The sequence below is a fragment of the Archocentrus centrarchus genome, chromosome 20 (genome assembly GCF_007364275.1).
Source record: "Archocentrus centrarchus isolate MPI-CPG fArcCen1 chromosome 20, fArcCen1, whole genome shotgun sequence".
NCBI classification, from domain to species: domain Eukaryota; kingdom Metazoa; phylum Chordata; class Actinopteri; order Cichliformes; family Cichlidae; genus Archocentrus; species Archocentrus centrarchus.
Window position 1 is genome coordinate 25,980,258 of NC_044365.1, and position 242,909 is coordinate 26,223,166.

General features: G+C 41.9%; 19 protein-coding genes and 1 long non-coding RNA gene across 37 annotated transcripts; 9 read left to right on the forward strand and 11 right to left on the reverse strand.

The window, feature by feature from the left end:
* Positions 1-1,857: 1,857 nt before the first annotated feature.
* On the reverse strand, positions 1,858-10,593 carry spice1 (spindle and centriole associated protein 1). Of its 2 annotated transcripts, none has more exons than XM_030756853.1 (18): positions 10,431-10,593; positions 10,138-10,233; positions 9,750-9,797; positions 9,523-9,663; positions 7,758-7,860; positions 7,443-7,561; positions 7,015-7,100; positions 6,783-6,925; positions 5,276-5,401; positions 4,890-5,161; positions 3,923-4,054; positions 3,722-3,848; positions 3,510-3,623; positions 2,985-3,412; positions 2,562-2,751; positions 2,400-2,490; positions 2,102-2,165; positions 1,858-2,014 (listed from the first exon to the last, which is right to left on the reverse strand). In XM_030756853.1, the coding sequence occupies exons 2-18, from the start codon at positions 10,231-10,233 to the stop codon at positions 1,958-1,960; spliced, it is 2,337 nt and encodes a 778-aa protein (XP_030612713.1). In that variant the 5' UTR covers positions 10,431-10,593; the 3' UTR covers positions 1,858-1,957. The 2 variants fall into 2 exon arrangements, with proteins under 2 accessions (XP_030612713.1, XP_030612712.1); XM_030756852.1 differs by having other exon boundaries at positions 4,890-5,164.
* A 1,122-nt stretch (positions 10,594-11,715) lies between these two features.
* shisa2b (shisa family member 2b) lies at positions 11,716-18,788 on the forward strand. 2 transcript variants are annotated; one of them, XM_030756855.1, is made up of 3 exons: positions 11,716-12,608; positions 16,751-17,292; positions 18,238-18,788. In XM_030756855.1, the coding sequence occupies exons 1-3, from the start codon at positions 12,305-12,307 to the stop codon at positions 18,259-18,261; spliced, it is 870 nt and encodes a 289-aa protein (XP_030612715.1). In that variant the 5' UTR covers positions 11,716-12,304; the 3' UTR covers positions 18,262-18,788. The 2 variants fall into 2 exon arrangements, with proteins under 2 accessions (XP_030612715.1, XP_030612714.1); XM_030756854.1 differs by having other exon boundaries at positions 16,751-18,788.
* Positions 18,789-19,649: 861 nt separating this feature from the next.
* atp8a2 (ATPase phospholipid transporting 8A2) lies at positions 19,650-71,116 on the reverse strand. Of its 5 annotated transcripts, XM_030756847.1 has the most exons (37): positions 70,866-71,116; positions 68,505-68,612; positions 63,721-63,865; positions 60,120-60,219; positions 59,818-59,916; positions 59,665-59,710; positions 59,409-59,449; positions 57,780-57,853; positions 57,396-57,465; positions 57,042-57,169; positions 56,664-56,775; positions 56,142-56,310; positions 55,874-56,001; positions 55,701-55,778; positions 55,534-55,622; positions 55,274-55,318; positions 54,967-55,042; positions 54,678-54,866; positions 54,552-54,601; positions 54,391-54,460; positions 54,219-54,303; positions 53,906-54,045; positions 50,829-50,967; positions 50,107-50,171; positions 42,330-42,502; positions 36,546-36,729; positions 35,335-35,445; positions 33,856-33,930; positions 33,322-33,444; positions 32,752-32,830; positions 32,595-32,656; positions 31,965-32,021; positions 29,121-29,228; positions 27,312-27,400; positions 27,010-27,114; positions 22,149-22,240; positions 19,650-21,146 (listed from the first exon to the last, which is right to left on the reverse strand). In XM_030756847.1, exons 1-37 carry the CDS (start codon positions 70,906-70,908, stop codon positions 21,052-21,054), a joined length of 3,642 nt encoding a protein of 1,213 aa, XP_030612707.1. In that variant the 5' UTR covers positions 70,909-71,116; the 3' UTR covers positions 19,650-21,051. The 5 variants fall into 5 exon arrangements, with proteins under 5 accessions (XP_030612707.1, XP_030612709.1, XP_030612708.1 ...); XM_030756849.1 differs by lacking the exon at positions 68,505-68,612; XM_030756848.1 differs by lacking the exon at positions 68,505-68,612 and having other exon boundaries at positions 63,721-63,898.
* On the forward strand, positions 64,906-68,293 carry LOC115799622 (uncharacterized). Its single transcript, XR_004021612.1, has 4 exons — positions 64,906-65,031; positions 65,902-66,029; positions 66,180-66,437; positions 68,209-68,293. It is a non-coding gene; the product is annotated as an uncharacterized LOC115799622 (long non-coding RNA).
* Positions 71,117-73,522: 2,406 nt separating the features above from the next.
* Positions 73,523-79,764, reverse strand: rnf6 (ring finger protein (C3H2C3 type) 6). 2 transcript variants are annotated; one of them, XM_030756985.1, is made up of 4 exons: positions 79,687-79,764; positions 78,508-78,663; positions 78,219-78,383; positions 73,523-77,218 (listed from the first exon to the last, which is right to left on the reverse strand). In XM_030756985.1, the coding sequence occupies exons 2-4, from the start codon at positions 78,647-78,649 to the stop codon at positions 75,366-75,368; spliced, it is 2,160 nt and encodes a 719-aa protein (XP_030612845.1). In that variant the 5' UTR covers positions 78,650-78,663; positions 79,687-79,764; the 3' UTR covers positions 73,523-75,365. The 2 variants fall into 2 exon arrangements, with proteins under 2 accessions (XP_030612845.1, XP_030612846.1); XM_030756986.1 differs by lacking the exons at positions 78,219-78,383; positions 79,687-79,764 and having other exon boundaries at positions 73,523-77,126; positions 78,595-78,663.
* A 1,274-nt stretch (positions 79,765-81,038) lies between these two features.
* On the forward strand, positions 81,039-90,328 carry cdk8 (cyclin dependent kinase 8). Its single transcript, XM_030756510.1, has 13 exons — positions 81,039-81,481; positions 82,732-82,807; positions 83,162-83,272; positions 83,952-84,092; positions 84,570-84,627; positions 84,724-84,855; positions 84,952-85,095; positions 85,837-85,906; positions 86,088-86,160; positions 87,782-87,879; positions 88,078-88,156; positions 88,341-88,499; positions 89,278-90,328. Exons 1-13 carry the CDS (start codon positions 81,354-81,356, stop codon positions 89,401-89,403), a joined length of 1,395 nt encoding a protein of 464 aa, XP_030612370.1. The 5' UTR covers positions 81,039-81,353; the 3' UTR covers positions 89,404-90,328.
* Positions 90,329-91,804: 1,476 nt separating this feature from the next.
* On the forward strand, positions 91,805-105,273 carry wasf3b (WASP family member 3b). Its single transcript, XM_030756734.1, has 9 exons — positions 91,805-91,962; positions 96,113-96,271; positions 99,586-99,720; positions 99,898-100,051; positions 100,759-100,876; positions 101,132-101,313; positions 101,400-101,681; positions 102,608-102,921; positions 103,224-105,273. Exons 2-9 carry the CDS (start codon positions 96,139-96,141, stop codon positions 103,379-103,381), a joined length of 1,476 nt encoding a protein of 491 aa, XP_030612594.1. The 5' UTR covers positions 91,805-91,962; positions 96,113-96,138; the 3' UTR covers positions 103,382-105,273.
* A 4,172-nt stretch (positions 105,274-109,445) lies between these two features.
* gpr12 (G protein-coupled receptor 12) lies at positions 109,446-111,504 on the reverse strand. The gene is made up of 2 exons (XM_030756042.1): positions 111,357-111,504; positions 109,446-110,486 (listed from the first exon to the last, which is right to left on the reverse strand). The coding sequence occupies exon 2, from the start codon at positions 110,472-110,474 to the stop codon at positions 109,446-109,448; it is 1,029 nt and encodes a 342-aa protein (XP_030611902.1). The 5' UTR covers positions 110,475-110,486; positions 111,357-111,504.
* Positions 111,505-112,797: 1,293 nt separating this feature from the next.
* usp12a (ubiquitin specific peptidase 12a) lies at positions 112,798-119,075 on the reverse strand. 2 transcript variants are annotated; one of them, XM_030757160.1, is made up of 10 exons: positions 118,845-118,860; positions 118,750-118,781; positions 117,632-117,712; positions 117,341-117,554; positions 116,939-117,174; positions 116,633-116,709; positions 116,078-116,161; positions 115,787-115,984; positions 113,339-113,417; positions 112,798-113,216 (listed from the first exon to the last, which is right to left on the reverse strand). In XM_030757160.1, the coding sequence occupies exons 2-10, from the start codon at positions 118,750-118,752 to the stop codon at positions 113,115-113,117; spliced, it is 1,074 nt and encodes a 357-aa protein (XP_030613020.1). In that variant the 5' UTR covers positions 118,753-118,781; positions 118,845-118,860; the 3' UTR covers positions 112,798-113,114. The 2 variants fall into 2 exon arrangements, with proteins under 2 accessions (XP_030613020.1, XP_030613019.1); XM_030757159.1 differs by having other exon boundaries at positions 118,750-119,075.
* Positions 119,076-120,387: 1,312 nt separating this feature from the next.
* rpl21 (ribosomal protein L21) lies at positions 120,388-123,617 on the forward strand. The gene is made up of 6 exons (XM_030756714.1): positions 120,388-120,447; positions 121,219-121,297; positions 121,380-121,441; positions 122,692-122,804; positions 123,161-123,311; positions 123,493-123,617. The coding sequence occupies exons 2-6, from the start codon at positions 121,231-121,233 to the stop codon at positions 123,580-123,582; spliced, it is 483 nt and encodes a 160-aa protein (XP_030612574.1). The 5' UTR covers positions 120,388-120,447; positions 121,219-121,230; the 3' UTR covers positions 123,583-123,617.
* Positions 123,618-130,055: 6,438 nt separating this feature from the next.
* On the forward strand, positions 130,056-132,020 carry gtf3ab (general transcription factor IIIA, b). Of its 2 annotated transcripts, XM_030756744.1 has the most exons (9): positions 130,056-130,227; positions 130,336-130,430; positions 130,511-130,607; positions 130,690-130,778; positions 130,870-130,943; positions 131,023-131,103; positions 131,186-131,418; positions 131,626-131,679; positions 131,761-132,020. In XM_030756744.1, the coding sequence occupies exons 1-9, from the start codon at positions 130,114-130,116 to the stop codon at positions 131,893-131,895; spliced, it is 972 nt and encodes a 323-aa protein (XP_030612604.1). In that variant the 5' UTR covers positions 130,056-130,113; the 3' UTR covers positions 131,896-132,020. The 2 variants fall into 2 exon arrangements, with proteins under 2 accessions (XP_030612604.1, XP_030612605.1); XM_030756745.1 differs by lacking the exon at positions 131,626-131,679.
* Positions 132,021-132,103: 83 nt separating this feature from the next.
* On the reverse strand, positions 132,104-142,797 carry lnx2a (ligand of numb-protein X 2a). Of its 2 annotated transcripts, none has more exons than XM_030756743.1 (11): positions 142,647-142,797; positions 139,762-140,323; positions 137,166-137,401; positions 136,926-137,063; positions 136,525-136,724; positions 135,777-136,190; positions 135,495-135,668; positions 135,107-135,284; positions 134,799-135,024; positions 134,278-134,436; positions 132,104-132,880 (listed from the first exon to the last, which is right to left on the reverse strand). In XM_030756743.1, the coding sequence occupies exons 2-11, from the start codon at positions 140,163-140,165 to the stop codon at positions 132,745-132,747; spliced, it is 2,265 nt and encodes a 754-aa protein (XP_030612603.1). In that variant the 5' UTR covers positions 140,166-140,323; positions 142,647-142,797; the 3' UTR covers positions 132,104-132,744. The 2 variants fall into 2 exon arrangements, with proteins under 2 accessions (XP_030612603.1, XP_030612602.1); XM_030756742.1 differs by having other exon boundaries at positions 134,278-134,472.
* A 783-nt stretch (positions 142,798-143,580) lies between these two features.
* Positions 143,581-147,040, forward strand: si:ch211-140b10.6 (protein POLR1D). 3 transcript variants are annotated; one of them, XM_030756746.1, is made up of 3 exons: positions 143,581-143,712; positions 144,175-144,249; positions 146,669-147,040. In XM_030756746.1, the coding sequence occupies exons 1-3, from the start codon at positions 143,687-143,689 to the stop codon at positions 147,012-147,014; spliced, it is 447 nt and encodes a 148-aa protein (XP_030612606.1). In that variant the 5' UTR covers positions 143,581-143,686; the 3' UTR covers positions 147,015-147,040. The 3 variants fall into 3 exon arrangements, with proteins under 3 accessions (XP_030612606.1, XP_030612607.1, XP_030612608.1); XM_030756748.1 differs by having other exon boundaries at positions 143,641-143,765; XM_030756747.1 differs by lacking the exon at positions 144,175-144,249 and having other exon boundaries at positions 143,584-143,712.
* Positions 147,041-148,586: 1,546 nt separating this feature from the next.
* pdx1 (pancreatic and duodenal homeobox 1) lies at positions 148,587-152,146 on the forward strand. The gene is made up of 2 exons (XM_030756788.1): positions 148,587-149,555; positions 151,207-152,146. Exons 1-2 carry the CDS (start codon positions 149,183-149,185, stop codon positions 151,584-151,586), a joined length of 753 nt encoding a protein of 250 aa, XP_030612648.1. The 5' UTR covers positions 148,587-149,182; the 3' UTR covers positions 151,587-152,146.
* urad (ureidoimidazoline (2-oxo-4-hydroxy-4-carboxy-5-) decarboxylase) lies at positions 152,087-152,996 on the reverse strand. Its single transcript, XM_030756789.1, has 2 exons — positions 152,727-152,996; positions 152,087-152,576 (listed from the first exon to the last, which is right to left on the reverse strand). Exons 1-2 carry the CDS (start codon positions 152,899-152,901, stop codon positions 152,227-152,229), a joined length of 525 nt encoding a protein of 174 aa, XP_030612649.1. The 5' UTR covers positions 152,902-152,996; the 3' UTR covers positions 152,087-152,226.
* A 4,204-nt stretch (positions 152,997-157,200) lies between these two features.
* LOC115799819 (receptor-type tyrosine-protein kinase FLT3-like) lies at positions 157,201-167,605 on the reverse strand. Its single transcript, XM_030757104.1, has 17 exons — positions 167,540-167,605; positions 165,248-165,323; positions 164,659-164,723; positions 161,352-161,512; positions 161,148-161,272; positions 160,927-161,038; positions 160,551-160,690; positions 160,157-160,332; positions 159,844-159,982; positions 159,574-159,751; positions 159,300-159,400; positions 159,083-159,197; positions 158,797-159,002; positions 158,388-158,563; positions 158,070-158,208; positions 157,740-157,922; positions 157,201-157,615 (listed from the first exon to the last, which is right to left on the reverse strand). Exons 2-16 carry the CDS (start codon positions 165,255-165,257, stop codon positions 157,849-157,851), a joined length of 1,917 nt encoding a protein of 638 aa, XP_030612964.1. The 5' UTR covers positions 165,258-165,323; positions 167,540-167,605; the 3' UTR covers positions 157,201-157,615; positions 157,740-157,848.
* A 4,916-nt stretch (positions 167,606-172,521) lies between these two features.
* Positions 172,522-182,230, reverse strand: LOC115799546 (receptor-type tyrosine-protein kinase FLT3-like). Of its 3 annotated transcripts, none has more exons than XM_030756767.1 (24): positions 182,136-182,230; positions 181,357-181,433; positions 179,876-180,036; positions 179,669-179,793; positions 179,448-179,559; positions 179,072-179,211; positions 178,678-178,853; positions 178,365-178,503; positions 178,095-178,272; positions 177,821-177,921; positions 177,604-177,718; positions 177,318-177,523; positions 177,121-177,230; positions 176,910-177,042; positions 176,576-176,680; positions 176,374-176,484; positions 176,079-176,235; positions 175,824-175,936; positions 175,548-175,669; positions 174,691-174,813; positions 174,486-174,597; positions 174,292-174,391; positions 173,533-173,638; positions 172,522-173,419 (listed from the first exon to the last, which is right to left on the reverse strand). In XM_030756767.1, the coding sequence occupies exons 1-24, from the start codon at positions 182,161-182,163 to the stop codon at positions 173,201-173,203; spliced, it is 3,069 nt and encodes a 1,022-aa protein (XP_030612627.1). In that variant the 5' UTR covers positions 182,164-182,230; the 3' UTR covers positions 172,522-173,200. The 3 variants fall into 3 exon arrangements, with proteins under 3 accessions (XP_030612627.1, XP_030612628.1, XP_030612626.1); XM_030756768.1 differs by having other exon boundaries at positions 172,522-173,395; positions 176,910-177,045; XM_030756766.1 differs by having other exon boundaries at positions 176,910-177,045.
* Positions 182,231-182,724: 494 nt separating this feature from the next.
* Positions 182,725-204,342, forward strand: pan3 (poly(A) specific ribonuclease subunit PAN3). 2 transcript variants are annotated; one of them, XM_030756917.1, is made up of 18 exons: positions 182,725-183,337; positions 184,248-184,369; positions 185,570-185,642; positions 185,731-185,801; positions 185,958-186,102; positions 186,275-186,492; positions 186,880-186,984; positions 187,073-187,130; positions 187,998-188,159; positions 188,923-189,039; positions 189,412-189,513; positions 192,734-192,899; positions 193,171-193,258; positions 193,370-193,512; positions 195,351-195,477; positions 203,041-203,105; positions 203,194-203,332; positions 203,994-204,342. In XM_030756917.1, the coding sequence occupies exons 1-18, from the start codon at positions 183,001-183,003 to the stop codon at positions 204,132-204,134; spliced, it is 2,379 nt and encodes a 792-aa protein (XP_030612777.1). In that variant the 5' UTR covers positions 182,725-183,000; the 3' UTR covers positions 204,135-204,342. The 2 variants fall into 2 exon arrangements, 1 of the variants encoding a protein (XP_030612777.1); XR_004021614.1 differs by lacking the exons at positions 203,194-203,332; positions 203,994-204,342 and having other exon boundaries at positions 183,001-183,337; positions 193,370-193,509; positions 195,347-195,477.
* A 4,962-nt stretch (positions 204,343-209,304) lies between these two features.
* LOC115799185 (vascular endothelial growth factor receptor 2-like) lies at positions 209,305-213,796 on the reverse strand. The gene is given in 15 exon segments (XM_030756208.1): positions 209,305-209,418; positions 209,497-209,602; positions 210,698-210,797; positions 210,924-211,033; positions 211,412-211,534; positions 211,626-211,723; positions 211,803-211,911; positions 212,516-212,604; positions 212,745-212,753; positions 212,756-212,857; positions 212,953-212,973; positions 212,976-213,056; positions 213,473-213,533; positions 213,536-213,610; positions 213,770-213,796. Coding segments are annotated over 13 exon segments (939 nt in total). The 3' UTR covers positions 209,305-209,418; positions 209,497-209,602; positions 210,698-210,763.
* Positions 213,797-215,832: 2,036 nt separating this feature from the next.
* flt1 (fms related receptor tyrosine kinase 1) lies at positions 215,833-241,273 on the reverse strand. 3 transcript variants are annotated; one of them, XM_030757078.1, is made up of 14 exons: positions 241,005-241,273; positions 238,202-238,298; positions 237,171-237,376; positions 235,494-235,618; positions 231,997-232,162; positions 231,744-231,880; positions 231,202-231,373; positions 230,873-230,990; positions 230,365-230,534; positions 230,091-230,238; positions 222,725-222,848; positions 222,055-222,163; positions 219,348-219,649; positions 215,833-215,932 (listed from the first exon to the last, which is right to left on the reverse strand). In XM_030757078.1, exons 1-13 carry the CDS (start codon positions 241,060-241,062, stop codon positions 219,351-219,353), a joined length of 1,929 nt encoding a protein of 642 aa, XP_030612938.1. In that variant the 5' UTR covers positions 241,063-241,273; the 3' UTR covers positions 215,833-215,932; positions 219,348-219,350. The 3 variants fall into 3 exon arrangements, with proteins under 3 accessions (XP_030612938.1, XP_030612939.1, XP_030612940.1); XM_030757079.1 differs by lacking the exons at positions 215,833-215,932; positions 219,348-219,649; positions 222,055-222,163; positions 222,725-222,848 and adding an exon at positions 226,629-228,177; XM_030757080.1 differs by lacking the exons at positions 215,833-215,932; positions 219,348-219,649; positions 222,055-222,163; positions 222,725-222,848 and having other exon boundaries at positions 230,087-230,238.
* Positions 241,274-242,909: the final 1,636 nt, after the last annotated feature.

Consider the following 242,909-nt stretch of genomic DNA (forward strand, 5'->3'; position numbering starts at 1 on the left):
GTGTCATTCTCCAGTGTGTCCTTTGGCCTGCTGCTGGTAGGATTCATCCAACCCCCCCCTCACCCAGGAGGCAACCTCTCGAGTGGACACCCTTCTAGTCACATACACATACACACTGAGCCAGTTTGTGGCAAATCAAGGCTCATCCGGGATGTGCTGGGAAAGGAAAACCATTTGGATGTGATCTAAACAAAATCGCTTCCCTCTTCTAACATCAGTCAAACTCAGCAAAAGCAGTTAAAGTAACCAATCCAACCAAAACACCATCCTGTGTGGTACTGCCAAAAAATCTTGGCCACAGTATTAAATTTCAAAATTCAGCTTTGACCAAACCACAAGCTAAGTTGGCCATCAACAGTGACTGAATCGCTAACCGTACCAAATGGGTTTGAGCATCCCAGGGGCGCCACTCTCGCCCTAAGGAGACATTTCTAGTTCTTTATTCCAAAAGTCCCTAATAGAAAATCAGAGGTGCAAATTACTGTGGCACTAACATCATGATCTAATTAGATGCCTGACTAGAACAAACCTGCACTTATATTAGTAATCTGTGCATTTCTTCTTGTAGATTAATACTAAACAAAGTCCATATGTAGCAAACTGTTTAATAGCTACTTAATTACATTTGCTTTCAACATACAACATAGCCTGGGTCAGTTTCAGAGGGAATTTTAAGGGGTAGTGGATGTTTACCTTGTACACAGGACTTACTGTGACTTCTTGTTATGTTACTCTGTTGCCATCTGCTGGCTTTGGAGTGCAATTTTGTGCTACATGCGCACAAAAAATGTGTCAAGAAATGGCAAAGAGGCAACACAAACAAGAGCGAAATCCAAATATAATTGTAAATGTCGACTACGTGTTGACATCAGCTACAGTACAGCATCCAGTGTGTCCTGCCTGGGTGTGTGGATGCCCCTGCAGGAGAACGGGGGCAAAAATACATTAGATGAGCTCAACCAGTGGCCGAGTATAATCTGTCATGGTTGTTCACTGCTGTAAAACCACAGGTAAAGTAAGCAGGCGAAAGTTAAAGCTCTTGTTGGCTTGGCTTAAAAATTCCCAGCAGGTTAAGACAATTTAGAGGCAGCAGTTGCTATGAAAGACAGAATCATTACAGTCTGTGAATAAATTGCCACATATGAAAGAATTATTTGGAAACAATTCTCACACAGATGAAAATGACATTTTCTTGTGTTGCAAGTCCCAACTCTTGATCGCGTAGATCCCTTCAGTGTTTTATCATATGTGCTTTAAGCAGTAAATCTCAGGTAAAATGAGCTGGTCTGTCTCGCAGGAAGGACTCAAACACAGACCCAAGATAAACAAAGACTGGATACATGAGAGAAAACGGAGAGACAGAAAAAAACAAATGTTTCTGCAAATCCTTTGAGATAAAGACACTCTGCCTCCAGTACTTTGGACACCCCTCCCAAAAAAGAAAACATGGTAGAAACAAGTGACTTTAGGAAACTGCCAGTATATGCTGAATTGTCAAATAATGCCTGATTCTTTTTTCTTTATATAAATGGAGACATTTCCATCATAAATGAGGGCAGAAAAGCTACAAAATTCAAAAGGGATTAAGTGTCTGACAGTTAAAACTACCTGGGGGGACGATCATCACAGTGTGTTGTAAAATGAAGCAATTACATGTGTCTGTATATATTATTATACTAGTAGTATCTGTGTGTAGTATAAATAACCACAAGAGACAGTTGGCAGCATCAGAGGTGTCAGCACCTTTTGCAAGGCACACATTAAACAGTGAAAATTAGTATTATAATCCTTCATATACAGACGCAGACAGAACTGCTGGTACCCTTCAGTTAAAAAAAGAAACAGAAATCATTAAAATGATAAAAAGTCCAAACATTTTAATTAAGTCATTAAAAACATAGAGATAAAAACACTGCTGGTAACAGACGTCTTCAGGTATGTCGGGTTATCCTTCTTGTCATCTCACGTGAGCAGACAGTGCAAACCAGCCTTCTCGCTTTCTCTCCTTGTCCATCTATTGATTATAAATAGATTTAAAAAAAAAAAAAAGAAAAAAAAAAACCAAGCAATGACAGGTGAATGATGTATAATTTGTGTGTACCTGCGTTTTGCCATCCTTGGTTCCTCTTCCAAAACTGTGAGAAGCCACAACAGAACCAGCAAACCTGTGGCACAGAAATGCAACGATAATGAATAAATCTACACCATGTGATCGTCAGTCAGCTGTCCTTCCTAACCTAACCGAAGCCTTATGCTGCTTAAGGTGTATGTTTGAAAAGAAACACTTTTAAACGTTTTTATCATCTGGGGGGAAAATAAATAAATAAATAAATTCAGCTGATTAGCAATAATCTCGCTGTTCTTTGTCCTAACATCCTTCTCTGAGCCGAGCTACTCACCGCCTCTCACCCTCACTGCCACCGCCGCCACCACGTGACCGAAGCTCCCACTCAGGCAGCAGCACTGACGCCTCCAGGCTTTCTCCTCCAGCTGAAAAAAAGATGATGATTTTTGACTGTCACGTGGGGTCAGACAGACGATGACATGTTGGTTTTACCCACCGTACGCTGCATCCGGGCTAAAGGCAGAAGCAGGAATGGGGGAGACAGAGGGAGAGACTCGGACTGAAATACTTTGCTTCTGTTGCTCAATTATTTCCAGCAGTCGACCCCGGGCTGCTGCGCTCTGCCGGTTCAACTCCAGAAGGCGCTGCTCCACGCTGTTTGTACTGAGGGCGTTGGGTGATGTTGCCTAAGCAAAAACAGAGACACAAACTGTCAGTGTGAATTATTACCACTAAATCTGAATAATAAGCCCAATTAAAGGCTCAGCACAGTTAATTCCTCAATAGGCCAGTCCCATCATGCTGTGAAGTGGGGATCAGGAGGAGATACAGGCAGCCACTACTCAACTTCAAAAAGGTGTGTTGGGGTTGCTCTCTGACATTCACCTCAGGCAGCTTCAAACAACCCCTTAAATCTCACCTGTTGAGTCAGCTGCTCTTCTCCAGGAGTCTGCACATGCTGGCTCCGCCTCTCTTTACAGCTGGATTCAGACATCCTTCTCTCTCCAACACTCTGAGGTGTTACTTTCCCCGCACTGCTGCAGCTTGACCTTCTTCTCTCATTGCCGCTGTCGAGCGGTTCTCTCACCCCTGATCCAAGACCCTTTGGCTGGCTAAGCTGAGCCCTGATAAGATCAGTCTCTCTGCTCAGCTGAGCAATCTCAGCTAACAATGTACCCGGAGAGAGCGGTGAACGAAGAGGGTCAGAGGTTAGTGACAGTGAGGAAGTGGAGGGAAGTTTGGTGAGGGGCAGACTGTTTGAGTCTGAGCTGTGAGCTTGGAGGTCCCCATAGGAGGACAGGCTATCTACAGAAGGAAGCTGCTGGTGTGGCAGCACAGGATGAGTCACTGCAGAAGAGGAGGGAAAGAAAATTAGCCCTCTGAAAGCAAATAAGTTCTGGGGTAATGATTTGTAGTCAGATAATAACTTAAAGATGACATTTACCAGGAACGTGCTGCCAATTGTCCTGCTGTCGAGGAGGTGAGAGCAGGACAGCAGGAGAAACAGACGCTAGTGTTTGCTCAGGAACTCGCTCAGCGCCCGTTACAGACTGACAGCCTGTATACCAATAATTCACCAAAATATAAACAATTCACCATTTACTACACACCTCTGGAAATTATATGTGCAAACAGGCACATGCAGACTGCACAAACCTGCAGCTTTGCACTCAGAGTGTGGGGGTGGGCTACTGCGTTCCCCCAGCAGTCCAAGTCCTCCCATCGCCAATACCACTGTGTCCAACTTCTGCTCCAGGTCTGCTGTCCGCTGCTGCAACCCTGCCTGAGAGGAACACTGTCACCAATTCAGGATTTATCAGCACAGCTGGACTAACAATAACCTAAGCCCAGTCTCACCTGCAGGGCAGCAGCCTCCTCTCTCAGAGTCATGCTTTCAGCAGTGAGAGCATCAATGAGCCCCCGCTGCTCTTTCAACTCCTCCTCCAGTTTTCTCCTCTCTTGCGCCTCATTCTGTGCTTCATCTTCCCTCTAACATATTGCAGGCAGATGATGGTTTAAACACATGTAACAGACTGCAAATAGTGTCAGACATCAAAGCAAAACTGAGCTAAAAACTGTTTTATTAACAGACTTGAAGATCCATTAAAAGGCCAAAAACAGTGCTTCAGCATATTTACACAAGACATTTAACACATTTCTGGACTTGTAGAAGGAATTTGACTGTATCCCTGTCAGGTACGCTTCGGGGGTATGGGGTGTCCAGCCCGTTGCTATGATTCATTCATTCCCTGTACAACCGCTGCGAGAGCTTGGTCCACATTGCTGACAATAAGTTGTCTTGTTCCTGGTGGGTGACTGCAACAGATTGTTCATAATTTTCATGGGTAGAATTCACCTGGGTGCTCCCCCCAGATAAGCTGAAGGAGGTGGCTATGGATAGGGAGGTCGGGCTTCCCTCCTTAGGCTGGTGCCCCCAGGACCCTGCCCCAGTTGAGTGGAACAAAATGGATGGATGGATGAATGGTGCTAAACTACCATTTTACAGATCAAAACATTTCTGAAATGTGTTTTTGCAGCTATCCAGATATCTATCTTTTGCAGCTAGCTATTTCAAACTTGGAATTCATGTCTCTTTTTATAACCATCTTGATGACATGACTATGACCAAATAAGACCAGTGTAAATAAAAACTAAAGCATTTAATTTAGAACGAATGTATCATAAATGGATTAAAAGATGCACACACAGTGGAACAATCTTTGCATTTTTTTTATTTGAGTAAAGCCTGCATGGTTTCTCTTCAATTTGCATAATAATCTTTCAAAGCTTGTTTAATTAAGTCTTTTTAGATTTCCTGCAGTACCTGTTTGAGGAGGTGCACCAAACGTCCGAGTGTAGAGACCAAGGCGACCGAGAATCCAGTGAGGCCTTGTGTTCTGTGCCATTTTGGACTCTGTGCTGATGGTGGTGCTGTATCAGGGCTCAGTGCATCCAAGTCAGACTCCACCTGACCCAACATTGCCTGCAGCAGGCCCAGACTGGACTGGTCCCTGCTGAGTGAGGCAACGGAGGAGCCATCCAGATCTGAACCCTGGGAAACACATTTCCTGGCTCTGTTGGTACGACTTCTGAGCCCTTCTGTGCAGCAAATTAAAAAAAAAAAAAAAAAACATTTATTTTTTGACATGGTGTCATTTTTACACTGAGTTTTTTTTATTTTGGAGAAAATCTGTCTCTTTCAGATATTACCCGACTTGCTTTGATTCAGTTCAGGATTCAGAACCTGAGAAACCAGGACTGACGTTTCCTCTTTATCTTCCTCTGACTGACTCTGTTTGGACCGAACACGCTGAACAGCCACTGTGGCATTGAGAGCTGAAACGAGGCGGGATAAGTGTTCATGTTGGTCTCTGAAGCCAGATATATTACAAATGATTTCTTGATCGCTGCCTAAAATGTACTAAATTGCCAAAAGTATTCACTCGTCTGCTATCACACACATATGAACTTGAGTGACATCTCATTCTTAATCCATAGGGTTTAATAAGATGTAGGCCTACCCTTTACAACTATAACAGCTTCAACTCTTCTGGGAAGGCTTTTCATAAGGTTTAGGAGTGTTCATGGGAATTTTTCACCATTCTTCTAGAAATGCATGTGTGAGGTCAGACACTGATGTTTGGCACTGAAGGTCTGGCCTGCAGTCTCCGCTCTAATTCATTGTAAAGGTGTTCTGTCAGGTTGAGGTCAGGACTCTGTGCAGGCAAAAGTTCTTTCACACCAAACTCACTCATTCATGTCTTTATGGCCCTTGCTTTGCGCACTGGTGCACAGTCATGTTGGGACAGGAAGGAACCATCCCCAAACTGTTCCCACAAAGTTGGGAGCATAAAATTGTCCAAAATGTCTTGGTATGCTGAAGCATTAAGAGTTCCTTTCACTGGAATTAAGAGGCCAAGATCAGTTCGTGAAAAACAGCCCAAACCATAGTCACTCCTTCTCACAAAATTAACACTTAGCTAAATAGTGAGACAAGCACCGTTCTCCTGGCAACTGTCAAACCCAGACTCATCCATATGACTGCCAGACAGCAAAGCGTGATTCATCACTCCAGAAAACACATCTCCACTGCTCTAGAGTCCAGTGGCACCATGCTTTACACCACTGCATTCAACGCACTGCATTGCACTTGATGATGTAAGGCTTGGATGCAGCTGCTCGGCCATGGAAACCGATTTCATGAAGCTCTCTACACACTGTTCTCGCGGTAATCTGAAGGCCACATGAAGTTTGGAGGTCTGTAGCGATCCAACTCTGCAGAAAGTTGATGACCTCTGCACACTATGTGCCTCAGCATCTGCTGACCCCACTCTGTGATCTTATGTGGAATACCACTTTGCGACTGAGTTGCTGTCATTCCCAATCGCTTCCACTTTGTTAAAATACCACTAACAGCTGACTGTAGAAAATTTAGTAGCAAAGAAATTTCATGATCGGACTTGTTGCACAGGTAGCATCCTATCACAGTGCCATGCTGGAATTCACTGAGCTCCTGAGAGCGACCCATTCTTTCACAAATGTTTGTAGAAGCAGTCTGCATGCCTAGGTGCTTGGTTTCATACACCTGTCGCCATGGAAGTAAGTGGAACAACTGAATTCAATGATTTGGGTGGGTGAGTGAATAATTTTGGCAACATAGTGTAAACATAATACCTTCCAATGGCACAGAGACTCTTTGACTATCTGTTCATCCTACCCATCTGATCTGGTGCTCTGTCTGATGTGGAGGGTGTCACAAGAGTATTATCCTTGTCTCCCTGGTGACGGTTGTGATGATAACCTTTGCGTTGCTGTGCCACTTTAGCCCAAGACTGCGCCTTCATTTTTTGTATATTGGCCCTGCAAAGAAAAGCATTATGAGCAATGCAGTAGTGACAGTAGAATCTCTTTGACTGTAGTAGTGTGTACTACTTAGCAGGGATTAGTACCTTCTGATTATATGATACTCTGAACTGCCAGAAGGATGGACATCATCTCTTTGGTCTTCCTCTGCAGCTTCCAGTTCATTAAGAGCCTGAAACAAATCAGTGTATTAAATATAAAAAAGCAAAAAACAAAACAAACTCAAAGGCGCATATATCTTTTAAGAGTACACTTTTTTTAGTGTCAACATGTGATTCTACTTCTGTTGTATTTTTATTAAATATAGGGATTAAGTGATTAAAAAAAAGTCCCCATAAAACAGCAAACTCATAAACAGAGTTATTTTTTAAATTACACAGCACATACTGTACTATGAAGCTGATAATGACAGTCTCAATAACACACACACACACACACACACACACACACACACACACACACACACACACACACACACACACACACACACACACACACACACACACACACACACCTCTTGATCCATCATTGACTGGCTGAGGAGAGACAGATGAGTTGGAGGATCTGGTCTCTGAAGAACAGGCAATTCTGTGTCAGAGTCACAGTTTGGAGCCACAGTCACACTGGGGTGTCCTGGAGAGAAAAAAAAAACCCCACCAGAGATCATTTTGTGGTGCTTCAAAATGAAAATACTGGAACAGACACCTAATCTTAAAAAGTATCTTTTTTAATTCGGTATCTCAATCACTTTTTAAGAGCAAGGGACTAGAATTTATTCTATCTAGTCACAGCATCTGAGTATCTGCACACAAAACAAGTTGCCAGCTACCGGTGTGTCTGCGTGGAGCATCTCCAAACAGGTCCTTGACCACAGCCAGGGCTCTGTCAGAACGGGACAAGACATCCTGCAGCAGCAGCTGATCAGAGAAAACCTGCAGCAACACACCACCACAAAGGAAACCTGGGCTTAACTCAAAACCATATGATTCATTAAAAGTATAGATACACATATCCACTGTTGAGAATTTTATTTTATTTTTTTGCATATTTGACACACTTAAAAGCTTCAGATCAAACTAATTATAATGTTAGACAAAGATAACCTGAGGAAATACAAAATGAAGTTTTTAAATGATGATTTCATTTATTAAGGGAAAAAAAGCTATCCAAACCTTTCTACCCCTGTGTGAAAAAGTAACTGCCCTCTTGTTACATCATGAATCAACCACATTTTTTGGAAAGCTGAGTTCAATTTCACTAGGCCTGATTACTGACAGATCTGTTGAATCAAGAAATCACCTGTATAGAGCCTGTCTGACAAAGTGAAGTTGTCAGACAGGTTCTTAAATTAGTGTTCTCAAAAAGCAGAACATCATGCCATGATCTAAAGAAACTCAAGAACAGATGAGAAATAAAGTCACTGGCATTAGTCTGGAAAGGGTTACAAACCCATTTCAAAGGCTTTGGGAGTCCAGTGAAACAAGGTGAGAGCCATTATCCACAAATGGAGAAAACTTAGAACAGTGGTAAACCTTCCCAGGAGTGGCTGACCTACCAATATTACTCCAAGACGGCATCGACGACTCATCCAGGCGGTCGCAAAAGAACCCAGAATAACATCTAAAGAACTGCAGGCCTCACGTGCCTCAGTTAAAGTCAGATTTCATGATTCAACAATAAGAGACTGGGCAAAGATGGCATCCATGGGAGAGTTCCAAGGAGAAAACCACTACTGACTAAAAAGAACACAAAGGCTCGTCTCACATTTGCCAAAAGACATCTTGATGATTCCCAAGACTTTTGGGAAAATATTCTGTGAACTGATGAGACAAAAGTTAAACTTTTTTGGAAGGTTTGAGTCCCATTATAACTGGCATAAAACTAACACAGCATATCAAAAAAAGAAGACCACACCAGCAGTCAAACCTGGTGGTGGTAGTGTGATGGTCTGGGGCTGCTTTGCTGCTTCAGGATCTGGCCGACTTGCTGTAACTGACAGAACTATGAATTCTGCTCTCTACCAGAAATTCCTAAACGAGAATGTTCAGCCATCACGTCGCGCCCTGAAGCTCAAGAGCACTTGGGTTATGCAGGAGGGACAATGATTGGAAACACACCAGCAAGTACACCTCTGAATGGCTCGAAAGAAAAAACAAAATGAAGGTTTTAGTGGCCTAATCAAAGTCCGAAATTAAATCTGATTAAGGTCATGTCACAGGATCTCAAACAGGCTGTTCATGCTCGAAAACCCTTCAATGTGTCTGAATTAAAACAATTCTACAGAGAAGAGTGGGCCAAAACTCCTCCACAGTCATCGCCAGTTATCACAAAAAATTGATTGCAGTTCTTGCTGCCAAAAGTTGCAGGTTTAGGGGGAATTACTTCTTCACACAGGGCCAGGTAGGTTTGGATAACTTTTTCCCACCTGAATAAGTAATTTAAAAACTGCATTTTGTATTTACTCAGGTTATGTTTGTCTAATATTAAAATTTGTTAGATGATCTGAAACAAACGTGGTAAATATGCAACAACAACAAACAAAAAAAAAAAAAATCAGGAAGGAGGCGAATACTACTTCACAGCACTGTACATACCTCCCTGATGATGCTGAGGCTGGCCTGGTCAAGGGGTGCAGGGCTCCCTGAGTGCCTGAGACGTCGTTTTAGGGCTCTCTCTTTGAGCTCCCACTGAGCCGCAGCCTTGTTGTGAGACTTGTGGATCTCATGCCGATGACTCTGAAGCAGAAGAACAACCAGACAATCAAAACTAAGCTACAAAAATTGTACAAAAGAAAAAGAGTGCAACTCTTCATACGCCTTACCAACTCAGCAGGTGTCAGCTTGTGCACAGACAGGTCGTTGACAGTGCTCTGAAACCAAATGCTAAACAGTCAGACTTTAAACAAAGTAACTTCTAAAAAGTTAACGACAAGGTGTTTTTAACATCATCAATAGGTTTCTGTAATTTAGCAAGAAGTAAAAATCCCTAAGCAACTAACTACTCTCCACAAAACAAATGATTTGTCCTCATACCTTTCCTATTTCTGATTATGGAGAAGGTTCACAGCAAGAATGACTGGACTGACTTCTAATTGCACAGAAATAAGTACAGGTACAAGACACACCTGCTTAATTGTGACTAGTTTTCATATGTTTCTAGTTTTTTTTTTTTGTTGTTTGTTTGTTTCTATTGTTTTTTTCAGCACTCACCACCCACTCTTTTCTTTGTGCTGCTGCCTTCTTTGGGCGAGCAGGCCTTTTTCCTTTGGTGTGCTGCTGTGGACGCCCCACTCTCATAAACGACATCTGTTCACAGAAAACATAACAAGCTGACTTAGTGTAGGCTGCACCCGTATCATTTACCGTTAAGTGTCTAAATATAATAACAAGCTAGTATTCCCATCTAAGGTTTGCACTGGCAAAGCTACTGTAACTACAGTAGCTTTGCCAGTGCCTCCGTTTAATTTCTGCTACGGGGCGAGTTAAAAGTAAAATAAACTTACTTTTTACAATGCGGAGCCACGGTTAGTAAAGAAAAAAGCGCCTCAAGCTGATTCTAGCCGCCTTTTTAAAGGCTGACGACATTTGATAGCATCAAAACCTCCTCGTCAGTTTGTTGTTAGACATTTTTTCAACAGTTGCGCGCCACTTCCTGTGCAGTTTCCACGGATACCGCTTCCCACAGTGGTGCATGACGGGAAATGAAGTGTTGCTGAGCAAGGAAGTGAATCCTTTTCATTACACAGCAAAATGCCCCCTGCCGGCAACAGGGGGCCCTCCACAAAGTCACAGTGAAACTACTTCTGACCTTCTCTGTACTTCTCCATCAACACTCAGAGCAAACATCGCATCTGTAGTGCTCCATGTGATAATAATAAGACTGAAAGTGAACTGAATTTAATAAAAACTAAAACTGAATAGAACTAAAAACGTTAGGAGTTTTCTGAATGAAGGGGAGGTTCTTGAATAAGCTTAGATTAAGAAACCTTACGTGAACATCTTAAGAACACTCTCCAAAGGTTCAAATTGTGGGAACCTATGGCTAATTTTCCCAAATTACCACCATATAAAATAAAAACTTTGTATTTCCTAAAGAAGTACTGTTCCCAGATGTTTACAATGGAGCAAACATCTGGCAGCACCACTAGATGGCAATGTCACTATTTTAATTCCTGCTGGCATGGGCAGAGATGTGTCAAACTGCCAAATGTTTCAGCTACTCTTCACCACAAGAGAACTAATATGATTAATTAATTAATTTCATAAGCACAAGCCTCAGACTGAACGCGTTTTAGCTGCACTATCCATGATGAACGATGGCCTGAGGAATTGCGCCAAACCAACAATATTCATTGGATACAGGGTGTCTTTCCTTCAAAATAAAAGCATTTCATAGTTTATAGTAAAAAATGAAATAAAATAGGCTACTCGTATACCTGGACAATTGGTATAACTAATCAACAATGTCTCTTAACCAAACTGGAGATCTTCAGATCTCAACTGAGGAAACTTGGAGATAAAAAAAAATCCCTCTGACCTCAAGTTAAAAATTTGAAACCCAGTATGAAGGACTGCTGCGAAAAACATCGTTGGATATAATATCATCTTCAACCTTTTAAGTACCAGCTAAATTGTAGCATTTAACAAGCGTTGTGTGTATTGTTTTGAGAAAGTTGGTATTCACTGTATATTTACCCTGGTTGTTACAGTGAGGTGTGGATTTGCATCTGACTTTTTTTACACGCCCCTCTCACTCTGACACAGTGGGTTAGGCTCTGTGGGCTTCAGTTCAACACTGACACGGATTTGGCTGACTGACTTCTGACACTCAACAATGCAGGCCAAGCCACAAAAGTTTGAAACGTTATCTTTACGCACGGGGCTGGCTGTGAGAGGACTCGGGGGTGACAGCAGCTGCGCGCCCATGGATCAGGCTACAAGTGTTGGTTTCTCTGGATCCCTGCGGAAAGTCATTTGAAGAGTTTAGGAGGAGACAAAAACAGCCTCACCGCAGTGGTAAAGGAAATCCATTAGTCTCTCTGTACTGGATTTACCAGATCTCCGAGGGTTTATAACTGGAATATCAGTTAAGCTTATAGGTTCATATATTTTCTGACATTTTTTACTTTTAGTAGTACCCATTTGGTTTTTGTGAATCCCCTGAATAATCGGAGTCACTTTTGGAGAATTACGCACGCGATTTCTCTAACAAATGACAGCCTCTAAGTGGTTTGTGGCTCCCTCACTTCATCCCCTCAGCTCCCTTGATCGAACCGACTCAGAGTATCACCCCTCTCACCAGGTTAGACGCGAGAAGTAAAAGCCTCCCAGTCTCTTCCAGTGCGCCAGCGTGCGGCCGCGGGCCACCTGGCCGAGAATGTGGGGAGGAAGTTTTCAGCTGTCTGTCACCGCGATTGTGACTCTGCTTCTGGTCATTATTGACGTGAAAGCGAGCGGGGAGTTTTGCCACGGCTGGCACGACTCTCAGGGAGTCTGGAAAGAGGGCTTCCAATGCCCGGAGAAGATAGACGGAGTGGACGCAATTATCTGCTGCGGGAAATGCGAGCTCCGCTACTGCTGCTCCAGCACGGACGCACGGCTGGATCAGGGGAGCTGCGATAACGACCGGCAGGCACCGGAGCCCGGGACAAACAACAAAGAGAACAAGGACTCCGGTGCAGGTATAAGTCCTAAATTTCTCATTTTTAATGATGCCCCTAATATCATGAGCAGTACTGGAAGAAGAGCGCTTAAACATATAAAGAGCAAAGCACAAAGAAAACGATATGTACATATTAAAAAAAAAAAAAAAATCAGATTCTTGGATGTCGTTTGAAAGTATAGGAAGTGTCACAATTAAAGCCTCCAGTACCCCTTATTTGTTATAGACTTAAGTGTGATTCATGTGAAAGAGAGACTGAGATAATGTCGGTGCACTAAAACTGTCTGACCTGTTGCTTCAGTGGGGAGAGTGCAGTCTTTGTTCACTTCAAAATTTACAGTCTCAATAAAACTCTTTGATTTTATTGATTCCATATAAATCTTACTACACTGTAGCCCATGGGCCAACCTCATACACGCCCACTGCGCATGTACAGGATGTCTTGAATTTGATATTATAAATATCGTTTAATATGACCTATTGGGAGCTTTGGTTTCCTCTCATAAACCCAGCGGACTCACAGTATCTCCCTGTTAAAAGCTGCATCTGCTGCCTGTGCCGGCTGGCAACGACAGCTGCACGGACACAGCAGACTCCTCCAAAAAACCAGTTAACTGCCCTCACAAATGGCAAACTGTGCCGTGCTGCTGCACTTTATAAATAGCCGTGTTTGTTCTGTAACAGTGCAAGAGGGGCCGGGCTCAGATCACGCTGTCCCCACGGGGATCATGTTTGGACTTGACCGGATCTTGGACAGTGTAGCTCACCAAGGGCGGTGACAGCTCTGTTCATTAAAAAAAAAAAAAAACACACACACACACACACACACACACACACACACACACACACACACACAAATTGCGTTATTTCCTACCGCCAGGCTCGTGGAGTCCCTTCCTGATGGCAAATCTGCTGCTGCTGTAAACTAACCACCGCAGTCTCTCTGGTATCTGTGGGCTTTGAGGCATTCACACTCATGCTTCACATTAGAAACTCACATATGAGAGGCATCATTACCAAAACCAAAGGCAAAATATGACCCACAGTTTCCAACTTTTACTGTGGATTAGGTGACAGGGCAAACTCCCCTCTACCCCTCTGGCCCTTCATTCATCACTGCTTACATTCCTAAAAGTTAATCTACTGCAAACTCTTTTGAAACTGCATCATATCATGGAAAAAAAAACATATTGGACATGAAAGAAAAGTGCAATACATGCTTCCCCAGAGGATACCATGCCCTCTCCAGCTACAATCTGTCATTTGCTAATACTATCACGCCTTATCACTACAGGAAGAGGTATATACATTTCATTCAGTGGCCTCCAGCCAAAATAACTTAAAGGAAAACATTTTTTTTTTTAGTTTTTCTTCATGCACAGCCCAGTTCACTTTGTGCATTTTATACATTTTTCATCTGCTTACAGCATATTCATCATTTCAAAGAGATCCACACCGCAGTGTTGGGGAATAACATGTAGGAAATTATTAATGTGCTGAACATGAAGGAACATATGGTACTTAGGAACAGGAGAATGCCCGTGGGATAGCCTGAAGGAGGGGGTGGGGGGGTTCCAGATCAGCCAGCCAGCCACGAAGAATCTGCCCAAAACAAGGGCTCAGCAGACGGGGCTGCCACAGCTCAACTGCAGCAACAGGTGTGGATGAGTGAAGAAGCAATAGGAGGGGTTAAAAGTGCCATGTGCAGAAAAAAGTGATTTTGGTGCTTTAAACGCAAGCAGTAAAGAATAAAATTGTTTTTTGTTTTTTTTGTTCAAATATATGGGAGTAAATGGGGTGGGAGAGTGGGGGGTTGGTTAGTGTTCAGTGTCCATATGTAGTGGTAGAAAGTGGGTTAAAATGAAACATTTCAAAGGAAACTGTTAATATTACAAGCAAAAGAGTTAAATAACACTGCCAGGCCAAAGAGAAAAATATCAAGCATAATTTAATTTTTTTTTTTTTTTAGTAAGGACGTGCTGGAAATTCTCATAAAATGTTAATTAACTTTAGTAAAATCTTATCTTTTCATTTAAATCTACACTTTGTCCAGTTCTTTGGATATTTGTAAACCAATCACACACAGCCATCACTGCACTTTGTGTCAAATGCTAGTATGCTAAAATGTTTAACTAACATTTGTAAACTTTATTTCTAATTAAAAAAAACAAAAAACATGTGGCCATGTCAGCATAATGACATCAGCATTTAGCTCAAAGCTCAAAGCACAGCTGTGCCTTTGCACCGTTTGACCAAGCTGCAAGCATGGAAACATATTCTCAGTCTTGTTTCTTCTTTTCCACTACATTAATCATCTCTTGACCTTCCAGATTTATCTTGTGACCCCTTCAGGGGGTAACGACCCCTATGATAGGAACCAAAGGCCTTAACTCCCTGACTGTACAGATTGAGTTTCAGCAGCTACAGTTCACAATATTCAAACTGATGCATTAGTAGTGATCTAATCATGAAACATGTAAAGGCGAGGCTCAAAAATAGTAGCTGAATTTTAGGTTCTTTACTACTGTGCATGAACTTTTTAGGACCTTCATTCACTCAATTAATGAGTGTTTTGGAAAGTAGCTCTAACAGCAGTGAAAGCAGGGGTAAAGTAACACAAGAAGAACATTCTTGAAATGACTGATCCTCATCAGCCTTGCATATAAAAGGAGTGGAAGTAGAGATGTTGAGGTCTAGGCCATATAAGTGCAGGAAAGATGGCACCGGGAGGCTCCCCGGTACATTTCTGCTCTTGTAACTTATACTGTATGTGTTCCTTTTAAAACCTGTTTACTGTGAGGCGTGTAGGTGTGTGGTGCAGCAGCCTCTTAAGTTAATACCACTTCTTGTCCAAAGGAAATGGGTCAAGGTCCTGGTTTGTTTCATGTCACCATGCCTCTACCTCTTCTGCTGCTGCTCTTGTTACCAAGACTTCGCTGCCTCTGCCCATGAGTGATCTCCTGCTCTTAACAGCTTCCATGCAGTAATCCTTTTAATATCCTGCCACTTTTGATGAGCATTTTGAAAAAAAAAAAATTCAAAGTCCCATTGATGCATTTCAAAGAGCTCAGAGACAAAAGGAAACTGGAGCCAGTTGCCACCTCTCTCCCTTTCTGGCATACAGTTACACCTCATAATACACGGACACATTCAAAGTGGAAAATAACTACACCCAGTGGGAACAATAAAACACAACTAATCACTTGTAATGTAACATGGTTTTTATTGTGTTTGAAAGGTGTTTGTGGTAGTGAGCATGGGAATGAGCAACTGAGGAAAACACCTCATCAGTGACCTCATCTTGAATGTCACCCTCTTTCAGCCTTCAAAAATTCTCTCTGTACTTTAGTGAAATTGAAGAGTTAGGAAAAACTGGTTACTGCTGACTGTGTTTCAGAATTGTTTTTGGAGCTTTTCATGTTCACTTCTCGAATTTACAGACTGAAATGGAGTTCTTCACATACATAAATGTCAAAACCTCTGCCTGCTCAGAGAGACATCTCCTATTTGACCCAGCAAACTATACTCTGATTGGTGGAACTGTGAGAGTTACACAAATGCATAGTTGGGAGTATGATTTGCTGCTTTAAAGAGAAAGGAAAGGTCAGTGAGAAGGAGCTGGCTTATTCCTCTGATTTAAAGAGCTGAATAACCTCCCATTCAACTATATTAAATCACTCCACTTTAATACCTTTCTTTAAGCAGATGCCAAATGCTGTACTTCAACTCGACTAACTTATTTTCAAAGGATTAGTAAAAAAAAAAAAAAATAGCCCCCCAAAAAACCCAAAACAGAAGGGTCACAAATATTGGCTGGTAGCAAGGCTTAAGAATGTCACCCGTACAAACGCACACAGGTCTGTAGGGTTGAAGAGGCCGGGGACACAGTGGGGTGTGGAGGATTAAAACAGATCAAAACAAAGTTAATAACTGCTAATGAGAGGCTGGGACTCCCTGGAGACCCAATCCAGTGCACCTTCCATTTTTCTGCTCCAGTCCTTTGTTTCACTGTCTCACTCAATCACCACTCACATGAAGGAGCCCCTTTGCAGATGTGAGCATGTGAGGCAGCACAGCTTAAGTAGTTTTTTACTAATCGGCTCTTTTAGCTGTTTCAGTGATAGTTTAATGTTGATGTGTCTTCTTCTTTTCTCTCTGTAGTTCCCATCTATGTGCCATTCCTCATCGTAGGCTCAGTGTTTGTGGCATTCATCGTGGTGGGCTCTGTGGTCGCCGTGTGCTGCTGCCGGTGTCTCCGACCCAAGCAGGAATTGTCCTCTGGAGGCGCAACAGGAAGTGGGGCCAGTGGTGGTGGGCGTCTCTTGGAAACCATCCCTATGATGGCGAGCACCTCCAGAGGTTCCTCGTCCCGCCAGTCCAGCACAGCCACCTCATCCAGCTCGTCTGCTCCAGCAGCTGCCCCCCGCACTGCCCCGCCTCCTGTCATGCGGGCCCAGGCCTCCTGCTGCTTGCCCCCTGATGCCAGCGTCTTCGTCAACATGCCCACCAACTTTTCTGTACTCAACTGCCAGCAGGCCACCCAAATCATGCCTCACCAGGGGCAGTTCCTGCATCCGCAGTACATCGGCTATGCCCACCCCGTGTCCTCGACCCCGACCTACTTGGACCCCATTCAGGGAGGCTATAGACCCCTCCAGTCACCCTGCCCTCCTCCCACTGCTGGCTCCAGTGTCACCAGTGACCAGAAACACCATCCAGTGACAGTCTGATGAGAGGCCAACCAACAGACCACTGAACCACTCTGTTTGCAAAGATTAACTTGTGAAGTTTAACCTGTGAGGGCTGTGGCAGAGACCTTTGAGCACACTGCCAGAGTGGGGGGGAAAAAGGCAGGGAGTCAGACTCACATGAAGGACTCATAAAGCTGTTCCTGGTAGCCGGACCTGCCCTGTAATTGTGTGTGGTTTGTGTCTGTTCAGTGTTTTGTATGAAAGGTGGAATGAGCTAAGCTCAGCCTGTCATGGGGTAAGACACATGCATAAATATTCTCTGTCTGGATGCAAAGACAAAACTGCATCTCTGAGAATTATACAGCCCAGATGAGTAATAATGCACAGTTCACTGCAGTCTGGAGCTCAAGTAAAGGCTGCATGTATTTGTGTTTGCATGGATTTGTGTGTAAGAAAAAGATTTGCAGGCTTATATGTGCAGGAATGAGTGATGACTGGATGATTTATAGCAGTGGACTGTATGAAAAATGGATATTCAAGCAAAAAAAATATATGACCACATGCTGTGTTTATACCATGTGCACATCTGTGCTTGTGAATGATTGTGAGTGGTTTATATAATACAGTATATTTTTGTTTGTGTTGAAAGTATGAGGAAAGAAAGCATGTGGATAGATGTTTGTACTGTACGTGTGTGAGTCTGGGAGAGTGTGAAGTGTGGAGGGATGCGGTGGATGTGTGAGTAACTGTGAGTGAACTGTGTGTAATGGGAAATGCAGGTGGTGTGATGTGAAAGGCAGTCGCAGTCTCCCTGTAGGCCATTTAAACTCTAATGAAGTGAACACAGGACACAGACTGTGACGCTCCACCCTGCTATACAACCCACCCCAGCGCCACCCGGGAAGCACAAAACAAAAAAAACCCAAAAAGAAATACAAAAACCCCAACTGCCCCAAGCGGAAACACACTCAAAAGATCTAAAAAAAAAAAAAAAAGACAAGATTCACAAGGCGACCTGTTAATGTTCCTTGGATGTGTGAGTGTGTGACGGAGAATTGAGCGGAAGTTCTCTGAAGATTACAGTTAATTATACAGCAAAAACTCTGCCAGCTGTCCCCTTCACTTCTCCCCTGTGAGAGGTGTGTGTGTGTGTGTGTGTGTATTTCACACCAGCACAGTTCAGTGCATTAGCACGGGCAGCTCCAGGGCAACACTGAGTCATTATTTTCCACTTAGGAAAGGCACGGAAGTGGTCACTCTGGTTGTTAATCTGTAAAAAATAAGCCAAAGTTGCAGAATTTTCTGCCATTCTGTGTAGCGGTGTAAAGCTGGGCCACTGTAACTGAGGAACGTGCAGCTTGAGGAATGTGCTGCTCCACTGAGCGAGCAGCCTGAGATGTCCTTTAGTACTGAAACTGGTATGTTTGCGTACCTTGTCTGTACTCCAACACAATGTCTGTAAGACTCAATGGGCAGCTTGGGTGAGGGGGGAAAAAAAAAAAAAAAAAGTAAGAGCATGTGTAAAATTGTGGAATTATTTTAGAACAACACCTGAAATACAGTGATTTAATGCAGGAGAGACATTTTTTTTCATATGAAACTGAAAAAATAAACATATTTTAAAACAGAAAAGAGCCTGCAGTGAGTTTTATATATACTTAAAACACAGACACACGCTTGGAAACAAAGCCTTGGTTAACAAAAACAAATCTGAGTGGTGACTGGGTTGTTTTAATCTTCTTAAAACACTCTCTCTCTCACCCACACACACACTTAAGCTATTAGAAACATTACCCACATTCACAGACTGGTCTACCTCCCACAGAAGACAGAACGACCGCCTGTCACATCACCCGACACACACGGAGGAGAAACAATAAACCACAACAATGGACAGTTTAAGAATATGATGATGTGGAAGTGCAGTTTTGGCAGGCTCCTCCAGAAACTCAGCTACAGTAATGTGGAAAGCAAATCGGCCCATTGGAGAGTTGAAAAGCATAAAGCAGCGATGGATTCTCCATACTGTAGCAGATGTAGTTTTTCGGGCTGGGCCACATCCAGGAAGGTGGGTGGGAAAGGGATCTCCAGTTGGGGGGTGGCGAATTAATCGGCTAATGGTCCGTCTATGATAGCTCTCCTGGGATTAAAGAAGGAGCGTGGGAGAGGTTTGATTTGGCTAATTTATAAAATGTTAAGCTTTTAATGTTCGTATTGACATTTTCTATATTTTCATTTCTTTTCCACCCTCAGTATGAAATGTAAACCAACACTCTTCCAGCTTCCCTGGAGCTACAGTTGGACTCAAAAACCCCCTCATTTTGATTGCATGAGTACACAACGGACAGCCAAAACACAAAGACATTTAGTCAGGCCATGAATTGATTAGATTTAATGATTAGGACTCAGATGGACAACCCCTCTCTCCCAACCCCTTCAGTTTTGCATTCCTAAAACCAGAGTGTCCTCAACACAGAGCTCACAGACAATGGACTCCACATTCAGACAAATCCCAGAGCCAGAAAAACACATGATCCACATGAGTGTCTCAATCAAATCCCTTCTGTTTGGATGCCTATTAGGGCGAGTTCAAGTAAAATATTCCTGCTAAGACATGTCTTCACATATGAGTACAAAAAAACCCCCCAAAAAAACAGGCATTAATGAAAAGAGGAAAAAATTATAAACAAATACACATTGATGTCCACCTTAATTTAAAAAAAGAGAGAGAGAGAAAGAAATAGTCCAGTAAAGAGTGGAACTCCAACAGAACTGAAAGAGGAAGCGCTAATGCCAGGCATGCTGCTGCTACGTCGCTAGACAGGCGGCATCAGGAGTCACAGGAGCAGTCAGAAATAAAATAATTTCCCCAAATTTGTGAGAAGGAAGAGAGAGACATGGAGGTTGCAAAGCGGCTATGAGATGGAGAGATAAGAAAGAAGAAATGAAGGGAGAGCTAAGCAAGAGGAGGTCTCATTGGGGTAGGAGGGGCTGCAGCAGGGTTGTGGTCCGGTTTGGTGAGCGTTCTGCCTCAGTGGCATCTCTATGGTGTTTGGCAGTGAGGCTTGATGCTGCGATGGAATGAAGGGGGGCCTGTAGCTGGGGTGCAGGGCTCTGGCAGATCTTCGGTCTATGCTTCCCACCCTCTAATTTTAAGGAATTCATCCGCGTCTGTATGCGTGTGAGTGCGCGAGTGAGTGCGCGTTTATTTTGACATCCCATTCCACATCGGCATGTGACGGCAGACAGGAAATGAGAGGGAACTATGGAAGCGAACGCACATGGATCAACACACGCATGCACACAAACACAGGAGCGGCAATGCGTGCAGACACACATGCACAGGCAGATAGAGACGCACTGGAACACGCGCGCGTGCCCGTGCGCACACACGCACACACCCAAACACCCACACACACACACACACTGGCATAAAGCAAACCCAGTCTGAGGGGTATACAGATATGAGTAGCAGTCTCTGAGTTTGACTTGTCACTTCTGTGCATGGATATGATTGCTCATGCCTGTGTAGCTTTTGTGAGTTTAAACAATGTATATCCAGCCTGGTCCCTTCTCCCAAGTCAGTCCTCCATGCACCAGCGACGGCCTCCATGCCTGACCATGACGCCTGGGCGAGGGGTCAAGTCACAGTTCCAGTAAGGCCACAGCAGGGGTCAGTCACCCGGTGTGAGGGTGTCACTTAAGTCCATCTCCGCTGTCACCTTGACAAATTCTTGCTTCGGTGAGCCAAAGCTTTGATCAGGGAAGGGGCTAGAGGCTGGGGCGCTGGCGGGTGGTGTCATAAGAGCGCACTACCTGGGATTGAGACACCACGCCATGCTCCTCCTGAGAGAAGGCATAGCCATCTGCAGAGAGACAAAGGAGGACAAATCTTACTTGTTAAACCTGCGTGCTGAGTGACAGGAACAATTCAAATACAAAGAAACTGTGAAACTACTGGCTTTACACACATTATACAAGAGAAGAAGAAATCAGCTTTAAACCCTGTGTTATGGCTCAGTCACACTAGGGTAAAAAACAGAAAACTCCTTGCGACTAGGAAAAATTGGTGATTTTTAAGGGGGATTTTTTGCACTCCCTTGAACAATTGCTAGTAGTAGCAGCAACAAACTGGTAGCTCAGAGGTCGAGCATACAATACCCTCAACCTTTAGGCAACGACTTTTGATCCTAAGGTCACCAAACAATTGCAGAACAACTCAGACTGACTGTAATCACTCAGAAATAACTGCCATCTAATTTACAAATGCACACAGACTGCCAACATGTTGCAATCAATCGTCTGCACCGATGAGCAAAACTCATCTGCAACACACCTCTTTGCAACAGGGACTTCAACTCAACTGATTGCTGGCTGGTTGTTTTCTGGTTGCCGAGGGCCTATGTCATTTTGCAGGTAAATTGCCATCCTGCAGCAACTATGTCACTATTTGTGGAGGAATTTCGGAATTTCTCCTTCAGATCTATGAGGTTCTGGCTGGACTCTGAACGTACGTAGTTCATGTGAATTTCTCTGCAACAGATTTGCAGTTTATCACAGTCAACTGCTGTCACAGATTACATGTAATTGCCAACTTGACTCCATTCAACAACAAACTGATACCAGGCTGATTCCGTCTTATTGCTGTTTTATTGCCATCTTGATATGCCAAAGTTGCTTTGAAGACAGGAACTGCAAGTGGTTGCAGACCTGGCCCCTGTGTTAAAAGCAAACATTTCATAGGCAACAAGATCACATGGTCGCAATAATTTTGGCCGTGCTGAGGTCTCCAACCACTGTTTTCCCTAGTGTGACTGTAGCATTAGGGCACAACTCAATTTACATCTCTTATTGGAAAGGACACTCACGTGACACAGTCTGCTGCACAGAGTTTGAGCGTCCTACACTTGAAGGCGTTTTCCTAAAGACTCTTGTCAGCAGATGGGCCCGTTCGTTTAGACTGCAAGATTCAAAAAGAAAAGGGAAGAAATGACATTTACTCCACAGCATCAGAACATTATCACTTGATAACAGTACAAATGAGAGAATCTCTACTGTTCCCAGGACTACCTAACACCTTTACTAACAACTGAAGTTTTGTTTTTTTTAAAACCAGTCTACAGACTTTAAGTGTCTTTGCCTCAAGTTTTTCTATGAATGGAATTTTTTAATCTTAGCTGTTCTTTAGCAAAACACTGCAGGAAAAAGCAAAACACTTCTTCAGGGAGTAACAAAATCTCAGTGGTTCTAGGACCAGAGAGTTTGTTAGGTGAATTTGACAGTGACTGCTTTTGGTATTGACTTTAACCCAACAGTAAGTCATAAACTGCCTGCAGGGTAACAGGACATCCATAGTAAACTGTTCCCCATCCCCACTCCTCTCTCTTCTCCCCCCCCGTCCAAGAAGAAGACTGGACCCTCTGTTCTGAGACCACACGCCGTCATGGCTCCTCTCCTTCGATGACCAAAAATAACCAAGCCCTTTCCAGATCCTGCACAGTAATGCACGCATGCTCATATGCTACATACGCACATACATTCATACATTTGTCTCCTGTGTCATCACCATTATTACAGCCAATAAAGTATAGACGTCAAATGTAAACGTAAAGGCGCCTCAGGAAGTTAACTTCTGCCATATTTATTTGAAGGAATACGTTTTGTACAGTTATCTGCCAATGAAGCATTAAATTCACACACAAGGGTTTTCCCTGGCACTTAGAGTACACAGAGGTGATGATGATCAGTGGAGTACTTATGGACTAGAGCCAGCCTTCCCAAGGCTAACATTTGGAGCAAGCAGTTAGGAAACTTTTATAACTCTCTAAGACCGTTGGGAATCTTTCACTGGAGTGAAAAAAAAAAGAGCTTTCTGGCCCCAAAATAATGTCTGTTACAAGGATGACGGCACTGTGTGATTGATAAAATACTAAATAGTGTCTGGACAAATAAATGAAAGGCTCATGCATGAGTATGACTCAAGCTGTCCTTGCTCCTACCATGAAAGCTCTCTATGGGTACCTTCTGATTCAAAAGGGCCCAAGGATGCACGCTATTTGAACTCTTCCCCTGAGACACTCCTGTACTGTACCTTTCCACGTTTTCCCATGCCTACCCTCCCCAGAAACTACAAACACAGATGTGCTCTTTTCCATTTTGCTCCATTGCTTCTCAGCTCACCCTTACTTTACTTCTCTTATTCTAAATGGAGAGCACTCAAGGATCTGCTCCTGCCTCCCTGCATTTAAAAGCAGGGTCAGTCGAGGACGGGGCCCTGTTTAAGGGTCAAGAGGAGCAAAGCGGTTACACTCTCATCCCTCCCCAACCTGAAAGCATACCTTAGACTTCTAATTTGAAGAAACAAGAACCACCTCTAATAAAGTACCTTCTCTTGGTGACTCATTTAAATCTGACACTGTTTTTAAACAGTTTATAAAATGAGAAAATTATACAACTCATTACTTAGTGGCAAACCATAGGGAAATACATATTCCCACCTTTTATGACAGTATTCTTTTATGCAAACTTAACTTCTAATTTAAGTTGTCAAATCAGAGAGTTCAGAGATATTTGGGAACATTAAACTAAAGCAGGAAAATATTGGAAATACTCAATTTATTGATTTTACACATACAGTACTTGGGTAAAGGTGCTAAATTACTACTGCTAGTAGATGACTAAACCTCTACAGAGCAGATTTTCCAAAACAGTTTGGATGCTGTATCAAATGTAATTATATGAACTATGTTTGATTTATTTTAAAATACTACAAAGACAACCTGTTTTTTTGACAAATATTTGCTTGTTTTGACTTTTTTTTTCCCCCAGCATAACCCTCCAACAAAGTTGGGACATGGGCAACATCAGACTGTAAATGTTGTGTATTTGCTAAAAATAACACCTACATTAGCGGAACATTGGGGAACTGATTGGGGTTAATTGGACAGACACTATGTGGACAAAAGTACTGGGCCATCTACACACTGCACCCACAGTAGCCTCTAAGCCATGGAAACCCATGACGTGAAGCTCCTGGAACACAGTTTTTGTACTGATGTTAATACCAGAGGAGGTTTGAAGCTTTGCAATTATTGATGATTGATTATTGAACATCGATACGTGTACGGACTAGGTAATGTGTTAGGAAAGAAAGGATGCCACATCATTTGATGGAAATGAAAATGATCAACCTTCAAAGGGCTGAATTCAAAGACATTTGAATTATGCCGAAATTTCATTGCATCAACTCAAAATGGTACTCAATAGTTTGTATGGCCCCCACGGGCTTGTATGCATACCTAACAACTGTGGAGCATGCTCCTAATGAGACAACCAATGGTGTCCTGGGGGATCTCCTCCCATATCTGGACCAGGCCATCACTGAGCTCCTGAGCAGTCTGAGGTACTACTGACAGCACTGGATGGACCAAAACATAATGTTCCAGAGGTTTTCTAGTGGACTTAGCTCAGGCAAGCATGGGGGCCAGTTAATGGTATCAATTCCTTCATCCTCCAGGAACTGCCTGCATATTCTTTTAACATGAGGCCAGGCATTGTCGTGCAACAGGAGGAACCCAGAACCCACTGCACCAGAGTAGGGTCGGACAATGCGTCCAAGGATTTCATGCCCATGTCCAGTCAGGGTGACACTGCCTAGCCTGTAGAGGTCTGTGTGTCCCTCCATGGATTTGCCTCCCCAGACCATCACTGACTCACCACCAAACTGGTCATGCTGAATGACGTTACAGGCAGCATAACATTCTCCACAGCTTCCCTAGACCTTTTCACATCTGTCATGTGTGCTCAGGGTGAACCTGCTCTCATCTGCGAAAAGCACAGGGCACCAGTGGTGGACCTGGCAATTCTGGTATTCTATGACAAATGCCAATCAGACTCCACAGTTCTGGGCAGTAAGCACAGGGCCCACTAGAGGACGTTTGGTCCTCAGGCCACCCTTATGAAGTCTGTTTGTGATTGTTTGGTCAGAGATATTTACACCAGTGGCCTGCTGGAGGTCATTTTGTAGCTCTGACAATGCTTATCCTGTTTCTCCTTGCGCAAAGGAGCAGATACCAGCCCTGCTGATGGGATAAGGACCTTCAACAGTCCAGCTCTCCTAGAGTAACTGCCTGTCTCCTGGAATCTCCTCCATGCTCTTGAGACTGTGCTTGGAGACACAGCAAACCTTCTGGGAATGGCACGTATTGATGTGCCATCCTGGAGGAGTTGGACTACCTGTGTATCTGTAGGGACTGCATGTCTAGGTGCTTGCTTTCATATACTTGTGCCAATGGGACTGAAACCATCCAAATTCAAAGATTAAAAGATGAGGCCCGAAACTTTTGTCCATATAATTTAGAGTACAATTCGGAATAACATTGCTTAACTTCAGGTTGGGGGAATTAAATCATGTGCAGTGCAGAAAATCACTAAAAATTCAGGAAAAGACAAGACCAGCAACCAATTCGGACTCTCTGAGATCTGTTAGATAGCACTACATTAGAAAAAGTAGAGGAAATCCACCATTGGTGGGCCCAGTTTGTCACTACATCCACACATGCAAGTTAAAAAACAATCCAACAAAAAGAAAGAGAAAAAGAAAGAAAGCATAAGTAAAAATGATTAAATGGGGTGAAGTGGAAAGCTGTCATGTGGTCTGCCCAATCAAAAATGTTAATTCTTTTTGGAAGTCACGGACAGTGTGTCCTCTGGGCTAAAAAGGAAATTGATCATTCATGATAGTATTAAAGTGTATTAGGCACATGGCATGGGAAACTTGCGCATGTATTAAGGCTCCAATGATGCTGGATGATGTATACAACCTTTGGAGCAACATCCAGATGATGTAACAGAGTGGCAAAAATGCTCATGTTGAAACTTTTATGAATCACTGAATTCAAAATAGGCAATAATATTAAAATATCTCAGTTTCAATACGTTATATTTTCACTATTTTCAATTAAATACAAGCTTTAAAAGATTTGAAACTCACTGCATTTTGTTCATTTATTTACATTTTACACAGCATCCCAGTGATTTTGGAAAAGGGGGGTCGTATACTGTTCTATAATTTGTACAGTTTCCCTCAGAATTAACAAACAAGTTTTGTTCTAACACAACACCAGACACAACACTGAGTCACAGTCTCTAAAGCTACGAATGTTAAACACACCAGATCAGTACAGCAGTTTAAATTGGTCCATCTATGAAGAAAAAGAATGATCACATTCAAGAAAATAAGGAGAGAAATAAAGTGAAAACAATACTTAAGATGACAGTAAATGACAAAAAGAGAGAGATCTGAACTTGGTTAATGGAAAACAAGCAGGAGTCACTCCAAAGTAGCTTGCATTGGGGCACACAGGTCATTTGAGGTCACAGGTCACACAGTGGGACAGTGCAAACCCAGAAACTACCTCTGTGAGCAGTTCTGGCTCTACGGGACCTCAGCCTTGGCTTCAGCCCTGTGGACGGTGCCACAGGGGGGACAGAAATAGTTTATTTTCACACATAAAGAAATACAATGCATATACTAGTAGACTGCTATTAAAGCTGCTGACATGTGGGACATATTTAACATCACTGGTATTTAATTAGGGGCAGTCTAATGTACAGCAAATATAAATGCAACACAGGGCAAATTAAAATAAAAATAAAATCTGCTTGATGATGCAAAAAAATGTGCATGTATGCTGTGATATCCCATGATGCTTGGTAGCATTTATATACCTGCGGCTGCTGGCATCTCTAAGTACAGCTGCCCCTGGGTCAACGGACCGCGCCTCCAGCTCCTGTACCTCCTCAAGAAGAGACTTCCTGACAGAGCGACGAGCGCTGCACGGCAGAAATAAGCTCGTCAGACCCACAAAGGAAAGTTTGAGTGTTTTACTTTGCAGACACGTGTAATCCATAATATGAAGTGCGCGTAAGTGTTGACACAGGCTCAATATGGGTTATGTAAACGCTTCTGTTAAGTTAAATAGTGTCTGTATGGATTTCCCATGTATTTACATTAAATGCGTTCTACTTACGCCGTCCAAGCGAAGTCTTTGAGTAAACACGCAGCAGGCACCAGGACCAGGCCCAGCCAGAAGTGCCAGCACTGCATCACCCTGCCAGCCTGCGGTGACAACACACAGGGCCCATTTATTTCCACTCATTTATTAATTCACTTTGAGGATTAAGTCATTTTTCTCAGCAACGAGCACAGGGGAACACGTACGGTAATGGCTGAAGGAAATGTGACTCAAAGCGCAGTGAAAGTCATAAAGAACAGAAAGCGAGTTAGCCAAAGTTGAACACCACTAATGTTTGCCAAAAATATTTAACAGCCTTCTCACAGCCATTAACTGCACCACAAACCTTTCACATAGCTGAAATACAATACCACTGTGATGCTAAATGACCAAGATGCTGGTCACCCCCCCCCCCTACCTGTCTATCCAGTCCAGCTGCAGCCAGGATCAGTGACCTTTGCCCCCCTTCTTAGTCCATCTCCCAGGATTAATCATGCACCTAACCACTGTGTCCATTTGTCAACCAGTCATTTTTACTCCCACACAACCCTCACTCCTGCGATTCTCTCCAATCTCACTCTTTCACAACATCTTTTCATTATTAGTGACTGTATCACTTGTTGCTTGTCCTCACTTGTTTCTGTAAATCCCAGCAGTTTCTCTTCATTACCCAACATCTCTGCTTTGGTTATCTTTTGCAAGAGCTCTGTTTTATTTTGCATGAGTTTGTCTCTAGGTGTGAAAATTTTATGCGCCACGTCCTCTTTAACTTCTAGTGCTTTATTGCCCATATCGCATCTTTCCCGTGCCTTGTGTCTGCATTTGTAAGGACAATTGGGTTCCCACAGAAAGAGGTAACTGGGAAAATGAATCAGAGAACAGCTGGAATCACAACCAAAGCACAGATGACCCAAATGGGCTCACACATACTCAGTGTTTCTTGTCTGTGACAAACGCCTACACACAAAGGCTCACAGTATATCACATAGTCTCTGTGCACAGAAAGGCATGGTAAATTAATTTCTCTGTTTTGTTATAGCCATAGAAACACATTGTTGGTCTCTACCACTACATGTAGCTGGACACACATGTCACACACAGTTATTCTGAGCAGACATACACAACTCTTTTTTTTAATCTTGTGTCCCACGTGGACAGATGGAAATATTGATAGAGGGAGCAAGGGAAATAAGAGAGGTAATAGCGCAGTTAGAGGGGGGACGGTGGAGGTTTGGGATGTGAGTGTCTCTGACCATTCCCCAGTTAGGCTGAGCAGCTGCAGAGATATTTGACCGCATTCCTGATTTCTGACACAAATTGAATTAATGGGCTGTGGGGAGTTGAGAAGGCCTTATTCCCTTCCCCTGACGCTCAGTAGGGCACCTCATCTCACCCATGCCTTCATCCCCAGACTCTAAAATGACTCTCTTACTTAAGGGGGGTCCCACAAACACTCACATCACCCCCACTGGAGCCTCATCACCACCACCACCACCAGCAGCAGCAGCAGCAGCAGCAGCCCCCCCTGTTGAGTCAACACCTTCACAGAGGGCAGTAAAAGACCAGAGCTCGGGTGACATGCAGCAGGTGCGGGAAGCCTGGAGAGAGAGGCTCAGAGGGCATATATCTCCCCGGGGGGGCTCCAGCAGTGCCGCCATGGAACACCCAAGAGGTGAGCCTTGAAGGCGCCATGTACTGGCAACCAAAAAGGGAGGGGCAGGTGATTTTGCAGAAAAGAGATGTAGTAGGAAGGGATTTTTTTTTAAACCCCCATTACCCCTTGTTATAAAAATGAATGACACGTGTTTATGGGGAGAGACTTGCCTGGCCCAGCATGTCAGGAGCAATAGGGATGGTGGGCCAGATGGCGGAGTAGACACCAAAGAAGACTATCCAGAGCGCCATGCTTCCCCATACCGCCAGGTGAGAGAACTACAACAGAGAGATAGAAGAAGAAGAAGAAGGCAAGAGGGAGTTAAGGAGAGATTAAGAGAGAAAAGAGAGACAGCATGAGGTCAAATACTTTACATACAGCTCATCCCAATATAGACAACCTTTCCCTCCCTCCTTCCCCTGTCTGCGATCTGCTGTAAGGGGACTCTGTGTGAATTCCAGTGGGACCCGGCTTCATTACTGCCAGACTGTTGTGTGGACAGCTGAATGGACAAAGGTGTCAGTCCTTTTCTGTCCATCCTGCCAGTCTCTCTTTCTCCAGCCACAGGAGAAAACAAAACAAAACAAAAAAAACAAATAATGTGGCTGTCATGGCTTGAGCTACTGTTATCATAAACTCTATATCCACTTTGGCTTATGTTTTCTTAGAACTGAAAGTAGAAGCCACATGCTTAGCCAGATGCTTAGTTTTCTGTATTTCTTTATTCAGAATTTCCCCTATTTAAGCCACTGTTTTGGGGTTTTTTTTCCTCGTTTTACGTCTACTAAGGCTAAGGCAGAGTTCAGGAACAGTCTTCGGGAATAGTTCTCCAAATTCTGCCTATGTACAATGCTGTTGTCTAATATCATGAGCTGCTGCACATTCATATGACAACTGGTATATTTTGACAGTAAACTGCAGGATTTCTTTTTTTTTTTTTAAATCATGCCAACACGACCAACATCACTCACTTTAACCACAGTGCTTGTCAGTGAACTGGGAAACAAATCAGGTACTGTCTCACTAATGGCAAGAACTTATGTTGTTTTGCATCATCACTGCTGATAGATGCCATGTTTCCTTGAGATTCCAGCTAATTAGAGTCGAAAGATTTTGTGTGGTATAGTAAATATTTTTTAAAGTAGGTGGCACATATCAGAAAAGTAAAAGCTTTCAGGAAACTGTGGTGCCAGCGTGCAGTATGCCCTAAAAATACATATCAATGCACAATATTACACGGTGCTGCAGCAAACAATTGCTCACACTGCTTCAATAATGTTGAGGTCCAGGCTCTGGGGAGGCCAATCCATGACTGATGGTGTTCCACTGTGTTTTTTTTTCTATCCAGGTATGCTTTTACTGCATTGACAGTGTGTTGGGATCACTGTCATGCTGAAAAATGAAAATGTTGCCAATCAGACACTTTCCAGATGGTGTTGCATGGTGGAACAAAATCTCATGGTACCTTCTGTACGTTCATAATTCCATCAGTTTTGACAAGATCTCCAACACCACTGGCATGACAGAGTTTTTCTCTGAGTTTTCAGATTGTTTTACAAGCGGTTGAAGACACTCACTGTTGTACCTCTCTCCTGACCTCCTTCGTACACGCTAATAATATGAACCAAAAATGTCAAATATGGATTCATCACTCCATTAGACGTGTTGCCACTGATTTTCAGTCCAGTTCTTGTGTAATTTGGCATACCTCAGCCTTTTCGCCCCTTTTCTCTTCCTTAAGACTGGCTTCTTGACAGCCACCTTTCCACAGACATTTCTGATGAGGCTTCAATGAAAACTAGATGGCTCAACTGAAGGACCAGATGCATCTCTCAGGTCATGTATCAGGTCTTTGGCAGATTTTTTCTTATTTCTTAAATGACATGACTTTCAGATACTGTTCATCTGCTGTAGATTTATTTTTCAGACCTGCCACTTCTTATTTTGTCCTCCATTGGTCCAGTTTTCTGAATTTTTTTAAGGACACACTGCACACCATGCAGAGATACGATAAATTTTCAGCTAATAGCGTTCTGTGAATCACCTTGTTGGTTCAAAAATACTATTTTATGTCTGTCAAACTGTGTTATCTTTAAAATTTTTCATAGATTCAACTAAATAAATGGGAACAAATGGTGTGCTTCTGCAACATACTGCTAGTAACAAAGTGGTTAAGATACAATTTCAAATTGGTTACCAAATTGTCTGTTGTGTGTAGACACAGCACTGGTTCATCTCTTGTGTTATGTGCCTTTTTTACGCTTGAATGACTCAGAGGTCAGTGTTAAGTGGCTTAGCAAACAAACAAAAGATTCCTCTGAAAATGGTCAGGTACAAGGACTGGACTGAAAATGAGTGAAAAAGCAGCCAGTGCCCAAAGAAAAAGTTTGAAAGATCTTCAGAAAGCCTGGAGAACTATTGATCAAGACCACTTTAAAAAATTACAAGAAAGTCTGGCTCCTTGAAGCAAAATATGAAGAAATGAGGAGAGGCCCAAGACTTCTGCACAGTACTGTACATAACATGAGACAGTAATCACAAAGAGAAGTGTGATACCGCACAAAATATCTATATTCATTTAAATCCATTTCCCTCATATGTTTATGTATTTACTTTTCACCTAACTCACTGTTCTCTGGCCCAGTTTCTCTCTCGCTATGCATTGCCTGAGCTGCAGCGATCTCCATTTGTCACTTATAAGCTTAATGTCTTCAAGCATATTTGGCTGTTCTTGCAGCTGCTCCACAGTAAGTAATCTTTACTTGAGTTGAATGGTTAAGATTTGGACACTTTCCAGTTTGAGAAACCTCAAACCTCCACCACAAGATCAAGGTAGACCACATCTTTTCCCATGCTTTTCCTGATTATGAAGCATTTAGACCAGGTCATATGGAAAACTTACACTGAAATGCTCACAGAGTATCCCCCCCCCCCCCCCCCCCCCTATTTATCAACACTGGAGAAAAATACAGCACATGTTGTGTGGTGTATTAAGAGTGTGTTAATGTTCCTACCCTGGTCCAAGCTGTGGTCTCCATTCCAGCTTTCAGACAGACTGTAACTACCACATACTGCGCGCGCGCACACACACACACACACACACACACACACACACACACACACACACACACACACACACACACACACACACAGGAGCGGGTGGGCAAATTTAAAAAAAAACAAAAACAAACAGGATTAGTTGACTGGCGACCACGGAGATAATAAACAATAATTTTATATAGTAAACTCAGCAATGTCTGTTAAAATACTCTGGAGCCCCACAGTCCCCCCGCAGTCTGCACGCGCACACACACACACACACACACACACACACACACACACACACACACACACACACACACAACAAATAAACCCCACTGACATTCTCATGAGCCTGCAGGGAGTAAAATGATAGAGAGTGTGAGACGGAGAAGTGAAAAGAGAAAAGAGATGGATGAATGTGAGGGGGAGACAGACTGGCTAGACGGGACTAGATTGACTGGAGACTTAAATGGGCTCTGAGGAAGTAGCGAAGCTGTGGTGTGTACACAGTGTGAGGGTGAAAAATAAATGCACAAATCTGCACCAAAAGACAGAAATTAAAAACGAAGCAGACATGTAGAAATTAAAAGTACAATACTTACTGTGTAGACCATGTTTCCTGCAAACAGGTAGTCATTTCCCTGACCATTACTGAAGGGAGAGTCTGCGGAAAGCACACATACAGCGAAGCCTCCTGACAAACTGTCAACAAACCAAATTGATAGGTTGCAGAAGGATGATCTGGGTATGCTTACTTACCATGCTCTAACATTTTGAGTGGAAACCAAAAGAGAATAATTGAATGAATCAGTGCATTGATGCAGTGCCCCCAGAACACCTGAAAGATGAAGCAAGACACAGAAAGAGAGGTGGAGGAGGAGAGGGATAGTGGAAAATAAGTTAGTGCAAACTAATGCCAAAGCACATATATTCCCCCCACAACTTCTAAACACATAAAAACATACAAAAACAGCAATTCCTCACAAGAGCACACATCTCCCAGTGTACTAATGCCATCAAAAGTGCCCTCTTACACACACACACGCACAAACGTACACACACACGCACACACACACACACACGCACACACAGAGTAGGTTACAGCTGCTGGTGTACACTGTAAAATGAAAGACTTCCTTATTCTCGCATTATGCATCTCATTATGGTTTGCAATGGAAACGTCCCAGACTCTGTGCCCCCCTTGTTTACTCGCCGAAGTCCCAAACAAACAGCTGGCATCACTCATCGAATTGCGAAAAGCCAAAACGACAGATTTGACTTTGATTATAAATGTGAGTGCATGCAGACTGTGAATCTGTGCACACGTACTTTGGTGTTAAAGCCCTCGGCGTTCTGGGTTATTCGGTAGAGCTGCGGGAAGCGGAGCATGTTCTGCTGGCTGCACGGCCGGTCAAAAATCCCCAGAGTGAACGGAGGCAGCGCGGTAAATATCTGCAGCATACGGGGGACACACATGCAGCCATTAAAACACATAATGACAAATACAGTGCGTGCACATAATCTTTATTTATGTCAGACTGCAAGCATCAGAATAGTTTCACCTCCGCACACATAAAAAGATTCAACACCTGTTTTGTAAATCAGACTGCCTTGTGTTGCCTGAAAGAATTTGCAGTCAGACTGTCACCAGAACACGCACATACACTTTTAAAGCAAACACATGCACACAAGCATCTCTGGCATGTAGAAAGAGCTGTGAGAAGAAGACAAAGCAGCGTGCAACTGATACTGAGAGACAGAGTGAAAGATGACAATCAATAGCCAGTAAGAGGAAAGTGGAGGAGCGAAGGAGGGTGAGTGGGGAAATGGAAAATTGTCAGATAGCAAAGGGTGGATACTCACCACGTTGTAGAGGCCTATACACCAGCGTTCAAAGAGGATCTGGCCAGAAAACCCGTTCACAAAGGCAAACCAGAGCTGGGACACAAAGAGAGGGATGAGAGGAGATGAGAGGAACAATAGTGGTGGGTAAAACTGCCTTACTGAGGTACTGATAGTGAAAACAGCAGGAAGAAAATGACAAAATGATGCAGTAGTGTTAGAAACATTACTTTTTAAGACTTAATGATTCAAGTGGCAATGCTATTTCAATACAGAAAAAAAACAAACTATCCTTTTACAACAGTTAAACTTCCTGCCCCTTCTTAATGCAGGTTTTGTCTGGACCTCAAAAATCAAGTTACGCTAATTCACTGAAACACAATAACTAAATGTGACTATGGCCTCGGGTAAACCCTCATTAGCTCCTTAATACACATACACACACAAACACAAACACACACACACAGCAGACACAGGCAGATCTGAGGGCAGATAAAGAAAATGTTTGGGGCCGCTGGTGGGAGTTGTGGCATTCCTGGGGCATACAGTGGAGAATACAGCCTAGGGGTGAGGTCTGATACACAAAAAACAGTCTCACACACATACACACCATTCCCTTTATTCTGTCTCCACTAAGTGGATGGAGACAGTCTATAACCTTTGGCCTAAAGAGCTCTGCTGGAAGCCAGTTATGTGAGATAATCACAAACACACACACACAGAGCCACAGAGTGGTGGTGTGAGCAGGACAGTGGGCTACATGAGGACCTGCACCTGCTGGCATCCTTAATGTTAGACAGAGGGGTAAGAGGGGTGAGGGTTGGGGGATTGAGAGCGAGCACAGCTGTCAAATACCCCTCATAGCAGTCAGCCTAGGGCTGCCATGTGCCTCTTCATCACTCAAACACAGTCGTGCTTCACTTCTGAGGTTGACAAACTTATTTAAGTTCATTTCCTTAAGGCTTACTATAACCAAAACTGCTACTTTCCAAACCTTAAACCAAGCCTTCATCATGAAATTTAATGATTTGTGGGGATTTTCTGTCCCCACAAGGGACTGTGGCCCCACTGTGACTGAGTAAAGATATATGTCCCAAATACATGAGCAATACAAGTGCACACACACGCACAGACAGCAGTTGACCTTTGGAGCCAAGGTCTCGTCACTGCTACGTACAGTTTCTTAAGAGTGTGTGTGTGTGTGTGTGTGTGTGTGTGTGTGTGTGTGTGTGGGTGTGTGTGTGTGTGTGTGTGTGTGTGTGTGCAAGCGAGACAGAAAGCAGACACCAGAAGAGCACCTCGTCCATCACTGTCAGCTGTGTCGACAAACAGCTGCAATATGTCTCTGTTAATGTAACTCTGTGTGTGTGTGTGTGTGTGTGTGTGTGTGTGTGTGTGTGTGTGTGTGTGTGTGTGTGTGTGTGTGTGTGTGTGTGTGTGTGTGTGTGTGTGTGTGTGTGTGTGTGTAAAACAGACAGGGCGTGGTGGCGAAGCGCTTACCTCGATTATGTAGAGGACAACATTCTTATAGAAACAGTAGAGGATGCACTTTGTGACACGGTTATAGCTCCAGGCCCCGTGAACCAGCAGAAGCTTCTCCAGGTAGGAGAACTACCAATCAGAGAGAAGACAGAGACAGAACTGTTTCTTCACTCGGAGCAAAAACTTGAGACAGAAAGGGAGCGCAGTGTGTATCAAGTATGTGACTGAAGAGAAGGGAAAATTGAGGCAAGGGGAGGCCTGCTGATAAAGATAAGCAAAGAGACAGACAACGCAGACAGTGAAAGTGGCAGAATGTGTTTGTGTGAGAGATACAGACACAAAGAAGACTCCAGAGTAATTAGGACACAGAGAGACATCATTTCAACCATCAAAGGGAACTAGAAATACACATAACAGGGGTTTTATTTACACAAAAGAGTGATTTGGGAAATTATATCTACTAAATCCTGAACTTATCCAGATTAAAGTCCCACTGAGATTAAAATTCTCTTTTTCAGGAGTGACCTAGCCAAGAGAGTGGCACATATTGTAATAAACAATCACAGTACAGTACAGGCGAGTGAACAGAACATCCAGATCACATGCTACAAAATATCAAGAACAAAAAGGTTCAATTTTGAATGGATTTCAGTGCAACTTATACGAGCATCCAAATCCTTTAAAATTAATCTTCCTGCATAGTTTCAACTCTTTTCCGAGGTTATTCAAGGAAAATGGTGGCATAATTAAAACCTAATAGTTAATAGTATGAGCATTTTTGATACGATAAATGTTTCTATTTTAACATTACCCTGCAGTAAATAATATGCATGCAAGTGTAAAATGAAATCCACTCCAAAATGAAAAAGCATAAAAACTGGGGAAAAAAAAAAAAAAAAAAAAAAGGAATTTTAAGCTCCTTTATCAGCTTTTGTTTTGGCTAGGTTTTATTTTAGAATGCAAGTGTTTGTGATGAGCCCCATGTTCAGATCGATAATATGATCCCTCGCAGATCCGTGTAAGTGAATTCCCCTTTCAGCTGTCCCCTGAGGGAAGATTAAAGATCCACATGAGCTGAACAGCAAGCAGGCCAGGAGTCAGCGCCTTTCCCTTTGCAGGAGTTTTCAAACCAAACAAGCATGCCTTATCTGTGTTCAAGTAAAGCCTGTAAACATTTTTGTATGACCCCAGCCATGCATGTCATGTCTCCATGCTACGGCTGCACCCACCTGTGCAATGGAGTAGTCGGAAGAGTTGGTGGCCTGCATGCCCTCGTTGCCGCTGATCCCCACTCCAACGTGAGCTGTCTGAATCATCCCCACGTCATTCGCGCCGTCGCCTATCGCCAGCGTGATGGCTTTCACGTGTTTCTTCACCATATCCACGATCTCTGACTTCTGCAGCGGAGACACGCTGCAGACACAACAAGAAATAAAGGTTACAGATGGTTGGGTGACATTAAATGTACGCAGCTTGGAGGAAATTCGAGGCAGGGCGATGGAAAGATTAAAGTGCGTTTTGAGGAGAAAGCAAGAAGCAAGCTACTGGGAAAGAAGAATAAAGCCTGGGAAACACAGGGTGGGAGACAATTGGAAGGGAACGAGATGGATGAGAGGCTGGCAGAAACACGCACACACACCTTGCAGCACTCTGTTTGCCGCACTTCAACAGGTATTAGGAAACAATGATTCACTGTGTCACTAATAAGATGCTGCGTAGCTCGCTTTTGATGTTTTTATATAAATGTGTGCCTACGTGGGTTTATGCATGTCTGAGTGTGCCTCAAACTGTGTGTGAGTGTGTGTGTGTTAGGGGTGCTTCCAGCAGAGCTCCACCCTCTTGACCTGTATCACTGATCCTCCGTCTACAACCGGTTCTGTCTCCTCACTGACAAAGGAGACGAGCAGAGATTCGATTACAGACGCTTCCCTCAGGGCCACAGAGAGTGGATGAAGTGTCATGCTGCATTTGCTAAAGAGATGGGTATATTTTGTCAAATTTTATGGTGTCGTGTAATTCATCTGCAGACAAATAAGAGAAGCTCCATGCAGTGCCTTGGCTAATTTTCCTTCTGCTGTTCTGGATTTCTGTTTGGCTTGTAAATCTAACCTGCTGAAGGAGCTGAGCAGACGCTCCTTTCCAAGGAACCTCAGATCCTTCAATGCATGCAGCAAAATGTTCGAGAACTTCTACGAGTCTGCGGCAGCGAGTGCCATTTACTTTCCTGTTGTCAGCAACATCACTGCCAGCAGGAGCAACAAACTGATTCACAAAGCTGGAACTATCATTGGCCAGAATCTGGAGGTGTTTGAGTCAGTGAGGGACAGGCGGTCACTGAGCAAACTGCTCTCCATCATGGACAATCCATCTCACCCACTCTGCTCCACACTCCTGAGGCAGCAGAGCCCATTCTCCCTCAGACTTATTTAATCCCACTGCCATAGAAAACGCTTCAGGAAATCATTCCTACAATTCTGTGTAGCTATACAATAACTCTCCTTTCTGTGAAAGGTGAACACACCTGTCAGGCATTAGATTCCACATATTTCTGTATTATACCTTCTTGCAGCTACATATTATTTACTGATTTAACTTGCACTACTCTCTTGCACAATCTCAATCTTATTTTTGACTCTTTAACTTAACTTCATTTTTCATTGCTTTGTTTTTTTTAATCACTATTGTATTTAAAACTATGTCACAGTACAGTATAAGGCCCACACTATGTGCCTATGGCACTTTAACTACATTGCTTATTTATTGTGCACTGTACTATTTTTATTCTTTATCCTGCTGCTGTAACACAATAATTTCTTGTGGGATCAATAAAGTGTCTGTTTACCTACTTATGGTAAGCCTGAACATATTTCTATTAGCATTTGAGGGGAATACGCTGAGAAAAACACAATATAATCTATTCAACTCCTGTTCTGACGATTTCCAGTCTCACACACCAGGAGGAATTTTCCCATTTAAGTCAAAGAAATGTGATACATCTCCATTTTTGGGGGTGTACTGGATATGCTAGAACTTAATACACATGGTTAATTTTGCAGTGAGATAAGCAAGAAGAGTTTCTTTTTTTCTGCCACTAAAGCATTTGAATACTAGCATTTCCTAGTTCAACAAGATGGTGTACTGAGGGAAAGATCGTGCTTGATTGTGTGGGGAAAAAAAAAAAAATCCAACCCCACACACACACAGTGTTTACATTTTCAGGACTTGAATTCTGGACACAGCGGCTAAGACCGAATTTGTCTTCATCTCTGTTTGCAAAACATGCTCTGTATGAGGAGGCATTCCTAATGCATGCCATTCACATGCATGCAGCTTATGTGCGTCTTGTCATTACTACCTGCAAGTTGCACAGTGAAAACAAATGTGTCTCCAAAGGATGAGACGTGGGAGAAAAGTGCTACTGGGGCTGGGATTAAGGCTGCACAACAAAGCACTCCCTACAGTGCAGCATGAAACAGAAATATTTTACAGTCTCTTAAGATAGGATGTTTGTGTTTTACATCAGATGTGGCATTTATTTAGCACAGATTCATCCATCAATCATCCTCATTTGGTGTTACAATAGTGACTTTGAGGGTCATCAGGTAGCAGAAAGTAGCTACTGGCTGTATTACAAGAGATTAACCCAAATCCAGATATTAAATATTTATATTACGTTCCACTGATTATAGTAATTACCTGAGCCTCAGTGATGCATTAGGTGATGGGAATTTGAGAATCAACACTGGACTTAAAGCGAGCCCAATACTTTCCCTAGAAAGAGGAGGAGTCACTTTCACAATGACAGTTTGTCTGGCACGAACAGGCGTAACTCCTGGAGTTCAGTATAAGCACCTCGTTCATCAGTGCAGCGGTAATGACATTAGAAAATTAAGTTATATGCAGCTGTATGAGCCATCACATGGAAGCAGAGCAAAATATGATGCTTTTATAAAAGGCACGGTAAAATGTAATTATGAGCGCGTGCACCCACACATACGAGCACACACATTCTGCAGGTCATAAAGATGGTCTGTCCTTTATGAATATGTAAGAGCATGTCCCGGTCGAGCTGGAAACGCAGAACTGGGAGGTCTGCTTAGAATTCATATAAAGCAAAAAAAAAAAAAAGCAAAAATAAAAACAGTCACGCACACGCCTCACACCCTGTACCACAGGATATTTGAGGGGGGGAAACCTCAAAGAGAGGTCTGGCCTCTGTAGTCATTACTGAATGATGGGATCAACCTCTGCTCTTTGTTTTTCCTGTTTCTGCATCCAAGAGTGTGTGTGTGTGTGTGTGTGTGTGTGTGTGTGTGTGTGTGTGTGTGTGTGTGTGTCCGCTTTTGCGTCTCTTGGCCTCCAACCACAAATCTCTCCTCATCGCTCTCTCTGTCTCACTCTACCTTTCCTCTAAACACCACTAACAGTGTCTGCGATTGTGTAAAGTGAAGTCGGGGGAGATGAAAGGCTCCCAGTGCTCCTCACGGTGGAACTGAGCAGAAAATAAGCAGCCACTGAGACCTCCTATAAACAAACGCGCAGTGAAGTCGGGAACCCATGCGTATGAGTGCGCTCGGCTCCACGGCCCCCGAGACACGCATGCAGACACGTACCCACTCCCTCACGGTGAAACATTGCACACATTCGGTAGGTGAGAAATAACCTAAAAGACAATCCTGCACTTTAAAATCAAAGCTCTTTGCAGACACCTCTGCAACGCTGCAGCACCCTCACAGTAACCACTCATTAAAGGAGTATTGGTTCTCAGCGTAGGACCTCCCAAGGGGACATAAGATAAGTGGCATCATGGTAAGATTACAAAGGAACAATACAAAATGAAGTGAGCTGCATTTTCTCCTTTGAACTTTCTCTAATCTATGTTGTTTTTGTGATATCCAGGAACCTTGAAATTACACACTGCTATATACTAAGTGGTCACATGACCAAAGGAGTTAGGAAACTGCTCTATTTAAAATAATAATGACCAGAATCAGTACTTTTTTTCATGGTTTTTGGATAAATATAAACATATTTTCAGAGCAACTGTTTTTTAAAGAGTGCTTGCTTATTTAAATAAGTTTTAAAGCCAGACAAGGAACGTGTTGGGCTCAGAAGATGCGCTTAAACTAATGCTGGTGCTGTTCAGTTTAATGCTGTTAATGTTTAACAAGTCTTAGCCAGGGGAGGAAGGAGTAGAGAAATTGAGAGAGGGAGGGAGGAAGGGAGAGAGAGATGCACAGAGAGAGGGAAGGATATAACAAGTAAAGGATACAGGAAAGGAAGCTTGAGGCTGTTTGCAAGGCCTGTGAGACCTGAGTCCGGATATGGCTTGTAAGTGCAAGGGAGAGTCAATTACGCGCCTCCCGGCTAACACATGCTCACACGCACACAAAAATGCACACACACACACACACACACACACACACACACACACACACACACACACACACACACACACACACACACACACACACACACACACACACACACAGAGACAAAAGACGAGTGGAAACTTTTTTTAAACATCACAGCTGCTGCTGAGTGAAACATTCCCAAAAAAGGGAACATGCTGTAAACATTCATTGAACAGACCACACTTTGTATCAATGGAAATATATAACAGCCATGACTAGGTGTGCGTGTTTGCGTGTGTGTGTTGGTGCCCAGTTCCAGGGGTACCGGCAATAAGTGAGTCATGACTTTGACATTTCCAAGCAGCCTAGTGTATTACATTGCGCCTGCTGTGCAACAGGACAGGCTTTTATCATCTTCATTCATTTGCTGACCGCGGGCAACCGGCAACCTTTACAAGCTGGTATGCAGGTAATGAAGGCCTCCACACGGACACTTAAGCCACTCAGCAGATTAAAAATCTCTCTGTGTGAAGTGGATCTTTTTAAATGCTTGCATATATTTTTTTCTTTCACTGACAATTACATTTGTGAACTTCTTTAAAACAAAGTAGATGTTTGGGGATTGAAAACTTCATAGATTAATGCTTCTATACACCACGTAGCCTCACAATCACCTGAGGAAGAACAGCTGTGTTCACACAGGTATGGACACTGGGAACCAAACAAATCCGAGAGCCCGTGTTTTAATGCTTCTGGCACAATGCGCCTGGCCCGCTTAAACAGATTTCCACCATGACCATGCCAGCCAATCCCAGCCATTTAATATCAGGCAGCTGCAACACGATGATTGACATCTCTGCAAGCTGTGGTCTGTTTACATTTTTCTGACACTCAGCACTCATTTAGTTGCTCTGATCTGATTGGTTAGTCTGTTCAGTTGTGGCTAGATGCATTCAGACTAATTCACATCTCAACACTAGGTAACGCTAGACTAGTTGTGCATGAGTAGAATAATAGAAGGACTGGTAATGAGATGGAAGCATGTCAGCATTTTCTTTTTTAAGGAACAAAAGCTAGATAGTCCGCACATTTAACCCCTGTTGGGTAGAGGTTGAAATATTGCTTAAAATGTCACTTTGTGAAAAAATGTTAATTTTTCATTCTCACATGAGTATTTTCCTCATGCGCATCTGTAAAACTGTTTCGTATTGAGCATGCTTCTCCTCACAGAAGAAATATGACTTGTCTTGACTTCCTAAAGACTAATTTTGAAATGTTGCCCATAACATTTCCTGTGAAATGTCCATTTCAACAGGATTATGAGCGATCACGCTCTTTTTATCAAATTGAGAAACCCAATTTTTCTATGATTTAAGCAAAGACAAGCTGACATTTCATTTGAGTTATTACTTTGCCTTTATTAGATACGGCAGTGAAGCAGAGACAGGGAGAGTGAGGGAAAGGGCCTCAGGTCAGAGTCAAACACAGGCTGCTGCATTTAGTCGTGCGGCATATGGTCACCTGCTCAACCTGTGAGATAAACCAGCACTGCACTTTCATTTCTCAGTTACTCTATTTGTAAACTATTTCAGGCATTCTGGATATGTGCAGATAACCTATGATATATGCATGTGTATATGATAAATGACTTTTCCCTACCGACAGCAGATGACGGCTTTGCAGGACAACGCCAAATCAAGGAAGGCCTGGCGGAGCTCAAAGGAGAGGGCATATTTCAGTGTCTGGCCATCGATGATCAGTGCCAGCTCGTTTTCTTTCTTCAGAGACTCGCCAAGGGATGAACAGTGAGCTGTCAGCGTGTCACGAGTAGCCTGCAAGAAGACAAAGACACAGAAGGAAGGATTGAGCATGCCGTTAAACCTTTTTCTGTTAAAACAAAAATAATTAAAAAAAATAAAAAACCTTCCCAGACACAACTTGGTTTAAAGGCAGCCACTAACTCCCAGCATTTACCATAAGCATATAGCTCCCCTCTGACCATGAAGTCACCACTAATTGCCAAACATCTCAGACCTTTATCAGCACCATAACCAATAGGAGCTCTAAATGACACTATCTTGTGCGATCTTGCAGCAGACCTTTCAAACGCCCACTTTTTAATGTTTTACATTTTTGTGGCAACACTGTGGCCTCACAAAGTAGTAAAAAAAATGTAAATCGCACACATCAGAACACAGAGACCAATTTGTTGAAAGGTCAAAACCGCTGGCAGTAAATTGAAGACATACGCTCCATGCTCCGGCTGCGCAGTCGGCTTTGATCTGGAGAAACTATTTGCTTCTGTGTACACTAAACAATTAACGATGCCAATATAAAGTTCACAGCTGCTCGAGACATCGTCACTATACGCTGATGGCATGAGGTCCTGAAGGCGTTTCCATCATATAGTTAAATCCTAAAGCAGCAGCACACAACCGTGGAAGAAAATAAGAAGAAAAAAAAAAAAAAGCGAGAAGGAGAGGCGCAGGACAAGAGGGAAAAAGGTAAGAAAGATAAATGAGGTAAACTAATGTCAAGACAGGGCGAAATGCATCATTCACATGCACATGCACATGTGTTTGTGTAAGTGCCAGCTCGCCTGCAGGGCAGTAGTTTGGGGCAGTTTGGATGGAGCTCCTGATAACAGAGGAACAGGGATTAATAGAGAAAAAATAAACATCCCACAGGGATGTAATGAATTCCATGTGGAGAGACAGACGTGCTGTAAGCCTTCCTCCTCACCACCACACGCACACACCTTTATACTTCTCTGAGATCCTAATGTTAACTGCACCTTTAGTTTCTAAATGGAAGTTGCCGATTAGCCAATGAGGAACAAATGCATCATCATCTAAAAATCTCCGAACAGAGACACCTAAGTGTGAGATAAATAAGAATCCCAGCTCTGACTTCGTGGTGACTTCTTTACATTAAGGTTTTTTGCCAGGTGGACTCAGCTTAAAGCCAATCAAAAATCACTCCACCACTAAACAGATGGAGCACAAATGTTTTATCCATCAAGTGAGTTCCAGGACTGTAGCAAACAGCTCACTAGCTCTACCTGGGGACAGTTTTGGTAGTTGTACATGTGGAATTCAGATTATTCACATAACAAATGAGGAATGACGTAAAACTAAATGAGCTATAACAAGAACTGTTTGTGGAAACATGAGCAATACAACTAAATACATAGCGAGCGGCTACACAAGACAAAAGTGTGCAAACACTTGGAAAGTTGACGCCGGTAAGAATCCGCTCAGTCCCTCGCGGTGCATTATTGGCAGCCGTCTGACCTCAGAGAATCCCATGACTGACAGAGAGATGACCCCAATGTCCACTGATCAGCATGTGCTAGAGACAACGCAGACAACACACTCACATACACATGTATGTAACACAATCATCTGAACAATGCCGCCTCTCTTCTTCTTGCCAAATAGCGATGCACACAAGCGTACCCTCAGCACATAAGTGTCCCTCCTCTTCCCAAAAATTCCCTGCTCTTGTTTTCTCAGCCTGAGGCTGTGTGTTTTTCTTTGTATGCCGGAATTCCTGTTTGCATTCACCTTTTTTCCCCCCAAACAAGGGGAAAGGAAAACAAAAACATAATGAAAGGATTAAAGGAGATTATAGGTTGCCGGAGTTCTGAAACTAAAAGGAGACATGTATGTGTGTGTGGGTGTGTGTGTGTGTGTGCGCACGCACATGCTTTTACAGAAGAGAAAAACATGTGTATGGATGCACAAGAGCACATGTTTGCATGCAGACACATGTACACATGTAGTGCATGCGTGAGAGACGGAGGCTGAGCAAAAACTCTTCCCTGCTTGTTCTCAGCTCATCACAGTGTGCAGCATTATCCTCGGCTCGCTTTAGGAAAAACCCTGCATGCAGGCAGGAAAGCAAAACCACCCTCACCTACATCCAAAGTAATAATAAAATAATTTATTATTGTTATTACAAAAGCACAACAGTGATTTTTGTTTATAAAAAAATGATAATGGCTGTTTCTGACCAAAAAAAAAAAAAAGGGACTATTTACAGTACTGTGCAAAAATCTTGACCCACCCCTCATTTCTTCATATTTTGCTTTCAAGGAGCCAGACTTTCTTGTCTGCTTTTTCACTAATTTTCAGTCCAGTCTTTGTACCTGACCATTTTCAGAGGAATGTGTTTTGTTTGTTTAAGCCACTTAACACTGACCTATGAAACACTCAAGAGTACAAAAGGCACCTAACTCAAGGGATGAACCAGTGTTGTGTCTACACGAAACAGAACTTAGCAGAGAACCAATTTTATATATAAAGTGGGGGAAATTACCAAAAATGGTCACTTGCGTTATAAAGGGTTAAATTTTATTTTTAGGCACTTTGTTATTAACAGACAACAAGGTGATTTCCAAATAGCTATTAGGCAAAAACCTGGCACAAAAGTGAGTGTCTACAGTGGTTTGAAGCTGGATTTCAGCCAGTGGTGTTGGGAATCTTGTCAAAATTAATGGAATTATGAATGCAGATTTTGATCTACCATGCAATACCATGTGGAAAGCATCTGATTGGCAATGGCAAGACAATGACCCCAAAACTGCATCTAATATTTAATCACTGCATTATCCAGAGTATCATATCATAAAGCCGGGCAGGCGGGCGGGCGGGCAAGGGAGTGGAGTGAGGGGAGGGGGTCACATAAATGTAGCTAGTACAGCACCATGACTTGTCACAGCAGGTCCAGTCAACACATCACTGGCAGTTAAAACAGCATGAGATAATGAGCAGACAGGACCTGCAGAGAGCTGTAGAAGTTTAAAAAGGTAACCAAGGTTCAGATACTAGTTGGCATCTAAAGCAAAAAGGCAATGCCTTCCACAACGGACTAAACATTATCTTAACACAGAAAGGGCTCACAAGGGTCCATAAAAACCTGTTAACACTTTCTAAAAGGAAAAAAAGGGGGAAAAAAAAAGCGTTACGTCGTAGTTTCCCCTCTTTCTCACGGTAAAAATGTTCTATCTTTGGAGACCATGGAGGAAAAAAGTAATTCTTTGATTGCAACACTTGGAATATGACAGATCTCATTAGCAAGCATTTTAGGTTCCAAACTAAATGTTTATTTTTCATATGCATCTGGTCTGGAAGAAACCAGAAACTCACTAACCCAGACACACACACACCATGCACACACTTTGTACACCATGTTCACAGGCCCTTCTGCGTGGAATTTTATCAGGTTTATATTTGGATCACAAAATGAGCAGGCCACGGAGTCAGTTTGAGATACCACAGGTCACCTTCCCTTACTGCGTACTTCGCCGCAAATTGCGTACGCAGAAAACAAACACACACTTCTTTCCCTGTATATAAAAGAACGCAAGAAGGATGCTTGAAATTTTGATCCATTCCAGGCCACCTACTCCAAAGACGGCGCAATCAGTCGTGCCATCGTGATAAATGTCTGTAGAGCATAAAATACACACAAAAAAAAAGCATTAAACAAGATTAATTAAATTTAAAAAAAGTACAAAGAAAGAAAGAGAAGGCAAAGAAGTGTGAAGCAGACACAGGGGAAAGCTAAAACACACAGAGAGCTGCTGCGTGAAAAGAAGGCGGAGAAGGATGTGCTCATTTTTGCAGTGCACAAGCTGTCACTGGTAAGATTTAATACACCGTTTAATTATCATACTGTGCATCTGTGCAAACATCCACATCCTCTGCTGCCGGAGCTGGAAATACACACACAGGAACACATGTTGGGTTTTAACAATAAGACGCCTGCTGTTGCAAAGTTTTAAAGAAAAGAAAAAAAAAAAAGTCAGAGAATGCAAGTTGAGGCACAGCAAAATGTGTGTGTCTGTGTTTGTGTGTGTGCATGAAAATGATTAATGAGCAGAAGACAGGCGTTGTTTGTTTAGGAGTTGTACTGCGGGTAGTGTGACGAGGACCTGGGAATTGTGGGAAAGTTAGATGAGATTTATGTTCAGGACTAACAAGGTGATGAGGGCAACATGTGCCACTGCATCTTGGGTAGACTGCGAGGCGTGTATGTGTGTGAGGGTGTGTGCGCCGGCCAGATTTAAAGGCACAAATATGGAAATAAAAAGACAACTTTCCATTTGCATGCTCGTGTGTCCTTCAGTGATGACTACACAGAAACAGACAGACAGGGCAAAGATTTGTGTCAGTCTGTGTGTGGCATGTGATTTTAAGGTGACAGATGGTGCTTGTCACAGCTTCAGTGGTTGCAAACCGTTTACCCAGGAGGCATTGCTCACAGGGTTTGTTTAGATGAGGAGGAGCACCAAAAGGAGATCGTGTTACCACTCACTCATCGCCCTCACATGGCTCCGCCAAACCCCTCACCCTCTCTTTTTCTCCTCCTCCTGTCTCTTCCAGATTGTCTATATCATACATAAAGTACAATAAACACACGCTCATGTTTGCACAAAGATGGACACATATATTGCTGCTCTTCCCGACTCTCTGTCTAAAACACACACACACACGCACAGACTTCCTGTCACAAAATCACAGAGGGTGTGTGGTCGCTTCCTGTGCAAAGAGAGAGTGCTGACAGATGTGGAGGCAGCAGCGCAAAGGAGAGACGAAACGGAGAACGGGTTTAGTCGGAAAAGGGGGGTCGCATCTGCTGCCCTAGATCCACTGCAAAGATCAGCACCCCTACTGATAACAGAGGGCGCAAAAGAAGTGAGAATTTGTTTTTTAAATGAGAATAAGGGGTCAGCCTTTTGACAAGCAGCTTCTGCGTTCACTCATGCGCAGGTTGCACGTTCAAATACACGCACGGTGCGAGTTATTTTAAGTGTCAGAGAAGTGTCACTGAAGACGGCAGCGCTTTCATCTGCATCAGTTGCAGCCGGAGCTCTCTGAAGTTGTCCTGATAGGCAAGCATGACTGACATCAACACGCGCACAAGAGCACGCTGCACGCACTCACGTGTTTCTTCTCTTGCAAACATGTCCAGATTAATTAGATGTTTACGGGTCTAATAAACAGTGATGACAAAAGGATGTCATCCTGTCTCCTTTTTGCTGTGTTGCATCTACAACCACTTTAAAGTGTGTTTGTCTCACAAACATCCCCCAGAAGGAGAGCATATTGTAGATCGCGGCACTGTCCACATGAAATATTCCACTCATGACGCTTCATTTATGTTTCATGTCAGCCAGCTGTGACTCTTTTCTGCCTGTGTGTGTAAGCTGCGTTCTTGACCTGCAGCCAAAAGAAATGTGTTTGTTCAACCAACAAACAAGACCATCTGAATCGTAACATTATCCTTTTTTTTTTTTTATCTGAATTATGAGATGCTGCCTTTTGTCCTGACCCTGCTGCACAGGAAAGTTGGAACCAGCTGCAGAACAGCCTCCCTGGAGCCGGTGAACATTCAAAATCTTGCTCAAGGGCACGTGCGGGTCCCCGTTAGAGTGAATGGACCACAAAGTTTGTAGCTGAAAGATTGATTCACTGCTTTAAGTTGCTTTAAGTTCACAATGAATATTCTTAAGGATAATTCCAGACATATTTCATGCTCTACTTTGAAAAAAATCCAGTGGCTGTATACATGTTATTATTCTTATTTTTAGCTGTAATTGGCTTTTACTCAACTCTCATTAATAGAAAGATTTGACTTTTGTGTCTATACTGCCCATCTTTAGACAGTACCTGTCATTTACAGCTACATCGTGCCACATCTGGACATTGGCTGCTTTTTCACTCATTTTCAGTCCAATATTTGTAGCTGAACCATTTTCAGAGGAATCTTTGTTTGTTAAGCTACTTAACACTGACCTCTGAATCACTCAAGCATGAAAAGGCACCTAACTCAAGGGATGAGCCAGCGTTGTGTCTACACATAACAATTTAGTAAAGAACCAGTTTTAAAGTGCATCTATAAACACTTTATTACCTGTAGCCTGTCACAAAAACACATCACTTGTTCCCACCTCTTTAGCTGAATGAATGAAAAATGGCAAAGATAAAACAGTTTGACAGAGATGCACAAACATAGAGCTATTAGCCGAAAACTTGGCATCTCAGCATGATGAGCAGTGCGTCCTTAAAAAGCTGAGGGAACTGGACAAGCAGAGGACAAAAGAAGTGAAGTCAAGTGAAAGTTCAGTCCTCAGAGGTGGACTCCCAGACACACATCAGGCTTGAAACTGTACGTGATCAAACGTGGTAGACGGTCTGCTACAATTTCTCTTACAAACCAATTTAGGATTGAGCCACTTAAAGCAATTGGATTTTCACCCTTTTCTCCTAATTGCATAGGAAATTCCCAGTCTAGAGTTCCCTTACTGCCTTAACATTAAATACTCACCCCATCCAATTCAATTAATTTAGCATCTAAGTGACCTGCTTGCTATCTGTGTTTTCACCAGCAGTTCCCCAAACCTGGGCGCTTCCAGACACCACTTTAATACTTGTGAAAGAGCAAAGTTTAACAGTCCTTTTACCGCAATTCAGCATAATCCTAGACTCCAAAATAATTATAAGTGCAGAGCTTTACACTTACATTCATAATCATCACCAACAATAAAATCCATTTACACTAGTTAATCGTATTATAGAAGGAACATGCTGGAGACAAATAAAATTACTCGACAAACTCACAGTCCAAGAGACGCACCATCTGCATACGGATTTATATGGGAGTTAGAAAATTATGAACGTAAACAAAGAGCTCTCTTCATTAATGTGTACCACACACTTTGGGCGCTCGCACACATACCCATAAACAAATAAACAAATACAAATCACACACAGTTAAACTTGAAATTTACGAGTCATAATCTCCCACATCTTCCATAAAAACAAACTCAAAGTGATGATATTTGTGTGAGTACACATGTGGGAGTCTAGGAGACTGAAAGACTGAGACACATGACAGCAATCAAGCCACTTAGGTAAAGCGGTCACACGAGGAAGCTGAATGCAAAGAACACATAAGTGGGGTTAGAAAATCTAATCTAGAAAAAAGGAATGTCTCAGGTCTCATTCAAAATAGCCAAAGGAACATAAAGCAACTGAACGCATATGATTTGTTTATTCTTCTGGCATTCAGCTGGAAATAGGTTGAATAAAAGAGTGAGAGACCCCTGTAATGGCACTGAAAGCACTGTATGTGAATGCTTATGAAAGAGACTGAGGGGCAAAGAAGTGATAGCACAGCGTTTGTCTCTTTTCATCTCTTTCTCCAAAGAGGACACCAGAGACTTTAATTACCTGCACCTGTGAACACACAAAGAGCCCCGCCCACCAATCTGGGCTGCAGACCACACCCTTGTTCCCACAGTAACCTTCTTAAGACCCCACCACACAGCCCACTCTCTCCTAGACGCACAAAAAGCCTCAACACTGTACAAAGTTTCCACAGATGTAAAAGAATCCAGCCAGCGGGAAGAGGAGGCCGGTCTACTCACATCCAAAGAGTCCTCATTGACGATGATGAGGGACATGCCGTGTGTCACCAGGCGACAGGAGTAACCTGAGAAACAGAAACAGATAAGTGGAGGGTAGAGAAGGGAGGGGGGAGTGGGAAAGAGATTAAGGTTTCTCAAACCCAAAACACAGGTGAAAAACTTGACACAATCCTGGATCACACACACACACACACACACACACACAGAGCAATCTAACTCTCCTCCAACAGCCTGTGTGACCAGCCATATATCCCTGCAGTAAATCAGGAAGTCACCTCTCATACACACTTTGAGAAGAAGATCTATGCCATCTCTGAGGATGTCCCAGCTTTTAAACTAAGAGCGACAAGTGTCCGCTCAGATTTTCCTTCTCATGTCCTGTTTTTTGGACGTCTGCCACAAACTTCCTTCACGACTGCCAAGACACTAAATGCAGTCATGTCACTGCAGTCCCACAGACTGTGGCTACACTGATCGCTGGCGCTTTCCACTTAGAGAATGGAGGCATCTCAGGCATCTCACAACCCACATAATGCCTGCTATTCTTCCAGCCATGATTTCATTAAATCCACAATACATACAGTTTCCTGCACTACTGCACAGAAGGCTGCAGCAGCAAATTTGCTTCCACTCTTTTGTTGGATTTGCACAAATCGATACATCCCTATTCCTGTCAGCTTTAAAACTATATTTCCCCGTGCTGTTGTTTAAGCATGTCTCACCTATATTGATGGCAGTCTCCTGCTTGTCTCCTGTGAGGACCCAGATCTTGATATCAGCCCTCATCAGAGTGGCAATGGTCTCTGGTACGCCAGCCTGGAGACGGTCCTCGATGGCTGTGGCACCCAACAGCATTAAGTTCTGTTAGAGGAGCAGAAGAGTGTGAAAGAGAGGCAGACAGATTCTAAAATTTGGTGTAACTTTAAAAAATTAAGTTACACCAAAAAAGAGAGAACAAAACACGGCGCCAAATAGTTAACAAGGTTTAAAAACAATCATATTTATGCCAGAAATACAGCCAGACGTCACCAGTGTGTATGTGAGGGCTCTTTCTCTCCAGACAGCATCATCCACATCTAATTTGAGGATGAGAGCAATGCCAGCGGGTTCAGTTCAGCTCATTTTGGATTTCTGTACCAACTCTGTTTCTTCGTGCCAAGAAGTAACCCATTACTACCCCCCCCACCCCTTGCTTTAATTTGTTCAGCATTTAAATGCATGTGTACCCTCATTAGACACACTTGGACACACACAAACAGACGCACAGACACACAAGTTAACACTAATGTGTTGTTGACTCCAGTTTTATGGGGCTCTTGGCATGCTGGTGAAGGCAATTACCCTTGTGGTCTCCCAGTCGAACCTAACCCCCTCCTGTTGCTTCCGTTCTTTTCTTTTTTTTTCTTCTTCACTTACTTTTCTCACCTTGACTCTCTCCTCTAAGTCCTTGGTTTCCACACCAAACAATTCACCTCTCTACTGAAAATCCTCCCTCAACTGAAACCCTCTTATTTTCTCTTTTTTTTTTTAAAGTTTCACTATGCTCCACCTTTGAGCAAAGACTAGTCTTTAAATCATGATGGATTAAAAAATAAACACCTTTAAAGTTAACTGTGTATTCCAATTCAAAACCCTAATGAGTACCTAAAGAAATGGGACCATCATCAGTCCCAAGTGTGGACCTAAATGGAGCCACTCTGCCACCTGCTGGCCACCAACAGCATGTATTTCTCTGTTTATGAGTGAATCATTTTACTGTATGTTTTTCAAATCAGTACTTCCATGCCATAATCTCTCAATATTTTTTATTCAATTTAATGATGGCTTATTTTTCATCTTTTTCCAATTTAAATTAAATGGAGCAAAGCCTGAGAGTTAGTTCAGACAGGCAACTTAAAGCTGCCACTGTGTCATACGCACCAGCATGCCTCACTCTCCTCACGTCATAGACCAAATATGCTCTCCCAAATTAGCGGTCCATTTAAGCTGCAAAATGTGTCATGTCTCCCTCTGACATCTCAGCACCACTGCTGCTGCCCCACACTGCTGCATGCTGTTTTAACCACTCCAACACGCCAACATCCATCTGTAGGCTCTGCTTTGCTCATCAGTCCCCAGTTTTATGTGTAGCATATTTGTGGGGAGTTGATACCTACACCCACGCTTACCAACCAGACACAAAAAGTACCTTGAACATGCAACAGAGTGAATAACTTAAAATTGAGATCATTTATGATCAGCAGTTTACATACACTCATCATGGACATAAATGTGATGGTAATTTGGGGCTTTTAATGATTTCTTTGAATTTTTATTTTTCCAGGGTGGAATGATTATGCAGCATACTCTTTAATTAATTAAAAAAAATAAGAATTGGGTGCACAAGTTTGAATTTATTTTGCATTTTCTCCAATTAACACAGGGTCAAAAGTATAAATAGAGGCTCATATATACACACACAGTCAACTTGACAAGACTGTCTATAACTGGTAGTCTCTCTTTACCAGCATAAAACGGATTTGTTTGACAGCCCTCATTGGACTGACCAATACGCAGAACAATGGGAAAGTCCAAGGACCTCAGTGAAGATCTAAGAAGGAGAACTGTAGATTTACTTAAGTTGGGAAGGTCTCTTGGAGCCATTTTTAAATAACTGCAGATTCCAAGATCATTTGTTTGAACAACTACACATAAGTACAAGTTCTTCAGATGTGTCACCACTTTGCAAAGGTTTGGAAGAAGACCCAAACTGTCACCCGCAGATTAGAGGAAATTGGTTGGGACGTTCAGGAACAACTCAGCAACCACCAAGGCTCAAGCCTGCCGTGAACTGGAAACTGCTGGAACAGCAGTGCCACTGTTCACAGTGAAGCCACTTTTACATCATCGTGGACTGAGAGGATGCCGACCAAGAAAGAAGCTCCTGCTCCAAAATTGACACCTTCAACCACAACAGAAATTTGCAGATGCCCACATGGAAAAGCCAAATGCCTTCTGGAGAAAAGTTTTAATGTCAGACGGGACAAAGATCGAGCTATTTGTCCATAAAGACAAGAGGTATGTTTGGAGGAGTAAAGGTGAGGCTTTCAAACCTAAGAACACTGTACCAGCTGTCAAGCATGTTGGTGGTAGCATCATGCTCTGGGGCTGTTTTACTGCCAGTGGTACTGGAGCAAAGTGGATGGAATAATGAAGGACTACCTCCAAATTCTAAAAATTTCATCTCAAATCAACAGCTAGACGGTTGAAACTTGGACACAGTTGAGTGTTTCAACAGGACAATGATCCCAAACACACAAACTAGTTTTGGAGTAGATAAAGCAGGTTAACATTAACCTTCTAGAATGGCAATCCCAAAGACCCGACCTCAACATTACTGAAAATTTGTGGGCTATGCCTAAAAGCCGGGTCTGTGCCAGGAAACCAACCAATTTAAATGAACTCTACCAATTCTGCCAAGAAGAGTGGTCAAATATCCAGCCAGAATTATGCCAGAAGCTTGTTAATGGCTACCAAAAGCATCTGGTCGTGGTGCAACTTGCCAAGGCTCAGTTAACCAAATAATAGAGGAAGTGTGTGTATACATTTGAGCCTTTGTGCATTAGAGAAAATCCAAAGTAATTTAAAACATATGCACTCAATTCTTGCTTTTTTATTATAAGTCATTAAAGATGTATTCTGTACACTCATTCCACCCTGCTAAAAATAACCTCTGACCACAACTGTATGTGCAGTTAGTTTCACCAAACTGATTGGAGGCCACAAACACACATCACTTCTGATAAACAGATGAGTTTACCTTTTCCAGCAGTTCGTAGCACTCCTCTAGCTTCTGAGCACGGTCTTTGATTATGGTGCTGGCACAATTGTATTCCTTCAACCACTCCTGATAGGCTTCTTCCTCCAGGTCCACGTATGCAAAGCACAGCGTCCTCAAGCCTGAGTGGATGGAAGGAGGACAAGATGGTCAAACACTGGTTTCCTAGTAGAAATAGTTGCTTTTTTTTTTTTTTTTTAAGTAGGACTGTGACTCAAGTCCATCCTACATTACTTATCCATGGAAAAGCCTTGAAAAAGGGCCAAAATCAAAGCTACAAAAGCTATTTTCTCACCTTCAGTAGCAAACTGTTCCAGATGAGCAACTGTTAATTCTTTGTACTGAGATGCTTCAGTCAGACGTTCAAAAATAACATTATCCTACAAAAAAAGGAAATAACCATTGAATGAAAGCCATTACTTTACATTAGCTGGCATTTGAATGTACTAATAATGGGATAAACATACAGCTCCTTTGCAGTACAGTCGTAGCTTCCCACTGGGTGTCCTGACCACCACAGACATGCGTTTACGGTTACTGTGAAGAGAGTTTAGTTTAGTCTCAACACCCAAAAGTCTTATATCAGTATTATATTACTGGCTGAGAAGAACATCAACATCAAGCTTACCTGGAAAACTCCAGCACATTCAGTAGCTCATAGCTCATCTCTTTTCCCATCTGAAACACAAAAAATTGTCAGCTCCTGTCCAAAACGCAGCTGTGACTCCGGAGAAATGTGCAGATAGACACTTACAGCTTCAATGATGACCGAATGTGGCGTCCTAGCCGTGAAGACAAAGCCCAGTCCTTTGGCTCCTTTGACCAGAGCTCCTTCGTCCGGGGACGAGGCCTGGTAGATGATCTGGTTGTCCTCCCTCTCTGGAACCACCGTGTGGCACACCGCCATCATTGTCAGGAACTCGCAGATCTGAGGTGATGTAGGCTGAATAATAAAAAGTAAATAGTGCACGTGGTTATTAGCGGCAGCATCCAGGTTAGCTGGCTTCAAGCAAAAAAATAGAAAAGCCTCACATGATACGTACATGGTTCTTCTCGATGTTCTGAATGAGAGTTGGGTCGTCAAACTCTGTGGAGTTATGGCTGCTGGATGGCAGGTTGCTATGAGACAAAAAAGGTTCAAACCCTACTTTAGTTATTGTATAGGGGAAAAAATGTCATTGCAGGCTGTGGTAGCACAACAGATTTCTTCTGATCAAAGCATGTTAACAAGACCCGACCCGACCCGACATTCTGGAAAATGTGCGAAGCGGAAAATGAAAAGAATACTAAAAAGGGAAAGGCTGATGAGAAGTCGGGGGACGAGGGGAAAAAAAAAAAAAAATCACTAACCTGAAGTCGTCCATTGAACGCTCACAGTCAAGATCAGGAAAGTGGCTGCAGTTATGAATGAGGTGGAATTGCAAAAGGAATTAGTTTGAAATCAGTTGATGAATTTCATTCGTTCATCTGATTAAGCATGCACAAATTTAAATCAACTGAGCAACAGCTAATTCTAATTGAGTTAATCTAAAACAGGCTGAAACTGAATTTTCAGTAGAATGATCTGAGAGAAAAGAGGCAAGAATTAATTTACAGATGCGATAACTGACCCATATGTTATCCCGGCTATGGTGCACTTCTTAAAGTGCATGATGTTACAGGTAAGAGTTCCAGTCTTGTCGGAAAACAGATACTTGACCTAGAAAAGACAGAGATGGTTAGTAATGAGAGCAAAACACAGTGTATTTTATAGCTGCTGATTACAAGAGGAACTGACCTGGCCCAGTTCCTCATTAAGATTAGACGTTCGTGCCATGGCTGGTGTGTCTGTTTCTGCGTAGTACATCTCCACATCCTGAGGAAAAGAACAAAACACCCAAAGTCAATGTATATTTGACCACTGTTCATAAATAAGGGAGCATGCATATAAAAAATATACATGGTTCATACCCAGTTAATGAAGAGGGCCTGTGTGAATTTAACCACTTCCAGAGTGACCAGCAGGCTGATGGGGATCAGGTTATTGTACAGGATGATGAACGTCAGGAGATTATATGCAAAGTTCAGGGAGATGTCACCTGATGTCACAGACACAATTCCTTCATTTAATAACCCAAATTTACCCAAACATGTCATTACCATAAGGAGACAGAAGTGACTGATCTTGACGTGTAATGTGTGAGTTTTGTTTGTTTTGTTTTTTTATAAACACTCTCACCGGCTCGGGACAGGTACCAGCAGGCATCATCTGTGTGTTCTCTGTTCCAGATGGCTGCGCCCACAGAGCTAACCAGTGCCATGACCAGCAGGATGCCAAACAGAACCAGGATCTGCATGTTGGTCACCCGCTCCACATTAGAGCGCTTCAGTGGCGCCTTGGTGGAGTTCTAGGAGTTGGACAGGCTGTTGTTATAAGCTACAGTGTCATCTCAAAGGAGGACTAACGCCCCCTGTTTTACTAATTTCATTATTACGCACAAACAACAACACACAATTATAATTCAGAAGACTGATCTTGATCCATTTTTAGCAGAAGAAGATGTACGAGCAATCCAAACACTGGAGCTGGAGATTAAGTACTCATAGTTTGGATGCACTCCCAGTTAAGAATGTGTCACAGTTAATTGAAAGCACTAAACTCACCCAGCAAGGATGATAAAGAAATCCTAATTAATAAACAATATGAAATTTGGCTTCAAATGCTTCAGTTTATTGACATAAGACGAGGGACAGGATTTACCTGCATCAGTTTGGAGTCATGGCCAGTGTAGACGACTATTCCCACAACCCACTGTGTGTTCCTGAGCTGGGCCCCACGCAGCAACACCTGGTCTGGGCCCAGAGGGACCGGACTGAAGAAAATTAGAGGTTTTTAGCCCAAGTCATTTCTCAATCTTCACTTCTTAATAAATTTTTTGAATCCATAAAAAAGGGAGATGATTGCATGTCTTCCATGTGGAAGCTGTATCCGTAAACTGACGTACAAAGAAAACATTTAGATACTACTGATGTACTGTACAAGTTAAAAACAAAAAACAGATTTTAGTGCCTAACTCTCACAGAGCAATTGCTACGGTCCATCAATAACTGACGAGCAAAAAAAAAATGTGTGTCTCACTTCTGGTTTTCCAGCCGTAGTGTGCCAGTGAAGTCATACAGGTGTCTGTTGGGGCCTTCACACTCCAGACGACCGGACAGTCCCATTAAATCCTCCAAGGTCTGAAGACCGGCTGTGAGCGGGAGACCCTGGAAAACAAAAGCATGACAAGTAAAGTCAAGGAAGAATAATACTTTCATTCTTCTTCTTATCCTACTGGACATTTGTACAAAATTTTTGAGTTAAGATCACAAATTTGCTTTGCCTTCCAAAATGTAAATCGGTTGAGTCCAAGTGAACTTTTGTGGCAATATGGTGGACTTTCAAAGAGATGTCACAGCCACGAGACATACGGACAACAGCTAGACAACCCACCTGTCTGATCTTCAGGTTGGTTTCTCCATCCAGGTTAGAGGTCTCAATGTAACACATGGCCTGTGGTTCACTATGGAGAAGAAGGCAGAAAACACTCTAAAGCTTGAAATGAATGAGCAGGAAACCATAGCTAGTTATTTATGATCATTAAACATTTGCTAAGGTAAAGCCTCATAGATAGAAACATTTACCTCGTGTTTACACTTTCATAGCATTTTACATTTTAAGTTGATCGATAACAAGACAAAAAAAATAAATAAATGACTGATTTTAAAAAAAAAAATCATTAGCAGCAGCCCTTAAAAAGGAGTTTAACAGATGTTTAGAATATATTAAAGCAGTACATGCACCATGTTCACACAGACATTCACACAGGACTCTGACCTGGAGGACACTATAACCATGTCAGCGGGGAGGTGCTGGCCATTAGTCACCTTCACTATGTCTCCTACTGCCACCTTGTGGGCAGGATGCAGCAGTGCAACAGCATGAGGGCAGGAAAAAGAGGGGCAGTGAGGTAGAGGGTAACAGGGAACAGCAAGGGTAAGAGAGAAACACAGAGAGAGGAAACAATGGGCAGGTTAATCAGTTACCAGCAAATGATGCAGCCAAAAGAGAAAGAATGGCTTGAGATTATGTGCAAGTGGGCACAGCAGTGCATTGCTGCAACCAAGATGAGAAGGCGTAGACAAGAAAGGAGAAAAAAAGAAGGAAGGACACTTTCCTCATGAAGTGTTCCAGTAATGATGCTGCAGCCAATTTAAAAAAAAAAACAAAACAGAAAACTTTACAAGTCCTAAACAAATTACAAGTCCTTGTGAGGCCAAGAAGTTTCCCCAAATGACCCAAGTCTAAAGAAAGAAAAACACATAACTTCAGAGAACCAAGGCCTGCACGAGCATGTGGAGTTGACTTTATCACAGTAGACAGTCAAGCTAAAACACTGCCAGTGTGCTACATCAGGCACTGTTGAAACTTCGCAAGTGTTTCAGGCTGTCGGTTCCCCTCGGATCAGCAGCCGGAAATTTGTTTTCCAAGTATACGTCGTATTTCTTGACTTCAAGAAATACGACGATCTAGGGGACGCAAACTGTGGCACTACCGTTTCCTACACAGTAAAAAAAAAAAAAAAAAAACACTACTCTATTCATCCTACACCCCATAATAATCATGTATGAAGCACGAGGGAAATTTAAATAATAAAATGCCTCTGACTTCAATTGAAAGAAGGAAAAGCAAAATTCTCCAAACACAGAGTTCATGGTGTAGCAAAGCCAAAACTGATTACATTTTATTTCAGCACAGACATTAATGAGCTAGAAGGGCAACTGAATCAAATTCCTTCACCTGTCGTGTCACTGAGCAACAATGGGAATTAATCTGTGCTGTACACGCCTGTCTTCCCCATAACAAGGGCTCAAATTTGATTTGACTTGACCTGCTGGAGCAAGATTGTACACAGCTAAGAACTAAGAAGGCCTGATCGGTGGAAAGAAATACTGCACAATAACATACAAAGCCATGCAGAAAAGAAAAGGAAAAAAAAAAAACCTCTGTGTGAGCAGGTTATACATTCACCAATTCAATGAACCGCAAACCTACAGAGTAAATTTAACTATTCACTATCTATTTAACTAATTAACTATCTGACCACAAAACATGAATACCAATTGGACAAGCATGTTTTTCCTGTCAAAGATGCAAAGCATGCATAGGACAATCTACTGAATAAAAGTCATTTTTATCATCTCCAGAGTGTTATTGCTCTTGTTTGGAAGCATTTCATTTCCAACTGTCAACTTTTTGTTTGCTGTGCATGTTTTTCTACAATTTACCTACCAGTAATACACTCAGCACAGTAAGAGAAGTTTGTATTTTCTCACATACTTCTTGCTGCATTATTTGGCGTGATTTGTGCCAATGAAATAAGGTTTTCGGGGTTGTAAAAACAGAAAGAAAGAGAAAGCACAGAGAAATAAGTGATAGCAGAAAAGCTGAAGAATGCAACGATACCTGTTTCCAGATTACTGTCTGCCATGCCCCGTTCCGCAGCACTGAGAGACAAGGACAACACAGCTGTCAGTCAGCCTATAGAGCAGCTCTCATACAGTATTCATAGCCACTAAACTTTTGTCTGGGGCACGGCGGCCTGTGCTATAATGACTGATAGACAACAGCCATTCACCCTGGCATGAAAGGAAAACAAAGGCCATGCAAATACACACAAGCACTCTCATGAAAAACACATTAACAAGCACACGTGTGATACCTGTTGTCTTCTTCTTGTTGACTGTGTTGTCTGCTTTATGCCTTTTCTGTAATGAGATGAATGAAGATGAGGCTAACCGTGCGATGCCTCCTTTTTCCCACCTTTTTAAATAAGTTAAAAGCCGACTTCTACCTACGCTACAGCGGTACTCACATAATCCTCTATGATCTCTTTGATCCCGGCCACTGTGAGGATGAAGATAAGTGGGACCAGCGTGGTGTAGCGACCAGTCGGTGACACATCAGGGATTTGCTAATGAGAGACAAGAGAAAAATTGAATATACAGAATGCGGTATTTCACGTAAAGATGTGCTTTTGCAAAGTCTGGAATGGACTGAAATAGGACTTTGCAGGATGAAGCATTTAAAACCTGGGCTGAGTGCAGAAACCAAGCAAACAGCACACTGAGCAAACAGCGCTGGCAGCTGCTGTTGTGCGTGGTGGGGGGGGTTCACCTGCATGAGTGCGATGAACAGGAAGAAGGCATTGGCAGCCCGTCTGATCTGCTCGTACAGAAACCGTGGCAGAAAGGTGAGGATCCCATACTTGGTTGTGCTGCAGAAGAAGAGAGTGAAAAAGAAAAAAAAAAGAAAAAAGAAGAGTTTACATGTTGTTTACATTCAAGCAGATGCCAGAAAAGTCAGATAATGCATTATCAAAAGTGGGAATTCATGCATAAATTGTGAGCTAATGATTTTTTTCTTTTACCCAAGAGATGCTTGAGTAGCATTACTGTAAAGGCTGAACAACAAAGAACTCCACTTGGGTTTTAATATTGCAGCACTTGAAAATCTATTACAAACACTAAATTGTGCACAGAGAGCACAAACAGAGCCATTACGTCCTGCAAACACACAGCTCACCTATAAATAGGGCCAAGATGTTTAATCCAACACTAAATTTAGATCGAAAAATACCCGAAAACAGCACAAGAAACCTTGGCAACCTCAACCTTTTTGTCAATCAGCTGTATCGATCAGACAGCTGTATTGATTAGCCTCGTTGCAGCCAGGAGCTACAGTAAGAGCTTTTAGGTGCGCTAAAAATAAAAAGTCAACCTTCAAGTCATGGCCTGCCTTGTTTTTGTTTTGTTTTCCAGTGCAGCCTGACTGAAGCGTAAGAGCCTCTACTTCTGACTTTAGTTTAATGGACGGTGTCTGTGAGCGTGCATGAGTGCACAGAGTGCATGCAACAAATGCAACACACTCCTCTATCACGGTTCAGAATCTACTTGGAGATGAATCCAAAACTGCGTTTTCATTTGCTTTACACTCAGATACAGAAAGATATACGCTAAAAACAGACGACCAACAGATGTTTTTCAGTCACACTGATACACACCGTCCTCAGGGTGTATCCACACTAATGCATTTTTGTGTAACTTTTACTATGTGAGCACCTACTACAGTGTTTTGGGATTTCTAAAACGGGCTTATGGAAATCCTGCTGACCCAGTTTTAGCTTACAAAATTAAAACTGTGGTTTAGTCTGGACAGATGGGAATGGAGACTTTTTGGATGCATGCTATGATGCAGACATTTGCTTCCTAATTGGGTCTTATCATCACTATAATTAAGTCAAAACATTCTAGCTAAGCCCACGTGTGATCCTTTTCGTGTGGGTGCTCCTTTTATTTCACTGCCATGGCTTCCTTTGACGATCGATAATGCTCCCAGTACCACATTTATAAATTTTAATTTTTTCCTTATACTTGCATGCTACTTTCAGTAACAGTACCACCTCATCCTCAGTCCAAGTAAAGAAATCTCTGGTCTTCTTGGCACTCTAGTTCTTCTCCTGCAGTTTTGTGTACAAGCAACCAACTGGCTGCTTTCTGTTTTCACCATGACTCACATGCCCAGTGTACGTGACTGAACCTGCGCTAAAACAACACCATAAAATGAAAATGTATTAGTGTGACATATTCAGAACTTGAGTCTAACCCTGACGCTCTGAATACATCAGAGTTAGTGATACTACACTGACGACTGAGCAGATAAGGCTACCTTAATCTAATCAAAGACAAGTGATACCGGACGCCACAAAACAGCAACACTCGCGCTTCCAGTGGATTAGGAAAAAACAGCCCAAAACCTCTGGTGGTGTTATTTTTTTATAGCATAAATGTCCAACTTGCTGGTGGGGTTAACAGCTGTTAGCTGCAGGGGTGATGCTCTCCTGCAGTCGTGTGGCTTTGCCATGTTTTTATAAAAAACAGACTGTGTTCTTCATGCATTAAAAACTCGGCTGAGGTCATACAAGAGGCATGAGTATAAGAGGAAGAACACAGGCGGGTGCCTCCTTCTAGGAGATATGAACATGTTACTTTGCATTTAATGGCAATGGTATAAAAACAACAACAACACATTAAGAAACGGAAGAGGTGGATCTGGGAATTGGAGAAGAGGTGAGTCGAGTATACGCATAAAAGCTACAAGGCTTTAATCTACCAAAAAAAATCAATAATGCTATTGAACTTTTAAAACACAAACTAAAGAGTTACAGGAAGAGGGAGACATCAAAGGGCATATGTATGGAGCCGGAGCGCTCCTGCCTCTCCAATCAACATGCAGTGGGGGCAACATGCCACGCATGATCCAATCAGAGGAGCAAGGGAACAACCACCTTAATCTTATTTGTAGAGCTGAAATAGGCTCTTTAAAAGTGGAATTGAATCTCCTGACAACAACTGCAAAACCACTGAATGCCCGTTGAGCAACAACAAGCCTTTGACTCACAAACTATGAACCTTGTTGTCCTTATGGCACCAATCTCACTTACTACAAGCCAACAGCAGTGATAACACACAAACTACACTGGCGTCTGTCTGAATCAAACTTGACTGAGTTTCTATTTATTACCACAGCTGAGCCTATAAAATATTCCAATGACAGCTGGGACAATGTTGATAAAAGAGACTCTTCGCCGCAGCACATGCTGTTGGGCTTTGCCCATGACACTGCCTACAACAGATTATTACGAATGTTGACTGCAGAAGCACCAAAACACACCAGCGCATTAGGTGAAATGCTGAAGCGCAGTCCAATATTTGTAGTCTAAGCTGCTCGAACCGCACAAGGTCACAACTAAGAGAATCACAGCTACAGTCTTTGACTGAGTCCTGAGGGATAAGAGTGGACAGCTATTATCCTCAGTGAAATCCAGGAACAATCAGGCCACAATTTCGCAAACTACACAAGTGCAGAGGACACCTTTGACCAAATGGGCTCAGCTAAGGTGCTTTTTGTAATTTACATAAACACATGTAACTTTATTTCGATTAACATCCCTAAGAATTCATGAGGACATATACTGATTCAGTCATTTTCCACTGAGTGAGACTCTCTGATGTCCTTCAGGCAGTGACATATGTTTGCCTCACCCTTCAGGATTGCTGCAGAAATACAAACAGTCTTTTAATAGGTGATTTATTAAACTGCCTTGTCAATAGATGTTTACCACAAATAGTATTTTTTTTATTAATTAAAACATTTTCCCTTTAAGTGGTTTAGTGCAATTTTGTCAAAAACTAAAAAAAAAAAAAAGCAAGCTATTAACAGAGGACAATAAAGAAAATCTCAGCGGTCCAAAGTCTGCTCTACAGAAGACACCGTCCTTCAACCCAACAATGTTGGCCTAAAGCCCCTGTGAGCAAATATCCAACATGCTGGACTGTCCTAAAACAAGACACCAAAAACCTACAATCTGACCGTGTGCTTTGACTTAAAATTGTACATGCAAAAATAAATAAATAAAATTGGGCTTCTAAAGATGGGTCAGGAATAATGAGATGAATACAAATAAATAATTAAAACATTGCAAAAAAAAAAAAAAAAGTTACTGCCAGCAGTCTGGTGAGGCATGCAATGGTTTGATGTGCTTTTTTTTCTTTAAATTATTTTCTTAAAACAGATCCTCTTACTCTCTCTGCTGACAGCTCGTCATCAGTAAGGATAGTCTGCTATTCCTCCAGACAACATCAGTTCGTAAGAACACAAAGCATGCAAGGTGTGCAATATAGCAAAAGTTAGAAGCTCAGGAGTGAGTGACACCAACCTGACATGGTTGTCGCAGAACTTGGTATTCTGAGGCCGGTTGAGGAGCACCGTCCGCGCCGTGGCATCTACTGGATCCGCCTGGGAAGTGGTCCCGGACATCTCATCATCTGCCTTGCGGTAACCGGCGGACGAGCAAGCAGGTCCTGCACCGTTGGATTGATGGGAGAGAGGCGAGGCTGAGTGAGTGCGAGTGAGAGGCAGAGAGAGAGAGATAGGGAGGGAAGGAGGGAGAGAGCGACAGAGACATAGACGGGAGACGTGGTTTACGGTTCAAAAGCGAGGGCGACTAATTAGTACTAGAGGCTACTGTATGCTGATGTATGCTGAAGCCGGCGGGGTCGATTCAATGACGTTTCCCGTTATAAACACCCCCCCCCCCTCCGCTTGTCTTTCAGGTACCGTCAATGCACACACGCGCGTTTCCCGACGCCCACGGGACCCCCCGCTTATAATGGATGTGCTGAGGGATGCACAATGGCGAACAAACACACGGGGTCGGTCTGTTTTTATCAGCACCTCAACTTGTTCAATGTAAAACAGAGAAGACTCGTCGCGCAACGCGACCATCAATAAGGTATAGGTACAAATTATCCAAAAAAGTGACAGAGGAGGATGCACCACGCTTTTTCTCCTGCAGACTCGCTGCCTCCCCGCCCGCCCTCCCGGCTTTGTCATCTCCAACCATTTTAAAGCGTCGTGATCTCCGCTCATTCACCCCCGCATGAGCTCCAGGAGCCGGGCGTTTTTCATCGCCAAGTGCGCGCATTAACGCAGAGCAAGTGCGGTTCTGTAGAGACATTAGGGGAGTGGCGGAAACGCAAACAGGTCGGGATGCCACAGTTTACTCAGCTGGTACAACGGCGAACCTGGGCGAGGACAGACGCAGCAGCACGCTCGTGCTCCCACTGCCCTCCTCCGGCTTTGCTGAAGAGGAAACTCCCGGTCCCGGTGGTGAAAGATACTGGCCCGAGAAGCTCTGCCGCCGTGTCATCTGGCCACTTGCCGCCTCGGGAAGCCTTTATCCGGTGCTTTTTGGACGATCTCCTCCCTTCAGTGTGGGATCGAGCCGCTCACTGTTACCAGCCCAGACAACGGGAGGAAGCCATATGGAGCTCCTTCAGTGCTGCGGAGGGGCAAAGCCGGGGTTTCGTCTTTAAAGGGCCAGAAGCCTGATATCGCCTTTTAAGGTCTAGTGACACTTTACCAGATGGGGTCAAATGACATCCGTGAAGCAGGAGCCATCCATCAGATCACTTTGTGTCGTTTCCCTTCCACTGTGACGCCTCTGCAAGAGCAGCAGTCATTTCCTGTAGGTTTTTGCTCTTCATATTTTTCTCATTTGCTTGTATAGATGTCAGTGTGTTATTGCAGTTCCAATATTGCATAATATTGCCTGATAAGCCAAATGTAGGAACTCGTCCAGTCTCATGATTAGCATCATTCTAATTCTATTCCCAGAAAGGCTTTTTTAATTATTTTAATTATAGCACATAATAATAAAAAAAAAGCATCATATAGCACTTCTCCTTTAATAGAAGCACTGTGTGGGAGAACCCTATCATTTGTTGGGATCTGTGCACTCTTGTGTCAATGAATCTGTAAGCTGAAAACAGCAACAGGCTAATTGCAAAGATTGAATTTCCACAGTCCTGAAACTCTATTTCTGCAGCACTACCAAACCCCAACAATAGATAAGTCATTCTCTCCCCTCATCAATAACTAAATAGTTTAATATCATTATATTCCACTCAAGCTTGTGGCTCTAAAGTACACAATAAACTGTAAAATGACCCAGAAGGAAGGCAGCCAGGCTTATTTGTTCGATCTAGTCTGTTGGCACATCACTTTTTCCACTGAAAGAGACATCAGGTTACACGTGTTTACAGGAAACGGCTACAGTTATTTTAAAATTTGCCACTGGAAGTTACCTGAAGGCAACATACTGCTTTTGTTTTTACGCTTCTTAGAGGTTTTTGAGTTAATATGCATCCTCTCCTCTCCACTTTCTACCACAAACCTGCTCAACATTTCCAGGACTTACACACTCCAACCACTCCACACAAGCCCGTGAACCAACCGCACAAGCCCGTGACGTCGCCGCACATGACACAGAGCAAGGGTCAAAGTCTTTCCAAGCCTACTGACAATGAACAGCTTCTTATCTCTCTGTCTCCATTAGCTGTTACCTCTGGATCATAGAGAGCTTTAAATTCCAATCACAGCGCAGCACTCCACAGTGCAAATGGCAACAAGGTCAACCAAGATGGTAAATGACTGCAAAGAAATAAGGAAGACACAAAGATAAAGGTATGACACCTGTAATGCCATCAAGCACCTCTATTATGTTACAAACACCCAAACATTATCTATGTTTTTAAATGTTTTTGGTCATTTCTATACTAGCAAACATTTTTATTAAACAAACTTCATCTTTCCACTCCACTTTTTAACCCCCAGAGATTCAACCTTTCCAAGGAGATCAATATTGGCTTTCTCAGAAACCCACTTGAGCTGTAATTCATTTCTGAGGAGATCAATGCCTCTGTAACTCATCTCTGATAGAGCAGAAACACCATCACCTCCGTAACTCATTACCGATGGGCCGGTGATGATTCAGCAGCAAACCCCAGCAGAGAACAGCCAGGTCAATTACACATGAAACAACCAAGACAGACGCACAAGGAGCACAGGTCTGATAACCTGCAGCCAGAACAGGTAAGACTAGACTGATCCCAACTCAACTAACATTCTGATCTCTTACTCTTCTTGCAGGATGCCACCAGCTACCCATTTGGTTGGTGAGTCTTAAACAAAAGCATGTCTCTTTTCTACAGAGCAATCATATGCATTGCAAAACTTCCATCTATTATATAATGATCCTTAATAATCTTTTACATGCCTCTCTACTGGGAATATATTTGTCATGAGAAGGCGATTAATCCAAACAGCTAGCAGACAAAATGTGAGGTTTCAGTAATCGGAAAAGGCCTCAGATGAGGAAAACATATCACATATGTTATCTAAAGAAGACATTACTTGTCATAAGCTTCATAATATCTTAATATGCAGTGTTAAATTTTGGGTATAGGGCTGAACCCAATCTGATCTGGCCTTGTGCCAAAAGTTCACCATTAAAAAGCAGGCCAGGGTACTGAATAATGCATAGAAGCGAGCTGCATAATTCATCAACATTTTCCAGTATGGCAGAGCATATTTCACCAGACACTCTGCCCCGGTGCTGCTCCCCAGCATTTACTCAAGTCAGCCACTGTCAAGCGGTGTCCCTCACCGGCTATGTCTGCAGCTGCCAAAATAGTGTCTTAAATGGCACAAATGCAGCTTTAGAGATGCATGCACTTTTAATCCAATCGTCCCTAATGCAGACACAGTATCCAGCCCAGAAACTGAATGAGCCAGAAAGGCAATAACTACTAATTAACAGCAGCTATAGCAGAATACAATTATCCTCGGTTGTTGAAGATTTTCCACTCCAACAAGCCACACTTGGGACAGACACTCATTCTGTCTTTTCATTATCTGAAAAACTGTCAAAGAAGTTTAGGTGGAATTGCACTGGAGCAGCTGAATGTACGCTGCAAATTAAAGTATGCTTTTTCTAAAAGACTTCCCACTGTGTTTGGTATCCCTGCCTCAGGAAAATGGCAGCAAAGTTTCTGGACTCATCCCTTAACAGCAGGACCTCCATTTTTCATCTTGTGACGGCAAGAAGGCCTTTCAAAGTGTTTGTGAGCTGAATGCTAAACCCAAAGCCACCTCCTTATTTAATTTCAGTGAAATTCAGGAAAAAAACAAACAAAAACATAATGCATCTTCGCCCACATGCTTGAACCAGCCAACAATAAGATGGCGGTGTAGTCAGGAAAGCATTACCAACAGAGCGTCGTCTGCCTGGGCGACCCCTGCATCCCATGGCTGTCCCGCTCTCCTAGATGACCTGCAGGCCCTATTTGCCGGTCCTTGCAGACCTGGTGTCTGTCATTCCCAGTGAGTCCATTTGCTACTGTGACAGAGTAGGAAGTAAGGCAAGCAAGCCTCTTATGGCCCAAGTGAGCAACCATGATAATCCCCTCTGTGTCTGCTCTGCAACTTCACCTACTGCTAATCCATAACCTAATAATCCCACAGGTGCGACTGCAACACGCATATACACCTCAAACTAAAGTATGCAAATGCACATACACACGCACGCACGCACACACACACAGCAAAAAACAAACACTGTATTATGGACACACACACAAACAGGTGAAAGTAAATCTTTTAAAGACAGAAAACATGAAAGGCCCCAACATGCAGCTACCCCCATGCCCCTTTCTAAACCCAGCTCGCAGTCATACCTACATGCATGCAACTGTGTTCATTTGTGTGCTCTATTCAGGCATCCCATGTCTATGCATGCATGTGTTGAGTTCTAAAGCATGCAGATACACTTGCTTAAAAACTCCTATTGCTTTGTCTTCACCAGCATGATCTGGTATAAGTGGTCACCACTATCTACGAGCACATGCAATGAGAGGGTTAAGTCCTATTCAGCATTCATCGCACTCCAGGCCCTGAGGAGCTACAGATCATCAGTCCACAGAGGTAAAAGCGCGTCATAACCTTTTCTGCAAAGACCCTGAGATGCTCATGTGAGTAACTCGACGTTGTAGCTCTTGAGGGCCGGAGGTCGGGAGACACCTGCTCCTAGCAATCTGCACATGCACCTTGGGACTCCGGACACAAATAGGGCATCATCCAGTCTAATTTGAGCAAACTCACTTTTGTCAAACCTGTCTGTGAGGCGGGCACGCATGGTAGCACCGGCACCCTGGCCTGGGTCCTGCAGCTCAGAAGAGTCCTGCCTAATGGTGGTCAACACTAACTGCTCTGTGGATGCCAAGAGAGGCAGCGGCGAGAGAAAACAACACACACACACACACACACAAGACAACAAGTCAATACACACATGCTGTACCTCGCACAGCACATCTGTGCGTCAGTGACTGTTTTAATGAGTTTGTTATGTGCCTTTCACAGGAAGCATTAACAGTTGAGATGAGACTCATGCCTGCATATGATGGATGTAAGCCTGAACAGCTGCTCGCAGAAATCCCTCGACCAAAACCTTGAAGCTTGCCCAGGAGCGCCTCTTCGTGGCTACTTCATGTAAATACCTTGTTTCAGCAGTTCATTGGGCCTCTCTTTATCTCCCAAATGGTATCTTAGGTAGCTTGGCAGCCATGACAACCAGTCATTATCTTTCCAAAACAGATGTATTGTTGACAGTTGGCTGAGCTGCACGACTCGCATGAAGTAAGCACAACAACACTTGTAGAAAATGTGGCTTTACACTAATATTCAAATCCCAGGGAGGGTCCTAGACAATTTGCAAAACTGGAAGCTTTATTAATTAGTTTGTTGAGTCTTGAATTATCTGTATATCTGCAGAATACTTTTGTCAGCCTGTTGCTATTTTTGTGTCAGCACTCACTACACACATGCTTTCTATCAAGGACTATTTATGATCCTCTTAAATACAAACAGCTAAAACTATAACTCCACTTGTGAGTGTGTGTAAATAAATGTGACAGACTGTTAGCTGCAGACGTCACTGCCAAGCATGTGGCACCTCGCTAATTGGAGCAAAGAACCAAGTAGTCAGGCGCCAAGAGATTACAGTAAAGGCACAGGGAGGTCCCCAGGTGGGAACATGTGCACACGCTTACTAGACTACCATCCAATGCTTTAAATATCAAAGCTTTAAAGCAACTTTTAGACCTCATGAAACCAAAGGTCTGCAGCCAAAAATCACAGCACAAACAAGAAAACAAATGGATGCTTTTAGCATTTGACCTCCTGCTTGCAAAAATATCCACTGTCAAAAATGGATATGTAATTTTTTTTAAACAACAAATAAAAATCTCGGAACCTCTGGTCTGAAGACAGCATGGCCCAGTTGGCGCTAACAATTTGCCCTGCTTTCTATTTCTGGAAGCTGCAAGAGGCATACAGCCACACACACACACACACACACACACACACACACACACACACACACACACACACAACAGCAAAGCAGCCTGACAATATGTGCCAGTCACTATTAAAAGCTGCTGGATGAGACAAACACATGCTCTTCTCTTCCAGGACAATCCAATTCAGTGTCTGCTTGCCATGTGTGAAATCGTCTGATGCAGCCTCTTGTTTCAGCATCCTCACCTTCTGGCCAGCTTCTTAACTGATGATGAGATTTTCCTGCTAAAAACCGACACAGTGCAGTTTCTCACAGGGGGTTTATTGAAAATAAACAGCTCTGCTTCTCGTGACGTGAGGCAGGCTCTGTGTGCAATAGACTGAAAGATCCCTTACTCAACACAAGCGCGTGAGGTGCTTTAACGTGAACACGGGCTGTGTATGTGGATGGCCCTAAGGTAAGGTAAGGTGAGATAAGGAGCGCGCTTTAGATGGTCACGTGGTTTTTAAGTCGGAGAGGTAATAGGCTGTTCTTGGACTGATCTGCAGGCGCTTGATGTGGGCACTTGTGAACTTATATTGCTAGTACTTAGCTTTCTATCGCAGCAAAAGCAGATCAGTACATTTTCATCTTATTTGCGAGTTAATCACGGACAATATGGTGCAGCACAGGCGCCACACAAATCTGTTGCAACATAATTACATAACACCATAATGAGCACATAGGTCATAGAGTGCAATCGATATTTATTGATAAGGTCACACAGAACACATTTAGCCTATGAAAAATACACATTCAACGGGACATCGGGAATTCCTTCACTTGGCTCTATAATGAATCTAGGCTATTTTAAATGATACACCCGGTGCTACCTGAGGCTCGCACCTGCAGTCTGCTTGCCCTTGCGTTCCCATCCAAGAAATGAGTGAGACTGGAGGATAAATACCGGCAAGTCACTCCGTGTGCATGCCGCAGTCCAGAACAATACGGTTCCCCGTTATTATGCCAAGCACATATCAAATACGCACGATTTTGTACACAGGCCGCTGTATCCAGAAAAAAGGACGGGCCCGTTTATGGGATAAACACTTAACACTGATGGGTCACAGCAACGGGCGGAACCCCGATCGAGCAAAGCTTAAATAACACGTTTCTTTTGGGCTTACCTCCCTCGCTGTGGATCTTCTTGGCTCTCCGGTTGAAATACATCTTGGTGAACGAGTGTCGGTGCGGCTGGAAAGAAGAGGCCGGAGCGGTGGCATGCTCACGGCTCACGGACAGAGCAGGGGAGCGCTGCTCTGCATGGGCCCGGGATGCGGTCGCCGCTGCCGCCGCTGATGCTGCTGCTGTTGCTCAGCGATCATTATTTCTCGGTCAGACCGCGAAGGTAACGTTGTGGAGGGCAGCTTCAACTAACGTCGAGTCAGACAGATTAAACACGAGAGGTACTTCCGGTCACTGTTTTCAAAATAAAACTAAGACTAGACTAATCCCTACAGGCGAATGTCAGTGCCATGGATTCACACGCTTATGAGTGACATCCCATTTTTAATCTATATGATTTAATATGATGCCCATTGCAGCTATAACAGCTTCAATTCTTCCAGGAAGGCTTTCCACAAGGTTTAGGGGTGCAATTATGGGAATTTTTGACCATTTTTCCAGAAGCCCATTTGCGAGGTCAGACACTGATGTTGGACGAGGAGGCCTGGTTCTCAGTCTCTGCTCTAATTCAGCGCAAAGGTGTTCTATCGGGTTGAAGTCATGACTTTGTGCAGGCCAGCCAAGCTCTTCCACGCCAAACTCACTCATCCATGTCTTTATTGACCTTACTGTGTGCACCGGTGCGCACTTACGTTAGAACAGGAAGGGGCCATCCCCAAACTGTTCCCAAAAAGTTGGGAGCATGAAATTGCATTAAGAGTTCCTTTCACTGCAACTACGAGGCCGAGCCCAACTCCTGAAAAACAACCCCACCAAACTTTACACTTGGCACAATGCAGTCAGACAAGCATCGTTCTCCTGCCAACCACCAAACCTAGACTCGTTCATCGGATTGACAGACGGAGAACTGTGTGTTTGTCACTCCAGAGAACACGTCTCCACTGCCCTAGAGTCCAGTGGCGGTGTGCTTTGCACCACTGCATCTGACGCTTTGCATTGCGCTTGGTGATGTAAGGCTCGGATGCAGCTGCTCGGAAACGCGTTCCATGAAGCTCTCTATGCACTGTTCTTGAGGTCAGCAAGATATAGAGGTGCCAGCCCATTAAGAGATTTCAAAACACGCAATAAAATCTTAAAATCAATCCTAAAACCCACAGGAAGCACCTTAAGAGTTCTAATAAGAAGGCGAGAAGTGGCATTTTGGACCAATTGAAGGTGCGTCTGATTTGTGCTTGATTCATACCAACATAAAGGACATTACAATAACAAGTAGAGTTGTAATAAAAGCATGTATAATTTTCTCAGAATTAGCAAAAGAGAAATAGGATTTGACTTAAACAAAAAAACAAAAACCTTAGTTGGTACAAAAAAAACCCACATGATTTTACAACAGAATTATTTGTATATTTATTTTTTCTGTAGTTTTTAAAAAAAATTTTATTTAATGACTTTATTATCTCTATGTCCTCTGTGCTCCCGTCCCTTCGACTTTTTCTTTTATGTATTTTTGGGAAGCACTTTTTGACATACATACAAAAAGATATTGAAATAGCTTTTTTTCCATCACCATATTATTATTACTTTAAAAGGGCTAATTATTTAAAATGGCCAACATTAGTCTTCTGTGTATACAGGTTTTTCTTTTAAAAATAATTAATTAAATTTAACCGAACACATATTTAATTAATCGAGAAAAAATTATTCTGGTGATTGGTAGCTCCAGCCTTGGATTAAAGAAGTGAGTAAAATAGTCAAATGATTTTGGTGAGCGCTTAATATGCTTATATTTTGAAGGAAACTGACTTCTCTTTTTGCTCCGTTCCCGTTTGGTTTTGCAACACAGTGCTTCAATCGAGCCACGGGGGCGCGCATGGGACGATGACGCGTAATGGCTCTCGATCTCTAGAGGATCAATGAGCAATAAATTCACATATTGCCAAAGGTATTATAAGGGAAGGACTCTGGTACACCCGCAGCTAAGTTTGATTGTGGACCTCGCAGAGTCCACACGTCGAAGAGACAGACTGCGCGCTTTCCGTCTCCATGGCGCGCCGGAGCACACGCCAAAGACGCGCATGAATAAACACATGTAGTTTCTATTTCTGTCGGTAAGCCAACCAGGTAAACACACGTCTGTGAGACAAAATGTAAACACAGAGGAATGAGGGAGATTTAAAAAAAAAAAAAGCTAAAAGTTGGTGTCAAAAATACGGTTTTATATCACTGTAGCTTACGATCAGTTTCAGTGAATGTGTGTGAGGTTTGATCTGTATCTGTGTAGTAATTATTATGCATGTTTGATTTTGTACGTGTATATGCTGTGGTTGGTGTATCTGCAGTCAATTTTCATGGCATACCTTTGAAAACTGAGAATTCATATTAGAAAATAAAATTTTGATATGTTAACAGAAATTATCCCAATAACTTATTTTTAACAGTTACAGATACTCTCCTCCTCTTTACAATTGTAAGCTAATAAAGTTAATTCTTTTGGTGTTTGGTGTAATGATAATTTGATATAGTGCTGTCCTGTAGAGTGGTTTGGGCTCATGTACTGGCCTGAATTATTTTTCAGTCCACACTGCACACACACCATTTTAATCATATACACCCATACAGCAGATATTCCAGCATAACAAAGCAGCATTTTATTACACTGTTAAGGAGCAGAGAAGAAAACCAAGGTCTTCTTTTTATTACATAGTAACATGTTCATCATAGCGGTTTTATTTACTCTCATCACATTGTAACACATTTCATATTTCAAAGGTTGATTTCCATCTTATTAAATACGAACAGAATAAATAGTCACTCCTGAATTGCCCACAACTTTCTCCAAGGTGGACATTCACCAGACAGAAGCTTTCTGAGAACCAGGTTTTATCGGTACACTGGACTTTTCCCCTCACACATATACAATTATACCACACACACACTCGCACATTCTTACAGAATAAACCGCACCGATCCTGCAGTTTTGTTAGTGATGCGTTAACCGCAGAGACAGATTAGCTCCTGTGTAATCACTGATGTACAAAGTGACTCTGGTGGGAACATGCTGACTGGTGTGGTTCAGCTAAATATCCCACCTGTCGTACACTAGAAATGCAACATTTGTCCATGTTATGTAAAAACAAATGATAAAGAGCATAGAGAAATACATTACTAACACAGCCTTATTCACATGTGTGCACTGGTACTGGAACTTAAACAGGTAGCAACCATTGCACAGACCCAATCGTGGAGGGAGGGGGGGGGGGGGTTCTCATTAGCAGAACATTATTGGAGAATTTCAGCATCAGAACTAATGCAAAAAAAAACAAAACAAACAAAACCCATCTCATTAAGTAAGGACTTTGAGTTACCTGGAGAACTGCAAAAACTGAAAATGTATTTCCTTTTTTATATTCCATGTGACAGGCTAACTATGCAACCTCATGCCAAAGGTCCCGTTAGGTGTGAGCCTAAAAACAGCAACAGGAACTGAGCTCAAACATTGATTTCATAGATAAGAATGCTTTGCTTAAGTGGAGATGATAATCAGGCATTACAATGTAAACAACAATGAACAGCAAAAACAAACAATACTGTCTTTTCCCTCTATTGCACAACTCATACGGACAAGTCTGAATTCCTGATTATCACATTCTGCATTTCATTCAAATTGTGCTGCTCATATGGCTAATGTTAATGGTTTCATAATGGCTGGTTTTAGCAGGTGACTTTAATGAATGACTTCTATATTGCAATTATATGGGACTTAAGGGCTCAAACAAATACTACCAGATGGCCAGAGTAAAACTTCTAAATTCAATTCAATTCAATTTTATTTATATAGCGCCAAATCACAACAAACTGTCGCCTCAAGGCGACAGTTTGTTGTGATTTGAAGACCTTGCTCATTTTTATCCAATAAATCATACACTTCTTAACCATTGTAATGGATGTTGAAGCTAAAATTACAATGAAATGAACATAAGGCTTCCTGCTTACATTCTAAATAAATGGCATGTGAAGAGCAGCTTTCTTCAAAACCTTTAAATATAAGCAGTGGTGAGTTATTTACAGCCTATAATGGAAGATAAATCAAGCCTAGAAGTGATTTGTATAGTCCAGTTGTGAGAGAGACGTCGTGTGTCAGACATCAAAGATTTAAAGTGAGACTATTCAGCAGCGGCTACAGGAGCTCCTTAATAAGCTTTAATGCCTTCTATAGACATGAGTCTCTGAAGCGTTTTCGCAGAGACCAGCAAACTAGGTCACAGGAAGAAGAAAATGAAATAACAATGAGTTGTTGAAAACCAAAGGTCTAAAAAAATAAAGTTTTGTTTAGTCTCTGCATTTATAGTTTCTTATTCCACACTTTTGGTTCAACCTTCTTCAACACAATGGATATATTCAAAGAAATTAAACCATGAAAGCGCTATTTACATGCAAAGCCCACTTGGGTTTGCTCAGTCAGTGAGCAAGGAGCATGGTAGTTGTATTTGTGAGCAAATAGGTCAGTCATGATGCACTGAAAGTATAGGCTGCCTGCAGATGGGGCAGGTGTTATTTTCAGAGAGCCAGCGGTCGATGCAGTGGATGTGGAATTCGTGGGAACAGGGGAGGCGGCGCAGCTTGTTGCCTTGGATGTACTCGTTTATGCAGACGCTGCAGGCTCGACCAATCTCCCCCTCCAGGCTGGCCTGACCATAGGTACGTGTTGATAGATTGTCAATCTGCTCTTTGGTCAGGCCCCTAGGATGTTCATCATCCTCTTCATCATTGAGTAAGAAGAAATGCGCCAGCCGCAAGATGGGTAAAGTTCCATTCTCTACTAGGTTATTGGTGTCTCTGCTGGTAGCCCGTCCGTCTGTGGTGCTCACTACTCCTCCTCCGAGTCTGGCCTGCCCATTGTGGTCCTCATCAGCTCCCACCAGCCCCACCCTCTCCTGAACTACCCCACCTGTACCAACTTGGCCAGGTGTACTTTCATTTGTATGCAGACGACTGCCCGGGTTGATGTTACTATTTGTACCACTGGTATCTGCGTGGTTAGGTGCAACAGTGTCAGAATCTGCCTCTGTCTCCATTAGGGAGCTAAGCTCCCCAAATCCAGTCATGATCTGGCGTAAGATGGAACGGAGGGCAGTGGAGTTGGGCTCCCCCAGGCCTGTCTCACTGATACGCCTCAATGGAATCCGAATAGTGCTGACATAGGTGCGAATCCCAGCTCGCTCAGAACGAGAGATGGTGCGTCTAAATCCACCACTGTCGCTTTCAAATGTCACAGTATTTTCGGCAACACGGGCACGAGATCGTGTTCTGCTGGCAATGCTGTCCCGATCACGGTTTTCACCAGGTCGAATCCTTCTCACCTGCAGGTCCAACATGATGGTTGGGTGTCGTCGCACGGCTGAACTTCCTGCTCCGATTACTTGTGATTCACCTTCACGTTCAACCATCTCTACAGCTGGCTCTGTCGGAACAGCAGGTTCTGATATGGCCTCTTCAGTCTCCATTGATACAGAGGCTGTGCCACTGCCTGGTTCAACAGTACTGATGGAAGAGTTGCTGGCATCACTGCTCGAGGGCAGAGTGGCACTAGCAGCACTAATTCTGTGCAAAGGGGAACGACTTTGCCTTGACACACGAGATGAAGGCCCACTGCCATATGGAGCTCTGCGTGCACGACCACGCGATCGAGTCCTACTGCCACGTGATTCATGTCCCACTGCTGGGGCCTGTGGCGCAGACTGGGGTGACACCCGGGGGCAGTCTAAAGAAGCAGATGCATCATTCCGCCCCTGCTCTCCATCTACATTCAAGGCTTGATGTTGCAAAGATATAGTTTGATCAGGAGGAGGGTTTGGAACATTGAGAGGAGGTGCTAAAGAGTGCAAAGTGCCACCTCTCCTCTGAGTAGCAGCTGAGGCAGCCACTGGTGAAGGAAGTGCAGGGGGGCTCATAGAAAGTGTGGTAGTGCTGCTGCGTGTACGGCGTGTCTGCACCCGCCTGCTGATGGCTGGGCGGGGGGTAGGGTATGGAGCAGGCCTTGGTGTGGTTGAAGGGCGAGAGGTGGAAAAGGAAGCAGCAGTTCGTATAGAGGGTGAAGATGTGTTTGGGGCAGTCACTGGCGGCTCTGCAGTGTCCACAGTCTCATTATGCTCCCCTGGCTCTGGCTGATCATGGTTGATGTTTATCTCCAGGCTAAAACGGAATTCTCCACTGTTAGGGTTGGTCCGGCTGACAGCACGCCATGTTTGATTGCCACTCTGCCCGCTGCGAGTAGCATTACCAGTGCGTCTGAAAGTGTTCAGCCACTCCAGTAATGAGTCACCATTAGAAGTTTCTGCTCCAGGCTCTGTGCCCCCTATAGAAAAAAAAAAAAAGGTTAAGACTAGGCAAACTAACAAATATTTTTCATGAAATCTATTCTCTTACACAGGAAATTCCTAACAGGAAAGTTTGCTTGCAACAATTTGAAAGCCATTTGAAAGTTTATTCAAAATCAGCACTTAAACTGTATTTACTGTCAAGCTAAACATAGATACAAAAAAAAAAAAAAAAAAAAAAAAATCAGACTTCAACAAATTACGTTATCTTTTTTAAACCTTGCCTAAGCTGGCGCCAAACTAAATACAAGATTCATAACACCTTGGCCCACCTTCATAGAACATACTGTGAAACCTGTCCTTTATTATTTTTACTGCTGTCAGAGTCAAGTTCTTAAAGATTACTCTGTGTTTTCCTGTCAATTTTTTTTTTTTACCCTTTCTTGTAAAATCAATAGTGACTAGAAGTAGTAGTAGTAACTTTCGGCTGCTCCCTTATTTCCTAAAGCTGCATACACACTGGAAGTGTCAGTGCACATCTTTTTGAAGCTGACGGCCGGTTGCTTGCTCAGGCTCCAGTTCCCTAGGTAACCCCCTAATATGTTTACTACCAGGTCATGTGTAAATCATGGGTATTCTTCACTCTCACTGGTAGTCGCTTCATTTGCTTGCCTGGAAGTTGATAAAAGTTTATCTTGGGTCGCCCCCACTTCCTGTCGCCAGCAGTTATTTCACCTATAGCTGCTTGAAGTTGCATTATGTCATTCACTGTCTATGGTCTCTGGTCACCACATCATTGCAAATCGCTTCCTGTGTGTACGCAGCATTAGGTGTTGGCACAGCAGATAGATCCGTAAAGTGTGGGCTGTGTCTCCTCCCAGAATCAAACCAAAGATCTTTCGCATGCAAGGCAGATGTTTTACCATTATAGAGCCATTTAAATCAATAGTGACTATGTGAGACATTTATAAATAAAAAATAAATCATGAAAGATCTGGAAAGATTAGGTGAAGAACAGATCCTGCCCGTCCTTTGTACCTGCTCCTCGTCTCCCTCCAGCGCTTCTCTCCTCTCCCTCACTGCTGCTGCTCTGCTGCTCTCCAGGCTCAGAAGTCTGCGAGCGCTGCTCTGTAGGGGGCTGAGATGACAAACGTTCTTTTGCTCCATCCAGACGCTGGCGGAGCTCCTCAGCAGTCACCTCGCCTGTAAAACATAATGAACATTTCATATGCTTTTTCTTTTTAAAAAAAATCTAAAATATATGTGGGTACATTTACACCAACAGTCCTACGCAGTGCATAAACACAAACTGTGTGCCCCTCCTTACCGGGAGTGCCCAGCAGGTTGCCATCTCTCATTAGACGGTATTCTTCTTCACTCAGTTCATTAATGAAGTGATAGTACGCCTCCTCCCTTCGAAGACGCTCTGCCTGCCTCCGCCGTTCATCTCCCCCACCAGGAGGGTCCATCACCGTGTAAAGTGCTGGCAGACAAATGAGCAAGGGTCAGTCTGAGTCGAAGTATCACTCAAGATAGCTACTCTAGACATTTGTCTTTATAATATGTTGGAGATTAACATGAGTCATGTGCCAGTAAACTGTTACCTGATTCTATTTTGGACAGGCAAAGATCAAACTCGGTTATAAAGCACGCAGTTACTGAGCTATAATTGCGCAAAATGCAGCGCAAATAAGAGGTGTTTACTCAACGTTGCCTTTGAGCGACTAATCTCTACCCAAGGGTGACAGTTAATACAGCGCCACCCATTTTCTGTCGAAAGACTCCCAATCAAAAAGAATGGGTATGGCTACGTTAATCTTGCTAACGTTTAGCCCGGAGGCTAGCGCCGAAAATTCATCTAATTTAATATGTATGAAAATGCTCAGTTAAGTCACTATCACAGTAAATCTATGCGACAGTAACAATAAAGCAGTCATAATGAAACCTAACATTAACCGAGTGACAACAGTATCTACGGAAGGCCATGTTGAAGACAGCGGAATAAAGCAACAAAACTGGCGTTGTCATCCTGGTTAGCCGCCAATCAGCGGCATAATCGTCCTGACGGACATCCAGGCATCCAGTCAGCGTTTAACAGAGGCGGGACGTGATGAACTGAAAAAGGAGGCTTCTTAAACGCAAGGCAAACAGTGAAAGACAAAGAATCTCATCAGCATTATTAGAGAATTACAAAATCCCGAGGTTAACATCTGGTGTCGATTAACCCCAACACTTATTCAGCATTACAATTAGCACTGTGGACATTCCAAGTGTCATTTAATTGCGCAGTGCTTCAGTTGCTAACTCAGCGCTAGCCCGTTAGCACAACCAGCGAATATCATTAGCTGCGCTAGCCCGACCCGCCTGCGCGCTGCGAGGCTGATTAACTTTTCATATATTATCACGGCAGAGCATTTTATCAAGCAGTGGGTGTACACTGAACCTATCCCTTAACCCCAGCATACTTTTATAAGAGATGACAGCGACATTTAAAAGAATTTCATACCTTACGAGGCAGCTGTAATATGGACGGTTCGCTTTGCTCGCACTGCTCTTACATCAAGATGGGACCAGCGGTGCTACACTATAGCGCCCGTCAAAAACAAGATACCCGGCTATGTTGGTTCCTACTTAACATGTTGGTTCCTACCTAATATATAGTGTATTTGTCCAATTCTCTTTCAAGTTTTCAACTTAATAACTGAGAAGTTATTTTCCCAATTTCGAGTTATTTTCTCTGAAGTTTGACTTACTAAGTCGAAATTTTGTGACAGCCTTAAAGTTTGACTTATGGATGGCTAAAAAAAAAAAAGAGTTTTGTTTTTTGTTTTGTTTTGACAGTGGCAGAAACAAGCTTCCACACCACATTAGGGCTATTGTTTGCCTTTTTTGGATGTTAAATATTGCCAGTCATACATGGCACTCTTATTGCCACCTGTAAAAGTTGCTAGCTGCAGAAGCTTAAAAAAATAGCTTGCAATCCCGATGTATGGTGAGTGAATGGGTTCTTGGATCAACCATAGCAGTTTTACACTTTAAAAAATACTTTAAGCTGATCATGGTTTTGTGACAGTTGAGTTAAATGTCCCATTTGATTTTCAATGAGCGTGGGATTAGGAGGGACGGGATTTGAAATGAGTGCATCAGAGGCACAGCTCGGGTTGAAGCAAAGTTAAAGAGGCAAGGCTGAGATGGTTTGGACGTGCGTAGAGGAGGGATAGAGGATATATTGGACAAAGGATGCTGAATATAGAGATAGCAGGCAAGAGGAAAAGAGGAAAACCACAGAGAAGATTCATGGATGTAGTCAAAAAAGTTAATGTGACAGAGGAGGATGCTAGGGATAGGGTGAGATGGAGGAAGATGATCCGCTGCGGTGACCTCTAAAAGGAGAAACTGAAAGAAGATAAAAAGATAAAAATACAATTGTTTTCTTTCTATCCCTATTCTACATGTTTTATTAATTTATCCTGTGTTTTTCCATTCCCCATTCACTGTTTTACAATTTCACTCTCTAATTACATACATCCTATTTAAATTATTTCACATTTTCATCTCAATCTGCACTGTTTGGATCCTAATTTACTCATTCCCTTGAATTCATATCAAACGTTTGTGGTGGACAGATATTTGTTTGCACAATCCACATCACAGCCTTGCAATAAACCACAACATGGCAAAATATGTGAGCTTTTCTTAGGCACACAGACATTATGATTGAATAAAGTCAAATCTCAGCTCTATTTCTTGAGAGTGAGAATTTCCACGTGGTGTAGCCCGTCTTTCCATTTTCTTCGGCTCTTTCTCTGCTGCAGGGGCTGTATTCACGACATTTTACGACAATGCCGTGCGTGAATACGCCGTCGTTACCGAGTGAAGTGCGTCCCTTTGGAGCAGATACCGGCTGAGAGAAACGCAGCAACAAGATAAAGGAATATATTTGGGGCTCGTTTCCACCAGGACCATTTCGGAGCGCCGCGCATCTCTCCCGGAGCGTTACATTTGAGCCGAGAACTCGATGTGAAAGCTGGGCTTGGAGGAAGAAAGAGCCACGCTGGAGAAGGCAACTAGCTGAATTACCAAACCGAGCTCGTTGGAGGAGCCTTAGTTGCCTCCCAAGCGACGCTTTGAAAAAGGAAGAAGCGGATACATTCAGGCCAAACGGTGGTGAAAATGGACTATGATTTTAAAGTGAAGCTGACCGGCGAAAGAGAGCGTGTCGAGGACCTGTTTGAGTACGAAGGATGCAAAGTGGGCAGAGGCACCTACGGCCATGTATACAAGGCGAAGAGAAAAGATGGGTGAGTTGATGAACAGCAAGGCCTTTAGCCAGTGAACCCTTAGCCAGCCCCAGCCCCCCCTCTCCCATATAAATGTTACCTCTCTCCTCTTCCTCCCCGTTCAAGGCCACTTGCAGATGAGGAGTGTTGCAGTGGGTTGATGTAGAGACAAAAGAGAGCAATGTGAGCAGTTTCAGCTCGCACTGTTGGGATGCTGGTAAAGCTTTGTGTCGGGCACAAAAAACACCGACATATGGTTTAACCACTGGGATTGGAGCTTTCCTTTCTCGTGCATCTGTTTTGCAATTTTCATGCCCAGCACTAGGTGCTATTTTATTTATTTCAGGTAAGGTTTTTTTGTGTGTGTGTTTATTTTCGCCTGGCGATGTGGTAAATGCGATACAGCAGGTGCAGCTGTAAGCACTTGTTGATGTTCTTTTTTTTTTTTTTTTTTTTGAAATAAAGGTATAGCTTCTATTATGCATGAGGAAAATGGCTCTACAGATACTTATACAAAATTTTGTATAAGTATGTATAATAATATTGTTTTTTTGTTGTTGTTTTTTGTTTTTTTTTAGGCTTTATTAAGGAAAATAAGCATGCAGTGCAGGTTTCCAGCTGGACCCTTACTGTAGACTCTGTGGTGCATGGTTAGTGTGTTAATCCCTCAGGATGCCAGGGCGCCACCCACCTTTCCTTCTAAAACTTTCCTGCTGTTTCTAATGTGAGCCTTGTAACAGTCTTAACTGTGTCTGGACCAGAGGCTGAGGGAGAGCTCAAGACAGTTTAAGCTACCAGTCCCGTTATTACAGCCCGGACATACTGGCAGCAGGAACCACACAAAAGAGCCCTAAAGTGTTTAAAGATGTCTGTATTTCACTTTAGGAGCCTGCTTTTTATGAGACTTTGAGCAGAGTTGCGCTGCTGCGTTTGGACGAGGCCTGAGGAAGCACAAAGCCTGGGTTTATGAGAAGATTTAGGGAGGGAGGGGTTGTAACCAATTCATTCAAGTAAGAGCCAGTCCCAGTGCTCTGTTTGTCCCTTGCCAGCTGCCAGACAGGCCCCGTTTCCTTTCCCTCTCTATTGTTTTGACCCTCAGAGGTGAGCTTGATTACACAAATTTGGAGGTAAAGCAATTCAGCCTCTTCTCAGAGTCTCAGTGCCAGCTGCCAAGTGCCGCCTCTTTATATTGCTGTGCAAACGGCTCTCAGGGGGCCCAAGGTCTGGTCTGGTCTGGTGTTGATGTTGCTCTGCCCTCTCTGTGTTTGTAGGAAGGATGATAAGGACTACGCCCTCAAGCAGATTGAAGGCACTGGCATCTCCATGTCAGCCTGCAGAGAGATTGCAGTAAGAGCTCCTTGCCTTACTCTGTTCCTTTGTTTGGTCTGTGATTAAACACCTTCATGTCGTTCCAAGTGCTTTATGTAATGTCTGAATGACCTTCACACACTAGTTTTTGTCAAGAAAGTGAAATATATTAAATACAAGCAATCGCAAAAAGAACTCTAAAAGAATAAAAGTGTTCAGTTGTGGAAGTGATATCATGTCCACCCCCTTTATGTATAATTTCCAGTAATCAGTGAAGTCACTTCCTCATAGTTAGCAGCAATCGCTTGCATTAAACAAATGCAAAGTGTTTCATTCATGATGTCTGCTGTGAGATTGTGTGGTCAGCCTTCTGAGTGGGTTTGTATGTTGCAGCTGCTGCGGGAGCTGAAGCACCCCAATGTCATCTCACTGCAGAAGGTTTTCCTGTCACATGCAGACCGTAAAGTATGGCTGCTCTTTGACTATGCTGAACATGATCTCTGGGTAAAAGGCAAACACACACACACACACACACACACACACACACACACACACACACACACACTTGCGCTGCATGATATGACATATCACATATATTATCAAGGGAATGCATGTTGATATTTTTGTTTATTTTAAGCATTTCTTTATTAGTTTGTATTCATATGCATTTCACATGTTGCAGATTTTAACCCATTTAGACAAGCACATAGATGTGACTTTAAAACAGAACTCTATTCACAATTAGGTCATATATGTCTGTGCATTTTGATCTTTTTGTTTTTTTTTAAATGCCAAATTGCTTTTAGTGCTGATGTATTCACATTCACCATCAGCCAGTAATAAGGAAGGAGACTCAAAATGGTGCTAATTATGCACTGCTAGGTCTCATTAAAGCACACAAATCCACCAAGACGTATTCCACATTGAGCAGTTAAACCTCTGCTGCATTACAGTTGGCAGAAAGTGAGAACTGAGTTAGATGCCATTTTCTGCCACAGAGCAGCAACAATTGCATTCCCTTCCCAAGGAAGTGGAAACACATGTCACAAACATGAGACTCCCTCAACTCGCCTGCAGCACATTTACACTTGTGATCATATGTAGCAAAACGTGCATTTCAGTCAGTCTGTACGTGTACCCCTGCTCACCGTTTTACCTTTTTTTTTTTTTTTTTTTCCCGTAGCACATTATTAAGTTCCACAGAGCATCTAAGGCCAACAAGAAGCCGCTTCAGTTGCCTAGAGGAATGGTGAAGTCTCTGCTCTATCAGATACTGGATGGCATCCATTACCTCCACGCCAACTGGGTCCTCCATAGAGATCTTGTAAGAGGATTGGGGAACAGGAGGGTGTTTAGCTCGAAGGAAAAACACGGTTAAACAGTTTAATGAGAGATGGAAAGATTGTTTTTGGGTTGAGAATATTTGGAAGGCTTATGTCAGTCTGTATGTTTTCAGATGGATATGCAGATGAACAGTGTTTGCTAACATTTCTTAGGTTATTTTGAGAGTATTTGAAAATAGTAACTTGTTAACAGATTTAACAGGATGCCAAATTTTCTGCCGTAAGTGAGGTAGAAATGTAGTAGACCTTCTCTCCTTTGGGAAATTGCAGTCATTTGTCCACTAGAGGGCAGCAACAAAGAGTTTTGATTGCATTAAACATGCACAACTGTAGTTTAGAAACTGGGCCAAAGAAAGCTGAATTAATTACTAGGAAGTTTCCCTGTCAGATGTTTGGACTGTAGAAACATTTTTATCTGTGTGTGTGTGTGTGTGTGTGTGTCTGTTTGTCCCCATCAGAAACCAGCGAACATTTTAGTGATGGGGGAAGGGCCAGAGAGGGGTAGAGTAAAGATTGGTATGTATAGTGTTTCCTTTTTTCATTCATTTTTCTAAAGTTTATTTGCTGCTTAGTTTATCTCTCAGCTCACTGACACATATATCCGATGTGCAGCGGACATGGGGTTTGCTCGTCTCTTCAATTCACCGCTGAAGCCTTTAGCCGATCTCGACCCTGTGGTGGTCACCTTCTGGTACAGAGCACCTGAACTGCTGCTGGGGGCTCGGCACTACACCAAAGCCATCGGTGAGTTTGTGTCGCGCCGCCTGTCTGTCGTCCTCCTTGTGTGTGCATGTGCAACCACTTTTACCGATCTGAGCTGAAGTTGGTGTGTGCTTACAGACATCTGGGCGATTGGCTGCATTTTTGCGGAGCTGCTGACGTCTGAGCCCATATTCCACTGTCGCCAGGAGGATATCAAGACCAGTAACCCTTACCATCATGACCAGCTGGACCGCATCTTTAATGTCATGGGTTTCCCTGCTGGTGAGACTTGACGGTCTCCATTTAAAATTATTACATGAAGTGATTTACCTGATTTTCCACTGTATTTATATTAATGGTGTTAACCTACTGTAGACAAACTGTGTTGTATTTTCAGTGGAGACGTTGTGTGGAAGGAAAAGCATTTTCCATCCCTGGCTGAGGAAGATTATTTCCTTGGTCTTTTCAGGCTCCTTTTTCTAAGGGCAATAATGTGGTCTAAGCGCACATCAATCCTCTGACATGTTAGATGAAGCCAAGTCACAAACACAGAAACCTTTACTTGCAGGGCTGCATTTGGGCCTATTTTTTCCAGTTCACTTAAGCTGCTCCTGCTCTTATTTCTTCTGCTATCACCGCTGTTCTAGCTGTATAATTCACCAGTGCATTTGATGGACTGTGTTTAGATTTAGCAGAAAATGGGGGCAAATTTTACCGTCTCATTATCATGTTTGGCAATTAAACTTATGGGGTTTTGCTGAAAAGCTTAGAGATAATAGATATGAATGCTTAAAAGCTCCCACATGAGCAAATTAATTTCAGTTTTGTAGAAAAAAAAAATCTTATTATGTTTGCCGAAATGTAAATTCATTGTGCACAGTATAAACAAAAGGCTGTTACGGGGCAATTACAAGCATTTCTGCTTAAAATAAAAACAACGCAGACCCTACAACCTAAATAATCTGTGCTTGATGAGAGTGAGGGTGTGGCATGCTGTAATCCTGTGTTTTCCTCATTTGACAGATAAAGACTGGGAGGACATCAAAAAGATGCCAGAACACTCCACACTGATGAAAGACTTTAGGAGGAACACGTGAGTCTGCAGAGCAACACTGTCCTATTTTTTTTTTCTTTTAAGATCAGAGCAAATCAGGTCTGCTGGTTAAAAGACATATTTGGGTGCTGTTATTTTTACTTATCACTTAATGACTGTTATGCAGGATAATTGCACTGAAGGCATGCCATTAAAATAATTTTCTCCTAATCTTCCGCAGATACACAAACTGCAGCCTTATAAAGTACATGGAAAAACATAAAGTTAAACCAGATAGCAAAGCATTCCACTTGGTAAGTTAAACTGCCTCAGTATAGGGGGTAATTACGTGTAAGAGTTTACCATCATTTGCTATTTTGTTGCTTACACCTGCCATTACTGGGACGGATCCCCATTTGCTTTTAGAAGTGCGTTCATTCTTCAGATGCTGTTCTTCAGATTTGCATGTTAGCATCATGCAGTTGTGCGTGATGTTATTTTCTTCCTCTGACACATTCCAGAGGTGCTTTATTGTGTTAAGATCTGGTGACTGGAGGCAAAACAAATAATGAGATGATATGAGCTTCGGGACACGGTGCTCTATCCTGCTGAAAGTAGCCTTGAGAAGATGGTACACTGGTCAGAAAGAGGTGACATTTAAATGTTGCTTAGTCTGTGCTAACGAGCTCAAAGTGTGTGTCGTTGCACTGGCAGCAGCCTGAACAGTTAGTTCCTTCTACACTGAGACCGTGCTCCAGTGCGTGCTCTTTGACAGCATCTCAGCCTTGCGGGGTCAGATGTGCATTGTGTAACACAACAGCAGAACGTAGTGTGTCATGTCCCTTTTGCACAGACATAGACCCAACCTTCTACCTACACACTTTCACTCTGTTTGTTTGTTTGTGTGGAGGCTTTGCCACATTATTCCAAAAACTTAAGTAGCCTTAAGTATAAGTTGGCTCTAACACCCTCTAACTCCAGGCCTGTACATGTCTGTGTCAGATATGGATGACTTCTGTGGGATTATTTCAGGACTGTTGCAGTAATAAACAAAATGAAATGGCTTTAGTAAATTTGTGTTTGTACTTGGCATAGGGCTGCGTAATTTACTATTGTTGTTTTTTATTATGTAATATCTGATTACAGTGTAAATTGCCCAAGATGCTGATTACAAGTTGCAAAGAGCTTGCACTGTATTTCTACCCCTACCCCTTAATCACGAGACCCTTCGGCAGCTGCAAATGTGACAGTCGTCACAGAGTGGGAGAGTGTAAGAGACAGATTGGAATCACGCCTCAACTGCTGGCTTAAAGGAAAAACAGTGCTGCCCCCCAACCTCCCCTTTCTGTCTCTGACCTTTTTACACAGAACAGTGAGGTGGAATGAAGGCGCAGTCCTGCCAGGAAAATACTGTGCAAAAGAGGCAAGGGATAGGTAGGCAGGATGGGTCAATACAGTCATCAGATTAGGAAATGTTTTTCCAAACCTCCACTGGCCAGTTCTAAACTCACAGTAGTGGGATTCATTGTGGTCTCCTTGTGTTGTGACATCCTGAGATGCTCTCCTGCACACCTTGGTTGTAACAAGTGACTCTGGCCTCTGCCATCATTTTGTCCCAGATAATCACTGCTTATCAAATAAGAGTATTCTCTTTAAAGTGTAGCGATTGTCGTGTTTAAAGATCAGCATTTTCTCAAACATTGAAATCAGCCTGCCAGGCAGCTTCAGCAGTGACTGGCTACTTAGATATTTTCCTCAAGAAGCATTGGAATGGGTGTAACTTGTAAAGTGGCCAGTGGGTGTCTGGTGCTCTTATGATGGAAAATATATCAGCCATACCAGTGTGGTCTGGTAACAAATGAAGTGTGCGTTTTCATTGTATTACTTTATTTGCATCGTGTTTGAGACTAACGCTGGGTACACTATACGTTACAGCTGCAAAAGCTATTGACCATGGACCCCATCCGTAGAATCACATCCGAGCAGGCCATGCAGGACCCCTACTTTTTAGAGGAGCCTCTACCCACCTCTGAGTGAGTTACAGCAAACACACACCCATACACAGAGCCTACATTCAGTTTACAAGATAGTTGTTCTATATTGTGCTCATCCTTAGCTTAAGTTACATGATCTAGGGATGTCTTGAGCAGGTCTCTTAGCTAATTAGCTCAGAGTCATGGGAATAAATGTTTGAAGATGACAAGCCTCTTTGCCTTCTTTTTTTCCCCTAGTGTGTTTGCAGGCTGCCAGATTCCCTACCCCAAGAGGGAGTTCCTGACAGAGGAGGAGCCAGAGGATAAGGCAGACAAAGTAAATATTACATATCCATCTGCCACATACTATCTCATTAAAGTTATTATTTGATGAATAGATAATATAGAAAAGAAAAAGAGAAACGTAGAAAATGTAGTAAATCCACAACAAAGCTGAACAACATGTAGTTTAACAATATACAGTACATAGTATAATAAAGCAATATTTTTGTGGCTTTTAGAAGAACCAGCAGCAGCAACAGGGAAACAACCACACAAATGGGGCGGGGCACACTGGCAACCCAGATAACAGCCACGCCCAGGGCCCGCCTCTAAAGAAAGTGCGAGTTGTCCCGCCCACCACTACCTCAGGTGGCCTCATTATGACCTCAGACTACCAGGTAAATCTGTCTCTCTCATACGTTCATCGTCACTGTGTCTGGGATTCCATCTATGTTATGTAAATTTTGTACTGGGACGTATATTATAATAGTAAAATATCTGAAATCATCCTGAAAGAGAGATGGGGAACTTTTTTTTAAATTATTATTATTATTATTATTATTATTATTATTATTATTATTATTATTATTATTATACTTGACAGAACAATCCATCTCAAACGTGACATGATCTTAACACAAGTTGGTAAAAAGAAGAAATAAAAATAGTGGGTGTTATCTCCACACCTAACCTCTAGAGACAGGCAACATCAAAGAAATGCATATACAGAAAAAATAGCACAGTTTTGTTTTGCAGGAGAAACGCTGCATTCACAGGCCAGACCAGTTTAGAAATCCCTTGACAGCATAAGAAGTTGTAAGAAAATTTTTATAGCTCCCACTTTGAAAAGATGCTTACATGAAACGGAAGTATTGGGAATACACGCCATTATAAGATTTCTGCTTTAAATATCCTCCCTAGTGCCAAACCTCAATATGTTAGATACCCTGTTGTGTTTGAAGTGTATATTACTTCATTTTCTGGAAGATGGAGAAGGTGTTTTGTAGCATTTCATCTTTGTGGGCTGCCTCCATGTGGCCAAAAAGTTGTTACTGCGTGCCCAAACAACTTTTACTGGAATATGTTTGTTGTTCAGTTTAAATGTAAATGAAACCGTTACATTAACTAAATTTCATGAAGCTCTCACAGCCTTCTTTGTTGTTTTTATTCCTGTAGCGCTCCAATCCACATGCTGCCTACCAGAACCCTGGACCAAGCACATCACTGCCCCAGAGCAGCATGGGATACTCCTCTACCTCCCAACAGCCGCCCCAGTACTCCCACCAGACCCACCGCTACTGAAACACCCCTCCCACGCACACTTACACACATTAATAGACACATGTACACACACAGCCCTCGCCACGCCCACTTGAACGAATGTACCGAGGGATGTGGGGGTGTCCAGGGCAACAAAACCCACCCTGCCCCACCCCACTCCACCTCACAGAGGGCACCATCTCTCCAGCAGTCCGTTAGGCCAGAAAGAAATGGTCTTCACTTGTTCCAGATAACACACCGCAGTATTAGAAACACACCTATAGAGAAAACCTGATAGGTGAGACACAAAGTGGGAGGAAGGTTAAAAAATAAGAGGAAATTTTGCTTGAATCCAATCTGTTTCTGTTACTTAGACGTAAGAGAAGATGGCTTGGTTTGAAGGAAATGTTAATCTGTTGCGTCATATCCTCCCCCCCCTTCTTCTTCACCTCCTTCACCTACACCCTACCCTGGCCGGTTTACCCTTTTCCTGTCAAAGCTGGGATGAAACTGAAAGCTGCTATGTGACTGCCAACGTTGACAGATTCCCTGTCCTCCTGTCTGTATCTCTGTCCGTTTATTTTGTGCGAGCGGCCCCACGAGGGCCTCAGCTGAGGACTGAACTGAGCTGCTGTGAAACGTGCTGGGAGGATGCGGAGCCACTCGCAGCTGTGGCGCTGAGGGTTTTTGTTCAGAGAGGACAAAATAAAAATAAAAAAAAAAATTAAATGACAAAAAGATTTTAGTAGTTTCTAATTTAATCTGTTTTCATGGTTCTGTTTTTTCATGGCGAGAGCGGCAAAGCAGCTTGCGCTGACTGCTCATATGCTGTGGTTAAGCCTTACAACATGATGACAAAAACCAATCAATCGCATGGAGGATGGCAGGCAGAACATGCATTGTACTGTAATGTATTGAAATATTTTACATGAAGCAAGTATCCTGACAATAAAAGTGGAATCATTAATGTTGTCAGTCTTTTGTTTTTGAGTAACATTTTTCATCTTTCTACTTTTTCTGGTAACAAAGTGAAACTCATCAGACCAGGCGACATTTTTCCAGTCTTCCATTGTCTGATTTTGGTGCAAATTGTAGTCTTAATTTCTTGTTCTTAGCTGACAGTAGTGGCACTCACTGTGGTCTTTGCTGCTGTGGCCCATCGGCTTCAAGGTTCAACATGTTGTGAGTTCAGAGATGCTCTTCTGCATACCTTGGTTGTAATGAGCGGTTATTGTTGTTGAGTTATTGTTGCCTTCCTCAAGGTTCAAAGCATTCTGGCCATTCTGATGTGATATCAATAAGGCATTTTCAGCCAGAGAACTGCCCACCCATAGATATTTTCTTTTTTTCTGATGATTTTCTGTAAATCCTAGAGATGACTATGCAGAAAAATCCCAGCAGATTAGCAGTTTGTAAAATACATACAATACTACGTCCCATTCAAAGCCACTTGAATCACCTTTCTCAGCTTGCTCGGTTTGAACTACAGCAGGTCATCTTGACCATGTCTACATGCGTAAATGCATTGGGTTGCTGCCATGGGATTGGCTGGTTAGATATTTGCATTAATAATCAGTTGAAATGATGTACCTAATAAAATGGCAGGTGAGTGTAATTTATACAACTGTAACAAAAGAGAAGAGTGGCATACAATCACATTTAATAATCTGGAAGCAGGCATTCTTTTGCTAGAAAAATATATTTGTCAGCTAGTTGTTCAGGCAGAAGTAATTATGAAAGCAGCTTTACAAACATTCAAAGTGAATAAGATATTTTTTCTATCAGACGTCTATGTGTACCAGAAGTCCCTTATTTGGTCACATATTTGTCTAAATTATGCATATATGATAAGCTGGCAGCTGTGTAACAAATTTAGGCTGTCTTTCTTCCTTTATCCAGAAATAGAACTGCACTTTATTTACTGAAACTCCTGTTTTTTCTGCATCCTTTTTTATTTTCTCTTTGCTTTGATGACTGTTTTCGTCCACGAACACACCTGAGAGACTAAACCACAGATCTAAGTATAGCCAGTCCTCTCTGAACCTCTTCCTGCAGGATGCTGGCCTTGCTATTTTATTCCGTTATACAATACTCTCTGTCCTCAGCATCAATCTCTGAAGCTTACTAACCCTCAAAAAAGGGCGCAGTATCTCGCATTTTTGTAGATTTTATGTGTTATTTCAATGTATTTACGTGTCTGAACAATACCAAGAGAGTCCAAGATAAAGTAAAGGACCTATAATTTTGACAAGTAATGGGACCCAATTGCGTGGAGGGGGAAAAAAAAAACTCGTTAAGCTGTTCAGCAACGCCTAACCTTAGCCCCGCCCTCTTCATTCTTAACACGGCTATACAGTTGGAGAGTCTCCCTGTCACTCATTATATCTAAAAGACGTCATTAGTAGGTTTGAACGTCCATCACACGCTAGATCCACTCCTCGGACATCTGATTGGTGGATACTGCCCGTAGGTGCGTCTCCGTCCTCAAAGGATTTTCCCTGGAGTGGCCAGACGGGCTGGGGGACACAGGATGGCAGAGCTAATAGGAGTATCTAACGGGACATGCGGACGGGCTGATTTCTTCTAATATTTCAAGTGCTGGTGAGGGTCTTATGATACTTTTTACAGCGACTAATAACAGCCTTTGTCATGATGGTGAAATGTGTGCAGCTATTCCTGTTTATTTTAGTCTCATTAGTCCAAACTAAGAAGTCGACCACTGGACATGAGCTAGCTAACCAAGTGGTCAGTTGGAGCGGACCCCAATTTGAGGATAATAAACGGACTTAAAGCCTCAGACACTGAATAATGTTACAACTGCTGGGCAACTTTAATGTTTTTTAAGCACATCGATTGATGCTGGCTGTGCACCGGTTTTTTTAGGCGCCTAGACAAAAAACAAACAAAAAACAACAACAAAAAAACAGCTGGTTAAATTTCACATTAAAACTGGTGCAAAAACTCACGGGGACCGAGGCAGATGAACAGATGTGGGTCAGCCCATCGGTAACGGGAAGCGACGGTGCGGAACAGTGATTGATCGCGGTTGCCATCAGTTTACGCCTGCACGCGCGCGTGTGTGTGTGTGTGTGTGTGTGTGTGTGTGTGTGTGTGTGTGTGTGTGTGTAAAATGTGCGATTGTGCGCTTATCCGGCTGTGGAGAAAGGAAAACAGGAGTTTGTGTGTGTGTGTGTGTGTGTGCGCTCGCGCGTTTTAATCCATAAAACACCAAAACGGTGCATTTAATCACTCCAGCGTGTTATCCACGTAATTCAGTCAATCTGAAATCCTAATAGTGTTGGATATGAAATTATAAATAGCAGCTATGTTGCTGATTTTATGACAGTTTACCATCAGCATATTGGGCTGCAGACTGGTCGATAACCTGGACTATAAAATACTCTGTAATCAAAGTGAGAAATGCTTAGTTAATATTGCATATCCATATATAGTACTGATCTAATCTTGCATAAATAAGGTATTCCTCAAAGAAGTCAGTGTATTCTTGGACTGATAATTACATCTTAATTACTTAATTGACGAATTATATTGGTCTCTTAGCTCATTGTGTCATTATCCCTTTGGTTTATAGCAACTTGGGGTCACCTAAGCATTAAGAAATCACGTATTTGAGTAAGAATCATCCCCTGGGTGGTTAAAATGAACACACAAAGTATTGAGAATCACATGTGAAGTATCAGGTTGAAAATTATGTACAAAACAAACATTCTCATGGCTTAAAATTGGCTTCTGGTAGTTGATTTTCTGGCAATGGATCTGTGTTATCTTACTTCACAGAAATCTGTGCATTTTCATGTTATTTCTGGTCATTTGATAAATACAAATATATTTTATACTTGAGTGAATGAAACCCCACTTAAAAAAAATACTGGTTAAAATACTTGGGAAAAACTTCAGTATTTCAGTCATATGTTCTCTTCCTAAAAAAACAAATGTGATGTCATCAGATTATATCAAACAGTGAATTAAATGGGTGATGTGTCTTTTTGGCTACAAGAAAACAAAATAAAGCATTATAGCCCAACCTTTTCTGCACTCAGTAGGATTCACTGTAACCAAGGCACAGCAGCATCAGTGTTTCTCCACGAGTGCTTCTGAGTAATACTAAAACAAGGAGACGTTCTTGGACAGGGGTAGAGTCACAGCAGAATTTTTTTGTTTTATTTCATTTTTTTTTTTTTTTTACATCATATTTAGGGCAGTGTGACCTGACGTAATCCAAGCTGCATTATTCAGAACATCAGAAAACAGCCTCCAACACGAGAAGCTGTACTCGGCTCATAAATTGGTAATGACTCCCCTTTCAGGTCTTAATGGAATTCTCACGTCTGTAGTAAAGCCCTCTTGAAGCTCTGTGTGTAGCGTTGTGGGCATGTTGCAGGAGGAAGTGTGCTGGATCACCAGATTAAAGGCATTTTTACTGCTGATGGGACTGTTTACATGCAGCTAATGGGACATTTGAGAGCTTACCTGGTGTGTTTGTACCCATTTGTATGGCTGAATGACTTACTGTGCATGTGGTGGTGTAATAATTTGGGAGGATGCAACAGACACTGGACGTAGGAGTGAGATATGTTCTTCTCTGGAGCTGTGGGCAGGCTTTACTCTCCCTTTCCTACTTCTATCTTCCTCCCAGAGTGAGTGGAGGATGAAGGAGGAGTGCTCGCTTGATACTCTTTCACTGCATGAGTACAGGGGCCCTTAAAGAAGGTTGAAGAGGAGGAGGAGGAGGAGGAGATAGAAGGGGGAGGATGCATGGGAGAGCTAGTGCTGTTGCCCTGTGAACGGAGCTCTATTGTCCTGGGAACCTTTCAGTGGCTTCCCCGAGGTCCCTGTTCCTTCCCCTCCCCCCCACTCGATACACTCTTTCTCCCTCAGAAACACAAACACATAAACACACACACTTTGTCTACCTCTGTGTGTCAGATCTCTCTTTCACACTCGGTCTCATTCACGCTCTCCTTTTTCGGTCACACTCTTGCCCCGCTCTGTGTCTCTCTCTGCTTTTGGGTCTACACCACCACCACCATTTCTCACAAGCAACACAAGGCCCATTCCCTCCTCCTGTCCCCTCCACCCTCCTCCCTCCCAGTCCCTCATTATTTCGCTTCATCGGTGTGATTGTCATGCTGGTCAGACAGTAAAAGCAAAAACATGCAATCTTCTAATTTGCATCACCTCATTTTTAAGCAACAGAAAGCACAGTGTTTCCAAAATGTTTATACACAAAGCTAAACCTAAGCTGGGCTCTCTGTGCCAAACCAGCCCTCGCTGACTATTCAGGGTCCTTTGTGGCAGCACATGATGGTGTAATTTTACCCTTTTGTTTTTTCTCGTTGGCGTGAGGCCGTCGGAGGGTTTGCAGGGGGTCGCTGGCTAAGAAAATAGGGTCAGATGAGGGGTCTGGTGAAGGGAATTGGCCTTGATGAACACAAGTGGTCCTTGTCTTTGTGAACAGCTGTAATTACATAATCTGTAATTACAGTAGCTTCCTGCTGAGACACTGATAGAACTCCTGCTCGCTTCGTTGGTGCTTTAGTGCATTAAAGATATAACAAGTGCAAACAAAGCAATGAGATAAGGAATGATAAAGAATAGCATGACTGTATAGAATGCCTATATTTTGGAGTAGTGATGTTTAATAAGGGTTTATAATGTTATTTTCCAGTATCTGCAGTCTTTATTAAATATTAGTGGGGTTTCCTATGCACATTTGCTATTATTAGCCTTCTGCTGGACTGGCCTCCTGTGTCTCTTCAACCTGCTTTCTCTGGTGATTATTTATTTATTTATTGGAATAGCTGCGCAGGAAAAACTCTGGGATCATTATTTTTTTTTTTTTGGCAAGTCTAAAAAATTAATATTTATCGGAAGCAAGCCTTTGTGGCCGTTTCCATCCGTCTCTCCTTGTTTGTCCTCCAGGTAGCTTCTTCTCATAGCTGCATTGTTCTGGCTAAGTGTTTGGACAGGATGGAGAGATGTGACACAGGGAGGACCAGGAAACCGGAGCCAGGCTCAGACCTCAAAAACAGGAAGCAGGGGGAGACAACGATAAGATGGCTGCTCTGGGATTTCTCCTCTTTTCAACTACAGAGGGCTCAGAGTGTCTGATCAGAGTCAGCCGGGGTTCAATTTCAGTTCAGAGTAACAGTGGGTGTAAGCAGATGTAGAAAGCATTGTATCTGGAGGAAGATGTGTGGGTGTGTTTGTTTACTGAAGGTTTTATCTTAGGATTTGTTGTTTTTGGTCTTGACCGTATCCACGAATCTTTGGTTGTGTCAGATTTCCAGCTGGGCCAGTGACAAGCTGGCGCTGGGATTAGCTGGCACGCTGTATCTTCCTATCCCTAATGCTTTAATCTGTATGCTGGTCGACAGAAGTCTCCTGGCTTTGGCACACTCTTGGTCATCACTCTCCGTTTTCTGGTCAACAGCCCACCCACACTCTGTTTGTTTTTCATCCCAAATGCTGTGTTTGAAGTTTGAGAATAGAAAAACAGGGGCAGTTTACAACAACATGCAATCTCTTACTGCAACTTTACTATCGCACATGCTTATGAATCATATTCTAAAGTTAACATTCATTTTTCAACGTTCAACTTTGTATCCTGTTCTTCTGACATTTTTAGACCAAACCATTAATTAATAAAGTGATCGGCATTTTATTCGATGTCCTCGTTTTGGACACTTCAGCTGCATCTGTGTCTCAGACAGTTGTGTTTCTCTTGCAGTCTGTGCGTTGGTGTGAGGCCTCACCATGCCGCTGGTGAAGAGGAACATCGAGCCGCGCCACCTCTGCCGAGGGGCGCTCCCTGAGGGCATCGGCAGCGAGCTGGAGTGTGTGATGAACAACACGCTTTCAGCCATCATCCGTCAGCTCAGCAGCCTGAGTAAGACACACACACACACACACACACACTACCGGGCACACCTTTCCCGATAAACAAAAGGCTGCTAAAAGCTTTTAGATTAAAAAAAGTTAAAAGCATTAACATCAAACGCATTCTCAGGCTGTAACCCCATTAATTTTAGTGTGACGATGGTCCACATTGTGTGTAGCCTCTTTGTAGCAGGACAAGATCACATGCTTTCATCATTAATCCCGAAGCTGTGATTGATTTGGTCGTTGTCATGGGTACAGAGCCTGAGGTCACTGGGCTCACAGCGGCCTTACAGCAGCCCCGCAGCAGCCTCACGCTGGAAAACGCCGGGTCGAAATGTAATCCTTTTAGACAGCCACGCAAAAATGAACTTATCTATAGCTGTGGACATGTGACTGTGTATGTGTGTGTGTGTGTGTGTGTGTGTCTGTGTACAGAGCTGTGTTATATCGATTATTATGCTGACTTTATATGAATTGGAGAGAGTTATAACAGCACAAAGGGCATCTATTTTCTCCTTTGCTCCCTTTATGCTGTTGCCCCCTTTTCTCCTGCTCTCACTCTAACTGCATTTTAAGTTTGTTGTAAAACTCAGCAACATAAATTGTAACCGTCCTCTCTGATGTTAACCCCCTCATCTGTTTGGCCTGGCTGTATCCATTCTTTGTCTCTTATTGTGTCAAGTTCCTGCATGGGGAGGAGGTATTTCAACAGCAGCTGTGCGGGTTAAATATAAATGCTCCGACAGGCCTGGTGGGGGTGTATCTGCAGACTACAGACACTGCGTGTGTGTCTGTGAGCACATGTGTGTAAGTGGACCATAAGAATCCCCAGAAGAGGTCAGAGTTGACGGGGGCTCTGCAGGCCTGATCTGTGATTCTTCCTTCCTTTAAATGTTTTTCCTGCAGCCCATCCTGTCAGCAGGAGGGACTGAAATAGCCCTCAGTCTGTTTGTTATACCACATGTTGTATATTTAACACTCTTCTGTGCTTAAATATTGTAATTGGAACTATACTGAAGCTACTGTTTGGTTTTGTGCTTTAAGACTTTTTTCCCTTAGTTTTTCTGTTTCACTACTGACCAGATCTCCAGTCTTGTAGTTAAGGGCCTTTTGCACTCATTAGCTCTGTGCTAAGATTAGACAGCTTTCCATTAGGCAGTTTGTGGGTGTGTCCTCTACCTTTATGTTCATGCCCAACATGAGAACCTCCCATGTTAGACTTCTTTCAAGGCCATTTTTGTGGCAGGAGCAAGTATCTACTTTGGGGTAGGACCTTCTGAGTGACCCTGAAAACTCCTGGGTGGGGTTCAACTTGGACAATACAACCACAACAAGCAACATTTTTATATTACATGGGGAAAACCAACCAAATAAATGGAAAATAGATGCAAATAAAAGCCAGAAATTAATCAGTTATGTGATGCAGGCTTTTTAGAATTATTATTCTGTCCAGAGGGATTGTGTCAAAAGCAAAAAGAGAGACAGTAATTGAAGTTAGGGAGTGAAAACAAAACAGGGATCCAGAGAAATAACTGTTATTGTCTGATTGTTTCTGAAGCAGAAATAAACAAGCCCATTCCTCTGCACATCCGTGGAGGAAGATGCTGCTCATAATTGAAAACCAGTTGCCACCCTCTCTGCTGTGGCAGCTCCACCACAGACAGAAAACAGTAAAACAAGATGGAAACTGCAGAGATGTAACCTGGCAGTGACGGGTTTTTTAAAATCCTGCATGTAAAATCAGCTTCTGCTACGTCAGCAGACTAATTTGCCTAATCTTTGCTGTTCTTCACCACTGTGGAAAAACAGAAATACTGTTCTGAAGGAACCTTTTAGCTCCACGAGTTCCTGAGAGAAAATGTTTCAGGTACTTTAATGGAAAATTAGCTGCAATCATTAGACGCTTACAGACGACTTTCCTCCCCAGTCCAACCCTCTTTCAGAGCAGGGATATCACTACTGTATAAGGATCTTCCTCAAAAATGATGGGTCAGGATTGCAAGTGTGAATTGAGGTTAGAAGATAAACAACAAAAAAAAAGAGCTGCAGACTTTAGTGAAGTTGTGACTCATTAACTAGGACCTAACCACCCCTGTTCACACCATGGATGTAGTAAAACAACATAAACTAGGAACATTGATTTTACTGCCAGCAGTCCCACATTGCATCCAATTGGTGATTTCTAAATCTGTAGGTCTCAGTGGGAGTGGTGGTGTATGAATTAAGGCTAACTCCACGCAGACCTCTCATCTTTGAGACAAGCAATTCAAGCACCAGCAAGAGAAGCGAAAGATACTGCTGACTCAGATATGAGGGGGTGGGGATTTGACAGACTGTATATAAAAGATGGACATCACTACTGTGAAATTATTGTTTTCTGTTTTTTTGTGTCACAAGTGAAGTCATGAGTTATCAGCTAATGCTCGCAATTTTGGGTAGCAAGTGGCGGCACCCATAAACTGTATGGTTGTGTTGAACAGACACAGTGCTAAATACCATGTGAGTAATGTACCAGAATTTCATTAATCAAAAACAAACACACTAAAGATGAGAAGGTGAGGTTTAGCAGACATCTACTGATTTTTTTTGTGTGTGTGTGTGTGTGTGTGTGTGTGTGTGTGTGTGTGTGTGTGTGTGTGTGTGTGTGTGTGTGTGTGTGTGTGTGTGTGTGTGTGTGTGTGAGTCATGGGAGTCCATGGAGAGTTTGGAGCCAGGCTGAATTGACCATTTGAGGAACTGCAGTTTTTGGCACTTCATGTTTGCTTTATTTTTCAGCCACAGGGAGTGCTGCATGGAAATAAACAGGAGGTTTGCAGTGTGTTGCATGTGTACAGCCAGAGCCTGGATATTCATCCACTACCGATCTGCTGTTAGAATCAAACGAGTGACAACAAGCACACTGCTTCATATGTAGATGGGGTGTTACCCGTATTCAGCTTTTACTTTATAAACAGCTGCTCAAGAAAACATTGACAGTGAGCCTTATTTATTATATAACAGTAGTTGTTGAGGCAGGAGAGAGTGTGTTATTTACTATCCTGGTTAGCTGCTTTAGTCCTCCAGTCACTGTTTTCACACAAACAAATTCATATTATGGTTTGGATGATGTGTTTTTGGCTAATAATCTATTATTCATGAGGATTGTTGCTATATGGAGTTGTAATGACACACCATTTCCTGCAGACTCTCGTTTCACATTGTGTCACATTACCGGTGTATTGATTGGACTTTGGTCTCTGAGGGCATTTACTTGGCTCCAGATAATGATTAAAAGTCTCTCTCATATTTCTCTTTCTCCTTCTGCTGTTTTATTTTTCCCAGGCAAACATGCGGAGGACATATTTGGCGAGCTGTTTAATGAGGCCAACACCTTCTACCTGCGTGCCAACTCTCTCCAGGATCGCATTGACCGGCTGGCCGTCAAGGTCACACAGCTGGACTCCACTGTGGAGGAAGGTGAGTCAGAGAGGGATGGAAGCACAGAAAGCTATCCTTGGTGAATTCCTGTTGATCTCATGTTTTCTGTATTATCCATGGACTGAATGGCTTTTGGAAGCTATTTTTGTTCTTTCCCTCTATTCCTCCTTCCAATGATGAATCATTTGTCCTCTTTTCCTCTTTTTGTGTGCTTAGTTTCCCTCCAAGATATCAACATGAGGAAGGCCTTCAAGAGCTCTACCACTCAGGACCAGCAGGTGGTGTCCAAGAGCAGCGTTCCCAATCCTGTCAGAGAGATGTACAACCTGAGTGACAAGCCTCCACCTCTCAACATCCTAACACATTACAGGTTGGTGTTGTTGAGGCATAACACACTTAAACAGTGATAGATCCAGCAAGCCCTCTTTTGCACCTGGATGATAATTAATAACACTGAGCTACTTTGGTCAGTATGACTGCAAAACAGATTTTTATTCAGTGGTGTTAAAAAGGGCTTAAATCTTAAACCTTTTTCAGAAGGTTTTCATTGGGTTTTTGCTTGCTTCTGACCTACATGCAGAGTGAAACAGCAGATTTGGTACTCTTCTGTACCAGGTTTGGTTGCTGCTCTTACACAGTGTCCTTTTCAGTACTTGTGTGCATTACATATTTAGCATGTCTTGCTCCAGTGGGAATTCTAACTCCTAATCCTGACTATATGGCACACTTTGCTCACTTTTTTCCTTTCTCTCAGCATTGCTCTGCCTTTCTGCTTTTTTTTTACCCTGTCATTTCCTGTTATGCTCTCTTTGTGATAAAACAAAACAAAAAAAAAAACAGGAGCCCTCATAATTTCACTCCTTTTCTTCCATTATTCTCAATATCTGGAATATTCATAGCTTTGCATGTCTTATTTCCTACTTAGTCTACCTACAAATACACTAAGTAAAATGATGCTACACTGTGTCCTTCATCTCTTTGTATCGAGAGGATGCACTGACTAATTCCACCTCATGGGATTTTATGTAAGAAAGCGGTTCTTTATCAGCATAACTTTTTCGGGGTTCTTCTCTGTAGGGATGACCACAAGGAGGCACTTAAGTTCTACACAGACCCCTCCTACTTCTTCGACCTGTGGAAAGAAAAGATGCTGCAGGACACTGAGGACAAGAGGAAGGAGAAGAGAAAGCAAAAGGTACCATACTGGCCAAGTGCAGTACTGTGCACGGCTCACTACTCCTTTGCATTTTTACATTTTAAGGTTATTGACCAGACAACAGAGTTTAGGGTGCATCCCACATAAAACATACAGTATTTTCCAGTGCAACTAATTCTGACAGTCCATAGAGGAATGTAAATTATTTAATATCTTAGACAATTCTTAATAAATAGTGTTGCTTATTTTAACCTAATGTGAACTAAAAACTTTTTCTTTTTAAATTTCTTCCAGGAGCAGAGGCGCTGTGTGGATGGGACGCTACAGAGGGAGGTTAAGAAGGTCCGCAAAGCGAGGAACCGTCGTCAGGAGTGGAATATGATGGCTTTGGATAAGGAGCTGAGGCCAGATCATCGACACACCATACACCGAGACAGAGGGGCTTCCTCTGAGGGCTCGATGTCACCAGAGAACAGGTAGATGAACAAACACTTGTGTGCTTCTTAGTTTTGATCACATTTTATTCTTACACATAAGGCTGCATTTATATATTCCTTATCAGGGGACATGGGCCAGATCAGCACCACTACCCCAACAGTATGAACCATGCTGGCCACGCTCACACCTATTCTGGCCCGCCACCCAGCGCGCTGGCTGCCCAGATGGCTGCTGGACATGCTCCACGTGGAGGAGGTGAACATGACAACAGAGGCAGGACCATGATAGCCTATCAGGGTGGGACACTGGGCCGCTCTCACCACCACCACCACCAAGTTCCACTGCCTCCTCCACCCACCGAGGTTATGAACGGGGGCTCTATGTCTCTCCCACCAGTGGACTACAGGTAAATGGATTCATCTCGTTTTAGCTTTCTGACATTATCTGGCAATAAGCAAAAAACAAAAACACTTGAGTTTCACAAAAGGTTCTGCATACATATGTTTAAACTTAGTGCACAGTGCATATATAAAGGAACCTAACACTGATCACTTATTTTATGCATTATGTCCACTGCTGCTTCTGTCTCACTGTTGACACAAAATTCTACATGTAATACTAATGCATTTCATTTTATTTTACATTTTAAATTTGTAAGAATCTAGATTTACTCATGCTAATATACTCAAATTTTAAGCAAACAAAACATCCAGGACTGCAGTTCCTTGGGAATGTGCAGTCCTTAAATGTGGCAAAACAAATGATAAACATGGGATATAAATAAAAATCCCAGCACAACAGCTCCTTTATTCCCAGAGGAGCTGGAACCAGCTGTCATAAGGCAGGTGCATCCTGCACAGGTCACCAGTGAAGATGATTTTGCTGCTTCAAAAAAATCTTTGACTGTAGTTTACTTTATAAGATTACATTTTTTTTTTATTATAATGCAATTTTGAGTTGTATCAAATGCATTTAAACAAGCACAAGGCTCTTACTTGACTCTACCCTTGTAAAGTTTGAGCTAATGCTGCCACCTAGTGAGTTAGTATCTTTGTGCTTCAAATTCACACTGTGGCCTTTAAAACAGTGAGGCTCCCAGCAAGAGAAGATATGTAGTGAAACATCCATCCATCCATTTTCTTCCGCTTATCCAATTTAGGATCATGGGTAGCGAAACAAAGTCAAATAAATATGATTTATGTCAACGCTGTCGCGTTCATATTTGCTTCTAAGAAGGAGAATGCAATAAAAAGTTGCAGAAGCAGCAGCAGACCTAAATACGTACCATTAAATTGCTGTTAACTCTATTATCTCTCTCATTCCTCTTTGCAGTATGGACGGCTATGCCAACACTGGTCCTCCTCCCCCCCCTCCTGCTCCTGTCATCCCTTCTGCTCAGACGGCCTTTGCCTCACCTCCTGGAGGTCCAATGCCTCCCGGACCAATGGCTGGTGCTGCCGGTTATGCTCCACCCCCACCACCTGTATCTGGAGCCCAGGCTGCTCCACCTCCTCCTGGTCCTCCACCTCCTCCGCTTCCAGCTGGTGCCTCCCACTCCACAACCCATAAGATGTCCTCCACCGCATCCGCTGAGACCACAGCGGTCAATGACGCCCGCAGCGATCTGCTGGCTGCTATACGTATGGGTAAGAACTGTGCCTGTAAAAATGTGTCCTTTTGAGAGATATTTATCCTCTGTAGAAACATTTACATTTATTTGAACCTTTAACAGATTCGTTTCAAGCAACTGGTAAAAGTACCCGAGTTATAATTATAGGGTACATATATCTTATTTACAGTTAGCATGCTTGATATTTTAAGATAAATTCTTTATCTATATAAGCAAAGGAAAATGGATGGATGAAAACTGCTTTTTACTAGTTAACTCGTTCTCATATACCTTATGCAATAATTGTCTAGTTAAAAAACACTTCATATTTTCCTGCAGGCATCCAGCTGAAGAAAGTACAAGAGCAGCAGGAGCAGCAGGCTAAGAGAGAGCCAGTTGGAAACGACGTGGCCACCATCCTGTCGCGACGCATCGCTGTGGAATACTCCGATTCGGAGGACGACTCAGAGTTGGAGGAGAACGATTGGTCGGATTAACACACACAAACTATAGGCATACATACTCACAAAAAGACACACAGTCATTCGACCTCACAGTCACCTGAAAGAATGCCCACTGTTCCACATTCACGGGTCATCACAGACTTTGTTGCTGGAAACACACACATTACACCTACACACAGTCACTTGCTGTGGGTTGATATAAGCTTAATGGTCCAATACTGGAAGTCTGGGGTTGTATTCAGAATGCATAAACACTGTAAAGAGACTAGTAATATAAACTAATGCTGACCACTCTGTGAAACATTAACACGGAGACCGATGACTATATTTCAAAGCATTGTGAATACACCCCAATGGATGTCTCTCTACCTGTTATTACACTATAGACACCATGTGAAGGTGCTTATTTTCAACACGTTCTCATTCCAGGGCGTCAAATATGGCCATCCTGTCAGGTGGCACCAGTGTCACACACATGTTAATTCTTGTTTCTTCAGTTCTACAACAACTGATTTAAACCCTACTGGCATTGTCCCCTTGCAGGTGATGCTCAGGGTCACTGACCCACTTTTAATCATGTGAGTTGTCACATGAGCCAAGGTGTGAAAAAAGGCACGGGTCATTGCAGTCACATGACTACTGTGCTGTCATGTCTCCAACTGTCCATATTTGCAGCAGTGTATAATCAAGGCTTATGCTTGCTTTATCCTTTATGGGGGTAGTGCGAAGGCAGTCGGCACGCAGTCACGGACTGCTCGTCTACCTGCACAGAGTGTGTGTTGTCCATGCAGGCAGTGTCAAAAATATGTGATAAAACCGGTCTGTGGGCTACTCTCACTTGTGCTGTTGTTGGTCTGTCAGCCAGCCGTGGAGAAAAGTTATTAAACACAAAGAGCCGAAGTGGAACCGAGTGTTGAAAACAATGAATAGTGTCCACTGCAGCCACTTGATGTGTTTTTCACGCTGTAATTTTTTTTTATCTTTAATGTTTGTTTCATGCTCCTCCGGTTGTCAGTGAACTCCACTGACGCTCTCGTCCTCATTCCACTTCTCAACCAATCAGCACACATACGTCGGTGCGTACGTCATCTGCGTCCAGCGATGTGCAGTTGGGATTTTGGAGGACAGCGCTGGGGTGCGTTTTCAGTGGATGAAACCCTTCTGTGTTTCCGTCCAGATGGAAACGTGTATGCACACAGACACATCTGCGGGACCATAAATTACGCTTTTAGCTCTGGGCACACCTATAACAGTCCCCTCTGCAGTCCTCATTAAAGAGTTGGAGGGGGTGGTCCTTCAACTAGAAGACCACGGTGCACGTCTTCTTTGAAAGCTTCATGATCTGAACTTGTTCACTTTTCCTTTACTTTTTAATTCTCATTTTCACTACCTGCTCGGTTCAGTTCAGGTGCTACAAAGTACTTGATTATGTCAAAAAAAAAAACAGCCCTTCACAACATGAATCCTGCATGAATGCTGATTACTCCACGTGTTTAAATGTGATGCCGAGACATCTTTTATTAGCACATTACAACACAGATGCCGCCCTGTGCGTGTCTGTGAGGCCCAGCGGCTTGGACAAACAGGAGTATTTAACATCCTGGGAATGAGAACAGGTTGTTATTTTATGTATAGTCAAAGCTTGAGAGTATTAGAATTATTAGAAACTTTCCTCTTGAGCTAACCAATGTACTTTTTTTAAAAAACTGTTTTTACTGAAACACTTATGCTGTAGATCAGGAGGCGAGATTTTAATGTGTAGACAATAACTGGAATTAATGGAGGAGCTCAGTGCTGGCTGCAGAACAGATGACTGGGAAGCGCATCGGAAATACTTTGGAGATGGATGGATGAGAGTCTTACTGATGAAAGTATGACATGCGATTGAACCGCCTGCTGTCACTCACTGCTGTCAGGGAGGGGTATCGAGGGTGGGGTGGGCCGTGTATATGCTAGTGTGAGCTGTGTAACCTTTGACCCAGAGAAAAATAAAATGATGAATGAACAAAAATGACTGGGTTTCTGTGTCTCTTTGCTGTTGTCATAGGAACGACAAATACCTGGCCCTTCAGTTTCCATGGTAACAGTACAGCTAAGAAGGGAGTTGCCAGGGAAACAGAAGAGTGCGAAAAGGGAGGGGTGAGGATGAACAAAGGAGTCCAGGCTGGAGTTTTATGCACAGCACATGTTTGATTTTAATACAAAATTAACAAGATCTCTCAGTTAAGTGAACTAACCAAAGCAATAAAAAGTACGACTAACACCTTGGAAAAATAGACAGCACGGTCACACAAATGTTTTTTTTTTTTTGTTTTGTTTCTTTTTCTTTTACAATATCTCAGTTAAGTTAGTGCATGTTGATTATCGTTTATATTTTGCAGATACTTAATTTGTTGTGCCATTTTCATCCCAAAAAAATAAAGTGCATTTCACATTGAGAACTACGCATATGTTTACACAAGATGCTGTTACTGTGGCGTCGCCCACGTCTCCAAACCCAACCCCAAAAATGCACACACACATGCACACGTTCGCCGACCCTTGAGCAGGGATGGACAATTAATTTTCCCAAGGGATTCCCATGAGAAACTGGGACTGTTGTGGAGGGTTGCACCAATAAGTTGAACTCAATTCTGGTCCACATTAATTTTATCTCATTATAAGCTTACTGGTGCAACCCTCCACAACAGTCCCAGTTTCTCATGTGGTCCCTTGGGAAAATTAATTGCCCATCCTGGCCCCTGAGTGTTTTGATATTTAGCTCTAAATTAGGTCTCCAGCTTAACTAGGAGCCCATTACTGGCAACATTACCCACCAACAATAACTGCTGTTTAGTACACAACCTTGTGTACTATGACACTGTGAAACCTTTGGGTACATTAACAGGTGTGTCTACAGGTACATATTACATCCAACATCACAGTCGTTTGCCTTTCTTAGATACAAAGCCCTTTTTCACGTGTTCAACAATGAAAATCTCAACAATACTGTTGGCTGCACAAGAGATTCACATTCACCAATGAGAGAAAGCCGTGTACCACCAAACATCTCCCATATGCTTAGCCAAGCCTTCCCAATCGTCCTTTAACCAGCCTTTACAAACTGGTGCATATTGAAGCGAGGAAACGAAAGTCTTAACTGAACAGAGTCCACATTAACAGCCAAAGTGGAGAAATGTCGCTGGAAATGTGGTGCAACCTAACTCATCCTGTAGTTTGACTGGCTTTGGTAGCACCATGCACTGTGGTATAAAGTCCCTCCTCTTCGGCATGCCTTATTTACAGAAACAAAATAAGTCGAGAGAGTCATTTAAACAATTTGATAAATACTACATTCAGAAAAAGGCTTTACAGCGCGGTTATATCAGACAACACTGGAATCCGAAAGAAGTCAGGCCAGACTGAAGTGGAAAAAAATAGAACTTTTCAATGAATATAACAAAATAGACTTTTCTCCAAAGGTAAAGTAACAAGAGTTTGTGATGGTTTGTGATGTGTCAGTCTGACCTGTTGGTGCTCATCAAATGACTACAGGGTGCAGTCTGACACTGTGCACAAGTTCACATACACGGGCTACACTCCAATGCTTGGAAATGCTGTCCTTTAACTTTCCTTACTGATCCCACCTGGTCTGAGGCCGGAAAGATTAATACTGGGAGCCCCCACAAATCAGGCTCTTGGAGAGGGCTTAGCAGCAAGGAAGGAAAGAAGAGGCATTATCTTTTTATTTGGAAGTAGCCTTTTTTTTTTTTTAGCTCATAGAATCATTCAGAGGTCACTTAATGGACACCTGCCTCAACCAGACTAGATTGTTTAACGTAGAGTATAACATTAGTGATAAAGGAGACAGAAGACACATGGCAGGACTAGGATCCCAGTTCATTTAGAGTCCCTTTCACTTTGGCTTGAAGTGCTGGAGCTCCCCCCACACCCAGCTCCTAGTCCCGTCTCCCTCCAAGAAGCTCTACAAACACATAACGAGGCCACTTATTTCAGAATTGACAGGAAGACTTACAGCATTTTTCCTTTAAGGTCAGAGGTCAACAGGCCTTGATATGCCTCAGACCTGTATTATTCTCCCTCTGACCACATAAGGAGACAGATTCTGGTCTGCTGAGCTGCTGGATCACATACGCACACACACCCAGAGGCCATGCAAAACAGTCCCAAATCACACATTTGGGGATACAACACTCAGGACAGTCCGTATGCTCACAAAAGGCAGAGGCAGCAGGAAAAGAAAGTTCACATTTTAACCCCGGTCCAATAAATGATTAAAGACTGATGTAGGGTTGTGGAGAAATGAGGCAGTGGTGTCACCGTGATGAATGAGTAGTTTGAGCTCATCCTCTTTTTTTTTTTCCTCTTCTCAGCCACAGGAGTGATTATGTGTCTGTCATCCATTTGAAGATGTATCTCTGAAGCATCACTCGTAGTTCACTGAGCCTGTTCTCTGCAACGCAGCACCACCTGAGTGGCCGTAATGGTGCTTGACTCTGCAGGAAGAAGTCGCGGTGGGACGTGGATGTTATTGCTGTCTGAGTATTGCTTCACATCTAAAAAATAACTACCAATCACAGGCTAGTTATTGCTGAATAGAAAATAAGGAATCAACATTTTTGAGAAGGTTGCAGACCACTTTGGAGACCAAAATATTACAGACAACTAAACTCAGAGCAGCTGAAGAGTGATGTGGAACGATCATTATCAAAGCTTCTCAAGCAAAATACTAAAACAAAGCACATCCTGTGACCTTGGTGCAATGACTGTAGCTCTTTCGATGTGAGGTACATTATACATAAACACAACTATTAGGGACATGGTGACATTAGGAAACCATGGCACATTGCCTGCAGCGGCCTGTGTGACCTACCACACTGAACTCAGGAAGAGCAAACAGCCACCTGCATGCAAATTGAAGTGGGCCATAGCATGCACCCTAGTATGGGGTTGAGGCTCTTTGGGAGGCAAAACATGATCAAATAAAATAAATGGTATAATTTTGCTACTTGGGCTCTATTTATTTGAACAAATGTGTTAATTTCATCACCCAGGGTATTCCTTTAATAATAGAGGGGTTATTCATTTCATATAGTAGCTTTTCTCAAACTTTTTATGACAATTTTCAACGTTTAAAATGTAAATCTCCCCTCAGAGAGTGACGGAGGAGCGATATACAGTAATGTTACATAATCCAGTAGGCCTCTATACGGTTTGATGCCCCATCCATACTAATAAAAAATGGAGGAGGGGGTTTAATGGTGAGAATCTCCTGGGTGCTTTGTCTTGACCGTCGGAGACGCAAGCTGAACATACATCCAGAAAGAAAAAGAAAGGGATGAGACATGAGAGACGGGGGAAGAAAGTGGGGGTGATTTCTTTCCGTTGAGGACGCAGATCAGAGAGATCTGGGTCTATTTATAGCTCTCCGCGGCTGTTTAGCTTTCGACGCACGTTCAGAGTGCAGCAGCAGAGCTGCCGGGATGCTGCTACTTCAGACGGGCTTTGCTCTGGAAATGACTGCGTTATTGAGCCACGGTCGCTCCCTCTTTTCTTCTCTTCTCATCAAACTAATGCGCCGTGTGGTTTTTACGCACGCACGCACACACACGCACGCACGCACGCAGGCGCAAACTATCAATTCCTCCCTGTTGGAGGACAATAAGCACATATCCTCAAGTGGTCTGGTTCCGTGTAGTGTATGCAGGTTGTATATATACAGTTGCTGCCTTTAACATGCGATGCACTCGGTGCTCTCTGCAGAAACGAGGAAGGGCGTGGCATGGGTTGAATGGGAGGGGGTAGGATGCAGTCTCGATAGTGGCCTTTACTGGGGAAGACAGTGAGATAATTTGCCCTGTGGTGAGTGTAGCAAAGAAAAAAAAACGCCATCCAGCCATCCATCCATCCATCTTGGCTGTGGGTGACCAAACCAATCTGCGTCTGGCACTGACATCTCCAGCCAGAGCTCAAGCCACAGCCCTCCACCACTGCTCCTGACCTCCTCTGCTGCTGCTCTTTCTTTGGCACTGGACAGATCCAGTGAGGAGCAGAGCTGACCCAGGTTGCCTCTCTCTTCCCACCTGGGTCTGCTTGGTCAGACATCGCTTGGAGTCCGTGCACGATGGGCCACGCTGGTGGGCACACAGCCGCAGCACACCAGCCACAGCGCCTTCTGGATCTCCTGGTTCCTGAACGCGTAGATGACCGGGTTGATGACCGAGTTGTAGGTGGCAGGTACCAACGTGGCATAAGTATAGAGTGGAGGGTATGTGTAGTCAGCGATGAGTGAATAAACAGTGAACGGCATCCAGCAGGCAGCAAAGGTACCCAGGATGATGGCCAGGGTGGATACGCCCTTCCGGGTCGTGACGTAGTGGGGTGTGGCAGCCAGGAAGTGATGCTGCAGGGCGATCTGGTGAGCGTGGCGCATCACGATCTTGCAGATCTGGACATAGAGTTGCAGCATGAGGCCGAAGAGCAGCAAGAAGGAGACAGACAACACGGCGATGTTATTCTTTGTCAGTGGCCGCACCACGCTGCATGTTGCCTCCTCTGCTAGGCAGTTGACCCCTGTGACGGGCAGCAGGCCTAGACACAGGGACAGCCCCCACAGCAGCACAAGCATGGTGTAGGTAAAGGCCGCCGTTCGCTCCGAGTTGTAAGTGAGGGCGTAATACAGAGACAGGTAGCGGTCAATAGTGATGGCCAGCAAGCTGAAGACAGAGGCGGAGAATGAGGCCACTATCAAGCCCACAGTCAGCAACTGGGCCGAATCAGAGCGAAGCAAGTAGGCACAGGTGAAGTGTAGCACGAGGCCCAGGCCGGCCAGCAGGTCAGCCAGTGCCAGGCTGCCGATCAGCAGGAACATGGGGGCTCTGAGCGCCGGGTTCTGCCAAATCACCAGCACCACCAGAGCATTCTCACAAGCTATCAGAGTCCCAGATGAGCACAGCACAATGTCCCAGGGGTTGACCAGCAGTGGCAGCTGGCTGGGCCGCAGGGAGTCCTCCGGTGGAAGCGTCCCCAGGCTGGTGCTGTTGTCCATCGGTCCACCGCCTCCGCTGGCCCATGCTGTAGGATCAGGGGTCAGCCAGCTGGGGGTGACCGGCGGCTCTTCGCTCATTGTGCCCCCCGTCTGAAATTGGCAAACACAAACACAATTCACCCTGATGGCACGCACACTTTGATGGGGAAAGGGCACAAGTGTCTTTTTTTTTGTACGTTTTGGGTTTTCTATCTGGAAAGACAAAAAAAGAGGGCCGTTTCATTATGTCCTGTCTGCATCACACCTCTCAATCCAGTACTAGATTTGTGCTGTTAAGACCCAGGGTAACTCATTCCACAGTCAAGGTTATATACTGTGCAAGTGGTACACAGAACTTTAAGAGCAAATTACATAGGCGCATGCACACATTATCTTAATGTTGCTCGAATTAAATAATCAAATTCCCGTCTTTTTCATTCTAATTCACACCTTTTTTTTTTTTTTTTTTTTTTTTTAGGAATAAAAGCCTTTTCTGCAGAAGAAATGCAATGTACACTTCTACTGCTGATCCATACTGTTAACAGGTATTTTCCTCTGGGAATTTAACCCATGACTACTAAGGCTATGTTCTTTAAATGTAGCAAGGGAAAACCCAAGAGGATAACATAAACCAGAAAATGCTTTGCAGCAAATACCAGGGAAAGACAGCCAAATATCGATAAATTACCTCAGGCGACGGCAGTAAGTTAATTCACACACAAGTCCCGGTGTCCATAACAGAAGATACCGCACCCGTTATCTCAGGAAATACCTCTTTCTCCCTCTCATAACCATACATGCCTCTCACACTTGTGGCCATAAGTGTCGTTTTACCCTGTGCACCTTGCATAAGAAACACACTGACTGCTCCACGTCAGCAAAAGGATGCTGAAGAGAGAAAAACAAACAAAAAAAAAAAAACAGGCGGCATCTTTCCATGCATGCCAAGGATGCTCAATAATCCGCCTCCACCCAGCCTACCTTGACTCTGTGAGGTGAGACTTCCCGTCTAGATGGAAGAACGACAGCCTTGCATTTCCATGTTACCGATAAAGATGGTGCAGCGCCGGTGGACAGAGACGCAGCTCGGGAAGGAGGGAATAATGGAAGCAGAAAAGAGCGCGGAGCGGCTCTGCCGTTAACGGCGCATCGCTGTGGACTGCGGCTGTGCAGGGAGCAGCGAGTGGAGCAGCGGCGGAAGAGAAGAGGAGGTGTGAGTGTGTGGAGGAGGGGGGTTCGATGATGAAGGAGGAGTCCCAAATGGGCCAGACTGCCAGAGACCGGCTGAACTCTGTTAAAGAGCTATATGTGTCTAGTCAGTGCTGCCTCAAGGACAAAGACAGGTGTAGGTGCGCGTCCAGGTGATTCTCCTCTCCAACAGGGCACAGCTCGCTTATTCTGACCTGTTCTCCGTGCATGCAGCACAGATATGATTATCCCACGTGATGCAACATTTGATCCTAATCTCATGAAGTTTAATCGTCTGAACATGGTGCACAAATCATCTTATCTGCAGGGTTTTGTCAGTTTCAGTGATTTTTTTTTCTCCTCCTTTTTGCGACCCGACTCGAGTTTCACATGAGAAGGTGCTGGATGCAGAGGCTCTTTTTTTCTCCTGCGACGCCCTGCTATTCTGGTCCTGTCTGTGCTATTAACAGCAACCCTGATGTGTGTCACCCAACCTCCTCCCACTCCGCTGTCCTCCATCTTCTTTGTCACATCCCCCTTGCAGCGCTGCCTCCGAGACACCTCACCTGATGGGTGAATTGTTGACATGACTACACTTAACTGACCAAGCGGAGTGAAGGCTGTGTGCGTTTCTTCAAAGCACCTGCCTTTTGGGTCTGAATGGATTAAAAATAGCTCCTGCTGTAGTGGGAAAGCAGGAATACCAGGTAACACCGCTAAGAGGCGATGTTGAGCCCCTATGAGTCATCGACGTGCACCTGTGGGACTCAGAAAAGAGATCACGCCCTGCCTCAATCTTACTGGCTTTATTTCTTTTTCTTTAAAACAGAAAATGATCGCTTCACAACAGGCCTTTTCAAGCAAACCCTCACATTAAGCTTGCCAACACCTACAAAACAGTATCAAAAGTGCACCATAGTGTTAATACATCTTCTCAAGGTCTAACATTTTCCTATGATAATATTATCTTCTTGTAATATTTATACAAATACCATTCTGTACACTGTAGAAATACACAGCCCAGTGTATCCTCTAAGTTGGACACCCTCCCCCCATCCATCTTTCTTTACATCCAATCCTCTCTCAGGTCACACTAACTTTGTGGGGGGTGAAGACACCAGGCCAGTGTTATGTCACATGAATTATTAAATACCCATTCAACCCACACCCAAGGCAAAAACTAGAACGCCACTCATACAACCAACAAACATCTGTACAACCCTCATTCAACATCTTTTTTTTTTTTTTTAAAACAATCTTGACACAGTTTGCATTCAGTATTGTCTCATTGTCCAAGCAGCAGCAGCAGTGGATGAGGAGGCTGTGGAGGGACGGGAAGGACACAGAGGCCAGTGGGGTCGGCTGGTATGTATGGGAAATTTCCACGGCTGAGCTGCAGCGCTGAGTGTGTAAAAGCACAGGTATGGATTACAGCTGTGCGGGCAGGTATGACACCGTGCAGGCTGTGGTGCGTTTAAAGTCCGCTGTCATCCACAGAAAGGGAACAGAGCATTTCTCCCAGGTTATGCAATAACACGCAAAGATCCAAATTTAGTCTCTGGACTGGTAAAAGAGGATGTAGCCCGACTCAGAGTTCTTGGAGATTTCAGAAGTAAGACCGTAGAATTCTTCTATGGCCTGTGCATCGATTTTCTGTGAGAACAGAAATAGAGAATGAGACAGTGATCCCAAAAAACAAAAAAAGAAGACATTTCTGTAAAAGTAGAGGCTTAAGTAAACCCAAACCACAAGTACACACAAATAAACTCACTCACCTCTACAATATCATCATCAAACAGCAACCAGAAGTCGTGACTTTTCACAATGGCAATGTAGTGACCCCTGTTTGGACCACTGATGAGAAATAAAACACCACATTAGCTCAGCAAAGTCACGTCTAACCAATACAATCTCTTAGGCCTGACAGGAGATTTACACTTCTGTGTTAAATCGCAAACCCCTCTAAAACCCTCCAATGTACCTGTCAAGAAATGTACCTACAGGTTGTGTCAATGCAGCAAACATCTATTGTGATTGCCTACTTTTTTTAATTTAATCAGTGAGAATACCAGTCATTGCCTCAATATGAGGACTCACAGATGTCAGCAAATTCCTTGATGTAGACTGCCAAAGCTACCAGAATTGATGAGAGGAAATGCACAAAGAACTTGAGGGACAAATGTTTTTGCCTCAAAAAAGATAACAAAGAATGGGGACCCAGTACGAAAAAAAAAAAAAAAATCCCAGCTTTTATCTGTTTCTATTGTGGCTGGCACCACATATAAAAGCCCACGGTAATTAACACATAAAACACGAATCCTGGTAACAACGTCGGCCACTTACATAGGCTACATAGTAAGCTCTACAAAGATTCACTGCATAAGTCTAAATCAACAGTGACTGTCTCAACAGTAAGATTTTTATACTAAAGCAGATTCAGGAACATGTGAGTATATAAAACCGTGTCAATATAAGGGTAGAAACAGTTCCCATTAATGGATTACAACCCTCTTCACATGAGGTGAGTCATCTGCATTTGTTTGGTTTTCAGACACTTCTGTACTATTAAGTGCCAAGACGAATACAATTAAAGCTTAAATTATTAATTATAAAAATGTTAACACAAACACAAGTAAGTCTTGTAATTACAACAATGTCAGGAAGTGCCTCAAGTTCTTTCTTGTAGAAAAACTGAACACAAAAGCAGTTATTAATTCTGTTTAAACCTGACTAACCTCAGATTTACCTGTGCAGCGCTGATGTAACACATCCTATTCTTATATAAGATATGCTGCAATAGACCTGATGAAATGACAGGACAAAGGGCCAGAAAAAGAGGCATTACTTGGGGCATTATATTATTTGGGGTTTGTTAATTGTAACCAGTTTAAAACAGGTAAGTTGAGCACAGTGACCTTTAACCATCATCATGACAGTAAATGAAATACTTCTTGATATACACCAATCAGCCACAATACTAAAACCAGCAGCCTGATATTGTTTAGGTCTATTTTGTGTCCCTAAAACAGACATGACCTGTCAGAGCATGGACACAGGTACAACACAGTGTCCTGTGGGTTGTGATGCGGGGATTCAACAGACAGCGCATTGGGGAGTTTTAAGGATGGGTTAGCGTTATCCTGGAAATACGGCTGCACTGCATCCTGGGTACGGCTGCATTGCAGCTACAGGAGCTGATCGAGCGTTTCAGAAGCAGCTTCCGGCTCAGTGTCGTTCAAAATAGTATCGTGTCCATTTTTGATGTAAGTTGTGTCAATTTCACAGAGTGAGTGATGAGGACAGGAAATCAGAGAATCCAGTCAATTTTTAAAAAGGGACCCCGTGCGTACTGAAAACTTGGCTTCTGAAGTGCTCCCGCGCAAAAGATGGACGAAAACTTTGGAGATACATTACAGAAATGCTCCTGCTCTATTCCCAGTGTTAGTGTTAGTCTTCTTGTGTTCCTTGAGCCACTATTCTGCAGTTTTTGCCATATGGAAGGGCACGCCAATTTGCTGGGGGAGACTTTTGCTGTCCATTGCCTAGGGGGGGGCGTTGTGTCTGGTACGTGACAAAGTTTGGGTGGGTGGTATGCATACAAGTAAAATCCACATGAATACCAGGACCCAAGGTTATCCAACAGAAAATCGCACTGTAATGAGATGATCGATGATATTCACTTCATCTCTCATTGGTTTTAATTCTGTAGCTGATCAGTGTCTTAAGCCTTGACCATCAATGTCATGCTGTGAGTTTACCTGTAGAATTTAGCTCAAGAAGGAAAAACTCTGACATAATTCAAAACTCCAGACAAGTTTAACCTCTCATTTGCCTCACTATTATTCCTACCAAAGCCATGGAAAACTGGACTCTGTTTCAACACGCATTCACTGAAAAGCAGGGAAACACCTTGAATAAACACAGACAGACTAACTCCCAGTGACACTGGGTCAAAGGCAACACTAATGAAAAGGAGGGCACAGCTGAGCGGTGATGGAAATGGAAACGGGCTGCACGTTATTATATCAACGCAGCTTTCTCACATTCATACCTACAGCAAGATTAGAATCAGCAGTTAACCTCCTAACATGCACACCTTTTTATTATTGAGCCTATGGGTTCAAATTTATTTTATTATTGGAACAAATAGAGTGTGTGTCTCTCTGGTTGCTGAGGAGACCATTAGAAGGTATTGTATACCAGTTGTGCATTCAACTACACACCTCCCACAATGCACAACCACGGCGACCAGGTCGTACAACCTCTCAGGATTGGTGGCGTCCCCGGAGGTGTTGAAGAGGCGGAGTTCCAAGGGGAAGACTACGCGATAGGACAGCTTGGTGTAGCGTTGCAGCTGCTCCATGTATTTAAAGCGCTTCAGGTGCAGAGCCAGGATCATCGGCAGCTTCTTTACACGCATCCTACATTTAAAATAACAATTAGAGTGAAATGCTGGTAAAATGTCCAACCAAACCCCCCCCAAAATCATATTAATCATGAACCTTTAGACTGACCTCTTGTGTGCCTCCTGCTTGCTTCTACATTCTTCACAGTAGTATTTGTACTCACTGCACAGTGTCTCTGTATTACTAAAACCTCTAAGAGGAATTAAAAAGAAAAAAAATGATGATTTTAACTCCACATTTAAAAATACAACACAATACAGGGTGTGACTTTCACTTCCAGTTAATAATAGACCTTTCTGCAGGAGGTATTCTGGTATGAAATGACGGGTAACAAAGGTGTTAATAACAACACAAGTTTGTCTTCTAAAGAATATGTCATTAGTTACAATTCATGCCAGAATGGCTGCTGTGAAAAGGACAGCAGCCTTTATATATAAAATGCTTGCATGTTCTTGATTCTAGGCTGTTCTCTTCAGCTGGCTTTTTTTTTTGGTCTAACCAACAGTCCAAAACCCCAAAGAAATGAAGTGCAAAAAGAAAACAGACAGCAAATGCTATCTTTTGAGAGGCTGGAACCATCAAATAGGTGTCATTTTTTCAAAATCATTGCAGGGAGCTGTTAATCCTGCTTCTTTAATGGCTGATGCAGCAGTGCTGTTTTACCTGAGGCAGTGTGTGATGGAGGTATTCTGTTCTACATCCACAGAGAGGTCCAGAAAATCCTCATCTTTGCTGCTTATCTGAAAAAAAAAAAAAAAAGTCCTGTAAAGGTTAGAATAACCTTTCTACAGTACATATTGAGGCTTTAGGTTTTATTTCCTTCAAACACTGCTTACCCATACACCCACTCCCACACACACCCATTAAGCTCTATAGTGCAACTATATCCTTTTAAGTTTATTGAACAAATCTGTTAAAACAAGAGTCTTGTTAAGACCGCATGTGTGCAAATGAAGTGAAGCATCTCACCGTTTCACAGGTGAGGCAGCGCGTCTCATTGGTCAGAGTGCCTTGGAAGATTTCATGGACCCAGGTGGGAGCAGGTGTGGCGTTGCTGTTGTTGTTCTGGGAGTCCAATGTGCCGTTGGCAAGTCGGCCGTTTGTCTTTTCCTGCTTCCTCTCCTCTTGAAGCAGATCAGCAATGGTGTTGAGCAGGTAGTTCAGGAACTCGTGAGCATCCTGCTGCATGTAGTTGTCAAACAGTTCTGAGGAATAAAATAGCAACAGAAAGCAGCATTTTAGCTTTTCTACAAGTTCAGCAACAGCAACACGATGTCTTGCTGTCTCTGCAGGTTGGCAAAATGATGATTTCACACTCTGCTGTCTTATTTTTATTGCACCAATCTCCCAATGTGGATGATTTTCCCTCACCATTTTCCTTGCGTAGCCGTGTGATAAACTTCTTGGGTGGTATTACTCCCACTTTCCGCTTCTGGTTAGCAATGCTGTGGAACAGGTCAGCCAGGCAGGTGAGCAAGTTCTCCTTCCGTCGAGGCTGACTGCGGTACGCCAAGATCTTCTCCCGGAAAGGCCGGCAGAAGTACAGAGCCTGAAGCACTGAGTTGCAATAGCAAGTATTTCCAAACTACAAATAAGAGAAGAACCTGATGTGAGTAAACATCAAGTACAGATGCAACACTGTCTGTGATATCAATCACTTACATTAACCAGGCCAAAGTAGTGCTCATTGACCGGAAACTGCTCAGATCCAATCTCTTTCTCCAGAGCAGAGGCATTGGCGCCCTGTAAACATATATAGCAAGCAAAAAGACAAGCTGTAAGACCATTTTCTTCAACACTGCCCCTGAATCCTAATGCAACTTCTGCCTTAAATACCACAAGCTTCACATTTTCAAGGTCATGTTTGCCAGTATAAAAGAAAAAAAAAAAGTGAGGTCTTAAAGCTCCAAGACTAGTCATGTCCCTGTTACATTTCTACTCTGGCCTCTTTTGCCAGAGGCACATTGTTTTTTTTTTAACCTGTTCTTGGACAAAAATCTACTCAGCCCATTAAGATTTTAAAAGCAAAACTGAACAAAATTGCATATGTCAGCACAGAAAACATTCAATCATAGAGGTTTCTTAAGTTTGCGATCACTTGGTAGCGGTATATATATCCCTTTGGTGTGATCCTACTCTATCCTTGTACCTCTAGCCGGGGTACAAGACTAGGACGCGCCGTGTAGACAGCAACAAACTGTGCAGAGTGAATCTGGACCTGGAATGGGTCCACAACTGCGCAGCTAATGTTAAATAATGTCGTCATTGCCTGCTTTAATAATAATAATATCTGGCAGATTCCCACCACAACTTGTCTTTTCTTGTCGTTGTTCCCCGTCAAATACTGCAGATATATGCTCGTAAGTCTCCCATTATCCAGCTGTGTTCCAGTTGTTGACAAGCAGAAACACTGGTTTAGCTTTAGTTACCTTCACGTTAGCTAGTTAGCTGTGAATCACAGCTGCAGCAGGTGCACTGTCACCAGGCAAGCTCTGAGAAATGTTGACCAAATAAGTCGTCAAGCTATAAGCAATAAAGCAGCCAGGAGTCCCGTATGCCCGTCAACAGCCGTTAACAAAAAAGCGGGGAGCGGAGAAGACGGTGGGTGGTTGCTTGCTTGGCTTGGCTATAGACGGAAAACTGCTTGGCTAGCACAGACAGCAGAATTAACCGCTTTCATTTGTAATTCCACGGCTTAAAACGCCAATAACAGCGGAGCCGCGGTTTCCGTACCACCCTATAGTCTGACTAATAACAGTATGAGACTGCCGCGCACTCACCATGGTACAAAAAGAGGCAAATTTGGAGACTGTCATTAGGATTTCCATTCGGCTAGCGCCATCTTCCACCACACCGCAGCGCGCTGACAAGACTGGGCTGACTCCCCTCGTGAGGGCAGGCGGGTGATTCTGCTGAGCTCGCGACGGAGCGTCCAATTGCTCAAGAACGCGAGAGCGTTCACCGTCGATTGCTTCCGTTTTCGCTTTAATCACGGAAGTGAGTCGCTTTCACACAGTGTATATAAAAGACGTTTTTGGCCATGAATGTGACATATTATTAACACGCTCCTAACCGGCTCACAGGGGCTTGTCCGGCGATTAAAAACCAATCAACGTCACGTGATGACTCGCTAAGGTCTGTGCCACTGAAAATTAAAGCCTTTGGCCATAGTCAAGTGTTGCGCATGCGTTCATTGAGTGAGTGCGTCCTACGCAACTGTTCTTTAAAAACAATCTCAATTTTCCGTTTTTTAAAATATTCATTTTAGGACTGCCATTCTAGGACAAAATAAAATAAAATAACTGCTTAGCTGAGAATAGGTTAAGATGCATTTCTAAAGTTAAAGTCGTAATGCTTTGATATTATAAAGTCATAAATTTGCGAGAAAACGCAGTCTTTTTATGACAGATGGGTTAAACATGTGGCCAAGAGCTGGCCAGACAAAAAAAAAAAAAAATAATATATATATATATATATATGTATGTATAAATAAAATAGGACAAAGTCACAAAGTTTTTTATTTTATTAATTTATTTTGCAATTGTACATATTTATATCTTGAAGTTTGAGCCCAGATATCTGTGCTGACCCCCCCCCCCCCCCCCCCCCCCCCCCCCCAGTTTACTACAACATTATTTCTTTATAATGAAGAAAAACCGAGACATTGCCCTTCTTTTTCTTAAGACAACTAAGGGATTACATGTGTAATTAGACGTCTTTATATTGAAGGAAAGAGAAGTAGTTTAAATTATGTATGCTATGTTAGTTTCACCACACTGGCCTGTTCTGTATGGCCCGCTATATAAATGCCACAAATGCCACCCATATCATAACAAAGATAGTCTGCTCCCTTTTGGGGTCACCACGGTGGATCATCTAGGATCCTCCTATGTCACACCCTCTGCATGTCCTTCACTACGTCCATAGATCTTCTCTTCTTCATACTGCCTGGCAGCTCCTAATTTAACATATCCACTATCCCTCTAACATGTCCAAACCATCTCAGCCTTGCCTCTCAAAGTGATGTACTAATTTCTAATCCTGTCCATACTGGTCAGCCACAATGTAAATCTTAACATCTTCAGTTGTGCCAACTTCAGCTCGGCCTCCCGTCTTTTTCTCACTGCCACTATTTCTAAACCATACATACCATACAAGAAACTCAGAACCGACCCCTGATCTAACAAAGACAGTGAAACTAAAAAAATAAAAGGAAACGAGCAAACATCCAACTAAGAAACTAAACTGAAATCAACAACAAAAAATAACATGGAAAATACACAACAAAAGTAACTATAGTCACCACTGCGTGACTCCAAAAAGAACACTTCTGACTACTTCTCTTTTTTTTTTTTTCCCCAAAAATGTATTTTTCATTCAGGCAAAGTCAAGGGCTGCCTGAATCAGCTTTCACAAGGCGGAGTTTGGGGTCTTTGCTCTCTCTTTCCGCCGTACCCGCCATCTTGTAGAGACCGGGGGTAAGATGTTCTCTCTTTAAAACTCGATTTTCTTCTGTATTATGGCCTCCTTCGCGCACAGTTGCACTTATATATCCACCGTAGTTATCCCCTTTACGCACCACGGGGTTGATAAAGGCTGGAAAGGCGTCCCGGGGAGATGTTTTCTCCCTTTATAGTGCCCCGGTCCGGTAGCGTGGCTTTCCATGTGGGCCTGCCAGGCAGAGGAGCATTTATTAGAAGCATTTTCTCCCTATTTGACACCCTGTTACACCTGTTGAAGGACAGAAAACGCCGATATTTTAATTTTATTTAAAAGCGTTTTTAAATGGCATGAGCGTACAATTTTAGTTACCGACCTAATTGTCCAAGCTAGGCTTTGCAATGCTATATTTCATATTGCGCCCCGGTTTCATTAGTAGCTTTGTGTGCTATTGCGTCTCTCTGTAACGTGAAAGATATACGGGGCCGTATTTTTTATTTATCAGCGGTTTGGGTAGGATGAGCTCATTCAGAAGGTTTTGGCCAGCTTACGATCTGCAGTCTTATTGTGTTTTGTCAGTGTGATGTCTCTGAACATCCACGTGTTTTTGTTATAATGCTGAAAACCATAGAAGCGTTTGCTGGTAATGACAGCTTGTCTGTAAGTTCTCATCATCTGATGCAACGAAATGTAAATAAACTCCAAACATACTTTTTTTTTTTTTTTTTAAAGCGCTATATTGTTTACAGTAGTAAATAATGTTCACCCTCCATTATGACTAATTTAAGTGCCTTTTTTTTTACTCTCAGTAATCAGGCATCATGACGAACACCAGAGGCAAGAGGAGGGGGACCAGGTACATGTTCAGCAGGCCTTTCCGCAAGCATGGTGAGTCCAAGTTTAAATTGTAGCTACACTGCCTGTTTTACCAGTTTGTGTAAAGTCCATAACTTCTTTCTGTGCTTCACAGGCCCAATCCCCTTGTCCACTTACATGCGTATCTACAAGAAGGGAGACATTGTTGACATCAAGGTAAGCAATGGCAAAGCTTGTGTGCTGGATTGAATCACTTCATTAGACTACATGCCATATCATCCCTTTGTGCAGAACTCTTTTTTTTTTTTTTTTTTTGTCTCTAATCCACAATATTGGTGAATTCTTAAAGTCACAATATAGCTGGAGCTTTCACAAAGGAACCATAGCCAGTGTTAGAACAATCATGTCTGGTGGGTCCCTAGCTGCCCTTTAATGCATGTAGCACAAAACAGGAGATTGGTTCAGATGTATTCTCACTACTGAAAGTGCTCTTTGTGTTTTATTCTCACATTATGAGTGCAGTGAACATCACACAGACAGATTTATACAGCACCAGTCAAAGGATTGGACACACTTAAAGGCATGAAAGTTACTCAATAACCTAGACAGGTTTCATTAAAAAAAAAACACACACAAATGTACAAAATAAAAGTTTCTCTATTGTGCACAATGGAAAATGAAGCCAGTATGCTAATTTCTTTTATAAAGTATTTTAGAAAATTAAAAGTTTGTTCGGAACGAGCAAAATTCACGAGAGCGTCAATGATGTTTGGAAGTGAGAATGTGAAATTGCTAGTCATCCTGGTCATGCTTTGGGTGTCTTTTTAGAGGTGCGTTTGTGGTTTTAGTTTTCCTCACACTGGGCTGAGATGATGTATCCCAAATAATTTTGAAGTAAAGTAAGCTAGGAACAAAATACATATTTGGGCACAATTTTCTCCTTCAGTATGGAGAAGAAAGCTCAACTTAATAGGTCACTGAATCACTCAGTTGATCTATTGCTGTGATTTTTTTTATTTTAATTATTGTTTTATCTGGAAAAACAGGAAAAGTGCTCCTATGACCAACCAAGTGTTCCTAATTCAAGTCATACCTGATTTCTTGGACTTGAACAGAATTATATAAATATATATGTGGCCTTTTTGCCATTATTGGATAGTGCTACAATGAAGTGTAGACTGGAAAGTGGGGGGTGCAACAAAGGAGCATGGGTCAGACTCAAACCTGGGCCGCTGACTTTCAGCTCTAAGGCAAATGGTCGCCTGTTGACGCTGTAAGGTAATCTGGTGCCCGAACAGAATATTTTTACATGCACAAAAAGGAGCACATGCTGAGCAGTTACACCCAATGAGAAATGATCGTAAAAAGTCTTATTTGAAGAATTGTAATCCCTAATTTGGTGCTTTAGTTTTGCTTACTAACAGGGTATTAAAAAAAATGCTGAAATTGTTATGATTTTGTTCCAGGGCACAGGAACAGTTCAGAAAGGTATGCCTCATAAATGCTACCATGGCAAGACAGGACGTGTCTACAATGTAACCCAGCATGCTGTCGGTATCATTGTCAACAAGCAGGTCAAGTAAGTGAGATCCTTTGTTTTGGGGCATGTTGATCTGAGATCACTCTGAGCATTGTTGAATTAAATGTCTGTTCCCCTCTTTGGTGTGTGCTAGCTCATGCACTTTATTGAGAGGGATGTTGACCCCATCTTCACTTTGCTACCATGGACCTTTTTGTCCATTGGTGGTCATTCATGTGGGGGAAAGTATTTCATCCTTAAGAATCCCAGCATAACTTCCTGTGTTGATCTGGGGTTTTATGCAGGAGACAGCTGAGGAATTTGGACAGTGGAACACCATTTTGTATGACAAAATTACAGGAAAAGGCACCTTTGCTCAGTTTTTAAAAATTAATTTAAATTGTTCACTCTCACAGAGGCAAGATCCTGGCCAAGAGGATTAATGTGCGTATTGAACACGTGAAGCACTCAAAGAGCAGGGACAGTTTCCTGCAGCGCGTCAAAGAAAACGAGCGCAAGAAGCTGGAGGCCAAGCAGAAGGGCACCTGGGTGGAACTGAAGCGCCAGGTATGTGTTTATTAGTTTGACCTCTTGGTATAAATCATGAATGGAGAATTATGTATTAGTAAAACCTGATCTTGGATTCAAAAAGTGAGAACACCCTGCAGTGAATATAATTAGCTTTAATATGCAGTTGTTTTTTGTGGCTCATTGTGGTTTCACTTACTTTCCCCTCTTGTCTCTTCAGCCTGCTCCTCCCCGTGATGCTCACTTCGTCAGCACTAAGAGAAATGAGCCACAGCTGCTGGAGCCCATCCCCTACGAGTTCATGGCATAAAGTGCTTGACAAAATTAAAGATATTTGTACAAACACTCCTCGTCATGTTGTCGTCTGTTCACACAATTGACCACATATTTTAGTGTCATGATGAGCCGTCACTCAGTGATGATTCTCCTCCTCTGATTGCTCAAAATGAAATAAAACAAACTTTCATTTCACCGGCGAACTGAGAGTGACTGGCACACATGTCACAAGCATTTCACAGCGCTACCTGACAGGACTGTATAATTTTACTACATTTGCCCTGTGAGTTCGTGTAATACAGGAAATAAGGGAATGTAGGTGTCGACACCTAATCAGGTTGCACCTCTTTAATATCTTAAACTAGCTTTCTGCTCAGTAAAGCTGTGTACCTGGGTTTGTACACATTGTAAGCCCTGTTATATCTGTGACTTACCCTGTTCTGGATGATGTGTATCCATATCTTTTAACAGTAATACCAAACAAAAGTAATGGTTTATACAGTATAAAAAGGTGACTGTATCGAAATTAGATATGGCAATAGTGCTAATCTTTTTTTTTAACTTGTTGCAGTTTGTATAGAACGTAATTTATCATCACGATTGACCGAGTTACAGTGGGAAGCAACACGAACAATATGTTAACACACCAGACCTAAAAATGTAAAAAGATGAAATCAGAATGTTGAATATTGCAAATAATGACCAAAATAGTTACAAATTATCAGATGTCAATCAGTTAATGAATGAATGTAAGCACTGCCTATATTGGGGATCCATATTGTTTTTGTTGTAGTTTTCATTTAAACAAAAAGCTTAAAGCTTTCAGCTCTGTCTTTGAACGTTCAACATAATTGGGTAGAAATATGGGTTTTTGCAGTATTCCTATGTACAAAAACTGCAGCTGATAAATATGTTAGAATTTTAGAAGAAATTCATAATTCATAGCCTAAATTATGTCAAAGGTTAATGAAATGAGTTGAAAAACTCTTGAATCTTGCAGGTTTATTGAGTGATGCACAAATCATGCTTTACAAATTGATGGCTTTACATGTTTTCTCTCACTAAATGCCATCAAAAGGGAGTTTCAGCAGGATGATATGGAAAAATAAAGCCAGAGTTCCCTGAGTAAATTAACAACATAAAACTGGTGATTAGATGTGTACACCTTGATGGGCCATGTAGGTAAAAGGGAATGCAAATCAGGTCCCAGTCAGGTAGTTGGGATTTTACTGTTAGTACAGCAGGTGGCAGTATACGCCAGGATGTGTGCTTAGACTGAAAAGATCTGCTGGTGGACAGATATGCACAACAGACGTGTATCATAACTAGACAACTTAAGTGTCATACTTAGTGACTGTGCAAGACTGTAACCACAGGGGGTGTTTTCCACAGCTTTGGCTGTTATAGTTTTAAATGTAAAGCATTAAGACAAACCATAATTCAGCCGTTCCCTCATACTCAAACCACCATTATAATATTTCATGATTATGATATCCCTTGCCTGGCTCTGTACAAGCACATTTCAAGTTTTCATAAATGACTAATTTAGATAGTTATTTTTCTATCTTATTCCTAGACTAGATCAAATCAGTGGTCGAGAAGTCATTTAATAGTTGTAAGTCTTATCTATTAACAAGAATACACTCTAACTACATTAATTGTATTGGCTACTAAGTAAAGACATGAAGTGTTTCCAGTGCAAGGGGAAATTAAATAAAACAGAATATTAGATACTAAAAGAAACAACCAGATAAATCTGCAGTGAGTCTATTATTAGGATGTCATCTGTTGAATTAATCACAAATCTATAGTGTGACATGTGTGACAGGTGTTTTTATTTTGATTATATTAATTACTGACTAGCCAAATCAATAAATGTAAGCATTCACTTCAACCAGTCGGACTAGAATGTACATATATTTATTTTTTTTGTTTTAAGTAATGAATCCTGATGCTCTGCAGTCCTGTGAAAAACTAAGTACACCTCATGATTCAGTAGTTTGTAGAACCACCTTTAGCAGCAATAACTTGAAATAATTGTTTTCTGCATGACTTTATCACACAATTTTGGCCACTCTTGTTTACAGTGTAACTTCAGTTCATTCAGATTTGCATGCATTTGGTTATGCACAGATCTCTTAAGGTGCTGCCAAAACATTTCAGTCAGGTTGAGGTCTGCACTTACATTTCTCTCTGATCTTGAGTGAATTTGCAGGGACAGCCACGTAGTTTTTCACAGGGCTGCATAGAATCCTGTGAAAACATTTTTTTTTTTCCACACGGCTGTTTGTTAACTTTTAGTTTTGTCTTGCAAATGTAGTTTATAAAATAAGGCCATTTTAAACAATTATAAAGTTTCACTGTTTGGTAGGTGACAGGATTTTTTCCCTCTCTGCCTGAAAATAAGAATGTGTACATAGGGTCATGCCTGTGTAAGTGTTTGTGAATCTGTGTGGAGCGCTTGATGTGGGCTGTTTAATCAGTGGAGGCTGAATGGCTGGCTGGTTATGTGACAAATAGGTTATCTCATCCCACCTCAGTACTCTACCCAATATTTACACAAATTAGGACCAGCTTACAGAGATAGAGCCAGCAAGGAGGAATCAGTTTAAGGGACTATTTTTTCTCCTTTTCTTCTTTTTTTTTTTTTAAAGGAGAAATGATGCTTATGTGTAAAGTGTGTACCTCTAAAAGGTTTCTTTCTGCCCATCCCTAAGCCTGCAGGCCTGAGGTCACAGTTTTCAGACCTTATCAGGCCATTGTAATAAGTGTTCAACAACCTGAAAAACAAAATGTAATCAATCAATAAGTAGGTAAGCAGCCAAAGCCTTTGGTATTGATTGGAAAGGTCTGGATTTGATTTGGAGTGTCTAGATGAGGGAAATGGCATCTATGCTGGACATTTGAATTGAATGTTGTTTATTATTTCTCCTACAAACACCACTCCAGATTTTTTGATGCCTGCTTTTGGGTATTTAAATTAAAAAAAAAAAATCTCTGCCAAGGAGGCTGTGCAGATGCTAACAAGCCAAATATATCATAACTTGGGGGTCAACAAGTATAGGAGGCTATCTGTGTTTTTGGCTGTCCATTTCTAGTTCATTCCATGATTTTCACCTCACAAACACATCTACAGTTGGTCCTTTGTGTGTGTGTGTGTTCTCACAGACATGCAGAGTGTTGTTGTGTGCAGCAGTGACTCATAGAAGTTACTGATTGAGGAAACAAAGTGTAAATAGGAGAGAAAAAGCAGGCGAGAGGGAGGAGGGCAGAAAGACGAGGCCTGCGGATAAAAGCCGTGGAGCACTATGAACTCCTTAATCATACGTTTGACACACACAGATTGAGTCTGTCAGCACAGCTAGCAGCTCAGAGCAGCTGTATCGACCCAGGACGTTACATATTAACCACACACACACACACACACAGAGTAGATAATTGGTCATGGACACAGGAAAGAGTTTTGTGCAGTTGAATGGCATGATATGCAGGTATAAAAAAAAGTATCTGCCTTCCCACTTTACCTGAATCACACAGAGTTAGTATTGTGTTAAATATGCATTTAACGTGCCCAGGGTTTGAAATCTCTAAGACCTCATTAAACACAAACAAACAAAAAACATGTGATTCTGATAACTTCAGTGAAATAAGTGAATCTATTATATATATATATATATATATATATATATATATATATATATATATATATATATATAAAGTTTGCACAGCCCTCTGAGCAGCCCTGTGATAAACTAAGTGCACTCTTACCCTTTCCATAGGAATTAAGAGGGTAAGTAGCAGCCAGGTGCTGCTAATCAAATGCACATGATTAAGTGATCATCGGCAAGTGGGAGAACCTCTGTGAAAGCAGATGTTTTAGTAGTTTGCTGGTCTGGAGCATTCAAGTGTATACAATGTATTTATGAACAAGTGGAAATCATTCAGGGAAGTTGACAATCCTCCCAGGAGTGGATATCCCAGCAAATTATTCACCTCAAGGTCAGATTGCTCAGTTAGCATGTTAAGTGTTAAAGTTTATGGCAATACAATTAGAAAAAGACAGAACAAATATAGCTAGTTTGGAAGGGCTGCCAGGGGAAAGCCTCTTCTCTCTAAAAAGAACATGGCACCACAGACTAGGTTCGCAAAGCTGCTCATACCAGCTGTCGAGCATGGCGGCAGAGGGGTGATGATTTGGGTTCGTTTTGCAGCCACAGGCCCTGGGCACCTTTCAGCCATTGAGTCAACCATGAACTTATCACTATACCAAAGTATTCTATAGTCAAAGATGAGGCCATCTGTCCAACAGCTAAAGCTTGGCCAAAAGTGGGTCATGCTATAGGAGTCAAAGTTTTGGCAGGTCCTTAAGAGAGCTGTGAGTAAATGAATGCCCACAAACCTCAATGAACTGAAGCTATACTGTAAAAAACTAAAAAAGCTAAAATTCTTCCTCAGTTAAGTGAGAGACTGATAAAGTCACACAGAACAGTTACTTCAAGTTATTGCTGCTAAAGGTGGTTCTACTGAATCATGTGCTTAATTTTTCACAGCACCGCAGAGAGTACAGTGAGAACTTTCTTTGTCACACACTGCATATATGGAAGTTTATATGAGTACAATATAGTTACAATTCAATCTGCTATTAATATATTAATATATCCCCCCCAAAAACCCAAACAAACCAATAAACAATAACAAACAAATCAATGGGTAACCAAAGCAAAAGTAAGCATTTATCGTGTTGTATGAAGCAAATGAGCAAATGCAATGGACATTTTTACTGATAAATAGCACTATATTATCAGACTGAATGCATTGCTGCTGATGCAATGATGTGTTAGGGGTATTTCTAGCAGCTTTATTAAAATGATTTTTAAATAATTTTGGTTATTTTAAAATTTTGGTTTGTTAAAATGTAACATTATTAAATTTGTTTAAAAATCTGAAAAGTAAACTACAGTTATTTAAAGTTTCTACTTTAGCACAGAGTACTGAAAAAAAATTAAGTTAGTTCAATTGCTGTTCTGCGAGGGCCACAAATGAAAACCAACAAAGAACACGTGAGATCATAAATTATTTTTGCCGTACTGGTAAACCGGCCACTTTCAGTGTGATCTTATTCCCTTCTGAGGCCTCTCCATCCCTCGTATTCTCCCAGTTCTTGGAAAAAAAAATAAAAAAGACCTTCAGAGATTGTGAGACTAATATGTGTGACTGTGATGCAAGTGCGGGTGTGACGGTGTGTGTTTGGGATAGGCCTGAAGGTCTGACAAAGGCACAAGAAAATCCTACTCCAGGCCAAACATGCAGTATCTGTGTGTGTGATAGGTGGGGTGAGAGTCTGTATGGTTATCAGAGACAGGTGTAGGCACGGCCATACATGTAGATATTGGGCCAGCTGTATTGATCCTGTCCCTGACAGCACAGATGGAGGTGGTGGTGGTGGTGTTGGTAGTGTGTGTGTGTGGGGGGGGGGGGGGGGGGGGGGGGTGGGGGTGGAGCCGGATGAGAGGAGGGGGACATTGATAACAGTGTCAACTGACCCCAGTATGCTTACCTGAAGCGTGGGAGGGCACTGAGGTAACGCCCAACAGGCTCTCAATAGGTCTTATTCACAAAAATCAGTCAAAGGTTTCACATGAGAGCACGGCATGGGCGCAAAGAGTGATCTGCAATGTTTAGACAGGCAGATAATGTCGCTGGATTGTCAGTGAATGATTTTTTTTAAAGCCTTGAAGGTTTGGGCTCAATTTATTTAAAGCTTAAAAATGCATGAAAGAAAAGAGTTTTGTTCTCTTGCAACACTGAAGTTATAAAGGATCAAACACCCTGGTTTTATCAAGTACATTTTGTTGTTGTAAAGCTTCTATACTCTATGGAAATCGCTGTATGAAATGATCAATTGTTAGGATTTACAAATAATAATGAATAGTCTCAGGAAGCTGTTTGGAACAATATTTAATATATGAGTTTGTGTTTTAATTGAATGGAGGTATATGTGTGTGTGTGTGTGTGTGTGTGAGAATCAGGACTAATGTTTGATTGGATTTAGTTTCAGGTTTGCTTGTTACAATGGAGCTCACTGATGAAATATTTCAGACAGCCATCATAAATCACACCAATCAGAGAACCTTATTGGAGGGATGATAAGATTAAGATTAGTGGAGTCAAATCTGTGTGTGTGTGTGTGTGATTAATGGAGACAGACAGTCGCCTCTCTCAGCCTGTGCACCACACAGCAGATCAGCTGATAGGAAAACCTACTGCAAGGAGTGCTGGTGACATTTTTAAAACCTGTATCAATACATGTGGGGTAAAGAGTCATGGACTTTTATAATGTTTGAATATAAGTGGGTCTAAATCATTTTCTAGTATCTTACATGTTTAAGTATCCTGTACAGCTTAATGTAGGTGAGGCAATGAGGCAAAACACCCCCTTTTTTTTGCCTTAATTGGTACATTCCAATAACATAAATTAAGCACATGTGCATTGGTGATTTGTAGGTCACTCAGTGTCCTACCCCTTTGCTAAAAGTTTGGTCTGTGACCACAACCCTTATTAAAGATGGGGGAGCGGTTGCAAAGTCAAAAAATGTATGTTTGCTCCTTTGTTGACTGTAAAGCTACGTTCAGTAAGTCATGGAAGCTTGATGCTCACCTTTGCAAACACACAGGATTGGTAAGTGGCTCAGAAATCCTACAAGCCAAATGGGACAGCAATAAATAGCTGATATGTGAATGATGAGATTGAATGGGCATTAAATGCTTGTTTAATGTTAAATCTTAGAAACCGTTCTCCTGTGAGAGCTGTGACAGGTGCTTCTGCACTCGCTATCAACTCAGCAGACATGAGCTCAGTCATAGTGGGGAAAAGCCACACAAGTAAGCCATTGTGCCGAATTGTGAAATTACAAGGAAAAACTAACTTAATTACTCTGAACCTTACCTGTTCTGCTGTCCAGGTGTCCAGCTGATGGATGCTCTGAGGCATTTGTGAGAAGTGCCAGCCTGAAGAACCACGTGGCTCGAGTCCATCAGCACCAGGAAAAGCGATATCAAGTATGGCAATCCTTACCTTGCATTCTTTTTAAGATGTCCTGCAGTTTATTTGCAGGACATCTTAAATTCTGCTTCTTTTTAGTGTGATCATCAGGGCTGTGAAAAGCATTTCAACAAGAAGAACCAACTGAAAGCGCATCAATGTGAGCACCAACAGAATCTGCCTTTTCAGTAAGTGGCTGCTAAGCTGATGCAAGAACTTATTTATTTATTTTTGTCCTTGGTCACTTCAACTCTACCCACCTTCTTATTTCTGTTGAAGTTGCTCCTTGAATGGATGTACGAGAGAATTTCCCACCCTTAGAAAACTGAAGCGTCATGAGAGACTGCATGAGGGTAAGTTGGTACCAAAGCACTGAAGTTCTTTTAATGTGTGTTTTTAAAAAAAACAAAAAACACTCTCTCTCTGTGGCAGGCTACCCTTGTGAGACTGAAGGGTGTCCTTTTCAGGGAAAAACATGGTCAGAATATCTGAAGCACAGAAGAGAACACAAAGGTATAAATAAAATGCGGGGGAAGCATTAACACCACGGGAATCACAAATGCCAGCTGTACTCTAACAGTTTCTCTGGTCTCAGACAAGGTGCTGTGTGGAAGGTGCAACAAGCTGTTCAGCAACTTCTGGTTCTTGCGCCATCATGAGCTTCGTGTCCACTCTGGGGAAAAGAGGATGTTTCCATGCCCCAGAGAAAGCTGTGACAAAACCTTTACTCGCCGCTTCAACTTGGAGAGTCACATACTGGGAGACCATGAGGGGAAGAAGCCATTTAGCTGTGCTGTTCCTGGCTGTGAAAAGAGCTTTGCCATGAAGGTGAACCTGCACTTCAGTTTAGAGACTTGGGGTTGCAGCCCAATGACCAACTGACATTTATCAAAACTATAGGATGAGATTGGATGCACTTCAAGTCGAGTAACCTTCATTATATTTGGCACGTCTAAATGGTAGTTTCGTCCTTGACACTGGACTAAATAAAATTACACAGCATTGTAATTTTTTTTTTTTTTTTTTGTCAATTAGGAAAGCCTTTGGCGACATGGAGTAGTGCATGACCCAACAAAGAAAAAGCTGAAGGTACTGTAGACATTAATTCTAAAAAGGGAACAGACTTTCCTATAATCAGTCCTTGTATATGCCCCCCCCCTCTCTTTACAGAAACTGCATCCTAAAAAGAACTGGCCCCGGTGGATGGCACAGCAGGTTGGCCTCGCAGCTGCAGCCAATCAAGCGGAGGCCGACAAACTTGCTGCGAAGCTGCACAACACGACTTTAGAGGATAACAAATCTTGAGCCTGCATTATAAAGCTCTAGATATGTTCCTTAATGGAGAAATGACACATTTCTGGTTTACTTTTGTTTATGAATGCGCAAATAAAAGCCTCAACAATGCACCATATCACTGTTGCAATGTTTTGATAGTAGTTGGTGTGATAACATGCCCAAAAAAAATCCTCTCACTTATAAAGTGAAAAACACTGTGGAGTCATTAATCCTTTGCAGAAGTGTTTATTAAACAAACGGCACACATTCAAACACATGTATAAAACTCCAGCTGATGGGACAGCTGGTTTTCATGGTGATGAGGCCTAAGGGCAGCTGAGCCCCCAGGGTGTGGCAGGTTTCTAATAAGGCCTGAGGCTTATTCAGCTGGATACAGCACTGGTCTTGCAGAACATCTTGATTTATAACTGATTTAACATTCATTATCCTAGATGACGGATCGCAGACTACTTCTCAAAAATATTTAATCTCTACCTGCAACGATGCATCCACCTGAATATAGCCCTGGATTCTACAACTGCCTGGTGAGGTGAATACAGCACAGATCGCCTGTTAACAGTTGCAGTACTATTCTCCCTGTGGGAGTGAAGACAACATGACCATATGATCTCAGGAGTGTGTGTGTGAATGCAGTCTGTCGCGTGACGTGGCACGATCTGGATCAGTTCCCACCTGGTCAGGACAGGCTTGGTCCTGCTGGGTCTTCAGTAGTTCTGAATGCGTTTGGTCCTGGATTAAGCCCGATATGGAGCGATGTACAGTAGCATGTACCAGTTCACTTTGGCCAAGGTTGTTCCCAATATAGAACATTCTGGGTGGACTCTATGGAGTGCACAACCTGCTGATGATCTGGCCCAGCTATACTAGACTGCCGGGCCAGGAGACTACAGTAAGTGCCACCCGGCTGCGCTGCTCTTTCAGCATGGGCACCAACGCAGAGTGGCTCATTCCTGCTGTCGACAGGCCGTTGACTGCCACTATCATGTCACCACACCTAAGATGACACCAAGAGACAATTTATCACAGACTTAGAAACAGTACAACACACATGAAGACAAGCCTTTTGAGATGACTATAATCAGCAGTGTATTAATTTGCAATTAAAGTAATTGCAGGCTGCTGTTCTAACTCCAACATCTTTAAAGACACTTGGGAGTTTCCAAAAAGAAGCAGTGCAGTTTTATTTTATTTTCTTAAAAGAAGTGAAGTAACATGTCACCCGGTGCAAGAGTGGCTCATGGAGGTGTTTTTATCTTTTTAGATAACAATAAAGCTCTATGGCATGCATATGATACTTATTAGGATCAGTTTACTGATGTTTTTGTTTGCTCTTTTCTTTTCCAAAGAATTTTTGGCAAAATAAAAAACTGATCACTAGATTTATTCTTAAGTCTCTGCAGAAAGATTAGCCTTTATTCTGAATTTTTTTTGTACTGCTGACACAAAAACTGTACAGAGAAAGGGAAGACCCATGACCCTAATTTAAGATAAATGCTATCCTTGTGTAAATACTCAGAAGACATATATCTTGATATACACACAGATGATTTTTTAAAAAAAACCCCTGGTGCCCAGGTAGCTCAGTGGTGGAGCAGGCAACCACATACATATGCCGCTTTGCGGTGCAGGCAGTGTGGGTTCGAGTCCTGGCAAGTTGCCAGTTTTCCAATGTATCTTCCCCCTGTCTCCCTTCACTATTAATGAAAGCCACTGTGGCCAAAAATGCAAAAAAAAAAAAGAACCAAATTATTTTACTCTTTGCTGCCATGCCCCTAAAGCTTAGCATAAAATCACTACAAATGGCCTTTTGAGCTTTCACAGCTACTACACAACAACATTATTTCTGTAGTAATTCATATTTCATGAGGAGAGCAGGAGCAGCAAGACCTCAACATGAAGCAAGCAGACATGAAAACAGCAGATAAAACATTGATTAAATCAGAATGTGAATAGGAAGAGTTGGAGTGGAGATGGGTTGCAAAGTGGATAGCAGATGTGCAGCAACTTTGGGCAGGCTAAAACAGCTTAAACAGAGTGCCCTATCTGAGATTTACCAATTGGATAAAAGATATCAGATGAGCCACTGACTGATTTAGGCTGGCACTGAGCTCAGCTGATCTGCCGGGATTACTCAGAGCTTGCTCTGTACTTTCTTCTTTTACTGAAGTCTCAAAAGCTTCAAGCAGAAAGCTTTTCCATCTTACAATTGTTTCTTTATAAAGCTCAATGTAAAAGAAAAAAAAAAATCACATTAAATTACTGTATAAAAACACAGGAAACACTCTGATCTTATAATCTTTTATCACACGAGCCTTATCTATGCCAAATAGGAAGAGTTTTCATGCTTTTGTAAGCCACAGATAATCATGTGACGTACAACTGATCCCTTACTTGAGGCGGCCGTCATAGTACGCGGGTGTCCCGAGGACGATAGTCTTGATGAAGAACGCCTGGTTGCCGTGGCTTTCCTCGTATCCCCCGACGATGCTAAATCCCCAGCTGCCAGGGTGGCTCCTGCGCAGGACAATCTCGTGACTACTGTGCAGGTAGCTGCAAGGAGAGGGTGGAGAGCAGAGTGAAAGAGGGCTGGACAGACAGACGGACAGACAGACAGAAAGATTATGAACCCACGACCAGACTTAGCACACTCATTTTAATATTTCCAATACATAGTCAAAATCCCTGGGCCAAACGACCAAAAACATTTAACCAACCGATCAGCACAAAACCCTAGAATCAGTAATAATTACTTGTGACAAAAAACAAAAAAAACCCCACAACATTTTATGATAATACATGCTTTCATTTACTTTATAATGCATACACTCACAGTTTGCACAGCACCCCTTTAAAACAACAGACTGACATTTGGTTCTATGTCCAGAACTATTGTATTTCCTCTGTGTGCTCACCTGGGCAGGCCCAGCCACATGACCCATGATGGCGACCAGTTGGCATCGAAGTCACTGTCATGAGTGTGAGGCAGCAGCTCGTCATGGTCTTGCTCTTCCACCATGCTGACCTCAAGCACTCGCAGCTGGACCGAGGGCGACGCAGCGCTGGCCTTCAAGGTGCCCACAGCCTCACTGTGGCTCAGGTACGTCAAGTCCTGCCCGTTGATGCTCAGCAGCACATCACCTGGGAGAGGGAGCGAGAAGATGCAGTGGTTTCTGATGGGATGTTTGGGATGTGGCTTAATTGGTCCAGAGGGAGTGTTCACCTCTTTTGATTCGTCCGTCCCTTGACAAGCAGCCGTGTGGTTGGACGCTCGTCACAAAGATCGGCAGCTCCCCGCTCTTGCTGCCCCGCCCTCCTGCAACAGTCATGCCCAGAGACTCATGCGGTTCCTTCTTCACAGTGATGTGTTTCTCCTTACAGGTCACACACTGGGACAGGTCCTGCAAGCAATCACAAGGAGACAACACAAACACAGGCTTGGCCTTAATACAGTAACAAAATGCGACTATAAATGTTACTAAAATGTTACTCTTTTGCACAGTATTGTTTTTAATTCTCAGTTCAGGTTTTCATCCCATAAAATTCCACTTTGTCACAGTGTATAAGTGAAACCAAATATGCACGGATATGTATGTAAGACATGTCCTCACTCTGTGGGTGCTGGTGCGGGACAGGTGTATGGCCACAGGACTCGGGGTAGAGCTGTGGTTAGGCAGGAAGTGATCAAGGCAGTAGAGGTCTCTGGTGGAGCTCGACTTTGGCGGTGGGGGTGGAGTTGGTTTGCTGGGACGGCCAATCAGCAGGTGGACTCGTTCTCCGCTGGCCTGAAAGGGCAGAGTCGGTGCTTTAGAGACAAATCTGAAGTAACACAATCATTTTTCAGCCCCTGAAAACAGAAATCCAGCATTATAGAGAAAATAAATGAACTGCACCTGTATGATTTGAGCAGCCTGCTCTGGGGTGCCGTGCCGTAAGTCCTGTTCATTTACTGCGAGCACGCGGTCGTTACTCCGCAGTCTGCCATCCTTGGCAGCTAGGCCTCCCTCAAGGAGATCCAACACAAACACCCCTGACTCATCTGTTCGCCGGACCAGCTTGATGCCGAGCTGCTCTGTGGAATCTCGCTTATGTAGGGTAATTCTTAGCGTGGCAGGGCTGGGCGGGGTGACTTCGGGAGTGGAGCAGGGGGCATGGGGCACTGCTGGGGTGGAGGAGGAAGAGGAGGGAGGCGCCCGAGATGCACAGCGACGCTCCCGAAGCACAGTCAGCTGCAGGGTGGTACAAGGGCGTGCCAGGGTAGAGCGAGCAAAACTGTGCGGTACGTTACTGATGTCCACGTTGTTTACCTTGAAGCAGAGAGGAATCAAAAGACAAGGAAAATAAAACCTATAAAATATACTTAAAAAAAAATCAAACACAATGTAGAAAAGGATAAGGTAATTTAGAAATGTTGCAATTATATAGCATATTCAGAACAGTGCACCCTACTCCACTGTTTACAATATTCTCAGCACTACACTATCTGCAGCACATGTTGCAGAGTAGCATCACAGCTGAGTATATCAGCTTGCATATATCAGCCAGTGTATTGGACTCTTAATAAAATGTTTAGTAAGAGCTTGTCTTCACCAAGTATTCCCTGAAAACACTGAAAAACCAAACCTGAAATTAATCTCTCACCTGGAGTATCTGATCCCCAGCCAGCAGTCTCCCGTCCCGTGCGATGACCCCGTCTCGGTAAACTTCCTGAATCACAATATTGATGAGCGGAGTCTCATTTCCACCAACGATGCTGATTCCCAGCTCGACGTATGGGTTTGCACGGTGCACCTCTATGGCAGTTATCTCTCCTTCAGGAAGGGAGGGCAGCTTCACACAGCCTAATGGGCACACCAGTGACATTACACAGCTGCACTTCAGAAAGCAATTTCCACATCTTCCCAGCCTTTAGCACAATGCTGGCTGGATGTGATTATCCTTTTTTTTTTGTCTAAGACTACAGCTTGCAAGGAAGATAAGTTTTTCATTATCTGAGCTCTCTTTGAGAACATCCTCAGTCAGAGGAACAAATGATGTCATACCCTCCTCGGCAGACAGAGGCGGGGATTCAGGGCAGTCCCAGCCAGAGGAAGTGGAGCTAACAGAGCGGAGGAGATGGATACAGGGATTACTGAGGGGCCTCTTCACCCTGGGGACCACGCACTCCAACCCTACTACACCTACAGACAGAGGGACATGAAGAGATGGATGATAATTATGTTATTAACTTTATTGACAATCTTAATCTCTTCACCAAGGACAAGGTTGATGGATCAACTCACTGTCTTCTTCTGTGCTTTCCTCAAAGGCAGGGTTGTCAAGGCCAGCATCATCTGTCCACACAGGCCCATTACTGCAGCTGTTATTGGGTCCAGAGGGCGGTGAGGGCGTGCGGTCCCTCAACTCTGTCTGTGGAGTATGCGGTGACCTAGGAGGGCTGTTCACCATCGCTCGCTCATCCCCGCTCTCGCATCGTGGACCGTCCCCATTCGTCTGCTGACACCGCATCCCAGGACACCTTTCATCAAGCAACAGGTGTCAGTTTAAAGAAAACCAGGTTCAGTTAATTTGATGAGATGCTCATCTGATCCGAGGATGGAGAGGGTGCACAGCACTGAGGAGAGAAAAAGTCGCCTCAAAAGACCAAAACTCTAGATTTTTTTTTGTTTTGAGAAATTTCTTTCTTATACAGTTTGCAATTACTTTAGTTAATGGGTTTTAAGCCAATATGAAGACCTTAAAGCTCTCAGAGGAATAAGAATTCTATGCCATGAAGCATTACAAAGTCACAAAACAGTGGCAAAAATGTCTCTCACAAATTCCCAAAGTGTGTTTTTTTTTGTTGGTTTGTTTTTGCTTATTTTACCCAACCAACAGTTTGAAACCTTAAAGGAGAGAAAGCCAGCAAATACTCACATCTGAGAAGCTTAAAAGAGAGAAAACTGCACGGATGTGTTGTATAAACGGCTCTGAGATCAGATGATCAGCTACAAGTTAGTTATAAAAAGTCCAGTCGCTTTCCTTAAAAAGAAACACAGATCTAGCTGGAGAACGACGCGTCCGTTCTTCCCCACAAAAATAGAAAGTATTCACTTAACAATTTAAAAATAAACATCCAACGACTCACTCAAGGGGTCAATATGCCTTAATTTCCTTATTTAGTGTAAGTGGTAACTTAGCGGTGACAGGTGTTGAAGCCCTTGTGATATAGAGTAATTCTGTTTTCTTTAATGAATTTTCTTCCTCTTCTATTCTTGGCCCATTGCATTTTTGCAAAGAATAACTCGTTTTGAAAGGAAAACTGGTAAAGTGGTTATATATATATATATATATATATATATATACCCATACATAGAGGTTGTCATTTGGTTCCTTTTCTTCAGGGCCAGTGAAAGTTCATTCCTCACATGTACACACCATCAGCAACAAAATAAAGCAGCTCACCTTAATCACTGTGGAACACCGTGTCCTCCTCTTTTAATCTAATGTCTGATATCTACAATGTTGACTTACAAAGTCACACAAACACAGCAGACTGTTGGCTGCTATATTAAACCTAAGTCTGCAGAGCAGGGAAACGGTGAACCCGCACGGGGCCAAGGTTTAAGCTTTGCTAAAGAATGCCGGGTTAGTCCTCGCAGTGACCTTGTGTGATCTGTTAAACCATCTTTCCTTATCTTGTCAACACAACCTTACGCATGTATTCTTCAGAGGGATGAGGCCAGGACGCAGATACTTTTAACAATAAATGTTTAAAAGGGCATACACACTACTTACGGCCTCGCTAGAAGATGACGACTGCTGCTGTTACACAACATTTGACCATTTACCATTATCTTGTAATTGTGGCTTTTGGCTACATTGGCTGGCATTTTGGTACGCAGCTTTCTTTTAAAGGGCATTCAAATCAGAGCCTGATAGCAGGGCTCTTTTGTAAAAAAAAAAAAACAGTTGACTCAGAAAAGCTTTAAAAGGACTGTAAGTGATAGCCTGTTAGTGTGATCTTGTTAAAGAAAATCTCTTCAACTTAATCGAGGTGTTAGGAGGACACTGGAAAACCAGTCAATAAACCAGCATCAAAACACGGTGAATACTCTTACGAGATTCAACTACAAAGACGTCTGCATAAAGATCAAGAGCACTGATTAGAATACCTCAACCAGCCACAAAAACATCACCATATACTGATTGAATTCCATCCGTGAAGCAGCAACAACAGCCTGACGCAAACACACGCACGTCAGCAGGACAGAGGCAAAGCAAACTGATAGACAGACTGAAATAAAGAAATAGAGGAAAGCAGTGATTAAAAGATGTCCTTTTGCCATTCCTGGTCACGCTGACCTCACATCCCACCATGTTCGACTCACCACAGGCCGGGGTTGCCCTTGGCTGTCTCACAGAAGAAGTGATTGAAAAGATCTCTGGTGTTGAAGTTGCTCAGCATGGTTGCAGAATAAGAACACGAAGGCTCCTGGTCAGCCAACCCATGACTGTCGTAGGGAACCACTAATCCCCCGTCACATGACCTACAGCCCAATAATCCCCGCAGGGTCTCACAGCACCTGGTCCAAATGGGCCAAAAGCCAAAGCATGTGGACAGGGGGAGACCTTCAAGGTTAAGAATGGCGGGTAAGTCTATCCGATTTGGACTCTGATTTTTGATATCTCCATTGGTTCAGGTGAAAAACAAGCCAATCGTGAAGCGGGAGTGGTTCTGAATGCTGCTTATGGCTATTAAAGAATCTTCAACTGATTACCTTCTGGCTTTGTTAACTGAGAAGCTATCCTGGCAGTTTACACTCATCAAATCCTGGTTGCATGCATAGCGCCATAATGATTTCATGCATTCATCCATCTGCATACAAGCTTTATTACCTGTGTTTAAGGTGCGCCTCCAGGTCACATCGTGGCATGCTGAGGGAGCAGACCGGGGTCAAAGGGCAGGACACAGACAGCTTGTCCAGCAGCTTGTGCACCAGGATGCTGGACCTGCGGCATGCCTGCAGCTGCAGCCGTGTCCTATCCAGAGGGCAGAAGTCCCTCTCCTGGAGAAAGCTACGCAGGCAGCGGGCGCAGAAGGTGTGTCCACACGGTGTATCAAGTGGCTGCACCAGTGGCTGCAGGCAGATGTGGCACACCAGATCGTCGTCCACTTCCAGACGGTAGTTGTAAAGGTGGTTTTCCCAGCTGCGGTGGATCTGGCCGCACTCTGGACACAGAGCCTCCAGAGCCGGCTCCACTGACCCGCCTAGACCCACTTCAGAGCCCGGGCTGCCCATCTCTTCTCCTTCAACACAATTCGGCTTTGGCACAAGTGACTCCAGTTGGGATGCAGAGTGGTCAGGAAGGGGCAGACACACTCCTATCCCATAAGCTTCAGAGGATGAACAGGTGGCAGAGAGGACAGATGCCCCCCAGTGGCTGATGGCACATCACCCTGCAGGTCAGAGGCCAAAGCAAGAGAGTTAAACAGCTGTTTCAGAAAAAACAACAAGTGTCGCGCATTTATTCATGTGGCAAATGCTTTGTGCACGTGTGCCCACGTGTTTGCATGAGACCGAGGGTGACACTGTATGTGTATGTGTGTGTGTGTGTGCGCGTTTGTGTCAGTGCTGAGATTATGTATTGCTGCTTCTGTCCACTAATCTGGCAGTATAATCTCTCTTTTGCTCTCGCCTGCTCCAATCTTCCAATTCCACAGAGAGGGAATTATCTGGGATTGAGGCAGAGAGAGGGCACAGATCAGAGAAAGTGAGATTGGAAAAGCAGCAGAAATGGAAAGTGGTGCTGAGAAGATGCAGAAAGGAGCACAGACAGGTGGAGTGATGAAGAAGAAGGAGACAGAGGAAGATGAGTGAAAGAGATTAACGGGATGTAAAAACAGGTACAAGACAATAACGAGAGTATGGAATAGAAGAGAGAATGAGAGGGAGCACAAAAAAAAAAAAAAGAAAATGGCAGAGATTTAAAAAAACAAAAAAAAAGGCTTGATATTTTTGGTTCAGGTTGTGTACAGTAGATGCACTCAGTCTCCTCTACAACAGAATGAGAACACGCCTAAAGCAAAGTCTTGAAATATAGCACTCCAGTGAGCAGAGTGTGTCCCCAGAGCTAATGCACCGGAGTATGTGCTGATCATTTCCACAGCGTTTCACATCCAAAGCCACTCAGACCCCCTCAGCCCTTCTATTAGCTGAGCCTCTGTGGGCCCCGATGCTATCAGCCAACAGCAGAGGGCGTGCCTCTACGCTCAGCGGGCCCAGCCAAGATACAGTGACTACCTGCCTCTGTTCCAGCGAGGGTCTGCTCCTGTCTCCATGACGACCTGGATCCCGTTCTGCTCAGTGGGGCTTGACATTCAGAGTGTAGCCAGAGAAGGATGCAGAGGAGCCACACAACAGATGCACTCCTCTCAGCAGGATGCTCTGCTCCTCCCTGGTACAGCCTGAAAGCTTGTCAGACAGCGCAGACGATGATGATGAGAGTCCCCTTGAGTCGTTTTTTTTTTTTTTTTTTACTGCTTTTTTCATCTCGTCTGTTTTTTTTGTTTTTTTTCTGTGACAACCTGTCTCTCCTGTCTCCTTGGCCACCCCACCAGTAGTTACTTATTTCAGCCTCCTTTAAGTACGTGCTCCTCCTGTCTGTGTGTGACTGGCTGCTTCTGTCTCTATCCCGCAGCTGGACATGAATTAATCATGAGGACACAAGGCTTCTCTGTTTCTATAACAAAGCTGTGACATCACCACATCACACAAACACACACACAAACAAACATACACACACACACAGACTTGTAGACATGCAAGCGTAAGTCTACATAAGCAAAAACGTCAAGCACAAGAGCGTTTTTAGGTACCTGTGAATGGTCTTTATCAATAAGTAAAGTCTTCAGGTTTTCACTGTGGCACCACGTCAGAGCAGTGAAAAGCACTTAAATGTATTTTTAAAAAAAGTGTTGCAACAGATTCCTTTATGCAAGCAATATGAAGACTGGAAAATGCTTGTGAAATATCTCTTTTAATCCCACCACATAGTGTGTGTGTGTGTGTGTGTATGAGTCCAAGGCCAGGCTGTTATTATTATTGCACAGCTTTCCATTTTAGTAAATAATACTCTTGTCTCTCTGCACTGTCTCTGGTTATTGTTCTGTTTTGTTTTGTTTTTTCTTTTACCCCAGAAATGACAATCTAATCTTACAGGACATGACAGGCCACCATGCAGGAATTACATTTTTCATAGAAGATGAAATGATGTTTTAGGCCACAGATTTAAAATCTCAGGTCCTGTCGGCTTAGCCTACATTTTTCATAAAACCCCATCTCTCTTATCTTAAAAAAAAAGAAAAAAATTCCAGAAAGGCTATGGCAGCCACTTACAAGAATAGGCCTGCTGCTGCTGTTCTGCAAGGTCTGTTGCAATAGGCTGCTCCCCCCCACACACACATCACCCAGACACACAATGATAACAACAACAAAAAAAAAAATGACACTGATTTAATTGAAATCTGCTTTTTTCCCCCCACTGGCACAGACCTAATCTACCTTGAGAACGCACCCACTGCAGTGTCATGATCAAATACGCAACCCCAACACACTTATGTAGACATTTTTTTTTTAATCATTGCCCCCCCATCTGTCTGACTTCATCCCACCCTCCCCACAAGCGGAAAAACCTGGGACCGACGAAGCGACAGCGGCATATAAAGCAAAGGCAGCCACACACTGACACCCTTCAGGCAGGCAGATGTGATATGATGGTACCTTTTTCCGGCTGCTCCTCCGCGCCGTGCACTCCGGCCCCAAAAAGGGGGGTGATTATTAGCCGCGGGACCTCAATCACGCATCCACCGCAACGGACCGTTCCGCAAAACCCGCACGAAAACGCCCCCGTGCCTTTGGTGGCGCTGACCCCGCCCACTGCTGTCCGTCAAACCTGGGGAGGGGCGGGGCATGCAGTTGTCAATCCAGAGAACAGCTAGGGGGGTAGCTTTAGACCGCCTATTCAGAAATAAATAAACAAAGATATTCAGAAATAAATATATACATACATAAATAAATACATACATAAAGTAATGCTGTTTGAAGATCACTGGTTACATTGCAGGCTACTGTTATGAAGAATACATAGAAGGATGTACGGTGTGTGAGATTATAACTTTAACATAACTTACTTTCATTTCTAATAGGAAGTTAAGCTTTGCCTATTAAAAATAATTAGTAAAACAATGGTTTCCAGTTTGAGATAAATCCCGCATTTACAGATTAGAGCGTCTCCTTTTTAAATGTGCCACCAAGTTTTGAGAGATGTTAATAAATAATTTAGGGTAAAAGAAAACTCACCAGAACTTAAAATGTACTCGACATGTCGATTCATAGTCAAAAATAATGAGTAATAACTGCCTAAAAAACAGTTAACTTAAGCACATATATTTTGTCTATCTGGCAGTTTTACATAAACTTTTTTAATGAAATGAGGAATTAAAACCAACAAGTGCTGCATTACTTTCAATTCAGTAAAGAGTCCCGTTTTGTTAACTGTGCAATAAACAGCGCCCGCACTGAAATGTCAGGTTGTTATCCTCTAATTATAACATTACTCACCCAGTGTGTTATTTTGCGAGATGGCATAAAACAGGACGGTGAAGTTGGAAAAGAACAGGCATTGCTCAGGGCAGCAAAAATGAGCACGGGGTCCTCGGTTGAAGGACCTACTGAGGGGGTAAACAAGCGATGTTACGTTAATTAACGATCGTCCATCGATTTTAGCGCAATAAACTTTGCGTGTGACCGCGTCTGAAGAGATGACAGAAGATAACGAGCTGGAAAAGTATGTAGCTGTTTCCATATTCATCGTCAGTCCGTATTTGCGCACATTTGCAGGCAGGTTTCTTCTAATCCGTCGGTTAAGGATTATTTTATTTTATTTTATTTATTGTATTTTTTTTGGGGGGGGGGGGGGGGGTATTGTGTTGTGAGACGCAAAGCCTGCCTTCATAGCATATACCATCAGCTGCCTGTGCTGCTGTGCTGTACGGTTAAAAGTAGATCAGCGGGTCTTCTCTGCTGGGACTGTGCTGATTCAGCAGTTTGGGTCAAACCAGGACACTGCCCCCCCCCCCGGCTCCTAATGACTCACTTTCTCTCCCGCATCACTCTGTTTTCTCTCACTTAATTAGTTTATTCTCCCCTTGGCTCCCCCTTGAGGATTTGCGCCATCTTTGTCCTCAGCTTCTCCCCGTTTCTCACCCCCCTTCACATGAACCGTGTTTGACTTTATTTATCCATCTAGGCGTGCGATCGAGGAGCTCCTCAGGGAGACTGACAGAGCCCGAGTGAGAGCAGAGACCATGGGCCCTGCAGGATGGTGAGCACTGTGTCTGACATGCCATCTGTCTGACTCTTACTTAGCTGTTTTAATAAAAAGACTTGGTAGTTGAGCCTCACATGTGTTGTACTCGCAGCAAACACCTTTCATTTAAATCCAGTACAGGATAGAGATAAGGGAGGTGAGAAATGAATCTTAAATTTCATTTATGCTCTGTTAGAAACTGCAACCAGATGAAGTTTATACCTGCTCCAAGATTCACAAACTAGAACAGAATAGAATTTATTTGTCATTGTACAGGTGTACAACGAAATTTGGAGCAGCTCCAGAGTGGTGCATACAATTAACACACATCATGTGTCAAACACACACACACACATGCATCTATTGCACAGTCCTTAGTGATATTGCACAGGATGTTCCAAGTGGTGGCGGTACAAATGTAAAAGACAATTCATTTCTTTTGGGCACCATTTTTTCCTATAACCTCTGAGCAAAGTTTGAGTGTCAGTGTCATGGGATATATCACAATTTCAAAAGCAAAACTGCACATATGTAAAAGTAATATTAACGTAGTATTTAACTAGGACTGTATTAGAAAGTGAGTTTGATTGAGAAGGAATCATGGCAAGAAGATGACCCTAGTATGAGACCTTTCTTTCATATGATGTGACTTGTTTTGACCACCCATCTGTCCCACATGGTGATCCTTAAAAATGTACCAAAATGCACTTTTAGAATTATTTTTTTTGATGAATTGGCAAAAAACAGACTTAAAAAAAAATCCAGGTTACAAGTGCTTGCTTCTGTTGTTCTTCTTTTGCTTTACATCATAGACATTAAATTGGTGCAGTTTTGCTTTTGAAACTGTAATATGTCCCATGGAGGTTTACTTTAAACTATGAGAACTGTGGTGACACAGCTTTGAAAATGTCTTGTTGCTGTCTCCTCCTAAGTTATTAGGACTCAAACATGCTGGAAAAAAAAATCATACAACTGATACAAAGTGAACCATCCTTAAGTACTTGGAGAGCCTGTAACTCATTTTGTAGTATGAAAGATATAATTTTGCACATTAAATATGCTAAAGTTATTGTACTAAAAAAGAATAGCTGATACTGAGGAGGACAGATGGAAGGCACTGATTGATTTTTCATTGAATCTGTTTAGATTTATGGGCTCTAAACACATTAGGTCCCATGCTGCTCTGGGCTTTTTAGATCAATGGGAAAGGCGTCAGTAAAACGGGGTTGGAAGCTGTGGTCGACTGCACACATTTGATAACAGCGATGCTCATGCATTAGTGCATAAAGTACAACTAAAGAGCAACTCTTTCTCAGATGACTGAGGATGTCAGTGCAGGATAAAATCAGACTGTCATCAAGAACCGCCCTACTGTAAAACATTTACAGTAGGGCTGCACTACATTCATCCCTCATTACAAAGAACAATGCCCATTTGAATATCCCCAACTGGTGGATGAGCACCTGTGTAGCGTACAGCGGCAGTGCAATACAGGGCTCAATGTTTGACCCCGGGAGGTGGACAGTCCTCTATCATGGTTTGGCCCCTCAGCAGGAAGGCTCACTGAAAATCAATATAAGCCTTTTTAATGATGGCCTTGTGATGAAAAAGTTTAATCCTGGAGGTAGTCATCTCTTCCAGGCACCATCCTCATGGAACTAAGTAGTTTAAATATGAAAATATTGTGAATTTTATGTTGTGGCTTTCACAGTTGATATCTCTTACTTTTTTTTTCTTGAATTTGTCACTTGTCTATAGCTAAATATTGAATAAATATTTAAACCAGCATATCTGAGAATTAATTTCTTGTCAATAAAAAGTCTTGAGGTATTATTTCATATTACATTTGCTCTATTATTGGCTTTTCTCTCTCTAAGGCTGCGTTATTAGGGTCATTGACAGGATTCTCTAACAAGTCTAGGATAACATATAACCAGTTTGGTAATGTGTAAAACATCTTAATAATGCTAAAAATGTTGTTATTGAAATACTTGATGAAAAAAACAATATATAATACTGAGGTCATGAATCCAAATCAGCCAGTTTAAGCCCCTGAGCATGAGGTTTTTTAAAAAAAATGTTTTCTTATTTTAAATGCCACAAAGACATCTAAGTGTTATTTCTGAGGATAAACTCTATGTGGAAAATTACTAAAATTGTTTATTGATTTTGATGAAGGTTTAATACTGGAGTCAGCCCATTTAATACCGCAGTCTTTCTAATCAGTTTCATGTGGATTCAAAGGCAGAACGAGCAGAAACACTCAGTATCCTCCGTGGTAGCTGCAGCCCTGTCTGTGAGGAATACTTTTTTTTTTAAAGATGAATTTGTCCAGTGTGGTGGTTATTAGCTCTGACCTCAGTGATTACCATCCAGCTGTCTCTCCAAGTGTAACATGTCTAACTACCTTTTGCGTCCTTCACTTCTCTGTCAGGTTGAAGTGCCCTCTGCGGAGCACCAACAAACGCTTCCTCCTCAACACGCTGCGCTCCACCGGCCTGCAACGCCGCACAGGCGAGCCCGAAGCCGGACACTCTACCACAAGGGGGCGCCGGAAGAGCGAATCCCCGGACAGAGGCCGAGACCGCAGCAGAACACCTCCCAGAGATCATAAGAGTAATGGAGGCCACATTGATCATAAACATCATCACAGGGAAGGCCGCAGAAACAGAGATAAGAAGCTGGATAGAGACAAAGACAGACGCCACAGAGGCGACAGAGAAAGGAGACACACTGATAGACCAAGCGAGACAAAGACACACAGAAACTCCAGGAGTTAAAATAACACACCTGTGTGTGTGTGTGTGGGGGGGGGGGGGGGGGGGGGGGCAGCACTTCTCTGGAGGTGGACTTAAAACTTAGAGGACCTGCTCACCTGGCTTAGAAGACTTTTAAGTTTTTGTTACACAAGATTGCAAACATGGAGGATTATCTTACATTTAAAAGGATCTCAGTTGATCCTTTTAAATCATTTTGATGCTTCTTGTTTTCCCAGTAAAATTTGAATAACACATGAAGGAGCCCTGTAGGAAATCTTTTTATTCATCCCACATGTTTATGTTCTCCATTCTCACATGACTCACAGTGTGATGTAGTTATGCTTCACCTGTAGAAGAGCAGTCTTTGTTTCAATCACAATTTCATTACCATTTTTCTGTTATTATTCACTTGTCATGATGTTTACATAGGCCACGCTGATTTCACCATTGGGTAAGCACATTTTATCGCGTGTCCAACGTTTTGACATGTATATACCAGCTATCAGAAACGGTTTTGTTTGTCAAAGGAGAAAAAAAAAAACCCTTTGTTTTCCTGACACTCCTACATGCGCCTGTGCTTGTGGACAAGTGGTCTCCAAAGGATTATGTGCGGGGTGAGTTTGTAAGTCAGCAGCGAAGTATTTTAACTCTTTAATACATACAGTGTTTTCACCTTTTGTAAGATTTGAGGACGGGCGGAGACATTTGTACAGGCCTTTAGTGTCCTATCCATTTGGCTTGCTTGGGGCTTACCCTTTTTTATTGTTCCAGTTATATAAACGTGACAAATGTCAGGCTCTTTGGCCCCAGTTACACAGAGGTCTGTTACAGCCACGTTAAGCTGCATCACTCCTCGCTTAGGCCATTACGTAAAGAAAAAAAAAAATTATCTGCCTCTGGAAAGTTGGCTAAAGTGCATCTGAGGCGCATCGTGCTTCATAAATCACTTTGTCTCCACTGTAGAGGAGAATGGCTCAGGTTAACTGTTTCCTTCCTCTTTGAAACAATAATCAAATATAAACACCATTAAGCCATAGTGCAGGCGGTGTTTTGTGTAGAATTGGTTTACTTGAACTTTATTGCATCGCTGAGTGCCCCATTAAGATACAGTCGAAAGTGCCATAATTGCTTCTGAAGAACTCCGGGCAAATATAGTCTATTGATACACGCTATCGAGGTAAAAGCCAGATCTTCCTGCAATTTTGCCTGAAAATAAGTAAATCACGGTTGTCTCGGCGTTGCGTAAAGGCGACACCGGAGAGCTCGCGGGCTGTGGAGACACGCTCCGCGCGCACGGCTGTTAATTGAGTTCAGTCCAGTCACTCCAGTCTAATTGGTTTAATGGCGCGAACGCTCGCCGCTGCTAATGGCCAGCAAACACGGGCGAGAGTGCAGCGAGCGAAGTGGCCGCATGAGATCTTGTTTTTTGTCGCCAAGCTACCTGCGTGCAGAGACGGCGAGCCCACGCACGCGAAATGGTGTTAAATGATGCATTTACAAAAGTATAATGGGTGCGTTTTGAACGAAAAAAGCAGATACATTAAAAAAAGGGGGAGTGGGGGCGAGGGGGGGCTGTATGGCGTTCGAGTTTTTCACCAGAGTTTCCAAGACAACTGTCTCTCCACGCAAGGCTCTTATCTGGCAGGTCAACCAATGTTTGCGCCCATACATATCGATTAATCAACCTCAGTTTGCAGACAAGAGATATATCCATATAAAACGTCGATCGTTGCAGTGTTTGAGGACAATCCAGCATGGTCTGCGCGAGAAACGTGCTCCTATTAGGCGCTCTAGATTAATACCTCCCTCTTTACCCCACATGTAGAGACAACAGTTGCACGGTCACCTGTTGCTGTTGCGGTCGGGGGCACAGTTGGATGCCAGGTAAACCTTGCGGTATTTACAGAGTTGCATTGATTTACGCACTGGCACCAATTTACTGAAAAACTCCCACAAACTGCAGAATATCCTGGAAACTGGGAGCTATCAGTCTGCCGTTTTGAGCAAACAGTGAAACCAATGGCTTGGGCGCTGCGGGGTCACATGGTGACAAAGTGACACACCTGTGTGGAGCCGTAAGGGCCTCGCAGTTGCGCCAGAGGCAGGTAGAGCTGAAGGTCCACGCCGAGGTAGGGCGCAGGTACGGAGGTGTGCGCAAACGGCCCCGCAGCCACGGGTCCTCTCCAGCCATGAATCGGGACGGTCATTATTATTCCTCACAGGTTTTTAAAGACTCATGCGCGTACCAGAGATCACAGGCTGATGACTACAGCCACAGCCCGCCACCCTGCCTCTACATGAGCAGACCGGTCCACTCCGTCTACACACCGTCGTCCATGGGAGCCTTGGAGCAGGCCGGCCTTCCTGACATTGCCCCTAGTTACAGTCTACCGAATATCCGGGAAGATCCTGGCGTCCCTCAGCTCCACCACCACCATCAGCAGCCCCTCCAGCAGCCTCCAGATTACAGTGACGCTGGGGAACAGAGCAGATATCACCTCCCATTCCCCTGGATGAAAACCACAAAATCCCACTCACACACCTGGAAAGGACAGTGGGCAGGTAAACCCTTAAACAGATCAACCGATGCTGTGATTGTGAGCGTAATACAGAATCTCAATGGGGATTTACAATTCTTGATATTACTTTAAAGTGGGCTTCAAATTCAAATATGTTTACATAATTTTGTAGCCATCTAACAAGTGACTTTCAACTCTTTCTGAGGCCAACAATGTTGATATGGTCCCAACAATACGATCCTGGGTGTTTCAGTTTATCTGTCAGTCAATTTGTCAAAGGCCCGGCAGGTGAGCGGCCGCTTATTATTAAGTCTTAACGTCACAAAAATGTGAGTTTTGTCAATACAAAACATTTTCACAAACTGCCTATCTTAAGTCAAGAGTAGCTTGATAATAGGCTTTTGTATGTCCATGTCGCCTTTGATTGATGTGGTCCTGTTAACATGGGGGGGAAAAAAGAGAGGAAATTTATTTATATTTACATCGAGTAGTAATGAAATTGTAAAGCAAACTATGTCATTCACAGAAGAGTTTTTGAATGTTAAACAAAACTTGGAGACGCTTTCTATGGAATGCATTTGCGTAAAAGCACTGTAGCTGTTAAAAGTTTTCTTTTCTTTTTTTAAAAGACCAATAAGGTTCTCAGACTTTTGTTATAGTTGACAAAATTCCCAGAAAATATTTCTTTTGGGTTTCTCTCTTAATGGAAATATTTTATAAATGATTCAGCTAAATAAAATTGGATACTGTATATCTACTGTCCTGTCTGATACTGTAGCCAGAAGATTTGCTCAACTTTTGTTATATTATTCTGACATATTTATTGCAAAGTGTTGACCTATTACTTTAAGAAGTTTCGAAACAGTTCACGAAGTTTAAAATGCTTCTAAAATCTGCACGGATATGTTCAATGTAATATTTCATTACGTCCCCAGCGTTAAAAAAAAGAACTTGCAGGCCTACTTGTATTTATGCTCTAAATGAATAAAATATCCTAATTAAATTTAGGGTTGCATTAAAAAAAAAAAAAAGCTTTATTGAAAGTAGCTGATGCGTGACTGATAAGCTGCAGATATATTCAGGGCTTACTTTTCTGTAATATTTAGAATCTTATTTTTTCACTTGACTGTTTTGAATTTGGAAATATGTTTAGAATTAAGTTGAGCACGACAGTAACAGGACATCTTTTGAATAATCAGGTCAGTAAACCGTAGAGCTGTGACCGAGAGCTCTCCTTGTGAAGGGATATTAAATTCTCGGGCGAAAAAAAGGAAAAAATGCTCGGGGGACTCTAATTCTTCCAAAATTTCTCTTCTTAGTTTTTGTCTTCCACAATAAAACAATGCATTAACATAAAAAAAACTTTATACAAGTCACAGCGACTGTACCAAATTGGACTTCCCCTTTGCGGTTTATGATATCTAATTTTAATTCGCTTGAATAATCCCCCGCAATAATCACCTGTTGTCACCAGGTATTTGGTTAGTGCTGGTTGAATACAGAGTGACTACAGAGCCTTGATTACATTAATTTACAAGATTTTTGCATCAATAGAAAATACTTGTCATAGTTTGTAATTAAACCTGTAAATTTATACTTGAAGTGCTTCAGATTTTATTTGGAGCAAAACTTTATCTTTTAGAAAACTCTTGTTTGTTACACATTTCATTTGTAAGGGCGCTGTGTGGTTTCAGGGTCTTACGTGATGGCGGAGAATGAGGAAAACAAACGCACGAGGACTGCGTACACGCGCGCCCAGCTGCTGGAGCTCGAGAAGGAGTTCCTGTTTAACCGCTACATCTCGAGGCCGCGACGCGTGGAGTTGGCGCTGACCCTGAGCCTCACTGAGCGCCACATCAAGATCTGGTTCCAGAACAGGCGCATGAAGTGGAAGAAGGAGGAGGACCGGAGGAGGGCGAGGGGGGCTGACCCGGACCAGGACTCCTCCATCACCTCTGGTGACCAGGGGGAGGCCGCAGGAGGGGTTTCCTCCTCAAATGGACCTCACACCACCACACCCCCCATATCCCCTCTGCACGGGCTCTCCGCATCTGGCTCTAGAGAGAGCGCATAGATCCAGGGATACTCTTAAGCCTGGGACCTGAAGTCATATTTAAGGGATCATTTTACTTTTGATGGAAACTCAAATCCACATTTTAGGAGAGCATTTAAAAAAAAAAAAAAGGTTGAGAGTCATTATTGGGGAAAAAACTCTACATTTAAGGTGTGAGGTGGCATTTTTGTAAAGTGCTCATTTGTAGGGACGCCCCTCTCTGAATTTACTCTTGGACCACCACAAGCCCCCGACTGGATTTTACAACCTGTCGTTTCTGAACGTATTTAGTGACATTTCTTCATGCTGATCATGAAAACATTCTCTGAGATATGTTCAGCACCAGATGGCAAAGACCATCTTTCTGCAACAACTCTCACACCGGTTCAGGCTTTGCAGTGAATTGTTATTCACCTCAGCAGGCGACAGACCACAGTCATGTTTATGAATGCGTGTTTTTCATACATCTGTGTCCGCTTGTATATACATTAAGCTGTATTTATGGGGATTGTTAATCAGAATCAATGATCCACTTGTTTTATTGATTGAAGAATTTATGAACACATTTCGAATAAAAAATATACCACAGCCTATGAGCCTGGATGTATTGGCATTTACAAGCAAACTGGCGCAGGAGCACTCCAACACAATCTACAGTACTTCATAATTTGTTCGCGGCATCAGTGAGCACCAGACTTTGGAGACGCAAACGGCAGATCTTCTTCACCTCCTCGATGCCGCGCTCTCTCTCCTCTGCGCGCTCGTTCTGACAGCGCTCGGTCAGCTGCCGTAAGATGTTCGCTTTGTCGTTCATCCGGGCGCATATGACAAACGGGAAGCCGAAGCGCTTTTTGTACTCCTCATTGAGCCGGGCCATGCGCTCGGCTTCCGCCGAGGCCAGCGTATCCATCCCGGCTCCCGCCTGCTCCTGGTGCGACTCCCGGGTCAAGGTGCCCCTCAGGAGGTCCCTGCCGGCCAGATCGGGGTGACACCTTAGGATCCCCTCTTTGCCTGCACATATGTTGATCGATAATTTCTCTCAATTCAGAGCATTAAACTGAAACAGAGCTACTCATGAGGGCAATAGCCCCTAAAACAGACGCGTAAATGTTCATCAAAGCTGAAAAGTAAAAACGTTAATAAACTGGGTCCGTCCGTCACCTGATTCTGGGAGCTCATCGATGAAGTCACTGATGGCAGCCTCCAGAGCATTTAAACTCCCAAAAGGGCGCCTCGACCACACAGCGGCTGTTATAAGAGGACATTTCTCCACCACGTTACCGAAAGTATTCACAAAATCCTCGTATGAAAAAGCATTTACTGCGGAAATATCCATGATTTATGGGAACACTCTTTAGTGCTGGCACAGACAGTGTTTGTCGACCTTTAGACAACACTTTGCAACAAGGGTTAACGCACCGCTGGACACACAGAACAAGGCCCCCATGTCTGGCTGTGGTTAATATTTTCTTATGGAAACTACCAGTCATCTGAGACTGGACAAAACAGTTTTTTGAGTGTAAAGGCGCGTGCACAACAGTGATTTAAATTTTAGATGCAGGGTCCTTATTCACCATGCAACCTCTGATCTTTGGTGCCCCCTAGCGCATAAAGTAAACAACAATACAAGCCAGTTGGATATTCATTCCAAACAGCAGCAGTCTGGTGCAGCGATCATCCAGCTATCAGTCCCTTAAATGGACGTTATTAGCAGTAATCAGCCTCATAGACATGGGCCAGTAGGGGCCGTCTCCACCTACTAGCCAAAAAGTGACTGACTGCATTTAAACTGTTGTAAATGACTTGTTGACCTATATATCTCTTATGAAATTTTGAGCGAGAAAGAACATTTCTGCAACAAGGTAGACGCTGCAATCACTTTTTGGCAAAGTGACCTTTATATATTATTTATTTTTCAGGGTAAAAACTGTCACTGACATTAAAAATGTCTTTTTAAAGAGAAATCTGGTCAAGAGGGCAGCAGAGGTCACAACAACTACAACATCACAGTTCTATGAAGGTATTTTTAGCACTTCAGTGGAGTGTCTTTGTGAAACAAAAATGTAGACTGTGGTTGAAGAGAGTAGTTATGCACTTTAACCCTTTCATGCATAGTGGTCACTACAGTGGGCAGCTGTTGAAATGCTGTTCTCTTGTATATGCATTTATTTATTTGCATATCAGGCAACACAGTGGACCCTTGTGCATCATCATTTCACTGAAAGTAAAATACGGAGCTTGATTGTATCTTTTGTCCGCTTTTTTAAAATTCCCATGACCTGACCAAAACTGGTATCTAGAATGTCTCCAAAGTTGGACTGAACATCACCCTCCGTCACCCTGCTGTAACTACACCCATCAAGCAGAGGTTGACTATTCATCCTTAAAAAAGGGAAAACAGGATTTAGTTAGGTATTCAGTCATTTCCCCCATATCACTATTTTGTCATAATTTGAGGGCTTCATTAGAACAAAACACATAAATGATTTCAAACATGATGGAAAATATTCTAACAGGCAACAGGAAGCAATCCTGTTGTTCTTTAAACTCTCATGATCACCAGGATTACCTGAAGATCATGTAATGTGGTTTATTTAAAAAGAAGAAAATATGAGTGCATGAAACTGTGTTTGATCGAGGAAGCTTATGTGGGTAGGCTGAAACCTGGATTCTTACGTGCAGACAGTGGTAAGACACCACTCTGGAACCCCAACTCCATCAAGGATGTCAACATCTTGGTCAAAGTTGTCACTGGCTGCATCAACAATTCTGTGTTCAGTGACTTCGGTCAGGCCAGTTGGGAAATAGACATGATAGCCACAGATGTGAGGCAGTGCCTGACTTCTGTATAGGAAACATAGTGCCCCATTGCACTGAGCTCATCAATGAGTGCCTTACTACCAAACAGATGATGTATCAAAATGGTAAGTCTCAGCATGATTGGTGTATAGATCTGGCAGCTCTGTGCAATGAGATCAAGATGGATGGCAATCTCAAAGAGACTGTCCTTTGGAGCCGGGTTATGACCACATGTTTGGTAATCTGTAGGCATGTGAATCAACACACCAGTTCCCAAAGTCATACAGAACATTGGGCACATAATTGCTGCATTGGAGACGTGATAGATGATCACTGCTGACATATGATTGATGATCATGTTCAACTTGTTCCATGATTTTCTTCAATATGCCTGCAGCTCTGTGCAATGTTTGGTTTTCAGAAAGACTCTGACTTGTCTGTGGAAGTGTTGTCTCATGGTCTTCTGTGTTTTCCTGTGAGTTGAGCAGCTTCCCTCACTGCATAACCTGCGGGCATGTTCTCTGCACACACCCTATAGCCAGGGGTTTCTTTCAGGTGAGATACTTGATACATCATGTAACTTTAGACGTTACACCTATTTGCTACTGCTGGATTCAGCACAAACTCACCTTTCCAACAAGTCATCATATATATATATATATATATATATATATATATATATATATATATATATATATATATATATATATATATATATATATATATATATATATATATATATATATATATATATATTTATATATATATATTTATATATATATACACACCTTGTTGAATTTTACTGTAAATCCACACACAGCAGTAAACCTCAGAGCAGCAGCTGATCACAGCCTGTACATAAGAAAATCTTTTAGAGCTCACACTAGAAATTATTGTGAGCTGGGATTCTTTTCCCCACACTGAGCCACTACAACCGATCTTAGGGTCCTCCCACTTGCTGAATCCCACTTTAACCCCTGACTGTACTCATTTTTCTGTTTAGGCGATGAGGCAGAGTCACCCGCTACGATGTAGGTAACAGCAAAAAGAGTTTTATTTAAAAAAAAAGAAAAAGAAGTTCCACATAACAGTGAACAAGCTGAGTGCAGTTATTAAAGATTGAAATAAAGTTTGAATCCTTGTAATAATATTGATAATAATGGCATAATACTACCACTAATAATAATCAAAGATAATATAATTTTATTATTATCTTAATATAGCACAAGGTTCAATTATCTTAGCACAAAAATAGCTGGTAGAAATGCCCTCCAAAGAGCTACTTTAACTTTCTTACTGAGTACATTTCAGGGCCTGTACTTAGTTGAACCAGTAGTACTTTTTAAAACAAGTATCTGTACTTCTACTTAAGTACAGAATGTCTGTACTTTTGCCACCTCTGGTTATGTTCTTCATCCAGCAAAAAAAGCTGTAGTATTAATTCAGGTTTTGTCTCTGAGTCCTGCATTGTGGTCCTCTGCCTTGCCTGCCACAGTACATGGCATTACTGACACTTGCCATGTTTAATGAAGGGGAGGGGGACAAACCTGCAGCAGACAGTTTAGTTATTAAAAAGTGTGCACAATATGGCCTTGTTTTTGCCAGTTTTTCATTTATTTATGCAATTTGTTTGTTGACATTTTCTTCAAATAGGCACCTTTTGATTTAATCACCTGAAATGGTTTACCGACAGTCTTGAACGAGTTCTCAGAGGTGCTGAGCACTTGTTGGCTGTTTTGTCTTCACTCTGCAGTCCAACTCATCTCAAACCATCACAACATAGTTTAGATCAGGTGATTGTGGAGGCCAGGTCATCTGTTGCAACACTCCATCAACCTCTTTCTTGGTCAAATAGCCCTTTGATTTTGAATGAATCGCTAACAGTGTCACCAGCAAAGAACCCCATACATCACACTTCCTCCTCCATACTTCACAGTGGGAACTGCACATATAGGAACCATCTGCTCACCTCTTCTACATAAAGTCCAGATTCATGCAGTCTTCTCTGAACAGTTGATGCTGAGATGTGTGTGTGCTCCTTGAACTCTGTGAAGCATTTATTTGGGGTGCTGTTAACTTGTGGTTTCTGAGGCTGGTAACTGTGATGAACTTATCCTGTGCAACAGAGGTAATTCTTGGTCTTCTTTCCTGGGGCGTTCACTGTATACCAACGCTACCTCTTCACAACACAACTGATGCTCTCAAACACATTAAAAGGGCAAGAAATTCAAGAAATTAACTCTTGACGAGACACAGCTGCTAACTGAAAGCTATTCCAGGTGACTGAGAAAATGCCAAGATGTGCAAAGCTGTCATCTAAACAAGACTTTGAATCTAAAATCTGAAACACATTCTGGTTTGTTTAACACTTTTTGTTTAGTAAATAATTCCATATGTATTTCTTCATGGTTTGGATCACTTTATTATTAATCTACAATGCAGACAATTTTTAAATTATGAAAAACCACTGAATTAGAAGGTGTGTGCAAATGTTTGACTGGTACTGTGCACATGAACAACATATGACATATGTAATTACTCATGGAAAAAAAAAAGCTGCTAAAGCACATTTTACTCCAGGTGTAATACTTAAAACATCAAAATACAATACAGTGTAAAACTCCTTAAAATACATGGTTTACAAAAAAATATAATGCTTGCAATTGTTAATGTGTGTCTAAAAATGTTTCATATGAGAAATAAGATTGTTACTGTGGAAACAATGTTATGTGATAAAATCTGGAGCCAGTATACTGACTTGTAGAAAATAATTTCGCAGCCATATCTCTGAAGTATATTCTTAGGAATATTTAGGATCCTTTAAGGAAGTCTGCACATTCAGACCTCAGCTCATTCATAAAATATAATTTGCTTAAATTTTATATAATTAAACCATTTTGTTAAATATGCAGATGCTGGAACGATAGTATAATGTTTTATCCAATACCACCAATAAGAATAAAATGCTAACTATACTTCAATGAGATATAAAGCATGTTGATTCCACTCCAAATTATTATGAGAAGACTACAGAGTAACATTTTGTATGCATAAAATGGTAGAGAGCTGATCTCACTGTTTCTGATGGTTTCAGAAAATCCTCAGCAGAAATCAACATATCTTACTCAGATGTCTCAGCAGTCAGTTAGTGATGGTGTCTCGTTTTCTGTTTTGTCATTCAGGAATGTCCACACTGGTCGGTGCATAGTGGCAGTCGCTGGAAGTCTGGTGGTTATAGTGTTATAACAGAGCTGAAAAAAGAGGGCATGAGACTCAATGAAAATGATTTGTCATCCAGTTGTGGAGGTGAAAATGTTAAGCTTTGCTTCAGAATCTAACAAAAATATGTTGACCTTGAATTACGTGCCAACCTACAGTATATAAGCTGGTTCCACAGTGACTGGTGGGTTGCGTTCTTTATTGTTTGTTTGCAAAATGATTATGTATAACTTTTTTTTTCTTTTTTTGATGAGGTACACGAGCACTACAGCCAGGCCAGAAGCAGAATCAAACTGCCTACTTTCAGCAGCATCAAGCTTTTATAAGTAGGTGGGCCCCCTAAGAAACAGAAATGACAGAATCTTTTAATAATGAGTTTTATTTAATAATTTTGTGAGCAAGTAGTACTTCTAGATTTACTGGGTAAAATATTTATTCAGTGGTAACAGTATCAAATAATAATAACTTGAAATAAAGTCCACTAACCCGAGACATGAACAAAAACAGACTTTGGGTTTTTATTTGGACCCTTGCAGGTGTATGTGCCGCTGTGCTCCTCTCTAACTGATCTGATGGACAGGTAGGCTATCCGACTGCTGTAATGTGAGCCATTTTTAATGCACATCTGGAAGACAAAAGCATAGTAATTAATTACCATTAGAAGAATGAATAACAGTGCAGTAATTTGTGTCTCAGTGTGAGGAAATATTAAAGTGTTTGGTCAGTTTTCAGATAAATGCAAAGGGACATTTGTCCACATAAAAGTTTAATGAAACTCTCACTGGTTATAGGACATTACTGTACCTCCTCCTTCTCTGGTTTACATGATGATGTGTTGGCATCGAGAACTTCTCCTCCTTTCTCCCACACAGGTGATGATGGACTCTTCCATGTCATTCTGCAGCGAAGCAGCAGAGACTGACCTTTGCTCAGGGTGACGCTAGATACCTCATCTGTGTTCATTAAGTTGCTCTCTAAGTCTGAAACACACATTAGGGCCTCAAGTCAAAAGCATATACGGCAGTCTTTAGAAAAAAAACAACTGCTTTAATTATTTGCTACTTCAAGATTAGTTAGTGAGTCTCTGTGCCAAGCGTTTTCTTTCACTTCAAATTTTCAAGTATTTGAACCAAAATGCATGAAATTATCTCCTGTAATCATTTATGGATTCATTATTTATAGCTGTATTTAATATGTTATTAATTAATTTTACCTATAGTGGACTGGAATAAAGATGGTCTGTAAATTATGTGATGAATTTCGCACCAGGAGTCAACTGTGTTTGTCAGGCAAAACTTTAAACGGTCTCCATCCACCAGGCCTGTGCTCAGTGAGCTCTGGATTATCTTGTTGCAGGAAACATCAGAATCAGTTTGAAATGCATTTGGGATCTCTTTCCAGGAAGAGTCTGTTTCACAGCTGCAGTAAAACAAAGGTAAAATGACTTTTAATAATCGGGTCTGAAAGGCTCTTTGAGCTAAATGGCTGTGTAATCATACCTTTCATTGAATTCAGAGCAATCCAACCAGGTATAGTTTGCTGGCACCAGACTCTCAGTCTCAACGGTGTAGGTATCATTAGCCTCATTAACTGAGAATTTGAACTTTGGTTTACCTGGAACGAAATCAGATGATGTTAAACAATCTAAGATTTAATATATAAATGCAAATTACATTTGAATAATAATAAAATTGTACAAAGGTTATATTAACCCACCTACAACACACACTGATATGTTCTTTGTTTCCTTTTGTCCTCCAGCCTCCAGGTGTAACTTGTAATCTCCTGATATGAGTCCATCACAAAGCTTCACAGTCCTGACAAACAGTTAATTATAGAGCTCATATTATATGATTACACTTGACAGTAGCATCTCTCTGTTGCTGCTCATGAGAAGAATGAATAGACATTTTTACACTTCTACATGATGATAGTTTTCCTAAAAAGCTCATTAATAGTGTTAACCTGAAACATTTCTTCATTGAAGTACCTGTGCTGTGTTACACCTGTCTCCCTGACACATCTAATCATATTTTTGTCAGGAGTCTCCCAGGAACAGTGCTGGAGAACAGGGTTGTAGGAAACACTGGCCTGCAAGCAGGTGCTGGATGCCAGCTGAGCTGGTATGATCTTGTGCTCATCCAGCTGAGCAGAGAGGAAACCTTTAACTGAGGCAAGACAACAATAAATCAGATTTATTCAGTGGTAACAGTATCAAATAATGATAATAACACGAAATAATGAAATAAAGTCCACTAACCCAAGACATGAACATAAACAGATGTTTGGTTTTTATTTGGACCCTTGCAGGTGTATGTGCCGCTGTGCTCCTCTCTAAGTGATCTGATGGACAGGTAGGCCATCCGACTGCCCTGATGTCTGTCATTTTTAATGCACATCTGGAAGATAGAAACATAGTAATTACCATTAGAAGAATGAATATCAGTGCAGAAATTTGTGTCTCAGTGTGAGGAATATTAAAATGTTTGGTCAGTTTTCAGACAAACATAAAGGGAAATCTGTCCACAAGAAAGTTTAAAGAAACCCTCACTGGTGACAGGACATTACTGTACCTCCTCCTTCTCCGGTTTACATGATAATATGCTGGCATCGAGAACTTCTCCTCCTTTCTCCCACACAGGTGATGGTGGACTCTTCCATGTCATTCTGCAGCGAAGCAGCAGAGACTGCCCTTTGCCCAGGGTGACATTAGATACCTCATCTTTGTTCATTAAGTTCCTCTCTAAGTCTGAAACACACATTAGGGCCTCAAGTTAAAAACCATATGGCAGTCATTTAAAAATTGCTTTAGTTATTTGCTCTCAAAGATTAGTTAGTTTTTTGTTTCACTTCAAATTTTCACGTATTTGAACCAAAATTAATCAAATTGGCTCCTGTAATAATTTATGGATACATTCTTTTGTGTAATGTATTTAATATGTTGCTAATTAATTTATATCCACTTACCGTAGTCATACATTTGGGAGCACTCTTGTCCTTCAGCATTGGTTGCACAGCACATCATTCCTGTTTTATCAAAATCACTGCTTGTTATTGTGCTCTCTGTCCTTCCATTGCTTGTCTTATTCGCACCTCCATAGTTTCCCCTGTTCAAACAGAGAAAAAACTTGTAAGTGGTGTCAAATGATATTTTTCAGAAAGCTGATGTCTGTGAAATACTTCATTAACAAAGCTTGGCGCTCGACTGGATCAGTTCTGCTGTCTGATACCTTTTCCTAACCACCCATCACAACAAAGTGTCACTCTAAATGATCTGATCTAGAATCACACTTTAAGACGGATCCCTGAAGTTTGTATTCAAATGTAATGGACAAGATCTTACAAATTCCATTCAATTGTAGGATGTGGAGAGCCCTCAGAGATGCATTTAAAAAGGGGGGAAGTCTTTGGGCGGTCAACGCCATCGAGCATCAGCTGTGGTTTTGTGGGACGTTCTAAAGAACATAACAGAAAACAGTTAATTTTATTATCACTAATTTATCATCAAACAGAGTTTGAACATTGTAGAAGAAAGAAGATGAGATGTGGGAAGCTGTTACTCACTCATTACTACATGAAGAATCACAGTCACGGAGAACAAGGTGTCATTTCTGGATTGACAGGTCAGCGTGTACTCCCCTGAGTCTGTCTCTGAAAGCGGTGGTGTGACCATTAACTGATTTCCTTCTCTGATGAGGGCAAAGTAAATGTTTCAGTTTAACTGCATAAAAAGATAAAGCACACAAACAGAAACAGATGTTCACTTACGTTGTCATTAGTCTGTCTCCTCCTCTCATCCAGTAGCAGACGAGAGATTCAGAGAGGTCCTCCAGAGAGATGATGAGTTTCTCACCAACAGTCAGCTCTTTGCTGACGGGATCAGATGCATTCAGATAATTCAGATAATCAGCTGGACGAAAACATGCTGCCTGAAAAACAAGACCTGCCATTTAATCTTCTGGCATTACTGTAAGTAGCGGTAAAATATTCACTGTTGGCAAGATCCTCAAAGACTTACAGATGGTTTCCAAGCACACATAAAGGTTGATTTGCCTATTAAATCTCTGCTGTTTTAAAAAAAACAGATATTTTTCTTCAGCAATTTAAGTATGTATTTGTATGTTGTAATTATTCATAAATTATTTAAAGACTTGGGTATTTTCTAGCATTCTAAAATTACATTAAAATTATATATCAAAATAAAATACACTGCTCAAAAAACAAAACAAAACAAAAAAAAAAGGAACTCTTTGAAAACACATCAGATCTCAATGGGGGAAAAAAATTATGCTGGATCTCTGTAGTGCTATGGATTGGGTCATGTGTTAGGAATTAAAGGATGCCACATTGTTTGATGGAAATGAAAAATCCCATCCATCCTCTTATCCTGTTCAGGCTATCGCAGGGCCAACACAGAGAGACAGACAACCATTCACACCTATGGGCAATTTAGAGTGACCAGCTGACCTAACCCCAGTAAATGCATGTCTTTGGACTGTGGGAGGAGACCCACGCAAAGAACATGCAAACTCCACACAGCAAGAGGGCCGGGGAAAGGTGGGATCGAACCCAGACCTTCTAGATGTTATTCTAGCTGTGAGGCTGTAGTGCTAACCACCACATCACCGTGCTGCGGTGATGTGGTGGTTAGCACTACAGCCTTTGATTTTCAAAGACACCCTGAAAATCAAAGTGAAAAAATGATGCAGCAGGATACTCCATTTTGCTGAAATTTAATGCCTAACAACGTCGGGGCACACTCCTAATGAGACGACACTACTGATGGTGCCCCGGGGGATCTCCTCCCAGATATGGATCAGGGCATCACTAAACTCCTGGACAATCTGAGGTGCAACCTGGCAGCATTGGAGTGACTGAAACATAATATCTCAGAGGTGAGCATGGGGGCCAGTCAATGGTATTAATTCCTTCATCCTCCAGGAACCGCCTGCATGTTCTCACCACATGAGGCCAGGCATTGTTGTGCAACCCAGGACCCACAGCAGTTTAGGGTCTGACAGTGGGTCCAAGATTGTCATCCTGACACCTACTAGCACTCAGGGTGCTGTTGCCTAGCCTGTAGAGCAGGGGTCTCAAACTCCAGGCCTCAAGGGCCGGTGTCCTGCAGGTTTTAGATATGTCCCTGATCCAACACATCTGTATCAAATGGCTGAATTACCTCCTCAGTATGCAGTCAAGTTCTCCAGAGTCCTGCTAATGACTTCTATATTTGACTCAGGTGTGTTGAAGCACAGACACATCTAAAAACTGCAGGACACCGGCCCTCGAGGCCTGGAGTTTGAGACCCCTGCTGTAGAGGTCTGTGCGTCCCTACATCGATATGCCTCCCCAGACCATCACTGACCCACCACCAAATACTGAATGATGTTACAGGCAGCATAGTTTCCATGGTATCTCCAGACCCTTTCACATCTGTCAGTATGCTCAGGGTGAACCTGCGCTTATCTGTGAAAAGCACAAGGCACCAGTGGTGGACCTGCCAGTTATGGTATTCTGTGGCAGATGCCAATCGAGCTCCATGGTGCTGGGCAGTGAGCATAGTGATGAGGACACTAGAGGTCATCAGGCCCTCAGGCCACCCTCATGAAGTCTGTTTCTGATTGTTTGGTCAGAGAAATTTACACCAGTGGCCTGCTTGAGGTCATTTTGTAGAGCTCTGGCAGTGCTCATCCGGTTCCTCCTTGCACAAATGAGCCGATACCGGTCTTGCTGATGGGTTAAGGACCTTCTATGGCCCTGTCCAACTCTCCCAGAGTAACTGCCTGTCTCCTGGAATCTGTTCAATGCTCTTGAGGCTGTGCTCGTAGACACAACAAACCTCCTGTCAATTGCACATATTGATGTGCCATCCTGGAGGAGTTGGACTACCTGTGGGGTCCAGATATTGCCTCATGCTAACAGTAGACAGACTGACCCTAGCCAAATGCAAAAATAGTGGGGGGGAAAAGAAAAAGAAAAAAAAAACCCAGAAAAGATGAGGAGGGAAAAAATGTCAGTGGCCTCTGCCTTTAAAACCATTCCTGTTTTGGGGGTTGTCTCATTGTTGCCCCTCTAGTGCACCTGTTAATTTCATTAACACCAAAGTAGCTGAAACTGATTAACAACCCCCTCTGCTACTGAACTGAACAGATCAATATCCCAGAAGTTGAACTGACTTGATGCTAAACTCTGATTAAAAAGTGTTCCTTTGAGCCATGTACAGTATTTCATACCTTCCAGACAGTGTATTTCTATTATTACTTACACGGCGAACATTTTGTCTTTTGTAACTACCATGGTCCCCGGGTCTAGGACCTAGGGTTTTGAAATGACTTTGTATTGCGGTTCCTGGTTTGTTTCTTTATATTTACATTCATAGGTTTTGGTTCTGGTTTAGTTCTCTTCATGGTTTCTGTGTATGTTATTTCCTGTGTTCTGGTGTATTCTTGCCTCCCTTGTGTTCCTGTGTCTGATTTTGACTTCATCTCTGTGTCATGTTCATGTCTTAGTCCCGGTCTGAGTGTTTGCTACTTCCTGTCTTATTTTGATAGTCTAATATCTTGTATTTTGTATTTACTTTTACTTCCCTTGTCTTGCCTCCAGTGATCTTGTCACTTCCTGGTGTTTCTTATGTCCCTGATTACCTCATGTGTGTATATATTGTCTGTTCTTTGTCGTGTACTTGTCTTTGGCTCCCCTCTTACTGTGTGTTCCCTTGCTTTATGTACTCCATGTTGTTTCCTAGTTTCCTCATAATCCCATAGTTAGTGTATTTCTGACTCCTGTTCAGCCCAGTGTATATTTAGTATATTTTCCTTGTTTGCTACAGCAATAAAGCTGTATTTAAGTTCAGTCCCGTCTTGCATTGGGGTCCCATTGCTGCCTGCCACACAGCTGTTTCATGACAGTGACTGAACTACACAAACACTGAACTGCTGTTCATGCATAGCATGAAAATTGATGTCCACTTCTGTTATATCTACACTACAGGTGTGGTGTTTACCCAGGTATTAATGCATATTTCAATTATGACTGTTCCACAGGCATCAATGTTTAGTTAAAACAGAGCTCTTACCTCATGACTGGATACACAGACATCATTAGAACACAACGCTCTGACAGCACACAGCAGCAGAACAGCTGGAGAGATAGAAAATTGGAACCTTAGTTCAAACAATTGAATTATCATTGGAAAATAAAATAAAAAAAGTAAAGGGGGGGGGGGGGGGGCCAAAGAAAATGCAACATAAATGTTTCATCAAAACAAATTAATTGCTAAATCTTTTTACTGAACTTAATTATATACAATATAAACATCATTGTGTATTTTAATATGAAACCACAAAATTTAAACCATTTAAAAAACAGAATCAAATTTAAGTAGAACTTGTGCTATTATTGGGACATACGTGATGTTTCTTACATTTATTTTCTCCCAGAGGCCTCATACACCGCATAACATTGTAAGAAAAATGAAGAACATAACTCAGTTTCTCATGATAACCTATCTGAGGTTCCTTGCGATGTATTTCTTAACTACAGATGAGTGTTGTCAATAAAATGTTTCATAACTCAACATTTAGCTCTGACCAGCTACAACAATGTCGACTGCACATCTGTGATTACCACTGTCTCTGCAGGACTTTAAAAAAAATCTTACTTACCTGCAATCATGTTTCTACAAATTTGTATTCTTGCAGTGCGGTGCGTGGGGTAATTCTGTTGCTGCAACAACGCCACCTATAGGAGAAATTTCACCCCCAAGGGAGTAGCGAGTGAGAGCACCCTGGAGCCGGTGTTGAGCCAAAAAGTGATCGTCTACCATAAAGTGATTTCCGATGTTTCTATGTGCTTTTACGTATAATGGCTTTGCTTATGTTGGTGAATACAGTGTAGTCAATAGGATTTATGAAGGGCCTATATATAAAATGTGTCACGGTGGGGGCTGTGTGCTGGGAGGGGTGGACCCAAATGCAGGACACAACGCAGACTTAACTAAAACTGCTTTATTCTCAGGAAATGGAATAATACAAAAACCCAAAACCTCAACCAGGGCAAAAACAAACTGGAAGCCTGGGAGAAAGAGAAAAACTCTAAACTAAAACACACAGCTAAGAGGGGCACACTGGGGAAACAATGATGACGACGCAACAAAGAAGAGAGAAAAACTATAGGCTTAATACACACAAGGAAATCAGGGAGAGTGGAAACAACAGGGGACGAGAGGTGAACCAAATGAACCTAATGACAAAGGGGAAGCAAAACTAAACAAAACACAGTGAACACGAGACTGTCAAAATAAAACAGGAAATGACTCAAGGGAACAGCAGACCTGACACTGAACACAGGGAAACATAAGGAACTAGAAAATCAAACATAACAAAACCCCACAACAAAAGAAAACCCCCAGAACAGACAAATTAAGACCAAACCAAAAAACACACAGGGTCCAACGGACCCCGGACCATGACAAAAATGAAGAAATGACCTGTTTCTCAAGTATGTCTATGACTCACTATTATACATTATAATATATACAGTCCTCTTTGGTCACTTCAAATATCTTTATAGAGTGTAATGTTATCTTTGCTGTGATTTCTGCTGCCCTCTTGGCCAGATTTCTCTTTAAAACACATTTTTAAGATCAATTACAGTTTTTACCCTGATAAATAAAGAATATATAAAAGTCACTGCCAAAAACTGATTGCAGCTTCTACCTTGTGACAGAAATGTTGTTTCTCGGTCAAAATGACTTGATATCATTCACGAGAGATATAATTGACATATTTTCCACAGATTATAGATCACCAAGTCATTTACAACAGTTAAAATACAGGCAATCATTTTCTGGCAAATACCGGAAATCATTTTTTGGCAGACAATCACTTTTTGGCACAATACCGGGAATTGTCTCTCAAACCCCGTTTACATAAATAAAAACGGCACAGTTTTGATGCGTTTCCCACGAGCTACTTTTTGGAAACGAGCTCCAGAGCGCTCAGAGGTTTGAGCGCTCTGGAGAAAACGATGCTTTTTAGAAACTGGGGCTCTCATACATGTGCACTTTGGTTGCGGCTCCTATAACCACACCGCCAAGCATGGCAATAGAAACTACAGCATTATCAGCGTTTTTGCATTTCTGTGTAAACGGAGATCGTTTCTGAAACGTCTCCGTGTCACTTTTCGGAAACGATTGCGGCAAAACGACACCGTTGTCGTGTAAACGTGGCCTCAGGCAGGCAGGGACACGGATGATAGGCTTGAGAATGAATCCAGTCTGCCTCAGATACAAAAAGGAAGTTATGTCAAGCAGCAGCTCATAACGGGAGGTGTACTCCATACATCCAAGAGACCAACTGACTTCACTGATGGAAAAAAACAAAACAAAAACAAAGATTGTTGCAAATGTGGCTTAAAATGGACAGTACCTAAACTAGCCTCCAAAAATTCCCACCCCATCCTAAAATGATGACGTACATCATTTCTCAGAATGGCTATTAAGTTCCAATATGAAATCATGAACAAACTGAGACCTGCCCATATAGGCTGCCTGATCCAAAATCAGAGACCAACACCTTCACCAGTCAGTCTGTTCTGTGGTTCAGTAGTGTAACACTATCTCCTCTAAAAAGAAAATCTGTGCACAAAAGCTTTTTATTAGCATTTCCATGGAATTCCAGCACACTGCGTTTTGACTACTGTCTAATTAAGCAGGTATGACGCTTGTTTCCGCCACTACAAAAAACAAACAAAAATGATGGCATGTTCGGCTCTTTTCAGAGAGCGGCCTCTTTACGGTTTGTGTGCTGAGAAGCCCCTTTGTCTTCAGTCTTTTTTATGATAAACTTTAGAATTGCTTTATTTTGAGCATTTGTCCTGTTAAAAAAAAATTCTTACTTTTGTTTAACATTTTAAATGAACTTTTAATGGAACATACGACAAACAAACACACTTACTTGTGTTGCTTTGTGTTACAGTAGGACGGGTTATAGTTGCAGGAGGAGGGCGATGGGTGGCTGTCTTGCTCTGTTTTCTAACTCCTGCTCCCCTCTCCCAAACACTCAGAGCCGTTGAGGGGGGGCGGGGGCAGCGCAGCGACGTGGCTCTATGATGCGCCTTCAAAATAAAAGCACGCGAGTTAAAGATTTCATAATCGAGTATTTTTCTTCTCCGCTGTGTAATTTTTGGGTGGGACAAATGCGCCTGTCTCCAATATTGGGGTGCTATCTTTAGGCCCGAGTGTCCTATAACGCCACTTTCTCTCTGATACAGTTTGATTAAATCATCACTTTGTGTTAAACCCACGACAGGTCAGTTGAAAAAAAACAAACAAACAAACAAACCAAAGATTTCTGTTCAGTGAAAGTTTTTTGTTTTATAAAGAAATCTTTATTTCACACCATTTAATCTAGGCGTAAGAATAAAAATGCCTGGTCACTCCCCAATCCACAGAGTACGTTCGGGGACAATTTCACTGCAACCAATCAAAGCACACGAGGTGAATAAACCCCTTCAATGATCTTTAAATCTAATTAGCATCACACAAATTAAATCTCCAAAAATAATTCTCCACGGCAAGAGCAGCTAGTTTCAATTCAATTTTATTTATATAGCGCCAAATCACAACAAACAGTCGCCTCAAGGCAAACAATTCTAAACAGTATTCTGCTACACACTAAAATACCTGGTACGTCGATCTACCCCTCTATTGACCAGCTGCCTCTACTTCCAAAAGGGCACAGATCCGAAATTAGGTCATCTATAAACACACAATTTCACAAAACACTTCTGTAAGAAATAAAACTTGAAAAATACCAATATTCATGCTCAGGATTATGCCGCTCAAATGGAGTGAGGTGTGCTCAGTCCAATGGCCTGATCCCACTCGCAAAACTGTTTCTAGTTGCAGTCGATTGTATAACTCCTTTTGCAAACTTTCCCAGCCTCCTTCACAGTAACCTGGAAACTTCTGACACACCAACAGCTGAGTTACTGACAGCAGCACTCACTACACACAACATTTAACTCACACATATTCATCCCCCCCCCCCCCCCCCCCCCCCAGATCTTTTGCTAAATGTTGATTTCATTCAAATATGTTAAATTATAGTGTGCACAAAAATGTTTTTATACACAAACAGGAGCAGAAACTTGCCAGCTGGCTCTTTTTAGTTAAATGCTAAAGAGTAAAATGGGTTTATATTAATAGTACTGTACCTCTGCTGTGGCTGTCAGAGAGCCATCATCTATCAGTGAAGGCTGATCTTAGATCAGAGTATAAATGTTTACATTAAAGCAAAGCTGATGTTTTTGTCTGGAAATCTGCTAAAGCATTTTGTATCCAGTAAAGCAGAAATAATGAAATCCTCATTAAAAAGTGAGCTCATGGCAGCCCAATCAGTGTGATGTTCACTGAACAATGACTTCATAAAGGAAATGGTCATAAACTCTGGCAAAAACTTCATCTTAAACATTTTAACGTCAATAACATAGTTCAAGACATTCAGACATCAGTTTTAGGCAATTAAGCTCAAAATCATTATTCACAACTCAGATGAACCAAACTAAGGTAACAAGTCGCAAGGGCGTAGGAATGAGTTTACTATTGGGGGGGGACACATATTGGAAACCTGACAGATCCGTAAATACTCTGAGGTGGGACAAATGCGCCTGTCTCCAATATTGGGGGGGACATGTCCCCCCCGTCCCCCCGGTTCCTACGCCTATGCAAGTCAGACTGTCTTAAATTCAAGTTTGGAGTTATGAAACCAGTCATAACTGATTGGATTTCGTCCAAACCAGCCAGCAGTGCTCTATAAATTTTATTAAGTGCTCTATTCTATTAAGGGCTCATATGGTCCTATTAAGATATTAAGATGGTCCTATTCTTTAAGATAAGATGGGGCCTAATTACTCAAGACCTTGATTGTGAAGAGAAGGATTTTAAATTCAATTGTGGATTTAACAGGGAGCCAATGAAGAGAAGCCAATATGGGAGAAATCTGCTCTCTCTTTCTAGTCCCTGTCAGTACTCTAGCTGTAGCATTTGGGATCAGCTGAAAGCTTTTCAGGGAGCTTTTAGGACAGCCTGATCATAATGAACGACAACAGTCCAGCCTACAAGTTACAAATGCATCAGTTACCTTTACAGCATCACTCTGAGACAGGATGGTTCTCATTTTACAAATATTGCACAAATGCAAAAATAATGTGCATCGAAGGACATGTCCTGCTCATTAATTACTCCAAGATTTCTCACAGTGTTACTGGAGGCCAAGGTAACGCCATCCCCAGTAAGGATCTGCTTAGACACCATCTTTGGAGGATTTGTAGGGCCAAACACAACATCTTCACTTTGATCTGAATTTAGAAGCAGGAAATTAGAGCTCATCCAGCTCTTTGTGTCTTTAAGAGATTCCTGCACTTTAACCAATTGATGTGTGTCATTTGGCTTCGTGGATGGATAAAGCTGTATTTCAGCAGGAAACACATTGGAAAACTCTATCATGTCCATGACATTGAGGAGGGTGGGACAAGTATCAGTGCATGTCATAGCCAATCTAGAGCACATAGGCTTTTTAGGAAATATGGCATTTAGGCTGTTTGACCTGCTTACTAACTAAGAAGCCTGAGGATAGAAACAAAGACACCAACCAGGAATGACCACAAAACTGCAAAAGCACAATCAACTACCAATCAAACAGTAACATTAACAATAGAAAGAGAAACATTAAAGTACTGGTCCGAAAACAAAAAACGCTGGGTCATGAACCCAGGATCGTGACAGTAAGAGCCAAGCAAAACGTATGTCAATTAGAAACACAGTGAGGGCACTCTGTCTTATGCCTTCCTCCAGCAATATCTTTTCTATCTCATACTAACAACGTAATTGTCAAGAACTGCCTTAGAATATGGGCTCAAATTATACAACATGTCGGGAGCAAGAGAATACCTCTCCTATCACCACTGGATTCTAACCCTTTATTTCCACCTTCACTCATTGATAAGACTTTTGCAGTGTGGAAAAGCCACGGGGTACTGTCTGTGAAAGACCTATACTTAGATGGAACTTTTGCCTCATTTGCTCAACTATCTTTGAATTTTAACTTGCTGGGTGCCCATTTTTTTAGATTTCTGCAAGTTAGGGACTTTATTCGTCACTCTGGTTTCTCCGCTATAGTTGACAGACTGTTAGAAATCAATCCCACTCCAAAGAGTACAATATCAAAAATATACAATATTTTGATTTCCAACTCGACCCCTGGGTTTAACCATCTTCGCGCTACCTGGTCTGACGATCTGAACATAGAGATAGAAGATGAAGTGTGGCAAACCATTCTAAAATGCATTTACTCTTCGTCTATTTGTGCCTGACACAAAATTATACAGTGTAAAGTAGTCCGTAGAGTACACTGGTCCAAAATTACATTAGCTTTAATCTTTCCTGATGTGGATTCAACTTGTGTGAAGTGTGGTTTTGGTCCAGCCACTCTTGCTCATATGTTTTGGACCTGTCGCTCTCTATCCCAATTTTGGGGATCTGTTTTTAATTCACTTTCTGTAATCACCTCAACCACTGTACAGCCCTCTCCACTCACTGCTTTATTCGGAGTCCTCCCCAAAAATCAATTACTGTCACCCCATCTTGCTGACTTTGTGGCCTTCCTCACACTGCTCGCTAGATGTATTATTCTGATGCACTTGGAGAATCCTCTCCCACCCACACATCCTCACTGGATAAAAGATGCCCTCTCCTTCACGAAACTAGAAAAAAGTAGGTATTCTCTCAAAGGCTCCGAAACCACATTCTCAAAAATCTGGTCACCGCTCTTGAATCATGCTATGTCTTTGACACTGGATATGACCCCATGAGTGGTGCTGTCTCCACTCATCCCAGTTCTAGCTGCACATACCCTGTACCTAACTCTCAACAATTACAGTAGCACAGCATATATTAAGCCCCTTAGCTGTTTTCTGTTTAATGTACCTTTTTTTCTCCTCCCATCATTTTTCTTTCTTTTTTAACTTATTTATGAAATGTTTTATTTATTTATTTATTCATTTATTCTGTTTATGTGTCTATTTTGTTTTTTACCTACCTACTTTGGTATGGTAATATTTTTTTTTTGTGTGTGTCATTTACTGGTTCATGTTTATTATTCCAATAAATGTTTTATGACATTACTGGAATTTCTGTCTGTTCTGATGTTCATTATTGTATAAAATCAGAAATAAATCATACTTAAAAAAGAAACACAGTGAGGATGGTGACACATGCTGACAGCTTGTCTTTTCACAGACATAACAAATCCCATACCTGGGCAGCTAGGGATAGCTAACTCCATTTGGAGTTGGTTAGCAGGTAAACGAATTGTTTATTTGTGTTTTTTCTTCCTGTAATGTTGTGTTTGTTCTTCTCTGTGCCCCAGAGGGACAGGTCTTTTGTGTGGCATTTGTGTTTTGTAGCTTCAAGGCAAGCCAGCGGAGGCAGTGTGATGCTTTGGGCAATGTTCTGCTGGGGAACCTTGGGTCTTGGCATAAACGTGCATCTTACTTTGACATGCACCACCTACCTATGCATTGTTGCAGACCATTAACACCCTTTCATGGAAACAGTATTCCCTGATGGCTGTGGCCTCTTTCAGCAGGATAATGCACCCTGTTGCTAACATCTTGGTGCAGATACCACAGCACACCTTCAGGGGTCCAGTGGAGTCCATGACTGACGGGTCAGGGCTGTTTTGGCAGCACAAAGGGGACTAACATAATATTAGTATTGATGGGTGTATGCATATTTTACATATATTTTCTTATGTACAAAGTTTCTGATTTTTATATCTTTAAGGCTTTTAGAAAATAATCCAATATAACAGTCCAAAAAACACAGAGACACACAGGTATGGCCGAATTAGTTTTTTATTCAATGAGTAAAGTACATTTTATTGCAGGTATAATGCTTGAATTAGATAAAATATAATATAGTGTAAAAATTCCAGTAAATATACAGAAAAGGCTTACTGTGAAAAAAAGCAAGCACGTACAAAAATAAACTGCTTGCAATCACTACTGGCATATAAATCTCTAAAACTATTTTTTAGAAAAAAAATACTGCGAAATTATATATATATATATATATATATATATGACAACGTAATATATATAAGATATGCAGTAAACCCCTGAGCTTGTTTATTATTTTAACGGGAAAAAAAGCATTTCCAAAGCTACATATATGAAGTACATTCCCTTAAATATATGTTTTTTAAATTAATTATTCTATTTAGGCTACACAATAAAATCTTAAGAGAATACAAACATCCTTTTTTTTTTTTTTTTTTTTTTTTTAGAACATTCATCTCATTTTATTGTAAAAACATCATTCAATGAAATCCCATCTACACAATAAAACCCTTTAATGACATCCTTAGATGGTGGAAATATATGTTAAATATGTGCTGTTTGTTTAATTAATTCCATAAATGAGTATAAAAATGCTTGCAATACTTGAATATAATATAAAACAAGCAGGTTGATTCTACTCTAAATTATTATGTTAGTATCTTATTATCCAGACTGTTACATGAGCTGTTGTATGGATAAAAATGGTATAAAGGTGATCACTCTGTATCAGATGGTTTTAGAAGCTCCTTCTCAGCTGCCAGAGCGTTGGAGTCGGATGTTTCTGCATAGTTTTCTTCGGTCGCGCAGGCTAGACAGTAGTCATTGGCAGCTGGGGTCTTGTTTTCTTCGCTTTGTTTCATCAAGGCAGACATGTCCACAGTGGTCGATAAATTCTGGTAGTCACCGCAAATCTGATCAAACATGTTATGGTAGAGCTAAAAGTGAATAATGGTGATAATTATTATGCTGCTAAGAGTATACTGTGCATACACATATATGTTTGAATATAATTTAACACAAGTATTTGAATTTTTCCCTACAGGCCTACCTTCTCCTCTCTGTCTATCAGCTGGTCACATATGAAGGACACCAACTTGGAGAAAGAAGGACGTTTAGCGGGATCCAGGGTCCAACACGTACACATCATCCCATACCTGCAGAAGAACATGCATAACGGTACCGACACAGCAATGTAAAATACTTAAAAGTAAAAGTCATATTTAAAAGTCCAGAATTAATCTCAATGATATTTAGTTAAAATTTCAAAAGTAAAACAGTAAAATGGACATTTTCATAAGAGAACTAGAACATGATCTTTGGATTTTTGCTATAAACAGAGTAAATCACAGAGATTACTTTAAAAAGATTGTATAATTGTATGAGAAATAAAATGTACATACTTACCGTGTATGAAATAAAATAATTTGAAAAACGGTTTCTGCACAGACATGTGTGTTTTATATCACGGAAACTTGTCACTAAAACTGTAATCCAATCATGTGCGTAATATTTGACACATGTAATTAAATGAAAGTTTGAAGTAGCAGTTCAAGTACCTCCAAAATGAGTAAATGTACTGAGTTACTTTTCACCACAAAAAATGTTGCCATTAATCCAAATATCTAGCTCAGCAGCTGTCGTGATACATATTTATAACAATTTATAATATTTTTACTACTTTTCATTTTTGTTTTTAAATCATGATTTTTTTTTTAATCAAAGATAAAACCTGCAGGTACTGTAAGTCTATTTAAAAACTCAGTGCCTTTATTAAATATGAGAATTGTATCAAAGAGATGAGACTTACACAGTTTCACTGGCATAATATGGACACTCCATCTTAAATCCTCTCTCAATCATCGAATAGAACATATGATCCACTTTTATGCCTGGGTACGGAGTGACACCTGCAAGCAACAGTTGATCAGCATTAAGATGTTAGCATTGATGTGTGCCATTAGAATGCACTGCTCACAATGAGTTTATGTTTGTGAAGGCTACCGAGTGAGAAGATCTCCCAGAGCAGAATGCCATAAGCCCAGACATCACTCTTCATGGTGTACATTCCCTCGAAGATGCTCTCAGGTGCCATCCATTTCACCGGCAAACGCACCTGTGAGACAGCAGAGTTCAAGTCACCCACCTGCTGTGATAAACCTATCAGCCAGCGAATAATATAAAATAACAAAAGTATCATCCAACATACGTTTCCTCTCACGACATAGTTGGAGTCATTTTCGATGTCTCGGGCGAGTCCAAAGTCACCAATTTTCACCTGCCTGCCCTTTGTCACCAGCACATTACGAGCTGCCAGGTCCCGATGGATACACTGCAGACAAAAAGAGCAGTCATCAGCACGTTTTGTGTACTTATCATTATCGGGGTGGCTGCGGCTCAGACGTAGAGCAGGTCATCTACCAATCGGAAGGTTGATGCCTGGCTGCTCCAGTCTGAATGCCGAAGTATCCCTGGGCAACCCCAACTTGGTCCCGATGCATTCATCGGAGTGTGAATGTGTGCACGGATGTTAGATATAGAAAAAAGTGTTTGTGTGTGAATGGGTAAACGTGTTGTGTAAAGTGCTTTGAGAGTGCTCAAAGCAGAGTAGAAAAGCGCTATATAAGAACTAGTCCATTTGCCATATGCAATTTTATATGATTTTGTTTTATTGTTTTAATTTCTATTAATCTCAGGAATAGCTTTCCTTGACCACCAAACTGTTTGGTTTAAAAAACGTAAAAAAAACAGAAAAATCAGCATCAGTTTTGCCTGGTTGAACATTCCAAACCCCCAAATTATAGATCTATTATCACAAGTATACCCTGACTTTTGCCCTATGACAGCTGGAATGGGCTGCAGCCCCCCTGAGACCCTGAAAAGGATACGTGGAAGAGAATGGATGGATGGATAAAGAACTAAGAAACTAAAACAGATGTTGCACGTTTGATCTGTCAAATTAGATCTAAATGAATCATCAACTAAAAAAAGACCAATGCCTTTCTACTGTATGTGTTTTTGCAGAAACGCTGGGTGACAGATGTTTGTCTTGTGTTTGTCGCTTACATTCTTGGAGGAGAGGAACTCCATGCCTCTGGCCACTTGGAAGGCAAAGCTCAGCAAGTCATCGAAGGTCAGGGCGTCCAAGTCTTCTGTCTGCTCGTCTGAGGTTTTGACGCTCTCTGCGTCTGCAGATAAATTGTGTTAAGTCAGCATCAACAAATCTCACAGTACTGTGTCGCTTTCTGTTCACACACACACACACACACACACACACACACACACACTGGTGGTGTTTTTTTCAGTGTGCATGCTGTGCTAGCTTTACATTATATTTCTCACCTCGGCAGTTGTCCATGTCATCAGGGTTAAGGGTGAGGAGGGCAATGTCCTCCTGCCCCCTTGTGGTAGAGCCGAACATAGGTATGTAATTATCCACTGGTGCTTCCAGCTCACTGAGAAGACACAAATGTAGCAAAATTATAATGTCATGTCATCTCAACAAAGAGAACCATTTAACAAAAATAGTATAAAAAAGTGGCACTGATAAATAAATCTGTCTACATTATTTACATTCCTCTATCCCGTGCTTCTCACCTAGGGTTCTTCTTGAGCTGCAGGTTTTGGTAGAGGCTTCTGAAACGGTCTTTGTCAAAAGCGTCTGTTACAGACTTGTGGTAACGTTCACTGTTGTTTTTTAGGTAATTCAGCAGATCACCGTGACAGCAGTACTGGAAGATCAGGTATATTGGTCCTAAATGAGGGAAAAAGGTTATTTTTTTAAAACCTCTGTTTGATGTGAATAGACAACATTGTGACATTACTGACATTAATGACTACATGCTGGTTTATTGTGCATTGTGCATGTGTGTAATCAGCGGTATTAACGCACCCAAGTCTGTGCATGCGCCAAGCAGATTGACAATGTTGGCATGGTGTCCGATGTGAGTCAGCATCTTGAGCTCTGACATCAAAGCCTCCTTCTCCATAGACTGGTGTTTTTCTGCCGGGTCACGAACAAGATTAGCATTTTTTAAAAATATATATATAACCCCCGTAACACTCTGCATTTCACTCATGAAACAAACACAGACCTTTTAGCATCTTGACAGCCACCTGCTGTGAGATTCCAGGCTTTCTGATGCCATGTGCTGTAGCCTGGACCACCATGCCAAAAGCTCCAGAGCCCAGTTCTTTACCTGAGGAATACAGAAACACTTAAAGTTCAGTTCAATTCATTCTAATAAGGAATAACTTTATTGCTGTTGTAATGGTGTCAGAGGTCAGCTCGCAGCAAATTAAATAATTTTAAGTATGTTTAATTGTTTTTTTTCTTACTTCTATTTAAGTATGACTGAATGCAGAATTTATGTTACCTTTATTAAGTGTTGTCACATAATTTAACCCTTAGCATAGTGTAATTCATACCCAGTTCAAGGTTCTCCCTGGGAAACTCCCATTTTCTGTCATATTCAAAGTCCTTGAAGTTAATGTAGATGTAATCGTTATCACTGGGTCCAGTCATCTGGATCATCTGAAGCTGAGGCTGATATTGAGGTTTCTGCTGGAAACAAAAAAAGATTTAGTGTCACCTCTTTGTGCATGATTGTGTTGATATGAATGCTGATGTATTTTATACCTTCTTTTTGACAAAGTACATAAGCACAATGCTGACTATCACCAAAGCCATAAGAAGACTCATGCTGCATACTTTCAGCAGCATCAAGCTGGTATCCGTAGGTGGCTGACCTAAAAACAACAATGTGAGCACAACAGTTTTTAATGAGAGTTACATCAAAGATTTTTTTTTAAAGCACAATACTCATTATTTATTACCTATAGAGCGCTGGACTGGTGGTGGTTTGTATATTATGTGAGGAATTTCGCACCAGGTGCCAACTGTGTTTGTCAGGCAAAACTTTAAACGGTCTCCATCCACCAGGCCTGTGCTCAGTGAGCTCTGGATTATCTTGTTGCAGGAAACATCAGAATCAGTTTGAAATGCATTTGGGATCTCTTTCCAGGAAGAGTCTGTTTCACAGCTGCAGTAAAACAAAAGTAAAATGACTTTTAATAATCGGGTCTGAAAGGCTCTTTGAGCTAAATGGCTGTGTAATCATACCTTTCATTGAATTCAGAGCAATCCAACCAGGTATAGTTTGCTGGCACCAGACTCTCAGTCTCAACGGTGTAGGTATCATTAGCCTCATTAACTGAGAATTTGAACTTTGGTTTACCTGGAACGAAATCAGATGATGTTAAACAATCTAAGATTTAATATATAAATGCAAATTACATTTGAATAATAATAAAATTGTACAAAGGTTATATTAACCCACCTACAACACACACTGATATGTTCTTTGTTTCCTTTTGTCCTCCAGCCTCCAGGTATAACTTGTAATCTCCTGATATGAGTCCATCACAAAGCTTCACAGTCCTGACAAACAGTTAATTATAGAGCTCATATTATATGATTACACTTGACAGTAGCATCTCTCTGTTGCTGCTCATGAGAAGAATGAATAGACATTTTTACACTTCTACATGATGATAGTTTTCCTAAAAAGCTCATTAATAGTGTTAACCTGAAACATTTCTTCATTGAAGTACCTGTGCTGTGTTACACCTGTCTCCCTGACACATCTAATCATATTTTTGTCAGGAGTCTCCCAGGAACAGTGCTGGAGAACAGGGTTGTAGGAAACACTGGCCTGCAAGCAGGTGCTGGATGCCAGCTGAGCTGGTATGATCTTGTGCTCATCCAGCTGAGCAGAGAGGAAACCTTTAACTGAGGCAAGACAACAATAAATCAGATTTATTCAGTGGTAACAGTATCAAATAATGATAATAACACGAAATAATGAAATAAAGTCCACTAACCCAAGACATGAACATAAACAGATGTTTGGTTTTTATTTGGACCCTTGCAGGTGTATGTGCCGCTGTGCTCCTCTCTAAGTGATCTGATGGACAGGTAGGCCATCCGACTGCCCTGATGTCTGTCATTTTTAATGCACATCTGGAAGATAGAAACATAGTAATTACCATTAGAAGAATGAATATCAGTGCAGAAATTTGTGTCTCAGTGTGAGGAATATTAAAATGTTTGGTCAGTTTTCAGACAAACATAAAGGGAAATCTGTCCACAAGAAAGTTTAAAGAAACCCTCACTGGTGACAGGACATTACTGTACCTCCTCCTTCTCCGGTTTACATGATAATATGCTGGCATCGAGAACTTCTCCTCCTTTCTCCCACACAGGTGATGGTGGACTCTTCCATGTCATTCTGCAGCGAAGCAGCAGAGACTGCCCTTTGCCCAGGGTGACATTAGATACCTCATCTTTGTTCATTAAGTTCCTCTCTAAGTCTGAAACACACATTAGGGCCTCAAGTTAAAAACCATATGGCAGTCATTTAAAAATTGCTTTAGTTATTTGCTCTCAAAGATTAGTTAGTTTTTTGTTTCACTTCAAATTTTCACGTATTTGAACCAAAATTAATCAAATTGGCTCCTGTAATAATTTATGGATACATTCTTTTGTGTAATGTATTTAATATGTTGCTAATTAATTTATATCCACTTACCGTAGTCATACATTTGGGAGCACTCTTGTCCTTCAGCATTGGTTGCACAGCACATCATTCCTGTTTTATCAAAATCACTGCTTGTTATTGTGCTCTCTGTCCTTCCATTGCTTGTCTTATTCACACCTCCATAGTTTCCCCTGTTCAAACAGAGAAAAAACTTGTAAGTGGTGTCAAATGATATTTTTCAGAAAGCTGATATCTGTGAAATACTTCATTAACAAAGCTTGGCGCTCGACTGGATCAGTTCTGCTGTCTGATACCTTTTCCTAACCACCCATCACAACAAAGTGTCACTCTAAATGATCTGATCTAGAATCACACTTTAAGACGGATCCCTGAAGTTTGTATTCAAATGTAATGGACAAGATCTTACAAATTCCATTCAATTGTAGGATGTGGAGAGCCCTCAGAGATGCATTTAAAAAGAGGGGAAGTCTTTGGGCGGTCAACGCCATCGAGCATCAGCTGTGGTTTTGTGGGACGTTCTAAAGAACATAACAGAAAACAGTTAATTTTATTATCACTAATTTATCATCAAACAGAGTTTGAACATTGTAGAAGAAAGAAGATGAGATGTGGGAAGCTGTTACTCACTCATTACTACATGAAGAATCACAGTCACGGAGAACAAGGTGTCATTGCTGGATTGACAGGTCAGCGTGTACTCCCCTGAGTCTGTCTCTGAAAGCGGTGGTGTGACCATTAACTGATTTCCATCTCTGATGAGGGCAAAGTAAATGTTTCAGTTTAACTGCATAAAAAAGATAAAGCACACAAACAGAAACACAGATGTTCACTTACGTTGTCATTAGTCTGTCTCCTCCTCTCATCCAGTAGCAGACGAGAGATTCAGAGAGGTCCTCCAGAGAGATGATGAGTTTCTCACCAACAGTCAGCTCTTTGCTGACGGGATCCGATGCATTCAGATAATTCAGATAATCAGCTGGACGAAAACATGCTGCCTGAAAAACAAGACCTGCCATTTAATCTCCAATATCATTGTACATTCTATATAATGACAATAAAGACATTCTATTCTATTCTATTTTGCATTAAGTAGCAAACCCAAGGATACACTTCTAAATTGTAATTATTTGCTACACTTTTTTTTATAGCTTATTAAATTGACTAATATGTCACTGCCCTGATGACATGCAGTTACATGAAAAAAGTACACCCTCTTTCACTTTTACAAATCAGGACACAAAAACAAACTGGTCCTTAGCGTGTCTTAAAATGATCCAAATACAACCTCAGATGATTAAAAGCACCAGATGAAACAGTGTGAGCACCTCTATAAAATCAGAAATTTGACCAGTTTACTGGTATGGAGCATCCAGCTGTGATTTAGCAATGATCTCACAGACGCAATTGTTGCTCCCCGTCAGTCTGGGAAGGGTTACAGCACATTTCCAAACAATTTGCTTGCATTCATTGAGTCGACCATGAACTCCTCTGCATACCAAAGTATTCTAGAGTCAAATGTAACACCATCTCTCTGACAGCTAAAGCTTGGCCAAAACTGGGTCATGCAATAGGACAATGATCACAAGCAGAGCAGCAAATCTACAACAGAATGACTGAAAAACAAAAGAATCAAAGTGCTGCAATGGCCCAGTTGAAGTCCAGACCTCAACCTGATTGAAAAGCTTTGGCAGGACCTTAAGAGAGCTGTGAGTAATCAAATGCCCACAACCTTCACAAACTTCTTCTTACAATTTTACCATGAGTTTATCATATCATGTGTTGTTCATTAGTGGAATTTTAAGACCTGCTAAGGGTCAGATGATTCTTTTATTGTGTTCTGTTATGTAAAAGCTTAGAAATGTTTTTTCACATGACTGTGTCATGTGAAAAAACTAGTAAAAAACTGTCAAACTTTTTTCACACATTATTGAAATGACACAAAGTGTCAGATTTCAAGAAATGAAACAGGATAACATCACCCCCCCCCCCCCCCCCCCCCATTCTTTAGAGCATCTTCTTGTTCTGCACTTTTGTTTTTCTGCATACATACCATAAGACACTGACATTTGCTAAAATACGATGGAGCTACACAGAGTTTAAAGATTATTTTGTTCTGTAAAATGTATGGCTGTGCTGTTTCTATAAGTGCGCACATGCACAATATATTAATGTTGCATTTCTAATGGATTGTATATGTATCCAGAGGGGCTTATCCAAAAACAAAATTTAAGTTTACTATGTGTCAGTTCAGAAGTTGTGCAGCATCTACTGAACAGTACATTTTTCTCATTATTTTTGTGTTAAGAAGCTCTTACTTCACGACTGGATACGCAGACTTGAGTCTTGCCGTCATCGGAGCAGAGCGCTCGGACAACACACAGCAGCAGAACACCTGCAGAAGCAGAAAATACAAACTTTAGTTCGCACACATTTTCTTAATTATTGAAAACAAAATGCAGCAGGAAGTAATTATAATAATAATAATAATAATTTATTTAAATAAAAATAGAGCATAAGCAAATGAGTAACTTTGAAAACAAGAGCAATGCAACACAGTCATGAAGACAAATTAACTGCTCTGCTAAGTATGAATTATACAATAGAACATTATTTATTTTAATTTAACTATAAATGTTAAAAATGTATAAATTCTAAATGCAAATTGTGTGATGTTTTCAGTGGAAACACACATTATTTCTGATATTTATTTTATTCCTGAGAGCATCATATCATATCACTTTATATGAATTACAAATGTCAGCCTTAACACAAGTTAGTCGCTACTGAGCCTTGAAGTTCCTCAAACCGAACATCTGCTGACATTAACCCAGTGTTTTAAGATATGAATCTTTATTTCTAACGCTAATTCTTCTCCAGTTAATTAATGTGTAAAAAGGAAAATCTAAACAGCACATTTTCTTTGCAGATTTAAAAAGAATGGGAAAAGAAATATGACAAATAGTCAAATATATATTCTGGTATTTTTATCGGTGAAATTCAAGTTTTAGTTGTCTTCAATGCGATGCGAAAGTTGCAATACGGCAGTGGCAACAATTCAGGCCACAAAACAGGGACTTGAAAGAGTTCTACTCACCCGCAATCATATTTTTGTGCCTCGGCATTGATGCGCTCTTTCAGAGGTTTACATCTCTGGTTAGACTGTGCACTCTCTGGTCTAAAAGAATTGTGTATGTACCTTTTAAATAGAGGAAGTATAACTGCAAAGGATGACGCTGTCAAGCAATACAACGTGATAGAAACTACTGCCAAAAATAACGTAGCTGGAGAAAAGGTAGAACACATTTTTTTTTCCTGTGTTTTAATAAGAAAATGTATAAGTGGCTGGTTTCTCCTTTATTAACACGAACTATTGCTGGCAAATATTGGCACCATAATCTCGTAGGGGTAGATAAAACAAGATGAGTACTTCTTTATTTTTCAGATTTTTATTAAAAAAATTCTATCTTTGCATGGTTTGCTCATTTCTCAATGCTAACCAAGCTGAAAACAAATTATTTTTGAAATCTGTCCCCTCGGCCCGTGTTGTCAATACAGCATTTTATTACACATTTCATTTTGCAGTGTTGCATTTGAAGCAGGTATACTTTGCCTTACCCACAATGCACAGTTATGCTAGCGGCTCTGTAGCACAGCACACTGGCTGCGAGCGGAAAAAACAACAACAACAGGCTACTTTGCGAAGGCAGCTGCATGGATAGCGACGACAACAGCAACGGCGATCAGGATTTCGCATGCGGTGATATTTCCTCAAACCAAAATGCTCCTCAGCCTTAGAATGTGAGTACTGTGGAGTCTTAAATGTTTTCCGCCACCCGAAGTGACATTAACACGCTCTTTTAAGTGGAAACTGTTTGAAAGCTAGCTGGCTAGCTCGCTAGCTTCCTGCGTCTCTCTATGTTTGAGCGTCTTCCGGCAGCAGTGGCGGCAGCGGCAGTGCCATGAACAGTGGACTCCCACCTTCAGCTGCTCCGCTCGGGGGTGCCGGGATACCCAATGTCAAGGTGAAGTTTTGCCGATACTACGCAAAAGACAAAACCTGCTTTTATGGAGATGAGTGTCAGTTCCTGCATGAAGATCCGTCCATGGCGAGCCTGCCGTTGCACGGCGGCGGCAGTCCCGTCCCGTTGTCCATGGCCGGAGGTAGTGGGACGCCAGCGGGGTATTCCCTTGGCGGCTCCGCGGCGGGCTGTCCAGGCGGTGGGGGCACCGGCGTGTCCAAGAAGAGCGAAACATTGGGGCCTGCGGGCACCTCTCTGGAGGGGCAGCTGTTAACCAGTGAGTACCAATTACAGCAAACCAAGGCCTCATGCAGGGTGACTGATTGTGACTTTACTTATAGGGCCTTACGGAGCTTCTGTTAAAATTTAGCCCGGTGATTCACTGAGGCCTCTTAACTCCCAAAACAACGTGGTTTACATTTACCTGTCAGACATTAGCAAAACACCCCAGCGTGCAGCTAGCACTTATCACTGTCTTTAGCTATCTAGTTTTGAGCACAGGTTGTGTTACCAGCAACTTATAACATAAAACATGAGCCATGCTGCTGTAGCCGAGGAGGCCTGTTGTGTTGTGTGACAGCTGTGAGTGGGCAGAAATCCGCGTCCCACTAACGTTAGCTTCTGCAGCTGTTAGCCAGCTATCGTTAGCTAAACTAGCCTTAAATTGACCACTTTAACTTATTCTCTTACTTTAGGGTTCACCTCTGGAGAGGATATATCAGCGTTATTATCAGCACTGTCGTTTTTCTTTAGTTAAATGTTGTTAACGTGAACTTTAGTGTTTCTCTGTACAAGTTGAAGGTTTCCTAACATTAGCCTACCTACGCTAGCGGTTCAGTAGGCATTGTTTCTATGTGTTGTGCTTTGTTTTTTGTGTGTAACTTACATGCACATGCAAGTCATGCGTTAAAAGCTTCCAGGGACCCCAGAAACTAGAGACTTAACTATTACTAAAAAGTTTACTGGTGGTGGCTATCACCTTGGATCAGGCTTCAGCAGCGGCTCACTGTTTACATGCTTTCCAATTGTGATTGGCTGAAGACGCACGCAGTTGTGCACAGATTGAGATGCATGCATTACCTTTTGGCCTTTGAAAAGAATTATCCTTAAGTTGTGTCACTCTGGCTCAAGTCAAGATCTGCTAAACTCAGCTTTTTTTTTGTTTTTTCTTTTTTTGTCATCTACAGTCCCAGGGATGGAGGGCGCAACCCTGAGTGATGCCAATCTTACCAACTCTTACTTCAGCAGCAGCTTTATTGGGGTCAATGGATTTGGAAGTCCAGCAGAGCCTAAATACTCAATGATGCAGGTACAAGAGGGATGCTGTAGATCTGCCAGAGTAAATATACATATACAGCCTAACAAATTGAAAATTAATTTTGGTGTGTTTTATATTTTTGGTTATATTAGGGAATGCAGTAAGTGTGAAAAACTGAGCTGATGATATACCAGTGATATTTTTTTAAATTGAATTTGTTGTTATAGCCCTTTTTTCTTACAGGGAAGCATAAAAAGAGTCACAATAAACCAAAGTCTTCAAGTTCTTCATCACACCAACTCTGAACATTTAGATACTGCGAATTTGATGTGACACAATAGGTTAACGTCAGCCACTGCTAGCATTAAATATCGTCTTTTGCTGTTGGGTGTCATCGAGGCTTAAACTGGCCGGTATATCAGTACATCCCCAGTCAGTGGTTTCCGCATGTATGTGATGGGCAACATAGTTATATTAGGGTTGGCTAAGGTATAGTTGACAACCTAATCTAACATTATTTACTTTTTTTCATTTGCCCAAGATAACAGTGTTGTATGCAAATCACTTTACCAGCAGACATTGGCAGCTGCTGAACTTATTCTGGAAGTCCAGTAGCTGCCAGTGAGCTAAACTCAACTCTTTGCTTCTCATATTTTCTTACGTGCAGGTGGGCCAGGTTGCTTTTTTGGGCAGTCTTTAATATCATTGAGCTGCCTCTCCAGTGAGTTTTGCGTCTTGCTTTTAGACAGTCCCCAAATCCTTCATCTTGGACTGCAGCTAGCACTGATGGTCTTTGTTCTGCTCTCTTGGAGATCTTTTTTGAGCCTGAGGGACACTCAAACCAGAACCTGGAGCAGGTGGAGAGCTGGTTTGTGTGTTGCTATTACAAGCTGACAGAAGGCTGCAGAGCAGAACAAATAGTGATGTCAACCAGCTATAGGCCAAGACAATGGAGTTGGAGTGTTTTTAAAATGCTGGTCTCACGAAAGAGGCAGCTGAGTTTTTAGATTAATTATTCACTTTACACACAGTAACTAAGGAACTAAGATATTTGTAGGTTAAATAGTGCACATGTATGCATGCAAGCGCCCCAGGCTATCACCACAAACATAATCTCAGTCTTTAAAGACTAATTGCAGACTAAGGCACGTTTCATGGTAGCATAATCATGTTTAGTGGTATTTTGATAAACATATTTGGACAGCGGAGTACTTTTTGTAACACGTCTGGTCTGGATGCTGCTTTTTTTAGCGAATGACTACCAGCAGCAGCTCTCCCAGTCTCCTCAACGATGGTGCCAAGAACTTCAGCCACAGCACTCACGGTAAGATGTTTTCAGAGGTCTGTGGGGCACTAGTTGACACTCATCCACTGAATTTTGAAAGCAACTCTTAACACTTTATCCTTTGCAGATCCAGTGAACTCCCCGACATCCTCACTGTTCAGTGATTTTGGTGCTCTTAGCATTTCCCAAAGGAGAAAGGTGAGCATGCAAACATTGTGTCATAGCATTTACTTTAGAGTTCAGTATTGCACTTTTATGTAAGCAAGTACTTGACCCCTAAAAAGATCAGAAAATTTGTCTCTAACAGGACGGATGGACTTATTTTATTCTTGATTGTTTATATTTGTGTACCAGACTCCTAACCCGGCAGCGAGTGAATTCATCCCTAAGGGAGCTCCTCGTATGGCCACCGTGGCTCAGTCTGCTGTCCAGGCCTTCCCTTCACCGCTCTTTACACATCCTGGTCTCAGTAGCTCCACTGCTGCTGCTCTGGCTCCAGGTGTGGGGTTTTTGGAGAATTATGCTACTCCACTTTCTGTTTGGCTCAGTTTTGTTTTCCATCTATACTCTTTGTTCAGTTTATCTCATAAGGGATTTCCCTCATGTATTACTATGAAACAAAAACAGTTCATTTCAAACATTTCTCCTATTTTCCATGTCTCCTATTTTAGGTATGTCATTGTCTGCGGGATCTTCTCCTCTTCACTCGCCCAAAATTACACCACACACCTCACCTGCTCCCCGTCGACGCAGTCACACCCCTAACCCTGCCAACTACATGGTGCCCACCACCGCATCTGACCAGGCCGCTCACATTATCCAGAAAGAGACTGTGGGGGGGACCACCTACTTTTACACAGACAACACCCCAGCACCAATGGCTGGCATGGTACGGCTACACCCTGGGGATGCATTAAATGAAAACAAAACACAAAAAGCTGCGGCATCAGACAATAACTTAAAGAAGTTGATTCTAATAAGAATATATTTAACTCAGTCTGCATTTAATTTTTGATGTAAATGTGAGTCTTGTTTGAGAGGCAGTAGCATTGAGTCATAAATTTGTGGCCATTGACTCAGACATTACACAGATTTTAGCTGTTAATGTGGCCCATTAGGAGCTGTAATTTGGTTTTTAATGGCATTGTGTACCCAGCACAGAGTTGAATGCTGTTGTGTTCATTTACATAGCTGCATGAAAACAGTATTTGTATGATCACACTGGTTTTCATTTCTCAATAAATAGGAAGTTGTGCTCTTTCTGGCTTTATTGCAGGTGTTTCCTACCTACCATATCTATCCCCCCACTGCGCCACATGTGGCTTACATGCAGCCGAAAGCCAATGCCCCATCCTTCTTCATGGCTGATGAGCTCCGACAGGTATTGTTGCCCCTCCTTTGTTTTCACTGAATGTGCCTCTTCCCCTGGAGGTTATGCCTGATATCCTGTCCACTTGTTTCTTCTTCAGGAGTTGATAAACAGACACCTAATAACCATGGCCCAAATTGACCACTCAGAGAATCCAGGTAAACCATCTACACTGTTGGCATTACAAGGGACGCTTGTGATAATTGATTTTCAATGTTCACTAATAAAACAGAATAGCCATTTCAGTGCTCTGTTTTTTGGTTTTCACATGTAAACCAGCAGTGGTTGTTTTTGCAAGTCTGCTGTAGAGTAATTCTGTCGTGTTTGTGTGACATATGCTGGCTGTGGGCCCTGTGGGTATGTGTTTTTGGTGTGTGCGTCAGTTTCTAAGATTGCAACTGACGCAAACACGGCAGATCAGCAGTGCTGTGGAGCAAGGATGGCCTGCCTACTTATATTGTGACAGAACTTTTCACTGTCTACATTTTAAGCAGGTCTTGCAAAGACTGGATCACTTTCTTTAAAAACTACTAAGGCAGTCAAGTTTTGTTAGTTGCTGCATGTTGCAGCCTTTGTCATCGAGTGAATGCCCATTTGAGGCTCAGCCTTGTTTCGCTTTTGGTTTCTGTCATTCTCTCCCACTTTACCTTCTACAGGAGCTTCTCTTATACTTCCAGGTAGAGCTTTCACATTTACTCCAGACAGTGCACTATCTGGGGGAAAGCTTTTGCTCACTAACAAAATAAACTGATTGATTGGTTCCACTTTTTGTTTTTTAAAAAAACTAACTTTTTCCCAGCAGATTTGGTATCTGGTGTCATAAAGAAATGCCTAGTTCAAGTTTAAACAGTTTTTTTTTTTTTTTTTTAATTACAGGTATTATATTGGGCAATCAGCATTTTCTTTCTAATAAATTAAACCAAAACCCTTGTCTGCTATTACTTAAATTTAAAATTTTACTTTTTGTGTGCAGTATGTTTTGTCCCCCCCGCCCCCCCCTCTGAAACTGCTTTTATCTTTTATAGATGTACCATCTGAGGTGGACAGCTACCACAGCCTGTTTCCTCTTGAGCCCCTTCCCCCACCAAACCGCATGCAAAAAACCAGCAACTTCAGCTACATCACCTCGTGCTACAAGGCAGTCAATAGCAAAGATGACCTACCGTACTGCCTGAGGAGGATACACGGTATGAAATGTCATATGTCTTTCTCAGATGCCGCAAACTATGACTGATAATGTATGAATGCATTCAGCCTTACAATGGCTTAATCTAATAAGTGAAAAAGCAATGGTGATGGTGCCTGAGATAACTGTATTGTTCCAGTGATTCTAGTATGTTTACTGGGGATTTATACTTCAGTGGAAAATTTCCGCCGCAGCTACGTCGTAACCTGACTTGCACCGCCTTAGAAATGTTACTACACGTCGGGTTGACGCAGCCCACAACTATTGTGATTGGCCTGTTCAGTACCATCAAGTCCTCTTGTGCATTCTGGCTACTTTTTTGCTGCAGGTTTTTAAATTTATCAGTGAAAGACTCACAAATGTCAGCAAAAATCTGGCGGGAGATAGCTGAAACTATCAGACTGGATGTGAGGGAGAGGGACAAATATACCTGCTGAAAAAAACTAAATAATTTTGCATAATATTCTGGGATTTGAGAGTTATAATTGGGTACTAAATTTGTTAAAAGTGTGACTCTTAGATCAGGGCTGCAGTTGGAGCAAAACGATAAAAATGCTCTCTTGTAAAATAAAGGTTTCTTGGAGCTGGGCCTTTTTATAAAGCCACTGATTATGCTTCCACCCTCACCTTAGATTAAACATAAAAGGAAGGGCTTGTCAACATTTATATTTAAAGGCAACACAGGATTAAATGATAGTAGAGGTAAGCCTTCATTTTCTAATTGCCCATATGTGTTTCTCGTCTTGTATTTTTAATGTGGAAAGGTTTCCGCCTTGTTAACACAAAGTGCATGATGCTGGTGGACATGTGGAAGAAGATTCAGCACTCAAACACTGTAACATTGAGGGAGGTCTTCACCACCAAGGCCTTTGGAGACCACTGTAAGTGACATGACTTGTTGATTTAATGCTTGTCTTATAAAATTTTTATATATATAAGTACATGTTTCTGACCTATATTTTTTTCTGGTTACATAATTATACTTTAAACTAAATTGGCTAAAAAATGTCCATATAATTTCCTTGTGACTACAACTTTGCATTCAAGCTCTCTATGTGAATATCTGACTCTAAGATTTTGTGATAAATAGTTTGTTGCCAACCATTAGCAGGAGTAGTTCAAGTATCCAGTTAGCTGATGGACACTAGAGATTAAAAAAAATTAAATCTGTATTCCCTTTTCATGATGGCAAAGAAAGCATTTTTGGGAGTTTTCTGGACTCTGATTTTTGTACTCTTCTCTTCTTTCCCCAGCTTTGGTCTTCTCTTATGACTTCCATGCAGGTGCAGAAACCATGTTCAGCAGACACTTTAATGACCCAGCAGCAGATTCGTACTTTACCAAAAGGAAGTGGGGTAAGTTGGTTCTCCCTCACGTCGCCTTTGCTCTGAATAGATCCAGCATTGCCTCATGCTTTGCACCCCCACCCTCTTTTCACACATTTTGACTCTGTTTACTTGTTTGGTATTGAGGTCATTGGCCCAGGTCTATTTGGGTGTGCATTTTTGTGATTGCATTTCATGCAGTTGTTTGTCATACTTGGATAGGTTAGAATGTGCGATAAATTAGACTTGTTTCTAAGAAGTTTAAGTGGCTAAAAAGTCTGAGTTTCTTTGTTTTTTTTAGTCTGTTTAGTTACTCCGACAGTTTAGTAGCTTACTCTGACAGTTGGCACGGATGGGCCTTTGTGAAAGACACATGGGGACATGGAGGAAACTGTGGCTGAAACTGATCCTAAGCCAGGTGCTGTTTAATAGCCAACCTACAGGGATGACAGACAGAGGAAATAAAATCATTCAGACCTTGGTCTTTGTCTCATCTGTTGCAACCACTGATAAGAAACCTCAAAAATGAGCTGTATAGACACAAGTCCCTCCTGTCTTTGCATAGGGGGACATGCTAATAATACAGAAAAATACCAGATAATGTAGTCCAAATGTATTTCTTTCTGAAATGGTCTTTAGTGAAACAGTTTCTGTATTTTTTGCATATTGCATTGTGGTTTTGATTGTGTTATACACTCCCTAACACTGTCGCCTGACTTGCATTGCCCAATATGAGTGGTTCGCATTGGTTGTAAGCATGGACTACAAGAAAGAAGAAAGTGCTGCACATTATTTGTGAAACAGTAAGCTTCATGAAGGCCCCGTTCAAACTACAACTGAAATAAGTATTTGACTGGCATAAAATTGTTAGTAATAAGTCCTTTTGTTAGCAGTTCTCAGTGATATAGTGAGGTGTTCAGTTTTATATATGGTAGACCTGTATGGTTTAGGGATGTGCGACTAGACGACTAATCTTCACTATTGTCACTAGTCAGTACCAGACGTACTAGTTGGTCAGCCTAATTGTTTTGATTTTAATTGATATCCAGTGCCTAAATAGTTGTCCTAAATGTTACACAGCCATCTGCCACCAGATAGAGCTGCAGCCCTGACAGCATTATAGAAAAATTCCGTAGCTCTGTTAATCCTGGCCTGATATTTTTGTTAGGTCTAATATTGTTAATTTGAAGTTTTATCACGTAACCTGAAGCGCACCTCCTGGGAAACACATTTCCTTCCGTGCATTTCTGGCTACTTCCCCCAAGTTTCTACAAAGAAGCAAAAAAAACCCAAAAAAAACAACAAAACTAGAGGGACAAATATGTTTGCACCTAAAAAATAAACCAAAATGACCACAGCAAAGAGTGTGACTCAGGAAGGGAAAAAGTCCCAGCATTTAATGTTTCTGCATGTAAACCACTGGCACACAACTGCAAGGTAATTAACACACGCAACACACCTGCACAAGCATAAACACCAGCAACAACATCGGCCACTTGCGTAGGTTACGTCATAGCTTTGCAAAGATCCAGCGCTGAAGCTGAAAGCTGGAGGAGGAGGCTGGAGAGAGGGAGGTCTGGGCTTCAGTGCCCAGGCTGTGGCCCTGTGACCTGGCTCTGGATAAGTGGAAGAAAATGGATGGGTGGCAGGATGTTTGTATTCTAATATTTTATCATCTTAGATTTTAACTTTTATTGAGATGCATGTCATGAATTGTAGAACAACGTGCATCATTCATAATGCGCCACAACGAATAAGTCAATTCATTTGTTTGTCGGATGTTCATTTCTCATATTTCAATAATGCGTAAACATCATTTGCAGTAGTGCATTTTCATATACTTAACATCAATTTGAAGTTTTGGTTTTTTTTTTTTTCTTCGTTGTCTCCTTGGAGTATAACATGCAGTGTTTATAATGCACAGTTAAGCGGCATTTAAAGTGCAATTCATTATTGAAGAATGTGGTTAATGGTTTCAAATGCTTTTGTTTAGACAGTTTTTGACATTGTTCATTAAACAGTCCTAAAATTTAACTTGATGTCTGAGTGTTTTAGATTAGTCTGTTAGTCCTTTTTTTTCCCCCTCTTGAAATTAGCTGCCAGGAACATCCTCAGTATGGTTAATCACATTTTAATCTGCCACAGTTTTGGCTTCCCACAATTAAATGAACATCACTGGCCATTATTGACAATGCATGCTGCGCCTGTAGAACAAAAAGAACATCAAGCCCGCCCTAAGTACCTCCCAAGAGCCTGATGATGTGCCTGCATGTGCTAGTCACAGCAATTTTTTTTTTTTTTTTGGTTTTTGTTTTTTTTAATAATCTGTCTTTAGTTCAAGTAAAGTTAACCAAGAAACCATATGCAAAGAGTACTGAGCTATGTCTGCACCTCAAAGCAGCAAAATCCACTTACTCATCAGTCTGAAAATACACCACCAACTGAATAAATACACGAAGGGGAAGAAAAACAATCCAGCGGTTATTGTTATCATCCAGTGTGAACTCGGATGTTCATAAAGTGAGCCTGTCCAGTGTACCAGTGTGTCCATCCAGATCATAAAGATGCACTGAAATTACCAACAAAATTGTGTTTGGCCAAAATGTGTGTCCAATAGCGCAATTATTTTTTCCAAAGTGTCCAAACCTGTTCTGCATGCAAAACCTCACAGAGAAATGTAGCAGGATCTCACAGGTGTTGAGTACTTTTTCTACAAGTTTTATTCACATCCATTTTGCAGCTATAGTGAATGGAGTAAAATACTTTATATTTTGCTTTTAGGAGATGCACGTTTTCCAGGTGACTACAAAGAATTTGAAGAAGAGTTTTAGTTGACAGGAATGTAGCATGGTGTAAAAGGGAAAGTGGTGCTCAGTTGACCTAATTTTATGTTTTGGTGCAATTTTTTTCTTTGTATTTGTTTCTAAGAGATGCACTCACTTCAGGTCAACGAGGAGGACCAGATCTCTTTTGCAAAGATTTGTGCATTAGCAGGAATACAATACAGCACGGATGTGAAAACAGTCTTCTGTTTACGTAACAGTTTGTATGAGACTGCACTGTAACTGGGAAGACAATCTGCTTGTTAATCTACTGACTGAAGATGACATATTTTCTTTTATACTAATATCAGACCTCTGGAAAAACTGTGCGTCATGAAGAGAAGGTTACTAAGAAGGTAGATTTAGTTTGTAAGTAATGCAAAACCCCCAGGCTGCTTTTGCATGATAAAACATTTTCTCATGTTCAGGACAACATGAACCCCCCCCACCGCGGCAGCACGCAGGTCTGCTCCCAGAATCCCTGATCTGGGCATACATCGTCCAGCTCAGCTCGGCTCTGCGCACCATCCACACTGCTGGCCTGGCCTGCCGTGTGATGGACCCCAGCAAGATTCTCATTACTGGCAAGACCAGGTATACATACTGTACAAGTATCTAAGCAAACATTTCATTATTTAGCATGGATTTAATAATCATAGTCTGTCATTTATAGCCATGAATGGCTGTGTATGAAAGCACATCAATTTATTTTTCTTTTTATAGCCCAGAAGGTGAAACTGTGACTTAACTGTAAAGAGTTCTATTAAAAGCAAGAGGATTTATTCAGTTGAAGCTTCTGTTTTTCACAATCATGCATGCACAACAAAGATGGAGATAAACATAGCTAATGCTCTTGTCCTTGTAGGTTACGGGTGAACTGTGTTGGGGTATTTGATGTCTTAACATTTGACAACAGTCAGACCAATCATCTTGCCCTGATGCCACAGTACCAGGTACTTCCTGTCATCAGTTTCATGTGAATACTTTACTTTAGTCATGCTGCTGTTCTGATGATATCTCATTTGCTTCACTGTGGTTAAAGTGTATTTTGTGTTGTTTTGTAGCAAGCAGATCTCGTGTCACTGGGCAAGGTTGTGCTGGCTTTGGCATGTAACTCCCTGGCTGGCATTCAAAGGGAGAACTTGCAGAAGGCCATGGAGCTGGTGTCTATCAACTATTCTTCAGACCTCAAGAACCTCATTCTGTAAGGGGGTGGTGTTACTCAGTTTAAAAAAAAAAAAAAAAAAAAAGACACCTAAGTTGGGATACAGATGAACTAAAACGCCTACACTAAAACGCCTAATACCCATCTTGAGTATCACAGCTTTAAGATTATGATCTTGTATCTGTAGCTTAGAGGAATCTTCTGTTAACGTCACCGTTTTTCTTTTGAGCACATTGGTTTGTCACCTCGCCTTCAAAGCAACTTGCTGATCAGATACGATACCGGGTACTGATCCGATACTAGTGTTCAATTAAAACGTGTAATCCTCACTGTAAGGAAGAAGGACGGACTCGTTCTGTTATGTCTAAGGCAAAATCAGACTCAATTTAAAGATTGCTTTCCTAAATAGGTAAAAGTAAATGTGAGCTCTAAATATATTGAAGACTATGGTTTACTGAATTGGTAATTGTTGGGTTGTTGAGTGGTTAAGGTAGACTGGTACTTGTTAGTAAGATGAATCAATGCTCACAGGACAAAATGAATGCAATGAAAAATAAAAAAAAATGAGTTGACGTTATTCACTGTACTAGTCTAGTTCTGTGTGAGAGTCCAGTGGCTGCTACATGCTGCTATTTCTTTTGAATTTGCTTTATTTTACGACTTGTGTGCAATGAGCAGACAAAGTCACGTAAAGTGACGCAATGTTAATGGAAGTAGTAGCAACGCTTGGTGTTACCGTACGTGTAATAAAAGCTTTGGTTCAAGTGTTACAGCAAATATAACCACATTGAGACTGAGGAAGACAGTGTAGTTATTGTGTCTTAGTCATGTCTCACTTTGACCACGTTTTGTGGTTTAAACATTTTTGTGAAAATACAAAAAAGCTTTGGTGTTGCAAGAATGCCTCCTGTAGAGTCTTTGCTGTTTGCTCCCTCTTTGTTACATTAGTTCTACCAGTAGCAACCAGTGCGCTGCTGCTGATGCGTAGTGTTGACAGAAATGTTTGGAGCGGCATCACTGATATCGGTGTGTGCCTACCGTAGTATGCAGTCCCATGTTTGCGTGGCAGTCATATGATTGTCCTGACTTTGTTACAGACATTCCTGTGAGCAAAGAATGATTTGACAGATGTCTCATTATAATATTACAAAATATCATGACCTAGGATTCAAATGGTTTGATTTGCTGTATTTTGGCACAGTTCTTAGTGTCTGTGTTTTTAGTCTCATACTGCACTTCTGTTATCTGACAGACGCATATCTAAAAAAAATAAAACATGGTCTGCTGCATGTATACATGTGAGAGGGCAGCTTGCTCAGTGGATTTTGAATAAGCGAGAAAGTATCCGCGGGGAGTTTCAGTCAGCGTTGTCTTTGTGGAGGTGTGAAGCTAAATGATTGACTTTTAAGGCCACTGGCTTATCGGATCTCGATCTTTTAAATAGAAGTGAGTTGAACCGTATCTTAACAATACGGATGCTTTTACACTTCAATAACTTGTGAAATAAAGCATGCTCACAGTACTGGGACAAGTGGTTTGAAAACATGTCAGCTGAGTTTTCACTTCATTATGCGTGCATATAGATGCAATTAATCTGGTCTATCAGACATAGCTGGAAACTGATTGGTTAGTAGCATTTGCTATTTTAATTGAAGTGTTCGTACCTATTCAGTAATATGCTGAAATCATTTTAGTAGTGTTTACATTATCCCCGTTTGTGCAATGGTTCCAAATAAAGAGCAGATGCTCACATTTACCTCGTTAAAAAGAAAAACAGCAGTGTGTAAAAAAAAAAAAACAAAAAAAACCCAAAAACACCATGTGACTGTGCAGCAGTACCTAACTCACGTGAAGGTAAACTGTTGTTGTTATGCAGGTATCTGCCTGACTGAACAGTCTCGCCTGCGCAGCGTCAATGACATTATGCCGATGATTGGAGCCCGATTCTACACACAACTGGATGCATCACAGATGAGGAATGATGTCATCGAGGAGGATCTGGCCAAGGTATTATAAAGGGTCCTAAATTTATGTTCATCACATATAGAATGTCTCAACAGAAACATGTCTGGAACAGGATTCAGTCGTGTTGTTTACAGTCTGATTCTGCTGGGTGGTAGATAGAAAATGGGGCTTTGGCTTAGTTAGTAAATCGGGAAGTTGTGTGCACACAGGATGTTGTACACTGTATTGTGGAGTTTTGTGTTGACTATAGTTTTGCCCGCATTGGAGTGTGAATGTGTAAAACACCTCCCCTGACCCATCTCATTTTCTTTCGGTCAGGCCCCCAGCTTCCTCTTCTGGCATTGTCTCTGTACTGACACATAAGTAGCTTGAGCTGTGTTTTTTACCTCTCACTCAGTAGATGTTTTCAAAACAGACATCTTTAAATTGGGTTGACTCAAGTAATATTATTTCAGTGGAACAGCAGAGAATTAGAGCAAATAAATGGTTCTTGGTAGTATAAGCTTTTTATTTATTTTATTATTATTTATTTTTTTTTAAGGCAAAACTGCTGGTGACAGTGTGCGGATTTCCTGCTTATCAGGCAATGTTGCTGAAACCATATCTGGATGTATGAAAATAGTAGCAGCCCTCTGGTGTTTTCTCTGACTGTTTTGTTGGGGGGGGGGGGGGGGGGGGGGGGGGGGGGGGAGAAAAAAGCAGTGTTTAAAAGTTTGTTTGCATAAACTTATGTTAGTCTGACTTTGTGTTTGCATCATTGCAACACTTCTGTTTTTACAGGGTGTTCTTGCTTCAGTGTTAATTCTATATTATTTTAACTTTTTTTTTTTTTAAGATAAATTCATTAATTAGATTTTAATTTGGGGATTTTGTCAAGTGCACACCTGCAAGGCTCTCGTTGTTTGATTTCCCCTGTAGATCTAATGATACAAATACAGCTGGACAACCAGGGGTGAATATTTTAACTAAGTAGAAAACATCAAGGTTAATCATCATTTACAGATAGATAAAAGGACGTCTGCTGTTTGGCTCTGCTTGCTGTTGCAAACTGCTCATCAGATTAACAAAGTAAAACCAACACCGTGTTCAGACAGCTCGAGAGATTTCACCTCTTCAGCCCTGATCATGGATATTTTTTTTCATTCTGCCCTTTTTATAAACACAACTATTACATTAATTATGAAATAGCTACAGCCACCAAGCAGTGTGGATGTGACATTCTCTCAAACAGCTTCAGGAGGTAATTGCCTGAAATGGTTTTCCAACAGTCTTGAAGGAGTTCAGAGTGCTGAGCTCTTGTTGGTTGTTTTGCCTTCACTCTGTGATCCAACTCACCACAAACCATCTCAATTGGGTTTAGATCAGGTGATTGTGGAAGCCAGGTCATCTGACACAACACTCCATCACCTTCTTTCTTGGTCAAATAACACACCTCTAGGCCATGTAAGGGTTTGGGGTCATTGTCCTGTTGGAAAAACAAATGATGGTCCCACTAAGTGCAAATGGGATGGCATGTTGCTGCAGAATGCTGTAGTAGCCATGCTCGGTAAGTGTGCCTTGTATTTTGAATGAATTGCCAACAGTGTCACCAGCAAAGCACCCCCATACCATCACACTTCCTCCTCTATACTTCATGGTGGGCGCTACACATGTAGGAACCTTCACTCACCTTTCTGTGTCTTACAAAGACATGGTGTTTGGAACCAAAAATAAAAATTTGGACTCATCAGACCACTTTGACTGGTACTAGCACTGTACCAGTAATCTGGGAAAGTTTGGACACCTTCTAATTCAATGGCTTTTCATTATTTAAAAATTGTCTGCTTGTTTGGATCACTTCCAAACTGATAAGTGTTTTATTATTGAGTGAGAATTATTTTTTAAAACTGAGGCATGTTACAGGTTTCATGTTACAGTATTTCTTTGAGGTCTCCTATTGTAATAGCTTTATAAATGCTTCTTATATATATTATAGTAGTTTTCTTCAGACTCTGTTGTTAGACACAAAAGTTAAACTCTGGAAATACTGTGACAGAAAAATAAATAATACATTTGAATACATGAATACATTTTGGAAGAAGCGGACATGATCGTCTGATTGGTTTTCAATAATTTTCACTTTGTCCAACAGTGAAGAATACATTTGACAGGGTGAGACAGGCAGAGAGGAAGAAGAGAAGGAGAGGCAGGAGTAAAATTATATCTGCAGAGACGAAGGTGAGCTTAATCTGCAATAACCTGTCAGGGACATCGGGTTTTAGACATGTACAGGTGCAGATTTAAAGGTACAAGTGTGGTAAAATATCACCACTAGATGTCAGTAAGTTGCAATCGACTGAACCCCCCCCCCCCCCCAAAAAAAATAAATAACAGCAACAACAAAAAAAACCCCAACAACAACAAAAATCGAAGTGTCTAATCCTACAGGGTTTCCGCGGGGTAGTAAAAGGTAGTAAATTAAATGAGCTCAAATTAAGGCTATTTAAAGGTAGTAAAAGGTAACAAACAGAATTTGACTTGGTAGTAAATTTTTCATCACCCCTTCAATATATTTTGACTTTTCCATTGATGCAGACTTTTTTTTTAAATTTGTTTAACTATAAAATCTGTATTAAAAATATAACTACTCAGTAGGACCTGAGCTGACGTTGATGGACTCGATTGGTTCTGCTGTCCGATCTGCTGTGCACATGCGCAGTGATGCAACCGCCTAATATGTTGAGACTAGCGAGTCATTGGAAAATGTAAGTTTTCACAACTTTGGCTCGATAACCCGCCATTCCCTTAGAGATAAGGTGAGGAGTGCGGCCATCCGGGAGGGGCTCAGAGTAGAGCCGCTGCTCCTCCACATCGAAAGGAGCCAGTTGAGGTGGCTCGGGCATCTGATTAGGATGCCTCCTGGCCGCCTCTTAGGTGAGGTTTTCTGGGCATGGTCCCACCGGGAAGAAGCCCTGTGGTAGAACCAGGACACGCTGGAGGGATTATATCTCTCGGCTGGCCTGGGAACGCCTTGGGGGCCCTCCGGATGAGCTGGAGGAGGTGGCTGGGGAGAGGGAAGCCTGGGCTTCTTTGCTTAGGCTCCTGCCCCCGCGACCTGGCCCCGGATAAGCGGAAGAGAATGGATGGATGGATGGATGGATGGAACCCGCCATTCAAAGACTGACTTAACCCTCTGAAGTCCACGGACGCGCCAAAATTACATCGCCAATTTGAGATGACATAGCATCGGGATGCTGCTGCCCTGAGTCTCCATTTCAACATGAATCGAAAATGCAGACTTCAAACTACGTACCAGTTTTTAAATTACGTTGACAGGCCAAGTAAAACTGTTTTTGAGGTGGCATAAATAATTTGTCTAGCATCTTAATGTGAGTCCTGATTGCTCTGCAAAGAGTTGTACACAAAACGCCTGAGGCCTTTCTGTATTTTAATGTGAATAGTTGTATATAACTTTATTACTTACTATTTTTTACATAAGTTTTGAAAATTTACAACTTATATTTGCATTCATGTGACATTTAAGGACATGCCCCCAAATGTTCTCCAATCGTTCTTATTGGTCAACTCTAACCTGAAATCTAAAACCACAGATGGATAGCCAATAAATTCCCGACACGTGGGTATATGGCACTATGGGGTGTGTTTTCACATGAAGGCATAAACTCCCTGCGTATTCAGTGCGTATTTGCTGCGTCCTCCATGCGTAAACCAAACAGGAAGTAGGAGTCTATGCGCTGACGTGCATAAACAGTATTTACAATGTTTTCTCTCGGCAATGGATTGTCAGAATGCATCAAAAACAGACTACATTTATTCAACGAAGTGACTAAATGACTCACGAGAGTGGATTATTTTGTATTAGAGAATGTCGTCGCTGATTTGACCAGTTTTATCGCTGCAAATGAACACCTGTTACTCAGAAGGCAGAAGGTAAGTTTTTATTCTCAGCTCGTCCTCGTATTATATGCCGTTCTGATGTAAATATGTATGTAATGCTGAGCTTGGCATGCACCATTACACAGAAAATATAACCGTGCGCCGCTGTGGCGCCACTTATATTGTGTGTTTGCGTGGGCGCTGTATAGTGGTGTGATTTACGTATTGAAATGTGCCAGGTGTTTGGGGGTAGGGAAAGGTGTACTGTAAGTATCGATTGGGGGTTTCGCGGACCTCTCTATTACGTCAGCATCACCCGATAAAAGGGCAAGGTGAGGTGGACAACGTCTCAGAGCTTCATTTGAGATTCGTCGTGATCGCATCGTTGTTTTGGAGTTTTGCGAAATGGCACAGCGGGCCGCCGGCAAGACCAAGTTCAGCGCTCAGGAGGTTGTGGAATTGCTCACACGGAGAGAGAGCGACATTTCAGCATCAGACTTTTTGGGTTCAACTGATGATCCAACATCAGAAGAAGATTTGTTTTCCGATGGAGATGACCAGTAAGTGTCTAAAGTTTTACAAGTTGGGGGTGGGGGTTATTGTATGGGAGGAGGTTGTACATTTTGTATCAGACAAGGACTACTGGGAGGATTGTGTGGTTTTTATTTTATGTGTGTATGCACTGTCTGCATTTACTGTAACTTTTTTTGATATACAATGTATTTATTTGTGTGTGTAAGGGAATCACTGAAAAATGACTGGGTTTTTGGTGCATGAAGGCCTGACATTTTCCTTCTTTTACAAATTAGGGGAACCTCTGATCATGAGTGGCAGCCAGCCAAAGAGAAGATGGTGGAAGAGGCTTCTTCATCTGATGAAGAGGATCTAATGCCTGTTACAGCACAGGCCAGAAGGGCCAGTGCACCACATGTGACAAGCCATTGTGCTTTGTCCCAAACAGAGACTGCTATAACCGGTGGCACATTGAAAATTCCATGTGAGGGGGGGTGGGGGTAGAGCAGAATAATTGTAAATAGTTGCAGTTTGCTGTGCTGTGTTTTTTTTTTTACATTACTCTGAAAAATAAAATAGCATTTACAGAAATGGTGATTTGTTTTGTGACTATTTCTTTTTTTTACAATGTACAATAGTGTCATTCATATTTTATTGGATTAATATGGCTTTATTTATGATTTATTCAGTAATTTTGTGTGTAGTACAGGATTCCTCAGGACAGTATCTTTGATTAGAGCCCTCATTGATGACTGTATGTTGAAGCATTGAGGAGTTACAGCCCTTTAAAATTTGCATGTCAAAGGGGGCTTAGATGCGGCACTTGGACTATCCAAATGGCACATGAGAGAGCACGCCAGGGCATCAATGCACAAAAACCTTTACAAAACAATAGGCTTTTGTGCTATCTTGATGAAATTCGAAATGCACGACAAAAACTTCATTCTACAGCTCCAATGTATTTTCCAGTCGTTACCTTCTATATTCAGTGTGTAGTTACTTGATAACAATCAGGAAAAATCTAGGCGAGGCAAAAATTGTCTACTTTTTCTGTGTTCCAAACTTAATAGCTACAAACTCATTACAGTTACAGTGCTTTTGACTACATAAATGAAAATTAAGTTGTAAAATAATTTGTTAACCATGTTTGTGATTTTTACAGTAAAAAAAACATAACTTTTTCCTACTTGGATTTTATGTTTAATGTGATAAGTCCAATGTGTTAATACAGTATGTCAACGTGAAAGAATAACTATACAGTCACACACATGAGGTGTGCTGAAAAAAATGATACCAAACTAGGCAAGGTAAACAGTTTCTAAGGTCAACTATAAAGCTAAAAACAAAAGTAGTCAAAATGGCCAAATATACCCGGACACCAAAGGTTCGGGAATGATCGAGAGGCGTTTTGTAAAGTGTGCAGGAAAAATATAAATTTGACCTGGAACGGTGTGACCAAATCACACCAGCATCCATCATTCACCAGCAGCGGATTCGCGCGCGCAGGGAGCAGATCCCTAGTTTGTTTTTTGGTGCTACACAAAGCACTGCAACTGCAAACCTCAAGATCAGCTATGAGCACAAGTATTGCCGTCATACCTCAGCAGCAAAACAGTATTCCAATACTCTATTGGAAAATAAATCATCGGCTTGTGAAACTTGAATTTCATTGCATTTTGTTTATATTCTTAAAAAATTTCCTAAGTCTCTTGAAATATGTTTGGAATATTAATGTGTATGAGCTCTTAGTCAAGACAAAGTCACAGTTACACCTTCAAGTAAGTGGGATAAAGTTTGTCTTCGTGAGAGATGGGCTATCATCTTACATGGCTTAGTGCTGTGAATCCACTGCTACCCCCAAAAAAAGCTGCTGCTCGATTTTGTGCTGGTAGTAAAAATATTGTAGAGGTAGTAAATTGAACTCTAGGATTCCTGTGTAACCCTGTCCTAGCTACGGTGACTGCCGTTCATTTGTAGGGAGTGCAGTAAAAACTTGTAAAAGGAGTCCAGTACGAGTTGATGAGTCAGTGAAGCTCACTTCTTACAGCGATACTGAGGTAAGTTGTTGATATCCTGAACTTTTCCGTAGTGCTGCTTTTTTGCCGCTGTAAGCTGCTGTTAGCTGGTGTTTGAAACTTTCTTTGAAGTGGATCTAACGTTGCTGGATTTGGACACTTGGCAAATAAACTCTCATATGGTGTGAGAATGTAATCAAAATGTTCATCATAGAAAAAGTGTTTTTTAATGGGGCTTGAACCCAACATTAGCTGGCATAATGTTAGCTTATAACTAGCTGTTGTTTTTTAGCCAGCTCTTATCAGGAGGGTGGCATGTCCAATCTGCTAACAATAAGTAATTGTGACAATATCAGGAATTAATAAGCACGTTTCTGGATGTTTCATATGTTTGAGCCTTGACTTCAGTTCAGGAAGCTTGAAGTGAGGAGAAAGACATGATGAGAAAAATAGATGTTCAAATGTTAAATGGTCATGTATAATTTGAAAGAGAGATTTGTGATCTTTAAATTAAAAGTAACTTATAAGGCGTACTACATATGTGGCTGGTCTCTAGCCACATGCATAAAACACATTTTCAGGATGGCGGGGCATCATGGTGGCATCCACAAACTGATGCCCACCACGATGTATTTTAATGGACTAAATATAAGTTTATGAGAATGCATCAATTTGTTGGAAAATATTGCGTGTATATTAATGAGTACAGTAGATTTTTAAATTAAATACCTCAAAAGACTTGTTACTGTACCTTTTTTAAAATTGCAGCTGTTTGCACTTTAAACATTTAAAAAAAGAGCTAAAGTGGATTAGGTTAGAAGTCATGATATGGTGTGATTTTGGTTTACTGCTATCTTGCACATCTTTGATTTAGAGGTGAAATGGCATACAAAAATAGATGTTCGAGGAAAACTTGGCCTTTTTTTCTAGGTTACGTTTCAGTCAGAGGGAAGTATCTTGTAGGCTCTGAGCGAAAACAGTTCAGCACCATATATGGACAGAAAGTCGAGCAGCAGCGGTTTCAGTTTCTGGAAGCATTTGTTGCAGGAGAAAAGTGGTCTTATTATTTTAAAGGAGTGTTTTATAAGAGAAAATACCCTGAAATATCTGTTAATCTCTTTCTTCTTTTCTTTGTGTTTTTTTTTTCTTCATTTGGTTGATATTTCTGGTCCAGACAAATAAAATTGCCCATTTATTGCAGGAGGTGCAAAATGGTCGTCTCTTCCGCTTGTTGGCCAAACTGGGCACCATAAATGAACGGCCAGAGTAAGTACCACTTAATTGAAAGTTGCATCATAGTGTGTCTTTTGTGTTTCTGTTGCTATTCTGTGATCCTGTGTTGTGCTGTGATCAGGTTCCAAAAGGACCCAACGTGGTCAGAAACGGGCGACCGCTACCTGTTGAAGCTTTTCCGGGATCATCTGTTTCACCAGGTGACAGAAGCGGGGACGCCCTGGATTGACCTCAGCCACATCGTCTCCTGCCTCAACAAAGTCAGGGAGCTTTCTTTTTCTGTCTTTTTAATACTTTTGTGTTTATAAAAAAGCCAGTATTTCATAAGTTTTTCCTTTTATTCAATTGGTTAATGTGGATGAGCTGGTCAGATGTGCAGTTTAGCCTATTTTCTGTTAATTCTTCACTTCCATAGGCTAATATTGTGTATTAATATGCCAAGTGACTGCAAAAGAGAGACAAACAGGCCCAGTTTTTGGCACAGGACTATTAAAAAACAATCTGTGTTACACTGTAGCATTTTTTTTCTCCCAAAGTTCAGTTTCAAAAACAGTTAATTACACAATATGTCAGACTAACAAGCACCATAAACACATAGATCCTTTTTAACCACCAGCTTAACTTTGTGACAAGCTGTTGCTGTTTTTCTCAACAATGTTGTTCCTCTTTTCACTTCATTTGTCTGAAGCTAATTAAAGCTGCGACATTTGGCACTTACTGCCTTTAGTTTTGCTGAACTGCTATATTAATATCTACACTCACTGTTACATTTGCATAAGATGCACCCAGATGAACTTTTACTTGGAAATGATCCCAACTGATTATCAGAACAGTTGCTTTTCTGATAAGAATGATTTGCTTTTATATACTAATTGTTGCTCTTTAATATTTCATACTGTTCTTCTTTGTGCATTCATTTAGCTGGACGCGGGGGTACCTGAGAAGATCAGCCTGGTGTCTCGGGATGAGAAAAGCGTCCTGGTTGTCACCTACTCGGACCTGAAGCGCTGCTTTGACAGTACCTTCCAGGAGCTGCAGGCTGCTGCATCCGGCTCTCTGTAGCACCTTCTTCAGGCCCAATGGGTGGAGGTGCCGGGACCTGGAGCACACTATTGCACTACAGTGGAGGACCAGGCTCAAGAGATGACATCAGCATGGCAAAGACAGTGGGGCAGGGCTTCGTGAACCTCAGTCACATACACTGACCCTGTCTACCAGGAAGGCTTTTCTAAAGTGTAATTTGTTTTGTTTTTTAAGTTTTCTTAAACCCCACAGCTGAAAGCTGAAAAACGAGGAGGAAAAACAATTAAGGACAAATATGGAAGCTGTGATGAACGAGTATGATGACTTTTTTTAAGATTTGGGGAACAAAGTGAGAAACAAAACATTAAGTTTTGAACTTTTCCTGCTTTTATTGTTTATTTCTACAGCTGGGGTTTATTTTTCTGAGGCGGATGCACTAAGATTTTAATTTTTTTGTTATTTTTTGTTATTTTTATGAAAATGTGTGAGTGGCCTACAGGGTGAACAGAGCTAAAGTCACACATGGACATAAATACCACAGCGGACTCAGAATTGAAACAACAAAAAAACAAACAAAAAAAAAGATCTAGCTTTCTACTGACTGCATCTTTCTTCCGGTTGGAGACCACACCCCTTCATTCTGAAGCACTAGGAGATGGGACACACCACTCAAGGCTTATTATGGAGTTGGACAGCTAACCAACTTTAGCCTTGGTTGATGGTTCCCCTTGACGAAGGAAAAACCACTTGGGTGGGTGGGGAGGGTTTGTAAAACTGGGGAAAAAAAATAGGATTTCAGATATTTTGGTTCAGGATATTCTGGAATTTGGGCTCTTTTGCAGGGAGGTGGACTGGCATGGAATGGGATTTGGGATTGGGGCATGGAGACTTGTGGTTTCTGTGGGCACTCAGGAAGAGGTGTCTCCTGGGGGAGTGTGGAATGGGATTTGGGATCGGGCGTGGGCTAGGGACATGTGGTTTCTGTTGGCACTGAGGAAGGGGTGTTTTCTCCTGTTGCCGTCTACCAAGTGTTTGTTACATATGCAGCAACCACCTTTGGTCAATGGACACGGCCGTGGTATCTACTGCTCAAGGATGGGTCATTTTGGTTCTGCTATTCAACACTTGGGTGTAGCCCATGGGTGGGGCTTCTGATGAGGTGGAGCCATAGCTGCCTCTATGTGGAATGTCTTTATTTGGTCCCCCACCTTTCTTTTCACCCCTAATGTCCCTTATATATATATGTCTCTTTCTTACGCTCACCTCTTTTTTTTTTTTTCTTTTTTTTTTCTCTTTTATCCCATCTGGGCCCCTCGACTTTTGAGCAATGCTTTTGTGACTTTTTTCTTGGCTGTTTTTGTCTTCGTTCAGCTGTTGTGCAGGAATGCATGATGGGAAATTGGGAGGGCAGTTGATTTCTTTGTCCCTTTTTTTTTTTTTTTTTTGCTCTTTATTATTCTGTGGACCAATTCCAGCAGGGGTTTAGGTAAATGGGAAGGGACGGAGGGTGAAGGGGAATACAAACAGGGCACCACCTGTAATTGTTTTATTTGCGTGTTTTTTTATTTTTTGAGTGTTTTTTTTTTTTTTTTATAAACATCATGAAATACAAATGTGCTGGAGACAGAGCAGCAGGGGTGGCTGCTGCACTCACTCGGATGACTTGGATTTCTCTCAGGATGACGAACAGCTGGATGGGCCCAATGATTGAATGTGTCTGGCTGTCATTGGCTGCCCCTGTCCAGTCCTATAGATGAGCTACAGTGGAGTGGGCGGGACGTCTTCAGATGGCGGTTTTAGGAAGTTAATGTAAGTTTACATTGTGGGATTTCATGTTGCCCTAAAGCACAGATCTATTTTTTTTTGGTTCATTAAACATTCAAACGTCCTTCAGTTAAATTCAGTTGAATTTTGTGCAGAATCTACTTTACTTGGAAAAACAAGCTAAGCTCTGCCAGACCACAGTTCTTGATTCCTCTGACTCAGACATTTCTTAGAAATATTTGAATGTTACAAACACGAGACTTTAAAGTAACAAGGACACACACACACACACACACACACACACACACACACACACACACACACACACACACACACACACACACACACACAAGCGATACTGTTGAATGATAATGATAGAGATCAAAATCAAGTACATCCTCTTGGCTACAGTCGACTTAACGTGAGCTTTTCAGATCGTCCTGGAGCTTGAAGGTCTGTTCTTGGGGGCAACAAACCTGCAGGGAGCTGGCTGTGTTAGATCATGTACTCTGTTTTAGTAAAAGGAAAAAAAAAAAAAAAAAAGAACCGACAAAAACTTAAATGGTGAATGTGGTGCTTTAGAAAACCCTTTCAAACAAAACTTCCACACACTGAAACACACACGCCACCCTGACTCGGCCTACACAATGTCAGTGCTCATATCACTGTATTCCACATTGTAACACACACAAACACACACACTCCAGTTAATATTAGTGATGACCTTCTCCTCTTCCCCAACATCAACACACCTACAATCACCATCTTAGTATGTTTTAAGCCCCTCTTGTGTTCTTGTCTCAAATTTTTGCAATATTTGTGTGTACAGCAGTATTTTAATAAAGAATACCAAAACTGATAGTGATGTGGGGTCTTTTTTTTTTTTTTTTTTTGTCAGTTACAAAGACCACAGCTTTTTATTGTATAGCTAAAATAAAGTCATACATAGTAAAAACATGAATTTTGCTATATGATAAACACATTCCTCTTTGATTTATTTATTTTTTAACCTGACTGCATACTTATTAAGATCTATTTCTGTAATAATGGAAAAATTAATCAAGTTCTTGCTTACACTGACAAGGCAGGTTTTGACTTCACTTATAGCTGGTTATAGCTTGTCTGTTTGAAAGGGTGACCCATATGCCAAAAGGCTGCAGGGACTGAAGTTCAAGCTTGCCCGGGACCTGCTTCTCTTTACCTCCAATCAAAATAAAGGGTGAAAATTAAAAAAGAAAAAAAGAGAAGTGGTTTTAATGTGTAGACTGCATTTGGATTTGGATGTGATCTAAATAAAAATGTCAGTGTGTGTTGTCCAGTCACAGTAAAAGCAGCTGCATTTAGACTTGGGTTGTGATGGAGTTTCCTGCCACAAGTAATAAACTAGTGTTATGAGGAATAAAGAGATCTGAAGAACTATAACTAAGTTCACACATTCAAAGCTCTTTGTAAATGAAAAATCTCCTGGAAAAAAAAAACACAAGAAATTTACCAGTTAATGAATACATTGAATAAAAATACATACTCAGTTGCCAGTTTGTTAGCTACACTTTGATAGATCTCCGACAGTCTAACACAGCAGCCTGCAAAAAAATTATGCTGAGTTTTAGAGAGCCCAATCTGACTGGTTCAGTGACATATTATGCTCCATATCTTTTATTATTGAATTAACTAGTGTAGCTTTGTGTGGCTCCACAGTATAGTGGTTGACACATTCACCTAACATGCAAAAACTCCCTGGTTCAAAAAACCTACTTGGGTGGGTGGGAAGGGTTTGTAAAACTAAGGGGAAAAAGGGATTCCAGACATCTTAGTTCAGAAGATTATGGAACCTGGGGCTCATGTACGGGGGGCTAGAATGGGATTTGGGGGTGCACTATGACCGTGTCCAGTTGCCTTAGTGCAAGTTCGCCTTCCTTCTAAAACAAGTAGTTACAGCTTCCTTCCCCCTCCTTTTAAGCTCGCCTCCCACTGATTGAGAGCTAACAGTAGAAAACAGACTACTTACTGCTCACTATCACGTTGAGCCATTTTATTCCAAGGCTGTTGTGTTAGACTGCAAGAATTATAGCTGTGCCTATTAAAGTAGAAACTAACTAAAAATTACAATCACAAATGGTCAAATTTAAGGAAGTAACATTTTGGTTACAGAACTAAAATAAATACAGATACATACATTGTGTCTATCAGTATAATTCAGCAGATAATAATGTTTTCCAGCATATAGTAACTGTGCAAGAGGAACAGTTATTTTATACAGCAGTGCTCCTCTTCACAAGGCTTTAGGTATGAGGTACCAATACAGTAAGCTCTGATAGTTACATATTAGTGAATACATTCTGCATAACTGCATGGGTACAAGTACTGTCAGGTAATACTTAGCTGCTCTTAAAAGGGGTGATGTGGTGGAAAAGCACTGAGATAATACTTGCGAGGAAGCATGAGATTTTGCAATAGTTTCTTAAAGTTTGGCTGAAGGAGAAAAATTCAAAATATATGGAACATTTAGACATCTGCGAGAGAGAGGATGAAGGGGGAAGAACACCTGCAGATACAAGGAAAAGGAAGAGGGGGAGAATGGTAAAGTGTAAAGCAAGTTCTGAAGAAATTATTAAAAGCTGGAAATATATAAACCCTTTATAAAGTTGTCAAAAATACACAAGAGCAGATGCTAGAGGGAGGGGTAGAGGAAGGCAGAGTTATAGTCTGGAGGAGGGGAGCCTCCCTCGTCAGACTCCCAGTCACACGGCAGGATCGAGGGGTCGTCTTCACGGAGACCTGTGATGTCACTGCACAGGAAGGGCACCTGGTTATCTCGACACTTGGTGAAGGTGAAGAACCTAAACACACACAAAAAATTAAAAATAAAAAATCCCCACACAGATTGCATCATTGCCTCGTTTAGCATGCATCGAAAGATGATCTGAGGTTTAAGCAGTCAGAGATTAGAAGTCTCCACCTGCTAAGTTTCCCGTGCTTGCTGTCATTATTCTTCGTCACATTCTTCAGTTCCTCCGATGGTAGGACCATACCACTGTCGCTCTGTTCATCCTGAAACAGAAAGATCAGCGTTAATGGGTTTTCCTGCAAAATGATCTGTCTTCATATAAGCAGAATTGAACGTGCTTTCTTACATCAGTGCAGTCTAGCTCCTTGCAAGGCAAATCCTCAAAAGTCTGCAGTGTGGCCATGCCCCATGTAACTGCACAGATTGGGTTCAGATTAAAAAAAGCAAATTGGAAGTTTCTCGAACTGTTTCCTTTTTTCGGCTTACTGAATTTACTTTCAGTTATCTCACTTAGCTCTTTTCAGTCTTTTCACTTTGTGTCATATTTTTCTCTGGTTTTATTTTCCAAAAGCACGTATCTATTAAACTTTATTACTCATAAATACATGCATAACCTATCAAGTCAAGGTGCTGGCTCAGACTTATTTGCTGTGAACTTTTTTTTTTTTTTTACCTCAGGTTTGTTACTGCGAGTGGTTTTTCTTTGAAGGCCTCCAAGCGACCAGTTTCTCCAGTCATAAAAGATCCCAGAGGAATATAATCCTTCCCGTCCTGTTGAAGAGAAAGCATGAACTGGAGGTATTTGTAAGGCCTTTTGTGTACAAACATTTTGTTTTAATGATCTCTGACCTGTTCCACTCTCGCTTGTAGCAGCTCTCCCATTGTCTGCACCAAGTTAGTGAAGGTGGGTCGGTCGGAGGGATTGGCCTCCCAACATGCTAGCATTGTGCTGTAACTGTACACAGACATGAACTGAATTTAGATGAATAAAGAGGACTGTTTTTATTTTGATGCAAAGCTTTGTGCAGATGTGAAAATGTTAAAACAGTGTTCTGTTCACACGACAGTTCAACAAAAACATTTTTGTCACTATAATCAATTAATAATTGTGACGTCAAATTGATCAAAATAATAATGATGATCATTTTGGCCCTAATCATACAGCCCTAGTCTTATCTGCCCAAAGGACATTGTTCCAGAAGCATCCTGTTAACACACACCTGAATGCTCCAGATCAGCAAACTGACAAAACCTCTGCTTTTATGGAGGTGCTCACGCTGAACATGACCAGTTGGTCAAGTGCATTTGATTGACAGCACCTGGGGGGTACTTACCCTCTGCATGGAAACAGTAAAGGTATATTTGACTGCACAGCCGTACATGTGTGTACATGACAGGACATGTTAGCAGATGTAATAAACTGGAAATAGCAATACAAAAACAGGAACAGAAAAAAAAGTGTCTACTCTAAATATATTTTGTACACAGTTTAAATATTAACAATATGATATCAGAAGGCTTTTTTGCAAATCCAAAACAAACTTTTTACTGTGAAACTAACTGACGCAGAAGTCAGTGGTTGAAGCTATTTTGGGCTCCAACATCCGCTCAGATCGGTGGTTAACAGAGTGTGGCAAAACCTTCTCCTCATCATCAGCTTGATCAAAGTTGTTCAAGCTGAGCAAATGTGATCAAAATTTGCTCGTGTAAATTAGATTTTGTAATTTAAAGGTCAGTTAAGTATATAAATATAAAAATAGACTGTAGGGGTGCCTTTTAGTAAGTTCTTGACTGGAGGCTCAAAGAGGAAGGAGCTAAACAGCTTCTGTAACACAGCGGATGAACTACATAAAAGTCCAATATGCCATACATGTAAGTAAGGAATCATGATCAACAACTCCATTTGCTACAGATGAGCCCAAGAATAGAAGTAACAGAGACTGACTATTTGATGTACAGGGATTTTCCACACAAAACAAAATAATGAATCATCAGTTTCTACAAAACACTAATTTCTCTGGCTCCTCAGTAGGTATGTAGGTCAACTCACATCTCAGGCGTGCTGTATTCTGGTGCTCGCATCCTTGTTCCCCCTTTCAGCCTGTGGCAGAACTCCTCATCTATTTGAAGACCAGGGTACGGGGAAGCGCCTATTAAATACACACATGTCAGCATACACACCTGTGACAGTAGACTAGAAAACAGTAAGGAGTAGCCCTATTTATGTGATGCTGTCCAACTCCGGCTTATGTTCGGAAAAAGCACACGTCTCTCACCCAAAGAAGATCTCCCACAGCAGTATGCCGTAGGACCACACATCACTCTGGGTGGTGAACACCTTGTCAAAGATGGACTCAGGAGACATCCACTTGAGAGGGAGTCGGGCCTGTGAGATGGTCAAAATGCAGGATTAAGCAGGAATACCAAACATCGCTTATGTGAGAAAACTTTGCAGCACGGCTGGCTGCAAAGTCACTGTGCAATAAATCTTTTTAAGGCAAAAAAAAAAAAAAAAAGTTAGTGATTTATTGCTTCATACTCTTGAAACACTCAACACAATGAGTAGCAAATTTATAAGAGGCTTGGTGGCAGAAGCTGGCATGCCAAGCCGAAATTATTTCCCCTTCTTGGACTGACAATCAGACCTACTATTTGAAGAATGTATGGCACAAAAGAAATGTTGTGTCATTTTGTGTAAAAAAAAAAACAAGAAGAAGAATGTAATGTGTTATCTTTTGGAACCAGGCTGCTTAGAAGTACTCACATCTCCCTTCCGGACGTAATCGGGGTCTTTGTAGATGTCTCTGGCCAGACCGAAGTCACAGATCTTCACCACTTTATTGTCTGACAGTAAAATGTTCCTTGCTGCCAGGTCTCTGTGAATACACTGATGCAGACACACACAGAGCACAGATAAGGCTATATAGCCAGCACATGTGTACATGTATGCACACAGGTAGAGTAGCAAAGCACCACACCTTGCGAGAGGCCAGAAACTCCATTCCTCGTGCCACCTGAAAGCTGAAAGAAATGAGATCTTCCAGGTAAAGAGTGGAATTTGGAGCAGTTTGGGGATCTGGGAGACGAAACAGAGGGGTGTCAAAAGCAGTTTGATTAAGTACAAGCATAAAATGTTCACCAGGCTCAAGTCTTACCAAGGTCATTGCCCATCTCATCTCTCTCATCAAACTCTGTGTGAAAGCTGCTCTGGTTGTCGGGGACACTGTCGTCACAAAATGACCCCCCACCTTTTACTCCAGCCAGCTGAGGGAATAAATATGATACAGTACTGGGTGATGAATTGAAATTTAACATATTAAACATGCACCAGGTTGCTGGTGACCCCATAGCAGTAGGGTTAGTGTTAGCACTGCAGTTTAGCCGTATGCTAAACACATATGTTGCCTTTCAAATCAAATCTCTTACAGGCATCTTGACCTTACAGATCTTCTGTATAGGATTACATTTTGGATATGCAAGATAGTTGAAAATTTCATATAAGCCGTATTATGCTTTAACCCTGCTGGATGTTAAACAGTTAACACAATCAAATGTTATGAAAGACTGAGGGTACATTCCTCTGAGATCTTGTAAATTCTAGTTTGAATAATTCGTTGGTGGTGGATTAATAAAACATTTTTTTTTTTGGGAAATGATTAAATTGAAGTTTTAGTTAGGTGTGAACTTGTGAAGAAATTAGAGAACTGCATGTCCCGCTTCAGAACAGATAAGATCTTCAAACCTCAGACCAATTGCAGAAGTGAGCTTTTAAGTGTACAATTTTGTAACTGTTTGTCGCACGAGCGACAAGTCACGCAAAGGCCTCTTGTGTTTTAATGGTAAAAATAAGTCCAGCGGCTGAACTCACCCGATCTTGTACAAACACCTCTCTCTTGTTCTTCAAGAAGGTTGAAAGATTTCCAAAACGACAATACTCGACAATGACCATCAGCGGTCCTGTTCACACAGACACACATGTTACAGTCATGGTGAGTGTAAGGTCACACACACACACACACACACACACACACACACACACACACACACACACACACACACACACACACACACACACACACACACACACACACACACACCTCCTGGTTGGTGCAGGCTCCCAGAAGGTTGACTACATTAAGGTGATTTCCAATGTGGTTGAGGATCTTTAATTCAGTCATCAATGCCTTGTGTTCGCTGGCTGTAGCTCCCTCTGGTGGATAACAGGTGGAATAGTAAAGTAAGTGGCAGAAAAGTCTCTTAAATTGTAATTAAATGTAACAGAATATCATGGACCTGATATAGTACCTTTGAGCATCTTCACAGCACAGTCCTGCAGCTGCTACCACTGTCTATACCAAAGGCAGACGCCTCCATGACTTTACCAAAGGCTCCACGGCCTAGAAGCTTTCCTGAGAGAAAAAAGACAGCATGTGAATGGGAATGACAGGGATAAAGGAGGTGTGTTTTTGTGTCTTTTTAAACAACTAAGTTAATTATTATTATCATCCGATCCAGATGTGAGATGCTGATAACAGGAGACTTGAGACCCCACCAGATCTCCCCAGATCCCACCCTAATGACTGTAAGAGCTGATTAGTTTTCAGTAAACACAGTTTACATATCCCATGCTGGGGTTATAATTAGCTGACCACAGACAACACAGACAGAAAGTCTGATTAATGAGAGTCACCTCCAATAATAAGCTGATAAGGTCTATGAGAAAATTCCTTGTGTTGTTTGGTGGCTTAACACTACCTTCCTAGTCTCAACCCACCACAAGAGTATCATGCTAAATGTTTTTCTTTCATAGAATGATTCAGCGTACCTAATTTCAGGCGCTCCCGGGGGAACTCCCATTGGTTGGGGGTCATAATGCAAACCTCTCGCACTGCTCATCTATTGGCCCCTCTCCTGTGTCCAGTATGATTGACAAGTACTCCGGTTTGGTGTGCGTACTGTTGGGCTTTGGAAGAGAGCATTAGTATAAAGAGCAAACTTAGTTCATCCAGAGCCTGGTAGATGATCACAAAATGTAGTATGAATGTATGTAGTCAAAAGGCATTTTTTAAATGTGCTTCCTTTCATTTAAACTGGAACATAAAGAAAACAATGAAAATTGTACCATCCTAATGACAATCTTAACAGCCATTGTACTTTCTGTGAGTCAGAAAGCATACTGGCTGCAGGGATGGAGTACCTGGTGCCAACTTGATTCCAGGTGTTTTATACCAATCGCTGGCAGTCAGAAGAATGATATTTTTTTGTAATTCTGCCTCTGTACACCGTTACAGTGGATTTTAAATCAGATATGATTGAAGTACAAACTTTCAGCTTTAATTCAATACTTTTTGCCAAAGTCTTCCATTTACTGTTTAGGAATTATGGCAATTTTATACATAGTCCCTCATTTCACAGGCTCAAAATAATTGGACCATTGACTAACGAGCAATGTCATGGCCAGGTGATGCCTTTTTTCCGTGATAAATTAAGCAGATAAAAGATGCTGTGCTGATCTGAAAGCCAGGTCTTTTCCCCGGAGCTCTGAGGTCATCATTAGACTCATCCCCAAATAAACAGAGATAGCAGCTCAGGAGTGGCCAAATGAACAAAAAAAAGAAGGAGTGCACTGGGAAGCTCAGCAACACTAAAAAAGTCAAAAAGTCTTTGGACAGATGAACTTGAACTTGTACCAGAGTGATGACAAGAGAAAAGTGTGGAGAAGGAGAGGAAACTTATGGACCTAACTGTAAAAGAAACACACAAATGCCTCCAGGCATACATAGAAAATGTGAAATATATACTATGTATTTTTCTCATTATACCCGAAACCACTTAAAAAAAATCCTCTTCACCTGTTTCAGTTTTCGTATGAAGAGTGTGAGCAAAAACCAAAAGACAGCGGCCACCACACAGGTACCGGCCAGAGTAGGAATTTCCAGAAATGAGGTTTCTGGGGCACCTGCATACATAAAAACCACAAATGCACACTGTAGCTTAATCCTGATTACATTTCTAGGTATTTATTTATGCGATAAAAATCCTGGACTGAGCAGCACAGGACTGAGAATGTAGCTTTAGTTATACTATCTAATCAGCCAAATTGGTTCATACTGTAAGAGTATTAAATGTTAATTAAAGTTTACTCCTTAATGCAGCTCTGAGCAGTACAATAGTTTATTAGATTTAGGTACTTGATGCTTTCATCTTCCTTCCGAATGGTGTCACTGTGATTTCGCTGTCACACCACACACAAAGCCTCTCATCCATCCCTCTCATTAAATCTTGGTTTATTCTTATCCTTGAAATCTTTTTAATGGGACGATGAAGAAATGCCCATACTACGTGGAGCCTTCTGAGACGCAGGCCGGGGGCCCTTATGGAGGAAATAAAAAGGGGAGACAGCTTCCTTCCTCACTGATCTGAACACACAACACACACACACACACACACACACACACACAACACACAACACACACACAACACACACACACACACACACACGGTCAGTGCTCGTTCCAGATCTGGACTGGAGGAACCACAGAGGTCCTGCCTCCTCTACTACCTCCGGACATCAGAGTGTGTGTGTGTGTGTGTGTTGTGTGTGTGTGTGTGTGTGTGTGTGGGTGTGGGGGTGTGTGAATGAGGGAAACAGAACAAAAGGCCGGGTAAGTTTATGTTAAGATGTACTTTGATCAATGTTTACTTAGAAATTAATAAACAGACGTTCATCATCCTCCATTAATAGAACTGACACACTCTCTGTATAAACACACTACATCAGAACAATGAGATGTATTTTACTAAATGTTTGCATCCACATTACACACCTATTACACATGTGGAAACAACACTGATTCAAACTCAGTTTTATATGGATGTGTGATAACTTCAAGTGTTTCAAGAGCCATTATAAAAGCAGCGATCCTTACCATTGACCCATATAAAGGCTGAGCTCTCTGCAGAACCCCTCTCATTGGTGGCCTGGCACATATACAGACCCTCATCCTCCACTGTGATTCGGTCAATATGGAGCGTTGCTTCTTCAGCTGATTATAACAATACCTAAAGTGGCAGGAAATAAGTTACAGACCACCAGTTTACAGCTAAAGTTTACATGTTGAGATTTTTTTTCTTTACCTGATCCTTGCAACAGAGCATGCTGGTTTTTTGTACCATGTGATGGTTGGAGGTGGGACACCTCGAGATGGACAGCTGAAGGTCACTGAGCTGCTAACATTTACAGTGCAATCGGTCAAATTACTCAGCAGCACAGGAGGCTCCAGAACTGTGGGGAAAGAGATTCATTATATAATTTTATAATAACTTAATCTGAACCTCTGGCCTCCAGGATCTACCTTTAGGTTCCTCCACTGTGGCAATGGTGAGGAACCCCAAAAGGTTCCTTGAGGCTCTTCTACTTCTAATAGTGCAGCATGAGTGAGTGTGTGTGTAATGTAACTAAATGCATTAACCATACTGTGCTTGTATTTTATTCAAGTATTTCCAATTTTTTGCTGCTTTATACTTCTGCTCCATTATATTTCACAGGTAGGCTAATGATTTTACTTCATACAGTTGTTAGAGATCCATCCATCCATCCATCCATCCATCCATCCATCCATCCATCCATCCATCCATCCATCCAGGGAAAACACAAAATAATCAAGTTTTTAAATGGATTTGAGAGATTACCTAGTAGATCACCTGAGTACTGTATAAAGCAGTTAAAAAATCTCCACATTGATCATTAAAGTATAATAACATTATGAAGGAGCCATTCTGCAATAGTGAGCTATTTCACTTTGGATGAATTAAAGTGACAACAACAAGCTGCAACAAACCTTTTCGTCACTTTATATGTTTCTGTGGCAAACATAATTTGCCCGTTGAGCACACGGCCTCAGGCTGTTTCCACTATTATGTCTACTTTTAGCTCTGTTTTGATCTCTACTAACTAAGGAAATGTCTGTCTCTTTTGCTTATAGCTACCTTAGTTATCTTGTTCTTGCACAACTTTGCAATTTTCCACTTGGCCTGTTGTGCCCCCCCCCCCCCCCAGAAAACAGTGACTCGAATACTAAAATTGTTCCAGAACAATAAACACGTGAGCCAGAAAATTAAGAGCTAAAATACACTAATACTTCTCTGTATATGCAACTAGAGCCAACTGATAATCACATTAATTGTAAACCCCCCCTAAATTTATGGCATGATTGTTTGCTATCATTGCTGCAAATGACCTAAAACATCTGTAGAAGTGCAACCAGTGCTATTTTCTCCCACAGTTTTCTGGAGCAGTGCCACTTTTGGACAATAAGAATGAGCTGGTAGTGACACATGTAGAAGAATGGGCTTGATGAAAACAGATTTTTTTTTTTTTTTTTTTATTATTATGAGACTATTTTTTTCAACAGTTTAGAAGAATGGGCTTGATGAAAACAGATTTTTCTTTATTGTGGAACAAAACACCAATGGCCTTGATTTCAACCCTTTGACTCTGGTGATATTTGGGAGCTCTTGCATCTTCAACTACCACCAACTGAGCACTGCTTGCAAGTGTCACCCGTAGTGATATGTGTTTAATTTATTGTTATTATTTATTATGCAAAATCAGCTGAAGTTTGGATCATCTTGGATCCTTTGCTTGACCTAAACTGAGCACTACCTGTGTTTTAAACTTAAAAAGCGCTCTTACGCTTGCTTTATAAGTAACTTAAGAGTCTCTTTTAAAAAGACTAACATGAAGTAGAGTAAGAGTCATTTGATCCACTGCACTGTTGATTTTAACAAATTGTAGTTGATTAGATTACAGTCATATTAATTCTTGTGAGCTTTTTCTTAAATTAATCTTTGACTTTTACTCTGAACCTGTTGTTTCTCACCACCTGAAATTACCTAAAAACCGTCCGTTGTCGCAGTCATAGTTATTTATAGTCTACAACAGTTTTGCAATAAAGTGAAACTGCTGCTATTTTTTTCTCCCAGTTTTCTGGACCTGTGCCACTTTTGGACAATAACTGCAATGCTGGTAGTGACACATTTGGAAGAGTGGCCTTGGCTTCAACCTATGAGTCAGCTGACATTTAGGTCCTCTTGGGTATTTTTTTCTTTCTTAATAAAACCTACACTACAAGGAGCAGCACAGATGTGATATATCCAAGGTTATTAGAGTTAAATAAACTCAACTCAAAATTAGGTGTGAAAAAATAATAATAAAAAATAGACTTAATACTTAAAAACAAAATAAAGCATCTAACATAAAATAAAAATATACAGGAATTGTCCTTTTAGGGCAACACAATATGCCTGACAAAGCTTGATTACATTTTCTTTATTGAGCGTTGTATTGTGACACCTGTTCTTAAGCAATAAATAAAAAAAAAAGACAAACTGAAACTAATAAAAATGAAAGTAAAACTAAATCTTTCAAACAACAAAACCCAAGTGAAACAAACAAAGCAAAACTAAAAACACTCTGGAAATGAAGTGAAACTCACCTAACTAAGAACAAAAGGAAAACCAAAACTAATTCAAAACTAAAAATTTAAACTATAAGATCTGAGTATTTCCCCTGTGTGGACAGCTTTTACACACTATAACTGCATAACAATGTACTACAATAAAAACAGATGACTTCATGCTGTCCAAATCTTTTTATCCCCATGTCTTAATTTTCCTCAGTTTCTCCCTTTTCTTGTTTTTCTACCCCCCCTTCCCCCCCCCCCCCCTACACACACACACACACACACACACCACTTCTAGTTAGTCACCCCCGTATCTCTAGTAATTCCCTTGTTGGGGGTCCCGAGGGAGGAAGTTGACGCGCTAAGCCCTGATTGTATTGAGAACAGCCGTAAAAGACACGAAGAAAAGTCACTTAACCACAGCAACTGATTGTTGTTTCCTCTATCTTCCTCCTGGACAACAATTGATAATTGTCCGCGAAGGCTGTGGCCTGACAGTGTCTGATTGGCTGATTGTTCCTGCAGCTCTGCGCAGGGGCCTGTAAATGTGGCATTGTGGGAAGTGCCATTGTGTGCTCTTCCTCCAGTCAAGAGCTCATTCCCACGTGAAAGAGGTGCTGAGCTGGAGTGCAAGAGCAAAGCTAGGGTGGGGCCCCAGGAAACTAAGGGGACCCATTCCCAAGCAGCAAGACCTCTGTGAGAGGGTGTGTGCATGTGTGTGTGTTTTTGGAAACATGTGCAACATAAAGCACAGAGAAAAACATCAAGAGGCTGTGGGTTTACACACAGAGTACGGCAAACGCGGCTTAAAAAAGTCGTCATAATTTTCTTATTAAATGTGAGTATAGGAACTTGTTTTAAGGGAAAAACGTTCTGTAAGTCTGGGAGCCCATATTCAAGATCCCCAAGAGCAAAACACTGGAAAACACAAAAGATTTCACTAATCTTCAAAAGCCTTGCTCAGTTTTATGTTCCTTAAATTATTCAGCCCACTGGAACAATTTCAATCCTTGCATTTCATTAATTATACCAAGGCAAATAGCTTCATTTTTGATTTGGAAAGAAACAGTAAATGGGCTGGTATTCTAGTTTTACTGACCACTTAATGGGCTTTACACCCCAAGTCACATTCATCCATTCACATACACGCATTCACAAGCACTTTCCGATCACTGGAAGAAAGACCAAATTTGAACCTTCTAAATGCTGAAGACCATTTAGGTTGAGTTTACTCACTTGTCACCACCACCTGTGTTTCCAGGTGTGTCTCCTGCCGGTGGCGATGTGGCGGGCGGAGCATCTATAGGATCCATTGTCTCTGGCTGTCAGGTTGCTTATTAACAGGACCAGCGAATTGGAGAACTCTCCTAACGTGAGTTGCTGATTAGTCAAACCTCGAGGCTGGGCTTCCTCTGTGTCATTCATTCTCTGCCATGACAGTGCTGTGTACAGGTATTTATTGGCTAAACAGGTGAGATGGAGGTCTCCACCCTCTCTGGCCTGCTCCTGCTGGTTTACACAGAAGCCTCCTGGGACATCTGAGGGAGACATGGAGGGGGGATTAGCAGGAAAGATAAAATAAGAAGGAGATATGAACAATTGTTGGCCAGGATGCCCCCGTAAAAGAGATTTTAAGTCTCAGTGGGATTTTCCCGGTAAAATAAAGGTAACATAAATAAACAGAAGCCTCCACTGAGATGAATAAGCCGTCTCAGTTTCTCAACATGCGAGTCTGGATCCTGACTGGTGCCTGAAACCAGGAGAACTGATTAAACCAATGCTCCACTTCTATAACCTTTGATGACTATGTTGAATGGCCATTGTGGGTAAAAGCAGCTAGTGGAATACAGTAAAAAGGCTTTTTATTTACTTTAGCCATTTGAAACTTCCCGTGGAAACGGCTCGAGAGTTTCCTGATGGCAGATAGTGTTTATCTTTCCCGAACACCCCAAGGCCTCCCGAAATAAAGTGGACCTGCCAGTCCAAGGAAGTGCGCTGCATGGGGAAGTGGAACGATAAGAGCGCCAGGTTCCTGTTTCGCTCTTGCTCACACACTAAAAGCTCAGCGCAGCCTGACTACAGACACATACACACTCATGTTTTACCTGTACGACACACTTCACATTGCACGCAAAACTAGTGAGTACATTATGTACGTGATGCGTGTACACTGTTATGTTCTACAAGGTATTTTCAACTCTTTCAGTTGGCACACACCAAGAGACTTTTACCCTTTCCTCAAATGTCAAGCAACTGTTTATTTCCATGATATCTTTCTGCTGAAATTTCTGTTCAGCTTTACTTTAGTTCTCATATCTGGTGTTCTGAACAGTATTTCATGCTTCTGCCATACCTTTATCTGTACCAATCTCCAACTTCCTTTCACGCTTGATTTTTTCCTGTTGAATAAAATGTCTTTTTTTTTTTCCTCCTAGAGACGTATTTTACCTGTCTCTACTTTTCACACAAGATCAATATGAGAGTAAGTTTGTCTGGACATTTGCATACATTTAAGGCCTCTTTACTTAGAGCTAATGTTGACTGGAGGATAGTAAATAGGCTATGAGATCATGAGACAGAGAAAATGGTCCTACGTGTTGGTGAATGTATAAATGTGTTCCTATACAGTACATGGGTATAAAAAGCAAATAAACATGAATCATACAGTTCACAATAATTTAAAAAAATCTAATAACCTTCCTGCTAGTACTGGGTTTCTTTACAGTTAAGTCCATAAGTTGTTGTCAATGGTACATTTTTTTAAAAATGATTTTGGGGTCTGTACACCACCACTGTGTACTTTAAATTTAAGTAATCAAGATGTGAATGAAGTGCAGACTTTCAGTTTTAATTCAAGGGGTTTTGTAAAAGTACTGCATTAGCTGTCTAGGATTTACAGACTCTAAAACTAACTGGACAGTTGACTAACAAGCAGTTTAATAAATGGGTGGGCGTAGTTGGATCATCGGTGACTGGGAACACCTGGGTACACTGCACTGGAGTATACAAGCACACTGCACTTGCTCCCTCGGTGGGGGGAGAACAACTCTGCTCCTGAGTTCCTTTCTTTCTGCCCGAATAACATTTCACTCACCACAGCAAAAAGCAAACATGCCAACACCACTCACTTACTGACTGAGATATCTCATGTCTTTTCCTTTGGTAACATCATTTTATTTTGTAAATTTCAAGTAAAAGGTTTTTGTTTTTTTTACTTGACTAATGGTCCCATTATTTGTCACAGCTTTGGGCATCTACGACTACCAGTGGTAAAAGGTCACTAGTGTTTATTGATGATGTGACTCCTGATAGAATCAGCAGGATGAATTGTGAACAGGTGTTCAGGGCTATGCTCTCTGCTCAGATTCAGCCAAATGCTGCAAAATGGATCAGGCAGCGCTCATATTGACCCAAAGCATACTGCAAAAGCAACCCAAGACTTTCTTGAGGCAAAGAAATGGGATATTCTTCAATGACCAAGTCAGTCACCTGATCTCAACCCAACAGAGGATGCTTTTCAGTTACTGAAGAGAAAATTGAAGTTAAAATTATGTTGGTTTATCTAATTGAGTGTCTAAAAATGGGGGACTATGTGTAAAAATAGCTGTAATTAATAAACAGTTAATGCAATACTTTTGTTAAACCCCTTGAATTAAAGCAGGAAGTCCGCACTTCAGTGTCATCTTGATTGTTTGATTTAAAATCCACTGTAGTGGTGTACAGTCGCAACACCACGACAATAATTTAATTCTCTAAAAACCCCATGGCCCTAACTGTACATTTGATTGTGACATGTCTGTCACAATCAAATTTGGGGGACGTGCATTCACTACATCAAGAGACTTTGACCTAATGGTTACAAAGCATCAAACAGATGCTTTACATTATGATGTGGGAATAAGGAAAGAAAACTCCCATGATGATTGATCTTGTCTGGGATCACCTGTGATGTAGAAGTGGATGTCTAGCTGGTCTGCCCCCGCAGAGTTGGAGGCGATGCAGCGATACACTCCAGACACAAAGGCCTCTGCTACAATCAGGACCCCCACCGTCTATGGAGAGCACAAACATCCGGCTGAACAAACCACCACTTAGCACATTATGAAAAACACCCACATTCATAAGGTTCAGGCTCATTACCTCTGCCACTGATGGCAGGAATCATGTTTTCCATGCGCTCTTTAAGAAGACAATAAGGGTCTCTGAGCCAGACCACTTGCCCATTTCCAACTTAGTAGGTCAACACTGGAGCTGTCTATAAGTACTATTATGGGTGAGAGGCTTTGAGTGTGTGTGTGTGTGTGTGTGTGTCTGTGTGGGAGAGACTTTACTGTGAGCGAACCTACAAGAGTGTGTAGTGAAAGGTTCTTTTAATAAGAGGTTTAAAACATTATGCATGCTCTGTTTGAATTAGTGCACCTGCAGGAAAGCAATTTGCCAGAAATCACACATAAAATATTTTTATAGGACAAACTGTAAATATTGCATGTTTTAGTGTTTTTAAATTGGTATTTTAGAAATATTTTTAACATCATTTTTTACATTAATGTAACGAAATATCCTGTTTCTAACCAATTACAGCTTTTCAGCGTGTATTTCTGTGCTTTACTTACCCTTTTCTTCCCCTGAAGCACTTCCTCTCTGTGCGTAACACTCAGGATGCGGTTGTGTGCGGACGAGGTGGGAAGATGCTCCGTCACAGGGCTCCATAGCGAGGAGGACGTGGGACACACACACCTTGAGGGAGGAGAAGGGGGAGGAAGCGAGGGACAGGGACTCAGCTGTGTTTGACAAAAATAATTTTTGGCTGCTTCCGAGTCCGAATGTTTTTCCCAGCTGTGCTCAGCAGGAGGAACACCAGGACCATCAGGAAAATGCTTTGACAGCTGCTGCTTGATGTTTAACCATGAAATCACATCATCATCATTATCTTCATCACTATCACCACATTTTTATCAATAGCTTCATGTCGTCTTTCCCTGTCCTGCAAGGTGACAATAGTTGACAAGTGCTTCGTAACGTTGGATTGTTCATCTACGAAGGATGCAGAGGTGGTATTGTCATCCTGCCGATGAGCTTCCTTTCATTCTTCACAAATCGTCCCACATTTCCAGGACACGAGTTCCTGTCCCTCAATGACTCTCACAAGTCTAAATCCATAGATTACACACTAGAGGAGTTGTGGGAACTTGAGCTTATGCAAGATGCTTTGTGGTTATGCACATGACCTCATGACAAAAAAAATAAATAAAAATTCTGAAATTGTACAAGCGTTGGGAGGAGCCTCAAAACACACACATTGCTTCTTCAGTTAGTTTCACAAGACTACATGAGAAGATCGTTATTTTTATTGTTTATGAAGTTGTATTCGAAGGAAAATGTGTATGATGCAATGTAAAGTAAGACAAAAATATAACCAGGTGTGAGTTATTCTGAAGATCTTCCCAATATAAAGATCCACATCTTTTTTTTTTAATGTTTTCTTTTGTTTGTTTGTTTTTTGTTAAGCAGATGTTAATCAACAAAACAAATTTATCATTTTGTCTTAATATTAGTTAAATATAACTTTGGAAAGATTTTTTTTTTCTTCCATAATTTGTAATTAATATCCAAGATGGATATACATACCCATCTGATGGCTCTGACCTTAGCTATAATAAATTAGTAAAGAACATGTGTGCTTATTCAGAATGATCACTTTTCAGGCCAAAATTTCAGAACTTTTAGCTATAAGGAAACATACAAGTCTAATTATTTATACTGTGTATGTGAAAACATGGTCTCATTGAATTCAAGTGTTGCTGTGCAAGCAAGGAAATATTTAAAAGATATATTGTGTATTTGAATATTAAATGTTGATAAAGTTTGCAATATCTGACAATGATTTGCACTTTAAACTCCTAAATGGAGCATTTGAATGCATCAGACCAGCAGAATATTTATGTCAGTTTCACTTTAGGAAGGTTTCAAACAATAACAATGTAACCTCACATGAACTGAAACTAAGTGAGGGGTAATGCGTTTATGAGGCAATCTGCTCACATTTGAAAGAACCATAACAGTGTGGTTTTCACTGGAATGTGGAAGATATGCAAAATAATAGAATCCAGAATGCAATTATTTACAGATCATTTAAGCCATTTTATCAGTGGAAAACAGAGGAAAGAACAGCACCACATCAAATGGTTTTAGGTCCCATTGTCACACAATTCAGCAAAAATGTTTCAAAATGTTAGTAGAGAGGCAACAATAGACTAGAAAAGTTATGCAATGCTAACAGAACGTCTGGTGAAACATGTTACAGCTCATTTTACAAGTGAAGAGATGGAGGAGTTAACCACTGCCTGTGTGGGCACACAACAATTTAAAAGAATATTTCTCAACATGCGATTACAAAGAACTGGAGGATTTCATCAAAAAGGAAAAAAAAAGTAAGTGCAGATTTTCAGTATTAGGCAAAAATACAATACTGAAAGTCTGATCTACATCCGAAACAGACATGATTCTATGTTGGAATTCACTGCGTGGGCTCAGGGACACTTTTGAAAACAACGAGCAGTGAACACAGCATGTCGCAAGCAAAGAAATCCTCAGAAGTTTCATAGAGACCAAATATTCACTTAAATATTTTTTCAAATTTTAATTAATGTTTAATTTGATTATTTATTATTTATATTCTTTGCAGATTTTAAGAAACAGCCGGTGGTACTTATAAAACCTCGTGGCAAAAAAGAAAGAAAGAAAAAAAAAAAAGCAGGAATATTTCAACTTTTCTGTCTTATTGTTTTAAATATATGTGCCAACTTACAATTATGAAACTGACCTGGACTTGCGAACAGTGAAGTTCTGAATAGAGTTTATAATTCTGCACAGATTATTTCCACAATATATCACAGATCTTCTAACTCTGCCTCCAGGTCACTGAGGTAATCTTTCCAACAACTTCTTCTCACCTAACAACTAAAGGCAAATCTGAGGTCCTTCGTGGTTTGGTCAAGCTCACTGTAAATTTTTTCTATTGTGCTTTAATCTGACTGTTTTCACCATGGTTAGAACTGAGTTATGCTTTTATTCTTATTTTCTGATTACTTTTTTTTCAGTTATTACCTTTATTATGTTTTCTGTTTTCTGTGAGTTCCCTGTTTTGCATTTGGGTTCTTCGAGACCTGGATTGCAAATGAGTGCACCTGTAAAGCACTGTGGGTCACCTTCTGTTATTAAAAAAAATGCTGGAGCCACTTTAAATGGGGAAATCCTGAGTAATTAATAAAATCTCAGTGATTTATAAATGGTACAAAGTAATAATTGTTTCATTGCTTCAGCTGAGTTATTCATATTTCACATACCCAGTAAACACGGACTTTACATAACCTCTCTCTGGTTCCTGCTTCATCATCTGGCAGCACCCAGACAGCCTAAACAAAAAAAAAAAAGGGGGGGGGTACTATATAAAAGGGTGTCTCTAGCTTCTAAAGTTTATTATAAAGGCTTTTTAAAACACTACCTGTATTCTTACAGAACTGAAATTGAAATTTTTAACGTTGCCCAGTGAAAAATCTGCAGCAGCCCCCCCCGGGTTGAAAACTGATGCCACCTTGGAAGTGCCAGGAAAGGTTGCTCAAATAGCTCTTTGGGGCTGGCTCCAAAAGGTGGGTGAATCTCCATAGACTCCCATGTTTAAATACCCAGTTTTACAGCAGAAATAAACACGTTTAAAGCCTGGACTTCGGTCTGTATTCTCCTCTTCATTAAAAATGTGCAGGGGCGATTTGTTTTTTAAAAGAACTTATAAAAGGATGTTCCTTTTTTTATTTAGACGTTAACCGTCTGCCTTATTGTAAACTATCATTTCCACTTTGCTCACTGATGCTCTGCCTGTTTATGGATATGTCACTGCCTCTCTCCTCTCTGTCTCTGTCTGTATCCTTGTCGTCATCTTTTTCTGTCTGTCCTGAGCTCCTCCCTGAGTTCGGTTCCTCTTTGCTCCCTGATTGCTCTTCCTCTTGGCATCGAGATACTGTGTGTTACACAAGCCACCCACCCTGTGCATGACACCAACGGCCTGACACACACATGCACATACCCACACCCACACCTACTGTACCATAGTACCATAGCACCCAGCTAACACTCCCACGCTTCTCAGGAAAAACTTTCTGACTCAAATTCGCCCTCACACACACACACACACCCACACCCACACACACCCACACCCACACGCACAAATAGCATTAGTTAGATGGATGCGTGAATGTGAACGTGGTTAGACACAGAAAATGAACACGTATACACTTCATACAGACATACCGCAATCACACAGTGTGTGCCTGCAAACAGGGTGAGCAGCAGCTGCTTAGGGATATGAATGAACTGCTCCAAGTTGTGTATGAGTGGGGGTCATCTGCTGCCTTTTCTTCCTGTCCTGTTATGTAGCTTAAAATACACTTTTACTGCTGTCCCTGTGTGTTCCTCTCTCAACCCCAAAATAACCACGGAGCATATAAACCAATACAGAAATACAAGGAAAGTTTAATGCAAAAACACAAACGACTAATATAACACTTCAGTACATCTTAACAGATTCATACAGTTGTCAAATATTGTCATATGTAAGTTAGTTGTATAAAATTATTAAATATTAGATTCATATATTACTCATAGAACATCTGTATACAAGCAATTAATCACATTAGCAGACACCCGTAGAATAGGAGACACACACACACACACACACACACACGCATGCACGCACGCACACACACACACACACACAATTGTGCGCAAGCACACACACTGTCACCCTCTTTACGCTCACATACACAAATGGAGTTTATTCAAACACTTATGCTACTCCTCATAAAATGGCTTGTAGTATCACACATACACTTAGATTTTAATTAACTTCCAATACAAAGACAACAGGGCTGTTATACTGACATCATGTGACACATAAAGAAGACATTTTGACATGGGATGATAGAGAGCGACACAGGATCGTCTCTGGCCTTCTCAGAAGTCCTACATGGTAGGCCTCTGCAGACCATCAGTTTTTTTAATAGAGAACTGAAGGAATCCCATAGTGAATAGCACAAAGCATGTCCTCTCTCCTGTTTCGCCCGTCCAAGGTAAGCACACTGATGTTCTACTGGTGTTTAAAAATTGCAACAGAAAATCACAGCTTTTTTTTTTTTTTTTTGGATGTCAAAAATCAGATTGAGGCTTGGGACAGACAGGCACGGTTCATGCACCCATTTTAGTACCACTCTAGGACACAAAAAACAAGCAAAGCAGCTCCAGAAATGTGGCTGGTGGATTGGTGGAAATTGCACTTTTTCTGGCTCAAATGTCTGTGAAATATAAAATGCATAAAACTAGAGGACAGCCTGGTCTAGTGGGGAAACTTAAATTGGAAAAAGGAAGGAAATAAATAATCAGTGAAGCAGGTGTCCTTATATCCTTAGTGTTGTGGCGTATGCAACTCCTGGTTTTCTGTATCTCCTGATCTTCACTGCTCAGCAGTGTTCCGAGTCACTGGTAATGTCACTGAGGGTTTTGGATGCTGTTGAGAGGCACAGATGAGTGTGTGAAGGTGGCAGTGATGGGGAGGGGGTTCCAGGGTGGGAGGTGATGGGGAGTTTATATTTTGCAGAGGTGAAGGATGCTGGGTTGTGGTGTAGGTCAGAGCTGGTGATGGAAGGGGTTTTAGAGGTATGTGTGGGGGGCAGAAGAGTTGGGGAAGGGGTGTGGGGGTGCTCTCAAGAATAGATCAAGCTCTTGAGGAAGCGGGCTGTGCCACGTTTGAAGACGAAGGGACAATCACGCCGCTGGGAAGCGTCTCGCGTCGAAGAGGAAGCCAAACAACGAGAGGAAAAGCGCTCTGATTTTTGCACAGGAAGCCCAATGCACCTCCTGGTCAGGCCAGATAAGAGCGCTGCAGTTCCCAGGGCCAGACCCAGCAGTGGACCCAGGACCCAGGCGAGAGGCCCCCCATCAGCCTGGCCCAGCCTGGTCCACTGTCCCTGGGTCTCCTCCAGCACGGCGTCAGGCTTGTGGTGGTGCAGCCGGGCTGCAAAGAACAAGGGGTCCAGTGAGGAGCCAACCAAAAGTACTAGTCCAAAAAACACAATCAGCACAGACACTGAAGCTGAACCAGAACAGAGCTTTACAAAGGACCATAAGGCAGCCAGTTAAGAAGCCAAATGTAATCTGCTGCATCTTTACTGTGCAAATACATTTTACTCATTTGGTAGGTGTGATAAGCTGTAGCTGCAATCTACACCTTCACAGACTATAATTTGCACTGTACTGCTTTGCTGGGAAGTATAACATTTTAATTTATTTTATGTAATTATAACAAACTTTAAATCACCGTATATTAAGGAAACAAATATGACTAGTCTAATAATTCAGCTAAGTAATGATTAAAACTGGGCTTTGGCAAAATTTCTCACATGTGCAGATTGCATCTGACATCTTACTGTGAAACAAGACAAAGGTGCTCTCATACATACAATAAATGGCATGAACAAAAGAGCTTACATCACTTGACCCGGATTTAGTCTGACAGTGAAGATTGCATACTTTAGCAGTGCCAGCTGGCATGAAATAAATCTCCATGTACACTATGTAGATAACTTTTGGGTCTTGGCTGAGATGGACTGACATGGTGCTTTGTGAGAGTTAAGGGTCAAGTACAGCGGTGATGTCAGTGTGTCTCAGAGGGGTAACGGAGCATGGGCGGTTGCTGCGGTGCTCTCAGGTAATACTTAACCTTTCTGACTTGGTCATCAGCAACACAATACGTGTCTGACCTCCAAGAGCAGCTCAATCAATGTTTCTGCCAAAATGCCTGCTTGAATGCTGGTGTGTGTTAGAGCTGACTGTGCCTCTGCATCACCGGGTTGGGCCATTTCTCATGAGAACTTTGTGTATATAGTGTGTGTCAGATATAAGAAAAAGCATCACAGGATGCAGTGTGCAATCACAATAATAAACAGGCCTCTCACCCTGTGTCCTGGACAGGAAATTCATTAAATCATAGCGTTTGATTTGGAAACCAACAAATCGTGACTGAGAGCACGGAACTGGCCTCTATTGAAGTGTGTTTTTTTTTCTATGTCCTTTCAAGTCTGAGATACAACGTGTACTGTGTCTGTGAATGTACCAGGCGCGTGCACACGCACACACACACACACACACACACACACACACACACACACACACACACACACACACACACACACACACACACACACACACACACCATGCAGATTTGTATGAACTCAAACAAACATATGGAAAGGACACATGGACAGTAAGAGGACAAGAATATGGAGGAAGAGCTGCACACACACACACACACACACACACACACACACACACACACACACACACACAAACAACACACATTTTCACACATTCCCGCACATGAAAGGCCCCCAAAGGCATCTGTTCTGGTTACAAGAAGGAAACGCTGTCTGAACACATGCAGAAATAGACAAAACATGTCTCGTTTTTCAAAAAAATAAAATCACACACACACACACTCACACACACACACACACACACTCCAATGAGTAACATAAACATCATTATTTATTCTGTGTGTGTATGTAGCATTATAGTATTAATATTAATTTTAACCTTTGCAGGCAAAAACGTGCAAAATGTATGCTTAGATAATCTATATTTTAATTAACTACATTTTTGTATAATGCCGGTTAATTATGTTATATATGAAGTTAAATTAAAAATAAAATTTTGAGGTGCCAGATTATAAATAAAAAAGCACGTAAAGTTCTGCATAGCTGTATATCATTTATACTTTGCCTGGATTATTCTTCTGACTTTTTATGTGCACACTATGAAACCAATTATCTTTAGTTAAGAATCCCTAAACCTATAAAATGATCAATTCCAATGGATTATAAAACTACATCTATCTTGTAAAGGTAAGGTTGTGATGTTCTGCGTACTTACAGGCCTTTGGATGGGCAGGGATGCCAGCGCCAGTGGATGTGCGGAGCAGGGACTCCGTGGGATGTGCAGCGCAGGGCTTGTCTGCTCCCTCGTGGCACTGAACCCAGGTCCTGCAACAACATTGCTTTCTCCCCTATTTTAGGACTCACTGTGAGACAAGATGCCGACATACAAGAGAGGAAGTTTAATATCTTGGAGGACAGGACAATTAGAGCTAAAGATGTTTTTTTTTTTATTTGTTTTTTTGGTGAAGAATTTCTTTGTTCTTTCTCACCGTAAACCACAAGTGTGAGCGTGAGATTCTGGTAGAGTCTGTGTTCCTGGATTCGGACAAGGACAGTGTACTTCCCAGCATCCTCTTCTGCAACATCACGGATAACCAGGGAATTCCCATCCCTGTGGTATCTGGAGCATTGGTCTGCTGCAACCATGCCATCCTTCAGCCTGCCAGGAAAAAAAAAAAAAAAGATATCTAAGCAAAGTTTTAAGAGCAGAGAGATCTTTCCCAAAGATTTACGGAGTGTGAAGTATAAATAAAAGTTGTAGGGAAGGAAATACTTTTGGAATATTAAAAATGCTGATGAGTTATGTATTGTAGGTAAGCCATTCCAATTTCTTTCTAGGAAATGAAGCAGTTAACTGAGATAAGCTTCCAGATTAAAGAGAGGGAGGCAAAGATTAAAAATACCAAAGAGGTGTGAACACTAAAGAGGAAACTCTAAAGTCACAGGTGTTAGGTGGACTTCAGTTCTGAGGAGACAGGGGTGTTTTTGATTCCTTACCAAATGACTTCAGGGGCTGGGAATGCTCGCAATTTGGGAGATATTCTGTAAGATTTCTCTCCTGCTTGCACCGTCATCACAAATCCATTTCTAGGTTTCAGGCGGATGAATGGACGGTCTGCAAGTGAGAAAACAAATGCACATATTTGTGGAAGATTAAGCTGATGCAAATGCTTGCTAACTGCTGTGACATTTGGAGCCTGTGATAAAGAATGCGCTGGTAAAAAAAAAATCAAAAAATTAAGCAAGCTTGACCAGAATGAGTCGATGAGCCGATGACTGTAGGTGAATTTTCTAAATGTCAGGATGCTTCAGCAAAGGAAACTCACCATAGACAGTTACATTGACTTGGGCTTGCTGGCTTTGATCACCACTGGTGACGCGGCACATGTAGCGGCCTTGGTCCGAACGCTGGAGCTTCGGGATGCTCAGAATACTGTAGAACAACGTGTGTGTTGGATGTCTCACGAGCATTTTGGAAGTTGAGCCAGCACTGACACTCTACAGGATAAGAGGAGAGAAGAGCCATTAAATTAACACTGAAGGCTATCTTTTAGGTTGCATAATAGGAAATGTTTATGCATTTGTTATAAATCAGTAATAAGGCTATTAATAACAACCTAAATTAAACATGCAGATCAATACTGTTTAACTAACAAATAAAGACATTTAATAACTCTGAAGGTGGTTTAACTTGCACACTCAGTGCTTTTTGTAAATGTCTAACATGTCATAACTTGGTTTATGCTCAAAGGTAATACTGAATAGATTGCCAGGTAAGGCAGGAAGTTGTAACAGACCATTATACACCTGCTCCTTCTCTATCAAAGGTCATTTGTCATCTAACTGCAGACTCTAAAGTAGCTCTGACCTTTCCGGGGTAGTCCCATGTAAAGTTGACTCTAGTGTTCAACTCTGCTGTTGCAGTGCAGTTCAAGACCAGTCGCTCTCCCTTTAAGGCCTGCACAGGCTCACTGCTGTTCAGATACACATCTTTGATTTTATTCACTGAGACAAATAAGAAAAAAAAAGCACAATATCAGGGATTTTGCATAAAGAAACATTGATGCACACATACATATTTACATGTGATTTACATAGTGGTGCAGAAAGAGCGCGCTGACCTAGTCTGTGTACAAAGTATTTACGCGACTTGTGTTTGACTTTGTCACCAGTGGTCTGGCAGAAGAAGAGGCCGACGTAGAAGAAGGTGGGAGTTCTGATAGTGAAGCCTCGCCTGCTGTTCCAGATAATGTTCCTCTGGTCTGGACTCAGGCTGCGGCTGTAGGACTGTGGGAGAAGCAAGGATAAAACAACACCCATCACATGTCTGACTGCACCACAGCCCTGAGCACAGAAGCAATGACACGGTTGCACTGCATTGAGCAAACAACCGAGTCATGGCTCAAGATAGAAGTCATGGTGACTAATTCAGAAATGTACACATGAATAGCTGCAAATATGGAAAGAACCTGGTAATACCTCTGTGTAACATCCTGACATAACTATAATTTGTGCTATTTGTCATTCATGACAGTGACTTTGAGTTTTTTTGCTTTGATCGCTCACTGGTAACATGGGATGTGAAGGCATCTGTCTGCTCCCAAAAACAAGTATGAATTCAGAATATATATTAGGTCAAGTGCAATTTCATGCCAACTTAAGTTGAAGTAGAGTTGTTGGTATCGTGTTGGTTGAGTGGTTAGCGTTGTTGACTAACAACAAGTGGGTCCATTCTGTGAGGAGCTTGCATGTTTTCCTTGAGCTTGAGCAGGTTTCTTCACACCAGCTTAATGTTGCCTATGCTGGCCCAGGACACACGTGGAGATTCTAAATCTCAGTGGGTTCAACTCCTGGTTAAATGTAGGTCAATAGAAGACTAGTAATAATTTTAAAAAAGATGAAATGTCAAGTCAAGAAACAATGCTGTTGCTTCTCATTTTTTAAAGAAAGCTGCCCCAGGTTTGCTTCTGAGTCAGATATCGATGCAAAAGGCAGAGCATCAACCAAAGGTTTGCTGAACCTTAAGAAATTGAGATGCACTTGACTTCATTTGGGTTTGAGCATCTGTTTTCACTTTAATGGACAGATCTACCTTAGGCTTGGGGAAGATATTCGCAAGTCCTTTGGGGTACTGTGCAATTTCTTTTACATAAAGACCTCCAGAAGAATGAGGCCGCCTGTTATCCCACAGGGTTTGTTTTATAATTCTTGCCTACCTTGTATAACTGAATAACCTTGTTGTTTTCTTGGAAGCCGCTACAAGGAAATGTTTACTAGAGTTTCTGTGACATGGTGGAAGCCTCCCACCCTCTCTCAAGGGAACAGGTAGACCCCTCCTCCACCAGCATCACACACAAACACGTTCCCCCTCTCGTGCACCCCTGATGTGAACTGGCTGATATCCCCCCTCCCAGAGTGATGTGACCTCCCCCCACTCCCCGATACGGCACTGAGCTCTTCCTTCTCCTGTCTCAGTCCTTTAAAATAGAAACTTCCTCACTTTTTCCTCTTCTGAACTCACTGACACCCACCCTGTGTGCCCTTAGCACCCTGTATGCCACTTTTACTCTCGTGCCTACAAGGAGAATCAGTGAAAATGGAGGCAGAACGTGGAGGGAAAGGGGGAGGAGCAAACGAGTCAGTGGAGCCAGGATATGAAAAACGTGACTCCAGTCCATCTCCTCGCATCCTGTTACTACAGGATATAGACATTTTGACTAGAACCCCAGGTCGACCCTGTCATCCCGCACCTCCCGGTCACTTTCACAGCTAGAGCGAGAGAGCAGACCCTCCTGCATATTGTTCTTCTTGAGAAGGGTCACATTAGACATGCAGGGAAAGTGCAAAGTCCTTCCAGGAAAAAAAACACTCCAGTGACATAGAGTGGGTTCCAGGTTGTGACCAGCGAGTGCAGGGGAAGAGGAGGGATATCAAGGAAGAAGAGGAGAGCTATTTTTAGAATAATTACCTTAGCTGCTCCAAGCATTGAGGAGATGGAGGCAGGAAAAAGAAATGTGTGTGCATGTGATATGCGCGGCCCAGTTTGTCCAATTATTTATTATTATTGTTTGGACTTCCCGTATTCTAAATCATGAGGTTAAAAATCTTATATATTTCTCATGTTCCTTTGTTAATTTAGCCATGGTAGCAGCATGCTTTGGACATGTTGGTCCAAACAGAAATATCTTAAAAACCATTTTCCTGCATTGGCATTAAAATATGTGGAGATAGAGGATGAATCCTACTTCAGGCTGCTGCTGACTTCCACAAATGGATATGCAGGGAAATGAAATATAGAAATGGATGGATTAACATAAAATTTGTTACATACATTTATGCTGTATTCAGGAGACACTTAATTAACTGTGGCGCACCACTGACTTTTTTTTTTATCTAGTGCCATCAGTGGATATAACTGAATTTGTCCAGTACTTTGGTTAATCATTAAATACCTGCTAAACTAATTACCAAGTTGCACCTATTTCATGTTGAGTGCTAATTAGCAAATGTTCTAAACCTATCAAAGTCAGTGTGCTAATCTGGATCACTGGTTTGTTAGACCTTAGGTAGGTTAGGTATACATTAGGTTTCTTCAAACTTTGGCTTTAATAACCATAAATCTGTGTTGCTGCTGGCCTAATTTTAGACACTTTTTAATCTGTCTTTAGTTTAAGTACAATAACTGCTGAGGGTGTGCCTTTACCTTTCAGTGTATTCTTTCTTTATGCTTTGTGCATTCATTATACAAACACAGAATAACCAAATACATGAGTTTAAGCAACACTTACTCAACCCTCCTCCACTGTCTCGAGTCAGTTCTGCATGATTAATAACTTGTTGACTGTAGATGTCATTTTCCAATAGTGACGCACAAACCGTCATTTTAATGACGAATGCTCCTGATTAAAGAGAATAGACTATACTTTGATCTATTGGGGCCAACAGTAGTTACCTCTGCTTCCTCCACCAGGCTGGCCAGCTGTTTAAAGCATCATTTGGTGGAAACTGGCAGCCAATGTTCCTACTACAAGAAGTTGAGGGTGAGATGTGGGAAATGGTGCTGGCCAGGAGCCAGTGGGGCACTCCAGACCCACATGTCCTGTCTCCAGAGGTAAAAACTGCACTAACAGTGGTTCCCAGTAAAAGTCACTAAAGAAAGGGCCACTGGTAGACCTCTTTAAAGACATGAGGAGACAGTCAAGTTTAATTAACACACAAATAGTTTCGTTTTGCACTTTTACTCCGTCTGCTCTCCCCCTCACTCAGCATTCAAGCGCCAACACTCACAAACATATCCGCACACACTTTCACACATATCCGCAGACGGACACAAACAAACGGACACACACGCCACAGTGCAATGGTTGCCAAGATAAGAACAATGTGGCGAATGATCTGGACAGGGAGACATGGCTGAACACTGTATTGCGTGCATATGTGAGCCCTGATGGAAAAAACTGGGCAAAGCAACGACGATGTGCAAAGAGCAGAACGTGAGCGATCGAGCAAATACAATTAGAGCACGTGAGTATCATGATGCAGAGCAGGCCTCTGCACCCCAACGTGAATTAAAAGGCATTCAGTCACTTGACAGGTAAAACGCATCTCCTGCACAAACCTTGACTAGTTCTGTGGTGACATTGGGGTTGGTGACCCGGCAGGGGATGACCAGTGGTTCCTTTTCCTTCATGTACAACACGTCTGCGCTCATGTCTGCATCTTCCACGAAAGGCCACTGGCTGTCTGTAACCCAAACACTGTGGTCAGGGACAAATATAGTACAGTATTAAGCATGTAAAATAAACTCATAAACAAAGAATCGTTTTTACAGCTATATGACATGTTAGAAATAGATTGGGGGAGATGTTAAGGTTAAAGTTATGCATTAGCAGAGTGGCTGCTTTGAGATACAGGTAGGTACTGACTCAATCAACTTAGACCCCTTTAATCATCTTGGGTGAACTTTTAAAGCCATGCACACACATAGAAACCCACAGAAAGCAATCCAGCCACCTGCCTCTTTGCACACAGACCAGCACACACCCACACACACACACACACACACACACACACACACACACACACACACACACACACACACACACACACACACACACACACACACACACACACACACACACACATTTCCAATATCAGTCTCAACAACAACAAACAAAAACAAACAGACACACACTCCTAAACATTCATTGAATACCCATTCAGCAAATGACTGTCTGTAGTCAACAATAAACACACAGATTGTTTGGAAGCAATCAAACGGTTTCTCTGTGTTTTCGCCTCTCGGCTCAACTACTGTAAGAGCGCTGTGCCATTCAAAGGTGTGGGTGTTGCTCACTGTATTGTTTGTGACCATAGGGTGTTATTCAAGGAAAGCAAATCTCTGAACATTCAAACAAAAGTACCCCAAGGACTAGTAGACTGGAGGCTTCCTTCTTCTGCTTTGATTCCTAATAGAGAAGTCGGGGAGGGAGGCAATGTCTGAGCAGAACTGCAGGCCAAGTCTGATGCTTAATGGACATGATGACCTGAGCGATTGATGGCTCCCAAGGGTCCTGTTGGCCAAACAGTAGCGTGCCCTGTGACCCTGGCTTCCAGCCCAGTTCTGTGCCTCATAATACTCAGACTGAGCAGCGTCACCTTCCAGGACAGGGAGGAGCTGGCTGGGCAGACATCATGCCTCCTCTGCCCCTGGATACCACTGAGCTACTGGCCTTCATCTTATCCTTCTCAGCTCTTCACACATACACGCACACACACTTCCACACACCTCCCTGCCGCCACCTTGTAGAGACACAGTGACATTCCCTCCAAGCACACCCCCATCGAGCCCTTCCCCTCCTTCCCAAAGCACAGGATGCTTCAAGCAAGGCTGAGTAGAGCAGATAAGGCTGATGCCCTGGGAAACTCTGCCCGGGCCTGAGCCTTTCAGCAGCTGGGCTATTCCTGGCCTCGAGGTAGCACGTAAACGAAAGTAAAAAAGGATTTATATATAGACGAAAAGGAGGTAGGCCTGGGATGAGAAAGGGGAGGCAGGGGAGGAGGGCGGTGAAACTGTGCCAGAGTCATCTAGAAGGATGTGTTGTTAGGACAAACAGTGTTTAGATATAATTGGCTCACTGGCATTGGTCTGTATTTAGCGCCCACTGCATCCTGTTTAACCTGACATTATAAACAATACACATGGCACATGGTGAATGAGTGAGGGGCTTCTCAATGAGTGGGCTAAAAATAACTATTAAAAGAAAAAAAAGACCCTAGGGCAGCAGAGTCTTACCTGTGACATAAACATAGACGGATGTATGTTTTTGGGGTCTGTGCTGGTACCGGCAGCGGAACAGGCCAGTGTGCTGGGCCTGGATGCGGCTGACTTTCATCTGGCTGCAGTAATGGTGGCTCGTCCTGCCACAGCGAGATTCACTCACTTCCACCTGATCTCTGGCCAAGCCTGCTGGGAACGTCCATGTCAGCTGCCAGCGACCCCTGGTCAAGAGTTACAGTGGGTTGGTAACACCCTACAGCTTACATCACTGTAACTGTATCCCTTTATCCAGTGATTATTTCAACATGTGTGTGGGAAGATGAAGATACATGCTGGACTCTAATGCAAATATAATATAATACAATCTCATTCTGTTTGAGCTGCATGTGGTAAATGTGCAATAACACAATAGGTGGTTGTAATTTATTTAGAGAAAGAATTACTTGTAAATGTTGCAGAAAATTTCTTAATGGGAAAAAAATGACTCATGGTTTTCGAGCTACTGTATGAGAAGCTCAAACTAGAGAGGAAAGAACGGCATTCATGAGGAAAAAGAAAGGAGAAAAAAGGCTGGAAATTGCTTGCACAAAAAATTGAAGATGGTTTATTTGGATTCAAATGTTTCTTAGTGCTGACTACAAAGTAAATTTTTCTGCTAATTTTAAGTCTTTTCAATTAAAATTTTTTTGTTTTGTTTTTGCCTTTTATTTTTTAAACAGATATCAGTCATGGTGACTGTCTCCTTCTACTCCCAACCCAGGTTCAACCCCTATGTCCAAACTTGGGCTACCTGGCTCAGATCTTGGCACCCTTTTTGAAACACTTACGGTCACTTATTTGGGCAGTTAGTATCTAAACTGACTTTAATTTCAGTGGTTATCAGCACATAAAAAAAATGCATGTTTAAAATTGCCGGTCCAAAGATTTGCTGACTTAAGGTTTTAAAAGCTTTTTTTCCTCCAGGAAGTTACTCTTCTACCATAATCTTTGCTGAAAAATTCCACCACGGATTTTGAATCATGTTTCTGTCTCTACCTGAAACTCACCTGCAGTTGAGCATTAGCATCTGGTTAGCATCCAGGACCAGCTGCCGAGTTTGGACATCCAGGAGAGGAACGTTGAACTTCCCCTTATGATCTTTATCTGCGGAGGTCGGGGCGAGGAAAAGAAGAGCAGAGTTACAGAAACAATTCAACAACCAATGACTTGTAGTGCAGTTTGTCTAATAGTAAGTCTAAGGCTGCACAGCTTTATCCATCAACAACCTCTCCAGAGAGGTTAGAGGTCAAGGACAGGTTATTAGTGTATTTTGAGGAACCATTTTGAAAAGGGTGCATATGGACTGAGTTTGTAGACTGTGTTAGAAGGAAAATATAGCAAAATAGTGGCAGTATTTATGTATTAATATTTAAATCAGGTGAAGTGACAAGTGTCCATTTGATTGGGACATACACAATGAAAATCCCTTTGTGTGATCAAATCTGCATTAGATCACTTTTGGGGAAATCCTGGAAGATAAAACACTTCCTGTAAGGTACAGTATGCCAGTCAGCCTGGGCAATTCCCACCTCTACAGCACAGCCTCCATCTAGGCCACAGCATCTCTGACCCTCCTCACATCTCCTCGCTAAACCCACTTAAGAAGCTGTGTGGAAATGCGTAAGCAGTGTCCCTCTTATTTATCAAACAAAGGCATTTCTCCACTTCATTGCTGAGGTTTATTAATGAGCGATATAGACGACTGTCCGCCCTTCCTTCCTCAAAACAACAGAGGAAACATCATTCAGGGAAGTCTGTCCTTCACGCTGACTGCTCTTCACAAACTCAGAAATAACCACCCTGTGGATCTGTGAGCAGTTAAATCGCTGCTAAGGCAGTTAGCAAATTTATCACTTAAATCCATTATTACCTTTCATTGTCAGCATCATTGTTCCCAGTGGATGCCCCATTGACTACATCTAGTATTACTCACACTGCTAACACTTCCTATGCTATTTCCTTGGGTTTCACAGGAGGCAACAAATACACACATGGTGGGAGAAGGGAAGATGGAGGGGAAGTCCAGGATCTCCTCCAGGCCTTTTTCAACAAGCTGTTTAAACAAGTGTCTAATTAGCACAGTTTCTGTGCTATTAAGTCAGCGGGAAAGCATTTCACAATCCTAAATACAACATCACTCCCATCAGTAGGAATTATTGTGGCACGTTTCCACAGCAGCTCATTACTTGTAAAAATCCCTTTCACTTACTTACCAGGAAATGCCCACCTGAGAGCACTGAAATATTTTAGATGCCGATGTTCTGTAGGACAGAAACATGCAGATGCATACTAAGGCGCTATTCAACAAGAAATTAATAACCACATAGGACACTATTTGAACTGAAATTTGAATCATTGCAACTAATCTCAAGAGCCTGAAGCTTGCTAGAGAATCGGCTTAATGAAGAATTTGTTTTCCTGCAATGAAATGTGATCATCTATTCTTTATTTGATAGGTTTTATAATATAAATATAAATGAATGTCCAGTCTGTTATAAGGTATTCAATAGTTCTGATTAATATATTATATTATATTACAGGTAACAGTGACAGTGTGATGTGCATCAATGAAGAAGAAAGTTTGTTCTGTGTAAGATGCATGTTTTTAGGAAACACCTATGAACGGATGATTATGCATGACATTTTTGACATGCAATTATGCGTTGATCACTATTATGATGTATTTACTGCTTCAGTTATTTTGGAATGATTAAAGTTACTTATCACGTTCTGATGAAGAAATCGTTATAGAAAACATTTCTCTATATTTCTTCTTTTCTCTGTGTAATCTTACACTAACATATATGTACACACGCAGGCATTTATACATTATATATATATATATATATATATATATATATATATATATATATATATATATATATATATATATATATATATATATATATATATATATATATATCAAAACAAACCACAAACCACAAAAACCACAAAAACCAAATCACACTCATAAAGCGTAATAACACCTGAACAGTGAAATATTAATATAATAAAAAATGATACATTAAGTATTTAGAACATCTTTTAAAAGGTATTGCATGTAAAACTATATATGCGTTAAGTGCATACTTTGATTTCGCAACTGAAGAAACATCAGCTTTTATTCCTTAAATTGCTTCCATTAGCGCAACAGAGATCTGTGGAGTCCACAAATGGAACCTACCGACTCTTTGAGCAATAAGCACAGATTCACCTCGGTTCCTGCTCAGTGGATATTTTCCTTTGGTTAATCGTGACCCCTCAGTCATTTATATAAGAACTTCCATTTGACAAGCTCATCAGTCTCAGGAAACAACGCCTGCGTGCATCCATTCAACAGGGGCCAAGCGCACAAGGAGCCGGGCCACAGGGGTCCCCGTTATCCAAACAAGTGTCCGGGTGGGATAGCGCTTATCATCCTCAGCGCAGACAGTGCAAACGGAGGTTTACAGCTTCAGACGCTCAGCCACAGTGGCGACTCAACAAGCCGATAAATGAGGAGCGGCACCGCAATAATTAGGGGGGATTAGGTGTCCGTCTGTTGTTTTCTACCTTGATCACTTGAAACTCTTTCTGTTACCCGAAGGTCAAGTTTATAAGAAATTATAATCATGAAGTCAGACATAAAATGACGCATGTTAGAAAGTTTCTACTCTGATTTACAACGTCAAAGTTAGCTGAAATTAACTAATTATGAAAATATGTCGCGCTGAGTAGTAAATGAGCGTAGACTCATATAAATGAGCTGTTATCCTTACAGCATGCACTCCGTGCGCTTCTTACATCTGCAAAACTAACCCCGTTACTCACCTTTTGCTAGAACACCGTAAAATCCACACAGCACGGAGATGAGAATAAAATTCATCATGCCTGGAGACTCCGATGCAACTCTGGACTTTCAAATATAAAGCATGAAAGAATTTGTATTCCTGCTGTGGCTTTTTTATTCTCCCTCTGCGTGACTACAAACGCAGCACAGCGCAGTTGGCTGCTGCGCTCTGAGCTGAGGGTCACCGAATGGGAGCCGGTTTCCTGAGTTCAGCTGCGGGAGATCACGCAACGGGAACACCACGCTTGAACACCGGTGCAACTTTTTCCCATCGTTTCAGACGTTGGTGTGCTTTTATACTGTTCCCACAGTGCACCCACCGGATAGACGGCTTCCGTTAAGTCCACTGACACACCCAGCGCGCGCAACAGCGGTCCACTTTCAGCTGTCCCCTGCGTTAAACCTTCTAAATGAACTGTTGGTGCGATAATATTGTAGTGTAAGAAATAACTCTTCTGCTTTTTCCACAGTTTGAATATTAACCTGCCATGTCCAAGCCAAGAATCTGCATGTCCTATTTTCTGGAAGGACTTTTACGCATCGCGGATACTGGGGAGGATGCGCACTGACAAGCTCTGTGTGGCCAAATCTCGTCAGTACACAGCACTGGTAAACGGGATGATCAGCACGTAGGCATCGGGGTAAACAAGCCGTGCACTGATCGACAGGACTGCATTTGTCTCACATTTAAAAAAAAAAAAAGTGCTCCGTGCAACATGCCACACATTCCACTCCTACAGAAAATACTGGTCTCACCACTACAAGAAAGCTCGCTCACGTTTCCTCTGAACTGCAGCACAGGTGCCTTATCCAGGTGCGTTTGAGCCCTCTCAGTCAAATAACCTATTATTTCCGAAGAAGCAGAGATTTCCCCGCTCGAAGTTTAAATTCAAGAGACTAAAATAGCAAATTTCATTGTTTCAGCTCAACAGCAAAGAAAACACATAAAATTCTGTTTAAAATATACATAAGCAGCAGTTATTGCATTGGTAATGTATCTTTAATAAAAAGGGAAAATCTGGTTATTTAACATTGATGCAAACTGCAGTTTTCTTAAATTTTCTGGGCATAAGGTTCATTATTTTTTTCAGGGGATATCGTACAAGATGTAATGGTACAGCTTGTCCACTGGGTGGTAGGGTGAGCTGAATGGGGAGGAAGAAATTGACAAAAATATTAAATGTCTGCATAGAAAGACTTGCTTAGGTCTTATAATTGTAATCTTATTGGGTCCTTAGGCACCAGCATAGGCTGGTTTAATTGAGAAGGTTTTTTTTTTTTAATAGTACATAAAGTATAAAAGTGGCACCATTAAGATAATTTAAATTATAGTAAAACTGAAAAGCACCTACTATGGATGGACTGTTCTCTTATCTACAGTTACAGCATATACGGGACATAAGACTATGACTGCATGATATACAAATGCACAGATGTACACATACAGTACAAGAACAACTCTTAAACTCAAAGTGAGTTGTGAACACATCCAGTAGTATACAGTACACAGAGTGATGAGTACAAAAATACAGGGTTACATATATGTCTGGGAGAGAACTCTTTCCACAATAAAAAGACTGCATGAAACACAGGACACGGTCTGTTTCTGTCATGAACAATGTAGATGTGACAGGAAGACGAGTGAGGGTAGAAACATTAGGAAAACAGGAAGTAATTGGCAACATTTACACACAGAGGGTAATCTGGTCCACCTCAGATCTGCTCTCAAACCTGATGTGTACCTGCCTGTGTGACTGCGACAGGCGGCTGTGTGGTGCTGAAAGACTTAACTTCATCAGATATAAAATAAAAATCTTTTATATCAGTTGTTGGGGAATACCACTGTGATGTGAAAGAGGTTGCAGGCTATAGAGCCTACCACAGCT

What these genes read in the sequence shown, in the direction of transcription:
- cdk8 (XM_030756510.1), top strand. Translation starts at nt 81,354, where the DNA reads ATGGACTATGATTTTAAAGTGAAGCTGACCGGCGAAAGAGAGCGTGTC. An exon ending in ATGCTGAACATGATCTCTGG is followed by an intron (nt 83,273 to 83,951) that starts GTAAAAGGCAAA and finishes TTTTTCCCGTAG; the next exon opens with CACATTATTAAGTTCCACAG. An exon ending in GAGGGGTAGAGTAAAGATTG is followed by an intron (nt 84,628 to 84,723) that starts GTATGTATAGTG and finishes TCCGATGTGCAG; the next exon opens with CGGACATGGGGTTTGCTCGT.
- LOC115799819 (XM_030757104.1), bottom strand. An exon ending in CCTACAATTGAATGGAATTT is followed by an intron (nt 160,691 to 160,926) that starts GTAAGATCTTGT and finishes CTGTTTGAACAG; the next exon opens with GGGAAACTATGGAGGTGCGA. An exon ending in GTAAACCAGAGAAGGAGGAG is followed by an intron (nt 158,209 to 158,387) that starts GTACAGTAATGT and finishes TTTGTCTTCCAG; the next exon opens with ATGTGCATTAAAAATGGCTC.
- rnf6 (XM_030756985.1), bottom strand. Translation starts at nt 78,649, where the DNA reads ATGGACCCTCCTGGTGGGGGAGATGAACGGCGGAGGCAGGCAGAGCGT. An exon ending in CAACCTGCTGGGCACTCCCG is followed by an intron (nt 78,384 to 78,507) that starts GTAAGGAGGGGC and finishes TATGTTTTACAG; the next exon opens with GCGAGGTGACTGCTGAGGAG. An exon ending in TGGAGGGAGACGAGGAGCAG is followed by an intron (nt 77,219 to 78,218) that starts GTACAAAGGACG and finishes TTTTTTCTATAG; the next exon opens with GGGGCACAGAGCCTGGAGCA.
- urad (XM_030756789.1), bottom strand. Translation starts at nt 152,901, where the DNA reads ATGGATATTTCCGCAGTAAATGCTTTTTCATACGAGGATTTTGTGAAT. An exon ending in CGATGAGCTCCCAGAATCAG is followed by an intron (nt 152,577 to 152,726) that starts GTGACGGACGGA and finishes ACATATGTGCAG; the next exon opens with GCAAAGAGGGGATCCTAAGG.
- LOC115799546 (XM_030756766.1), bottom strand. Translation starts at nt 182,163, where the DNA reads ATGCCGAGGCACAAAAATATGATTGCGG. An exon ending in CCTACAATTGAATGGAATTT is followed by an intron (nt 179,212 to 179,447) that starts GTAAGATCTTGT and finishes CTGTTTGAACAG; the next exon opens with GGGAAACTATGGAGGTGTGA. An exon ending in TGATAGACAGAGAGGAGAAG is followed by an intron (nt 173,420 to 173,532) that starts GTAGGCCTGTAG and finishes ATTCACTTTTAG; the next exon opens with CTCTACCATAACATGTTTGA.
- pan3 (XM_030756917.1), top strand. Translation starts at nt 183,001, where the DNA reads ATGAACAGTGGACTCCCACCTTCAGCTGCTCCGCTCGGGGGTGCCGGG. An exon ending in CTAAATACTCAATGATGCAG is followed by an intron (nt 184,370 to 185,569) that starts GTACAAGAGGGA and finishes TGCTTTTTTTAG; the next exon opens with CGAATGACTACCAGCAGCAG. An exon ending in TGACCACTCAGAGAATCCAG is followed by an intron (nt 187,131 to 187,997) that starts GTAAACCATCTA and finishes TATCTTTTATAG; the next exon opens with ATGTACCATCTGAGGTGGAC.
- si:ch211-140b10.6 (XM_030756746.1), top strand. Translation starts at nt 143,687, where the DNA reads ATGACAGAAGATAACGAGCTGGAAAA. An exon ending in GAAGATAACGAGCTGGAAAA is followed by an intron (nt 143,713 to 144,174) that starts GTATGTAGCTGT and finishes TTATCCATCTAG; the next exon opens with GCGTGCGATCGAGGAGCTCC. An exon ending in ACCATGGGCCCTGCAGGATG is followed by an intron (nt 144,250 to 146,668) that starts GTGAGCACTGTG and finishes CTTCTCTGTCAG; the next exon opens with GTTGAAGTGCCCTCTGCGGA.
- shisa2b (XM_030756854.1), top strand. Translation starts at nt 12,305, where the DNA reads ATGTGGGGAGGAAGTTTTCAGCTGTCTGTCACCGCGATTGTGACTCTG. An exon ending in GAACAAGGACTCCGGTGCAG is followed by an intron (nt 12,609 to 16,750) that starts GTATAAGTCCTA and finishes TTCTCTCTGTAG; the next exon opens with TTCCCATCTATGTGCCATTC.
- rpl21 (XM_030756714.1), top strand. Translation starts at nt 121,231, where the DNA reads ATGACGAACACCAGAGGCAAGAGGAGGGGGACCAGGTACATGTTCAGC. An exon ending in GAGACATTGTTGACATCAAG is followed by an intron (nt 121,442 to 122,691) that starts GTAAGCAATGGC and finishes ATTTTGTTCCAG; the next exon opens with GGCACAGGAACAGTTCAGAA. An exon ending in GGGTGGAACTGAAGCGCCAG is followed by an intron (nt 123,312 to 123,492) that starts GTATGTGTTTAT and finishes TTGTCTCTTCAG; the next exon opens with CCTGCTCCTCCCCGTGATGC.
- lnx2a (XM_030756742.1), bottom strand. Translation starts at nt 140,165, where the DNA reads ATGGGCAGCCCGGGCTCTGAAGTGGGTCTAGGCGGGTCAGTGGAGCCG. An exon ending in GCCTCTGTCTGCCGAGGAGG is followed by an intron (nt 136,725 to 136,925) that starts GTATGACATCAT and finishes TGTGCCCATTAG; the next exon opens with GCTGTGTGAAGCTGCCCTCC. An exon ending in ATGTGGCTGGGCCTGCCCAG is followed by an intron (nt 134,473 to 134,798) that starts GTGAGCACACAG and finishes CTGTCTGTCCAG; the next exon opens with CCCTCTTTCACTCTGCTCTC.
- spice1 (XM_030756852.1), bottom strand. Translation starts at nt 10,233, where the DNA reads ATGTCGTTTATGAGAGTGGGGCGTCCACAGCAGCACACCAAAGGAAAA. An exon ending in TGGTGCACCTCCTCAAACAG is followed by an intron (nt 4,055 to 4,889) that starts GTACTGCAGGAA and finishes GCAATATGTTAG; the next exon opens with AGGGAAGATGAAGCACAGAA. An exon ending in GGCAGTGAGGGTGAGAGGCG is followed by an intron (nt 2,166 to 2,399) that starts GTGAGTAGCTCG and finishes TCTGTGCCACAG; the next exon opens with GTTTGCTGGTTCTGTTGTGG.
- atp8a2 (XM_030756847.1), bottom strand. Translation starts at nt 70,908, where the DNA reads ATGTATTTCAACCGGAGAGCCAAGAAGATCCACAGCGAGGGAG. An exon ending in GACTGTACTGCAAAGGAGCT is followed by an intron (nt 54,304 to 54,390) that starts GTATGTTTATCC and finishes CTTTTTTTGTAG; the next exon opens with GATAATGTTATTTTTGAACG. An exon ending in AAAGACTTCGCTTGGACGGC is followed by an intron (nt 27,115 to 27,311) that starts GTAAGTAGAACG and finishes TCTGCCGTGCAG; the next exon opens with CGCTCGTCGCTCTGTCAGGA.
- flt1 (XM_030757078.1), bottom strand. Translation starts at nt 241,062, where the DNA reads ATGATGAATTTTATTCTCATCTCCGTGCTGTGTGGATTTTACGGTGTT. An exon ending in ATACTTTGTACACAGACTAG is followed by an intron (nt 231,881 to 231,996) that starts GTCAGCGCGCTC and finishes TATTTGTCTCAG; the next exon opens with TGAATAAAATCAAAGATGTG. An exon ending in CATCCACTTCTACATCACAG is followed by an intron (nt 219,650 to 222,054) that starts GTGATCCCAGAC and finishes TGTCTCCCTCAG; the next exon opens with ATGTCCCAGGAGGCTTCTGT.
- gpr12 (XM_030756042.1), bottom strand. Translation starts at nt 110,474, where the DNA reads ATGAGCGAAGAGCCGCCGGTCACCCCCAGCTGGCTGACCCCTGATCCT.
- gtf3ab (XM_030756744.1), top strand. Translation starts at nt 130,114, where the DNA reads ATGGGGGAGCGGTTGCAAAGTCAAAAAATGTATGTTTGCTCCTTTGTT. An exon ending in ACCAGGAAAAGCGATATCAA is followed by an intron (nt 130,608 to 130,689) that starts GTATGGCAATCC and finishes GCTTCTTTTTAG; the next exon opens with TGTGATCATCAGGGCTGTGA. An exon ending in CAACAAAGAAAAAGCTGAAG is followed by an intron (nt 131,680 to 131,760) that starts GTACTGTAGACA and finishes CTCTCTTTACAG; the next exon opens with AAACTGCATCCTAAAAAGAA.
- wasf3b (XM_030756734.1), top strand. Translation starts at nt 96,139, where the DNA reads ATGCCGCTGGTGAAGAGGAACATCGAGCCGCGCCACCTCTGCCGAGGG. An exon ending in AACATCCTAACACATTACAG is followed by an intron (nt 100,052 to 100,758) that starts GTTGGTGTTGTT and finishes TCTTCTCTGTAG; the next exon opens with GGATGACCACAAGGAGGCAC. An exon ending in CTCCCACCAGTGGACTACAG is followed by an intron (nt 101,682 to 102,607) that starts GTAAATGGATTC and finishes TCCTCTTTGCAG; the next exon opens with TATGGACGGCTATGCCAACA.
- usp12a (XM_030757159.1), bottom strand. Translation starts at nt 118,797, where the DNA reads ATGGAAATCCTAATGACAGTCTCCAAATTTGCCTCTTTTTGTACCATG. An exon ending in ACTACTTTGGCCTGGTTAAT is followed by an intron (nt 117,555 to 117,631) that starts GTAAGTGATTGA and finishes TCTTATTTGTAG; the next exon opens with TTTGGAAATACTTGCTATTG. An exon ending in AAGCAGGAGGCACACAAGAG is followed by an intron (nt 115,985 to 116,077) that starts GTCAGTCTAAAG and finishes TTTTAAATGTAG; the next exon opens with GATGCGTGTAAAGAAGCTGC.
- pdx1 (XM_030756788.1), top strand. Translation starts at nt 149,183, where the DNA reads ATGAATCGGGACGGTCATTATTATTCCTCACAGGTTTTTAAAGACTCA. An exon ending in CTGGAAAGGACAGTGGGCAG is followed by an intron (nt 149,556 to 151,206) that starts GTAAACCCTTAA and finishes GTGTGGTTTCAG; the next exon opens with GGTCTTACGTGATGGCGGAG.